Here is a 263549-nt window from a genome sequence, read left to right on the forward strand (position 1 = left end):
AGGTGGATAGTGGATGGGAGAGGAGGACCGGAGGAGATGGCGAGAGGCGGGAGCGGCTAATTTTTTGTCCTAAAGTCTCTACCATTTGGAAATTCGATCATGAAGTCGAAGCTCTAATCTGATTTCTAAAGACTCATGAAAGCCCATAGACATAAGTTACCAAGTGTGCTCGCGAACCAAATAGGCTCGGTCTAGTTCGGCTCGTGTTACTAAACGAACAAAATCCAGATCTCAAATTTGATTTGAATCGGGATGGGTCGAGCTGAACTGAGTTGGGACCGAGCTGGGTTTGAACTGTTTGAGAACCAACTCAGTTCGGATGCCCTCACCCCTACTCCCAAGCACCAATCTAACACTTTATGCGACGATCGCTATAGCAAGAAACAATAACAACTGGAAGAGAGAGAGTCAATCGTCCTCTTCTCTTGCTATATTACATACGAAGGGCAACAATAGGAGGTGTGGAGACGTGGAGCGAGAGAGGGGCACATGGGAGTTGAGGGACTATATTATTGTGGATGCCATCGTCTTCCCCACTACACTGGACATCGACGTATTGGTGACTGTTCAGGCCATCGCTTACTGCACTGTGCAGTCTGTCATTAATGTCCTGGTAAAAAACAGTTTGCTAAATAAGCAAAAATTATGTTTTACTGAGCTTTTATTTTATAAATTTCTAACCAAAGATATTAATGAGCCTAAATTTTTGTAAATCGAAATATCGCCTTTCTTAAGTCCCTCGTGCTTATCTCTTCGTGAAATTTTGCTGTTTTTTTTTTTTTTCAGGGTAACAAATAGTTCCTGCTTGCATTAGAATTTATGAGAATAATGGAGTCGGAGGTTGAAGCTTTTTCTCGAGTTATTTATAAATTTAGCAGAATAAATTATATTTTGAAAATTTCTTGTCCCAAGGCTTGGAAGTGGACTTCGAAGAGTGTTATCTGAACTCATCCTGTGATAAGATGCATGGAATTTATTAAAAAATAAAATGGACATCAAGAAAATAAAAAAGGTTCTATTGGGCTCGAGAGCTTTTCTGATTCCGGCCAGCCATTTGGCATCAACTAGTTAACTCAGCGTCCACTGCTTTGCCCAGGCTTTTCCAAGTGGATCTAGGGCGGGTGGTCGTCTCTTCTCTGTTTCTCCGGGACGAAGGAACCCACAAACACGATAATGGTTTGCTGAAGGCAGGTAACAGCGGGTAGTCGGTGCGTTGTGCCCTATACGGTTACCTAGGGTACGTTCTCTCGAGCTTTCCCCTTCGCAGACATGCTTGAGAACCCCTCGGACACTGTCGGCAGGCGGTACGCTCCTCCTTCACAAAGGCAATCTCTTATTCTCTCCTTGTCACCGTCTTAATTTCCTTGTCTTTTTCCATTTGGTTGTCTTGTTTCATCAATATATTTATGAGCTTATGTGGTTCGAGGTTTCCATCTTCCTTTTGTTTCTTGTCGTTCACGAACCTTGCTTAGGCCATCCTGCATGAATGTAGATGGTTGGCTTCTCCTAGGTCTTGCTGATCGTGTTAGGAATTTCGTTTCTGTTCTTTGATTTTATAGATTGTTTGTTGAATTGCTCCCGAGTTTTGTGGTTGCCCCTTCTTTTCTTTTAGGTAGGAGTCTGCTTCTCATACATCTACTGATATAATGTGGGCGCAACATTAGTTGAAAACATGCGGTCTAAACCTCTGCTTCAATGGCTGCATTTGACTACGTAGCAGTTACCTACTCTGGCTGTGTGACAGTTATTACTCAGTTGTGCATTCAAAGCTCGCTATATTTTTATGTGCTTTCATAGGCATTGCTAGTTAAATGCATATTGAACTAACGGTCTCTGGCTTCTAGTGTTCATTGTTACTATTTGAATGCTATTAATTGTTACTCGATTAACAGTAGTTGGCGACTTCGTTACTCAAGCATGTCTTATTTAACTGGTCAATTGTGAGAATATTATCACGGTCAGCTGTCCTAATGAAATGTGCTACTTTTGGGCGGTGCTTAAGTATCCAAGACGGTTGCCATTGGTAATATAGTCCCGAGGTTACAGCCTCACAAGTAAGCATATGGGGAGGCAACTGTGTAAGTTCCAGAAGAATGTCTTTTTCAAACCAACAAATCGTTGGCTAAATCCTCTGATAGAGAAGCTTTCAACTGCATTCCAAATAGTGCTCACTTCAATTGCCTCTCTTAGAAATATCATTCATAGGTTTAAATCCAATGGTACTGATTGAAAGACATCACAAATTCTGATTTGATGTTGTCAAGCTATTCTCTTAACAGCCAGATTGCTAATGCCTTTACTTGGATCAGCATTGCTCAACAACTTCTTGTTGTAGGAGAGTCCTAGCTGATTGTGTAGCATTAGTGTTTGCTCAAATTTTTTTTTATGTTCTTCCATTTACTGTTTTCCTTTTCTACTGGCCTTCCTTTTTTTTCTTGTACATTACTTTTTGGGCCCCTCATGCACACTCTTTTTCTCTTCTTAATGAATCCTGTCTCATCTTTATTAAAAAATGATTGTCAAGCTATCCAAGAAATGTTTGGATGAGAAGCAGCTAAAATTATATATGTCATCCATGTATCTGACCAGGATTTGGGTGAAGTTTTCATTTCTCATATGTTGTTTCCTCAACTTTTGGTTTAAGCATGCGTGTGGACTTCCAGAGATAGGACGAATTTACTGGTATTGAGTTGGGAGGATACGTGCTTGTTATAACTGCATTCTGATGTAATTAGTTTCCGGCCATAAAACAAATTTTCTATTCTATGTTTCTATAACCATTTTGGCAAAGTGCCTTATTCTTGATTCTTACATTTTTTATTCCTAGACCACCATATACTCTTTGTTTTAAAACCTCTTTCCAATTAACCAAATGGTATTTAAATTTTTATCCTCTCCATAGCAACCCAAGAATTTTCTTGGGCTTTAATCTGCGATGCAACAAATTTTGGGCAAGGATGAAGGACAAATTTGGTAATCCTCTTTGCCATAGTAGGCCAGGTGAAACCTTTTGGAGTTCTACCTAGAGAGAAGGCTCTATATATATGTGGGAGACTTAGGTAAGTATATCAAAGATAGCAGATTTGGAACCTAAAACAGTAGTCATCTACAATTACGTCCCGGTGAACATTTATTCCAAAGAGATGTGATATGACTTTTACCAGTTAACACATTGTCCCGAAATTAATTTATAGATTGAAAGAAAGACTTTAATGGTGGATCGGTCAAGAATCTCCTTTCTGGAACAGATTGGATCACCCTCATGTTGAAGCAAAGATACTTTTGACAGAAATGGAGAGGAACTAGGAGCTGAATTCCAACCATCATTTTCTGCTTTTAAAAAAGTGGCAGCAAGGGCTTCCCTCTTGATATTAAACGTGTGGGATGGGGGATCACTTTGACAAATTCCCTTTGAACTTTTAAGACCATTTTAGTGCACAAGGAAAGTTGGAAAGGAATGTGAATCCTCTAGAGAAAGTGCTTAAAATGTGTTAATGCTCATGAAAAATTTGGGTGAAATTTGCATTACCTAGAGAAAGTGAATCACCTAGTTTTATAGAGGGTGGAATTTCACTATTCCTAAAGAATTAAGCACGATGATGTAGAACTCCTTCTCAACCATATTTATAGAATAAGAGGCTTAAGTTCTTGTCTTTTAATGCATGCTAATACAGAAAATACACTCTTGGGAAAGTGAATCATGATGGAATGAACTCACTTTCTCATAGCCTGGGTGATCTACTTTCTTCGTGCACTAACCCTCCCTCAATTATCCCTTTACTGCTCTGTTTACTTGGTCTAACTTAGTTAAATAAAATGTTCAAATACAAAAAGATAATCTATGGTTCAAGAATTCCATCGAACTCTATCAAATACTTTCTCAATATCCAATTCAAAAATGATTTCCAGCCTTCCACTCTTCTTGAATGAGTGAGGACTGTGAGGGCGGAATTGGGAATTGCCTTACCTTGATGAAAGCACTTTGAAAGCCACTGGTAGCAGAGGGAAGAACTTTCTTTAACCTATTCGATAGAACCCTGGCTAACGTTTTATATGAACTTGACATCAAACTAATTGGCTGAAAATCATCTAGGCACCCAACACCTTCCTTTTTGGGTATCAATGCAATGAAGGATTTTCCAGAAAAGAAAATGCAGTGAAAGGAGAGACTCTTTTCCTTGTTTATGATTCCATTTAAAAATTCTCAAGGAGTAGGAGAGGCAATTATAATTTATTTTCCTCTGTAGATGTAGGCTTAAGTGCCCTTTGCAAAAGCAGCAGAAGGATTCCCTGTTTTGATTTTACTAAACAATAGATGAAGATGAAACAGAAATGGTGGGGAAGGTGGATTTAGCATTGTATGTTGAAGAGGTCCTAGATAGTATTTGTGGGTCTGAAGGCTTTAGTGACATCAGATGGCATGTCACTGTAGCTTCATGATCAGGATCGCATGCAGATAGATGGTTAAACATCTGGTTGTTTGATTCAGCTAGAATGATATTCATAATCCAAAGGTGGTTCCAAATCTGCCTAATAATCTATAAGAAATTACACTAGTCCAAAATTATTATGATTTGATCTGAGCGAATGAGACTGTCTCCTCACTGGTAGCCAAAGGCTGCAGATGTGTGTCTGGTACAGATAAGGACTGTTTGCCACCTAATGAGTAGGTAGCAGCATGCTGAGAAAGCATAGAGCTGACTTGTCATTGGACTGCATGTGAATGGATTTCATGTGACTATGAATTGAGTTGAAATAGCATTAGAAGGAGGGCCTCCATTGCTACCAATGAGTTTACAATTCCGAGATTTAAATCTTCATTAGTGCAAAAATTAGCATCTACTTCCTCACATGGGCCGCTAACAGCCAGCCTGCTTTTGTCTGTTCTTAGATTCCTGAGTACGAAATTTTTTTACTATATCTTTAGTGTTGATGAGCTTGTTGCTTAACATACTTTTATTGTGGGACTTTCCCCTATTGTTTCTTCAATGATTATTATGGGAAGTGATATGTTTTCAACCCTGCCTTGCAGAACCTTGAGCAGACAATGTCTTCTTTCACCTGAACCCTGGCTCTAGTATAACTAAGGAAGTCTGTGTCCATGATAGTTTGGTCAATCTCTGTCATGCAACTGAAACAGGCACATACAGTATCAAACCCAAGGCATATGTTAGTGATTGATATCCTTGTTGAACTGTTTTAGAGTGGAAGTTGTGAAGATTCCTCATTTGGAAATGAGAAAAAAAACATTCTGCTCGTATGTTGAACATCTTTGACAATGTTTGGGAAGTGCTAAACTGATTTTTTTTTAATAAAGTGTGCAATTTATTAACCCCAAAGCAAAAAAAAAAAAAAAAAAACAGATCTAAGAAGAGGGGCCCCTTACAATGAGGGATTGGAGGGCAGCCAAGGAGTCAGCCAAACAGTTTGCTGATCTTTGAATGTGATGCCAAGAACAAACCGGTGAACAAAGATCTCGAATTTAAAAAAAAAAAAAAACATTGCCACAAATGCCAAGGCGTGTCTTTCTTTCCCAAGCCCTTACGTGATCACGGCAGAGGAGTCACCTTCCATGAAGAGCCCTGAAATCAGAAAATCTTCAAGCCATGCTTTAAAACATGAAGCTCAGCAGTGGTAGAATCTGCCGTGTCTAGCGGCTCAACATAAGAGGCAATGAAAACACCAGAAGAATCCCTAAACACACTTCCAAAGCCAGCAGGCCCTGGATTTCCAAAGGAACAGCCATCAAAGTTGAGCTTAGTGACACCTTCTTAGGGAGGAAGCCATTTCACAATGGTAGAGGGCTTACGCAAGGAGAGGCCAGCAATAGAGCACCACTTACATCTCAGAGAGCTGTCATTGATGTCGCTGAAAGAATCCAGCATGTGAAGCCAAGGAATAATGCATGCCAAAATTCTGTTGGCATGGTAGACCAGGAAGTGGCTTTGTCCTGGATCCGTTCAAATCAAAGCCAAGGGGATGAAAGCTAAGCAAGCTTTCATCAAGATTCTACCAAGATAGGGGAAGGGGGCACCCGGACAAAAGCTTGATAAGACCAGAGAAGGTCATAGGTGTGCATGCTGACATCTCAAATAGATTGAAGAAGTAGCACCAAATCCTCCAGGAGTAGGTGGAGCCAATGAGAATGTGATCAATGCACTTGTCAACTTACCTGCAGAGATCACATAAGAGGGAGGTCAAATGAGGAATCTCTTCTGGAAAGATTGTCTGTGGATAGAATCTTGCCGTGAAGCATGCTCCAAACATGAAATCTCATCTCGCAGGGGCCAGATAAGGACCAAGCTCTTACAACGCCACCTGAGTTAAAGACAAGAGTAGGAGTGGAGGTGCCAGACAAGAGCAGATTGTAGCAAGACGAGACTAAGAAGATACCATCTGATGTAGGGCACCATATGATCTTGTTCACCTAAGAAGACTTGAGGTATAGCCGGTCCATCTCCTTGAGTAAGTTGTTAATTTCAATGGCTTTGAGATCATTTAAAGGCCTCGGGAAGAGACTGGCCTAGTTGATGTTATGTAGGCTCCCATTTCTAATTACCTCAACAAGGGTGATCTGCTGGTTAATTGCTAACTGAAAAAAGGTGGAGAAATAGGAGTGTTGGCCACCTGGAGATTACTCTAGATGAGAATTCTGTGGTTGTTTCTAGTAGCAACGCTAACATCAGGCTTGAAGTGTTGGAAGGTTTGAGAGATGAAGCGCCACATAGGAGAGAGCTGACTAGTATAACTACTGTCTGGCCTCTAGAGGTTATGCATTCTGCCCAATTTTTTGATTGTAAACTCACACCAAGGGAGTGATGGTTGTGAGTTAAGTCTCCAACACCAATTGGTAAGGAGAGCTTGGATTTACCTGATGCCCAATCCACCAAAGTGCTTTGGCTTGCTAATGTCTTCCCATTTGATGAGATGGTGCTTGAATCCTTCTGTAGTTTCTCTCTTGGCTAGGCTGACATGGCAATGAAGGAGAGGAAATATGCGGGACTGCCCACAAGGTAGGATTGGATTAAGGTGAGTCTTCTAACCTTTAAGCGGTGTCTTCCCTTCCTAGTGGATTATTTTGAGTGAAGTTTCTAGATGACCGTGTTCAAGAGAGATTTGTTAATTTTGCCAGTGAGCAATGGGATGCCTGGAAGAGAGTCAACATGACATCCTATTGTGGCTGCCAGTTGCTCTAGAGTAGGTTGGTCCGTGTTGAAGCCAAAGAGTGGTATTTTGCCAATTAACTCGCTGTTTGGACATTAGTTTGAATATGTAAAGAAGGGCTTTAATATTGAGGAGTTGATAGGGGCTCCCTTCCCCAAAGATAATGGTGTCGTTAGCAAATTGCACCAAGAGAGTAGCCAGCCTGCTATTGGCAAAGATAGGATGAAGCCACCCAATTTCCATGGCTAGCTTGAAGAGACTAGGAAGAGCTTCAACAACGATGTTGAACAAGTGTGGGGAAATCGAATCACCTTGATGAAGGCCTCTTGAAGCCTTGAATAAGTGTCACCATTGCTTAGTACAAAGAACCGAATTGAGGATATGCAACTATTGATCCAATATCTCCAATTGTCTCCAAACCCCATAAGATTGATTATGAAATCTAGAAAGTGCCAATCCACCCCATTGAATGCTTTTCAAAAGTCTTACTTTTGCGTGATCATAGCTCTAAACATCTTGTTTGAAATAGTCAATAGCCTTGTAAAAAATCAGAGCTGCATCAAGAATGACTCTGCTCATTATTGATGATGTGCCCATAATCAGCTTTAGCCTATTGGCGAAGATTCAACGGAAGTCTGTGTGGCATTCTCCTTTCTTTGGGTTGAGGACAATGAAGGAGGCATCAAGGTCCTGATACGAGATTCTATTTTTGTGAGAATCTCCTATAATTGGTTAGACATCCTTGGCAATGAAAGGCCAAGCAGCTCTAAAAAACTCCCCGTTGAAGTTGTCCAGGCCCGGGGTTTTATCAAGAGGCATGTGCATGACCACGTCCTCAATTTCCTTATGCGTGATGGGTTGTTCAACTCATTCATCTATTGAAGAGAGATGCTCCTTATGAAGAGCTGGTCAATTAATGGCATGTTGGAGATGTTGTTCAAGCCCGTTCATCTATTGAAGAGAGATGCTCCTTACGAAGAGCTGATCAATTACTGACATGTTTGAGATGTCTTCTGAGTAGAGATCTCTATAGGATCTCAAGATTCCATTAGTGATTTTGGATCTATTAAAAGTCAGCTCATTATCGAAGAGGGAGCTGATTCTATTAGATCTCTGACAAGCTTAGGCAATTGATTAGAAGAATAGGGTGTTGGCATCCCCTTCTTTCTGCCACTTGTATCTGGCCTGCTCCTTCCAAAGAATTCTATCATGGTCGACCAGATTTTGTAGCATAGAAGAGGCAACAATTCTATATGAGAAGGGGCTGAGTTTTCTACCTTCGTCTAGTAAAGTTGAGGACCTAAATTTGAAGCCACAAGGCGTCTTTTTGGCCGGAGGAGGTTTTGTTGACTTTGGATCAGTCTCGGAGTATACTCTTAGGCATTTGAGCTTCAGGGCACAATAACCCCCAACAAACCCACTGGCATTAAGATTGTTCCACCAATCTTCCATGAGGCAGCAATAGTTCTTGTTTTTAAACCAAAAGTTTTCAAAAGGGGAGGGCTTTCGGCCCCACAGTGGATTTGGTATCAAGTTGGATTGGCCAATGATCAGATACAGTGTTCTTGAGGTCAGAATTATAAGTTTGCATCCAGCTGCTAGCGCCAAGGAATCTGTCCAGGCGGCAATGAATGGGGCTGTGTTGCCCATTACTCCAAGTGTAATGCTTTCCAGAGGTTGGAATTTTCTCCAGTTCAAAGGCACCAATGAAGTCACATAAGGCTTGCATGGAGGAGGAAGTTTTTCGGGGGGACCTCTCGTTGCAAAGTCTGATAGTGTTGAAGTTGTTGGCAGGGAGCCAAGGGTTGTTCCTCTTTCTAATTGAGTTGGACAACTCATCCCGAAGTTTCGATCTTCTTCTATACAAGGACGACTTGTAAATCCAAACAAAACACTAGAAGATCCTGGCTTCACAACCACGTAATATGTTGCAGATTGAGAATTATATATCAATTGACTTGGAGATCAAGGACTTTTTGGTCGCAAATAATGAGAAGATTGAGTTAGAGATTGGGTGGATTTTGGTCTCCTGGAGGACGATCAAATGGGCTTTCTTAGCTTCTAGAAAGGCGCAAATGGTAGACCTCTTCTTCATCTTGTCAACTCCCATGATGTTCCAAGAAACAATAATAATTTTTAGGGCTTCTTGTTCTTTATTACTTCTTGGTTTCCATCTCCCTGACTTATTTTCTTTTGAAGACAATAAGCTAAGTCCATTATCTTGCCCCATGTTTCCTTGTTGTACTTGAGTTTCTGGCTATCAATGGACTCAAATAAGGTGCTCTTTCCCTTGGCCCTACCCACTCGATCAAACATGTATCCTTTGTCTCTAGAGTGCTTGGATAGCTCAGATGGGGTGTCTCTGGTTGTTGGGTGTCAAAATTGTTAGCTTCATTTTCGGAAAGTTCCTCATTCATCTAGCTTTTGAAGACAAACTTCTGAAGTTGTTCTTCTAGCTGGAGTCATTCCATTGGGTAGGGTCATTTTGACATGAGGATTCATGATTTCTAGATGGGCTGGTTGGCATAATTTGACCAACCATGGCGGATGGCATGTGAGCGAGTGCAAAGAGGAGGATTCTAGTTGTGGTTGATTGTTTCTTTTTCTTTTTTGGTGCATTTGTGTGGAAAGACGAAGAGGGCTGTGGAGACAGAGCTTGGGGAGGGGGGCTCCTTGTTTGGGGGGCGTCATTTTCTCCAACTTTAGTGAAAGCTGTGTTAGTCGGAGATAATTGGTTCCGATTTAGTTGCATGGTCTGGTTTGGAGATTTTGGAAGAAGCAACCTTTGGGTAATTAATTTGGAAATTGTCTAGGTTACAAGCTAAATGTTTGGTTGGTCTGGGGGTTTGGGGTGATCGTTGGTATGAGTGATGTTGGTTAGGTGGCACCCAGTATTGACAGGATTGATCATTGGGTGATGAGTTTCTTTGCCATCAGTCAAAGAGTTGTCGGGTGGGTTGTGGACTAGTTGGTGGGAGCAACAGTCTCTGCAGGTATTTCAGTGGTAGGTAGAGATTGAATTTTGACGTTCAAATTTGCATGGACCCATGATGGTGAGACAAGGAAGGAAGTGGCGAGACGCTCTTTGGGCTGAATTGGTGGCGAGTTGGCATAGGTAGAACTAGGGGCGGCATTGAACCAAGGTGGTTCGCGAGCGGCTCGAGCTTGGCTCGATTCCGGCTCAGTTCGATTCAATTCGATTTATCTGAATCTCGAACTGAGTTCGAGATCCAAATGAAGCTCGTTTAAGTTAACGAGCTGAGGTCGACCGAACCATGGTTCGGTTCAAAAGCTCGCGAGCTGGCTCGTTAACTTAACGAGGGCTTGAGAGGCAGGAGGCGGGAGCGGGAGGTCTCCGAGTTCAAGTGGAAATTCTTAGTCTTTCGTCCTCTTAGGAATCAGGGGGGACAACGTCCGACAACTGTGATTGAGCGAAAATGGGGGGAAACTCTTCGTTTTTTGTCTTCTTATTTCTCATTCTCCCTCTTCGATTTCTTACTCTTAGTCTTAGTCTCCGATTTCTTCCTCGATTTCTTCCTTGCCGACAGAACAGAGGTAAGTTCTTGAGATTCTGGGTCCGTGTTGTCTGCAATTGCTAGAGTAGAATCCGCCAGGAGCCACGCCTGGTTGTTCTCGCCCTCCTTCTTCCTTTGCCTTCGGCTCAAACCTAGAAGAATCATCAAGCACAAACTCCATAACATTTTCTTCTCATTAGTCGCACAACCCGTTTGAGTTTTTCGAGCCTTCTCCCTCATCTCCGCTTCGTGTGACTCATTGCAGCTGCTATGAACGCTTCCCATTTGAAGAAATTAGGAGAAGAATGATGAAACAACAACGGAAGAAGAGCAGACACAGGAGAAAGAAAAGAGACGAAAGTTGAAAAGGGAAAGTTCTTTGCTTGAGGAAGAGAATTTGGTAAAAAAAGAGATGGGAGGTGGGAATTTATGCCATTTAATATTTTTCATCAATGTACACCGAAAATTAAAATAATTTTCATCAATGGTCCTAGTGGATATCGATCAACGATCCAGGGAAATTTATTAGAGGGGAAAAGGTGGGAGCTGGAGAGAAGCTCAGAAGGCAAGATTCTCTTTGCCTTGAGTAAAGTGGACAGAAGGAGCCCAGAAAGAGAAACCAAACAAGCGAAATAGGTACAAAAGGATTGTCCCAGTCGACTAGGTGTTTGGCGCTTAGTTATCCGGGTTTACAGATGGACAAGAAGGCAAACAAGGGGAAGAAAACTGAACGGGTTCGGTATCCATCCAACACCTTCCGAGCCCAACCACTTGTCTTCTTCCCTCGTCTCTCTTATGTCCCTATTTGCCTCTCTTTTAATCTTAATCTTCTGTTTTTTTTTTTTTTGTCGCCGGTGTAATAGACTAACAATGATTTTTTTTTTTTTCATTTTTATCTTTTGTATTCCATTATTTATCTTCAATCTCACATTAAAACTGCTATGGACGAACGCCTCATATTGTTTTAGGAGCTTCTTCCTACTCATTTTTCATAGGTAATGGTTCTCACCCTACTGTTGATTTTTTATTTATTTTTTAGCTCTTACCATTCAATTGATTTTTCTATTTTTCCATTGTATTATTTTACTGGCCGTTTTAACTGTTTGCCAAATGATTCGTCAATCCTCAGCAGTCAACATTGCTAGATATCTGTAGACTGCAGCTTAATCACATCGTGTTTCGAGCTCTCAATTATAGAGGAGACATCGACCATTTTATATTGATATTGATATTTCAATGATAATTTTGTATTTAATTATTGAATAAAGTTTATGCAGTACCTTTTATGAATAATTTTATGCAAAGTGTATAGATAATTTTATATACAATTTATTTGACATGTATTTTATGCAAAGTTTTAAATATAGGTGGAAGCTCGAACTCGGTTAAAATCATTGGGCTTGAGGTCGATTACAATTTTAGGCTCTAGGCTAGGCTCGGCTCGAGCTCGAGTTCGAAATATTTAAATCAAGTTCGGCTCGAACATAGGCAAGTTTGGGCTTGGCTTGATTCGATGCACCCCTAGGCAGAACTTGTTCCTTCTGCCTTGGGGTCTTCCTATTCCAAACAATGAGATTCTTTGGTTGGATGCGGATGGTGAAGATATCAGAGTCCACCCCAAGGTTGATCTAGGCATCATAAACGAGGTCATGATATGGGTTGACGAGGATCTGAACAAAGCCCACGATGTCTGGTTTGTGTAATCTCATAAAGCTCCAACGTATTGCTAAAATAAGCACGAACAATTGTGAGTGCTATCGTAGACCAGAGTTCCAGTGGGAGATTGAAAATGCGGAATCATTAGTTGAGGAAGCTTCCCATTGGACACAATTGCGGCATGGAATTGAGGAGTCAATCTTGTAGGAGTCTAGGGTTTAGGATTAGTCTTCTGGATTTTCTAGGCGGATGAGCCAACAGCCATTGCCAATGAAGGAAACATTTGGTTTATAGGTCAGATCCCAAAAGGTTTCTATCCGTACGTAGAGGTCGTTGTGTAAACTCCGGCTGATGGAGACAATAATGCTATTAGTTAGAGTGGCTCAGCCTTCAACAAGTTATTTGGGGGGAAGGAGAATGGAAGGTTTCAGTTTGTTAGGCTCAATGATTGCCGGTTTGGGTGTGCTCCAAGTTGTCGGGGTAGGCTATGGGTGTGGTGATGGTTTGTGGGTCTAATTTATGGGGTGGTTTGCTTTTGGGGGGGAATGTAAATTCTACCAAGGACCTTAACATTTCTGGGATGAACAACCTTGCACTTGGTCTGCTTGTAAGAAATTGATAAGATAAATTGTGAGTTCTCCTCCTAAACTTCCTTGGATCGCGTGTGAATGCCATCATTTTGTAAAATAGATTGCAGTTGTAGCAAGAAAGGTCATCTAATTGAGTGTGGAATTTTGACAAAGGAAGACTTTTCACCATTGGTGATTGCAATCTTGATGGAATGGGGAAGTTCGTTGATCTTCAACAATGTGGTTTTGATACCGAAAGAATCTTGATTTAACCAATTCCCTGTGAGTGTTCTCCTCCTCCTTCCTTGCAACAACAGCCCAACCTTCCTCCTCGCATTGATCCGTACTCGAGCTAAGCCAAGTCTTCCATTGCCCTCGAGACGTCACTGTCGGTCCTCGTTGAGTTTCTCACTGGCAGCCTTCTTCTCGGCGATATCCTCTCTCATCATCTTGGAAAATATACTAAATTGATTTTTGATATTCATTTTTTGAATAGCTTTGGTTTTTTCTATTTTGATACACAAAATTAGAAGGCAAGTCTGCAATTTAACTTATTTTGAAAGCTTTTTGTCTGATAGTGGAGGCATTTGAATCTTTGACAACTTGATGTGCCCCATTTTTCAACATGGTGTCAGGTGGACCCTCAATGGTCAGGCGACCACTTGTTTGAATACCGTATGTGATAAATGCTGACAGGAGTAGGGGGATGAAATTTTTGTCCCTGATGAATGGGATTTTGCAAATGCTGTGTTACTGAACAATCAGGTCCAAGGAGAATTTGAATATGGGTTATTTCTTTTGGAGCAAGAAGGCCTCTATTGTAGCCCTGAATTACTGCAATTTTACAAAATTTTCATGATCAATTTTATTTTTTTCATAGTCTAAACATCTCCATTCTAGACTTTTGATTCCTGCAACCAGGGAGTCTTAGTGGTTCACCTCGGCTATCAGTTTCTCAAAAGATTCAAAAGCTCTCCAACCCAGAAAGTGGATCATCTTTTTACAAAGGAACAAATCAAGCGTTTTTTCTTTCTGCAGTCTTTTGTTCTTGGAAGTTTGTTTTTACTCTCTCTAATAGAACTCCTTCTCCGTTGTGTCCGCCCTCCCCAATCCCCAATCCCTTACCCAAATTGAGCAGCTTCTCCAATACGGTATCTCTTTTTCTCCTTTTTCAAGTTGCTGCCAATGCTTAATTATGATTAACAGTCCCCAATCCCTACCCAAATTGAGCAGCTTCACCAATACGGTATCTCTTTTTCTCCTTTCCCAAGTTGCTGTCAATGCTTAATTATGATTAATATTCTTTTAGGAAGATCATTTGATTCCTGAAATTTTGCTTCCTTTCAAGTTTGTTTGAAAATTTCTTATATTTTGATGTGTGAAACTGCAGGAACCGTGCACTCAACAGGAAAAAGTCTGGAGGTGACTTTTTTATACTTAAAACAATTTCTTAAAGCTGTAGTGAACTAGTGATGGTTTTCTTAACAGTATATTTCTTAATAGATTTTATTGTTTAATTGAAAGCAATGATACTTTATTTTAATTGAGAATTGATAATAATCTACTTTATTAGTTTCCTTATTTAACTTTTAATGTTTATGAACTCCTTTGCAAAACACTATGTAATGTATGCTCCAGTGGGAAATATACTACTCTGGCATGGGTGGTCTGGAGACCCCAAACTTAAGTAGACCTTTGAAAGTCCAATATGAAGTGCTTGCTGTGTGCTAAGTAATGGTAGTATTGGACTTAGACAGTTGGCAACACTATGTAATGTATGCTTCAGTGGGAAATATACTACTCTGGCATGGGTGGTCTGGAAACCCAGAACTTAACTGGACCTTTGAAAGTCCAATATGAAGTGCTTGCTGTGTGCTAAGTATTGGACGTAGAAAGTTGGCCATATCTCCTATTGACATTTGGCTTCTTTGTGCGTGAGAAGTTCTATTATTTCATAGCATGCCACATTTGTATATAAGCTACAGATATTAGAACACTCAGGCCTATAGAGGACTCAATATACAAAGTCATAATAATTTCGATACTGATTGGAAATGTACAGACTTTGTGGAAGGCCTTACTCTCTAGCTGCATATATGGTATCTTTTGTAGTATTACAATGTAGACTTATTCCTGTAAAAAATTATTTGTCATCTTGTGCATGAAAAGGCCATCAAAGGACCAATGTCCTTCATCAGGAGTCTGCTAGGGAGGATGATTGAAAATATCTGCTTATTTGTTCACTTCTGAATAGAGCCTTTTGGAACTAACTGAAACTGGAGAATCCCTCTGTTTATCACCATTCTCAAGAGACAGGAAGTTGGCATTAGCTTTTAGATTCCTAGAATTTTGTGAAGGTTTGCATCACAAGATTGGTCCTGCTGTTTACTTTGTTTACTGTTGGTTTTTTTCTGAGTTTTGGTCAGTTTCAATTTGCTAGATCGCTTTGAAAGAATCAACCATTCTTTCGGGAACGAGGGGGGCAAGAGCCTAGTTACTTCCTCAAGTAACATTCCTGTTGTAGACCATGGTGATGCAGGTAGAAGCAATTTTCACAACGAAAGCCCACAACCAGGGTTAATATCAATAGATGGGTGTTGTAGCAGTCAGGCTGCTCAGCTTATGAGTGACCGTATGTATGCACATATAAAAATTAATTTTTAATTGCACCATGATATATCAATTTCTCTTGTGAAAAGCTGCTTGTGCAGTATGTAGTAGTAACAGAATTTTTAACTGTCTTCATAAGCAGTAATGCTACCAATCATAAAACTTTTGTTTTTGTTTTGTGCAGGTTGGGCAGTAGCCATGCATGCTTATAATGATACTTCTATTGACCAGTCAGGCAAGCCATTTTTGTTTTTTTTTTTTGTGTGTGTGTGTGTGTGTTAAATTTTTAAGGTATGCTTCTTCGAACGCATTAATATCTCTAAAATTCACAAACTTCAGTATCAATTCAGAATTTGATGAACCTTTGAAAAGCAAGAGACTTTTGCAGTTTGGATGCTGGTATTATATCATTAAGTTTTTGTAGAAGATTATTTTACAACTAAGCAGGAGAAATTCTTGTTTCATCTATAACAGAAGCGAATGTCAAAGGTCTTCGATATACTCAATATGGAATTCATTTGTAGTCTTTGGTACTATGCCTAATCTTGTTTCACCAGTTTGTCCTGATGGTTCCAGTGACTGATTTTGTACGTGTGAATCCTCGATGAGTCTATGGTCCTATCTTCTCTGCATTGTTTTCTTTTATCCAGCTTTTTTATTCACAAATCATGAAAATAGATGCTACATGTTCTACCTTGTTTCTGTTATGAAAGAAAGACGCACTACCAACGCTCAAGATGAAGCATGTCTTTCTTAGTTACACCATGTCATGGATTGCTAAAAGCTGATTTCTCTAAGTTCTGTAGAGGAGTTTGTTCTTGATGTCGAGTCAAGTTAATAAATTGCATTGTCTCAAACTCCATTCAATTATTAAAGTTGCATCTTCCTTCACCTCCACTCAGTTTTGTAAGTTGTTGCAAGCGTTTTATTTCATATGGATTGGTTCGTGGGAAACTATGTTATTTAAAGACCAAAAATGAAATGCATGTTGTGCAGTTCTATGTCAAACGCAGTTTTTGTCTATGATGAAATCCAACAGCAATTATGCTTGTATATCAAACGGTAACTACTCATGCCAGATGGTGTGAAGCATTTCACTTTTACTTTCGTTTTGTTTTCTTCACTCAGTAATCCTGTTCTTAGAAAATGGAAGCACTCATCTTTTGCAGGATTTTCCTGGGCTACTTCCAATACCTGAGATGCTTAGGGCAGTTGATTAACTAATTAGGGTGAAGTAAACTAAATGGGATTAAAGTGGAACTGAAGATTCTTTTTCACTGATATATCCTGTTGAATTTGGTCTGGAGCCAGATAGGTCAAAAACCTCGGTTTTTGTTTTTTTTTGTTTTGTTTTTGTTTTATATGTAGGATTGGTTTAGTCTACTCGCATTGTTGAGACCATGCTTAATTGATGATGATGAAGATCTAGGAAATGTGTGGTCGAGTTGGAATTTATGTTGCTATTACATGTGGTATGAAGTTGAGCTCTATTTGTGTTGTCTTCAAGTGGTCCTGGCACACCTGTTTATCAGTTTTAAGGTTTTTTATGTGTTGGCACTAGTTGCTAGCATGGTGTTACGATTCACTGAATCGACTTGCGACTTGGCTGTGTTGACTCACATTTGCGTCTGTTACCATTCACTGAATCGACCTGCTACTTGGCTGTGTTGACTCACATTTGCGTCTGGGTGGATTAGGTTGGGGGGTCAGACATGAGCTTTCTGCATTGGCCTGACCCTCCTTGAGTCGGAGCCTAGTGGGTCCGAGTCACGGGTTGACTTGGAATTTCAGGGACGCGAGGGGTGCCCCAATTCTGAGTTTTCCATGGATCCCTGTCTAGCAAAACAGTTAGTCCTAGATCTGACCTGTTTTGCCTGTGCTTGTTTTGTCAAAACAATAGCTACCATTCATGTGCTGGTGTTAGAGCTGATGTGCTTACCAGTTTAACTGCACACACGTAGGTAGCAATGATGGGAATGCTGACAAGAGATATGAATTGAACCTTTTAGTACAATATATTTTCTGTACTGTTTAATGTGTTTTTTCGTGCCCTTTCCTTTTCCTTTTTTCCCTTTAGTTTTCTATTTGCACTCCACACAGGACACCCATCTTCAATCGCTCTCTTTAAAAGAATTTTTCATTGTCTTCAAAGAAGAAAGCTGCCATGGCATGCATTTTCATGCGGAGAAATTACAGGGAATCCAGTCCATCGTTTTCACATTTGCAGCATTTTGTCATTCCAAGAAAAAAACGTTTGCAGCATGATCTTTTCTTTTAAATACTAATGAGAAATTTTTTATTTTCATGTCACCAGAAAGGCCCGCCATTTATTCGGGAGCTAGTTCATCCGCATGGGGACATTCAAAACTTCCTCATCAGGTAAAAGTGCCCAGTTGTAAAATTATCGGGTACATTTCCTCATTCTTTCACAAACAAAATATTAAATCTTGAAGTTATCATCTCTGACCTTCTCTGTTTTGTCAGTTCGACTTCTTAGCAGAACTCCGTCGTTCAGTGCGAAATGCTAACTTGAGCACCACACAAGGTTCAGCAGATCATAGCTGATCGAAGAGGCATATTTGTTTGGATTTACTGATTTTAGTGTGCCGATCGATCACTTAAAGACCAAAGCCGTGCAGTCGTCTGTTTGTCCCTTGTAAACCAAATTTGTTAGTATTTACATCATGTATTACTACTAGAGATTATTGTGGAGACCTTGCTGTCTGCGACAACATATTTGTATGACTCTTGATGGGCGTAGCTCAATATTTTACGCGATTTTCATGTGTAGACGTTGGCTATTTACGCGTTATTCTTTACATCTTTCCCAAAATAGAAATTCCTCTTCCATCTTTTACGTATCTACAATTTTTTTTACATGACTTTCTTTGTTCCGCTCTCATCTTTATCTGTTCCCAAAATTTCGTTTTTGCTTTGGATCTCTTCTCGAGTGGATCGGTCATTAAAAGGTGCGTTGATTTGAATTTTATCGTAGTTCGTTTAGACTCAGATCTGTCGGTATCTTTCTAATTTCTATTAATCGTAAAATGTAGTGGTTTAGCTCTCATTTGATATTCATACAGGTTATCTTTTCTTCTCGGAATTCATAACAAATTGACATCCTTGCCGACGAACTCTGGCCCATTTTGATAAAAATGTCGTATTATTTTCTTTGAACCGTTTTGTGTTATCTGGGATCTGAGCTAGAAAGTCGCAGCATCAGGTTTACGGGTTTTGGTAATTGAAACTTTGTTCACGCTGTATCCTTAATCAGCCATAGACATTTTCTTTTTCAAACAGTTTTGTTAACTAGTTGTAAGTAACCTGATTTCTAAGTTGTAGCTCTTCCTTTTACGGCAGTTGTTTTATGCATTTTTTCATGTTTCAATGCCATCTGACAAAACTCCGAAGACACTCTTATGTGAAATTTTCATTTTCTTCTTCTTTCTTCTTTCTGGTCCTATTACTAGTGTCTTAGTTGTTTCGTGTGAAGGTCTTTGCATTTCACTTTTTTCTCATGTATGATATCTGACGTTTTATAAGCAATTTATTGTTGTTTTTAATTGTAGACCATCTCCAAATTTTGATCCTGAAAGTGCCCAAGCTATGGATCCGTCATTATTGTTCAATCAGCTGAAGGTTGTATCTCGTTTGATCGTCATTCTTTGAATGCCTTGATTGTCCTCTCCCTGTATTGCTTGATTTGGCTTTTATATATGAGTTCTTGTTGCATGTATTTTTTACCTTGATTTCAATTTTTTGAACAGGCTGCAGAACCATTTTTCTTGCTAGCTGGCCCCAATGTTATTGAATCAGAGGAACATATTTTATGGATGGCCAAACATATAAAGGGTATTACCTCCAAGTAAGTATCATGTCTTGTTAGAAATGTCTCGTCTCGGTGGAGAGTTCAGGGCTGTTATTTATCAAATTTCTGACTGATATATTCAACTTCACTTGATAGACTTGGGTTACAGCTGGTTTTCAAATCCAGCTTTGACAAAGCTAATCGTACATCCTCAAAATCATTCCGTGGCCCTGGTATGGAGGAAGGCTTGAAGGTAGTGCTCACTTCAATCCATTTAAATCAACATAAAACATACTATTCTTCTTGTGATGTCATAAGTTTTTTTATGAAAAAACTGTTAGGATGTATCTCACGCATTCTGGAGTACGTGTAGTGTATGCTGGAGGTAAAGGGTTTCTCTTTTCATTTCCCCTATTTTAAATAAAAGAATGGACTAAAGGAATATGAGGAGGAGAGCACAAGACCAACACATTATAGCTATATTTCACACATTCTGGAGTATGTTTCGGGTATACTTGTAATTGAAGTTTTTTCTCTTCCTTTCCTCCCCAAACCTGAATTAAAGAATGAATGAAGGAAATATGAAGATGAGAGCACAAGGGCTACATTTTAAGCTACCTACACTAATTAATGGGCCAGCTTCAATGCTGGAACTTTCTTTAGGTTCCCTATCTTTGTGAGGAGCTCAATTTAAATGCCTTTCTTTAGGTACTCCAATTTTCATGAGATGCTGAACTCAATTATCTAATAAATCATTCCATGAGTCTTCAGTTCTTCATGTTCAGATTTTTCTTTTTCTGTTTTCCTTCCATTATATGAAGGTGTTATTGCAAAAATATCTGCCTGAATCTCTTTAGAAGTTTTCTTTTTTTCGGGTAGATGATTGAATTGGTTGAATTGCCTTTTATTGTGACTGGGTCAGTATGATGGGCTTCAAAACTTTGCCCTTTAAAATCTATGTTGCTTCCCAAAGGTCTTTTAAGCTGTGGCCAGCTACAACCACCATATCTCTTTCTGATCTCAAAGTTTCAATCCATATAGAAAATGCTTTTATGGGAATCACCTTGTCACAGATATTCAACATTCTAATGTTCTTGCTCATGGCAACGGTTTGCTGCATTCTAGAGTTTGTAATAGCAAAATTCTGATACATTTTGGGCACGACAAATACTGCCTAGTTGCTAGTACTGCCAATGGAGCTGCACAGCTATGTTATTCATGTAATGCATCTGCCATGCCAATTTGTATCAATGGTAATTGTTAAAAGTGGCATCGGCTCTATCAAGAAATTGTCAACGCAGAGAAGACATTTCTTTTCCAGCTTTTCCATTATTTGATGCGTGATATTTACTTATCAATATTTGTGTTGGTTTGTGATGGTACCAAATTATATTTTGCCTCTCATAGGCGTTTGATTCTATTTCTTTAAATTAGATCCTAGAAAAGGTTAAGGTGGCCTACGATCTTCCCATAGTGACTGACGTGCACGAGACAAGCCAGGTATAAGTTCAGACTTCTGCAAAGTTGCCCTAGGCTTCTCTTTCAGATTCCCTTCAGTTATTTCACTTCTTGTTTCTCTTCGAATGGTTAATTTTTTCTTGTTGCTATTTCTAATTACTGTTCAGCTAAGTGGTTTCATCTAATATCTTATGTTTAGTTCACCATCAAAAGGCTTGTTTAATTTACATTCTGTTATCAGATTTTAGTTTTGTTAAGTTGGATTTATAATTTGTTGGAGCAAATTTTTGGAATACGAGGGGACTATAATAGTAATCGATATTGATGAGTAATCTCCATAGTTTTATAGATCTATTATAACTATATTACACTCGAATACAGTGTGAACCTGTTGGAAGAATTGCAGATATCATCCAGATTCCAGCTTTCCTTTGTCGACAGGTTAGTAGCTGCATATCCTGAAATGCTTATGGATCAACTTCTGGCCATTGTGAATACATGACTGATACTAGGCTTTGATTAGAACAGTGGAAATTCATGGCCAGTGATTGTAACTTTATTTTTTATGCCTTTTGAGGTTTTTTCTTTTTGATAACAGACTGACCTTCTAGTTGCAGCTGCCAAGACTGGGAAAATTGTCAATATCAAGAAAGGCCAATTTTGTGCTCCTCCTGTAAGTATGCTGATGAACTCTTGTTTTTTTGTGTTTTAAATGACTCAATAAAATGTGCTTGAGATGCAAGAAATTGGTCAATGTTTATTTATTTTCCTCTCTATTTGAGTACTTAATTTGCTCTTAATGCAAGAGTCGATCAGTTTATTTTCACAATAATGCCCTTTTGCTATCTTTCCGTATTAAGCTGTAGCTTGTAGCATCTTGAGGGTTGCATTACATATTCTCCAACTGAGCTGTCTAATCCATGAAGGAAAAAGGATCTCAATTGGGCTCACCGGTATGCCATTCCAAAAATAAGACAATAATATCTGTTAAACTGATTTGACTGCAAGTCCTGTGTTTTTTTGCATACCAGGTAGTCATATTTACATGTAATTATGAAAACTGAGTGTGTACGAGCTCATTTTTTTTATGAAATAGTTATGTTTTCTGATAAAATTCACAATATATATTGAAAAGTGTTGTAGAGGATGCGAGGAGATCATTGCCATACACATATGATATATTTTGCTTCAATCGATTGTAAAGGTTATTGTACCTTCCTTTTCAAGTCTTCTGTAAATGGTGCATTGATTTTATCTTTATAATGGTAGGTAACTGTTGTTGCATCAGTTAAAGGGAATGTATACTTCCCTTTTATGGGGAGCACACTCTTGTATTTCTTTGGGTTGGGACTGGGTTGCCTTGGATATGCTTAAGCTGATCTACTTAGGTGGTTCTGTTTCCCTATTGGGAGGTGTTGCCTATGATATGCTAACCTGATCTACTCATTTAGTTCCTTTGCCCAGCTTTGTAATGTCTCCTTATCTTGTTGTATAATATTTGTGTGGTTGTCACTGCTGCCAGGTCATGATAAACTCTGTAGAGAAAATTAGATCGGCGGGAAATCAAAATGTGATGGTTTGTGAGCGAGGAACCATGTTTGGTTATAGTAAGTCAACATCAGACTTAGAACATTGGACTCATGCAATTTTCATGTTGAGCTTCCGAAATTTCATTCTAATGAATGTTTCTTAAGTTTCTAAGAGAATGATATTAAGTGTTTCCTTGAACTCGTTTCATGAGCTTTATTGCTGGTACATCAAATGATACATAAATGGGTTTGTGACATGCATTAACCAATCAATAAATTTTACCACTTTGTGGAAACTACTTGCCTTGAGAACTTTTGAGCAGGTTGTAAAGGAGGAGATTTGAGAGAGAGAGAGAGAGAGAGAGAGAGAGAAGTTTGAGAACAGAAGGAGAAGAAGCAGCAAGGGCTGCATTGGAGTTTGTGCCAGAAAAGCACAAGCTTTCCCCTTTTATTCATCACTTAAATCATAATTAGAAAAAGGACAAAAATGCCCTTAGTTACAAAAACTTCTATAACTCATATAATACAACTCAGAATTGAATGAAATTTGAAATATACAAGCTTAATGAAAATATTTATCTAACAGAATCATGCTAAGATCAATCGTGTTAGAAAATACATCCAGGGGTATTTTGGTCATACCACTTCAGTGGTTAATTTTCTTTATTTAATCTTGTTCTGCATTTTAAATTATATCAGTGGTTAAATTTCATGTACATAGGATGTGTAGTAGGGAGATATAAGGAGATTAAGGTTTATTAAGTGTAAAGGGGCATTTTTGTAATTTATAACTCCAAACATTTATTTAAGGAGTGGGAATTCGTGCACAGTTCCCAAGGATGCCATTTAGGCACTTCAGAAAGCTCTTCTTCTCTTTTGTCCTTTTCTCTCAATTTTCTCCTCTTCCTTCACCCCAATCTTGAATTTTACACGGTATCAGAACACTAGATCGTTGCTAGGAGCATTCTACTACAAATTCTTGCCATTTTGAAGAGGACAACCTACTGGAAGGAGAAAAATTATAGGTTTTTATGCTGGTTCATCAAAGTTAAGCTTTTTTCTCCCTCTCTCTGCCATAACTTGACGGTTATTGGTCTTTATGAATTATTGAAGGATTTTCTACACTTTGATTGCCCTAATTGGGTTTTTTAAGATCTACGTCACTCAACCCAGTGTTGGATGCCTATGTCATCACCCAATCGATAATGTCAACCCTAATTGGTACTACTATTGTATGATATTGGTTGAAATAGTTGTGAATTGCTGGTAATTGGATTGTTGAAGTGTGCATATCCTATTTCTATGCCCTAACCCTAATTTTGTGAGTGGGGCCCACCTTGGTGATAAATTTCAAAATTTTCTGGAAGCTTAAATTTGTTATTGGGTGATCATATATTAGTATTATGGCTGAGACAAGAGAAGTTTATACCCCGGTTAGAGGAAATTCTGGTTTTGATGGAAATGATACCATCATTGTTACTTCGAAAAAGTTGACAGGGTCTAGTTATCTTAATTGGGTTGTTTGTCAAAATGTATTTTAAGGGTAGAAATAAGTTGAAGTTTATCCGAGATGATCCCCCAATGCCTCCAGATGATGATTGGGAGGTAGAAGATAGTCAGGTTATGACCTGGTTTGTCAATAATATTGATTCTCCTCTTAGGAATCAGGTGATGAATTGTGAGACAACAAAGACTATGTGGCTGTCTCTAGAATCTTTATATGCATAGGAAAGTAATCTCTCTCGAGTTTATGAGCTGTATACAAACTTTTTTGGGTTGAAAAGAGGAAATCGAACTGTTACATAATATTATAGTGTATTCTTGGTATGTGGTAGGGGATCAATGTATATCATCCGTTTACTGTAGATGAGAATGAGTTTAGAAACAGCAAAATCAGGTAGCTCATGCTTCAATCCCAGTTCCTAGCTCTACTAGTGTTGACTCATGTATGGCAGCTTAAAAGGCAAAATGTTATAGCTCAGTCTAGTGCAGAAGTTAAAGACAGGGTGATGGCTCACACATTGAGCGAGTTGATGTGGGTTAGGTTATGAGAGTTGGGTTTCAACCAGGATGAGTCGATGAACATGTTTTGTGATAATTACGCCGCGAACATGTTTCATTCGAGATGTGGTGATGAAAAAGGAGGTGGTGACTCCATTTGTTCGGTCTAGAGATCAGTTGGGAGATGTCTTCACCAAGGCCCTTGGCAAGCGAGAATTTATATCATTCTGCAACAAGCTGGGACTCCTGGATATATACGCTCCAGCTTGAGGGGGAGTGTTAGAAAATACATCCAGGGGTATTTTGGTCATTTTACCACTTAGTGGTTAATTTTATTTATGTAATCTGGTTCTATATGTTAAATTATATTAGTGGTTAAATTTTCACGTACATAGGATGTGTAGTTAGGGAGATGTAAGGAGATTAAGGTTTATTAAGTGTATAGGTGCATTTTTGTAATTTGTAACTCAAAACACTTATTTAAGGAGTCTGGGAATTCGTGCACAGTTCCCAAGGACGCCATAGGATGGCCTTTTTGTAATAGAAATCTGAATAAAAGTCGACTTAATTGCCTGTAGGATGGATAATGCAGGCTTTGGGGAGTTGACACAAGCCCTGGGTAGACTGCATAGGCAGAGATGAATCTAGGGCTTCAAGTAGGATCCCTTAAATGAATATAATAATTGTCCAATTGACGGCAGGAGCCATCAACCTATTGGTTATGGTAGGAAGAAAAAGGGAAAAAATCAATCTTACCCTACCAGTTCAGAAGTTTTTGGAAGAACCTTCAATAGGGTTGCTGAATGAAGAAGAAGAAGCCAAAAAAAATGGAGAAGATCTGCCCAAAATTGTCTTCAACTGCTCTTATACCATGTAAAGGAGGAAATTTTAGAGAAAATGAGAGAAAATTTTGAGAAAAGAAGGAGAATCAGCAGCAAGGACTGCATTTGAGTTTATACCAGAAAAACACAAGCTCTCCCCTTTTATTCATCACTTAAATCATAATTAGAAAAAAGGACAGAAATGCCCTTCATTACTAAAACTTTTGTAACTCATACAATACAGCTCAGAATAGAACTCAAAATTGAATGAAATTTGAAGCATAAGAGCTTAATGAAAATATTTATCTAAGAGAACCATGGTAAGATCAATCAGTATATTTGAAATGACTAAAATACCCTTGGACTGCTATTTAACACAGGTTTTTATCCGGGTTAAATTATTCTTCCTTTTCTTCTACATGTCTTCTCCTCCTTCTTTCTAGGCTTGCATTATTTGTCCCTAATAAAAATTGTCTACAAACATTTGTCTATCTTCAAGTAAGTTCGTGTCATTTGTTCAAGTAAATATTCATCAACCCATAAATATGGCCCATGAACTGCTATGAATATGCTATGAATATCTTTCCATTTTTAGGTGAAACTGATTTCAATATTCAGTAGGCCTTAAGTAGTGATATATAATTTCTTTTTAGAAAGGAACTGTTATATAAATTTTTTGAAATGTCATATTGACATGAACCTTTCTAAATAGCCATGTTTGATGGTGGATCACTTGCAAAATGTAGCAAAAGAAATGAGAGAAGGATTTGACATTGATTAATTTGAGTTATTAGTTTAAATCATGTTATTAAGAATGGAATTGCTCTTTTTTGCAGATGACTTGATTGTTGATCCACGTAACTTGGAGTGGATGAGGGAAGCAAATTGTCCTGTTGTTAGTTCCTTTCAATCTTTACTTCTACCTTACTTTTCTTGAAGTCAGTTGAGCCATGGAAAAAGGTCAAAGAATGACAGATCCTTGTGAGACTTGGGAACATATTATATTTAAAGGCTAAAATCTGATGATCTAACATTCAACTTAAATTTTTCCAGAGGGCTCCTTGTTCTTCAGTCAAACCAGATTAGTTTCCTTTCTACTAGAATGGGCTCTGATAGTTTCTTGACTCCTCTCTTTTGTTAAAAATAGAGCACTTTAATCCAAAGTAAAATATTCAGTCTATTTCTAGTACCTGCTAAATTTTTTTAACAATTCTATTATGAGTTGGTGTTTGCTTTGATATATTCTCATTTTATTGATTTCTGTGGTCCTGAATTTATGTGGTTTTTAAAGCAATTTTTCCTTAAGAGTCAAATGAAATTAAGTTTTGAATGCTTTTGAGACAGTTAAAGATTTAGGATCATTTTAAGGATAAAAATTTTGAGCAGTTAAACAAATGAGTTGTGTTAAAAAAAGTTAAATAATTGGATTGGACTTTGTATCTATCTATTGATCCAAGTTAACTTCATGAGAAGAGTGAGGAGATACTGTTAGAGCTAGGTGGTTCCGTCCACCACTGATGGGTTAGGTACTTGGTTTTCCGCACTTAACAGACTGGTCTTTTGGGTTGTATTGGCTAGGCATTTGACATGGTATCAGAGTTGAGCACCACGTTCCGCATTCAAATCCTGGCGAAAGCGGTAGGGAACAGGAACAGTGGGTGTTAGAGCTGGGTGGTTCCGTCCACCATTGATGGGTTAGGTACTTGGCTTTCCGCACTTAACAGACCGGTCTTTTGGGTTGTATTGGCTAGGCGTTTGATAGATACAACAAAAATAAATTTCATAAAAAGTGATAATAAAGGAGATAAAAAGGAGTGGAAGAAGAAGAGAAAAGTGCATGAAAGAGATGAGATGAAGAGTGCAGAGAAGCAATCATCAGGGGCTGGAATTCAACCTCCCCCTTATAAACTCAAGTGAAAATAGTGTCAATTTATAATAGTGCCCCTTTATACAAAAACCCTTATGTCTTCCTAAATACAACTCAAACATAGAACTCTATGGTTAAGACAAACTTGTTACTATCTTATGAGGGGCATACAATCACAAAAAAATGACCAAATACCCCTATACATATATTTAACACTCCCTCAAGCTAGAGTGAAAATATTAAATAGTCCTAGCTTGTCATAGAACACCTAATTCTCACGTCTTACAAGGGGTTTGGTTAATACATCGCCAAGTTGTTCAGATGTCTTCTCATAAGGTGTAGCAACCTTCTCTTGCATTACAACATCTTTGATAAAATGGCTATCTACTTGGATGTGTTTGGTTCTCTCATGGAAGACTAGAGTACTCGATATAAAAATTTCAGCCTCATTGTTGCACTTAATAACCATAGGCTTTGTAATATGAAATCCTAACTCACCAAAAATTGATTTCACCCACATGAGCTCATTCACTATATGAGCCATCTCTCAATACTGCTTTGACATTGGATCTAACTACTACATTCTATTTCTTACTCTTCCAACTAACCAAGTTCCCCCCAACAAAGCAAAAGTATCTTATCGTGGACCTCCTATCCATATTGGATCGTGGATAGTCTGCATTAGAGTATCCAGCACATTAATTTCCATGAGGAGTGTATAATAGACCCTTTCTAGGAGCATCTTTCAAATATTTCAGGATTCTATGAGCAATTTCTAAGTGTATTTTGTGTGGATTCTTCATGAATTGGCTAAGAACTACACCAAATGATATGTCTGGTCTTGTAATATTGGCATAAATTAACTTTACCCACTAGGTGCATGTACTGTATTTTATCTTAATCTCATAACTCTGATCATCATGAGCTAGTATTGATTTCCATGGGAGTATCTACTAGACGTGCACCTAATGAGCCATACTCTTATAACATATCCAAAATCTACTAACTTTTAAACAAAACAATACCTCTCTGGCTTTAGGCCACCTCAAAACCAAGAAAATACTGCAACTATCCTAAATCATTTGTCTAAAGATATTTTGCCAGATACTCTTTTGACTTGTTCGATCCCTTTATAATCACTCCTTGACAGCACAATATCGGCATATATAAAACAAGAACAACCCTAGAGTGTCTCTTCAATACAAATATGGAATGATCACAATGGCTTCTCACAAAACTTATTACTTTGCTGAATTTTTCAAACCAAGCTTGGGGACTATGTTTCATTCTATAAATAGTCTTCTGTAATTTGTACACCTTCCTAGTCTCCCCCTGAGTAATATACCTGAGAGATTGCTCCATATATCACCATAAAGAAACACATTTTTTGATATCCAACTAATATAAGGGCAATCCTGATCAAAATCTTGATAGAAGTAAGTTGAGCAATGGGAGAAAACGTCGTGAAGACATCAATACGGGCATCCGAAAATGGTAGCACCCTCAGGCGGGTCACAAAGTGTCCATGTACCCTAGAAGCCAAGGCCTCCATCTCCTCATCCATAGTTTGCTTCTACTAAAGCAAATCTAAGGCATCCTGCACTGTCTGATGAATAGAAAAATTAGACAAGGACACTATGGATGATTTATAGGACAATGACAAAAAATCAAAGGACATATATTTAAATATTGGATAAGAAGTATATGACCTTTTTTCCTTTTTCAAGTGCAATTGGTAAGGTAGAGTTAGAGAGTTCAAAATTTGCAGATGAAGAATTCAATGGTAGGAGTTGGAAGGAGGCTCTATTTGATGTACACTCATTGATACATTTGCAGTGACTTTGAAGGTGATGGTGGTGATGCGTGAGTGGATTACTTGCACTTGAACTATCCATAAGAACAATAGGAATGGGATTTTGGACAGTTGAACTTTCTTTAATAGGGTTCATGGTAATTGGTGGAGATGCATAAGATGGAAAATAGGGTGTATAAAATGTATCACCAACTGAGATATTAAGTTTTCCTTATAATAGAACTGTAGCACTTGTATCCTTTCTAACAACGTGAATAACCCAATAAGACACTTGATGGAATGAGGGAATAATTCGTGATATTATTACCAAGTGAATGAACAAAACAAATAGAACCAAACACTCTAAGACATACATCAAATATTCAGCACTGAGGTTTAATACCTGGATGGGAATACGTCCTTGGAGAACAAAAGACGAAATACAATTAATTAAATAACATGAGGTTAGGATTGTATCATTTTGAAAAGACAAAGGAGCATTCATATGACATAATAAAGTTCAGGCCATCTCAAGTAGATGCCTATTTTTCCATTCAATAGCTCCATTTTGTTGAGGGGTGTATGAACACAAAGTTTGATGCATGCCACAAAAAGATTTGATTTTCCTGAAAGATATGAATAAAAGTCCCAAATTGTGTTTTTATTTCATTGAAAAACTTTGTAAATACATAAAAAACATCTGATTTTCCTGAATGAGATATACCTATGTCATCTATAAAGGAGACAAAAGTATTTAAAACTAAAACTACTAGGGACTCTACATGGGCCCTATACATCAGAATGAACAATTCAAAAATATTGGAATTTTGTCTCGAACTTGCTAGAAAACTAGCTTTATGATGATTCCCAAGTTGACACAATACACACTCAAAAGATAGATTAGGTGACATAGAAGGAATTGATTTAGCTTAGTTGGAAATTTGTTCCCAAGCATAGGTGCCATAAATACGGTGAAGTGTTTGTTCATAATGCGGCAACCATTGGAGTAGACATGCCATCCAAAAAATAGTCTACCTTTCTCATGTTTGGAACCGATCATCTTTTTTGTTTGCAAATCCTGAAAAACACAGGAGGTAGGGTAAAAGGTTATAGAACAATTCATTTAGTAATATTTCTTATAGATAAAAGATTAACAAGAAATTCAAAAACAAACAAGAGGTGGGACAATGATATGAGGGAGTAGTTTGTATAGTGCCCCTGACTATGATCCTATGAGGTGGACCCTTCACCTAAGGTGACGGTTTGATATGTTTGTGAAGGAAGTACAAACAAGAACAAGATGGGCATACCTGACATATATGTGAACACTACAGAGTCAACGATCCATGATGTACTAGAGGATACACATGTAGAACAGTTATACTTGACTTTGCTATGGTGACACTTTGCAATGGAAGAAGATCCAATGTCCAGTGTTGTGGGGTGTGATGATGTGGACATTAATTGACTCAACTGCTGAAGTAACTATTGAATATCTCCTTGAGTCTTATTAGTGGGCATTTTCTTAGCTTCAGTTAAACTTGAGTGGGCCCATGTTGGTTTTCTAAATTTATCCTAACAGTTTTCGGAGAAAGTGATTATTTCTTCTATAATGAACACACCTTCTATCACCTCTATAATTACGCCCATGACCACGATCTCTAGGGGTGACAGATCTAATGGGAGTAGAACTGAGATTGAGAGTTGATGCGTCATTTGTTGTGGTTTCCTTTTCATTTTTATTCACTAATGCGCTTTTTGCTCGAAATCACACGATTAAATGTTTTCTCATGGGTAGTTACTTCATCATCAGCCAACATCTGAACTCGGATTGCATTATACTCCGGTTCAAGCCCTTCTAAGAAACATACTACTTGAGTTTGATTCTTTTCTTTCCTGAACTGATATGCATGTGTGGTAAACAGATGGAATGCACTAGTTTCCTACTAGACACCTTGCATCTCATTTAAGTGGTTAGTAATAGAACAATTACCTCATCGCATGCTGAAATACTTGGCATACAAATCATATACTTTGGATAGATTACTCTTTTGAGATAAAATAGATTCTAAAACAACCCAAATTTCTTTAGACATCTTACAGCTCATCACCTGATCACTAAATTTAGAGTCCATACTATTAACAAACTAAGTTATCACCTGACTATCTTCTGCCTCCCAGTCCTTTGTCATAGGATTAGGAGGATCCTCCTTAAGATGTTCTACCTTTCTTTTTGCTTTAAAAACATAAAGACTGACCTAGACCGATTCAAGTAATTTTTCTCATTCTATTTTATTGAGGTAATTTGAATAGAATGAGAATCTTTACACAATTTTCAGAAGGATTAATTGGAGTAATAATTTTCCCAACATCAGCCATGTCTACCACAATCAGAAACAGTAATAAGCAATAAACAATCCATGTTACAAACCAATCCAGAAATAAACTTAAAATGCAACACAAAGCTTGTGCAGATTTATATGGGTCCCACACACTGAAATCAACCTCAGGGTATATTTCAAATCCTAGAAAACAATTTTACAACTTCAACTCTAATCAGGATCCCTTTTAGACCCAATGGATGACAATTCTTCCAATTTATCATACTGCACAAGCATTACACAAACTTGGATAAGTTTGTGCAGCTCCAGATCTAAGATGAGATAGGGGGAAACCCTCTAGGGGCATGATAAAACATATAAACTGCTCAAAAGGTAGTACAAGCCATCAACCAAGTGGAAAGATCTGACTTTTACTCACTCAGATGTATAGATCTGTAAAAATCCCTCCAATAGAAGTCACAGGTTAGAAAAAAAAGGAGAGCAAGCACTGTAAAGAACTTCCCAAGCTTGATCTTTACCACTCTAATACCATGTAAAAAGTGATAATAAAAAAGAGAAAAAGGAATGGGAAAAGAAGAGAGAAAGTGCACGAAGGAGATGAGAAGAAGAGTGCAGAGAAGGTGCACTCGTTGGGGACTGGAATTCAACCTCCCCCATTCTTATAAATTCACTTAAATGAAAATAGTGTCAATTTATAATAATGTGCCCCTCTATACAAAAACCTTTGTATCTCCCTAAATACAACTCAAACTAAACTGAAAATTGAAACATAGAACACTTAAGGTAAGGACAAACTTTCTACTTATCTTATGAGAGACATACAACCATAGAAAATTACCAAAATAATCCTATACATATATTTTAACAACTTTTCGATGAAAAAGAAACTGAGAAAAGGACAAGTACTGGAAAAGAAAACATATAATCTGAAGAAAGCATACACATCACTTTGATGATTCTGAAGGGTAAGACTGGTGTATCCGTCAACCAGTAACTATATACCTAACAGTATGTCTATTTATGCAGGTTGCAGATGTTACACATTCGTTGCAGCAACCTGCGGGGAAAAAGGTGACAGCTTGTTTATAGCTTCATAGCTGATTTAATTAGTACTTGATTTGTCTCTCATAGCAGGCTAGATAAGTAGGTCCATCTTTGCACATTAGTGGATCTTGTATTCAGTTTTTCCTTTGGGTAACTCAGATTATGTCTAGGTCACAATTTGATCCCTGCAAAATATCTGATTGCATTAATGTAGAGGTAGTCTCTTTGTCCAATTTAGTTTTTTTTCGCTAAGCTTCTTCAGTTTGGTTTGAAGCTCTGAAACAACTGCAGAAATAAGATCTGCTGGTTCCAATGGACCAACACAGGGCTGTTCATCAGGAATCATTTGGCGAGTATGAGAACTCGTGTGGGGTCCACATGAATGGAACCCATGTGACTGGGTCCCTCTGTAATTCCCCAAGTGATTTGTGGGGACTACAAAATGGACCAGCATATTTAAACTTACAATTGTATATGTTAGTAAGTGAGATATGCTGAATATTCTTTTAGGTGCAGGAACTTGTATTGAAATTCCTATCGCTTTACAGTTTATAAAAAAAAAAGTTTATAGATTCTATGGTTTGATTTCTCTCTGTCTCATGCTACTAGAAGTTTCCGTGCCGTATGTGTTGTTGTTCTTTCTATTTGCTCACTATACTTCTGCATGAAGAATTGATTTCAAGTGGTTCCTTTACTAGATGGATGGAGGAGGTGTTGCTAGTGGAGGCCTCCGGGAGTTAATACCATGCATTGCAAGGACCTCTGTTGCAGTTGGAGTGGATGGACTCTTTATGGAGGTATAAAAATCTGCTTTGGTGACGGAAAGAATAACTCTAGCTGTTAACTACTGCTTCTGAATCCTCATTGACATAATTTTTTAACTTATCAGGTGCACGATGATCCCACAAATGCACCTGTAGATGGCCCAACACAATGGGTGAGTTGAACTCCAGGCATTCTAGTTTGATCGTTGATGTTATTCTCATGAAAATACCCAATGTGGTCATGAATTATCAATTGATTTATCATGTTAATTTTGCCTAGCCTCTGCGCCACTTGGAGGAGCTACTAGAGGAGCTCATTGCCATAGCTGTAAGTTTTTCCACCGCTACTCAATACGTCAAGATAATTTTTCTAACCTCTCCTTCTATATATCATTACTGATTTGATTTTCTTGGCGTCCTGAAGAGGGTCACTAAGGGAAAGAAACAAATGGAGATTGATTTAACTCCATTCCGAGGTCCTGAAGAATTTTAAGAAGCGGTTTGAGCAAGCGTACCTCAAATGCATCTCTCCTACGAGAGAAATATGGATTCTTCAAGAAATGTTATTAATTATGATTATATTGGATATAAATGCAAACTCCCTGTGTATGCTAAAAATAGATTAATAATTTTTAAATATTTAAACTGAGTGCGTTTATTTTTAAATATTAACCATCACATGTGAATTGATGAAACAAAACTTGATTTTCTTTCTTATTATATGTGAGCTCAAGAACTTCAGAGATCAGGTATGGGTTTCTAAGCCTGTGCTCCAGAGTGAGAGCTGCTTAGGTGTGTTTCACTTCTAAGAAATTCTTCCAAAAATACACTCCCATTGCAGTTGCTAAGATGTGGAAAAAAGTTGTACTTTGAATTGAAATGATAATAAAAATATTAGAATTGGATAACTAATGTATAAGAAGCGACCTGAAACCAGTCAAAATATGCTGCAAGGGAGTTCAATTACTCCTAACCCTTCTGGTTTTGGAGGAATTCTTCTTTACACCATTCTCTTTGAAATCCATGACCATATTGTAAACCTGCAGTAAGAATGGGGTAAAAAAAAAAAAAAAAAATGTAAAACAGTAACAAAATGTTTGAGTCATGAGTGGATGGATGATTCTGGTCCAAGAAGACATGGGCATAAAGTATTATAGCTTACATTTTACTTGAATTGATTTATGGTAAGTTAAAACACTACCTTTCTTACTCCAGATGTCAATCCCATGCTTTTGATGGACTCGTCATCACTACATTTCCATGTAACTGAAGTTTGGATCTCTTTGTTCCTCAAAGCACCAGCTCCACCTGCATGTCAGAAAAGTAAATTTATCTCAAGAATGGAATGATGCACCCAACACTTACAAGGCTTTGCACAATAAATACAGAATTTGACACGGATAGTTCTTCAGTGCTGTCAAACCTTCCAGATATAACACCAAAAGCTCTATATACATCCGCAGACGAATGTGAGAGAAAACATGAACATACTCTCCCACATCTTCCCTTAGAACTAGTTTCCCATTCTTCTTGATATCGAGCTCAAACGAATCTTTCAAGTACTGATCGATTGCTTTTCTCCTGGTGTTCGAGTCAGCTTCTTCTCCTTTCAATAAAGCAGATGGGAATTCCCACAAGCCTGCTAAGAGCCCTTCTTCTGGCCTTTTGACGAGAAGGAGACCATTAGTCCTACATTTTCCTGTTTTCCAAGTCTCTAGATCTGGATTACCTGTTATCTCTACAACACATACAGCAGCAAATTCAAGCCTTTGTCTAGCCTTTACAACCTTAGTAGGAAAATCTGTGACAAGTATAGATTTGCTTTTTCTGGAGATCTTCAGAGCTTGACATTGGTCAGAAACGGGACACACTGAACAAGTTGGGTTTGCTGGAGTGCACAGAGTTGCCCCAAGTTCCATTAGAGCCTGATTGAAATCCCCAGGCCTAGAAGGATCCACTAGTTGCCCTGCAAGCTTCCTAATCAGAATTAGTGAGAAATAGAAAAAAACTGATGCTTTATAGAATAGAAAAGAACCAATAGATTGTCTATGAAGCATGTTTTAGGACTTTGGACCACATCAAACTAAATTACCCGTGATAAATTTCAGCAACTGAGGGAACTTAAGAAACAAAAGATGACTAATTAAAGACAATAGATTCACACAGATCACTTGATTATGATCTTTATTCAGAAAAGAAATTTATCATAAGCCTGTCACTGGTGTCAGCTAGGCAAAATGATGGATCCCACTACCCTTCACCTCATGGGGAGCTTGAGTTTTCTATGATATAAACTCAGACCTCATCGTTGTGTCATCTTAGTTATTTTCAATGCACTGTTTTGGTGAATTTTCTTAAAAGCAGGGAAACACTTTGACACTAATAATTTCATAAGCTTACCAGAAGTTTTTTATGGTTTTGGCCTCTCTAGGATTTTCCGAAATGGCCTTGAGTCTGGCAACCACCCTAATCACATTTCCATCAACCACCGGCACCGCCTGAAACAATGGAGCATGAAAATGTCTAAAGGACCACCATGTTTGTTAAATGAATTAAGTAAAACCAAGGAATAACTAAATATTAAATTACCTCTCTAAAAGCTATAGAGGCAATTGCCCCAGCTGTATAATCTCCTATGCCCCGAACACTCCGAAGAGCAGAGGCTGTTTTAGGAAATTCACCTCCTTCTACAATAGATTTTGCCCCCTATAGACCAATGAGATGTTAATTTTAGAAGATTGATGCTTAATAGCCAGTATCAAATTCTACACAGAAAATTAAGCAGGAAAAGTTGGATATTCGAACCTCCAAAAGAAAGCGGGCACGTCTGTAATACCCTAATCCAGCCCACATTTCATTAACTTCCTGAAAAATGAGAAGAAGCTCATATATCAGAATCACAAGAAACCACGAGTTCTTTACAGCCTACAGAAACAATGACTTCTATATTCTCCAAAGGGTTAGCCTGAGTATCGTTTCCGAATACTATGAATTCTCAATAGTTTTCCTTAAACCTTTGAGGCTGCTTGAACTCATCAACAGCAAATTAATTTGAAATGTCTTAGCAAAAGAGTCAGATCTAGAAACATCAGAAAACTGATTAATCTGAAGAATTGAAAAATATTCTATTTGAATTTCATCAAAGAAGCAAGAACCTGAAAACTCAAGGGTTAAAGATAGTTAATAGAAACCTTCGTTGGGCTAGAAAATTCATTAGAATTACATTTTGAAAAAGAAACACAAGTTGTATCAGACACTTCAAGCAAAAATTTCAGAATGCATAAAAGTTCTTTTCCAAAATGCACTGAAGTTATTTTATAGAAGTCCCCAAGGACATTTTTTAAACTTTGAAAATCTTTTTTAAAGCAGGGTAGAACATCTTGGAACACAAAAAACATTTAAAATACACCTTTGAACCATTAAAAAACGCATAGATAAATGAAGTATGTGAAAATGGCCAAAGTTTCATGATTGTTCTAAAATAATAATGAAGTTTATCATAGCATTTGCATATATCCTGGAATGTTTTAAGAAAACTGAAACTGTTGGAAAATTTAAAAGTAAAAATTAAGCAGCATATCATATAATCATTTTTTTTTTGTTAGCTAAAAATATTTCCTGTTTACTTCCTTTATCTCTCTCATAAGTTCCTCAAATTTTTCTTATTGTTTTCGTCGAAGATATCACCAGAAATCCTATAAGTTCCTTATTCATTTCCTTACGTATCCAATAATTTCCTGTACATATCTCGTTTTCATTCCACATTACGTTTCTTAACTCTGTTTCCCATCAGGTAAACTCTAGAATTGACTGGCAATTCTGCAGCTAATCAACCCCGTTCAAATGATTAAGAGCTGAAAGATCACATTTGTCTGATGCGGCCCAACTTGATGATGACACAAATTAATTAAGAAATTAAAAAAGTAACTCGTGTTGAAATGTCATCTATTGCTATAAGTCTTGAATTATTAACTCTTCTCCTTGATTAGTTTCAAAAAAACTTCTCCTTGATTACCAGAACCAGATCTTGGACTTCCTTGCACTAAAGTTGGGCCTGATCCTCCCCAAACCTCTTCCCAAATAAAAAATATAGGATCCTTTCAAGCCCAAACTAATGAAAGTACAAGTCTTCCACGCACAAGTAACTCTCACTCTGAGAATATAGATTGGAAAATTTTTATTATCCTCCAACAATTTCTTTTCCTAAATATTTCAAAGCTCGAATCAGCTCTTTAGCATCACGACTCTCACAATTCACTTGCTTTTAAACTCTACAAGCTCCACATAACGTAACTCTTGAACTAAAATCAAATGCCAACAATCGAATAAACTATAAACAAAACGCAGGCAGTACCTCTTGAGAGGCTTGAGCAAGATGATGAACTGTGGGCCATTTTGTCATCCACCGGTTATAATAGTCAACAACAGTCACAACCTGGGTTTGCTGCAACATCACTTCCGACACCCAGACAGCATAAGCTCGAGCCTCCGTCTCTTCCCGGCTGTCATTCTTTACTTCACATTGATTGATTCTCCAAGGCAAAACTCTCTGGTTTTCGTAGTACCACCGAAGCAGAGAAGCTCGGATTTTTAAGGTTTCTTCCTTGGAGAAATCTTCAATAGCAGCGATCTCATTGCAGACCGCGTCTTTCTTCTGATTGCAGGCTGTTACGACAGATCTCTTTCGCTTCTTCTTCTCCTCTTTCTCCATGGAGAATGAGTCAGCAGTACGAGAATTCAAATGCCTTCTGGACACGTTGCCCGCGTCGAGTAGCGGACAGTAAAATGCAGATTGCATTATATTTGGGGACCGTCGGGCGCATACGTAATAATTTTTAGGGTTTTATTTCTCAGCGTGTCAGTGCGGCGAAAAGACTAAAAATCTCCTTAGCACATGCAGGCTGAGTCAGGATCAGATTTTCGGCTAGGCAACTTCGGAGGGACTCAACTATTCTATTCCGGCCAAAAATCCTTTTGACTTTGCCCTAAGTCTGATCACCGAATTAGTGAGTAGGGGTGGTATCAAACCGAGCAAGTTTGAGAGCGGCTCGAGCTCAGCTCGATTTGATTCGGTTTATTTGGATCTTGAACCGAATTCGAGATCCAAATCAGGCTCGTTTAAGTTAACGAGTCAAGTTTGACTGAACTAGGGTTCGGTTCGAAAGCTCGTGAACCGGCTCGTTAACTTAATATGGGCTGGGAGGCAGGAGTCGAGAGCAAGAGGTGTCTTCGAATTCGAGATAACTCTGTGTTTCTCGACTTCTTGGAAATCAGGAAAACATGGAAACGCAATTAACCCCTACCTTCTGAAAATAAGGGGAAACAACAATTGATGAAGAAGGTATCTCTTCCCCACCAATTGTTCCCTCTTGATTTTCTTTTTGCCCAGATATAGAAACATCGGGCCCTTAAAAAAAGGGAGAGACGACGACGACAACAGAGTCGCGACGGGCCCCTTTGCCGCCTCCCCTGTTTCTCCGCCGTTTTCTAGACTCATATATCTATTTTTGAGAATCATAGTTGTCAATTATAGAGGAGAAATGGGTGTTCTTAGTTACCGGTGGTGAAACTTGTTGAGAAGCTTGGAAGTAGGGAGAAAAAGTTGGGACCAAAACTGTTGTTATGATTCGCCTTCCAAATTCTCCAGCGGTAGCAGTTGCCGTTGAATTTTTTTATCTCATTTCTCTTTCCCATTAATCTCCAATGGCTTTCTATACGTAACCAGCAGCCTTCGGTCTTTGTTCTCCCTTCGCATAGAAGAGTTCCATTAGCCTTGCAGAAAGGAAAATCATTTATAGGCTTCGGTTTGTGACTGGTCACAGTGGTTGTTAGGTTTCGTATATCCTGTAAACAAAGTGTGGGATTCATAGGTTTTTACACAAAAGTTTTTCTTTTTCCTGTTTTACTTCAACTTTGTACCAGTTGTAGGGAAACTTAAACTCAAACCTTCATGTAGAAAACCTCTCCACAAAAAAATTAGTATTTGTTTCCTCTTATTGTTTGAGGTACTCTCTTAATGTTAACACCACTCAAGTTTTTCAGAAGAAGCGTTTCAAAACTGTTGTTGTATGAATCTATGCTTCGAAGAAAAAACGAAAAAATAGGAATGTGATTAAGTCATCCAAAACCTTTTTTTTTTTATTTTTTCTCTATCTCAATGATCTGGTCTTCCAGTCCTTGAATCAAAACGATCTGATATAGTACAAATGGACAAAACTAGTGTTGTTTTTCAAATGAATATTTTTGTGTTTGATTATTGAATAAAGTTTATGTATAATTATGCAACTTTTATGAATAATTTTATACATAATGTATAGATAATTTTATGCAAGGTTAATATACAAAGGTTATGCCTAATTTTATATAAAATATATATACAATTTATTTGACATTTATTTTATGCAAAGTTTTAAATGTAGGTTGGAGCTCGAACTTAGTTAAAATTATTAAGCTCGTTTAAATAAAGTCTTACTCAAACATAGGCAAGTTCAGGCTCGGCTCAATTCGATATCACACCTAGTGGCACCAAGCCAAACCAACTCACAAACCGTTCGAATTCGGCTCAATTTAGTTTTTACTTGAGTTCAACTTGAGCTCAAACTTGAAATAAGACTTGTTAAAGTATAACAAGCCAAACTAGAGATTTTTCAAACTCAACTTGTTAACTCGTGAGTTGACTCGTTAATAGAGATTTTTTTACAACAATACCCTTTACTCTAATTGCTCTCGTCGATTCCTTGTTTAGTTGATTGATAATTACTCTTATTTACTTCAAACCTTAAAGGCAATCAATCGTTCAACCCTTTTGGGTCCCTTAACATCTAATGTTATTGTTTGTTAATGGAATAAACACTATTGATGGAGATATTTGTTCTTTCTTTTAGGTCTATTAAATTGGTTTTTATACATTAATATGTTCCGTTGCAAAGTCTTGGACTCTTATTTGATACCTTGCAGTTCAATGGTACCAAGGTTATCACAATATTTTATTTATTTATTTATTTTTATTTTTAAAGTTTTAAATGTAGGTTGGAGCTCGTATCCAGGCTCGAAAATTTGATTAAAAAATTTGGGCTCTAGCTTTATTCCAATTTTAGGCCTGAGGCTGAGCTCGAGCTCCAACTCAAGTTCGAAATATTCAGATTAAGTCAAGTTCAAATATATGCAGATTTGAGCTTGGCTCAGCTCTATGCCACCCTTACTAGTGAGTCCTCACCCAACTTGGATTTTCATATATCTGAGTCGAAAAGCCCTCTTTTTCCTAACATGAATTCAATTGTTCTTTTTATAACATTTGTTTGTGTTTGTTTGAAGATTAATGAAGTTTGTAATTGCATAGAGTTGAATCTATCTTTGGGAATGGGGAAACAAGTGGTTTAACTCATTTAAACCTAAGGATTCTAATCAACATTTTTCATTCAAATCATTTTATGCGAATTCCTGTCTTGGAGATTGATTGTGCAAAGTGGCTAACCCTAGAAGATGGTTCCGTTAGGGATCACAGCACTTCTCAAAACAATCACAATGCCTCCACTGATTACATACCCATTGGCTTCTCTCTCTCCTTCTTGGACATTGTCAATATTCACAATCTACAAGCATAGAAAAAGTGATATAAGAATTTAACTTCAACAATTACAAAATGTGAAGTTAATGGAGTTATATCACTTAGCTATATTGAACATTCTCAACTATAAATCAGTATTGCAGGATTATAGACCCAAAAAAAGATTGAAAATAGATCTCAAGGGAAAAAGCATTTTAAGGTGATCTATCTTTCCTGAATGGAACCGAATTTTTGTGTTACATGAAAAATATAAATTCCCTATGAAGATTCTACAAAACTAATTTATAATTCAATACCCTAACGTTTTTGCCAATCCTTGCATTCTTATCAATGATGGCCTTTCTTATCTGAGACTGTTCTCCAATCCCAATTGGGATTTCTTCTCCATTCTTCATCTTCCCATGCTGGTCATCCATCTGTTAAGTATTTCAACAAGAATCAGACACTTAAAAAGAATAGTAGAAATCTACTAAAAGCTTTACATTGAATAAAGTTTATCTTACTTGATAAATATCACTACCCATGATCACTGAATCCTCGATCTCTGCCCCATTACCAACCAACGTTCGCATGCCAATCACTGACCCTTTAATCTTGCAACTCTACACTTAAACCAAGACAAAAGAAGATACTATCAAGTTGGAACCAACGCCCATCCCAAAAAGACTAGCCAACTTATGAAACGTCTTTTCCAACTAATAAACTCAACATCTTTGTACTCACTAATCCATGTGGAACTATTCCTTAACAAATACCACGGTAGTGAATGGGTTAAGCTTAATCTCTGAATTTTAAACAGAATTGTTGCTTAAATTGTGAAGCATTTTGAAATGCTCGTTACTTACATTCAAGATGCAGCCATCGCCTATAACACTGTCTGATATGATGGCATTAGTGATTGAAGAAGGAGGGAGATACCGGGGCAAAGTGTATACAGGAACATCTCTTTCGAATAAGCCGCCACCATTGGAAGTTTCATGTCAGTAACTAAAGCTTTTTTTATGAAATTACATATGATAAGAATAACTTACTTAAATTGGGATGGTTTCTTCTTGGTGTAATCTATGTTGGCATGATAATAGGCCTCAATGTTGCTTAAATGATCCCAATGCCCTTCATATAAATAGGCTTCCACCTGTTCCAATTCCAAATCTTTTTATGTATATAAACCAAACCTTTTTTCAAGTTTGAAACATCGGATGATGAGATAGAGAGAGAGAGAGAGAGAGAGAGAGGGAGAGAGCATCAAAACCTTCATTCCTAATGAAATTGCACCAGAGATCACGTCAATTCCAAAATGCTTGGCTTTGGGGAAAAGCTCTGTCAATAGTTTTGTCATCACATCTCTTTTGATGACATAGATTCCCATGCTTCCCATGTATCCGGAGTCCTGTGTCCATTTTCTTTTGCTTTCTAACTGTAGATTCTTGGTGACAAAACCATAGTTAGATTACTTTGTGCATTTTGTGATGTTGTTTTTGTTGATCTTCCATGTTTTTGAACATGTACAGGAATAAAGAGAAAAAAGCAAGGAAAACATTCTGTCGCTCCAGCTTCAAGCAAGGGATCCAAACTACTCTCCTTGCAGCTGCTATTTTCTTTTAAAAGTTAATTAATATAATCATCACAGAGCAAAGACCGGAAAGAACTTACCTGAGGTGGGTTCTGTGAAACCCATTCTGGCTTCTCTTTGTACTCAAGAACCTCGTTTCTGGAACTTACTTTTAAGAATCCAAAACCTGGGTCTTCGTTTTCTCTGGTACGAGAAACAGCAATGGTGATGTCGGCGCTGCTATTTCTGTGAGCTCTTACCAGGTCTTCATAATCCATTCTGTATAGATGGTGACCTGGAAGTACAAGACATTCCACTATAGGATGCTCTTCAAGAACCCATAGGCATCTTCTAACAGCATCAGCAGTACCCTGTAGGATCATTTGTACATAAAGAATTCCATGATCCTTGAGAAAAGGAAGTTAAAGGAGCTTGGTGGTTTTGTTGGTATATACCTTAAACCAGTCCTGTTCTTCAAGGCTCTGATACGCAGCTATGACCTCTAGAAATCCTTCTCTCCCCCATCCAGCATTGGAATAAGCTCTGGATAGATGAGAATTAAGTGAAGTGGAGTTGTACTGAGTGAGAGCATATATTTTGTTGATGTTGCTGTTGATGCAGTTGCTAACAACTATGTCAATAAGCCTGTAATTGGCAGCCACAGGGATTGCTCCTTTAGATCTTGTTCGCGTTAATGGATAGAGCCCTGAATCCGACCCGGCACCAAATACAATGGCTGCTACACTCTGTTGTCAGCAGCCATAACCATGATTCAGTCGATGAAGAACTGGAGGACCTATTCTAAATGCAGGAAAAAAAGAGTGAGCTTCGTCCACTAAAATTACAACTGACAAGCAATACGTTGTTCTGTGCAGATTTTCACAGGAATCGTGAATGATCATAACCAAGTAAATTATTCGAAGAGAACTACTCTGGGTTCTTCGAATCATAGAAAAAGCAAGCACCAACATGACCTGATTCATAGGAGGAAATAGTGTGGGAAAGGAGTCAGATTCACAGGAATTAGATATGATTAGGCCTGTAGAAGATGAACAAAGGTGCTTGGATGTGGATTTACGTCGAGCATAAGATGAACCAAGAATCGGAAACTTAATAGCAGAGAGAGGTGATGTACGAGGGAGAGAGAACTGCAGCATTACGATTACAACAGAGAGAAACCAAGAGCACTTTAGACTTCGCCGATTGCTTCCTTTTAATCACTAGATTGTGCAGAGGAAGGAGGAGAATATGTCGCTTGCCTCTTCATGGCACCTTTGCCATGGTTGCGTCGCTCTGGCTCATCCTCGACATGCCGCATCTGCTTAAGCTGCAGAATATTTTGTCGAAAAATGAAGATAGCATATGCTCAAACACTACAAAAATCGATTTCATTTCGCCTGTACTAGCGTCTGAGGTTTCTTGTAGTGAAATCTGTTGGAGCTCTTTCTATCATCATCCGAGGCTTCCAGTAGAATACAGAATCTCTCTTTTGGAGCATAATTAGCACGTTAAATCTCTCAGATTTAACAGAAAGCCTGCCTTTAGAATTAAGATTGTCCGGAGAGGTGTGGATCGAGTAGAAGAAAGAGAAGGCAGAATACTAAAAAATTGAAGCTTAAGGCGTTAAGCCAACTTTGGTTTTGATTATGCTTCCCCAAAAGGCAGTTCGTAGGAATGAGTCGATTCCAAGAAAAGCACGTCTGCAATGTGATCCGTCTATCATGTTTTCCTGCAAATTGTTTTGTTCTTCAAGACAGGGAAGAATCACCATAATCTATTCAGTTGCCTACAGAACTCGAAAAAGGGCAAGTAGAGTTCCCAACCCACACAAGTGCAAGAGCAATGTCAATGTCCTGCCAAGCCACCAGGTTCCCCCTTTATTTGGAAAACGAATAGCCTGAACAGCTAGGGAAGGAAAATTTATTTTGCAGTTACAGAAAGTCTTGCTTAACCCCCCTCCTGCCCCTAAACATTGAAAATGATACAGCACCCTAAAAAGGGAAGAAAACACACAGTGGAAAGCATGGCTCCAAGATGACGCCTTGTTAATACCTGGCACGACATGAATTATCATCCAATATGTTCTCGAACCATCGTTGCCATCTCTATCTGTAAATGAAAACCATAAACTCAATAACAGACAATTAAGCCTTGAAATTTCATCCAGTTAAGCATTTATTGTCTTACACAACTGGTTGCAGTAGATTAGCAAACAGTCCCCTAATAAGATGCAGAAGTGGGTAAATGGAACTTTCCAAAGATAAAAACTAGAATAGGATCACTCCCATACATTCATGTTATTACCACTTATGACATTTGCAAATACTAAAGTGATTACTGACCATTTTAGTTTCAGCTTGATTATGTCCCCTTAGGGATGCTAAATAACATATTACACAAAAGAAATATTGGTTTAATAGCAAGCTTTCTATACTTCTCCTTGAAATTTGAATCTATTGCATTACTTCAACCGTTCCTCTGCAATGTGCCTTATTCTTACTTTACTGTAAATAACAAAATCCAGATGAGCATGACTTCCATTTTCTTTATTCACTAAGATTAAGAAAACAAAAAAGTTGGCAACTGTGATCAAACTGGGCCTTTGCACCAATGACAGCAATGACAAATGAGCTTACCGCAGTTAAAGCAGCTTCAGAACCTTTGTTTCCAGCTTTGCCACCCGCACGATTTAAAGCCTGTACGTTACCAAAAAGGCATTGTAAATCTTGCCACAAGAAGGTAGCGCACCTTGTCTACATCTCACAGAAGTTCAAATCTAGCCACCTTGTGGCCTACCTACATACCTATGGTACAGAAAGAGATGCAAATGAAACCCCATAGCTATTCAGACTACATGGCTATCTTTATTCTTACAGTTAGTAATAAGTTGATTCATTAATATTCAAAAGCCAAACAATATCCCAGTCATAGATTCACCTGATCCATGTCATCACAGGTCAGAACACCAAATATACATGGCACTCCTGCAATAACATAAAAATATTAGCGATAAAAACAAAAGCCTCAATTTTCCCAAAGCAAATGAAGTTTACGTAGAAAAAGATGATAAACAATGTGCCACGGGAGAAAAAAATTTATATCTTTCATTTTTAATGCATTAATTAATAGCCCTCGAGGTTGACATGGTCTAAAACCACCTTGTTAGATCTAGGGATATCTATTAGGCTAACTGGGTGGAGCCAGACAATAATGCTCCACCTGGTCTTAGAAAAATTTTCAGATATTCGAATTTCGGATATCCAGATTTCTGAAAACGATTGGATCTGAAATTTCCCTATCCAGACCGAATCAGGTCTGTTTACAGCCCTAGTCTTGAAGGGAGGAACGGAATTGAACTGTCCATATCGTAAATCTTTGAGAAGATTGCCTAGCGTATTCCAGTTTCATACCATCTATTACACCACGAGAGCCAAATAATCCAGCAATGGCTGCGCATTCGTTGTTACAGAGTCAATCCAAGACCTTGGAATGGACCAGATAGCCGTCAAGCAGATACAATCCAAACTTTATGTCTTATAAATGAAGTCTGAGAATCCAATTAAATTATATAACAGGTCATGACAGAGGCATTTACAAAAGCATACCATGGATAGAAGTGGGGACCATATCAATTATCATAAGCATGCCATGAAGCAAAGAATGTTTCAAAAAAGAAACTGAAAAGGATAAAAAAAAGAATCAACTTTCAGACTATTAAGAACATCATTCTATGATAAGAAACCTGAAGTAAAGCCTTAGATCTCCTTTTAGTTAAGAGTTTCTCTTGGCGAAAACTATACTCCACTCTGAATAGATAGCAGTTTAAAGAGAAAAAAGGAAACATAGTAAATTGTTGGTACTGCATTGAAAGATTAAAATGAGTTGGGTACCAGAATACGTCAAGCACATATGTTCTGCAGTCTAGATTTCTTTTAGTCAAAGGAATTTGACCATAGTGCAAAGGATTCATCAAGCTGTGGATTGGGGTTTGGCTCAGTGGGGATAGGCTGGGGGGTGTGGGGTGAGGTTTCTATTGTGAGATCTTGGGTTCAAGTCTCACCAGGGATCCAGGGGTATTGGGTGTATGCGAAAGTGCAATCAACATTCAAAAAACAATCAAGAAGATATCAATGCACGATATCCAAGAAAAAATATTTGAAAAATCATAGAGCAAAAAAAAAAAAAAAATCCTAACCTGAATTGAGACCAGCAGAAAGCACCCCTGAAGCAGCAGAATTGGCAACAGCGTCATAATGGGTGGTATCGCCTCTTATCTAATGAGATAGACCATAAGTTAAAGCCCAATAAAGAAAATTGTGCAAATGTCCAAGAGAAAAAGGGCAAGAATATGGTATATCCTTGTTCTCCTGTGTCTTCCCTTCTTACGTCATAGTTTCCAACACATGGTCAACTTCTTTTAGTCATCACAGTGATTTTCACACAGTAATGCACATTTTGGGTTTATTGAGGATTAGATTTTCTAAGAAAACGAAATTCACTTTTAGCTTCTAGGTGGAATGTTGAATTTGATGTGCATCCAGATAGAGAACAGAGTCAAAGAAAATACTCTACTAGATGTTCTGACATGTTTTTTTTTCTTTTTTGCACATGGAGTAGTTTCTCAAATGTGTTTAGGCATGAACGGATTCATCATCCATGAACTTAGAGAAATCAAAGGCGAATAAATCATGAAACTGTGCAGAAATTGAAACTGGTGGAAAGTGAAATATCATACCACAGCTCCAATACACAATATTGCATCATATTTTCCTGTTTTGCCAAGCTTTTGTGTGAGGACAGGGATTTCAAAGCTACCAGGGACCCACCACACCTGAGGCAAGAAGAGTGATAATAACTTCAACCATATTTAAGGCTAGACTAAACATTAGCAGCAGACTCACATGATCAATTTTCCAACTTCCTCATAAAGCATACATGGACAGAAAAAGAAACGCTTGATGAAGTAGAAACATAAGACGGAAACTGCTCATAAGCCAGCATGTCACAGGGTGCTGAAACACACTTCGTCACTTACAATCATCAAACCCCAAAATGCAACTGCCCTAGGAATCAGCAGTTTGGAGGCATGAAACGGACAAGCGGACCAGAATTGGCTACCTAAATCAGCCAAATTCACTTCGAAATGGGTCCAGTCAAAGGACATGAAACAGTTCAATCCTTTTCGTTTTCTCACTGCTTCATTGTTTCCACTAGTAAGGATTAGAGATTTCAAAGATCAAATTAAATCCACTTTCATTTTCTATTTGAATACATTACCCAAAAGCGACAACCGTGGAGCAACCACTTTTTCAACTTTTTTAAAAAGATACCAAAAGTAAATGCGACAAGGAAAGATTTGGATTGAGTTCAAAATACTTCAATATCTTCTTCTCTGACGGAATATCTCTTGAAAGTTTCAATAGCTCCCTCCAGCAACAACTTAGTCACTACCTCATTAAACTGAGCAACAACCTACGCAGTGGATAAGTACAAACTTAAAAACTTTAGAAAGAGAGAAAAAGGTAACTGAATATCCATCCAGTTTACAAGTCCTAGTCCAAAGCCGCAAACGAATCTCACCACAGCAAAACGAAGGCCTTCACATTTTGAAAAAGAACCCCTAAAATGCCGAACTCCAGCAGAAGCTACACACACCAGGCCCCTACTGTTTCCTTTACTCACCAAGTTAGTCGAATAACCTGAAGAACCAAACAACAAAAGTCCACCTCAGAAAGGAAGAGAAAAAAAGAAGGAAATTCAACAGCAAAAAGGGAACCGAACTTGCCACGATTTCCAGAATAAAAAGTGACGAAGGATTTTGGGTGACACCCAGAAAGGAAACCAGACTTGGGAATGGAATTGGTAGGAGAGGAGGACGAGATGCGGAGCGCAGACCTGGTTGCCATCAGGGAATCGGGGAAAGGTCCGTTCTAAGGGAGGTAAAGGGCGTCTCAATATACGAGTCCACATTTTATCCCATCAACTTCTCGTGTCAACTTTGCTGTAAAGAATTATTACTATTATTCTATTTAGCAAAAACCCGGTCTGAGACGGGTTTTATTCATATGATTTAATTCATAATTTCCTATTCCAAGGGGTTTATATGAAAACCCCATTGGGTGGCACCAAGCCAAACCGGCTCCCAAATCGTTCGATTTTCGGTTTAGTTTTTACTTAACTCAGCTCAATTTCAAACTTAAAATAAAACTCGTTAAGTATAACAAGTCAAGCTTAAAATTTTCCAAATTCGGTTTCTTAGCTCATGAGTCGACTCGTGATTCTCTCTTTAGTTAGTTGATATTTACTCTTATTTACCTCAAACCTCAAAGATTATCGATCGTTCAGACGATTTAGATCCTCCAACTTCTAATGTTGTTGTTTATCAATTGAATAAACAATATTGATAGAGGTATTTGTCTTTTCTTTTAGGTCTATTAAATTGGTAATAATATATCGGTATGCTCCATTACAAAGTCTTTGACTCCTATGTGATACCTTGCAGTTCAATAGTACCAAGGTCATCATAATATTTTTTTTTTATTTTTTTTTGTAATTTTATTTTTAACCTAGTTTGGAACTCGAACCCGACTCGATTATAATTTTAGGCTAGAGGCTGATCTAATCTATAAATATGACATCGAACCTAAAAGCTAGAGAAAGTGAGGATTTTCTTGTTCGACTTGGTCCAAAATGAAGTGCACTTGAATTACTCCCACATTTTTCCTCTTTTGCTAAATGGCTGAATTGCCGAGTCAAGTAGACTCTCTTGCGACTCAGTCTGAGGTACAACCACTATATTGCCTAAAACCCATCATATAATAATAAAATATAACAAAAACATACAAATAATGTTATTCTAATATATAATAAATTATTAAAATAATATTTTAAAATTCTTAAAAAACACTTGAATTATATTTTATCCCGAAATAGCCTTTACATATTTTCTTTCTATTTAATAAATGGTAAAGAAATAATAAGGGAAAATTACCCAAATATTTCGTCTATTTAAAAAATAAATAAAAAATAGATAAACAAATTATATTAACAAACTTTAATCCTTAAATTAAATTTTAAATACAGGCAAAAGTAATAAAACGAATTGCTACCGACCTGCGCTGCTGCTGCTGCTTCCGTTCGTTCGCGCCAATTTTTGTTTGTGGAAATGGATGAGACTCGGCAAGACCTCAATTCAATCCTCCCCTTCTTACCTCTCGTGGTCGGATCATCGTCTCTGCTCTGGCCTTCGCGCACTATAGAAGCTCTCAAAGCCCTCTCGGAAGGGCCTGGTTTTAGCGGTGTCGATTCGGGAGCTGTGTTTTTTGACACTATTCTCGAAATTAGAGATTCGGTCGGTCTGTCTGGAGAGCTACTGGATCCACATGCTGCAGCTGGTTACGCCCTTTTTTTCGATGAAGTAGGTATTCGTTCAGTATTGCTCCCTTTAGTTTTCGAGGTTTAGAATTGGGAACCTGCTGAAATTCTAGGTTTTTGATCGAGTTAGAGTTGCCCAACCGGACGAATTTCGGCTGATTTTTTTTATAAGTTTAATCCTTTGGTGGACTGTTGTTATTTGTTCTTCATTTGTTGTCTAAATTTTTGGAGAACTAGTTGTTCCGACATGCCATTTTTGGATTCACGTTCTGATATCAGCGAAACATGTTTGCAGTTTATTTGTCGTGTTGAATCAAGGAAATGGTTTGAAGTTACTGTTCCCGCATTAGCGAGTTTATTGTTGCGAATGCCGTCTCTGTTAGAAGAGCATTATCAGAAAGCCGATAACTTAGTCTGTCATGCAAAAGATGGTTCCGTCCTTAAAACAGGTCTACGAATTCTGGGTGTGCAAGAAGCTGGGATTGTGATGCTCAGTCAGGTATTTCTATTCTTCGACCATTACGTTGTAACTCATACTGTTTGAAATAGCTTATCAATTTACATTTGAAATCTGGAACAATTAGGCTTTAATATTACTTTGCTTCACTGCACTTGTTGTTGTATAGTACATACTATAAGAGTGCCAATGTTAAGTGCCTTCTTTTCACAGGAATTGATCGGCTCTCTGCTCTCATGCTCCCTTTTTTGTTTGTTTCCAGTTGATAATAGGGATTTGAAACATCTTCCTCCTATCAACTTTGACCAGTTATTTGGGTATGTGATTGCTGACCTTGACTTTTAGGTAATCTGTTTTAACTTTTGGTCTGTTTTGGGTATATAGTACTGTGGTTAGATTTATAGCTAAAGGCACAATGAACTTCTTCATGTTTCTGTGAAAGGTAGTGATGCTTCCCCAGTTACTAAGAATCTGAAGCCTTTGTAATTGTTGGGCATGTGAGATGAATGTTGTCATCTAGCTGGAGGCTAAGCATTATTTATAAATGATTAGGGCTTCAAAGTTGTTTCTAGATTTGAAAGAGTTTTGAGACACTTCAAAATAAGATCTCATAACCACTCAAAACCTTGATCAAGATGGATATAAGTATCTATGTTATTCACTTTGAACCAGGTAGACGATCATTGTCAAATGTCCGCAATAAGTTTTGTGGAATGTAAGTTTTCCAAAGACAAAAAATGTCAACTTTTTAATTGGCACGACAATTATTTTGATTTTTTGTTTTTTTTTTAAAGAGAAATGCAATTAATGAATTGAACTTTGCTACATGTTGATCAACAAATTTCATGTATCTTTCCAAATTAGTTTGTTTTGATCCATAGTGTTTCATTAGGAGTTCGGCATTTTGGTGATTTTGGAACAAGCCCAGTTTTTATGTCATCTTAGACCACCTTGGGTATTCAGGAAATTTTCGTAGAAATTTTATAATTTTGTGGGGTTTGAATGCTTTTCTAGTTTGTGAATTAGTAGACTTTTCTTAAGTATATTTTTCTTAAGACTTTTCTTAAGTATATATTAGCTTATTTCTGAGATATCAGTAAATATTTATATATACTTAATTAGTTGGTGAAGTTTTTTCTTTGATTTGGTTTTTAGGTACCTATATGCCTATGGAAAGCAGAGTCAAGAACATAAACTTAAATGCCTCAAACATTATTTTGAACGGATATGTTCTTCTATGCCTATGGGATCTGTTTCTTTTGAGAGGAAGGTCCTTCCCTTGGGGCAGAGTGACTTTGGTGTTGCGTATCCTGATATAAACTTTTGGAGCAAGTCTGTAGCGCCTCTCTGCTCTTTTCTGGTGACTGACAGTAACTCTTAATTACTAGGATGGACAAAACCTTGAATCTGCAGTTGGCTTTTTACTTTTAATGTATTCACTGAGTTTTTTCCTTAGTAAATCTGTTTCAAAATGATTTATCACTTTATCCATCTTGTTTTTAGGTTTTTGAGAAAGGTTTTATAGAAGATCAACATCTTGATGCTCTCGAAGTAGATTTTGCCAACAGATATATCGGAGGAGGTGCTCTTGGCGCAGGCTGTGTTCAGGTTCTCCATTTAATGTTTGAATATGAAGGGGTTACCTCTTTATTTATTTGTCCAGCAATTAAACTCTTGTGTTTTTCTTTCTGACCTTTTGTGTTTTAATTGATGTAGGAAGAGATCCGTTTCATGATCAATCCTGAATTGATTGCTGCGATGCTTTTTTTGCCTTCCATGTCAGATAATGAGGCTATAGAAATTGTTGGTGCAGAAAGGTTTTCAAATTATAGAGGGTATATTCATGTTGAAACCTTTTCTAGATGTACTTTATCTATTTCTTTTCCTCGTATCCCCACCCTTTTAAATGATTAAGATTGAGGTTCCATTTATGTTAATTTTAGTCTGAGTACATTAATTTATGAAGCGTTATCATATTTTCCACCAACTGTGCAGCTATGCAGCCTCATTCATTTTCTTGGGTGACTATCTGGATATGAGTAAATTAGATTCACTGGGGAGGCGGAAGACAAGGATTGTGGCTATCGATGCTTTATGCAAACCATGGATGAAACAATATAAAGTTGAGGGGCTCATTCGGTATATTACCTTCTTCCTGAGAGTAGGCATGCTTGTATCAATTGGACAAATATGCTGTTTTGCTTACCTAATTGGCTGTATGTCAACGTGATTAAAAAGAACTTAACAGTTTTTCTCATTTAAACATTTCTGGTTGTCATTCTTTTTCAGTTATACTTTTTCTGTTATAGCACTTATTATTCACTCATTGAGCTGTACTAGTTGTTGGTTGTAAACAGGGAGACAAATAAAGCTTTCTGTGGTTTTAGTGATCTGTCAAACTGTCTAAAGTGTCAAAAGATTTTTCATAAAGGTGTTTCCTCTAGGGATCAAATGGTCCAAGACATCAGTAGTGCAAGTGTTGGCAGCAGTGGCACTCTTCAAGTGAGAACTTACCTGATACACTTTATTTTACTTCATTACTTCTCACTTACTGAGTTTTCAGTATAAATGGATATCACCACCACAATTCTTGGCTTACATTGGTTTTAAATTTGTAAATTGTCTGGTGAATGTAAATTCTTATCCTCAGGGTCATTGTGGAGAACCTAACTCAACTTCTACCGAGTTATCAAGTGAGAGATCTAGAGATATGAACCTGACTGAAAATGGTAATCAGGAATATAATCAAGCTTCTGAAGCTCAAGAGAACATTGGAGTGGCTACTGGGAATTGGGGATGTGGAGCTTTTGGAGGAGATCCAGAAATCAAAAGTGTAATTCAATGGCTTGCCAGTTCACAGGTAATTGTGTTGTCTGATCTGCACAACAGCAATTATCTTGTAATTATATTGTGTCCTTACCAAATTTCATGCTGCAAAACAACTTTTCAATAATCTTTTCTCAATAACCAGCTTCTGAAACTTGAGATAATTTACAGGCATTGAGACCCTTCATTCTTTACTATACATTTGGCGAGAGGACACTGTCAAGATTACAAGAGGTAATTCTGCAGTGAACTAAAATAACAATTACACCTGTTCCAGCAACAAACTGATATAATTGGATACCGTCTTGCTTTATTCTATAGACAACAGACAAATTGGTATATATATAATATAACCTGGAATTTGGAATATGATCCCTTTTATCTAAACTTCTTGGCAGGTGAGTCAGTGGATCCTATCACATGAATGGACAGTAGGAGATCTTTGGAATATGTTGGTCGAGTACTCCTCTCAGAGGTTAAAGGGGGAGACACACCTTGGCTTCTTTGACTGGCTTCTTCCTCCAGCACCTTTGCAGACAACACAATGAGACTGCGATCATGTTCAGGGTTTAAAGAGAAGATTTTCCACTGTAGATGTGAAAGGGGCATGAGATAACTCCTTAGTATTATAGTGCTAAGGACCACGAAGTCATAATTTATAATGGCGATGCTTTTACAGTCTGTGCCCAGATATTGAAAACAATAGTGACTTCATTGTTTCTTTCCTATTTTTAATTAATTTCGTTGTCTTTGCCACAATGAGAATACAGGTTTATTGCGTAATTACCTCAAGTTAAATTTTATATCATCCATGACATGATTAGAGTCAATTGACAAATTGGGGGGGAAGTTAAAGAAAAGGTAAGCAATTTACCCCTCTTTAGTCTTTACAATAAAAAAGAACCCATCTCGGGCTTTACTGATCGGCTCTAATCTTTGTTACCAGTTGTGATCCATATTCCATTTACAGATGTCTTGATCATCCTTCCAGGTGGTGTAAATTTCAGAAGTTATGCCCTGAGGGATGCCTCACCTGGCATTTCGTCAAAGTTTCCGACATTTTTCTCCTTAACTGAAATAGTTTCTTGAATCTTTCTAACTTGAATTTTGCTTCCGTTTTTAATGCGAGTAATTAGGAGCTGAATGCTTCTGAAGTATCCAATGCAAAGAAAAGCAAGAGAAAGCAAAAACCTTTAAATCAGATAAGCGGAATGAGGACGATAACAGAGCTGATCGGTCTACGACAAACGTGAAAGGACAAACCAAGAAGGAAGAGGACGATAATCCATTACTAATGACCAATGAGAGTTGACGAGGCAAATCAGAGAGGTGATTGATAGGCACCCAGATGTTGAGGAAGACATGGATTCTGTAGAGAAGAGGAAAAAGATGGAAAAGCTCTTGGCAGATTATCCTTTGGTTGTAGACGAGGAGGATCTGGACTGGCCCGAGGAAGCAAACGGCCGGGTATTCAATTTGGATCAGTTCTTCAACAAGATAACTATCAAGAATGTCAGGAAAGATGACGCTTGGAGAGAGCCAAGAACAGATACCCTCTAACATGTGAAAGAAGAAGAAAATAAAACCACCTGATAGTCTATATAACTATGAAAATGCATAGCATGTCATTAGCACCTGCAGTTGTTTACACTCAAAAAGGTCGTGTTGTCTGTACACATCAAAATCCGCCCAACTCTGTATTTGAACTCATCAGTTGATAATACGACTTTAATCTGGTTAGTATCCTTTATTCCCACGAATCCGAGCTCTCATATCAACCTGAGGAAAATCAAAAGTTTTTATAATGAGCACTTGCAAATAATGAAACCCTTGTATCAAAAACATTAGTTGTTAATTCATGAAAAATCTCAACAGGTTTCATCATTTTCAGAAAATAAAATTTTCTGGAGGTTTAAATGCAAAGGCACATGTAAATCTGATCTTAGAAGGTGCTATGTCTAAGTTAGTTGTCTTGGGTCATAAAATTTTACAACATGGAGAGAAAAAATTATGCTATTAAGAATATAAATGGAATAGCTTATGCCATTCCATTTTTATATATCATTTACAGCCCTAAAGATAACAGTTTCTGGTTGAAAATAAAACTTTCACTCACTGGAAGGACAGACTTATTGGACCTACAAGCCTGTTAAGAAGAAACTTGGAAAAAGGATAAAGGTCCAACAATATTCTGAAAGCAGTATTTGTTTGCTTCTATTAAGAATAACAGGCCTCTCTGAAAAAAACATTAATGGACTTCCCAATGATGGGAGCAAAAAGTGCCCCATGAAAAGGAAAGGGAGGTGTGATTTGGATATGGAATCACCAAAACCTCAAGCTCCCAAATAGTCCATTTCATGGTTGCTGTTTCATAAACCAGTGGCAGTACATTGGAAAATTCAACATCCAAGACTTTCCCAAAGAATATCAAAAAAAAGTATTCATACAAATTCATTCAGAAAAATGAATCAGCATGATTTTGTTCTGAAACTATCTTGTTCTTGACTGTAAAATCTGAAAGAAATGTCCAAACTGCAATTCCAGCAGAACTTAACTCCAATTGAAACTCACTGCTCAGGTGTGATAGAGAGAATTGAAAGCAATTTCAGTAGATTATCTTTTTATCATGATCACTAACCTCACTTAAGCTCCAAAATTCTTGAGTTCCTATTTAAGCTTGGGGTTCATTAGTAAGATCACTTATTACTTGTCCAAGTCTATTTGACAAGATCAATTCCTGAAGTACAGTAGATTTATTTATTTATTTTTGACTTTATAATCTTTTTTTTAAATGATTTGAACCAAATAACTTCTTCTTTCTCTTAATCTAATGAGAACTGTAAAAAATGAAGGTCATATCCAAGATTTTGGTACCATATTTGTCCTGAGATTCTGCTATGGAGAAATGAAGTCTTTTTTTTTTTTTGTTTAGTAAAAAGACGTGAATTTGGGTATGAGCTCCTATGTTTAACTGAATAGAGCATTGCCTTTTATTGTGCAATGGTCAGTCTGAGACTGAAAGCTGAATTTAATCCAATTTCCAGATTTGATCATACACAAGAACCCTCCCAAATTGTGTCAGGCACACAAGAACCCTCCCAGATTGAAAGTGATTCGTGCAATATGTCAAGATGTCAAGTTACGACCAACACAAGTCATAAAGTAAGCAAGATAAAGCTCATCTCCAATTTTTATACTTGCAATATGGAAATAATTTAATTTTAACACCTAATGACAGATTTTCTAAATAATGGTTCGAACAATCTTTCCTGCCCATCCTCTAAGATGTCGTATGAATGTTTGATCTGATTTGCAAAGAGCATTTTACCACCTAAACAAATCTGACAAAAAATTTCCAATACAATAAATAAAATGATTTTACCCAAAAGAACACAGATTCAAAGTCTTCTCAACATGCCACATCAGACAAATAACTGCCAGCACATCAGTGTCTCGATGATTCCTCTTTTCTAATAATTAACTGGGAGCATTCTATAAGCTCCTTGTAAATTTAGTTCAAGGGTTAACAGCTATGCAACATTAGAAGTGGCCTCCTTAAAGCCACCTAAGAAGCCACGGCTTTTAGAGGTCATCCCTCTATGATTAAGGAGGTAGTCTGTGTTATGAACTTCCAGCTCCTTCAATAAAAGGAGGATGCTTCTTGATGCCACCACCAAGTCAAGTTTAAAGAAGTATCAAGCCGCCACCATGCTGGCAGAAATCATTTGATGTGGTGCATTAACCAGCTGAGGGAAGAATGAATTTGTGATTTGGGGAAATATTTTAGAATGTTTAATCATGCAGTAAATATTTTAATACATAATTAGGGAAAAGGCTCTGAATGCAAATGATATTGTAATGAATACTAAGTTACTTTCTTTCTTTCAAAATGATATGTTAAGATATACTTGCAGTGTTGGGGCTACAACTGTCATAAATCCATCCTAGTTTCTGAAAAGCTTTACTCTGAATTCTTTCTTTTTGTTTTCGGAAAAAAATCTTTTCTCTGAATTATGACACCACTGAAGAAGGATGATGAATCAGAACAGTCAAAAAAAAGAAAAGAGAAGAAAAGAAGAATGAGGATCATAAAAGTATTACATATTAGCTTGTTTATATTTGAAAAAACAGATACTCCACATTATGCCTTTAAACTGCAGATTTTTGTAAATGTCATGTTAAAGAGAAAGAAATCATGCCTACAAAAAATATGAAGAAAAAAGCAAAATATCTGTTACCCCTTACACAAATAATATCTAAATGTATTGCTAGGCATGCTGCAGACCACTACCCAAAATTTGACAGCCACTTCGAGGCTTGTGACCTTTCATATAGATTATCAGAAATATAATTTTTGAAGCAAAAATATATGAGCAACAACAAAGTATGAAGCAATAAGACCATCTCAACAATCAGTTATCATTAAAAGAAAATTAATATCATGCAAAGCATAAATCAGTTGTTGATGAATTGTGAACTAACTCCATAGAAAATAAACATAAAAAAGCATGTTCATGATATGTGAGACAAAAATAACATGCCTGGCCTCTTTTGCAGTTGAAGTAAGTCTCTCGCAAACCCACACACTCAGGAGATACGGCTGGGCTTGTTTCTCCTGCACATTCCCTGTATGATCGCTTATCAACCTGAATAAAAAGAAATAGCTCAGTGTACAGACCATTCAATAGTAGCCAAGTGATTTGAATAAGAGGAAAGCAGTAAAATTAAAAAAAACGCGACCATTCAGCACGCATCATCAATTTGATTAGTAATTTTCACCTTTTCTTTTATTTTAATTTGTCATTTTACTCCTACTCTTCCTTGGATGAGAAAAGTGGAAACTAATAAGCAAGAGATAAAGAATGGCACAAAAGTAAAGCACTTTCTGTATCACAGTACAAGTTCTCCATTAGGATTATCCAAACAACAGCTGCCGTGCATAAAATAATACTTGTTGCCCAGAAAAAAAAAACAAAAAACAAAAAATTTTTGGGATATGAAGTACTAACATATCAGCAAACTCCCTTAAAACATAAATGAACTGTCTAGGTGTGTGACTTTGCGGATAATGCTGACTGACCAGCTACTCTGGTCTAATCCAGGTAACCGTAAATGCACTACAATGCTCAATGGAAGCACAGATAGGGTGACCCGTCACCATTATCTAGGCTCCATCTACATGGTTAAAAACCAAATGAATGGATCCGATATTAATATGCATGAAACTGAAAGTTGAACTGTTAAACTGTTTAGCAATCCAAAAAAGAAGTGTATAGCAAATGGCTGTAGCATACGAATTGCAACTGAGAATAAAATTTACAAGTAAAATGGTTAACAACCATTCTGACCAAATAACTGAAATAATGGCTTTTGGAGCTTGGACCAGTATCTTCATGGTAAGCGACCTATAGTTTATGAGCCTCGAATTATGGCTTTCAGAAGCACAGTAAACCATATAATACAAGCAAGCCTAAAGGCAAAACTCTAAGAGTGCAATAATCCAGGGTATCAGGTTCAATGAATTCGATTAAACAAAATAGTAGCCATAGGACAAAAAGGAAATCCCTGGAATGTCCAATCAAGAAATCATTTTTTTTCGAAATCGAGAGAGAAGAGCCGATGACCTTAACACAATCGCTCTCGCTAAGGCATTTGACGAGTTCCATAGCCAAGCCTTTGCAGGATTTAGCCATGCCTTTTCTCAAATGATGCTCTAAACCAAAATTTCAATCACCAACCAAGAAGAAAGCCTTCTCGTTGTACTCTATTTCCCTCCTCTCCGGTACTTCCTGTCGAACTCGGCACTCATTTGCCTGGCTCATTCTACTTGTTCTTCTCTCTGATTAAGATCAACGGATGAGACAAGTCGGTTTATCAGTAATATGAAGCTGATGTTTGCCACGTGTACGATATGTTAAGAAATTAAAAAAATTCAATAACAATATTATTTACAGATAAAGCCCGGCGGACCTAATTCGCAAGAACGCGATGCTTACTCTCCTTGGCGGGAACCATTGAATAGTTGTCGAATTTTTCTTCTTATTTGAAAGCAATCGAAGCTAGAAATTGGATCCTTTCAGCTGATCAATCATGCCGGCGGAAGTTGGAAAGAACTTCGTCTGGGGATATGGCTGATGTTCTTTCGACAGAGAGGAAAAGCCTCTGGGCGTTCTCATTTCAACGAGAAGAAATGACTGAATTTGAGATAGGAAAAAACAAAGTGATGGACGATCTGCGATCCACAAGACCACCTTTAAAGGCCCATAGACCTGATTGGAGGGGAAAGGTATCCGTTATCTTCTCGCTTCTGTGATTTGATAATCACATGTCCAGTGCTTCATATCCATTTTGCTTCTATTTCTGTCTTCTCTTCACATCTTGGACCTCTAATCTTTATAAGTTTATAATTCACTTACTGAATTATCCTAAATTCATTTTTGGTAATGGTTGCGTACTAAAATTTTGGATATTTATTTTATTGATCAACAAGTCATATCTGGTGATTCATTCATTGGTTTTATTCATGTGGATTATATTATGTAGATCAGGTTCATCATTTATAATGTCAGCAAGCAGAGTGTATAGTTCGCATTTGGATTTCTAGATTACTTACTTGGTTTTGTGTTCACTCCGTTTTTTAGCTATAAGAAGCTCCCATTCATGCATCTTAATTATTTAATCCGTCTCTCTTTTTTTATTGTTTGTTTTATTTTTTGTTTGTGCGGAAATCGTTGATGATTTGATGAAGCAACTGCAGCTCCGCAATAACTGTTTGGAAAGGGTCCGAGCAAATCGAGCACACCTACTTTGGAAAATGAGGACAAATAGAAGCACAGCTGAAGATCAGAAGGTTATTCTGTGCCACTTTATCTTCTCCTTGTTATCCAAATTAGTTGATTTTCATGTTTTAGTTTGAGGAGTTGTTTGACTCTTTTTAGGACTATTAATTGCTCTAGTCTTAACGTTTGACGACCCATAATGTCATCCTTCTTATCTGTGTGTGGTGATTATCTTAATTATGTCTAATCATTATACCATCTTAATTTTATGGAATACACATTTCTCAAAAAAAAAAGTGTGTACTCTTCTCTTCATTTAGGTTGGATTTGTTTTTTGATTTTTTGGTCATTAGTCAAAGCTCATGGTTGAATGCTTTATTCCTTTTCCTTGTTATAGGAGATTATGGAATCTGAGTTCAGGAATATAGTCTCAGGTGAAATGAAAATGATTCAGCAGTCCTCTTCAAATGACTCTTTAGCATTCTCCATAAACAGTGTCAATGATAGTTTATGGGAATATGATGGCCCAAACACAACCCATGAATTCACAGAAAGCGAATTTGGCATCGTCAATGAAGAACTATTAATAGAAATGGATAAGGTCTTCCATGAAGAACTCAAAGCAGAAGCAGTTCAACGAGGTGCACAAGCAGTTTTTAACATGTTTATTTTTTTGTTCCAAACTGTGTATCTTGTATAATGGTTTAAATGCTTGCTTCAGATAACTTTCCATACCATTTATTCAGTGTGTGTTTGCTATAGTGTTTCCCACATTGTGTGAGATCATGCTTTAGTAGAACTCATGGTATTGGCAGCTTGCTGGAGAAATAGAATTTAAAAAATCAAGGTTGCAATTACCCATAAGCATCAAATACTTCTTTTTTTTCCTTTGAGAAACTGATGATTGCATTAAGAGACCGAAAGGCCAGCAAGCAAGCTACAAAATGAGGGAATCATTGATCATAACAAAGAGAGATTGGTGATCTCCCTCTTCGGCAAGATGGTCACCAATGCAATTAGCTGACCTATTAACAAGAGACTATTTAATTATGAAACTAATCACATATTTCATGAAAGATATTCCAGTGCCTCCATGAATGCTCTGAGGACTTGCTGTATCAACGAATGACTGCCTTCAATTTGCCTTCCACCTCTTAAGGAGTAGAGAAATGGGAATGATACAGCTGCAACCCATGAAGAACTGCAAATAGCTCAGCCAAAATAGAGTCCTTGTCACCCTAAGGGGCCAGGAAATGAGATAGCACTAGACTCATCTGTGCAACGAATGGCACCTCTATAACTTGCCAACACATGATTATCATAAGAGCATCCTGAGCTCCTATGTTCAGGAGGGGACCGAGATGGAACATTAGGCTGCATGTAGGCTGAAAGATTTGGAACAAGCTTCCATTCAGCTGCTCGTAATCATCCATCTCTTATGTTGCTAAACGCATGGATATTACAGACCTATGAGAGAACCTTTTGCTAGATGCCCTCAGTCATCTTCTCAAAAGAAAAGAGCCGCCTGCTTCTTTCAAGCCACAACATCCATGGGATGAGAGCAAGGCAAGATTTTTATAATGAGCATCAAATACTTGTTATACTTTTTTTATTGGTAAAAAAATTGAATACTGAAAGAAAAAAAACTAACAAAAGAAAATAGAATAGTGGATTTTTACTTTCCCTACTAAAATTGGGCTGGTTTCTTCAATGTGACTAACCAAATTAGGAGGTTTCTTCCAGCTAATAGTTATACAATTCAAGCCCAAACCAGTGTGGGACTACTCTCGTGCACAGAATAACTCACTTCTAGACAACTAACATAAGATCAGGTGTACAACTATAGAAGGTGAACTTTTCATCCACCAACAGTCTCCTTTCTTCTAGGCCTACTAACCTACCTCAGATCTTGAAGAACATACATGTATGGGCCATAGAGAACAGAAATGAAGGCCACAAAGAATAGAAACATGGGCTTGTATTGGCTCTAATACCATGTTTCTCCTAAATAACTAGACAAAGTTAGTAAGCCTCTTTCCAACTAATAAGTGTGGGATTTTTCAAGTTCAAACCAATGGAGGCTAACTCTCACTCTCAGATAACTAGCTTGAGATGTAGAGTACATGTACAACTATCGATTGGTGGTGGTCTTTTTTACCCACTGACACTTTGTGTATGATCATGTTATTGAAGAACTAACAGACTGAGAAACTTTTTTTTATGAACTCATTGAATTAGGAACTTGCTTGGAGAACATCACTCATGCAATGGATCTTGATGGTTGTAAAAAAATTCTGGTTGAACATTGTGGTGTGGCTTATCTTGTACATGAATCTTTGAAGGAAAAGCAGTCGAAGAAAGAAAATTGTTGAAAAACAAGTATAGGGGCATTTTAGTCATTTGACTTTATATTTATTTATATGTCTTGATGTAATCTTGTTTTGTATGTCCAATTATGTCTATGATCCACGTTACATGTAAAAAAGACACGTAGAATGGGAGATATAAAGAGATTGGGGTTTCACTTAAGCAAGGGTATACTTATAATTGTACTCAAGCATCATCATAAATAGAGGTTGGGGGACATACACTCCCCCCCCCCCCCCCCCCCCCCCCCCCCCAATGCAGATCTCTCTTGAGATTTCCTCTTCTTCACCTTCTCTCCCTCTCATTCTCTCTCTTCAACTCTCTCTTCTCTTAATATTTACAAAAATAATACACAAATCACAACTAAAAGAATGCCTCTCAGCTCAAAATAACTTTTCAAATAATAATGATCTGAAGTACAAACTCTCATACATTTAGGAAAAAAAATGAATGACCATCCTGTAAAAGAGTTTGAATGTCCCTTTGTTTAGTTAATACACATTTACCTGAACATACATATTCTTTTGGAAATAGTGACATCAGCTATTAGTTTTTGATTTTTCTTTTTGAGTGGTAATAGATTTTATTGAAAGAACCAAAGCAACAGAAACAAAGAGCTAAGTGTGGGAGGCAACATTAACAAAAGATGTTGACACTTCTTCTTGATTTGATTAATGAGAAATTTATTTGGAAAAGCTAATGAAATATCAGAATTGAAGAGTAATTAGAGAAGTTATCAAAATACAGTTCTAAATAAGCATTTAACTTGTTCTACCGGGGGTATATATTCCTGGGGAGTGACTTTTTCCATGTTGTATGTTAATGTGTATATCAAGTGCTTTTGGAGGCTGATAATATAAGGATTTGAGTTCTTTAAGTAGTTTTGAAGTTTGCCTTCACAATGGACTTCTTGCCCATCTGAGATGATTTCTGTAGAAAAGCTATCCTTGTTATATAGTCTCATCAATCGTCTTCTGATATCTGTTTTATATGTAGTCTATTTGAAAGTTTTTTATATTTGATTTCATGGTAGGATCTACATGTTTGACCTTGATTTACTTATGGTACTATTCAGACACATTTCACGTTTGTCCAATATATTGCTTTATCCCGTTGAGTTTTGTGTAGGATGAACTGGTATTTATGTCTTGAATAAGAGTTCTCATTATTTTATATTTTGTATTAAATAAGCCGTGATGACTTTGAATGAAATATGAAAGCTTTTTAACAATAAAGCCCAACCTCGATGTGACCCAAGTTCAACATTTTCTGCTTTAACCAGGTGCACTCCTTTTTAATGATTATTTGCAAGCAAACATTTATTTCAAAAGTGAGGGTGGAAGAACGAGGATGACATCAGAGTTAATGTTCCAATTGATAGCTGAGATTTGGATTTGCTTACATAACTGCGTTTGTTTAATTTATTTGTTTTACTGACTGATGTAGAGTTAGAGGTTTTGGAGACAGTGTATGAGGAGGAAGATACATACTTAGCTCAGGCAGTGTATGAACAAATGCGACTTAACGATGAAAAGGTAATGCACAAAGATACTAGTTCACTGTTTTAAGATTTTAGTAGGATTACTCGTAAGTGTAATAGCACTTCATTATCATGCTAGAGATAACAGAGACTTGATCTAAGAACCCTATCCTCCATGTCTCCATCGAGGTAAACCCAATCCACTCTTTGTTTTTCTGTGGGGATGTTCTTGTTTTTCATTCATTTTATTGCGGTAAACCCAATTTCTACAGTCGTTTTCCTTTTGTTTTAATTTAGCCTTTCTTTTCATTTTTTCGTACTGATCACGTTTTAGACAGGGGAAAAGAATAACCTGTACTACCTGAAACTATATGAACACACAATGGTAGCATTGATACTAAAAATATGTTCTTCTCATTGTCGTCTTTATTTCTTTCATAATTTGATTCTGGGTAGCTACATAAAGCTTCTTTTGGTATGTCACTTGCTGATAGGAAACGTTTCAATTTCTTTTAACCGTTTTCACCTTCTCAGAAAATCCATCTTCAACGCAACTGTTGGTTACTTTTGTTTCCTTCCTGCCGCTACTAGCAACATGAGTTGTTTATATTTCCTTTGGTGCCAGGCTGAAGGTAAAGACACATTTTGGTGTCCGATCTGCAAGCGAGGAGAACTTCAACAAAATAACCTTTTTATTTCTTGTTCCTGTTGCAAGCTTCAGCTTGACATTCAAAGTGACAAGGTGCTTTTGTCATTATTGAATTCTACATTCCTTCCTGAGGATTTTCATGACATCAGTTGAGATATGCCATTCAATAAGGGTCTGTTTGGAACCCCTAGAAAAGAAAAAGAAAAAAAAAAGAAAATAAGAATTTGATCATTATAATTCCCAAAAATAGTTAGTGAAAATGAGATAATGATCAAATTCTCCTTTTCACTAACTATGTTTTGGAATAATAATTGTCAAATTTTTATTTTCTTTTCTTTTTTTCCATGGGGTTCCAATAAAGCCCGAAGTCTTTGGATCAGAAGCATTCTAAACGCAATGAATGGCAAAGACCGATCCCTCTGATATTCAAATTTTTTTGTGTCAGGTAAATCTGGATTTTTTACGGATTCGTTTGGCAGAAGCTCATGTGGAACACCTTGATAGAGGATGCCATGCAACACCCAAGTTCTCCCTGGAGGCTAAATTCAATATAACTGCATTGTATGTGTATTGCCGTGCTTGTGATACCTTTGAAATTGTGCTCTAAATTATTTGGTTCTGCTAATACAATGTAAATTATCTTATTAGGTATGGCTTGATTACTCTTAGAAAAATATTTATTCCATAGAACAATTGTTCATCAACCATTAGGTAGAACATATCTTGATCAGAAAGATTCCTTCCGTTTAACCAGTATGATATCTTAATCTTTTACTTTGCAAATTGCAACATTTTAATGCTTCAAGAATTTTGAATTAAAAACAGTGTCATGGACTACGTTATCTCCCTAGCAAACTAAAAACACTTGCACACAATTCTATCACACATCGAGATCCTTCATGCCTGGATAAGAGATGATGATTGATCTGGCCCAACCATCCTCATGTTTGATACTTTCTCCAGGAGAAACTATGAGTATGCAACCCGATTAGAGGTGGGTTAAGGATCACCTTAACCCATTATCGCCCAGGCTTTTGGATTTTGTAGACGTGTGATTGAGAGGAACTCGAATTTATCTTCACTTACCTAAAATAGTTAAGTGTAAAGAGTGAAAGTGAATTACATAAGTAATTTACTTTCATTCGTTCTAGTGTAAAACGAGTTAAAGTGGAATCCGAGGGTTCACTTTCACTCGCTTTCTCTTGACGCTTCTCTTGCCCCATCGTTTACGGCTAGGACTACTGGGGTATCTAATCCCATTCGCTCCCCTAGCTTTCGTCTCTCAGGACTCCAGACTTCCTCCCAACTCCAACCTCTCACTCAACACCTTCCTCTTCACACTTCTCACCCTTACTCAATTGTCCTCGGTCGTTGTCTCTTACCCTTCTTCTCTGTTCCCCTTTATTTATCCTCTCAAAGCCCTAAACCCTAATCCGACGATATCGTCCCCCTCTCTCTCAAAGCCGAATTTCATAAGTCGATTAAATTAATATTTTTATTATTTTATAATTATTTTATTAATAAATAAAATTTTAAATAAAACCATCTCATAAAATTATAATCTATCAAAGCATTTTTATATAATAATTTTTTTAATATAAATTTATGACTTTTAATATTATATTAAATTAATAATTTAAGAGTGATAATTTAGATATTATAAAAATAAGAATTTGGTCAAGTATCTAGACATTATAAAAGTAAACATTTTTTTGTTTTAAGTATTCTATTCTTTTTAACTAATTAAATTAATATTTTTATTTTCCTTTGTAATTATTTCATTGATTTAGACTAAAACTAAAATTTATCTTTTTTTATTAATAAAAAATTAAATAAAACCATCTTATAAAAGTAAACATGGTTGTTTAGGTTTATTATTTTATATTAATTAAATTAATATTTTATTTTAAAATTTAAATTATTTATTTTGTTTTATTAATTAAAATAATAATACTATCTTAATAAGGTACTAATATATGGGTGGAACTTTCTCAAGCGAAGCCCTATCAATTCTGTCGCTAGTAACTTCGGCACCTGAGTATCATCAGGCACCGGAAATTCAATTTACTGTCAGCTACAGCTGCCAAGGGTTTTCTTCAACAATTACCGGTCATCTCTATCAGCTACGTCTTCTCTGAATCTCTCGGGATCAGGTATTCCTTCTGATGCGAACTTCATTTTTGTAAAGTCCGTTTCAGCGTTTTAATGTCATTGTGATTATGCTGAATAGTGAAGTAGAAAGTCATGAGGACATGATTCGACTGTAATTGATTGTCTATAATGTTCCGGAGTTTCTTATGTTAAAACAAGTATTGGCAGTGGTTACATGAAAAAACGACAAAGAAATGCAACTGAAGATGGAACTTGAAATATAAATCGCAGCACGGCTCTCTCAAGGTACCACTGATTGATTTAATATGCGGTTAACAAGCGAATTTTAATGCTCCGTTAGATGTAGTTAACTAAGTAAAAATTGGTTAACAATGAGCCCTTCATAAGAGATAATGAAGAACAGTTTTTTTTTTTTTTTCTGCATAATTTTATTGCACTAACCTGCTAATTTTCCAAATCGTTAAGTTGAATAGTTTTGATATATTTCCTGTATGTAAAATTAGGTAATCTGAAATCTTATTGAATTCATCTTTTAATATAATTAACTGGTTATTGATTATGCAAAGTATTCTATATGAGGTTTGAAAGCAAATGTCTGTTTCTTAGCTTAAAGTTTTTTGCTTGTAAGTTCAATATGTTGATGTCCCTTTGTTCTTTTGTTCAAGATCATAAATTTGAACTTTTGTTTCATCAAATTTAAATTTATAAAAAATAAAAAAGCAGAACTGATTATGCAAGTAAGATGATTTAATCCTTGGTTTTCCCCTGGGGATAGAGTTCTTCTAGTTAAGCATTCAAAGATGAAGTATGAAATATACTATGTCCATTCTTCACTCCTTCCTGCAAGTCTTTGAAAGAAATTTGTGACATGACTTCTTTCCTCCAAAGTGATGTACTTCCTCTCTGCAGTATTTGCTGAAATCGTGTACCACAATGGAAACTTCTACCTCCTGGGATGGAACTATCACATTAGCTAACTTCAATACAGCAGCCTCTGCTCTTTTAGAAAGATGGAATGAGAGTAATCCCACTCTACCCCCATGGAGATGGGTTCCTTGTTCCAGATTACCATGTGGTGTGTCACGCAAAGTAGGTCTTATAACTGGCTTGTCTTTCTGATTTATGTCGCTGCTTATGGCTTATTGATTTGTTGTCAAATTCTCTTCCAGGATGAAGGATACCTAGTCCTTGAGAATATATATCATTTCATGCTTAATGAGGTTAGTCTTCTCAGTACTATTGATGCATTTAATCCATTCAACCATGCTTCTTTAGCAAATTATTGGTGTTTGAGGTGGTTTCTTCCCTGTTATTACTGTTCTTAACAGGAAGTTACTGGAGAGGAGAGATACTGCAGTAAAGAAGTGAAAATTGACAATGGTCCACCGGTACAATTTACATTTGTTTTAGCTGCAATCCCATCATTGTAAATTCTATTTAAAGAAACTCTAAAAAGTTGGCAATAATTCCTCAATCTTAGTTTTCATGGCTTGATGCAACATATTGCGCTTGACCTTGAACCACACTGAAGTTTTCTCTCAGAATCGATTTTTCTGTACAGGAAGATTGTGCTGAGGAGAGGTTCTGTGGAGAAGAAGATGCCATTGACAATGTCATGCTGGTAACCTCTCAGCTAGTTTTAGGTTTAGTGGTGTCTAAGACAGCACTCTTGGATGCCATAATCCACTTGCAGCCACAAAATTAAAATTTAATTGACATATATTATCTTGCCATTAGTATACACTAATGGAAAAAATTGAAATAACTACATAACCCATTTATAATTTTTGAGACTTTGTTTTTCTGAAAGATTGATGAGAGATGGAGAGGGCCAGCAAATCCCTTAACTCTCTTTTTTTTTTTTTGAAAAGATAATAATGGAAATTGACAATCCCTTAACTCTCTTGACGCAGCAGAGGGGGTGTCCCCTCTCTATTTTCAGCATGATGAGGTTCAGCAAAAAGGAGTGGAGGGGCCCCTTCCCTCTGAGAAGAGGGGAGGGTCTTGTGTCCTTGCTTGGAGAAATTAGGGTTCCCCTTCTCCTTCTTTTTTTCCAGCCGAGAGAGAAACAGAGAGAACTGAGCCCTTTATAAATTCTAATAATTTTTAATTAAGAAATTAAAGAAAGGACAATCATTCCTTTTGTTTTACAAATCCTTCAGAATCTGTTGGCTATGATTGAATTTGGTGTGTTTTGAAATGCAACAAAGAAGAGACCATATTTGGGAAACAGTATCTAAAAAATGGCCATATTTTAACTTCACTTTCATGTTTTTATATTTTTTGTGAAAATCTACATTGAAGCGTTAAAAGTTTCATTGTTTATCAAAGAGGACCCTCTCTCTTGCTGGAGTGACTCTTATCTACTCTAGTGCTTCTCCACTGAAGTTGACTTTTCAGCACTTGATGTGTTGCGCAGATCAGTTTGCTATCAGGATCAGAGGTGGTTTGGTTGCAATTTTAGTATTTTATGCCTAATCAAATATTAATCCTTTTAATTTTCTGTTTTTTTTAATTTAGCTTGTAGAGTAAATGATTGGAGAGTCTTCTGTTTAATGTAACTATTAACTATATACTTGCTATTAGGGGTATCTAAGTTTTATTTTTTCTGAAGTTAGGAATTATAACTCGCCTTATTGTTAACAAAATGACTGTGATGTGCGTTCTTTTTCTTTTTTTCCAGGCAGAGAACTGTGATCAAGAAACTTGTATCTATGACTTCCACATAGTTTACAGCAGCTCTTACAGGGTTCCAGTGCTGTACTTCTATGCCTACAGGAGTGGTACTTGCCTCTTTGAGAGTGTGTTTGGAACCCCTAGAAAAGAAAAGTAAATGAGAATTTGACCATTATTATTCCCAAAAATAGTTAATAAAAATGAGATAATGATCGAATTCTCTTTTTTACTAATTTTTTTTTGGAATAATAATGGTCAAATTCTTTTTTTTTTTTTTTTTCATGGGGTTCCAAACAGACCCTGAACAACCACAAATACATGTTTAATTATTCCGTTCACAAACCCGAATGTTGTGTTCATAAATGTATCAATTCGTTTGCAGACGGACAGCCTCTGGGGCTGGGTGACATTGAACATTCCCTTCCCCCACACTCCATGAAAATACTGCAAGAAGCAAGATGGACATACATGACTCGGGAGGTATTTCACTTTGTCCATTTGGTTTCTCCTCTCCCCGTCCCTCTGACCAGGAATGCTGACAATTTTGCCGTGTATTGATAGGAACATCCATACTTGAACAGGCCATGGTTCATGCTACATCCTTGTGGTACGAGTGACTGGATGAAGTTGCTTTTTGATAGAAACCTGTTAGCTAATGATTTAATTGTGAATCAATATCTGCTATCATGGTTGTCAGTTGTGGGTCAAGCAATTGGGTTAAAAATCACATCCACAATGCTAAAATGGCCCAAATGAGTTGATTGTTTTTTCTTTCTTCTTTCTCCTTTTCAACCTTCTTCGTTAAGAAGACTTCGTCAGTGTGATGTTGTTTAATAAGTAATAAATTAATTAATATTTTATAGATTCATGTAATGTGTATGGTTATTATGTCTGTTAATTGTGAATATATAATTATTATTTTTTAAAAATTAAAACTAGGATGAAAAATATGACATTATGTATTTATTGATTAGTGGCTTAATAGAGGGGTCAATCGCAAATGAAAATCCTTATTAATGGATGAATACTGAATAATTATCCAATAATTAATAGCATTATGTAAATTTAAGTGTATGTATTATTTACTGATTTATGATCAATAGGACTCCTAAAATAAAATAAAAAATCTTCGAAAAATGATTTTAGAAATGATAATTGATAATAATAAATATTATAATATTAATTATAATAATACTAGTATCGACTATTAAGTTTTTAAAAATAAATAAGCATCAATAATTTACGACTATACTAATTAATAATAAGAAGAAATCAATAATTATTAGCAATTATATTGGACGTTTTGTTTTTGTTTCATTTTCTGAATCGTATTTCTTGCTGTAGAAATTTGTACGGGTGAGTTAGCATACAGATCGGGTGAGTTGAACTCAATAGACCCTGAGTCGTGTCCCGATTCCTGTTCCCAAAACTCTGCTTGCAATACAGTTTTGCCAATCGGAGAGAAAATCACAAACTATTCAATTACTTTTGCTGAAGATGATTGTCAATAATGAGATTCATAAAATCAAACACTTTGTGTACATTTACCAAAATTCTCCGCATTTTTTTTGCAGAATCAAAAAAGCTAAATCTTCCGCACGACAGAGGCCTACCTGATTCTCACCGGGCTTTCTTTCGAGCAGGCAAATCTTCTGAATTCTGATCCAGACTCTGTTTTGGCTACTTTTACATCCTCCTGTTTTTAAATATTTGGGCTTCTACCAAACAAAAGAACCTATCCCGTCTTCTCTGCTATTCTATGAAAACAAACAAGGAACTCTGTGTTTCCCTCAGCACCTTTAAGAGGAGATTCTATCCAACCTTTATTGCAGAAACCAAAATCTTCAACACCCTTTATTATCTTCTCCAGAACCTGAGTAGATAATACAATTAATAAAAGCTCACATTTTGAGTCCAAACCAGCAGTTTTCATTCTTTAAAAAACTTTTTATAATCTAAAATTTTGCTTCTTTAGGTTCAGTTGTATCTTGGAAATAATTTTTTGATAAGCAACAAAGGAACAGAATCATACTTCTTGATGGACAGCAGGATCTCGGACAATTCCTCCTCCACCAACCTGCACTCAGAAACATAATTGACTGAACGTTCTAACTAGAGGAAATGATAAACACTTTTCCATAGAATTATTTCAATCATTTGCCATCATCTTTCATCATTGAGTTTGTAAGAAGATGTAACCTGTGTTTACATAGGTTTCTAGGAAAGTGTTTATTTATAAAATCTTATTTTTAAGGGTGTAAAGGGAGCAAAGGGCATTAGTTATTCTATCAGTATTTTATATTATATATAGGTGAGAAGAAGGAACCTTAAGTCTCTTTTCTTCCACAATTCAAAGTTGAGTAAAATTTCTTCTCCAGCCCTCTCTCCCACGTTGCCTCTTTCCTTTATTGCAACAAGGAAAAGATGACTCTTTAAGTCGTTACTGTTAATTTCATCTTTGGGTTATCTCTAGGTTAGATATGGCTCCTGTGAAATCTCTTTCTTGGTTCAGCCTTGGCATGGTCACATTTTCCCAGTAAAAACTCCTACTTGGTGCTGTGTTTTTTCGTTGTTTATTTGTGGCTGCTGTTTTGTGTGCCTAGTAATATTTTCGTTACAACATCAATAGTTTTCTATAAAGTCGTCCCTTAAGAGTCTTCCAGATTGTTGAAAGCTATTGAAGAAAAGTACAGCTGTTCAAATCTGGACGACAATGAATTCTTGTTTGGTGTAACTCACGGCTTTGTTTCCACTTAAATTTATTAGTTTGTGTTGTGTTGGAGGTTTGTCAGCATGAGAGTCCTTTGAATTCTGAAATTCTGCACTTCGGCAACTATTTGCAGCGCCTCTACTTCTTGGTTAAAAACAAAAAAGGAAGTAATATTGGTTTGGTTTCTCTGATTGGTTGTATGTCTTTGTTCTTTGGTTTGTCTACCTGCATTGACTTCTGGTGTTTGAGTTGCTGCCATTTCCATGTTTGAGAATCACAACTTAGCCATTTGTCATATCCCAATTTGAGTCGTACTGCCTGGCTTTGCTCCAAACAGCTGCTGGCTTTCAACAAATTGTTTGCTCCATTCACAAGTTTTCAACATTCACTTCAGAGCTGTGCTGTGATTCTTTTCCTTTTTGTTTTTGCTGCTGTCCTGGTGTGCTGTGATTGTTATCATGTCTTTTTTAGTAGCAGCAGTGATTCAATGGGTTATTGATTGTGGCTGAAACATGGCCATCCCTCCTTGTTGTCATCGAATAAGTTAGATTAGCAGCAGCAGCTTGCTGATGTCTTAGACCTCAGAAGGGTTCCATTGTTGAGTCCATGTCTGTTATCACAATCTGATTTTTAACCTTTATCTGTGTCATGTCACTTTATTTTTTTGTTTCTGCTATATGCGTCAGGTTGCTGGCGTGTACTGTTTATCTTCTAATCGGTATGGTAAATTAAATTGTTTGAGAAAGTGTTCCCTTATGGCAGAGACTTGTTTGAAGTTTGCTATTTATCACTAATGAGATCATGGCAAAACAGAAGAGGGCATTTTGAAGCATCCCAAAGTGTTTTTATGCTCAAAGAAATCTTGGAAGAGTCAGATTCGAACGCGGAACGTGGTGCCCAGCTCTGATACCATGTTAAACGCCTAGCCAATACAAGTCAACAAAAATCACCTAGCTCTGACACCCACCGTTTCCGTTCCCTACAGCTTCCGCTGGATTCGAACGTGGAACGTGGTGCCCAGCTCTGATACCATGTCAAACGCCTAGCCAATACAACCCAAAAGACCGGTCTGTTAAATACGGAAAGTCAAGTACCTAACCCATCAATGGTGGACGGAACCACCTAGCTCTGACAACTATTTCTGGAGAAGTGCCAAACACATATATCTCTAAGCTTCCGTGTCATAGAGGGAGACCATGTTGTCATTGGATATGTTTTCATTTGTGGTACATTTCTGGCCTTCTGGTTGTGTTATCTGAAACACATAGCAGGACTTTGTGGAAAAAGAAATTAAAAAAGTGGTGAAGCATCTGATAAACGATGATCACCCAACAACATTGTTAAATTGGGTCCAAGGCCTTATCCCAAAATGACTAGTCAACTTAGGAAACCTCTTTCCCAACTAATAAACTCAAGATCTTTGTACTCAGTAATCCATGTGGGACTATTCCTTAACAAACATAATGGAGGACTGCTTCTAGTTTTGTTTGCTGGGCATGGAGGACTTGCAGGCACAATTCTTGTTCACGAGGTTGCACGGGCAGCAGCCACTGCCAGCCATTCTCTAGTTGAAGTCACTGCAGAAGCAAAGTGTGCATCTCAGTTGGTGGAGATGATGGGTGTGGCCTTTTCAGTTTGTACTTAGGCCAGGCCAGGCCATGTTAGACCATTTAGGTCCAGGAAGATGAAACTTGGATAGCTACTTCATGTGGAGGGCCTACTGGTGTCTCTGCAATGTAGGTACCACTATTTTGTTGTTGAGTTTTCTTATGTGTTTACGCTGAAGTATAGGTTGTGAAACCTCTAGTAGTACTTTCTCAATTTGTTTTTTTTTTTTTTCCACTTCAGAGCAATGTCCACGCACCCATTACTCATGGCAGCTCTTCAAGAGATGCCTTCTCAACATGTGTTTTTACTGCTTAGGTGAATGTCTAACTAGAGTCAAGGAGCATGACCTTCCAATTTTTCATTTGTTGTCACTACAAGGGGTTGAAGTCTTGTGTCAGTGCTTGATAGATGTCAATCTTCTTGTTTGTTGAAGAATGAGATTTGTTATTTGGCTAAGAGTGATGTTACTTCTCTCATATATGTTATTGGCAAAGATGGATCCCTTGTGTCATGGATCCCCAACTTGAGGGGGACAACCAGAAGGAAAAGTACAGAGAAAAGAGGTATTTGAAGAGCTTACAATGAAGAGTTTCACAGTGGTGGTGAATTTTTTTATCAGAGTTTTTTTTGAAATTTTTTTTTATCAGAGTTGGTGACCAGAATCAAGTTCTTTACGACATCAAAGAAAGGGGGAGAATGGAAGATGAAGAACTCGTGTGAGGAACCGATTGCATAACAAAATGAGGTAGAATGAGCTGAAGCTGAAGAGTTGTGACCTGTTGGAAGACTCAAGTGGGAAGTTTTTATTATCTTTATATATATATATATGCAATGTAACAGCTGAAGTTGTAAACTCCAGCTACAGGGGGAGTGTGTTAGAAGATATAACTTGTGTTTATGTATGTCTTTAGGAAAATGTTTTTACAGAATCTTATTTCTGAGGGTGTAAAAGGAGTAGGGGCATTAGTGTCTTTTATCAGTTTTATGTTATAAATAGATGAGAAAGAAGGAACCTAAGTATCTTCTCTTCCACAATTCAACTTTGAGTAAAGTTTCTTCTCCAGCCCTCTCTCGCGTTGCTTCTTTCCTTTATTGTAAGTTCATAAATTTTCACAGAACTCATTAACAGCAACGGGATACAGAGCTAATACAGCCCTATAAACAGTGAAAAATAGAGACTGTAAAACGACTGTAAGATGATAACAAACCTGTGATCTTCTAGCTTCAAATTGCGGTTTGACCAGAGTAACCAACACAGAGTCATCCTTCATAACATTTACTACAGCAGGCATCACCTAAAAATATGAAAAAGATGAAATAACAATCACACTCCTGTTTGTCATCTCAACGTCAATATATGGTTGAAGTCAGCAATTTGAACTATAACAGATTGAATGCAAATTAAACTTTCACAATAGTTTGTTCAATGTACTAAAGTGAGTGTAGGCATAGTACACAAGAAAGCTTACCAGAAGTATTGATATGAATGAAAGATCCAAAGTAACCACATCTACTTTTTGAGGAAGTCCAGAAAGATATCTTAAATTTGTCCTTTCTATAACACTGACACGACTGTCACGACGAATTTTATCAGCAACCTGAATGCACATTCAAGGAGTAAATTTCAGAAAACAAGAAAGATCAGAAAGATCATCAGAACCTTCACCAATATGAAGCAATATAGTAAATAAGACTAGCTTGGCCAGAATTCCAGTACTTAGACTAGCCTATGTGAGTCTTTAGGAAAACCAGCTCATCGACCAGGAGGATAGCTCTCCTACTTTTACAATTGAGTGCAAAATCTTAAATGCTTGTAAATACAAAATCTTAACTGGAAGTACTGCACTAGGAACCCCATAACACAGAATATCTATCTATCTATCATATACAAGAACTTTCAATAAGAACTATGAACTATAACAAAGCTTCCATATATTACAATATCACTACTTGTTCAACCACCAGTTAGAATCTGATTGAACTGAACCCAATATGCCATTGGTTCAATTGCAGCCTAGTTCTTGCAATACTGGTGTGAAAAACACATTCTACATACTTGAACAACAAATATTCTGGTCAGTTTTCTTCCAATAAATAGCAACTTTTTCATTATAGAAAAAAGTGGATTTGCAGTTACAATGGAAACAAGTTAGTCGATATTCAAACTTTCTAGTGAGAGAAGAATACATAATGCAAAGTCATTTAAAAAGATTCCAAACTACAGTTCGGTGGAAGGTACAAAACTCCTGTCAAATTCTTCATTTACTCAAGAAGCTAATCAATCTTCATAACTGAAACTGCATAAGAAATCATACCTGCCCATATCCAACATCTACTCCATATACAAATGATGCACCATATTGAAGCAAGCAATCAGTAAATCCTCCAGTGGACAGTCCTGAATCCAAAGCCACTTTTCCAGCAACATCAATGCCAAGCTGATCAATGGCAGCTTCTAATTTATATCCTGCTCTGGATTAATAAAGAAAAAGAAAACAGATTTGCTATCAGATTATAGCCAAAAAATAAAGGTATCGAGCCTTTAAATGCAAGAGTCGGTAGTTTTAGACGGCCATCACCTACATACATATTTTGGAACTTCAGCCTTTATTTCTACGATAGCCTTATCCGAAACAGAGGTTCCAGCCTTATTAACCACTCTCCCATCCACCAGTACTTTTCCTGAAGAGAAAGGGGGTTGAATTTACATAAAATGTGAAGGAAGAACCCAGAATTAATCAGAAATAGGAATTTACAAAATAATGGAGATACAGAGGTTTTTGACTTTCATATCTAAGAGGAAACAAGCATGTTGTCATCAAGCACAGAAAAAGGGTATATCCTGCAAGTTGATAATTTCAAGCACCTTGGAGAATCCATGATTGTATGAAGGTTCGACTATACTGCTGAAAACGCTCCAGACAAATCTCATCAAGCCTCCTTTTCCTTGTAAAGACAAATACTGGTTAGCAATGAGTAATTACTGTAAATAAGAAACGCAAGAGTGTTTAGTTGCAGAATTTTGTTCAAGTTCATGAATAGTATTTGCCAGAAGAAATGAAAACTCTTTAGTACAAGATCAGCTTGGATCATTCCTATAACGTAGGTGATGAGATGTAGCGACAGTTAAAAGTTTGCAAAAGTTTACATGTTTAACAGTTTGTTATCAATACTGATGTACCTACACATGCAATAATTTACATATCATGCTGTTATGGTTGCTGAGGTACTAGTTCAAATGATTCAGATTAAGAGTCAAAGTTGTTATTTGCAAGCCTGCAGCAAATTACAGCTTCACACCTTCCAAACTTTCCACCCAATTGATTTATAAATCTGAAAAGAAATGTAACATTCAGCTGTATCTGAATCAATACATTTTCCCTTTCCATGCTTCCGTAGACAATCTGAAGGCAATGCAACAATGGTGGAGTAGATTTTGGCATTTGCTGTTTCTTCATTCTAACGAGAGAGAATTTCAAGGTTACATTCTTCATTTCTAGAAAGAATTTAATTGAGCTACCGCATAATAAATTCTGCATGACCGCATTCAACACCTGGATTCTCAGCTAAATATATCTCCACGCGGGAGTTATCATAAGCCCTTGCATACTTGGTCACCAAGATGACCATGGAAAACTGATACTTCAGAAGCTTACTTCTTAGAAGGCCGAGCTTTCTCGACACGAGTACAGGCAAATGCTCTCACCGGACGTACATGCAAATGATGTTCGACCCACAGCTCTGAAAACAATATAAAAACACACTGTCAGGGAAAATAATATCTAGAAACAGAAGTCGGAATCTCATTACATATTGAAAACTAAAGGCGCAAGCAATGATGAAATAGCAGAATATACAGGAATGTAAAATAGCTCAAATTAAGGAAAACAAAGGCCAAAAATGAAGAAAGAAAAAAAAAAGGAATGCGAATTTCTGGCTATTTCAAATATGAAATATATGATAATACGAGAACCAACGTGATTACACTGAAAAATAGAAAGAAAAAGAAGACGAGAAAAAGGAGTAAGCACCTAGATCGAGACAACCCAACAAAAAGAACATCTATTCAGAAAAGATAGGGCATCGAATTTAACATCATAATCATCAGAGTAGTTGACAACGCGGTACATGGGCAGATGTAATGACGACTCGAAGAAAGAAAAGTAAACAGAAATTAAGCGCAAAGGGTCTTCTACTTGATCTAGAGAAGATGGAGAGTGTCGCAGTTGAACGGTATAAAGGAAGCCTCAGAAGTTCGATCGCCATTACAAAGGATCAAAACGATGCGAATCCTCCTAATAATCCAGATCCGAGCCACCGCTATTCCAAAATTTCCGGTTCCCAGAGTTCCAAATCTGCTTCTCAGACTTCAGAGGCAGTGGGCTCGCACGTTTGGCGCCCACATAGGACGCTCTAGCCGATTCATATCCGACACGGTAACCGTGCAACATACCGGCCGATATGATAAACTAAAGCTTATTTTTGACAAAAAAAAAAAAAAAAGTCCTCATTTTGCTCAAACTCCCTTCTGGCTCCAAGTGAGATAGTCATTCTAATGAAAGTGAAGATAAAATGAAGGATTCGAACGCTGGACGTGGCGTATCCAGTTTTGATACCAAGACAACGGCCAGCCAAAACAACCCAAAAGACGGTGCGAAAAGTTACCGCCTACAAGAGTAGACGGAATCACTCTAACAAGCTCAACTCATGATTTTTTACAAGTTTGGAGGCCTACTTATTAGTTTCCCAACCAAAGTTCTTGTTTTTTTGCTTGTTAGCAAAGAGTTACAAAAAGTTTTGATCGATCAACCATGTATAATAGTTATATTTTTAGGTTCCCCAAGCCTATTAATCAGTGAATGAGTTTTTAACTTTTTAAAAAACTCATTGATTGATCAACCTAATTCAATTAATCGATCATGCTATAATGAACTGGGTATGTAGAATTTTGTATGATCGATCACGCAACAAGGGATGATCAATCATGTTTTATTACATCTTTCTAGCAACATTCTATTTAAGTGATCATACTTGATTCAATGATAAATCATGTTTTATAAGTTTTTCCAAACTACATTCGGCATGATCGATCAAGCCATATGTTAGTGTATTATTTTGATATTTTAAGCATGATATAGGCTATTCTAATGTATTTACCATTGTAAAATATTATATACATTTAGCTAAAACATGGTTATGAAATTGTTTCATGCCCTAAAGTTCTTTAACATAAATGTATTTAAAAATCAAAGTTTGGTTAATTATCTATTTAAATAGCTAGAATAGCTAGAAATCTTGAGATTTTTTTTATGATTTTTTATGATACTCGTCGGTCTTAAAAATCTCCATTAATCTCTTCTGCATAAATTATTTTTCTCAACAATAATCTTCAATGTATTTTTGCTTTGGATCTTGATGGAACATTCGCCCCGTAAAATATGTGCAAGAAGGTTTCTCTCTAAAGCACACTTTTAAGTTATCTATTTTGTTATCATCAAAATGATAAAGATCAAGATGAATATATGATTGATCTAATAGATCCAAGATCTCTCTCCATGATCTTGGGGTGGAGGGACTTCTTGGTGTAAAGAACCCATCGGTCTCATATTGTCCTGGTGTAAAGAACTCTTCTGATGTTAACACTTCAACTTTCAATTGCACGTTTCTTCTTTTGTTTTTGTGTTTTTTTTTTTCTTTGCTGATGTTCTTCGACAATCTCCCGATTTCTGAGTATTTCAAGAGTGTCGTAATAATTAATCTCCTTAAAAAAGTCTTCGGATTTCCTTTCCTGATTTGACGTTGCAGCCACATCACGATTCACCCAATCACTGCTGTACCTTCATATTCGGGGAAGAAGATCAATCAATTTGTTATCATTTTGGAAAGAAGACGCGGGTCGCAGACGGAAATAAAAAGCATTCCATTAACAAATAGTTCACGTTTCCTGTTTCCGTTCTTGGGATTGTCTCCGGTCAGCAATGGAAGAGCTCAAGGTTTTCTCTGATTCCGAGGTCTCCCTTCACGCCTCCAAGAACGACTGCTGGCTGATCATTAAAGGCATGGTAAGAAAATACAAAACGGAGACTCCTTTGCAATTTCTGCTCTTTTGATTGATCAACAAGGACGTGTTTTCTTCCTTGCGATTTCAATTGAGATTAGGTGATGAGAATTGGGATATCTGTTTGATTGTTTAGGTTTATGATGTTACCAACTTTTTGGAAGAGCATCCAGGAGGCGACGATGTTCTAGTGGAGGCATCAGGTAGAAATTCTCAGTATATTTGATTTCTCTTTCTGCGATGTTCGGTCGGTCCCTTTGCAGGCGTAAAAACCAGTAAAAATGAGATGAACTGTATCGAAGCAGCAATCGAAGATCGTTTTCCTGATTGATTAACGAAAGAAAGAGGGAAAAAACATCCCGTTTGATTGAATCGTTTACATTCAGAAGAAAAGTCAGGGAGCTCCTCCCTCCTGGCGTAGAAGAACATTATTGTGAATAAATTAAATTTTTAAGGAAGAAAAAATCACTTTTGCTTCAATTTTTAATTTTAATTCTTGTGATGCATCGAGATAGAGAAAGAACTGTTTCATTTTAGATGAAGATGGGGAAGAACTGTTTCACCCACCCTCCCCAAATGATTGGGTAGAAACCGATCCGCGAAACCCATTTTTATGGTGAATCTAGACTCTGTGAATCCCGTGTTGGTCTTCTGTCGTCCCTACTCATGAGTCATGGATAGTAGCCAGATGTATTCACTTGTCCATGAAATCTCTGTGTATGACATTGATGTCGTTGTAACTCTCCCCATTTCTGTTATTTTAATGCCTGTGAATCTGAAACTCTTTTAAGTCTTAAACGGCTTAGTGATACAAGTACTGATCTTTCGTCGTCCCCAAAATGATAGGGAAAGGAGATGCTACTGAAGCTTTCGAGGAAGTTGGGCATAGTTCCACAGCCATCAGCATGATGACCAGTTACCTTATCGGAGTCCTAGAAGGATCTAGTTCCGGCGAAGTGGCCAACCCCAAGGAGGAAGAAGCCTTCGTCCCTGCTAAGACGGTAGAAGCAAACAGGGCTCCTACTCCATTATTCTCGAATTTCTTACAGCTGCTTCTACCTCTCCTCGTCACTGGATTGGCTTTTGGAGTTTGGTATGTGTTCTACAAGGGCTCATCCTGAAGGGAAATTTTCGGTTCATGGTCATTGTGAGAGAGATGTACTGAAGCTCATTAATTTTATGTAAGTGATGAAAGATGCTACAGATAACTACATAATTTTGGTTATGGTGTATCTTCTTCAATACTTGAATGCCATTTATTGTCATATTCTTCCATTACCCAGTTTCTGGAATCCAGAAGATCACTCGTTGTGGTGGCCGCAGCAACAGAAGGCCTTGTGGTAGTGAAACCTGAATGCGAAAAGCTGAAAAGGGTTTGAACCGTCGAACTTGCAGTCTGATACACCGACTGTTCGCTTCTGCGTCTTCCCTTCGAACACTGTGAGGCATTTTCCGTTGCTACGATTCACCCAGAAACGGAAGCTTCTGTGATTAAACTTTGGTGGGGGGTTTATTGATTTCCAGTCCGCTTGAGCTAAGGTTGCTAATGATTTTAGTGAACGGAGCTCCACCTTCCCGTTCTTGTCTACAGTGAGGTAGTTTTGCCCATTTGAACATTTGTCCATGTAGTTGCTAAACCTGCACAGTGAACATTTTGTTAGCCGCCATTAATGGCTGATTACATACAGGTTCTTACAGTTTCTTAAAAAAAACTATAGATTGGAAATAAAATCCTGAACAGTAGTTCCTGATCAACACGATACTGAAAATTACCTGTGGTAACCAGAAGCAGAGCCGGAGGTAGACTGCCACCCGTAGTAAGCATTGTAGATGGAAGACTCTCCACCTTTAATATCCGGAACAGAGTAGACACCTTTATCCCCAATCTTGACATAATCAGACTGCAAGGCTCCGGCAATGAGGGAATCATCCCAGGCAGTCATGTGTGGGAAGGCTTCACTGGCAGGGCATTGCCGCTCCTGGCACGCTGGACACTGGCGACACAACTCATCACTCTTCAGAGTATCTTCTTCTCCAAGCCCGACGCTGTTCACCACCACCAACATTAGCACCAGAGAAAGGCTCATTCTGTCCATGGTTCCTTCATCGATTCCGTCTCTCTTTTCAGAGACTTTTTTTTATAGGTGTTTGTTGTTTGATTCACCTTGGTGGTGCCGCCGTCCACAGGTTTGTTCTCCTTGTCGATGCTCTGGTTTCAAGTGTTATTTTCTTGATTTGTTTAATGGATGACCTTAGATTTTAACTACCCAGAAGCTGTAGTTTCAGACAAAAGAGTGCTGCTCGTCACGACGATTCTGATATTAATTTGAGGTTGAATCTAAGCTTGTGAGGATCTCTCGCAGGCTCAGTTCATGTTTGTGTCGTGCTAACCATCGCCTTGGATAGCCCGTAATTGTTTAATAATTTATGAACAACCAATTTATGGCGTTTCTGCCCGGATTAAAACCAGTAGGCATTGGCCGTCTCTTCCAGTGACCGTTTAGGATCCGAATCGCCCGGTGACTGAACCCTACGCTTGGTCAAGATCCGTTCTGCTGATCACACTAATCCAACGGATCCGATGAATCTGTTTTATTCAACGGTTTGAGATGAAAATCGGGGTTTTGTTTTCTTTTGGGGAAATAAAGTTTAAAAAGAATTGAAGCGCCTCGTCTCCTTCCCGTCTCTCTTCCCTCTGTGCGAGAGCGGCAAGAAGGACGAAAGGGCCTCCATGAAATCGAATTCGATATCTCTATCCTTCTTTCCCCTCTCTCATCAGAAGCCTCTTTCCTGTTAGATAATAATCGTGAGAGGGAAAAGGAGGCCTGATGAGAGAGGATGCAAGTGGGCATTAGATATTGAATTCTTCCAAGGTCTTCATGGCGCAAGAAGATTCTATCCTTTCTTCCCTTCTTTCTTTTTCCTTTTTCCAATTTACAAGTCATCATCCAGAGATTCGGCGTGCTGTTTTCTTTTTCTCTCATTGGTGTAGAGTTTGAATTGGCGTCGTCGATGTTGCGTTGTTGTACGCTCTTCGTCTTTCTTCCGGCCTCTTTTCTCTGGTCTTTCGTTTTTGTTCTTCCTAGTTGAGTCATGCAAAGCCGCTATACTCTGTTTTCTTTCTTTTTGTTTCTCTCATTTTTCTTCCTTTTCTTTTTTCTTTAATTCCGCCTTTCCTTTTATCTCGGCACAACGAAGTGTTTTGAAGCCCTCTTGTTTCTTGTTCTTTTCTTTTTCTTGTTCTCTCCATGCAGCTTCGACATCGGAAAATCATCCGCATGCAGAGCTCCTCCGGTCTTGGTTTTCTCCAATGGCTCTGATCCTTGATGGAACTGCTCACCGCAGAAGAGAGCGCCTCAAGAAGGAAGAGGACTCATCCGTTGCAGAAGATACTCGTGCCTACGCTTTATCTCAGGATTTGTCTTTAACAACTTTTGTTTTTACGTCATTCTTTTCTGTTTCTTTTAATTAATTATTGATGTCTTACTGCTTTCGCTTGTTCTGTTGTTGGAAAAGAGTTACACGATTATGGTTTCTCTTTAAATTTACTCGCTCCGAAAGAAAAAACAGCTCTAGCATTTCATTATGGATTTCGAAGTTCTTCCGCTGTTTTTCTGGTGGGTCTCGCTGATGAGAAATTCGGAACCGGAGAAGCAAATGGTGGAGAATGTTTTGGCAGCTGCAAGAGGAGAGAGAGAACGGTGGATGGCCTGGAGGCCGAGTTGCTGGAGAGATTCTGGTTAACAGTAGAGGAATTATGACCTTAGGTCCAAGTGCCTTGTGATTGTTGCTCTGTAAAAATAATGCTTAACCCGATTCAATTACAATAGGCATTTTGATGGTGCAATTCTGGTCTGTCCATCCAAGGATCTGAACATTTTCTGCTATTTGCTGCTTCTGACTGTAGAATGCTTTGTCAAAACCAGGGGAGCAAGAGCAGCAATATGAAGAGGATGGAGATGTGGTTGGGCATCATGAAGAGAAGGATCAACACATGAGCCTCTGAGGAGCCTCCATCATCCCATCTACAAGCTATCAAAAAGCAGTCGAGATAGGAGAAAGGTGGTTATCTTTGAAAAGGTATTGTTTCTTCCCTGTAAATAATGATGTGATGTTGTTTCGAGTATGAGAATTTAGAACTTGAAATGCTGTTTTGCACATAAATAATTTATTAATTAATTTTTTAAATAATTTGTTATTTTGTAAATAAGGAGATGAAAAGTATACAAATAAATTGTATTTTTAAATTAAAAATAATTTTTTATAATTTTTTAATTTATAAATATTTTAAATCGATAATAAATGGGTAGTAAGATTTTTCAATTTATAAATATTTTAAATTTCTAAATATTTAAAATCGATAATATGTTAGTAAAAATTTTAATTAATTAGTATACTTATTTTGTGTTTTATTTTTTATTTTTAATTAATAAATATTTTAATCCATAATAAATGGTGTTAAATAAGTAAGAGTTAAAACTTTAATTATTTATTATATGTTTTAAGAATTTATTATTTTAGATACAAGGTCTTAAAAAATGTATTTCTAAATTTGATTTTTAAAATAAAAAAATTATTCAAATATTTTTCATTTAATGATGTGGCATCTTACCTGACATATGATGTGTCGGAATAGTGACATGGCAATCGATGTGTCCATCTACTCACGCAGTGCAGATGACATGTGACACATAATCAGTTAATGCTTATGTGTCACCTTCGACTGTACACATGTACAGTGGACCCATCAAAATTGGGTATTTATCAAAATAAGTTCATAGCGTTGTCATTTCTCGAAATTTTTTTTTGAAATTGGGTATTTTGGTAAAAAACCCTAGATTCCTCCGACGGAGAAATGTGAGAAGATATCCACTCCCTCTACCAACCCTCTTATGGACCAAATCAATAAGGAAAGTATATTCCTTAAGTATATGCTGGTTTAAACTATTATGCCCAAGTATATACTGTTCTCAAATAATGGAGTTCATCTTTGTCTTCTCGACCCTTTTCTGAGCTATGAAGGCCATGGCCAACTGTAGAGATTGAAGCTCTGAATATGTTTGTTGATGGTCATCTACTCATCTTTCAGGATTCGATTAGATGATCATCAACAAACGCATTCACAGACTCATCGGAGGCCCTTTTCAGTTTTCATTTGCTTTGTCTGCTGTGTGAGTTCCTTTCATCCTTATTTCCATGAATTCCAGTTTTATTTACACGAATTTTTAAATTGAAATTTTAATGCTATTTCGTTGGAAGTCTGACAAATGAAGGGATCTAAATTATCTTAGTTTTGAGTAGTTGCTGTACTTCTTTTCTTCTTCAACAATTGCTGACAAAATAACTAGAACTTCTAGCTCTTTCTCGTACTAATTAAATTATCGATCAATGATCTGGGATTTGTTTCTTTTGTAGTGGATTTTCAATTTAATGTTTTGTATGATTAGGAAAAGGCGAATGTAGCTCAAATGGTAGAGTGCACGCTTTTCTTCTCCATTTGGTCACCCCCTAGAGATTCCCATGAGATCATACTTGGTCAAATTTGTTTAAGTTATTTTGTTCCACCATTATAGTCTTGGTTATTTTTTCTTTCTTTTATCCCCCATAATGTTTTTTGATCAGTTATTTTTCATGTATCATCTTTTTTTCTGACTCTCATTTACCCATTTGGACCGACCTCTTAGTTCCTTATATACATAATATGGGTGGTTTAAGTTCATTCAGACTTTTTTTATTGGTATTTCGAGTTTTTACTGTTGTCCTTTGAGTGACATGCATTACCTCTTTTATTGATTATTATCATTATTTTGTTGGAAATCCTATGAGGTAGGTTTTGACTTTTTTTTATCACCCATATTTTGTTATTTTATTATTTTTTGAGATTGTATCCAGTTAAGTACTTATCCTTGGGACATCTTGATGAAGGAGATAATTTACTATAATTTTTATTTATTTTTGTTATTTCAAACTGGGATCACTAACGATACCTCCTAGCTTGAGGGGGGGAATAGAAGAAGTATGAAAGATTCTACAAAACAAATCAAGTCTGGCCATTTCATTACTCTATTTGATTTGATGTACGTCTTCTTGTTATTTTTTTTTGGTATGCATAAGAATTTGAGTGTTGCAATCGTTGCACTTCCTTCCAATTTATTTTATTTACTTTTAAGAATTTCATTTGAAATTTGAGTGCTACAGTGGTTGTGTTTCCTTCTTAAATTGAAGTTATGGCCCTATCACTTGAGAAGATTGGGTACAATTTAGAATCTCACGTGTTGTAGTAATCAAAACCAAAACATATAAGTTAAGGGGAATAAAATATGGAGAATTTCTTCTTGAAGACCAACTATCTTTTTCATAACAATATGACGTTATAAACTCCAACTTGAGGGGGATTGTTGAAGAACAAGTATGAAAGACTCTTACATGACTCTCACGACAAGAAGTCTCATAGAGCCAGAATTAATTTGGTGGAATCTAAAAGGAGTCTCATGGGAAGTAAGACTCATAAAAGAGGCTTAGTTTAAAGGTATTTAAGTCATGTTAATCTTCTATTAAAGTTCAATTATTTAATTACTTCAGGGCTTATCTTTTAAGAGTTATGCTTTGGGTATAACTGGGATATGGGTAGTTTAATTATCTTCTGATTGTACTTGTTTCCTCTATCATAAATAAAGGCTTATTGTATTCAGTTATAATCAAGTCAATGATTTTTTTTTCTTCTCCAAAAATTCAACAAGTAACAAAACTTAATGTAAGCATTTTCATGAATAAAGATGTTGTGGTTACTGCTCTATTTAATGCATATTAATCATAAATAACTCATCTAAGACATATACAAAATAAGTGTGACATAAAGTAAAGTTAATTAATTTATCATGCTTAATGTATCTACCACACCGAAGAAAATAAAGTAAAATTTGGACTAAATAAATCCTTTTTATGACTAGAATAGCCTTGCTCAATTGACCTAAAGAACTTAAATTAGGTCTTATAATTAAATTTGATCATTTAAGAATTGAGTTTATTTAATTTTAATTTTAAAGTACAAATCTTACTTTAATTTTTCTATACTTGTAATGTAAAAAAAAAAAAAAAAAAACCTTTTTTCTAGCCATAAACTAGGCTTCTAGGACTAAATAGAAGTTCAACGCTTGGGCCTAGCAAATAACTTTTTGTGTGATCTAGGTTGGTCGGATTTAATCGGTTTAGTTAGGGGCGGCACCAAGCCAAACTGGCTCGCAAACCATTCGAGATCGGTTTGAGTACAAACTTGAAATAAGGTTCATTAAGTATAACAAGTCAAGCTCAAGATTTTTTAAGTTCGGCTTGTTAACTCGTGAGTTGACTCGTTAACATAGATTTTTTTACAAAAATACCTTTTAGTCTAATTGAACTCGTCAATTCTCTCTTTAGTTGATTGATAGTTGATTTTATTTACCTCAAACCTCAAAGATGATCGATCGTTTAACCCTTTTTTGGGTCCCTCAACATCTAATATTGTTGTTTGTTAATGGAATAAACTCTATTAATGGAGGTATAACCTATTAAGATGGTTATTATATATTAGTATGCTCCATTGGGAAGTTTTGTACTCCTTTGTGATAGTTTGTAGTTCAATGATACTAAGTACCTCACAATATTCTCTTTATATATTATTTACTTAATTTTGTAGTTTTAAACATAGGTTAGAAGTCGAACCCAGCTTGAGCTCGAGTTCAAACTCAGTTAAAATTTTTGAGCTCGAGGCTGAGCTCAAGCTCAAGTTCGAAGTATTCATATCAAACCAAGCTTGAACATATACATATTCAGGCTTGGCTGGGCTTGATGCCACCCCTAGGTATAGTCCAATTCTGTATAACCGATCCGGTTCAAAATAAGAACCAAATCGGGCTTAGATCGGACCGGGTTAACATTTTCATCTGGTTCGAACTGGTCCAATTTTGACCTGATAACACCAAAACGAAAGAGAGTTGAATCGGGTCAGATTGGAGGATCATCTTCTTTCTCCAGTCGTCCAAATGTTTCCAAATCCAGAAAGTTTTGTTTGGAAAGAAAACATAATCGCTTACAACCCTATAGTGAGACGTCCCCCTATGCGCTTCCTTGTAGCCACGGTGTCTACCAAGTGGCAACCCCTACCAAGGTGCCGGCAGCAGCCCACGCTCGCAGGCTCTAGGCTACGCGTGCTGTGATGGCCTCAACCTCACTCACTAATGCTATTTTCAATCTATCTGAGCTCATAAAAAGGCTGTGTTTCCTAAAACCCTAGCAACAGTCTGTATCTAGCAAAAACCACTCTTTCCTGGTCCATTCCCCTGCATTCTGCATACCCAGGCAACAGTCCATATGATCTGTTGATACATCTTTTCTAACACAACAATCACCTATTTGTTGTCACAATATTACACACTAGTTGCTCATTTTCTCTCTCTGAACATTAATACTGTTACTTGGTTAAATGTTGAGAAAACCAAAAAACCGGCCTTCCAATTCACCAAAATCCAACGATATATCATTCCTTCCAAAAGCTATAAAATAAGCGGGTAGGGCAACAAAGTAAGGATTGATAGTATTTACTATCATTCTTCTTAACAAAAAGAAAGACAAGAACATCTACAAGCGTTTGGAACTGCAAAAGGCTTTTAAATAAGCTAGAAATGATTGGTTTTTTAATACAAACAGAGATAAAACTATTCTAAGATTTCCAACCAAAAACCTCTCCATTCAGTATTCCCCACAATCTTTCTACATACGAAGCTGACTATGCTCAGGCCCCATCCTCATCTACAAGGGGATTAGAGCTCTTCACAACTTTACCCATCATTTGTCACAGGTACAATCACTTAGGCTATCCTCTTTTAGTCGTGCAATAAGTTCATCCTATGGATTTGCAACATAGAAAACAATGCTCAGTAACAGGAACATTAAGTGGAATGCCAATAATGCATAAATAGACTTCATTACCTTCTTCCCTCTAGTTGATAAACCTCTCTCCTTCAGTATTCCCCGCAATCTTTCTACAGTGAGACTTTGGAATTCTTCAGGCGAGCGAGTGCTTGAACCCTCTGAAATAGAACATACTTGTTAGGATATCAAACAATGAGAAAAACATATTAAACGTATGAATCATCAAACAGGGTATGAGTTATTTCTGAACAGATGATTTCTGTAGCTGTCAATATGGACAACGAATTATTCATAGCTCTTCCATCTTTCCTTGTGCACCACAAGACAAATGTCAACAGGAAAGATAGACACATGGGGCTAATAAAAAAGCTAGAACATGACTCAGTTTACATCACGGATTGGGAATTACAATCATGGTCTCTCATTCTCGCGTATTGTGATGAGGCCAATAGACGCTATAGCAATCATAGAAGCCACCGATATAGTTCAAAATATATAGGATTTTACTATACACAACAAATGCCAAACACCAATATGGCTAAGCATGGTTTCGTACCAGGACTTCAAAGAGCCTGTGTACAGGCCAGGAGTGTCAATAATGTCGATCAAAAGACAAGCAAAAGAACAGGGGTGGCTCAGAATAAAACAGATGAATGTGACAAGACTAGAAACAAGACAACTAGTGTTAAAACTACAAACTGATAGAGTGCAATAGGGAAGTCCCCCCTCGACATAATTGAAACAGGTCTTACATGGCCACAACGATGACTACAACTTTGAAATATCTGCAGATTTTTATTCCCCATGAGTAAATCCTGGGGGTGCTTCTACTGTTATTGGGTAGCATATTTGGATCCTTAAAATCTGATAAAAATACAAAGAAATACATCGTTTACAATGCCACATCGGATGTAAGTTGGATCAAAACCCATGATAAGCTAAAACATCCGTCATAGAATCTGCAACCCAAGCTGTGTGAATCTATTTATTATGTAACAGCAACAAAACTCAAGGACCTCAATGTAAAAATGTGAAGAAACCACCAAGGAGTTTTCCTTGATGAAAATCATGAAATGACCACCAAAGAATCTCCTTTACCTCTAGTTGACAAGAGAAACATTGTCAGAACACCGGAACATCCCTAAAGTAAGGCACAGAGCTCAGCCTCGGGTGGATCGCATAGCCCAAAAAGGGCAGAGTAAACCGATAATATTACCTAAAGGATCTTTAACAACTCCTCCTCCAGCAGAGATTGGATGGCCTCTAAAACTACCATCAAGATATGACTTAAATCAATCCTTGAGGGAAGACTTCAAATGATTTACTTGAAGGATTTATATGGCCTGTAGATGTTGCTATATCCTACCAAGGCATCCTCATAATAGAGCTAGAAAGAAGACGATTTGATGAAAACTTACAAAACCAAAATTGAGTATAATATACAACATGCTAAAAAATAACTCCTAGTGATCTAGACATGTTATTAAGGTTCTTTTGTTCCTCTCTTTCAAGAGAGCCTAAACAACAGCAGGAAATGATGATTGCTTTAAAGTTTTCCCTTGCTTTGACCAAGACCATTGCATAACTTCGAAACAGTAAAATCTAAAAAGGTTTGAGGAAAATATATGTGAAATTCAAACTTAAAAAAAAAAAAAGCAACAAATAGACCTGGAGTAAGAGCTGTGAGTAAAATTGGATCCATATATTCTACAATTCCATTTCAAAACTTACAAATTAAGTTATCCACTATCAGACCTCTTCTTGCCAGCTAAACTGTGTGTGAATTTGTGTTTAGAAGCATGCCACTGAAGAAACTTCACCTTTGAATGATCGGCACGTCCCAAACTAAAGAGAGCCTCATGACATGGAGGGTAGCTGGGCAAATGACTTTTATAATAAGAAGCAACTGTTAAACAGCCCAAGGAATGTTTACTCATCCTCTCCATTCCATTTGACAATATTGTTTTCTAAAATTGATAGAAGACTCTTTTAGAAAACCATTTTCTCAGACTCCCCACCTCACTGTCTTCATTGTCCACTAAGATTTCTTTGTAAAAACTTGAGAAATCAAAACCTCCTGATTGTAAGCAACAGCAAAAGAGAAGGAAAAGCCAAGGCCAAAGGAGATTCCCCAATCCATTCATCAATTCAGAATCTAACTATATTTCCCTAATGAGCATAATATCTTAAACCTTGAATGAATGAAGCTATTATTGACTTCCAAATATTAGATGCTCTAATAAGAATAGCAGCTAGTGGGAGACAGGAGAGACATAGTTATAGTTTACAACAAGTAGCTACCTCCAAAAAGTATTCTTGTCATTCCAATAACAGCAAAGCCTTTTTACCAACAAGGCCCTATGCATGAGGCCAACAGACCTATTATCTGGACCCTCCAAGTCTTTAAGCATGCATACCCCCTCCCATTTAAACATTGATATTTGAACTTGTCACACAGTCCTCCACAGGAAATGATGCATAATAAGTTCAATTCTAGAAGATACTGATATTGAATATGTTCTGAAACCTGCCAGTAGAACTTGGATTTTTGCCTTTCCACACAATCAACATTGTTTTCAGCTTTTCTATAACCAGAGTCCAAAGATTTATAGTGGATCTGCCTAACAGTTATCGTCCTTGATAAGACAACCTTTGTGGCCTTTTGGTAATGATGGTAATTGTAATGTCAAAGTGTGGTGATTGTTCGGAAGCAAGTGATTAAATTCTATTGCAGATTCTCTTGCCAAAAATAAAATTTCTCTATAACATACTGTTGTGAGTGATTCACTTCAAATGGATATGAGTTGATTTTTATATCTTAATGAGGGCTCTTTTTGCCCTTCTATGTGCTTTCTTCCATTCTTTTCAATCAACGAAAACTCAATTTTCTTAGAAAAGATACCCTGAACACTGCAAAAGACCATAAGAGAAATTTTTCTAAGACATTATGATTTGAGGTTTGTCCTGTAGGTATTCCCCGAACTTAGGTAGAATATCAAAAGTGTAATTTACCTCGTTGATTACTACCGGTTAAGTTGGCTCTCTTGGTTGAAGTTCTACCATCTACAGGTCTTTCAGCAGATCTGAAAAAGACAAATGAAAGTTCATAAATATGAGAACAATAGTAAAGAGTAACTAGGAGCACATTGAGAGCAGCATGACTATCTTTCTAATATTTCTTTTAGTAGACATGTAGCAAATGGAACACTGGCACTTGCTGACAATTATATGGAAGACCCACGTGCATCCACACACAAGGGTTATACAACAGTATCCTCTCAGTTGGTTGAAAAGACTTTTGCTTCTTTTTTATTCTTCTCCAGCACTAAACACGTGAAAACAAAACTATATACACTAACCCTAGGATCAGAACACCTCAGAGTTGCCATATAATTTGCTACAAGTACTGTATACTGTTTCCTTCATCGAAAATAATAATGCTGAACTGGACAATTACCATAGTACAAGCAATTGGACCACTAATCTAAAAAGTCTATGATCACTGCAGACCCTCACAAAACAAATATGATGAAAGTAAGTTAAGAGTATTCCAAAAAATCTACATAAGGACACAAGTCAACAAGTTGTTGTCCTATTATACCACTAATCTCTCTGTTGTAACACAAATATGCTCAAATTTTTTCAAGAGTAGAAACAAAGACAAAAAAATAACTATCTTTCAGTAACCCTTACCCAGCCAGGTCGTATGCATAAAAAACCTCATTCAACAACCAATAAGAGTCAATACCTTTTGCCCCTTGTGTTATCTGCAGCTACTTTTTTAACCTTCAAATCCTTTGTACAAGAGTCGACCTTCTGTTTCTTAAGAGTGAGAGACCTAATCAATATGTTTGTTTGGTTGGTCTTTATCAGTTGCTCCACTGTAGAGACAAAAACAATAATTTGATCACAAAATGAGAAGGCTATAATCTCACCTATAGAAACAAAACTAAAAGATGATTCATGTCACAAAAATTTGGATTAATTTAAACAAAAAAAATTACACTCTTTAAGTATTCTCATGCAGCTAAGAAAAATTGTCAGGTCAAATAATTTCAAACAGGACCAACGATGACCTAAACCTCTCCATTGCTGATCATAAAGCAGAGTTTCCCATAGATTCAAGTCAGAAACCCAAATGTAAAGATGAAATACCGCAAATCATAGCAAAAACGTCAACTCTTGAAACAGTAATTTTAAAATGATTTGGGGAAAATTATCAGAGGAAAGTAACACAAAAGGGTCATCCAGCAATCAGTAATTTCCTCTGAAATCTAGCTTAAACATTCATCTGAATAGTTTCAAGAGCACAACATTATAGCTCACTAGAACATGCATTTCGTGCAGTCAAACTGTATCTATAATGATTGTAAATTTCCTCTCTTCGGGGCTCATCTAATTACATACGGATAGTTCAGCTTCCAAGTGAGAACAATTGTACAGTAAAAAAGAAGAAAAATAAAATAAAATTCGTCAATCCAATAAATGAATGTACATTATAAAGTATGGTATAGCTTATGTGAAGGCAATGATAGCACATATGACGAAAATCTCCTCATAAAGAGCCATTGCTCAACTCCAAGACTTGTTGAAATTTATATGGTACACATGAAAAGGTAATAACATCGAACAACAATTGTGAGCAAAATTCTCACCTGGTGGCGAGGTATCATGGTCGCAAATATACACACGCATTCCACCCTACAAAAAATGAAAAAGAATCGATCAAGGTGCACAGTACTCGGAAGACACCATGTCATCAAGTCTCCCAACCGAATAAAGGTAAACCCTACATGAAAATAAGTTAAAAAATAAAAGCAATAAAAAATATAGCTTCCTAAACAATTCAAAGAAAAAAAAAAAAAAAACAAGAGCTTAAGCATGAAAAAGACGAAAATTAGGGTTTTGAAAAAGTGAGGGAGGCAGCATCTACCGGATTCGAGGACAGAACAGTAGAGGAAAAGAGACCACGGGAGGGAAGGTTGGCCAGGAACTTGGACGCTCCAGCGGGGGCGGCTCTAGAATCGCCTGAGGAAGTAGCCTTCCCTTTTGGTGGCCCGCCTTCCATGGCTCAGTAGAGAGATTAAGTCACCGTTGCATCCACAGACCCTCCAGTCTTTGACGCTCCCCAGTCGACCATTTCGAAAGCGGCTGGCGTTTGCGTTTATAGAAACACTAGCGGGAACCCTTGCGGTCTACGGAGGAGGCCAAAAAGTAATTTTGAAAAAGAAAAAGAAACATAATTGTACCAAATAGCTATCTTGCCCAACTAATGACTTTTTGTTTTCTATAAAATGTTTCAAAATAAATAAATAAATGTAAAATATTTTTTTTTCTTTGAGTTATTGAATATAATGGTAGGTCACTTATAAATTTTGAAGACTAGTCAAGTTCAATTGGACTTCGACATTCGATTATTGTTTGGGTAGTCAATTGCTAGATCTTTCCTACTATGTGGGTCGTTGATCCCAGGTTTAGTGTTCAATTGTTTGAGAATTTTGAAAACTTTCTATTTCTCTAGCAATCGGCTACTGGCTAAGGACTAGTCAACTACTCGATATTTTTCTTCATCGAGGCAATCGAATGTAGCTTCATTAGTCGTAGATTCTTTTCCAAATTGATCAAATTGAGTAGTCGATTGCAAGTTCAATGGTCAATTGTTTAAGAATTTTAAAAACTTTTTGTTTCTCTAGCAATCAGCTATTGGCTAAGGTCTAGTCAACTACTTGATATTTTTCTTTATCAAGGCAGTCAAATGTAGCTTCATGAGTAGTAGATTCTTTTCCAAATTGATCAATTTGAGTAGTCAATTGCAAGTTCAGCGGTCAACTACTTGAGAATTTTGAAAACTTTCTATTTCTCTAGCAATCGGTTACTGGCTAAGGTGTAGTCAACTACTTGACATTTTTCTTTATCAAGTCAGTCAAATGTAGCGTCATGAGTAGTAGACTCTTTTCCAAATTTATCAATTTGAGTAGTCGATTGCAAGTTCAATAGTTAGCTGCTTGAGAATTTTAAGAACTTTCTGTTTCTCTAGCAATCGGCTACTGACTATGGTCTAGTCAACTATTCGACATTTTTCTTCGTCAAGGAAATCAAATGCAGTTTCATGAGTAGTAGATTCTTATCCAAATTTATCAAATTGAGTTGTCGATTGCAAGTTCAATGATCAATTGTTTAAGAATTTTAAACACTTTTTGTTTCTTTAGCAATCGGCTATTGGCTAAGGTCTAGTCAACTACTTGACATTTTTCTTTATCAAGGTAGTCAAATGTAGCTTCATGAGTAGTAGATTCTTTTTGATATTGATCAATTTGAGTAGTCGATTGCAAGTTCAATGGTCAACTGTTTGAGAATTTTAAAAACTTTTTGTTTCTCTAGCAATCAGCTACTGGCTATGGTCTAGTCAACTACTCAACATTTTTCTTTATCAAGGCAATCAAATGTAGCTTCATGAGTAGTAGATTCTTTTTCAAATTGATCAATTTGAGTAATTGATTGCAAGTTCAATGGTCAACTGCTTGAGAATTTTAAGAACTTTTTGTTTCTCTAGCAATCGGCTACTGACTATGGTCCAGTCAACTACTCGACATTTTTCTTCATCAAGGCAATCAAATGTAGTTTCATGAGTAGTAGATTCTTTTCCAAATTAATCAAATTGAGTAGTCGATTGCAAGTTCAATGGTCAATTGTTTAAGAATTTTTAAAACTTTTTGTTTCACTAACAATCGGCTAAGGTCTAGTCAACTACTTGACATTTTTCTTTATCAAGGTAGTCAAATGTAGCTTCATGAGTAGTAGATTCTTTTCGATATTGATCAATTTGAGTAGTCGATTGCAAGTTCAGTGATCAACTGTTTGAGAATTTTAAAAACTTTTTGTTTCTCTAGCAATCAGCTACTGGCTATGGTCTAGTCAACTACTCGACATTTTTCTTTATCAAGGCAATCAAATGTAGCTTCATTAGTAGTAGATTCTTTTCCAAATTAATCAATTTGAGTAGTTGATTGCAAGTTCAATAGTCAACTGCTTGAGAATTTTAAGAACTTTTTGTTTCTTTAGCAATTGGCTACTGACTATGGTCTAGTCAACTACTCGACATTTTTCTTCATCAAGGCAATCAAATGTAGTTTTATGAGTAGTAGATTCTTTTCCAAATTAATCAAATTGAGTAGTCGATTGCAAGTTCAATGGTCAATTGTTTAAGAATTTTTAAAACTTTTTGTTTCACTAGCAATCGGCTAACGTCTAGTCAACTACTTGACATTTTTCTTTATCAAGGTAGTCAAATGTAGCTTCATGAGTAGTAGATTCTTTTCGATATTGATCAATTTGAGTAGTCGATTGCAAGTTCAGTGGTCAACTACTTGAGAATTTTAAAAACTTTTTGTTTCTCTAGCAATCAGCTACTGGCTAGGGTCTAGTCAACTACTCGACATTTTTCTTTATCAAGGCAATCAAATGTAGCTTCATGAGTAGTAGATTCTTTTCCAAATTGATCAATTTGAGTAGTTGATTGCAAGTTCAATGGTCAACTGCTTGAGAATTTTAAGAACTTTTTGTTTATCTAGCAATCGGCTACTGACTATGGTCTAGTCAACTACTCGACATTTTTCTTCATCAAGGCAATCAAATGTAGTTTCATGAGTAGTAGATTCTTTTTCAAATTAATCAAATTGAGTAGTCGATTGCAAGTTCAATGGTCAATTGTTTAAGAATTTTTAAAACTTTTTGTTTCACTAGCAATCGGCTAAGCTCTAGTCAACTACTTGACATTTTTCTTTATCAAGGTAGTCAAATGTAACTTCATGAGTAGTAGATTCTTTTCGATATTGATCAATTTGAGTAGTCGATTGCAAGTTCAGTGGTCAACTGTTTGAGAATTTTAAAAACTTTTTGTTTCTCTAGCAATCAGCTACTGGCTATGGCCTAGTCAACTACTCGATATTTTTCTTTATCAAGGCAATCAAATGTAGCTTCATGAGTAGTATATTATTTTCCAAATTGATCAATTTGAGTAGTTGATTGCAAGTTCAATGATCAACTGCTTGAGAATTTTAAGAACTTTTTGTTTCTCTAGCAATCGGCTACTGACTATGGTCTAGTCAACTACTCGACATTTTTCTTCATCAAGGCAATCAAATGTAGTTTCATGAGTAGTAGATTCTTTTCCAAATTGATCAAATTGAGTAGTCGATTGCAAGTTCAATGGTCAATTGTTTAAGAATTTTTAAAACTTTTTGTTTCTCTAGCAATCGGCTAAGGTCTAGTCAACTACTTACATTTTTCTTTATCAAGGCAGTCAAATGTAGCTTCATGAGTAGTAGATTCTTTTCCAAATTGTTCAATTTGAGTAGCCAGATTGCAAGTTAGAATTTTAAAATTTTTTTGTTTCTCTAGCAATCAGCTACTGGCTATGGTCTAGTCAACTACTCGACATTTTTCTTTATCAAGGCAATTAAATGTAGCTTCATGAGTAGTAGATTCTTTTCCAAATTGATCAATTTGAGTAGTTGATTTCAAGTTCAATGGTCAATTGCTTGAGAATTTTAAAAACTTTTTGTTTCTCTAGCAATCGGATACTGACTATGGTCTAGTCAACTACTCGACATTTTTCTTCATCAAGGCAATCAAATGTAGCTTCATGAGTAGTAGATTCTTTTTCCAAATTGATCAAATTGAGTTGTCGATTGCAAGTTCAATGGTCAATTGTTTAAGAATTTTAAACACTTTTTGTTTCTCTAGCAATCGGCTGCTGGCTAAGGTCTAGTCAACTACTTGACATTTTTCTTTATCAAGGCAGTCAAATGTAGCTTCATGAGTAGTAGATTCTTTTCCAAATTGATCAAATTGAGTTGTCGATTGCAAGTTCAATGGTCAATTGTTTAAGAATTTTAAACACTTTTTGTTTCTCTAGCAATCGGCTGCTGGCTAAGGTCTAGTCAACTACTTGACATTTTTCTTTATCAAGGCAGTCAAATGTAGCTTCATGAGTAGTAGATGCTTTTCGATATTGATCAATTTGAGTAGTCGATTGCAAGTTCAGTGGTCAACTGCTTGAGAGTTTTAAAAACTTTTTGTTTCTCTAGCAATCAGCTACTGGCTATGGTCTAGTCAACTACTCGACATTTTTCTTTATGAAGGCAGTCAAATGTAGCTTCATGAGTAGTAGATTCTTTTCCAAATTGATCAATTTGAGTAGTTGATTGCAAGTTCAATGGTCAACTGGTTGAGAATTTTAAGAACTTTTTGTTTCTCTAGCAATCGGCTACTGACTATGGTCTAATCAACTACTCGACATTTTTCTTTATGAAGGCAGTCAAATGTAGCTTCATGAGTAGTAGATTCTTTTCCAAATTGATCAATTTGAGTAGTTGATTGTAAGTTCAATGGTCAACTGCTTGAGAATTTTAAGAACTTTTTGTTTTTCTAGCAATCGGCTACTGACTATGGTAAAGTCAACTACTCGACATTTTTCTTCATCAAGGCAATCAAATGTAGCTTCATGAGTAGTAAATTCTTTTCCAAATTGATCAAATTGAGTGGTCGATTGCAAGTTCAATGGTCAATTGTTTAAGAATTTTAAAAACTTTTTGTTTCTCTAGCAATCGGCTACTGACTATGGTCTAGTCAACTACTCGACATTTTTCTTCATCAAGGCAATCAAATGTAGCTTCATGAGTAGTAGATTCTTTTCCAAATTGATCAAATTGAGTAGTCGATTGCAAGTTCAATGGTCAATTGTTTAAGAATTTTAAACACTTTTTGTTTCTCTAGCAATCAGCTACTGGCTAAGGTCTAGTCAACTACTCGACATTTTTCTTTATTAAGGCAATCAAATGTAGCTTCATGAGTAGTAGATTCTTTTCGATATCGATCAATTTGAGTAGTCGATTGCAAGTTCAGTGGTCAACTGCTTGAGAGTTTTAAAAACTTTTTGTTTCTCTAGCAATAAGCTACTGGCTATGGTCTAATCAACTACTCAGACATTTTTCTTAATGAAGGCAGTCAAATGTAGCTTCATGAGTAGTAGATTCTTTTCCAAATTGATCAATTTGAGTAATTGATTGCAAGTTCAATGGTCAACTGGTTGAGAATTTTAAGAACTTTTTGTTTCTCTCGCAATCGGCTACTGACTATGGTCTAGTCAACTACTCAACATTTTTCTTCATCAAGGCAATCAAATGTAGCTTCATGAGTAGTAGATTCTTTTCCAAATTGATCAAATTGAGTAGTCGATTGCAAGTTCAATGGTCAATTATTTAAGAATTTTAAAAACTTTTTGTTTCTCTAGCAATCAGCTAAGGTCTAGTCAACTACTTACATTTTTTTTTATCAAGACAGTCAACTGCAAATGCAACTTCATGAGTAGTAGATTCTTTTCCAAATTGTTTAATTTGAGTAGCCAGATTGCAAGTTCAGTGGTCAACTGCTTGAGAATTTTAAAAACTTTTTGTTTCTCTAGCAATCAGCTACTGGCTATGGTCTAGTCAATTACTCGACGTTTTTCTTTGTCAAGGCAATCAAATGTAACTTCAGTAGATACTTTTCCAAATTGTTACCATTTTATCTATCTATCTATCTATCTATCTATCTATCTATCTATATATATATATATATATATATATATATATATATATATATATATATATATATATATATATATATATATATATATATATATATATATATATATATATATATATATATATACAAACACACTTTGTTAATACGAAATCTCCTCTATTAATTCAAGAAAATAGGAGACTAGAAAAAGAAAAAGAAAACATCCTGAGAGCTTTTATTTAAAGCCATTTAAAGTCTTTGGCAAATATGGTTCCATGCCCGGGACATAAATTGAACGTATCAAATCATGATCAAGCAAGACGCCTGCAGAGAGTGAGGCCATCACCTATGGAGATCTGTGAGATCTCGATGCGAGAATCCGAAGCCAATTTTTTGTTGAAGTCGAGAAAAAATTCTCGGATGCTTTTGAATTGTTCAGGCCACTCCCTGTTTGGGGGCTCTGCCAGTGATCCGAACCACAACGTATTATCGTATGCAATCACCCCCCCAACCTTCACCAGCTTCATTAGCCGTTCGTGATAATTTGCGTAGTTCAACTTGTCCGCGTCTATGAACGCAAAATCATAAGATCCTTCTCCCTGCAAAACTTACAGAAAATCTTCATCACCTTCCGAGTGACATTCGATTGAAGTTGTCAATCGATTAAGAAGTACCTCTTCTAGAATGTGATCGAGGTAGGGAAGAGCCTCCGACTCTACGAAATTGATTTTACTTTCGACGCCTGCTGTCTTCATGAATGGGAGTCCAAGCTCGAAGGTCGCCCTGTCGGGATCAATTGCTGTTATCTGCGGGAGGAGCAACGACAAACACCTAATAATCAAATTTCAGAAAATCCAGAAGCTTTGCCTCCAGCTAAAAGCGTAGAGATAGAGATGGTACCATGCCGTCAGCAGGCAATGCGAGTGCGGTGCAGAGGAGAGAGTAACCTGTAAACACCCCGATTTCTATGGTTTTCTTCGCATTTAATAGCTTTACAAGTAGATTCAAGAACTGACCCTCCTCCGGTGGAGTGGACATCAAGGCTCTGTCACATTAAGTTTGTTATTTTGAAATTGATCAAGATAGAGAGAGTAGATCTGTTCAATGCTCCCCAGAAGTCAGAACAATATGACGGAAAAACATTTCGTAAAAATTCGAAATGCTGTTATCAAGGGCAAAGATTCACAAATTTAAGATGTGAAAAATTGTATCGAACAGATTTCAACGAGAACAAAAAGGACAAACAGACAAGAAATTCTGCCAAGATCTGCTGCATAACCCCTGATACATACCTAGGGTGCTCCTTCGTCACATCACGGAGCTCTCTGAGTTGCTCCAGCTCACGAGGAAGAACGCTGGTTTCCAAGATGTACTGCGAACATAAAAAAGTACTATCAAAATCCGTGAACTATGACCTTATTTACTTGTTGCAATGGCTAGAACAAATCATAGCGGCTTCATAAACAAACAAACCATAGCTTCATAAACAGCGTACCTTATGAAGGGCGTCGTTTTTCAGAAGAGTCTTTTCTTGGTGCGGGAAGTTAGGAGTAGCCATGGTCGAGACGATCCTGAAATGTGTATTAGCAGGAGACAGCAGAGAAGATCGGAAACTCCTTGACAAAAACTAAAAGGAGAGAGAGAGAGAAGAGAGAGTGTATGAGCTGTTTGGAGATGATACGAGAAACGAGAAGAGAGCAATTATTGCATCTCCAGAACCTATTCTGTTAAACGTGACAGTGATGACCAGCTCTTTTCTGTTCTAGAAACCGAGTCAGTTGAAGGTGACGAAGGAAGCCGAAAGCGTAAAAAACGGCAGCATTCATGGGGGGGGGGGGCGCTTCGATGGGACGGAATTTACATGAATGCCTACCACTGTCGACGGAACTGTTTTACATGAAGCGCGGAACCGAGTGGCCTTGCAGAATGAAGAAGTCTCCTTTGCATGAACGATAAATTTTACCATCCCAAGGGCGTGCAGATGCTTTTATCCGGTGGCAAAAAACACAAAATGAGTTCGAGACATTCTTTATGGGTAGTGGACAGCAATACAACATCTGTCCAATGATGGTTAGGCACATAATTCCAAGTCACAACAACATCAATCCAAGAATGGCTAGCCAAAATTTAAGTGTTCCCAATGGTCAATTAGGATAACAATTTTTTTTTCCAATTAAAGTCTCCAATGTTGAACTTTTTGTACCAAGGTAAATATTTATTTCTCATAGGTCGACCAAGAGAGCATTCTCTTCTTGAAAGGTCATCTAAAATAGACAATAGTTTGCTCTTCTTGCATCAAAATATCCTTGATTTCTGATCCATAAACATCACACTCAATAATAAGAGTTTTAGAGAAGTTAGGCTAGACTATAAGAGGGGTAGGGCACATTTTGTTCTCAAGTTCTTTGAAGGTTTTCTCATTCCATAAGAATGCATCTTTCTTATATAAAGAGGTTAAGGGCCTAGCTATAGTAGCAAAGTTTTTGTCCTATAATATCTGTGTTAACCCCAAGAAGTTGTTGGCCCATGAGGTATGTCAAAATTGAGAGGGGGATCAAAATATCATGCATAAAAACAACATGCACATACACCAAAGACAAAAAGATTTTTGTTATTAATCGTGGTATCAATTTCTGATAGTAACTCTCTCGATAACACGAAACGATGAATAACCTTGATGGGAGGTTGACTTCAAATGGTAATTTGGTCCCTATCTCGTCACTTAAACCCCTTCAATTAAGCCATCACCGAGAGTGTTCAAAGATCGGAAACGCCAAACAGAGAACAAAGAGAAGAAATCTGAAACAGAAGGTATGATTTAACTTCCATTTAAATTATATGATAAATTTTATATTATTAAAAATTCATATTTAAGGCTTACATTGAAGACAATTTCTATTTCCTTCGTCCCGTGGTGGCCGACTTAACCTCCCCCCCTAAACCTTATTGTTCGACTCAACTTTCTTTTCCTCCTCCTTGATTTCTTTGAATTTTTCGTGAGGTCCGATCTCCTCTCACAAACTCCTGTCCAAATTCCCACCCCTCATGTTCTCTGTGACTTTGTTAGCCTCTGCGTCCAAACGGGTTAGCCAAGCGGGGCACAAAGAGAAGAGAGAGAAAGATTGGGGAACGAGGAGAGTCGAGCGGGACTTTTCGCCTTGGATTACCTCTCTCTCTCTTTCTCTTTCTCTCTATATATATATAAAACAACCTGAAAGCTTTTATTTAAAGTCATTTGGAAAACAGTCTGTCATAATCCTTGGCAAATATAGTTCCATGCCTCAATTGAACGTCTCAAATCATGATCAAGCAAGACGCCTGCAGAGAGTGAGGCCATCACCTATGCAGATCTGTGAGATCTCGATGCGAGAATCCGAAGCCAACATTTTGTTGAAGTTGAGAAAAAACTCTCGGACGCTATGGAAGCGTTCAGGCCACTCCCTGTTTGGGGGCTCTGCCAGTGATCCGAACCACAACGTATTATCGTATGCGATCACCCCCCCAACCTTCACCAGCTTCATTAGCCGTTCGTGATAATTTTCGTAGTTCAACTTGTCCGCGTCTATGAACGCAAAATCATAAGATCCTTCTTCTTTTCCCTGCAAAACTTACAGAAAATCTTCATCACCTTCCGAGTGACATTCGGGTTACAAGGGGTCTTTTCTTTAATGTCATGAAGTTGTCAATCGATTAAAAAGTACCTCCTCTAGAATGTTATCGAGGTAGGGAAGAGCCTCCGACTCTACGAAATTGATTTTACTTTCGACGCCTGCTTTCTTGATGAATGGAAGTCCAAGTTCGAAGGTCGCCCTGTCGGGATCAATTGCTGTTATCTGCGGGAGGAGCAACGACAAACACCAAATAATCAAATTTCAGAAAATCCAGAAGCTTTGCCTCCAGCTAAAAGCGTAGAGATGGGGTACCTTGCCATCAGCAGGCAATGCGAGTGCAGTGCAGAGGAGAGAGTAACCTGTAAACACCCCGATTTCTATGGTTTTCTTCGCATTTAATAGCTTTACAAGTAGAGTCAAGAACTGACCCTCCTCCGGTGGAGTGGACATCACGGATCTGTCACATTAAGTTTGTTATTTTGAAATTGATCATGATAGAGAGAGCAGATCTGTTCAACGCTCCCCAGAGGTCAGAACAATATGACGGAAAAACATTCCGCAAAAAAATGTTATCAAGGGCAAAGATTCGCAAATTTAAGATGTGAAAAATTGTATCGAACAGATTTCAACGAGAACAAAAAAGAAAAAAAGACAAGAAATCCTGCCAAGATCAGCTGCATATGCCTTTGGTACATACCTAGGGTGCTCATTCGTCACATCACGGAGCTCTTTGAGTTGCTCAAGCTCACGAGGAAGAACGCTGGTTTCCAAGATGTACTGTGAACATAAAAAACTACTATCAGAATCCATGAACTTTTTAAGCTTATTTACTTGTTGAAATGGCTAGAACAAACCATAGCTTCATAAACAGCATATACCTTATGAAGGGCGTCGTTTTTCAGAAGAGTTTTTTCTTGGTGCGGGAAGTTTGGAGTAGACATGATCGAGACGATCCTCAAATGTGTATTAGCAGGAGACAGCAGAGAAGGCAGGAAACTCCTGTGACAAAAACCTAAATGGAGAGAGAGGAGAGTGTATGAGCTGTTTGGAGATAATACGAGAATCGAGAAGAGAGCAATTATTACCTCTTTAGAACCGATTCTGTTAAAATTTACAAAGAAAACCAGCTCTTTTCTGTGTTTTTTATCCCATCTTTGTAGAAACCGATTCACAGTGACCATGGAAGCCTAAAAGAGTAATTTACTAAAATGAAGCTTCGATGTGACGGATTTTACATAAATGTCTGGAGGCTTCGATGTGACGGAATTTACTTAAATGCCTGCCTCTGCCTGCGGTACTGATTTTACATGCATTGACGTGCCTGCCAGTCTGACACCCTTTCAGTTTCCTGCTTGTGGAAGTCCGACGGGGTTAATATTTGATGAGATTTTTGCCCAAGTTTGGATACCAGGAAGGATACGGATGTCTTTGGCCCTATCTGCGCGGAAGAAGCTTTATACTATTGAGGTGAACGATATTCGATATGTTGCTGTGAAAACGAAGCCTAGGCTTTCCATTGCCGTAAATGACGGATCAATTTTATGTATAAATATTCTTTGTAATCTTATTTTTAATTATGGCAAATAAACTCACTGAAAATGGATATACGGACCTGGGTATATTGACTCTTATTTTCTTCCTCTCGTTTGCTCCTCGTGCTTGGTTCCAACGCTTCAACTCCTTTATTAGTAAACTTAGATTCTTTTGCAACCGTGTTGACACTTTTTTGTTTGTCTTTCATAAGCACTCAAATATTATCTATTTACGCTTTTATGTTGATGACATCATTATTACTAGCAACAACTTTGCTCTTATCACCGGTTTCACTCATAAACTATATTCTAAGTTTGCCACTAAAGATTTGGGTTATCTCAATTACTTTATTAGCCTTGAAGTTTCGCCAACTACCGATGGACTCTTTATCAATTAACTCAAATATGCACAAGATATTTTTACTCGAGCTCAGCCTTATGCCTATGGTCATTTCCCAACATCTGTCTGCCGATGGTTTTCTATTTTCGGATACCACTCTTTAGGCCTCTCGTTGGTGCCCTTCAATACTGGACTATCACTCTCTTTGTCATAGCCCATACGGTCAACTCCGTTAGCCAATTCCTGCATGCTTCCACTGTAGATCATTTTCTTGCTTTTAAGCGTATTCTTCGCTATGTCAAAAGTACCAATCACTTTGGCCTTACCTTTCGCCCATCTGCTACTCATGGTGTTTTAGTTGCTTACTCTGATGCTGACTAGGCTGACTGTTCTGAGACTCGTCGCTCCACTTCTGGTTACTCCATTTGTCTTGGAGAGCTAAAAAGCAACCAACGGTATCACGCTCCAACTGTAAATCTGAATATCGTGCTCTTGCACACACTGTAGTTGAACTTATTTGGCTTATGTATCTCCTTTGCGATTTACATGTTCCTATCCCACAACCACCTCTTCTCTTACGTGAGAGCAAAAGTGCAATCTTCCTAAGCTCCAATCTAATTTCTCATAAGATAGCCAAACATGTTGAGTTAGATTATCACTTCCTTCAAGAACTTGTTGTTGCTAACAAATTTCACACGCAATATGTACCATCTCTCCTGCAAATTGTCAATATTTTTACCAAAAGTATTCCACGCCCTCTCTTTGATTTTTTTTCGCTCCAAACTTCACGTTTGTTCCAATCCTATGCTCAACTTGCGGGGGGGTGAACGATATACCGCCGTAACAAAATCATGTAGAGTAGGCTTCCATTACCAAAGCCGAAGGATCACCGAGTGCCAGAAATAGTCTTTTTCTATTACTAATTTTATGTATAAATACTCCTTGTAATCATGTTTATAATTGTAGTGAATAAAGATTTTTTTATTAAAAACTTACACGTTCATGCTTTGGAAATTAGCCACCAGGTTTACTCGTCTCTTGGAATTGGATCTCTCTTAGTCCATATGTAGATCGTTTTATCCGGGTGTTATCAACTCCGATCTCTTCGTTGTTGTTGCTTGTGCATCCTTAGTTTGTAAAACTGTAAAACTACCAATTTCCATCTTGGCGTTCTTTTCTCTTTCTGCCTAGCTATGTGCTTTTGGAATGTGTGGAATTTTACTGGAAGGGGATAGTTGTTTCTTTAATTTTTAGCTTGTGATTTACAGTTTGAAGTTCATTAATTTTGCTTCAGTTTCGTGTAAGGAGAATTTTGGAAACTATAATTGAACTTACTAAGACATTTTTTAGTGAGTGTTGATGATGAAAAGCTCAAGCTACCCTCTTTCTACGAGTCCTGGATTATTAAACTGAATGAGCCTCTTTTGTTTTTTCTCCGCATAAGCTCTTTTCATTATTACATTTTAAAATTCTGTTTTTTTATTTGCGTCAAGCTAGTCATTCTTAAATTATATGCTTGTTTACTTTTAGTGCATTTTTTCAAATAGGTTAGCATTTTTGGAAGATTATTACCATTTTTTAGCTGTTGTTCATCATTTTTTTTATTATGTTAGAGCTTTTGAATTGCTTAATTTATTGACCATCAAAGTCTTATTTCATCTTCTTTTATACTTTGTTCTCTTGGTTGCATTACTAAAGGTGATTGATAAGCAAGTAAGGCCAAGTAACATTCTGGTGTGAGGATGAGGTCCTGCAAAATTTTGACCAATTTGTTTTCCACTTGTCAGTTGTGCAGTTGGTCCATTTGAGTGGTTGATGAGTGGGAGCACTCTGAAGAGCCCCAATCATAGGATGATGGTCACCTGGTTACCCCAGCCCCAACGTCATGAAGCTAAATTTTGATAGCAGCAACAAGGGATGCCCAATTCCATTAGGTTTTGAAGGTATATTCAAATATTCTGAAGGTATAGTAATTGTTAAGTACATGGGGCTCTGCTTCTTTTGACAACTTGGATGCTTTAGTAGTATAAACCCATGATTCAAAGTTAGTTAAAAATCTACTATGCCTTGGAAGTTACTACCCAGATGGAATAAATTTTTGATATTGCTCAACACCTCTATATTCCTCGTGGTCACAGAGAAGCAAATAAGCTTGCTAATGATGGGGTCTATATGAGAGGAGTAGAGTTACTTGGATGGTTGAGGAGCAAACATGAGGAGTGAAAGTTTTTTGGGTTTGATTGTTCTGTTTGGTAGCTTTGTATTTTTTCACCATGGTTTGCTGGAGCTGCCTTGTATAACTTCTTCCTCTCTTGAATTTGATTTTGCCATTAAATAAAAATTGGGAGTTGGACAAATAATTGACAAACGATTTTAATGCTCTTGTACTTCAAGAATTTCTTAGCTTGTCTTTTCTTTAGCTGTTACTTTGCAGTCTATGGGAGAAAGTGTAGGAAACCTAGGTATATTGTAGTCAAGGCCAAAGTTTCTGGTTCTTACAATGAAAAAAGTGTACAACTTCCTCATACTAAGAAAGTTGACAATGCCACTGCTTCTTTTCAAAGGATGAGATTTCCGATCTCAGATGAATTAGCCAGATTTTCAATTGACTTATCATGCCTGGTTGTTTTGGTTAGAAAGTTGAGATTTTAACTCAAAAAAAGAGATTTTCTTTTTACTTTTCTATTCTTTGGTCTACTTCACTTATCATCTTGTTGAATCGTTTAAGACTGGAAATGCAACTACCTGTAATAAAGTTTAAAAAATTATTGAAGTCATTACTGAAGTTTAAAATTTTTAGTTTTTATCTTATTTTGTTAATTAAAAGTTAGATAAAACTATCATAATAGATTTAAATATATCAGAATATTTTATTAATGAACTTATTCTTCACTTTCTACTAAATTTTACATTGTGCATACTAACACAAGAAAGTATTTTACACTACACTTTCCAATGAGCAGACTAGCACAAAAAAATAATTTACTTCACTAGGTAATTCACTTTCACTAGGTAATTCGTTTTTACTGATATAATCCTATTTCATTGGAGTTGGAGTTGGAATTGGTAAATCTGATTCGTCAAACTCAACATCAATCGACTCCTCCACTCTCATAAATATTTTTTTATAAACTCCATAAGCTTTGCTATGAGTAGAATAACTGAAGAAAATTCCTATATCAGATCTAGAGTCAAATTTTCCAAATTTTTCCTTTGGTTCATTCAATATGAATACTTTTCATCCAAAGGTTCTAAAATAAGTAATGTTGGGAAGGGAGCAAGTATACAACTCATATGGAGTTTATTTGAGAAGTGGTCTTTTGCTTACTCGATTAATGATATAATGTGCGGCGTTCACCACTTTGTCCCAAAACTTATGTGGCATGTTGAATGCATGATGCATAAATTTAGCTATTTCGATTAAGGTTTGGTTTCTTCTCTCAACAACACCATTTTGCCATGGAGTTTGAGGAGTTGAGAATGTATGGTCTATACCATACTTTGTACAATATTCCTCAAAATGTGAGTTTTCAAATTCTTCTCCATGGTCACTCCTAATTTTGATAATACTATAGCCTTGTTCCTTTTGAACTTTTTCACATAATTTAATAAAGGCTAGGAAAACATCATCCATGTCAACCTTGAATAGTCATCTACCACCACTAGGGTGAAGCGCTTCCCATTTAGTCATGAGGTTCAGATAGGTCCAACTAATTCCATGTGGATTAGTTGAAGAGGACGAGAGGTTGAAACTACATTTTTAGCTTTGAAAGAAGTTTTACTTTCTAAGTTGGCAAGCATCACAAGATTTCTTTCTTACACATTTTTTATCCGATAGTCCTCTCACTAGGTTCTTTTTCACTAATTTGATCAAGGAATTTATTCCTATATGTCCTAGCCTCTTATGCCATAACCAAGATTTTCATCAATTTTTTCACCCAAACAATGACACTAGTTGAGGGAATATTGACTATGTTAGCAACATATAGATTCCTATTTCTATGTCCCTGTAGAACTAGTTCATCATTTTCATTCTTTACTAAGCATTTATCCTTTTCAAATGAAACCTTATTTCCTTTATTACAAAATTGATTAATACTAAGTAAATCATGCATCAACCCTTCAACGTATTAAGCATTGTATATAAAAGAGGTTGATGTACCGATTTTACCAATTCTTTTTATGGTATATTTTCTATTGTCTCAAAAAGTTACATGACCTCCTTTTTTGGGATTGAGTTCAAAGAACTTCTTTTTGTCACCAATCATGTGCCTTAAGCAACCATTATCCAAAATCCAAACATTTTTTGGTGCCTAAGCTCATAAACATACTTTCACCATAAGAGATTTAACCCTTAGGTTGGTTCCCTTTGTAATAACATTCAAAGTGCTAGGTGATTTGGGCTTCCAAGTTTAGTTGCCTAAGTTCTTTTGGGTTACCACATCCTTTTCGATTGATTTGGGTACCCAAGTTTGTTTGATGCCGTTTTCATTCTTAACCTTGCAAATGTGGGCGGGCATAGTGACCCAACTCATTGCAATAGTGGCATCTAATGTGAGAAATGGGAGAAAACTTCTTATTTTTCTTTGTTTTGTTCTTCCCAACTTTCCTCTTGGGTGTGGTTTTGAGAGATAAAATTTTGACTTACTTTTTTAAATCCAAACTTTTCTTCTCAGAAGGAAGTCTATCAGGTTGAAGCTTGTCTATCAAACCACTTTATTTTGAGGCATTAGTTATGTGTCTTTTATTTGCCTTCTTCAAGACAATCAACTCTTCCTTGAGCTTTACAATCTCATCTAGTTGAACATTGCATTTTTCTTTGTAGTTAGCCTATGAATGGATTTTTCCAAAAGTAATTCAAGTTCATGCTCATAGTTTGAGTCACTTACCTCTTAAGAAGATGTAGACTCGTTATCATTTTCTTTAAAAGCCATGAGTCCTACGTCACTTTCTTCTTCTTCTGAGTGGCTAGACTCTTCCTCCATTAAGTTGAGATCAAACTTTTTTCTTTTTTGTTTTATGGAGCTTTGCTTGAGGATGAGGTTCTTTCTTCTAACTTAGGACATTTGTTCCTTCTATGTCTTGGTTTATCAACTCAAAATAAACATCAATTTTCTTTTGACATTTGTCATTTTGAGTTCTAAATTGGCCTTTTATGAAGCTTCTCTTCTTCCTATAAATCCTTTGAAGATGCCTAGTGATAAAACTTCATCTGAGCTCTCATCAATAGAACTAGTTTTAACACATGTTTTGGCCTTTAGAGCAATGTCTTTTTCTTAGGCTGTTCTTCCTCTATATCTTTTGGTTCCATCTCATATGTGAGAAAAATTCCTATTGTAAAGTTAACATTATCACGGATGGTTGTCTTCCTTATGTCCTATGACTTTGGAAGTGCCTTGAGAAACTTGTCATTTTGCCTATACAAGGAAATCTCTTCTCCTAAGATATTCAACTCATTGATCATATGAGTGAACCTTGAGTTCATCTTAGCAATTTATCACCCGGTTTCATTTTGATTTCATCATATTGGGCTATCAAAAGACTGATTCTAGAGTCTATTACTCTAATGGTTCCTTCATGTAAGACCTTAAGTTTTTTTCCAAATTTAAATTTAAAACCAATTTGGACTTGTAATCAAAATATCTTGCATAAAAGCAACTCAATATAAATAGCAACATGCACATCACAAGACAAAAATATTTTTTGTTATCGATGTTCCCCTAGTGGTAGTCACCACCCAAGAACCATTGCTTGGGAAAATTTCCACTATTACGATCTAATAACTGGAAAATTACGAAGAGATTTTTACTCACTTTGGCCACATGTAACTCAATACATGATTTTTTTCACAACAATCTCCCTAAGTGATTGTTGTTAGATTCTAGCTCTAGTTAGGCCTTTCTATCTAGATTATCATGTTCTAGATGAACCTTTCGCAAATTTATAAAAAAGAAGAAGGAAAAATTACACCTTTACTTAGAGAGATGCTTTTCCTTGAGAGATTCAAGTTGCTTCCTCCTTTGTAGTACATTGTGAATTGATCAAGGTATTTGTACTATGATGCATGCAAGGATGATTGAAAGAGATTGAAAGTTTTTCAAAGATAAGGGCTCCCTCTCTCTCTCTCTCTCTCTCTCTCTCTCTCTCTCTCTCTCTCTCTCTTTCTAAAAGTACTTTTGTTGGGAATTTGTCAGATAAAGCTTTGTGGCTTAAAGATATGCCAATAATTTCTCATTCACTTCTTTACTCACAGTTTGGTGGGGTATCTATAACTTCCCCAACTCAAACTAGTTGTTATTTGCCAATTTACAAAAAATGGACTATTGATTGATCGATCACTGGTAAGTGACTGATCGATCAATCGACCATAATGGCTACTTTTCTATCAGACAGTGACTTATTGATTGATGGACTAATCGATCCATATGTTATCATTGATCCAAAAAAGTTAAGTTGATTGAGCATTTCCACTGGTTGATCGATCAATCGCAATTCCCTCTAGTTGTGCAATATAATTATGATCAATCAATATATTTTTATTTGATCGATCATGCTTGAAGTCCCTTACTGGCAAGGTTCTGATTGACCGATCAATCTAGGGGGATGATCGATCATTCCATGTAAATTTTGCTTGCATGGACAACTATGATTGATCAATCTCTAAGGGATGATTGATTATACTTTATATTTCTGGTCATCACAGTTCTGGATGATCGATCATAGTCAGTGACTGATCGATCATTCCAATGCTAGATTGAAAATTTATATTTTATAAAGCATGAGATTTTCTCTTTAAGTACTTTAACATGTTTCTAAGTTGTGTATGATGATTCAAAACATGTCTATATGTAATTTATATCCTAAGACTCCGATCTCGCAAGTACTTAAGGAATAAGAGTTAGAATACTTTCTTACAAAAAAATTCACGAGTTTAAATGTAAGTCTATGATACTTGAACTCGAGTCTTCTTCCTACTTGGTGCTTCTTCAATAGATGTTCTTCAATTTTGTTTGAGGTCTTTATTTTGGCTCTAATGCTTTAGACCTTGAGACACTCTTGAAGGTGAAGTATCTAAAATAATTTATTTGCAAGTTATTAGTTCAATTATGTTTTGTTATCATAAAAAAACATTGTGGGAATTAACCTACAGTCAACAGAAGTAGGTTGTAACCAATCTTGCATGGTTTGAATTTTGTCATGTTTGCCTGACACCCCTTCTTTGGAGACTACACGGCTTAAATAGTGAACTTTGGGTGAGGTGAAAGTGCACTTTGATGATTTGACATGGAAATGGTGAACTTTGAGTACCGTTCATACTTCATGTAAGTGACCTAGATGAACCCCAATACTCTTGTTGTAGACTAATATATCATTAAAGAAGACAAGTACAAATATCCTTAAGTAGGGTCATAAAAACATTATTCATCAAGTATTGAAAGGAAACCGACATATTGGTCAAACCAAAAGGCATCACAAGAAACTCATAATGTCCATCATGTGTTGTAAATATGGTTTTCTCGACATCATTATCAGCTACTTGAGTTTTATTGTAGCTCGAGCAAAAGTCAAACCTAGAAAAAATCTCAACCTCACATAATTCTCTAACTCATGAGTAATAGGTATGGGATGCTTATTTTTGACAGTGATGTCATTAGGGGTGGCATCGAGCCGAGCCGAGCTTGATTTAAATATTTCAATCTTGAGCTCGAGCCGAGCCTAGGCTTGAGCCTAAAATTGTTATCAAGCTCGAGCCTAATAATTTTAACCGAGTTCGAGCCGAGTTCGAGTCCAGCTGGAGCTTCAAGATTCATTTAAAACTTTTGAAAAAATACATGTCTCGAGTTTGTGCTCCAACATACATTTAAAACTTTTCAAAAAATACATGTCAAATAAATTGTATATAAAATTATGCATACATTTTACATAAAATTTGGAATGACCTCTACATAAAATTGGTCATAAGAGTGACATCGAATCTAGTCGAGTCTGAAGCTTGTTCAAGCCGAGTTTGATTTAAATTTTTTGAACTCAAGCTCGAGTTGACCCTAGCCTCGAACCTAAAATTGTAATCGAACTCGAGCCTAATAACTTTAACTGAGTTCGAGCTCGAGCTCTACCCGAGTTCGAGCTTAACCTATATTTAATACTCTATATAAAATATATGTTAAATAAATTATATATATTAAATTATGCATATATTTTAAAAAAAAATGACAGGAGATGTTCAAGATTGAATTTCAATAATGGATTAAAACTCACCAATAGTAATCTTTTTTACTTCAAATGTTGTCTAGCTTGCTTTGTAATTTTTGAATCTGGCCATAAATTTACTATGACCTCCTTAGTGCCCCTGGTTGAAAATTTATATTCTAGGAATTTTTTTTCTTTCTTATGATACATATTTCCAAAAAAAAACTTTTAAATAAAATCCTATTACTATTAATCACTTATTAGAAAATTACAAGAAATATTTTAAAATTTTCTTAGGAAAGTTAAATGAACCTCTTATTGCCTCTTCTAGGGAAATAAATAAAAATTAATAATCAATCTAATATATTACTATACTTATTGATAAATTTTTAATCAAATAAAATGTCAAACACAAAATTGCAATGAAAATTTCCTCATGCTATAACTATTACAACATCAATTGTCAAATACTTATTCAAAAAATTTCTATACGGTTTTCTAGCCCATCTTGGCAAGAAAATCTTACTTAGAAAATTATATATATTTTTAATAAGAATTTTCAATTTGAAAAATGTTTACAAAAAACATGAGACACTAATACCCCTATAAACTTATTTCTACTAAAATGTATTTTCAATTTTTTCAAGAGCCATGAGGAAGGAGAGTTTAAGGAATTTTTTCTTCAATTTATGATCTCGTACGTGTGAAATCATCTTCACGCGATTGGGGGGGGGGGGGGGGGGGGTAGATTATTTCTCCCCTGAACTTAGGTATGGTTTTCCGTCGAGAAGACGCAGAGGAAGGGGGTTACGGTGCCGGCGAGGACCTGTCATCGGGCATCACGGCTATGATGGAGGTGGCGGCGAAGGCGAAGAGAGGAAGAAATCCAATGGATGGCCACAGAAGCGGCTGACGAGCAACTGTGGACGGCCACAGAGGTGGCAACAACAGTGGATGGGAGGGGCTCGACGGTGACGAGGGGAGGAAAAACTTTTCCCCCCCTCGCTCTCGGTCCCGACTCAGCTCGTTAACGAGTCGGCTCGAAAGCCGTCGAACCTGGATTCGGTTGAGCTCGGCTCTTTAATTTAAACGAGCCGATCCCGGATCTCGAACTGGGCTCGAGATCCAAGGATATTGAATCGTACCGAGCCGAGCTCTACCCGCTTGCGAGCCGGCTCAGTTCGAAACCACCCCTAGATGTCATTGAGGGCCTTGTAGTGCATATTTTTCTTGACTAGCTAAACATGAGAAGAGTAGGGACTATTCCTTGGCTCAATTATCCCTTCTTGATGCATCTCATTGACCAATCTATTTGTTTTAGTTTTCTACACATGAGACTATCAATAGGGTGTGTTCTTGTAGGGGAGGCACATGGTTGGATTGGAAGTGTCTTTGGTGTTAAGCCTTTTGAAGCTAAGAAAACATCATGGAAAGTACTTAAGAAATTCTGCAATCGAGGGTTGAAAATTTGTTCACCTTGTGTCCCTATTGGTCGAACTAGCCGGAAGACGATTGCCTTTTCTTCCGAGGGCACCCACTTTTGCAAAATATCCAGCTTCAAAGTCTGAGGTTCACTATCTGGAACAACCTACCACTTAGTCTGTGGGGCATTTTCATAATTTTGCTGCTTGTTGTATACTCTCTATCTTAATAGAAATAAATAGAGATGATAGTTTCTAAAGCCATTCTTTCATTAAGGTCAGCTCTATCAGAGCAAAAACAATGCTCTCTGCGTCAAAAATTTCAAACTAGAAGGTAGGGTATACAATCTTGCAACAAAAAAGTAGGTTTGATTATTGTCTTCTGGTGGTCCGGTATGCTGTGTGCGTTAAAATTTTCAAACTAGAGGGTAGGGTGTACAAATCTTGCCACAAAAAGTTAGGTTTGATTATATTTTTCTGGTGAACCGGTAGTTTAACTTAATAGCTGCTAGTTCTGGACAAGGTAGTTGGAATGAATGGCAACTAGTAGCAGTTCACAGTCGCATTGATGTGTCATTCATTACTATGACAAGTTCGGTTTCTGTCCACTCTCTGATAGACAAAAAGATAAAGCTGATACATTGTGAAAAGATTTCTATCAGCTTTATCTTTATCTCTATCACTATTCTCTCAAGTGAGAACTTTCAACTTTCATCCTTTACGAAAGTGTAACTGAGTGCAGCCATTAACAACTTTCAAAAGTTAGTTTCTATACTGGAACGCGTTTGCTACCTACCCGAGAAGATGATGGGCACACCCATAACTATTAAAGAGAAAGTCACTAGTTCTGGGTTTAACAGGTTTCCTCCTTTTCCTTCGATTTCTGATCTGGGTGCTCCTGTTAGTTTCAGTAAGGATCATCCCTCCAATGGCTGCTGACGAGCACAAGAGCCTTCTGAAAAACGATGCCCTCCATGTGGTGCTCTTTCTTGCCCTGTATGTGGGTGTCTTCTATTTCTTTAATCTCTTGATCTTGATCATTTTGTGCATTTACGATGTGTACAGCATATACTGGAAACCAGCGTTTATCCCAGGGAGCATGAGCAGCTCAGGGAGCTGAGAGAGATGACGATGAAGCTACCTGGGTACGTCATAGATGATCTAAACGAAAAACAGATTCCCCATTCTGATTAACTGCAATGTTCGAATGCAAGTTCATTTTTCTTCTAATGTTATTTTTTGACATCGTCAATCTGGTTGCTTTTGGCCTGACAGTGCGATCATGAGTACTCCTCCTGAAGAGGGACAGTTCTTATACCTTCTGCTGAAGCTCATGAATGCGAAGAAAACAATGGAAGTCGGGGTATACACGGGCTATTCCCTCCTCGCCACTGCACTCGCATTACCGTCTGATGGCAAGGTTTTATATCTTGGGATCCTCCTAGTTTTCTTTACTTTCATGTGCTGTGCGCCATTACTGAATCAGCTTTTCTGTTTTACTTCGTAGATAGTCGCAATCGATCCCGACAAGAAAAGCTTTGAGCTGGGCTTGCCGTTCATTAAAAAAGCAGGAGAAGAAAACAAGATCAATTTCATTGAAGCAGAGGCGCTCCCAGTTCTTGATAAAATGCTGCAAGAGGTCCGCACTTTCAATAAAACATTCTTCTGCGAGATCAAGCTCTCCCAGAATAGCCACAGCAAAAAAATTATAATTTTTTTATTTTTTTTTATGTAATTTTGTAGAGAAAGAATCATGGAACTTTCGACTTTGCATTCATAGACGCGGACAAGATGAACTACGGCGAGTATCACGAGCGGCTGATAAAGCTTGTGAGGGTTGGTGGAGTGATTGCTTACGATAACACATTGTGGTTTGGAACGTTGGCGGACACTCCAAATCCCATGAAGTCTGAAATGTTCGAAACCATTCGCCAGTTTTTTATCAACTTCAATAAGTTTTTGGCTTCGGACAGTCGAGTTGAGATCTCACAGGTCTGCATTGGTGATGGATTGACACTGTGCAGGCGCCTGGCTTGATCACTCATCCCTTTCTTTTTTACTTTTTCAAATAATTTGCTGCTGCTGCTGCTGCTAAGTGTGTGGAAACTATTGTGAGATTAGGGTATCTCTGTAACAATGGAGAGCTGTACTTCTCCTATTTTTTTCTACTGTAACTATTTTTTTTCCAGTCGAAGGTGTATGTACCTTATTCTCCGAATGCTCTCTTTGTCCTATCCAAGATAAGATAAGGTCAGGACAACAGATGATTCTCTTTCTGATATTTTCAGACAAGAAGACGTGTGTGTGCCAAATCTACAGTTGGTGCTTGCTTTACATGTTCCAAGGTTAACTACTACATTTATTATAAATAAGTAATATTGCTAGGTTTTTCAACTATTCACTCACAAACATTTTCATGTCTTTTGTGTTATTCAAGTGTTGCAAACAAAGTAGCAAACTGGGCTTGCTTGTGAGCAAAGGGGTGTCTACGATCTTGAAGATCCTTCTATACTACACAACTTATTCTCTATTGAAGCCAGTCTAATAGGTCTCTTTGTGGCATTGTCACCTAGGGCATATGTTTGTTGGGTCTATTTAAGCTGTCTTTTTAAAAAAAAAAATTAAGTTTGTTTCTTTGGATTCTTATGTATTTGAGGTCTAAGAGCTTATTTAATAGACTAGGTTTGTGTAACAAGAGTCCATTAGACTTAATGTGAAACCTTTTGAAATTACTCATTAAGATGTTCAAGCCCTGTACACAAATTGACTCAATTCATGGTTTCAAATATTTTATTATATTTTTTTATGATTTTTCTCTTTATACTGGGTTGACGTTGTTGAAATCTGATAGTGGAATTCCTAGCTAGTTCTATTAAACATTTTTTTTTTTGTGTGTGTGTGTGTGTGTGTGTGTGGTTTCTACTTGATTTGAAAAGTGTGTCAAAGTATTTAAGATAGATAATGCCCTAGAATACTTTGAAGGTTCTTTAACCCTATTATCACTTCTTGTTGGGTGTTTTCATCAATCGTCATGCACCTACTCTCCCCAATAAAATGGGGTAACTCAAAGGAAAAATAGGGATATTGTAAAAGTTGGGAGGTTGTTTTTCTTCATATATAGTTGTTAGACCAATGAGTAAAATCTTGTTGGTCTCCATGATTTTGATGATAACAAAATGAATAGTTTGAAATTGTGCTACTAATGGTGCTATTATTATAGATTATACATATGCCTTACAATATAGATCTATGTGGTCTATAGGAAAAGCTCAAGACAAGACAATGAACAATCAAGTTGCCAAGTCAAAATCTGAAGCAAAAAGTTATTGAAGAAATATTGTTTTGAAGAACTTTAGATGAAGAGGAGGCATAAAGACCTGAATATTTAGAGTCTGTGTGTCGTATCATTAGATCGAGCAAGAAAAACTCGTAGTCCCTCAACATGCGGCCTAACTTACTTTGTATAAAAAGTAAGCTAGTTAGCCTTTTTTTAAGAAGAAACTAAGCTAAAAAGGTTCTAACTGATCGATCAATCTGGAGGGATGATCACAGTGATCGACTATAAAAAATGAAATACTCCCCATTCTTGCCAGTCAACTTACTACTTACTGAGTCACAGACTACAAGTGAAGTACTTCTCAAAGCAAAACTCAAGTGTTGAACCATTTTGTTGGAGCTCATTTAGTCAATATCTCTTTGAGTTTCTTTTTTTTTCTAAATTCTGCAAACTAAATTCATTTGTGTTGTTGCCATTAAAATCTCGATTTGTAGGTTTACAAACACTAATGAAAGGGTAATGGTTAAAGTTATGATGCATGAAGATGTGACAGATCTACATGCATAATGAAGAAGAAAGAGGCTATGACTGAAGGGTACACACAAACATTTCTAATAATGGTTGGTAGGTGAGAACTCTATAGAAGACCCTGTCCCTAGAGAAAAGTTATGAAGCAAATAGAGCACGAGGTTGGAACCTATTGTCCAAAAATCTTATTACTTACCCATTGGTTTTATATTCTCTTGATCATAATTTTTTTCCTATATACACATACTTCTACTCCCATCAATAATGGAGGTATGTTCGTTATTTAGGTTGGAAACAAGATAGGTATACTTTAATTGGACTTTTAATTTTAATTTTTAAAATTTTAAATATTTTTTAAAATAATATAAGTTTTATGATTAATATGTTATAATTGTCTAACATTAATTACAGCTTTCAGTTTCATATAAATTAAAATGGGTGAAATAAATATGTTAAACTTAATAAATTTTTTGAACCATTTTAATCAATAGTTAAATATTTTCCATTAATTATAGAATTACTTTAAAATATTATAAAATTAAACCTTATGTATCCCAAATAATGTTTAGATATGTATACTTATTTAGAATTATATATACATGTACACACACACATACACACACACACACACATATATATATATATATAGTGTTAATCCAATACAAAAAATCATTTACTGTGAAAAATGCAAAACGCTATCTCAACCGTTCGATCAACAACTACCTTAATCGTCTGATCGGCTGAGATAGCTATTTCACATGTTTCACACTAAATAAATTTTCGTATTGGATTGGCAGTTTATGTATATATAGAAAAATAGGAAATTATGTTTTTGGCCACGAATGGTGGAGGCGAAAAATCCTGCTTGCCTCTCTTTCCCTGTTCTTTGCCTCTTCGTATTTCGCCTAATCACTCGCAAAACCCATCGCCTCGCCCTCGCCCTCGCCTACGCCTGACTTTCTTCTGGCTGATGGAGAGGAGGGAGAATCTCCTACACCTCCTCACGTAGGTCCCGTTTGTCGTCGCCGGTGGCCCTCTCCTAGTAGATATTCTTTGAGCGACACCTAAGGGTAAGCTATTGTTGGGTCCCGATTTCATTCAGGACATGACTGTAAATATTGGTCTTGTTTAGACCTTTTATGTAATTTCTGGATGGAATATTTAATCCTTGTAACTTAGATTTACAGAAACGAGATGAAAATTTTCTCCCGCTGTTTTTCCCTCTCTGGCTGTCGTCGTCTCTGAAAATCCCAAATCCCCAACATCTGGTATCAGAGCTGGTAAAACCAGTTCGGCAACGACTGTAGGAGAGAGGTTTCCGTCCGACAACGACGCAGGGAGACTCCCAAATTGTTTTTCGGCGTCGGGCGAGAGGTTTTTTCGCCCCGGAGCTTGACGGAGCTATCGTAAAAGTCGGGTCTCAGTTCCCCGATGCGTTTCGTCCCCAGTGCCATTGCCGCAACCTGACTCGCCGGCCACCTGCCCTACGGAACGCCGTTCCGTGCACGCCCTCTCGTCGCTAGTGTTTTTTTTCGGTTCCGTTGAAGGGATTCTGGTTCCTGTCTGGCGCCGTTGCCAGAGAGAGAAGAAATTCTTGCTCCTGTCCAAAGCCGTTGCCGCAGAGAGAGAAGAAAGTCAGTGATTTTTTTTTTCACCGTTGCTGCTGCAGTAAGCTATTGCCGGGGAGTCTGCCGTGTGCTCAGTCCGACGACACTGTTCCGGTAATTTCGTTCCAGTAATTTTTTTTTGTGTGTTCTGAATTTATCAATTAAATTGTTGGAATGGAGGGAAGTCAAAATCAGGGTACGATGATTAAGCTATCTTCGTCCAATTTTGTAAGGATGTTTATGAACCGGTAATGGGTGTGAAACCAGTGGATAAAACTGATGCTGCTTGGAATTTGTCCAACCGTAAAACTGTAGCCTTGATCAGACAGTGGGTTGATGACTTAGTATTTCATCATGTCTCCACAGAAACCGATGCCAAGAAGTTGTGGGAGAAACTTGAGAGTTTGTCTGAGCGCAAAACAGCCCAAAACAAAGCCTTTTTCATTCGAAAACTTGTGAACATGAAGTATCACGAGGGCTCATCAGTAAGTGAGCATTTGAGTCGGTTCCAGGACTGTGTGAATCGGTTAGCTACTATGAAATTGGCTTTGGATGAAGAACTATAAACTTTAATTCTTTTGAGTTCTTTACCGGATAGTTGGGAGACTCTTGTAGTGTCATTGAGCAATTCGGCACCGAATGGTACTATGACTCTTGCCATGGTAAAAGATAGCATGCTCAATGAGGAGTTGAGGCGTAAAGAGTTGGGCATTACAAACGAGTCAGCTGCCCTTGTTACTGAGAACCGTGGAAGGAGCAGACATAGAAACTCTCACGGACATGACAACAATGATAAGTCCAAAGGGAGATCGAAATCTCGCAAGGGCATTGTTTGCTACTATTGCCAAAAACCGGGACACATGAAGTTTGAGTGCAAAAAGTTAAAAGCAAAGTCTAAGAGGGATCAGTCTAGACCCAGATCTGATGAGAATGAGAAGGAAAGCACCGCTACTGCTGCATATGATGGTGAAGTGATCATTGCTTGTGATGCCGGTTTTGTCAATTTCACAAGTCATGACTCCACTTGGGTGATAGACTCAGCAGCTTAATTTCATGTCACTTCTCGACGTGACTTGTTCACCTCCTACAGGCAAGGTGATTTTGGCAAGGTAAGAATGGGGAATGATGGGGTATGCTACATCTCCGACATTGGAGACGTGTGTGTGGAGACCAGTGTGGGGTGCAAGTTACTTCTCAAGAATGTTCGGCATGTGCCGGATATGAGGCTTCATTTGATTTCTGTTGGTGCTCTTGATGATGAAGGGTACCGTAGTCATTTTGGTGACGGGAAGTGGAAGTTGTCCAAAGGTTCTCTTGTTGTTGCCCGGGGTGAAAAATCAAACTTGCTTTATACAACGCAGGTTAAATTATGTGGTGAGGTGAATGCAGTAGAAGGTAACTCAACCGATTTGTGGCATTTGCGGCTAGGTCACATGAATGAGAAAGGGCTTCAAATTCTGGCTAGAAAGGATTGTGTGCCGAGTGATAGTACATCTCTGACATCATGTACGCATTGTTTGGCAGGTAAGCAACATCGAATTGCTTTCAAGAGAAGTCCTACCACAAAGAAGTCGAATGTCTTGGATTTGGTTCATACCGATCTTTGTTCCATGGGTGATAGCACACTTGGAGGAGCTCTTTACTTTGTCACTTTCGTGGATGATCATTCTAGAAAGCTATGGGCTTATGCCTTGAAGACAAAGAATCAAGTTTTGGAAGTGTTTAAACAGTTCCTTGCTGCAGTTGAAAGAGAAACAGGTTGGAAATTGAAATGCATTCGATCAGACAATGGTGGTGAGTACCGCGGGCCATTTGAAACCTTCTGCAAGGTTAATGGAATCAAGTTTGAAAGAACGGTGCCAAAAACCCCGCAACAGAATGGAGTAGCTGAGAGAATGAACCGCACAATTTGTGAGAGAATACGGTGTATGCTCTCTCATTCGAAGCTTTCAAAAGCTTTTTGGGGTGAAACGATGAACACCGTTGTTCATTTGATTAATCTCTCACCTTCTCATGCACTGGATGGTGATGTTCCCGAGCGGGTTTGGACCGGAAAAGATGTGTCTTATGGACACTTGCGGGTATTTGGTTGTCGAGCATTTGTGCACATTCCTAGAGATGAAAGAGCCAAACTTGATAGCAAGACAAAGGAGTGTATTTTCTTGGGTTACAAAACCGGTGAATTTGGTTACAGATTATGGGATTCGATTGAGAAGAAGGTGTTAAGGAGTCGGGATGTAGTTTTCTTTGAAGAAGAAACTGTTGAGAATTTGGGAAATCCTGAAAATGTGAAAACCTCTTCTAGTCACTTTGTTGATCTTACACCCATCTCGAGTAACCAAGAAGTTGAAAGCAACCAGCATACCGAAACTGAAGATCAAGGTGAGCAATCAGAAAATCAAGGTCCACCTTTACAAGAGATGAGAAGATCAAATCGTGAATGAAGGCCTCCTTCAAGATACTCTCCACAGGAGTATGTTTTGCTCACTGACGGTGGTGAACCTGAAAGCTTTGAAGAAGCTATGTGTCATGAGCAAAAGGGTGAGTGGTTTGAAGCTATGCAAGATGAGGTGAATTCCTTGCATAAAAATCACACCTTTGAGTTAGTTGAATTGCCTAAGGGTAAGAAAGTACTCAGGAACAAGTGGGTGTTTCGTTTGAAATCAGATGGCACAGATTCAAAGCCGAGGTACAAGGCTCGGTTAGTTGTGAAGGGATTTGATCAAAAGAAGGGGATTGATTTTGAGGAGATATTCTCGCCCGTGGTCAAGATGTCCTCTATTCGGGTTATACTTGGTTTGGCCGCTAGTTTGAATTTGGACCTTGAGCAGCTTGATGTGAAAACCGCATTTCTCCATGGTGATTTAGAGGAGGAGCTCTATATGGAGCAACCCGAGGGATTTGCTGAAAAAGGCAAAAAAGACTTGGTGTGCAGATTGAGGAGGAGCCTTTATGGCTTGAAACAAGCACCTCGAAATTGGTACAAACGATTTGAATCCTTTATGTGTGACAACAATTTCAGTAAGACCACTTTCGATAGTTGCGTCTTCACGAAAAGGTACTCCAGTGATAATTTCATTATTCTTTTACTCTATGTCAATGACATGTTGGTTGTCGGTAATGATACAAAGGAGATAGGAGCTTTGAAAGAAAAGCTTGGAAATGAGTTTGCAATGACGGATTTAGGTCCCGCAAAGCAAATTCTTGGTATGAGAATCACTAGAGATCGGGAAAGGTGCAAGCTTTGGTTGTCACAAGAAAGGTATTTGGAAAAGGTGCTTGAAAGGTTTAATATGATCAAATGCAAACCGGGTTCTTCTCCACTTGGTAGTCATCTCAAGTTGACACTTGATGATTGTCCAAAGGATGAAAAGGAGAAAGAAGAAATGAAGAAGGTGCCGTATGCATCCGTGGTCGGTTCATTGATGTATGTAATGGTGTGTACAAGGCCGGATACTGCTCATGTTGTTGGAGTGGTAAGTCGTTATCTCTCCAACCTTGGAAAAGCTCACTGGGATGCTGTGAAATGGATTCTTCAGTATATTCGCGATACTACTGGTTATTGTCTCTATTACGGGGCTAGTAAACCAGTTCTGGAGGCATATACGGATGCCGATTGGGCCGGAGATGTTGACTCGAGGAAGTCAACATCCGGTTATTTGGTTTGTTTTGCGAATGGTGTTGTCTCATGGCAATCGAGACTACAGAAATGTGTTGCACTCTCCACAACCGAAGATGAATATATTGCAATTACCGAAGCATGCAAAGAACTATTGTGGATGAAGAAGTTCTTTCAAGAATTGGACATTCGGCAAGAGAGGTATGTATTACTTTGTGATAGTCAAAGTGCAATTCATTTGAGCAAGAATCCACATTTCATTCGAGATCAAAGCACATTGATCTACGTTATCATTGGATACGTGATGTGCTTGAAAAGAAAGAATTGATGTTGGAGAAAATCCACACGAGTGAGAATGGCTCCGACATGTTGACAAAGTCTTTACCTCCTTTGAAGCTTGAAACTTGTTGTGACAAAGCAGGTTTGGTTGAGGGTTTTACCTCATGAATCGGGAGGAGGAGTTTTGTTGGGTCCTGATTTCATTCGGGACATGACTGTAAATATTGGTCTTGTTTAGACATTTTATGTAATTTCTGTACGGAATATTTAACCTTATGTTTACATAAACGAGATGAAATTTTTCTCCGGCTGTTTTTCCCTCTCTGGCTGTCGCTGTTTTTCCCTCTCTGGCTGTCGTCGTCTCTGAAAATTCCAAATCCCCAACAGCTATCATCCAACTCCATTGGCCCCTCTCCTTTCCCTCGCCAGATTGAAATAATTGAGGACAATTTCTATCTCCTTCGTCCCTGTGGCCAACTGAACCTCCCCCCCTAAACTTTCTTTTCCTCCTCGATTTCTTTGAATTTTTTCGTGAGGTCCGATCTCCTCCCACAAACTCTTCTGTCCAAATTCCCACCCCTCATGTCCTCTGTGACTTTGTTAGCCTCTGCGTCCGAACGGGTTAGCCAGCGGGGCAAAAAGAGAAGAGAGGGAAAGAATGGGGAACGAGAGGGGAGTGGGAGAGTCGAGCGGGATTTTTCGCCTCCGTCGTTGATCAAGATCGTATGGCTAGAAACATTGATTTCGTATTCTTCGCACGAACCCTCTATAAAAATATATATATATAAACAAACACTCACACTATTAATTGGAAGTTTCCTCCATTAATTCAAGAACATTTGAGACTCAGAAAAAAACCATTCTGAAAGCTTTTATTTAAAGTCATTTGGAAAACAGTCTGTCATAATCCTTGGCAAATATAGTTCCATGCCTCGGACATAAATTCTCTCTCAATTGAACGAATCAAATCATGATCAAACAAGACGCCTGCAGAGAGTGAGACCATCACATATGGGGACCTGTGAGATCTCGATGCGAGAATCCGATGCCAACATTTTGTTGAAGTTGAGAAAAAACTCTCGGACGCTTCGGAAGTGTTCAGGCCACTCCCTGTTTGGGGGCTCTACCAGTGATCCGAACCACAACGTATTATCGTATGCAATCACCCCCCCAACCTTCACCAGCTTCATTAGACGCTCGTGATAATTCGCATTGTTCAACTTGTCCGCGTCTATGTACGCAAAATCATAAGATCCTTCTTCTTTTCCCTGCAAAACTTACAGAAATCTTCATCACCTTCCGAGGGACATTCGGGTTAAAAGGGGTCTTTTCTTTAATGGCATGAAGTTGTCAATCGAATAAGAACTTGGGCAGTACCTCTTCTAGAATGTGATCGAGGTAGGGAAGAGCCTCCGACTGTACGAAATTGATTTTACTTTCGACGCCTGCTGTCTTGATGAATGGCAGTCCGAGCTCGAAGGTCGCCCTGTCGGGATCAATTGCTGTTATCTGCGGGAGGAGCAACGACAAACACCTAATAATCAAATTTCAGAAAATCCAGAAGCTTTGACTCCAGCTAAAAGCGTAGAGATAGATATGGTACCATGCCGTCAGCAGGCAATGCGAGTGCGGTGCAGAGGAGAGAGTAACCTGTAAACACCCCGACTTCTATGGTTTTCTTCGCATTTAATAGCTTTACAAGTAGAGTCAAGAACTGACCCTCCTCCGGTGGAGTGGACATCAAGGCTCTGTCACATTAAGTTTGTTATTTTGAAATTGATCAAGATAGAGAGAGTAGATCTGTTCAATGCTACCCAGGAGTCAGAAAATATGACGGAAAAACATTCCGTAAAAATTCGAAATGCTGTTATCAAGGGCAAAGATTCGCAAATTTAAGATGTGAAAAATTGTATCGAACAGATTTCAACGAGAACAAAAAGGAAAAAAAGACAAGAAATCCTGCCAAGATCTGCTGCATAAGCCCTGATACATACCTAGGGTGCTCCTTCGTCACATCACGGAGCTCTCTGAGTTGCTCCAGCTCACGAGGAAGAACGCTGGTTTCCAAGATGTACTGTGAGCATTAAAAACTACTATCAGAATCCATGAATTTTTACCTTATTTACTTGTTGAAATGGCTAGAACAAACTATAGCTTCATAGACAGCATACCTTATGAAGGGCGTCGTTTTTCAGATGATTCTTTTCTTGGGGCGGGAATTTAGGAGTAGCCATTGGTCGAGACGATCCTCAAATGTGTATTAGCAGGAGAGAGCAGAGAAGATTGGAAACTCCTTACAAACACCTCCCCGTTTCGAGGGCTTAAGACAAGATAGTGAACAATCGAGTTGCCAGTCAAATCCCATGCAAATCAGTTATCGAAGAAATATTGTTTTAAAGAAGAACTTAAACGAAGAGGAAGCATAAAAACCTGAATATTTAGATTTTGTGTGTGTATTGCTAGATTGAGCAAGAAAAACTCCTAGTCCCTCAACATGCGGCCTAACTTACTTTGTATAAAAAGTAAGTTAGTTAGCCTTGTTTATAAGAAGAAACTAAGCTAAAAATGTAGAGAAATGACTGAAATGAGGAATTCTAAGCATGAATTTGAAGATGATACAAGTGATTTACAAGGCCCTATTTATAGGCCAAAGAGGGATAAACCCCCTTATCCCTTTATTCAAATTCTACCCAATGAGAAATTGCCACCTAAGAAAGGCAAATCTTAAATTTATTCAAAGTCAAATAAGACATTATCCCACATGCCTAAAATACCTAAAAACTCATGTCCAAATCTCTAGATAGGCCCGTCAAATTTTGAATTTTGAACCCATCAACCAATAGCCATAGCCCGTTGTAGGCTATTGCTCACACCCATGGGCCAATTTGGGCCGCATGCATGTGCATATCATTAAGAATGTTAAAAAAATCTCAAAAACTCTAGCTTTATAAGAGGATAGCCAAGAAGATTTTATTCTTGGTAAAAGTATGTTTTGAAACATTGGAACATTCAATGTTTTCTAAAACCATTATTTCCAAGCTTATACAAATGTTTTAGAACCTTTCATTCACTTAGATTTGTTCTAAATCATGCTTAGAGCTTAGTTATATACACTACCAATATGCATGTTCGATTATCCACATAAGAGTATGATCGATCATTCTACAAGCAGCTAGGTAGGACATGAAATGTGTGAGCGATCATCCTCTATGGAGCATGATCAATCATAAAATACTTCTAGACAAGAATTATAAAGCATGATTGATTATCCTTTTGGCATGATCGATCATACAAAACATGACTGATCAAGGGTATAAAGCATGATTGATCAACAACATTTTCAAAAAGGTTACAAAGTGGTTGTTTAATGTCATAATAGATCATAAGACTGTAGGAACTCAAAAATATTACCATTGTAGGATGTTTGGTCGATCAATTTGTGAGATTTCATGATAATACAAGAAAAACAGAAGAAACGTGGGAGGAGAAGGAGCAGGAGAAAAGTCTTACATTGAATTATGGGAAGAGGATAGTTAGAGTTCCTTCTTCTTACCTATTTATAACATAAAACACTAATAAAAGACAAAAAATACCCTTGCTCCCTTTACACCCTTAGAAATAAGTGTTTGTAATAAACTACTTTCCTAGAAACCTCGATAAACATAAATTACTTCTTCTAACACTCCTAAAAATGAAGTTTACAGCTTCAGCTTGTTACATAACATATCAAAATAAAAATACAAGAGAGATTACAAATTTCTCTACTTAGGTCTTCAATGTCTTCATTGAAGCAATGACCTCTCAAATTTTCAGCTTGCACTTGTTGAGTTTTCAAAATCTACATCTTCCAATTTTCTCATTGGATATCCTACGAAAACTTGACTACAGTCACCAACATCGATAAAAACTTCACCACCTCTTGGAAAAGTTCATTGTATGCTCTTCCTAACACTTCCTTTCTCTGTACTCCAATTTCTCCCCCTCAAGTTGGGGATCCATGAGAGCTAGCTTGCCATAGTATATAACATCACTCCTATAAAAAAAAATGTTCCCATAATTCAAGAAACAAGTGGGTCGACATCTACTAACCATTGAGACAAGAACTCAACTCCTTGTTGATTTCTTAATTTTTCGCAACCTCTTGCAATGACAAAAACCAAAGCCAAGGAAGAAAGTCATGCTCATCGACTCTGGTTAAACGTACTCTTAAGAAGAAAAGACTCAGGCAAAGCTATGACTAATGGATTGTGGGCATTGCTCTGAAGCGATAAAAAGAAAACTCATCGTGGAAGCGCGACTCGAGTATCAATACATCTATGTATACTCAGTAGTATCAAATTTTCGAGTATATGATGTGTATTAATTTTTTATAAGCTCAATTTTGGTGCACATTATCTTAAAAAATATATTATAAAATATAGATCACTTTAGTATTTATTTTTATTATTTATTTATTTATATTTATCCAATAATATATTTTTTATGTGCACTAATGATCTAAGTTTATATGCAGTCCCTGTTTTTTTAATAAAGACAAAAAAGCCTTGATGTGGAGATAAGATTTAAAACAGTGGACCGGATAACCATGAAACTGAACTTGCCACATAATGCACACGTCACCAAGGAAACCATTTGATCGAGTCATCGCGCAATGCCGCTAGTTACGTACTTGGCGCCATTTATAGTTTATAGATCCAGTGATCCAAAAGAATCTGACAAAGAATTTGTATGCGAGCTTCTCGTATAAAACAGACCAGAGCCCAGAGCGGAAGGGACTTTTCCCCTGTCAGCAATCTCGTCTTGTTCGGAGTTCAGAATTCTGATAGTCAACAGTCGGAGTTAGAGATATGGACAGTCCTGGGAGCGAAAGATCCAGCCCGGAAGCCAAATTGGGGATGAGAGTTGAAGATCTTTGGGACACTCAAGAGCCTCAGCTAAGTCCATCTGAGAAGCTTAACTCCTGCTTCGAAAGCATACTTGTCTCTTCTTTTCCTCCTTCCCTGGGTAGCTCTTCTCCTCTTACTTCCGATCGTTCAGCTTTTTTATTCTCTTCTTCTTTTTTTAGGTGAAGGATTTTTATGCCCTGGTATCTAATGACGAATTATGCTAGTTTTTTTGCTTCAGATAATGATATGCTTGTTGTGATTGACGATTCTAAGTAGGATGTGTCTATCTGGAGCTGTAATGTCACATAAATATCATGTTGATTATGACCATTGCCACTAAAACTTCAAGAATCCAAATGTTTGGATTAGTAAATAAAAAATTACTGATATATTCCTATTTGATTGTCAATGCGTATGCTGCACACAGATGGTAGGCAGATTATTTAGCATCAGATCTCTCGTGTGAGTGAGATCGCCATATTATTTAGCATGACAAAATCTTTACATTTGCCTCTTTGAAGCGTCAATTTTATCTACTTTCTTGACATTCCATATTGGTTCTTTCTACAGAACATTAAAGTGAAATCCAAATCTGGGGAGGGTTAAGATAGTTTCTTTGGTGGTGTCAGTGTACTTTCTATTAAAATATAGGGTTCTCATTTGATTAGGAATAGAGTAATCTAGTTTGATTAGGATTAATAATTAGAATTTGACCAGGACTTTAAATTGGAGTTTAATTAAACCTGATCTGATTTTCAGCGAATTAACATGTTACAAAGCTCGGTTATGAGTTGTATGTGAGATGACGCAGATCTCTATGTTATAGTTCGAGTTTCCATTTTTTGGCTATCAATTTTCCATCTGTAACAGTCTTCCCTCTGATTTATTACCACCCTCAAAAATCTCTCTCAAGGTTTTCAGTCTCTAAATTTTTTAATTTTCTTATATTCATGTGGCCTCTTCCTTATGTGATCACATGGGGATGGAAAAAAAAAAGTTGGAATCACCAGGATTGGAGGCAGACATGCTCGATGGTGTTAGAATGATGTAGAATATGTAATCAAGACCCATAGTTGAGGCTAGCAAATGTGTCATTTCAGCTGCAACAGCAGTTTCTCTGATTCACCACTTGGAGGAGCTGCCTGTCCTCCTTACCAGCTGTCACCAATGTCACCAAGTCTGAGTTTTTCAAGAACAAGCTTTTATTTGCTTCCTCTTGGTTTTGGCTTCTGATTTATCCTTTATGCTACTATGATTTAGTACTTGTCATCAACAATCTGATGATTGTGCCTTCTTCCCGGAGTCACTAAACCAGCTCTGTTATGTGATTCCGTAGGATCTTCCAGTGTTTGGGTTTTCTAGCATCCCTCTAGTTTGTGTTTGCTTCCAGCAGTGAAGCAAACCATGATAACAGATTCAAAGAAAGAATAGAAAATCTGCTGCCAAGATTGACTTCTTTGTCCGATACAGGCACTCTCATCCATGCTGTCATTCTGCCTCTGAGATTGATATCATTCTGAGGCCAGTTTTATCTAAACCTCCTCCTGCTCTCACTCATTACATCTGGTCTCATTGGCTTTGGCTCCTTTCTTAGCATTTACCTCTGTTAGTCGACTTCTTTCTCTTTCCCTTTTCTGTTGAAACAATGGTGAAAGATCCTCTTTGGAGTTCTGGTTTCTGGACAAGTTGGTTATATTTTTGTTCCAATGATCGCTAGTGGATTGATGTTGGGACCTGACCGACCAGTAATTCTGCACATGACATTCCACAGTTACAGAAGCTCTGAATGGGTGAATATGGAGTTGGTAGCTACTGCATTTTCACTTCTGAAGGGTGTAGTTGCCATATCAATGTCGTTGAGGCATGAACGAGTGTCAATCTAGCTCTTATATTTGGTGGATTCCTCAGGAAGGAGGGAATAAAGAGCAAAGATATTATGTCTAAAATTGTGATTGCATTAGAAAAGCAAGCATGTCCAAATTGCGAAGTGCTGGTTGTGGTTAACCCAGCAAACACTAATGCCTTGATCCTGAAGGAGTTTGTTCTATCCATCTGTGAGAGGAATACTGCTTGCTGAACAAGTCTGGTCACAGAGTTTGATATACTAGATGTTTGGATGGTAGAATCAGACCAGAAAAGAGACTTGGATTTTCGGAATTGAGTTTTGAGGGAGGAAAACAGGTGGAAACTGAATCTGAAGCATCTGTTCTATTTGTCTGCTTGATGAAGCTGTTGAGATCAGGAGGTCCTTCTTGTTATCTGCTTGTTGGTTTAATTTTGCCCCAGAAAGTTGCCATTTATCCCAGCTATTTGCATCAGATTGATTTTGTGGTATCAATGTTATGGCTGTATTGGCAGATATGATTAGAGTTTATTTAGTTTGCTTTGTGTTCTAGGAAAGTCGTTTTTTAAAAAAAGTCATTTCTTAGGGTTGAAGGGACTTCAGGAACATGGATGCAATTTTTTATATTGTTTAAACTATAAATAGGGAAAAAAGGGTGTGAAAATCCCATTGTCTCTCATCTTTTCTTCCTAAAAATTTCAATATGGTATCAAAGAAAGGTCTATGAGTTTGACCTCATTATCTATAAAGACAATGTATTTTTTTCTTAAATCTCATCCCATTGGATTTTTAATTTTTGTTCTTCTTCTGTTTGATGTTCATATACTCTTAAAATTATCTCTTTTTCATCTTGATGAACCTGATCACTGCTTATTTTCTTTCTTTGTTTCATAGTAAAACAGTTTTTTCTACTCTGTATTTCATTAGCTTTACATCCTCATTTGTCCTCGTTTCTACCTCTGCATCTTGAGCACCAATGACTTTGCAGAGTTTTTTTTCTTGCTTCTTCTGATTTGATCATCTCCCAATTATTTTTTTTCTGGCCACTCTCTCAAATTATGTTTTGTTAATTTTGGAAAATCAAATTCTCCTTTTCCCTCCGTGTCTTCTCTGAATTTCCGAACAGGCACAGGCCTCTGATTCTCATTGACTCTTTGGCAAAGCGTTGAAAGTGTCTCTGAGATGGAGTGGAACCAAGATCTTCCAAATCCTCATTGATGCACGCTGTCGGAAAATTTGGCAGGAGTGGGCATCTTGAAATCTTCCCTCTTATGTTTATTGGAGGACTCTTAAAGCGGAATGTTTTTCTCCAAAGCCCGTTCTTGTTTGAATCCATGAATGCATTGGTGTATGTTTTTTTTTGGATTCTGGTTTGCTGAGAGCCCACCAAATTTTCTGAAAGAGATTTGACTAACATGCTCAGCCTTGGGTAACTATACCTATTAGGTTTGGTGTCATTGGTAGGATTCTTTAATTCTTTGTCTTAATTTCGTAAGAAGGCTATAAGTGAGTTGTGTTGGATGCAATTTAATCAGGTGCAGAAAGTTGGGTGTTATTGATGGCTCCATCCCACAGAACTTACTATCAGCACCAATAAATTTGAACTCGTTTGTGAGCTCGGCTGCTCCAGTAGGACTTTCAGCTACAGGTCAAGCCATATTTGATACTTTGTTTTCTAATTGACGATGTGCAATGAAGTCAACAGTCTGTTTTCTTTTCTTGGACTTCAAGACCAACCATGGCCAAACCAACCACTGATTTAGACAAGTAGCTTGATAGCTTCATCCAAATTTTCTGTGGAATGGGATGGACACATCATATTATGACTCTGCATTATTTTGTTTTTGGAAGCCTTTTTCAAGGAGGTTGCTGGCTCCTTACTGGTTTCAGGAGTTTGAACAAGGCCAGAGCTAAAAGTAAAACAGATGGGGACAGAAGTTTGAACGGAATGTTCCTGCTTCTTCCAAGTAAAGTTTCACCTTACTTCTACTTTCAGTTGCTGCTCCAATTTTGGAGCGTTGCTCCTTTATGATGCCAATGGAATGTCTTCCACTGCAAGGCAGCATTTTATAATGAAAATACAAGAAAGCCAAAAATATATATGCTGTTTTCTCCATGAAGAGTGATGTCTCTGTTGCATTTTTTCCCAATCTTGTGTGTTGGAACTTCTGGTTAGTTTCATACCGATTTAGCTGGTCTCTTCTTATAGCTTAGTTTTGTGATCAACTTGTCAATTTTATGGTCTGACGTAGTGGTCAAGTTTGTGATCTACTTTTTTATGCTAGGTTTTGATTGTTGTAGTCCCTTATTACTGTGAAATTTGGAGTAATCATGTGTCACACTTTTGTCAATAATGATCCCTTGTAAATTTGTTGTGTTGATTGAAAATTTTATTCTTTCTCCTTTGCTATCTCAAGATTGTGTGGACTCTCTCTTACTTTTATAGACCAATTCCTTATATTTTTATTTTGGAACTCTTATTTCTATTCGGACTATACCTTGCTTGTGTGATCCGAATTTTATGGTGAGAAAGTTTCTCTCATGCTTCGGGAATTGCTTGTATAAATCCTTTTGTTTGAGTTCATTGGATTGGCATTCTTCTTCTGCTTTAAATAGTTGTTGTTAGTGCCCTCTATGGGGTTTTTCTTTTGCCATCCTAGAGTGATTAGCTTTTCTTGTTTAATAATTATTATTTCTATTTTTTATTTAAAATCCTTTATTTCAGTTTCGAATTTTCTTATCTGTGTCTCCCATATTTGCTTTACCCTTTTCTTGGACTTTACCCTCTTGTTAGGTTTGTGAGAGTCTGAGTCAGTTTTCGTCTTTAATTTTACAACACCACAAGATGGTATGTTATTATGGGGAGATGGAGGAAGATGATTGTTGTATTTTTTATTTTATTTTCAATGTTCAAGTTGGAACCATTTGCATATACTCCCTAGCGTACAGGGAGTAAGAGAAGGATATACATGTGCTCAGTGCAAGCTCAAAAGCCGAAGATTATAGAAGCCACATATTTTGAAGATTTTTGAAGCTTACGAGACAACAAATTTTTTCCACTTTCTTTTTTAGGATTAAAATGGGAATTGAGAGACAAGTTTTGTAACAAAATTAAGCTATATGCTCTAGCTCGAGTGAGTGTTGGAAGGTATAATTATAGTTTATTTATTTTCTAGAAAAATTATTTTCTCTAGAAAGTCCTTTCCTAGGGTTTAAGGGACTCCAGGGATGTGGATGTAATTTTAAATTATGAATGGGGGGGGGGGGGGGGGGGGGGAGTCTGAAACCCTAATCTCTGCCATCTTTTATTCCTACAAATTTCAAGAGGCTGTTGCCATCATTCACTGTCAATTTCGCTGTTAGTTTGTCCTGGTCTAGTGTCATGTGAATTTTCTTTGCCTTCACTTGCTATCAAAAGACAAAAAGGTTTGTCTGTGTTGCATTTTGCTGCCATCAGCCACTTCTCTTCATTGCTGCCCATTCACTAGTTTACCATGTATATTTTCTAAAGAAGACACTAGTGATCCAATAATCTGTACCTGTTCTTAGTTTGGTGCTGCCCCATGTCCGAGCAGCTGTACTCATCCACTTATTTCATCTTGCATTCGTTCCTGAATGCCTTCAGTTTTGATGATTCTTATTTAAACTCATGACCTTTACTTTTGGTCCATCTTGAATTTGGGGGGATGTTAAAAGTATGGTATTCAAATTTGTTTAGGATCAGAGTAGTCTAGGTTGATTACTGTTAGTTAGAATTATCCCATAATTGCAAATTGGGGTTTATTTAATCCCACGTATGTAATGAAAAGTTAATCTAATTTTATAAAAATTAACACTTCCCACATTTGTGCACAGGCTTCTTGTTTTGTTCCTCATTGTTAACTTCTATTTGAGCATTGTGATTGATAAGATCTTACAGAAGCATGAAATTGGTGTTTTTCTCTTGATAACCTGTTTCCAGGGGTGGAGATAGATTCAGATTCAAGTCTAGCTGAGGCTGTCCAGCTATTATCAGAGCATAATATTCTAAGTGCACCTGTGAGGAATGTGGCAGCACCAGAAGATGCTACTTGGATTGACAGATACATTGGAATTGTAGAGTTTGCAGGAATTGCTGTTTGGCTTTTGCATCAGGTTTCTCTCTCTCTCTCTCTCTCTCTCTCAGGACATGTTTATGTTTTGTTGCAGCAAAAAGTAGTTGATAAGCCCACCCATCTCATTGATGTTGAAACATTACAACATGTATTCGCTTGTGATTTTATGTAAAATCGCATAGCTTTCACATTTCACTTGTGCAAACTATTTTTTCCTTTAGTTACCAATATCAAAACATATCTTTCAGAAGTGCACAATAAAAGAAAGCATCTTTGTACCACTCAGTTAATAGGCCAAAAGATAGAAGCGAGGTTATATTCATTGAGTATTTCTTTCTTCTTTTATTTGATTGAAGAAATATAACTTCCATTTTTCTCCATTGGCAGTCTGAAGTTGCAATCTCAACAGGTGGAAACTTTTTTGAAGCTTTGACATCTTCCGACTTGTACAAAAACACAAAGGTCCAATTATAGTTATCTGATTTTTATCTGATTTCTGTTACTATTCATAGACCTCCTGATTTTGACTTATTCCAAGATATATGACACAGGTAAGAGATATCTCAGGATCATTTCGGTGGGCCCCATTTCTTGCCCTGCAAAATTCTGATACCTTTTTGACCATGCTCTTGATTTTGTCCAAGTATAGAATGAAGAGCCTTCCTGTAGTTGATTTGGGTGAAAGGAAGATTGATAATGTCGTCACACAATCTGCTGTTGTTCACATGCTTGCGGAATGTGTTGGACTTCCTTGGTTTGAAAACTGGGGCATGAAGGAATTATTTGAACTTGGTCTTCCTATTATGAAGCCCAAGCAACTAGTCAAGGTGCTTAACTGCTTTTATGTTTCAGCTTACTTTAGTCATATTTCACTGGAGAAGTTTGAGAAAGAAGTCTTTACCTTAAGTTTGAGATCTATCAAATGAAAACCAAGTTTCATTTTTTTTTATTCTCACTTATTTCTCAAATCAATCTGTAACTTCCCGACAGTCTTGCATGAATTCATTCGTTAACCATTATGTTGGAAAGACTGTTATACCAAGTACTGTGAACATAAAGACTACAGGCATGGGCTACATAAAAACAGCTTAATTGTGAGCCAGACCCGTCAACGAAGATCCTACCAGTGATTATAGGGACATGCTTTTTCAAACTAATTCTTAACATGTTTGCCTCTTGTACTATGTAATCAACTAATACTGTACAGATTCTGTTCCCTTCTGTGGGTGGAAAAGAAGTTGCATAATGATTCGTGCCTTCTTGTGTTTCAGGTGAATGAGGATGAGCCTGTTTTGCAAGCCTTTAAACTCATGCAGAAAAGAGGGATTGGTGGACTTCCTGTGGTTGATGCCAGGGATGAGAAGCCTATGGGTAATATAAGCATTAGAGATGTCCGTTTCCTCCTGATAGCTCCAGAAATTTATAAAGACTACAGGTACTTTTTATACCTGTCTTCCTCTTTTTCGATTATTTTATCCTTGTCGTACCAAAACAATTCCTGGTTTATGAGATGGCTAGAATTCTTCATTGCATATGGATAAAATGGGAAACGGTTATAGTTTAGGTAAGTGAGTGGCTTGATTTTGTTTGCAGATCTATCACCACGAAGAACTTCCTCTCTGTAGTTAGAAACTACTTAATGAAGCATGAAGCGTCTTCACCGATGTTACTTGGTACCATCACATGCCAGAGGACTGATACACTTAAAGACGTAATTCTCAGGCTTGATTCTGAAAAAATACAGCGCATATACGTGGTTGATGAGGGAGGAAAACTGGAAGGGGTAATTACCCTCCGAGACATCATCTCTAAGCTAGTACATGAGCCTCGCCGGTACTTTGGGGATTTCTTTGATGGTGTTGTTCCTCTTCCCCCAAACAGTAGCGTTTGAGCCCTTGCCAGTTACCTTTGTCTGAGCGCCAATGCTTTTCTTCTCATAGATTTGTGTTTAGCCCATGTAAAGTCGAACCTTTCCTAATATGTCTTGTGAGTTTCCAACTAAGTGTTTCACCAACTGCACTTGACGAATTTTTGTCTAATGTTGTTGCTTAGGCATTCAGATGTCTATCAGCTTCACATTTCCAGAGAATTTTTCCAAGCCTCGCCATTCCAATGTTGCTTGGGCATTCAATTGCCCAGTTCCTTTAATAGGTAAATTTTTTTAAAAAAGTTAACTCGAACCCCACTATCAAAATGAGAAGAAGGGAGGGAAGAGAAAATCTCATTTGAAAGAGAGGAGTTATTTAGGTCAACAGAGAACTCGAAGTGATGAGGTCAAGCTTTCCAGGCCTCTTACTTATAGAATTGACTAAAAGCCTAATACATAATAAAAATAAAAAAACTCATTGTAATTAGAAGGTGTCTCACTCTATTCCTTAATTACAAGATATGTCATTAGCCTATTTAACACACTCTAAAGACCAATTTTTTGAAAGAGGAAACTAATCAAACACACTTTTTGAAGGTCACAACAACTATCACTTAAATGTTAAGGGGTAGGGGGGAGGAAGGTCACAACAACTATCGCTTAAATGTCAGGGGGGGGGGGGCGGGGTCTTATTTACAAAAGCTTATTTTCTTGGACTTAAAAAGCTCCTCATGGACCAGACGTTCCCTGGAGGAAGTTGGAATTTTCTCACAAAATGACAATCCAACCTGTTCCACTGTCAATGGGCTTGTGTGTTTTTTTAAACATGGAAATCACCTAAAAGCCAAGCCAAAAACTAATCACGGAAAGGTGAAGAAGAATATTTCCCTAGAAATCTCTTCGGCAAAAATCTCTTTCATTTGATCTTCTCTATCTTTTATAAAATCTAGTTCGCCATCCTCTGGCCGAGTTAACAGTAGAAGCTTCACTCCTAATTCTTTCAGGAGATGATGCATCAGCTTCATCATCACTGCTATCATCAGTCCTCCATCTTAGCACTCCATTAATAGGTAGCTCTACGTTTTGCGAATCCCTGTTGCCAAAACTACAGTATATATAAAAAGAAGCAACTTCAATGAATATCAACTAAACATTGTTCATCCAGCAAAGAAAAATGAATATACATACCTCCATATTGAATCTCCTTTTTCATCCGCATGCCCATTGGCCCAAGGTCCATCAGATGGAGGACGTTTGCCAGAGACCTTCAGGTTTGGATCACGAGTTGAATATTTGAACGCATTTTCCAATTGGTCAGTTGAGCCATCTGAATCCACCTTTGGTAAGAATTTTGCATTGTAAAGATGAGGACCATCTTTTACCCGGTGTTGAGGTACTCTCCAAGCACTTTGGTTCAGCTCTTTCAGGGGAGTCATCTGAGAAACAAGAAGATTTGCACGAGCAACCGAGGATGCATCATCAAATGGGAGGTCCTGTTTGGAATCAGTTTGAAGTCTTGATTGCCCAGTAGAAATATAATTTGGCACCAACATCTCCTTACTAATAAAAGCTGGCTCCTGAGGAGTTGTTGACGGACCGGTGAGGTTCAGAGATCTCCCAAGTAAAAAAGGAGGGTGGAAGTTACTGTCTTCAGAACTGGGTTTAATCACTGGTCCACTAGTTCGAGGGTTAGACGGTGAAGCTCTAATGGAGGATGGAGCATTACAATCTGTTCCAAGAACAGAAGGCCTCATTGGTGAGGTAGGTATTATAAGGGAGGGATTCAAATGCTCAGCCCCAACATCAGCTTTAACACGCAAATCCACTCCATCGCTAGGTAGATGGTCGCAGAGTGGAAAATTTCCCATCTTTATTTGTTCCTGTTGGATCTTAGGCAGCAACTCAATGCATTTATCCTGTAACAGCACCAGCCCATAATGAGTAAAGTAATGGCAAATTAGAAAAACAGTTTCATTAACTTCTCTGAAAATAACAATTCAATGAGTTTAAGATTCAGAAGACAGGACAATACTAAAAGAAAATGATAAGGCTTCAACTTTCAAACAATTTTGTTTTTCACTTTTATTGCATCTCTCTCTAGCCTTTCCTATACCAAACACAAGACTGAATTTTTACAGCAGAAGACAGTAACCCAATCATTGCATCATGGGCAGATTTGTGGAATTTGCAGGACAAAAATATGGAAAAAGCAATATTCTATTACAAAGAACAAGGCATACATAGGCTAAAAAAAGATGAACAACATCGTCTCTATGAGTCGACAGGTGAAACTCACAAACCCAAAATGGCAATCTACTCTGATTCCATGTGGAATTTTCACAAGCAAAGTATGGGACAGATTAGGGTTATAGACCTGTCTCCCTATTTATAACTTAAGCATCAGTCATGTCCTTGCAACCTGTTAATCCTAAGAATCCACTTTCTACACGAAAATACTTCCCTCTAAATAAGAAAAACCTAATTAACTCAAACTAACAACTTCTAACAAGATCCAAAAGTCAAACAAAGAATAGTGGATAGAAATTTCAAAGAAAAAAAGTGAGCACAGAAAATTTGCAACATGTAATAAAAATGTTCGTAGAATATAAAAGCATAGAAAACTTACAACAAGTCCTCCTCGATGTTGCTGTGTTACCATTATCCTAGAAATGACTTCTTCACTCATACTCTTTGAAATAAAATCCTGCTCAACCTTTTGAAGTTTACAGTCTACTTCATACGCCTCAATATATCGAGAACGCTGAAAACAACAAAAAATAGTCAGAATAGAAAATCCAACATAACTCGTATTCACATTCCTCGAAAAAGTAACATTATTGTGAAAAAAATAAAGGTTACCACAATAGTGATAATAGATTAACTGTTAACTTAAAAAATAATAGTAGGGTAACTTTCAAACACTGCCATCTTAGATGCCATAGTTCCAAATACAGCAATCTAAATGCCGTTTTAATGGACAATTGTAGTTTTCTTTTTTGGTAAGCTTAATAGAAAAATAAAATTATTGTAATACCCCCTTTTATTTTTAATTTTATGTTATAAAATTAAAATTATAATTAACCAACCTTCTTATCTAGTGTGGACACCACTAATTACATAGAAAAAGAGACGAGAAAGAAAGAAAGAGAGAGAGAGAGAGAGAGAGAGAGAGTCCTTCCCTCTGCCTTTCTCCTCTGTCTGGAGAGGAGGGGATAGAGGAAGCTCTAAGATAGAAATTGGGGCTGTTCCCAGTCAAAGGTAAGACGTATAGGCTTTTTCGCTGCAAAGTTGGGTAGAGCTACTCTTAACTATTCTACCTATGATCTTGCATTTTATGCTATTGCGAAGGCTTTTGATGTTTTGGAGGCAATATTTGATGCACAAGAAGTTTATTGTATTCTAACTACGAGGCACTAAAGCACACCAATGGGTAACAAAAGCTTCATACAAGACATGGCAAATGGGTGAATTACCTTCAAGACATCACCTAGCACAAATCAGGTATGCAAAATAAGGCTCAAGATACATCGAGTAGAAGGTATGCGCTTCTATGTTCTATGAGAGTTTATGTGCTTGCATTTTGAGATTATCAGAGAGCAACTTGCTAAAGATGATCACTTTATAAAGATCCTAACAGAAGCGCATGAGAGTAAAAATACAGATTATCTCATGGTCAACGTATACTTAATTCAAAGGGAATTGTTTGTGTATTCCAACACTTCACTTTGACAATTTGTCAAAGTAGGACACTTTGGTAAGGATAAGACTATTGCATTCATTCGTGAAAGATTTTTCTAGCCTAATCTAGACCAGGATATTGCATACTCTATGAAAAGGTGTTGTGTGTTAAACGGTAGAAGGGTATTCTACAAATGCAGAATTATATACACTACCTCTTATTTCACTTACCAGTGGATTGAAGTCTCAATGAACTTCGTGGTTGAGTTGTTTCTCACAAAAAGAGGATAGGATAATATTTTTATTGTGGCTGATACATTCTCTAAAATGGTGAAGTCCATTCTTTGTAAATCCAGTCACGATGCAAGCAAAGTGGCTGAACTCTTCTTCAAAGAAGTTATCCAATGTTATGGATTACCAAAAACCACAGTTTCTAACAAAGATACCAAATTCATGAGCAGTTTTTAGAATAACTTATGGAAGCAAATAAGGACAGATTTAAAGTTCAGCAATCCGTATCAACCTCATACAAATATTGAGCAATATGTTGTGGACTCGTGTCAAAGAAATGAAGAATCAGGATTTAGCTTCTTTTTTTTTTTTAGAAAATGGTGTGAATGTATTACTGAGAGAAAATATACATACCTTACTGTACAAAACCTTCCTCCACAATAAGATGTTGAAGGAAAACACCTAATTTAGCCTGATTATCTGCTAAGTGATTAGTAGATCTAGGAATATAATTCCAACTACATTGCAATTGAGAAATTAAATTACATATCTCCTCAAAAAGATCCCTGTGCCGCCAAAGAGGTTTGCAAGACTTCTTGCACCAGTTGATGACAACTTTTGAATCGCCTTCGACATAAAGAGGACCTACCATCCGTTGACAAAAAAGATTTAATCCATTAAATAAACCAGATAGCTCGGCAATTCTTGAGTCAGATTCACCAATTGGCCCGGAAAAAGAGAGGAGAAGGTTTCCTTTATCATCATGGATAACCCCTCCATATCCTACAGGGTCAGGACAACCCAAAGTGCTTCCATCGAAATTAAATTTGAAATGGCCTACCGGAGGAGGAGTCCAAGTTTTCATAACCGGAGGGCGGGGAAAGTGAGACATTGCCGCAACAAGTTGCCAATTTCCTCGTAAGTTTACTCCTTTAAGATTTTTAAATTATTTTCCCATAAGAATCCAGGAGGTAACTTGCCCAACAATTTTGTTGCTTCGAATATTTTCTGGAAGAGATTTTCTATTGAACTTCCTGTTATTCCTTTCTTTCCATAGGGCCCAAACAATGTGACCAACGCAGCATGAGATTAATAACTTTCCGAGCTTTGGGAGGTGGGCGTTTGTGACAGTGTGAATAGTAGATGTGAGATTTTGGGAGGGATAGTATTGCAGACCAATTTTGTTGATGAGTCCAGTCCAAACAGAGTGAGCATTATCACAATGCAACAAAATATGATCCACAGTTTTAGGAGAGGTCCGACAAAACGGGCACAGGGGATCCAGAACATGCGTTACCCGACGAATTAACGAGTCAGATATCAGGATTTTGTTCTAGCATGCTGTCCAGATGAAAAACTTTGCTCTCGGAGGTACTAGTAAGGACCACGCAATGGCAGGTGGATGACAGAATTGAGTAGAGGGGGGAGAAAGAAGAGAGTTATAGGCAGTCGAAGTAGAAAACGCACCTTTGGGACATGGAGTCCAGATTAGTGTCTGGAGCATTTCTAATACGAACCGTCGATAATGTCGTGGCGAGATCGGCAGCTTCAAGGGTTTCATCATCCGTGAGCGCTCTTCGGAGGTTTAAATTCCACTCACCAGAATCCTGCCCGACCGTAGATATAGTTGCCTCTTTGTTTCTGGCAAGAGAGAAAATTTGACCATGGCTAGTATTGAAACTACTTGGGCCCACCCACCAATTTGTCTAGAATTTTGTCCGATTGCCGGATCCCGTGTAACACTTGATGTGCTATCTTTTTCCACACAAGAGATAATTTGTGATACCTTCCTCCTTCTGTCCACTATCCAGAAAACATTTCTGCTTTTGTCACCACTATGTTCCGCCAAATCAATGACAGTTGCATATTAAATTTCCAGATCCACTTCAAAAGCAAAGCAGAATTTTTTGTTGCAGTGTCCCGAATCCCAAGACCACCATCAACAAGAGGTTTACAAACATCAACCCATTTCACTAGGCAATATTTCCTTTCCCCATTTTGACCACCCCATAAAAATCTTCTTTTTAAGAACTCAATTCTATTTCTGACAAAAGCAGGGCAACGGTACAAAGACAGAAAATAAGACGGTATACAATGAAGACAAGACTTAATAAGAGTAAGTTTACCGGCTTTAGACAAAAAAATTTCCCTCCAAGAGGCAAGTCTACCTTCAAGACACTCAATGACTGGGTGTCAAGCAGATTTTGAAGGTAAGACGGGGAAAGAGGAAGTCCCAAATACGTGCCCGAAGGGGAGGCAACTTTACAACCCAAATAATTAGCCATGGAATTAGAACCGAAGGATCAATATTGAAACCCAAAATAGATGATTTAGCCCAGCTTAGTGATAGCTCAAAAAGGTTGAGCAGAGCTTTCAAGTGGGAGATTTGACTCAAGGTACCTTCTCCGAAGAGAATAGTATCATCAGTATACTGCAAAAGCGGAATATCTTGGCTGTTAGAGATAGGATTAAGCCACCCGTTCTTTTAGCAAACCGGACCATAGAGGCAAGATGTTCCCCGATGAGGGTGAAGAGGAAAGGGGACAGAGGGTCACCTTGTCAGATTCCTCTTGTAGCTTTGAAGTAACCACAGGGCTTCCCATTTACTAGGATAGAATATGATGCAATAGAGATACAACTTCTCATCCAAATTTTCCACCGAGTCCCATAACCCATTCTATCTAAAAGGTAATCAATTAATTTCTAGTTTGCTCGGTCAAAAGCCTTTCCAAAGTCAATTTTTAGGACGAATCTAGGCCGATTTGATTTTTTGAAGGAGTCTAGGAGTTCATGGGCAACCATAGAGGAGTCCAAAATATTCCTATCCCGGATAAAAGTGCTTTGGCAAGGACTTATGATTTTGGAGAGGTGGATCCTAAGATGTTTTGCAAGCAGACGAGCAATAATTTTATAGTAACTAGTGGTAAGACTGATTGGTCTAAAGTCTTGTGGAAGGTTAGAGGAATTTTTTTTTTTGGGATAAGAGCAATGAAAGAAGCCCCTACACTTTATGGGTGATGCCGACTTGGTGGAAATTTTGGACAAACGCATATACATCTGATTTGATGGTATCCCAATATTTGCAATAAAACTCACCATTAAAGCCATCCGGCCCAGGAGCTTTATCTTTCGGAAGCCCCCAGGCTGCCGAATCTATTTCTTCAGTGCTGAAAGGCTTTTCCAGATTAGACGTCTCTAACGAAGAGACTTGCAAATAGTCGAGTTGAGGCAGCTTTGGCTGATTAAAGCGCTCTTCTGAATACATCTCTGAGAAATACTTCACAAGAATATTAGAGATGGTGGGGCTATCCGTGATCACTTGGTCTTCGTGACAGAGGGAAGTGATACGGTTAACCCTCCTCCTGGCCGAGGCAATAGCATGGAAAAACTTTATATTTCCATCCCCCTCGGCCATCCAGCGAAATCTAGCACGTTGTTTCCAGCGGACAGTTTCACAGCAAAGCAGATTTGAAAGTTCTAAATTTAATTGACTTCTAATAAGTAAATCAAAGGGAGAGATAGACCTTTGCTCTTCGAGTAGGTCGAGCTCCGAGATGCGACGACGAACCGAGTCCTTCTGAGAAGCAGCAGCAGCACGATGAGAAATGAACCATAAGCGAATCTTCGCCTTCAAGGCTTTTAATTTAAGGGGAACCTCCCAGCCCGGGTTGGATGATGCTCCAGTTCATGCCACCAGACTAGAAGGGAAGAGTTGAAAACCTCCAGAAAGGTCCATGCATTTTCAAAACGGAAAGGAGAGCGCCCCACATAGGGGGGTGGGTGTTAATTTGAATAAGCCAATGATCATAACCGACTTTATTAAGGACTTGGCCAGATGTGTTTGGGAAAAGATGGAGCCATTCATTGTTAGCAAAAAAATGGTCCAATTTGGAAAGGATTGGAGAGGATTGGCCATTTGACCAGGTATATTTTTTTTCCGGAGAGGGAAATTTCTGATAGATCAAGACTACCAATGAGATAAGCTCTCATTGAAGTAGTTCTGGGCGTTGGAGGGCTTTTTTTTAGCAGAGAAGAATGGAATTGAAATCACCGGCCAGTAGCCAAGGCAGATCCAGGAATGGACTAGTTGGAATAATTCCTCCCAGAAAGAGGCTCCATCGATAGGCCTAGTCGAACCGTACACACCGGCCAACGCCCACGAAGTGCCCAAAGAGTAATCGTGGAAGTGAATGCCAATGGAGTATTGACCCAATTGGCAGAGAGTAGTGTCTATCGATTTTGGGTCCCAAAGGACAAGAATGCCACTCGAGTGCCCAATAGCATCGACCGTTGCTCACGCAGGGTCCAACCCATACCATAAATCACGAGCAGTAGAGTAATCAAAATTTTGCAGCTTCGTTTCAACAAGAATTACAATTTTTGGTTTACACTCCAAAAGGGTTGCTTTGATGATGGTTCACTTTGACTGTGAGCCGATTCCTTTGACATTCCACCTTAAAATTTGAGTTCAGTTGCACTAAGAATGGGACTACAAACTTTTCTCCAATTCAAATAGTCCATGGTCACAACTTCCAATGCCTCTTGATCTTATTCATATTCCTACTATTGGATGTCAAAAGAAGAAACCAATTGACTTGATTTCTGATTTAGAGGCAATTCATGAGTAAGCCCTTGCAAATATTGAAGCTAGCTATGCAAAATACAAAGAGCAAGCTAACAAACATAGATGAGAACTTGTTTTTAAGGTTAATGACGAAGTTTGAGTTTAACTTTCTAAGGAAAGGTACCCTAGCTGTGAATATCATAAGCTGAAAACAAAGAAGCTTGGACCTGGCAAAATACTTGCCAAGATGAATGACAATGCTTCAAGGTGGAGCAACATACTAACTGGCAAATTAGGTATGTCTTTAATGCGAAGCATCTTTTTCCTTATTAAGAGGAAAATGAGAGTAAGAACTCGAGGATGAGTACTTTCCAAGAAGGAGAGGATGATGTTGTACAACATAATATCAAAGATTGTAGCTGAAGAGTATCTAAGGACAACAAATCACCCCAAAGTGCTTCATGTTTATGAAAGAATAAGACTCGATCTAAGAGACCTAAATTTCCTATTAGGGGCACAAGTTCCAAGAATAGAAAGTCTTTGTAAGTTTCACTTCCTACTTGAAGCTTGCTGAAGTTAGAAGTTTCATTAGACAAGCAACTTGTTTTATATTGGAAGCATCAAATTGAACAACAACTCTCTATTTTGGTTCTTTTTTTTAGAGAAAGGTGTGAATATATTGCAAAGAAGAGAGAGAATACAATACCTAGTTAAAAGAGGTCTTCCTCCACAACAAGTTGTTGGAGGGAAACACCCTTTTTAGCTTGAATGTCAGCTAAATAATTAGCAGATCGTGGAATGTGATTCCACTTACATTGAATTTGGGAAATTATAGTACAAATGTCTTTAAATAACTCCCAATGCCGCCAGGGAGGTTTGGAAGGCTTCGTACACCAACTGATAATAACTTTGGAATCGCCTTCAACAGAGAGAACTCCCTCCAGCTTTTGATTAAAAAGCTTCAGCCCGTTATATAGCCCATGTAACTCAGCACTTGTTGAATCCGATATCCCAATTGGGCCCGCGTATGAAAGAAGAAGGTTCTCATTTTCATCATGAATAACTCCACCATATCCAGCAGGCCTCGGGCATCCAAACGCACTTCCATCGAAGTTTAATTTGAAGTGCCCTACGGGAGGACTAGACCATATTGCCATTTCAGGAGGTTTACCCGGAGAAGACATTTCTACAATAAGTCACCAGTTTCCGCGCAAGTTTGATCCATGTAAGTTACAAAATTCCTTTTGTAAGAGTACCCAAGAGGATACTTGCCCAATGATTTTGTCACATAGAATTTTCCATGGAAGAGATTTTTTATTAAATTTTCTATTATTTCTCTTTTTCCATAAATTCCAGACCAAGTACCCAACACAACAGAATATTAATATTTTCTCCAGTTTGGGAAGACCAGCGCTTATAGTAGTGAAGATTGTGTCTTGTAGGTTTTGCGATGGGCAATATTGTAACCCTATTTTGCTCATCAGTTCGGTCCAGATCAAATTGGCATATTCGCAATGCAAAAGGGTGTGATTAGAAGTTTCAAGGGATGAATTGCAGAATGGGCACAATGAGTTCGGAACATTACTTCCATGTCGCAATAATGTGTCTGAGGTTAAGATTTTCTTACGACAAACGGTCCAAATGAAAAACTTTGCACGAGGAGAAATATGTAAAGACCATGCAAAGGCAGCTGGATAAACTGATTGATGTGCTTGGGGAGAGATCAAGAGGTGATAGGCAGAAGCAGAAGAGAACATAGCTTGCCTGCACGACATCCAGATTAGTGTGTCTGATGAATTTTTTATCTTTACTGAAGAAAGATTATTGACCAGATCTGCTGCTTCCAAAGCTTCAGCATCAGTCAAAGCTCGCCTGAGATGTAAGTTCCACTCGCCAGAGGTCAGCCGTTGCTCAGAAACCATCGCATCTTGAATTCTTGACACTCGATAGATGCATCCATAACTATCCTTGAAGCTGCTTGGGCCAACCCACCAATCAATCCAGGACTTAGTTTGGCTTCCAGAGCCAATATAGCATTTGACCGCAGATTTAAAGACAGGAAGGAGTTTGGCACTTTTCTTCCACACTGGGGATAACTTGCAAAGTCTCCCGCCGTCAAGCCACCACCCAGTGTCTTTCCCAGATTTAGCTTCTACCATTTTCCGCCATAACAGATTAGGTTGCACATTATATTTCCATATCCACTTCAATAGTAAAGCCGAGTTCGTAGTTGCAATATCCTGAATCCCGTGACCCCCCATAATGATGGGTTTACAAACGTCATCCCATTTTACAAGACTATACTTCCTTTCCCCATTTGGCCCATCCCATAAAAATCTCCTTTTTAGGAGTTCTATTCTATTTCGAACAAAGGCAGGACAGTGGTATAACGACAAAAAGTAAGAACTCTCTATTTTGGCTAAAAGCTTCAATTAGAAAATCTTTCAAGTAGTTTCTCTATATTTAAGTTTGGTCATTGTTTTTAAACTAGGGAGCTAAAGTTAGCAACTTTATAGATTAGAAATTGTTTCCTGTTTTTAAATTGCTTCTCCAACAAGTAGAGCTAGATTCAGGAAGTTCTCATTGGAATTTATTCCCCATAAAGGACGGCATAGAAGTTTCCTATTTTGTAGATTTGTATGCCTATATCATATGTAACATAAAAGTCAATCTTTTGCTACTGAATGAAGTTCTATTTTTGTTCTCTCTTGGATAAACTTATACTCTTTTTTTTCTCTCTAGTTTGCTATTCTTCTTAAAAGCCACAAAAACCCTAATTTTTGTGCTTCAAGTTTCACTCATGAAACTTGAATCCATTTTGTAGTTTTCAAGTTGTTGCTGAAACCTAAGTACCCATACTCTACAGAAAGTTTTCAACAATTGCACCACTTCCCCCTTTAGAGCATAACAAAAGAGGGGAAGCCTCCTACATCCCCCCGTCGAATAGATATGTTCAATTCAACAGAGAGGAAAAGGGAGGAGGAATGCAGCCCCTCTCCCGTTTTAAAGTTTTTTATTTCAAAATAAAAAATTACAAAATGAAAAATATAGTAAGCTAAATTGGCCAAGAAATTTTAATCATGAGGCCTTATTTGAAAACAAGACATCTAGATGACCATATTTAAATTTATGACATCTAACAAGGTTGTATTTGGAAATAACCCCATAGTAATCTAGAAATGGATTGACTAAAAAGTCGTCTAGTACAAAAAATCAGCTATGAGGTCTTTAAAGTGGCATCCAAGTTTGTTTCAAAAACAACAGTGGCTCCCAATGATAACAGCATTGGATTATTCAAAGTGAAACTATTATGTACAACTTGTAAACATGGTTTAGAAGACCGTAGTTAACTGTCATCCAGTTGATTTTTTCCATGGTTTTTGTTCTCAGTTTTAACCTTTTAAATGGCTCAAGTAGTTGTTAATCCTCGGTTAGATATCATATATAGAAACAAATAGGTAACATTCATATTCAAAGGTTGAGTCTTTCAGAATGGACATATTCCTTAGCCAAAAAAACCACCTATGAGTCCAATATTTTGCACCAACCTCAATGTTTCAAAACTTGGAAACTGATACAGACTTGGCCACTAGCTATAGTCAGCCCAGAAATTAACATCAATTTCAATCAATTGGAAGATAATTTTTCCAAATCCAGAATAATTTATCATTTGCACGTTTTATCACAATAGTATTATTAAAATAGTAAAAAGAAAATACACATAATTTCCAAAATCCTGAATATTTTACAATTTGCATGTTTTATTACAATGATATCAATATAATAATAACTAGAAAAATAAAGTTGATTTAGAATAACATGTCTCAATCATCCCATCTCTAATAACTATGTCAGGCATTTTAATTACATTTCAATGGAAAAAAATGGGTAGCACAGAAAAAGAAAGATAGATGGTACCTGCAGATAGTAGACAACAAGAAGGCTACCAGATGTTGTTAATGGGTCTTGAAAGGTGCAGTCAAGAAGATACTTGTGCAGAAATATTTCTTCATCTTTGTTCCAAGGAAACTCAATCATCCTATCTACCAAGTTCCTCCGAACACAAAGAGAACACATCTCAGTCACCAATGCCTCCAAATGTTCCAACCATGCGTTATGCGCATCTTTTGAAGTGTTTAATAGTGCCCAGGTATGTTGATTCTTCACTTTCATACAGTGGGCCCTCTGGTACATGAAGGCTTCAGTCAGGAGTCCACACTCCACTCGAACTCTAACAGCTATAACAGCCTCACGGAATGAGACTGGTGTTCCATCCTTTCCAGAGTCAGCACAAGCACATAATGCATCACGACCTGAGCACCGCAACACCATCAGAGCTGCACCTGGTTTTTGCCTTTCCAAGAGAACTTGAGCAATCTTTGGATGTGTTTCAGGGCCTGCAATTTCTGGGATGATGTTGCAAGCTTGCTAACGGAGAAGAAGAAAGAAAAATAACAATGAAATCACTACATATTAAATTGGATTGAAACTGAAAACAAAGATGTAGAAATTGTACAACCAGCCAGTCTGTTTACACTAACTTGTGCTGAATGCCTGTTTCCTGATTTTCTAGAAGCTTGTTTCCTGTTTTTCTTTATAAAATTTTGCCTTCTCAAAAAGAAAAAGAATTGTTGAAAATATCGGTCATTTTTTTTTCTTTTTGCTAAATGAACTACTACATGTTGCACCTAAATCTTTAAAGAAGATAAAAAATTGTATTTATAAAATAAATACCTGCAGAGCCTGCTCGGTGTGATCATCAAGAAGATAGAATGTTTGACATTCCAAGAGCGAATATCTGGTTATACCAAAGGTAGATGCAAAATCACTGATCAAGTATCTCCATTCAAGATCAGGAACCGTCCAATGCCGATCATATATGTAGTATAGAAACTGTAAGTATTAAGGGATAAAACAGAGGAAAGATGTTGAATCTTTCTGTGCAGAGAAAAGGCTAAAGCATTAAATTAAGGATACAATTGCTTGCTTAGCAACCACAAGATCAGAGCTCCCACGTAGAAACAGTAGATCACAAGCAGTTCGAAAATTCTTGAATGGGTAACAGCACTCTGTCATACCCTCTATCTTTGACCTGAATGGTTTTGCAAATCCCGCATCCTTCTGCAAGCTAATGATCTCCAGTTCCTCCCTAATTCCCTCTTGCTCTATTCCAAGTTGTGATAGTGCATCTTCAATGAAGAGAGAAGCCCCACCATCTCTTGGCAATAGTACAGAATGAGTCAGTGAACTGGGCCATGATCGAGCAGCTGCTGCCGCCTTCCTTGCATGGATGACTGAGCACCAGGTTGTGAAGTCAGGATGGCATGAGGGAACATTTTCAACAAAGCGATGTCTTATACACCAAGCCATGATTTCCAGATGCTGAGGAAGGTGGAAAGAAAATGTTCAGAGAAATCCCATCACTCATTATACAAAAGAAGGAAGACCTACTAGAGACAGATGCATAGAGAATGTTCATTATGAAAGCATCAATAGAGTTAATGATCAGGGGAAACAGTGACCACAAAGTAATCACTCTGTTTCACAGTTGATCACCATTAATCATCGAAACGAAATCCGCCAGTCATTGACAAGTTTGCTCCATCTGTTTCCTAAGAGAAAATTTATTTATTTTTTTGAAAGCGAGCACTTTATTAATCCCAGAAAAAAACAAGCGACAAATTAAGAGGGAAGGCCCTTAACAATGAGGGATTAGAGGGCAACCCCTTCCTTAGCTAAGGAGTCAGCTAAACAATTAGCTGAGTGGGGAACATGAGACCAGGAACAAACAGAGAAACAAAGTTCCTAAATTTCATAAAAACAATGCCAAAGACGCCAAGGGGAAGCTTTCTCCTTCCACGAACCAATGACCACCAAATCTGTCTCCAAAAATCTTGGAGAAAGGATTTTTGCAACAACAATACCAATATGGGGCTGCTATATTGGATGAATATGATCATACTAAGTTTGATTTGTCTTGTCCCAAACTACTGTGATAAAAAAGGGCAGACTAGTACAAAACCTAAGCTCAAGTGAAAGTTAAACAAAATAAACATGTGATGAACAGATATGGGTAAATGTCTTCAGTAAGTGTCATACAGAATGTACCCATTATAAGATTAAAGTGATATAACCTGCTTAACCCTTAAGACATTCTCTGAGAGGATATATAAATCATCAAGCCAGGCAGAACGCGAGTCTTTGAATGATGATTCCAACACCTCCAGAACATTTGATATTCCATTAAGCTGCAGCAACAACTTGAGCAAAGAACCTAATTTCACATTCATCTCTTCCGTGTTAAGCATATCTATGCACATGATGCTAAGGCATGAACTATTTAAGATGATTAGAAAATCAAAGACAAAATCAAGTGGTAAAAGCACTCCATATATCCAGGATACAAATCTCACGCAGATCTCCTACAATGTTTCCAAATGTTTGACCACACCAATCCTTGACAACCACTTCATCAAATAGAAATGCAAGAACTGGATCACTAGAGACAGCATTTTCATCCATACAAACTTCTGTAACATCTGGTTATTTGGTCAAGGTAAAGTAAACATGATATACAGTGAAATATTAGAATTCAGCACAAGAAAAACAAAACAAGTTGTGCTGCCTCTGAGGCTTTCCAATGGATACAGTGGCAAACCAGAGAAATCAAGTTGTTTTCCAGAGCAACATCAAACAGTGAGTAAAGACGTTGGACATCAGCTGTTAACTGCTTCAAGCCACTATCTTTTTCCTGAAACCTATTATCATATCTTTTAGAGATAAGACCAGCTTCTAGGCACTCATTATAAAGCCGCAGCCGGATTTTAGTACTGTTCTTTGGAATGGGATTCCTACAAATTGGACAGTAATCACATCTTTGACTGCATTCTGCACATAAAGAGGCATGTCTACATGAGTTTAAGACATGTTGCACATTGCGCCCACAGCTTCTTAGATCCCTTGTAGCTCGGCAGAACTCAACTTTGGCTTCATTGCACAGTTCAATTAGCTCAATTGATGCCAAGTGTTCTAGTGCTTCCTGAAATAAATATCACAATTAGGGATAGGAGTTACTATAATTAAGATGCTTGTGATCATAACATCCAATATAACAGAAATTAAACTCTAACTACAGCAGGTAGAAGTAGCATCTGTTATCAACAAGCAATGGATCTTTTACTACATTGTAATTGCAAAGATGGCAATTTAAAACCAAAGCTAAAAATAAAGTAAGGCTAAAACAGCTCCATCCCCAAGGACAACCATTGAACTCAACTTGGATGGGAGTGCCTAGGCTAACCCAAGGCCTGCCAGCTGTTGCAAGGTGTCCAGAATCTCAAACAATGTCTTTCTCTCTTATTCTGAGCTGCTGGGCATTGTAGATTCCAAAGAAGCAGAAACCAAAGTCTGTGTTTACTGGCCTCAAGGTTGTCAAGTAGCATTTTATGCAAGATCATTTATTTGTAGAAAGTGATTCAGCCTTGGTATAGATTGATGGCAGGGTCCTAGCAATATCCCTTGATATCTCAGTGCTGTCCTTTCAGATTTCAGATCTTTGTGATCATGTTTAAATTTCCCGATCTCCAACAAAAGGGACAAGAGGGAACAAGAGGGATGGGAATCTCCAATAAGATGCTTCTGGCAAATCGCATCCAAGGCTAGAGAGCAGTCAAATGGTCGGCTGCTTTGCAGATGGAAGCCAAATTAGGTGAGTAAGGGAGATGATATTGTAGATCTCATCAAAGACCTTGTGAAGATGCAAGGGAAGACAAGCAAGCCTCTGCAAATGAACTAGGAGGGCAAGACAAGCAACACCTCTGCAAGTCAAGTAGGAGATTTCTTCATGAGAGCTATTGGAAAAAAAGAGTTTGTATCCTCTTGCAGATTGGGGCACTAGCTTGAGAGGGAGTGTTGAGTATTGCAATTCAAAGGTTGGTTTGTCATTTTACCTATGGGTAAGTTAGTCATTACCTTTTCTCTCTATCTTAGGTTGCTTTTTACATTAGTATTTAATTTCATGTGTAGCTTCCTAGTAATGTGATGTTTTATTAGATCAGAGAGAAAGGTATTATAGTCTTTATGTAATATCTGTTCATAAGTGAGTATACAAAGAGCAGAGAGCTCGATCTCTGACCCCTAACTGCAGTTGTTTTCTCACGTCGCAACTTCAGGTCTTCTGTTCCTTGCTTCTCTCTCCTCTGGTTCTTTAACCCTAATTTGCACGTCTTACATAGGGAATTGTTTCCATGAAAGCCTTAATTGATCAACTGTGTAAACTTTACCTTTGACCACACCAAAGGAAATGTTACATCTTGGCAAGGCCTGGATTTTCCAAGAAAGGGTGCAAGAGGACTGAGGGTTGCTGCAAACAATGAGAGAAGCAAAGAAGGAAGAGGCCATAAAATCCCCTTGTTGTTAGTCCGCACTAAATGGCTATGCCACTTCAAGCGCAGTACTGGTTATCAAGGGAGGAAACAAGGGAGAGGGTGGGGAATGCCTCACCTTTGTCGATCTTTGGCAAAGTTGAGGTCCCAGCTGATTCCAAGCAAGGACAGACCATACTGGGGCAAAGGAGGGGACAGAGGGGTAAACATGGGTGGCAAAATAATTGCCAGGGGTTATCTCCAATCCAAATATCAAGCCAAAACCTATTTTATGAGACATTAAGAACATGACTTCTCATTTTGACAAAAAAGTAAAAAAGAATTCTTACCAATCCTCCCCCTTCCACATTTTCACCCCTCCCTTTTAAAAAAAGAAAGAAAAGAAAACTTTCTTTTATTCATTAAAGAAATAAAATGTTTTAATTGTCTTGTACAAATACAGTTCAACTTAAGGAGAAGATAGTAATGAAATTTGAAAACCAGGGGATAAGAGTGATTATGCCTAATTTAGTAATTTTTAGGGTATGAGAGAATTAGCTCAAAAAAAGGTAAGAAAAGACTCCTTAGAAAGGACAATGTTTTCATAACATGAATTGACAAGAGGGTGTTTCTACAGTAGAAAGCACAAAGATGCCAGCCTTGAGGTTGAAAAGGTACTGCCCTCCATTTGTATCTTCTATCCATATGATTGAAAAAATAAGACAAGGAATACAGAATAAAATAGAAAAAACATTTGAAGAAAAAAAATAACATTTGCAAGAAGAAACAGAAATATTGGACATGGAGAAGCTTAACGGAACTCATGGATGATGACAAAGACCAAAAATTAATCTTCTTTTTGATGACCTTAAGCAAAGCCAGATTCTAAGTAGTGGGGTAAACAGTATATAAGTTATTGCGTATACCATTTAACTCACTCATTTATACCTTATTTGTATACTGTTTTACTCTATCATCTATACCTTATTCTGTATACCTCTGATTATGTGAAGGCTGGTTCCAGAGGTCTTCCCCATCTATCAATAGCCTTTAGGCAAGTTGTACAAGGCCCTCTACCACAAAAGGCGACTGCAAACCCTTATTTGGTAACTTCTCAGATACTTTGAGATAACAGATGAAAAGGGAAACACTTTCTTCATTTTTTTTATTAGATTCACAAACCCCAATAATGAAGTCCCAAACCAACTCTAAAAGCTAGAGAAAAAACTCACAATCAATGTCTTACAGGCTCCTACTTAATTGGGTAATTTCCTGATTTTGCTTCATTCAGGACTCTCTTCAGCAAGGTTCAGGCTCCTACTTAATTGGGTAATTTTCTGATTTTGCTTCAATCAGGACTCTCTTCAATAAGGTATTAGCTTCAAGAGGGATACGATCACTTCAAATATGCAACATTTGGCAAAGACTTTCATCTTTCTTGACCTCTAAGGAAGTGAAGAGCCCCTGAATGAGTATCAAACCACATTTGCAAAATCACCTTCCACTCTAAGGTGACATTCAGAATACATTATGAAGTGGTATGTTCCTAAAGTATTTTGCTACTGCCTATTTCTGTTTGCTATGCCAAATAGACAAAAACAGAAAGGACTATTGCCTCCACCAATCATGGATAAGACAGATAATACCAACCTCCATTGCTTCTCAAGCAGCCTGCCGATTTTATTTTAATGAAGTTAAAGGGAGTAGGAATCCAAACATGGAGATTTGACCCCTGCTACAAGCAATGGACCACCATATGTTCCTAATAAGTGGATAAAAAATGTTCTGAAATGACATGCAATCCTGTACTCAGAAAAGGAAAATGCCATAACTAGTATAGGGTGCATCCAACAGATCTTTCCTTCTATCTTCAAAAACTCATTTTGTTTCTGTTGACAAACATGCTACAACACAATCAGAATATATGGGTTAATATTACAATTCCAACTCCATCATCAAAATAGAATACAATTTCATTAAGGGAGAAGAGACAGACTCCAAGTTGCCAAGAATTCTTCCACTCAAAGATGCCAGCAGCTTTTGATGCAAAAATCAAAAATCAAATCAACACTGGAAACCAGAAACTTCCAAATAGATAAGTGGAGGTTAGATAGGCTGGCTGTTTCACCAATCAACATGAAAGCTCGCGAATTCTATTACCAAAAGATAACCCTTTTTAGCTTCCAAGACTAATAATTCCAATTTTAGAGGCACATGCAAATGCAAGGAAGTGCATTTGCTTTTCAAACATCTGTGAATGAAGCAAGACAACAGGGCAAGTGAGTTAACTAAGCAGAAGGAAAAAGATTGATTTAGTGATAAGAAACTATCAGACCAGGTTCCAGTCCAACTCAAGAATCGTCCCATGCCAGAAATTATCTCCAAGAATCAGAAGTGAGCAAAATCCAGAATTTTCCGAGAATTAAGGCTCCTTCTAATGATAAAAGCCTGAACAGATAACAAACAGACAAAGTCCATTGCTTTTTGCCTGGCTGAAGTCCAGGAAATTAACCATGTCAAAAAATATGGTAGAAGGGTAGTTTGGTAATTTTCACTGTCTGCACCTCCTAGAAATAGGCTTATATTATTCATATGTTTGATAGTTTATGTACTTTAAATTTCATGTAACTAGGAGTAGTGAAGGAGATATAAAGGTATAATTAAGTTTAAGTGAGTAAGGGCATTATTGTCCTATATAAGGTGATTAGGGGTCCACCAGAACCCTAATCACATGAGAGACCTCTCTCTTTACAGTCGCCCTCTCTCTCCTTCTCTCTTCTCCTCTTCTTCCTCTCAATCCCTCTTACTCCATAATTTGACATGCTATCAAAGCAGTAAGACTTAGTTACAAACACGTGAAGCCTTCCTTTTCTGTCTATTGAAGCCTGCAACTGCTTGAAAGGGGAATTTTTCAAAATCTGCTTTGACTGGTTGGTTAAAATCTGATTTTTTGGTGTTTTTCCCTGTCATAACCCTAGGGTTGATTGCCACTACTACTGCTTGAGCAGTTCTGAGACCATTTACTGCCCCATGAGGGTTTATTGACAGAAAAGTCACTCTTTTCTGCACTGTGCGCAACCCACACTAGGTTTCCTGCCTACGTTGGGCTATGCTGATGTCAGCCCTAATTTTCTGGATATTTTTGTAACTTATGCAGTATTAAGTGCATAGAAATTGATTTGTGCCCTAAAAGAGGAATCTTTATTAGGATTTCCTCCCACCTACTTGCTGCGCAGCCCATTTTTGCGTCATCACTGGATTGGCTGGCGACAGCCCTGAGAGTTGAAAATTTTATAATATTTTTTAGTTTTACCATCAACGATAAGTGATTTGCATCTTAGGAAAAAATGCTAGTCCCAATTGATAAAACTTTAATTTATTCTGAGAAATGGAGCCCACAGCACCTCTGCAACTATTGATTTTGTGTTGTTTTGGGTCTGTCTAGAGTTCATCTAGTAGCATATATGGCAGATTCTGGTGAGGTTATTACCCCTTCAAAGGACTCTAGAAACTCAGAAGGGAAGTATACTATTATAATTAATTCTAAGAGACTAAATAGTCAAAACTATTTGAGTTGGTCAAGATTGATCAAATTATACTTGAAGGCTTAGAAGAAGTTATAATTCATTAGGGATGACCCTCCTGTCCCTTTGAATGAGGATAGGGAAGTCGAGGGCAGTCTGGTTATGACTTGACCGATTAACAGCATAGATTCAAAATTAAGGAATCAGGTTATGAATTGTACTACAAAGACATGTGGATATCCTTAGAGATGCTCAGGAGGGCAATTTATCCCATGTTCATGAACTCTATGCCACAATGTTTAGCCTCAAGAGAGGTCAGAAAAGTGTCACAGAACACTACAGTGAGCTGGTTGGAATATTGCAGGAGATAAGCATTTTCCACCCCTTTAGTATTGATGAAAGGGAAACAAGAAAACAACATGGATAAATGCTCATTGCAAATTGTTGGACGATTTGGGGCCAAATTTTGAAGCTATTAAGGCACATCTATTGGCCTCAGAAGATGTTCAATCCTTAGCAACAATTTATAGCAGGATATTGCATGCAAAGAATTGTAGCCCAAGGAACTAAAGATGTGATTGGTGTTTCTGCATTAACCTAAAACTGGGTTCCTCCGAATCGTTCAGGGGCAGAAGTGGAAGGAATAGAGGCTGAGGAAGAAATAGCCAAGGCAAAGGCAAAGGCAAAGGAAGAGATGATGCTAGACCAAATAGGAAATGTGCTCATTGTGGGCGTACCAATCATTTTTTTAAGTAATGGGAAATTTTTGGTAAACCCACTTGGGCCAACTCCCTCGTACATGAGAGTACTGATGCGCCCCCTGGACCTACAATGAATATAGTAACTAGAGCATCGGATGAAGTACAACAATTGCTTCAGTGACTTGGTCAATTGACTATTACCTCCTCTTCAGCCTTTGTGACTCAATCTTCCACCCCTATAGACACATTCACAAATTTCATGTATGTATGCTCTACATGTGCATCCTACTTCTACTTGAGTTCTATACTCAAGAGCCACAACACATATGCCAATGTGTCATCCATGTTTTCTACTTTAAAAGAGTCTCATGATGTCAAGTTTGTTACCCTAGCTAATAGATCAATGTCATCCGTTCAGAGATGGAGTACACTAGTCCCTACTCCTATTATGTCACCACATTCAGTTTTACTTGTTTTAAGTTTCTTATTAAATGGTTGTCAATAAGCCAACTTACAAAATCCATGAACCACTCAATAACCTTTTATCCATCTTATTGTGTATTTCAGGATCTCGCAACAAGGAGGATGATTGGTTCAAGGCGTGAGAGAAGCAGACTCTATCATCTGGAGGAACACTCACAGCTTCCTTTACATGCTTTACATACTACAATATCACCACTTTGGAGGCACCTATGGTTAGAACATCCTTCTCCAACAAAATTGATTCAACTATTTCCATATTTTCCTACAAGTTAATCGTTTGAGTGTGATTCGTGTCAATTGGGCAAGCATCATCGGACTACGTTCCCCTTAAGCAAAACAAAAAACACATGTCTATTTGAAATTGTTCAATCCAAATGTATGGGGACCCTGTCCTATGTCCAGTGTCTTTGGTTTTAAGTACTTCCTTTATTTTATTAATGATTTTAGTAAGATGTAGTTGGGTGTATCTCCTACAGGAGAAATCCAAAATATTCTCATATGGGGACCCTGTCCTATGTCCAATGTCTTTGGTTTTAAGTATTTCCTTTCTTTTATTGATGATTTTAGTAGATGTACCTGGGTGTATCTCCTACGGGAGAAATCTGAACTGTATTCCAAAATTTTTATAATGAAATAAAGACCAAATTTATTACATCTATTCATGTCCTTCGCACTAACAATGGTCTAGAGTACATGAATCACAAGTTTGATACATTTTGCCAAACTCATGGAATTATTCACCAATCGTCTTGTGTTCACTCCTCAACAAAATGGGGTAGTTGAACATAAAAGTCCCACTTGTTGAAAGTTGCTCGTACTATGCTCCTTCATATGAACATTCCAAAACAGTAGTAAGATGATGCAGTTTTGACTACATGTTACCTTATTAACAAAATTTTGTCTGCTGTCATTGCGGGGAAAATTCTCATCCAACTACTTACTCCATCAATTTCCATACATACATGAACCCCACGAGTATTTGAGTGTGTATGTCTTCCACGTGTTTTCGGTTCAGCCATAGATAAATTATTTCCTCGTTCCATGAAATGTGTCTTCCTAGGGTACTCTTGTACACAAAAGGGACACAAGTGTTTATGTCCTTCCACGAGGAAAACTTTTGTACCCGTTGATGTGAGATTCTTTGAAAATATCCCCTTCTTTTCTACTACTATAAGAAATACTTCTTCTCTTACTCCAAATCTGGAAGTTGTTGCACCAACTCCTGTAGAGGATAGTTCTATCCACTTACCAGTTGTTCCTACAAAGAAACCACTACAGGTGTATCACAAAAGACAAACTTCCGAGCGCCCAGCACAAGCACCCTCTCTCTCACCAAACCCAGAATCCTCTTTGTCTATTAATCTTGAGGTAAGTGAATTAGATTTCCCTATAAGGTTGAGCAATAGACATCCTAAATGGTTAGTCATTTTGGATGGAACCAGGCTCAACCCAACAGTGATCTTTATTCCTTGCAAACCATCAGGCTCACTCTAAATACCTCCACGAAAATTTTCAACAATACTGTGGTTACTTCAAGACCCTTTTGCACATTATGTTAGATACCAAGGAAAATCAATTCTGGCTTCAAAAAGGGGTTCATATTAAGATGAAGAAATGGAAATATCACCTTGTCAATTTATGGCAATGTAATTTTCACTTGTGGTCTCAACTGCAAAAAATTCATATAAACCGACTATAGAATCATTCCTACTATTTTGTGGGCTATCTCTCAAGTCTATGAATAAGGCCTTCGATGCTAAGGAGTCAAATGCTAGAAATTTCATTTCTAATAGATACTACAATTAATAGATTTGAGATCATGGTTCCAATTTTTTCTCTTCTTAGCACAGCACAAACATTTTGTTTCCCATATTAATACTCTCTCCAAAGGTACACACACCTTCTTTAGTAAACAAATGGGTCATAGTGTTAGAACATTTGTCTTTGTCAGGTGCCATCATCATCAGCATGGAAGGAAATTTTTGAAGATAAGCACACCCCATCCTTTCCTACCGTCAACAATCATATCTAGAGGACTTTAGCAACCATTTAAATTTACTTTTCTCCATTCTCTTTTTTTTGTTCTTTTGAAGATGACATTTTCCCATCCAATTACTTAAGGGGATTATTTGAATGCCATCGTATTGACCACATATGGAGAATTTTAGCTTGGCCTCCTCGCTGAAACTTCATGATACTTTGTTTCAGCACCTGTAGCTTCGCCAATATCACACCATAATTGACAAATCCAGAATCGACATACTGGCACATAAAAGGATTTCCGATTACAGTAGAACACATATTTCAGACTGCTTAATCAATACTTAATGTCCATGATTGAGTTCACCTAACAGTGAACATTACAGTGTAACGGATGGATATTCAATAACAATTCTTTTAAATCATAACATCATCGAACTGATAATAAGATATATATTCAGCGCCAACAGAAGAATTATCTGGTCAACATAATAGGAAAAAAAATCATTGTAACAAAGCAACGCCACTATAAGTTACAATGCACTTCGAGAAAATGACGGAAAATAAAAGGCACATAATTTCTCGACCATATAAAACCTTTAAATAATGAAAGGAAATAGAACAAAATGAAATCCAAGTCTCCAGTCAGTAACTGGTACCAAAACAGAACAAACTAAAGCAACCAAGTGAAAGCACAACGCACATATTTTAGTCTTCTCTCCCTCGACTCGGAAACGAATCCTCCGCTTGAGTCCATGAGATGAGAAGCAGAAAACTTATGCAAGATCTTCTACAACGTTGGACCTAGAAAACAAGAAAAGAATATCAGCAGAGAACAGAATCCGAACAAAACGATTGAAAAACAGAGGACCAAAAAACCCAGAACATGTAGAGATAATTGCTCACCCGGAAATTTTCGGGTGATTTACTTAAACATCACCGATTTTACTTCGCTGGAGCTTCATTTTCGGGTTCTTTAGACAGTCATTGTCGATTTTACGCTGTCGGAGCTTCGAGGAAGTTGGTCCTCGTCCAAAACCCTAGAGCGTGAAGAGAGCCGGGATAGGAGAGAGCAGCCGCGACGACAGCAGAAGCTATCATGAGCGCCTCTGCTGGACTTTAATTCCCCGAGTTCAAAAGAATGGGAAAGGATAATACGAGAGGCAGACGTATGCGACTCACTGCTGCAAACCTAAACGACTCAAACCCATGTTACTAAACCCACAATTTTTTTTGGATCACCAATTTCAACTCGAATCAGATGCCGTAAACGGCAATATATTTGAAAGTGGAGAGATAATTTTTATTAATAAAATATTTTAAGAGATTTAACTTTTATAACTTTTAGTTATTTTTTTATTAATAAATTAAAAGATAAAATTTAACTTGTGATAAATTAATTAAAATTAACTAAAAGTTTTAAAAGTTAAATCTCTTAAAATTAATTAATTAAGATTTACTAAAAGTTATCAAAGTTTGCGAATGGCTTCAAACTTGTACAAATTTTGGTGTATACGATACGTGCAAATGACAAAAAATTTCTACTTTCTCATGTACCTCCCTCATCTTGATGTCTTGATATCATTGACAAAAACTCCTACGATGACACAACTATTATAAACTTGTAGTCATAGCTTTCAAACCTCGTTTACACAACTCCGATCCCATCCAAATCAATGGCTTCAACTAGATAGAAAAACAACTCTTACAACAAACATTCATCTAATATTACAAATCTTTTTCTTCCACTTCACTACCAGCTCTAACCACCTTGTCCTCCAAAACTTGTAATATTTTTCCATCTGAGCTATACTTCAGGATTATTGCCTGGGGTCAGCCTCCTATATTGAACAGATATTGCAACTTGGGTGATATAGAAAGCTTGAGTAGAAACTTCCTTAATTCTGGATATAGACCACAAATGTACATATACATGTTGCACCGACAATGAATTGCAACCCAAAAATCACCCTTTTCATTGGTTCAAACATTCTAACATTGTTTGGGAACCCAAGCAGGATGGCAAATATCTTTGAGGTCCCTATAGCCACCAAGTGCCTTTTCACTAATCATGCACTTAAGTGTAAATGAAACTTGAAAATAATGCATATAATCATTGTAAAATTGTAAAATTTATAAATAATATTAAAATATTAATTTAATATAATAAAATTATTTTACAAAAAATATTTAATTTAAGTTAAACACTATTTAAAGAGAAACGTTTAAAAGATATTCTAGAGAAATTGCAGATACATGTATTGCTTGTGTTGAGAAAAATTAGAGCTCAAAAAGAGACATGGAAGTATCCTTTTATATTGCAACACCCACCTTACAAACCATCTGCTTAACCAACCCAGCAATGCACAGAGTTCATGGCTATAGCCAGCAGAGTCTGAATCATCAACTAAGCTAAAGAGAAGACATACCATATACCCAAAATACTCACTACCATTTTAAAAAGATAGTGGCATAAAGAAAGCATCTGACAACCTTAGAACATCCACACAAACAACAAAGTGCCAACGTGCTTTTCTGGGATCTTTTTCTATCTTTTGAAATGATGATTCCCATACCTATTAATGTAATCCCTTCAATAAAAGATACAAAAGAGCAAGCATCATCACCAATACCATCTATCGTGTTTTACTTCAAAATGTTGCAACTATAGCCTCAAACTCTCTTTTGGCATCAAAGTAACCCTTCTTCATCCTTTGTGTCTCCTTCTGCCACTTCACAATCTTAGATTTACCAATTTCACTTTGACTAATAATAAGAGCTCTTTTTTCTCGCAACTTTGCAATTGATTCTTTCAGTACCACCTTATCCATATCAAGTTTGATGATCTCAATGTCAAGTTTTTCCAATTCGTTCTCTTGTTCACGAACTTTGGCTTCTATCTTAGTTAACTCACTTTCAAATACTCCGTGTCTCTGTTTCAGTTTTAGCAATGCTTCAAACCGAGCTTGTAATGGTTGAATACGAAATCCGTGTTGTTCCAGTTCCTCAAGGAGTTCCAACTTATTTTTAAAACTAAAAGTATCATCAAATCTTGCATCATGCGCCATGCTCACCAAATTGACAAAGTTCACCATATATCCTATTGCCAATCCTTCACGACATTCCTTCATGCATTGGTCGAGAGGACGGAAATGAGGTCTTTGAGGCATTGTCTTGAATACTTCCATAGACCCAAGAAGCTCCCATAAAGGACAGGTCTTCACAAAAGACAACTGAGTTTTGTTTGGTGATTGCTCATTAGGAGATGGATTATCCAAAAATGTGACTGTAGAAGTTTGTAGAGTGGCGTTAGTTTGAGGTTTACTCCCATTACTTTTGCAACCAAACAAAGTCATGTTCGACTGTGATTTCACGGAGTTTACATCTGATTGCACCATCCCTAGCTCACGGCCTAACAATCTGCCAGAATTCCTCGGTTCAGCCACTCCCGATAAGTCTCCTACACAAGGATAAGTAAATAAAAAAATATCGCCAGGAAGGGGGATCAGTAAATCAATCTAACATACCACAATGTGTTTCATCATCCCCACCAAAATTGTGAATCACATTATGCTCTTTGCTGGAGGATTCAGTACTGGGCATGCAATCTGATAAAGGCACATTGATCAATACTCCACAGGTAATTTTGGTGAATTGCATACACAACGACAAGTATTTTAAACTCTTTTCCTAAGAGAGGGTTCAGTAAATCAATGAAACATACCACAAAGCATGTCAAATCTCTGTTAGACTCACCAGGAACTTTGTTAATGGGATCACTGATGGAGATATCATGCCATTCAATAACCTCATTAGTCACTTTTCTTAAAGCTTTATGCTTCACACCTGTTACAAACCAAGAAGATTCTCACCTTACATAACTAGAACACAGCATATGGGAGAACAAACTTCACCATATAACACAAAAGCCTACCTCTTGTTTCATCATCCCCACCAAAATTGTGAATCACATTATGCTCTTTGCTGGAGGATTCAGTACTGGGCATGCAATCTGATACTGGCACATTGATCAATACTCCACAGGTAATTTTGGTGAATTGCATACACAATGACAAGTATTTTAAACTCTTTTCCTAAGAGAGGGTTCAGTAAATCAATGAAACATAAGACAAAGCATGTCATATCTCTGTTAGACTCACCATGAACTTTGTTAATGGCATCACTGATGGAGATATCATGCCATTCAATAACCTCATTAGTCACTTTTCTTAAAGCTTTATGCTTCACACCTGTTACAAACCAAGAAGATTCACACCTTACATAACTAGAACATAGCATATGGGAGAACAAACCTCACCATATAACACAAAAGCCTACCTCTTGTTCATGAATGTCTATGAAACTTTGTGTTAGGTATCACTATTGTCTTCCTATTCATGACTAAAGTACGAAGAATATCACTACTTTTGCAGCAAACAATTACAGCAAATGTCTCAATTCAAAACCATATCCACCTTTTTTGAAGGCTTTTATCTTTCGTCTTGTCACTCCCCTTTTCCAAGGCTCCCTTCTTTCTTTTGTTCCTTGTAGCACCTCAAACTGTTCAGGCTTTATCTTCCTTGGTCTTCCTCTTTTTTGTGGAAGCCCCACCGTTTGCATTGTTCCTCCTTGCTCCTCTCGTAACCCGAGCTGCAAAACCAAAGAATTACCATATGATAGTAAGTTGACTTAGCAGCAAAAGTTAAAAGTGAAAGAACAAATATTATCAAACCACCAAACGCATCTGTGCCACATGCAAGCACCCAAAAAGTCGACCTCTCAGACTGTGCATTTCTCATTATTATAGAAAATAAGGGCTTTAATCTGCTTCTAACAGAGTGGTTCTGTTTAGATTCATGCATTGCACCCAGAAAATAAATAAAATAAAATAAGATTATATTGTAATTTTTAACTGGCAAGCCATCAGACATAACGACTTCCTGCTGCCTTTTTTCTGCGATCTTAGAAAAGGGCCCAAACATGTTTTTTTTTTTTTTTGAAATGATGCTGATTTTTATTAAGACAAAAGCTCAAAAGAGCAAATTACAAAGGAGGGAAGTTTTCCCAAACAATGAGAGATTGCTGGGAAGTTCCGAATTTTGCCAATTTATCAGCCAAAGAGTTGGCTGATCTAGGAATGAGATTCCAATTACAATGGATAGATAATACAATGTCAGCAATATAATCTGCGATAGGCCAGTGGCGCCAAAGGAGGGAGCTGTCTTTGGAACACCAACTGATGACAGTCTTCGAGTCTCCTTCAATGAAGGACTCTAACAAGTTGTTAACTAGTATATGCATAAACCTTGAGTTCCTCAGTAGTTGGTATTGAAAAGGATTGTTGTACAAGTCAAATGAACACATTCGTAGAGAAGTATATGTCGATGCACATTGGGAAAATATCTCATGATGATAGGAAGTATACGTCGAGGAAATTACACCCTAGCAAGAGGAAATTTGGTCACTTGGCAAAGTAAAAATCAAAGTGCAATCCAAAGATCTAGTGTTGAGACAGGATATCGAGCCATGGCTCGTGCTATGTGTGAAATGGAGTGGTTAAAACCCCTTCTATAAGAAATGCACTTACCTATTGAAGAACCTATGCATCTACACTATGACAATCAAACTACAATTTCTATTGCCACTAATCCAGTGTTCCATAAGGGAACAAAGCATATTGAGCTTGATTATCATTTCCAAGAGATAAACTTAAAGATAGTGTATATCTTCTTCCCTTTTTTTTTTAAATTAAACTCACACCTTTCCCTAAAAAAAAAGTTAAAGATAGTGTCATTTTCACAAGTTAAGTTCCATCAAAGAATCAGTCAATGTTTTCACCAAGGCATTGGCTCCTCGACCATTGAAAGAAATGTGTTCCAAGCTGGATACTTATGATCTATATGCCCCAACTTGAGGGGAAGTGTTGGAATATCATTAGACGAATAGAGATAAGTCTGGATTAACTATTTACTTGCTCTATTTATGTATTTATTTAATCACTATTTTACCCCTGCATTAATCAAGTTAATGAGGAATATTTTTTTATAACGTAATTATGCCTTATTAATGAGAAATTAGGGTCCACCAAAGGCTAATTCCTCTCACACCCTTTCTATTCTAATTTCATGTAAGCTTCTCTCAAACTCTTCTTCTCTTGGTTATTTCTTACTCAAAAGCCCTGCCCTAATAGTGAGACCCTAAAGCTGTAACAATTTTGACCAAGCTATAGACAAATCTTTATCAACTTCCCAACTTTCAACTCCTTTTATTTATATTGGCATCATTAGGAAAAAACTTCCATTTTATATAAGGTGTCTGCACACATAAATATTTACAATTCTTAACAATGCAAATAGTTCGAGATTCAAAAATTTTAGTTCCTCACTCAAACTTTTACCTGTTTTACCAGTTCTCATCTGATCAGCAATCAGAAAACTGTAAAGCCTTATATTATGCACAACCATGTGCCACCCAGACGAGAAAGGCAGTATCTTAAACACAGTGAAATCAGACCAAAATAGCTAAACAGTTTTCATAAGGTTAAAAACCAAAATAAAATCCCCTTTTGTATTCTGTCCTGCTAAAGTAGTTTCTATAGAGATAGGTTAGTGACGAATAAAGAGATGGCAGCAAAAGCAAGTGTAGTAAATCTATGTATTTAAGAATCCAACAACAGAAAATAAGCAAACAAAACGAACTCTGTTGAGCTTTTGGCTTAATCATCACATTGAGACACTCCGTTCAAGTCAGAAAGGTGAGAAATTTGGGGGCTTTTCCTTTTTTTTTTTTAAACGCATAGGATCACAAGCACAATGCGTAAAAAGAAAGTCTTTGGTACCATTGAAGATAAAACCAGAAATGGGACATCACATTCCCCAGCTCTTTCCTTTTCCTATGAATAAATCGTACTACAAGCAAAATAAAAAACAAACAGAGATCAAATTGGATTTTATCGAAAACAAAAGAGATACACCCTCCCTCTAAAATCCAATAAATCTACAGTATATACCATTTGTTTCCGGAAATGCAGCATTTCTAGTTTTTGACTACATGAAATATTTAACGAGAAGCTGAAAACCAAATAAGCAGGTTCCTTGCTTTAATGGACGCAAATTTCTGAAGGAACTTTAGAAAGTCTAACGAGCCAAGTGATAATCTACTGTCCTATTTCTTTGTATGTTAATACCATTCTCCTGGACAACGAAGCAACAAGAATACGATCAAGAAAGCAGGGACACCCTCATTGGCCCCCCAAGACCAGCAAACCTGATCAAGCTCAACAACGCCTTCAACTAATTCCGGAGTCAGGAAGCAACTCGAGGTCACCAAACCAGTTTCTCGTCTCCACACTGTTATCGTTCAGAAACCCCTAATCTCTCCCCACATTAATTTGATGGCTTCTGAGTATTGACTGCTAGAGTTCTGCCGTTTTTTAAGCTCTGACCGAGGCAAGTACGAAGAGAGTACAACGGAGGGTGTTCCCAGCAGAAAGCCACGTTAAGAGTGTGGTTACGGGCCTGGTCGACGTTTATATCCACCCCTACACAGGAAAGGTGGCACACGTTTATCCATTTTATCTAATTCTCGGTCAGTTTATTGTGCCTATAAATAAATAGTACATATAATTAGATATATTTGATTAATAAAAAATATTTTTATTTTTTTAATTTTAATTTTAATAATATAAAAAATTAGAAAAGCTTAACATCTTCTCCCCAATTTTATTATCTTTATTGTCAAATATATTTATCTATCACACTTGAGTAAAAAATTAAGTATAAAAAATCATTCTAATCCGCAATATGATCCAATCCAATCCACACCTGATCCAATCCACATTGAAAGAGATTGTTATTCGAATCGATCCACAAAATCCCTAGGTGAATAAAAATTGTTAGTTAACAGTTCCCTGACCATAACCAACCCATTAAACAATCCTTGGTTTCTTCTTAAGCATATGCCCCCAAGGATTCACTGGAGGATAATTTGGAAGTCTGTGACCACAGAATTGCTATTTTCTGTGCAATTTTCATGTATTTAACCAACCAAAATCTCAGAATAAAGAAATATTTATTGGAAAATAGAAAATTATTTTTCAGTTAGTACTTTATATACAGTGATCCTGTATGCGAACATGACGATCTAATAAATACAACTTCCCAGTAGGAGCCCTTGTGAATCATCAAGAAGAGCGGGTTTCTTGTTGGAACAAATAAATAGTAAACCACGATATTAAGCAGATAACTATCGCCATTATAACATATTTTAAATTGAGCTGCCCTGCTTCTATTGTTCTTACCGTATCAATCATGTCTAGGTCATCCTTGTGAGAAACATTGTCACCTTCCTTCTCAGTTTGAGGCTTCTCTTTCACATAGTCCACCTGAAGCAATAGAAACAGGATATGAGCAACTTCATAAACCGAGAGAACAGAAAACGGTTTCCTGAAGGTGGAAGCAACTGAACATTGAACCCAGCTCTTGTTTATCAGAACTCCTCGTTGGTCCAAGTCATGTTCTTTAACTGGTAAGATGCTCCATATCGCCATCTCATGCAAAGGTTCTAATGGCTAGAGTAGACAGATGGGGACCTTTTGGACATGCTGCATCTGGGGGATGGATGACTTTTTATGTAAGTTTAGGGCTGAGAAAGACAAGGCTGTGATAGATAGGGTTGACAAGGTTCACTTGGACAATGAGGGATGAAGAGATAGTTGGCTAGGCAAAGGTAGCTCAGTTAAGGAGTGCTTCGGGTAAAGGCAGGCAAAGGGTAGTGTTTACTACCAGACTAGACGAGGATTAGGGAACAATAGTCTCTGCTAACGTTAAAGGGATAGAGAGGGGTTTGAGGGACAAGAGAGGAGAGAATGACGGATGTTGAGGGGCTAGAAGGGTATTTATAGATTGGGGAGGTCTTCAAGGTGGATGAGGATTGGATTGAATGAGGTAAAGAGAAATTGGGATACTTGGGAGAGAAAACAGAGAGTTGTAACTGATTAGGAGAGAGAAAACTAATTCCTTTGTGTTTAGAGGTACTTCAGAAAATTCTAGTGGTTGGCGCATTAGAGAAAGGAGGGAAGGTGTTGGGGGTATTTTAGGAAAGTAGGGGACAAAGGGGATTCTTAGAGTGGTGTTGACACACGTATAAATGGTTTAGTGAGACAGGGACTAATGAATGGAGATGTTGGACTACTTAGAGAAGGTAATGAAACGGGTTCTGGGCAGGTTCTAAGAAACCCAACCCCACCCCATCCCATGATGGAGTTGTTTTTTCAATCCTGTTATGCCTCTCAACCCATGCCATCCCACAACAGGGATGATTTTCAATCTTGTCCCTATCTTGCATCATATAGTAGTTAACAAATAAAATCACATAAAAATAAATAAACTTAAAAACATCTAATTAAAAATATTCAAGGGTATATATTCTAAAATCCCACATAGTGGGAAAGGAAAAACCCGTCCCCACCTCAAACCCGCAGGGATTTTGAACTTCACCCCATCCCTGCGGTGCAGGTTCAAATGGCAACCCCATCGTTGCATTTAGCAGGGTAGGGTAGTGTGGAACTTAGGGTTAGAATCCAACTTTGACATATCCATCTTTCTCAACAGTATGATATTTGTCAGTCAAGGCAATGAGAAAGTTGCATAATTTTTCTTGATTTTTACTTTTCAAAAAAAAAAAAATCTTAAATTTCTTATCATCTGTTAAAATGTTATTTTACGAATCTTCTCATTTGTTGATGATTTCTATGCTTTCAATTCATTGATAAACTAAAGATGATTTTTGGTCTCAAGAGTAACACTAAGCTGAAGACCATGCTCAATTTCTCACCCATCTCTATTGTCTGAATATGAATCTAAATTACGTAACAAGCTTGACAAGAGAAGCATGCTCACCTGGAAACTGGCTGCAGAAGATTCTGCCATTGCCTCGCCACAAGATTCTGAATGCTGAGTCCTTACAGGATCATTTCTAGATACTTCAGATTCTTTTTCATTGCCATTCCCAGGCTGGCTAGCAGTACCTGAGGAGTTACTTTTTGCTTTCCAGCACTTCCCCAACAAGATGTCGTTCTCTTTAGCTAGTGAAGAGGTCTGCTCACACAGGAGAGAGTACTTCCAATTTGTAGAGCTCAAATATATACAACAAAACAAATAATGAAGAAACTACAGGGAATTCAGTCTCTGTCACAATGGATGACATAAGAGGTTGTCGAAGTTGTAACTGTCAAGGGTATTCTGGGTATTTTGTATACTTGGTTTTCCCCTCTAGGATTACGAGAGTATTCATCTATTTATGATGTACAGTGGATTCAATTTTCAGGTTTATATGATGAACATACTGGGAGATATGAGCAATTGTCTAGAGGGGCATTTATGTCATTGTACTAATGTTTCACTTTTTTTGAGGAAAAAGTGTTACCTATTTAATAAAGGAAGTCAAATTTTGATCTCTGAGAAGTGTGCAGCACTTCAGAAATTTCTTTTGTCTTTTTCCTCTATTTTCTCAGTTTCAATCTGATTGCTTGGGATTTTAGCAAGAATCTTCTCATTCTCAAGTCCACAAATTCTCTAGAAGAGAGATTTCACAAAATTGCTGTTGATTAAAGGTAAAGGTTAGACCTTTTTCATTTTACTTGTGCTATAACCTGTAGGTTGATAGCTTGTGCTGACAATTGAAGTACATTATAAGTTTTATGAGCCCCTATAGGGTTCTTTGAGTTCTCCATTCCAGTCCTCTGCCTGCCCAAGCCTTCCAGACTTGGAGTGTGTCTGCATGATCAACCTTAGGGCTTCCGTTCCCAGACTAGATTTCGGAAGGGGGGGGGAAGTGGATGTTGTTGTTCCTTGGGGGATCAAAGTGGGGGGTCTAAGAAGATTTCTTGGGAGACATGTGCATACATACCTTGTTCTCTAGCGAGGTTTGAGATGAGTTCTCGCAGCTTTCTCCAAACAGGGGAGTCACCGAAAATTTCAGGAAGATATGCTCGCGCCATTATAAGTGTACCTCTTCTTTGAATGATTTTTATCTCTCGTATCCCCTTCTTTCGGAAAACAGAGAGGGAGAAAGAGATATCTCCGACCCTAATTTCCCGAAGTCTAACGTTTCACCGTCCTTGAGGCACCGGACGAAATCCGAAGCTGCTGCCATTGGAACCGATATGAAAGATCTTTTCGTCCCATTTCTGAGGGTTAGACAAATGATCTTTGCGAATCGACCTGGCATTAGGTCCAACAAGATTGCAGAGTCTCTGCAGGTCCACGATGATTCCAGCACCTTCTTTTTCCTTTTTTCTCTGAATTCCTATTTCTTGCCTGCATCCAAGGCCCGTTGTCATCCTTTGCCGGAGAAAAACTACCGTCGTTGTGCCTCTGATGCAAATCTGAAGCACCATTCACTCAGTCGGCGGAAGCTCCGAACTGGATGGGGTCAGAAGGAGACACCGATGGTGGCTCCTCTCATTCGCGTGAAGGTTGGGGTTTCTCCGCCGATTTCTTAGAGAGTGATTTCCGAGGTTAAAGAAAACCCACGGAGGTCTCTTCCTTCTCGACCCACGTGTATCCCTCCGAATCTCGTAGTTGTGTCTAAAACTAGTAGAAACATTAAAGCCTTCGGTGCTATTGCCCTTAACCTAACCTCTACTCCTACTCGATCTGAGATACCAAGAGGGAGAAGGGGAGACCAAGCACTATGTCACAAGTGAAGGGATTGTTCACCCAACACACAATTTATTGTTATCTTCTGTGTTATATGTACCTAAATTCCAAGCCAACTTACTGTCCGAGAGTCTACTCACTAAATCATTACATATTCTGTTGCATTTTTTCCATCTCATGGTATGTTTCAGGATTTGCAGACAAGGGGGATGATTAGTTTAGAACATGAAAGAGAGGTCTCTACCATCTGGACGTCATTCGAGCTAGTCCATAAACTGCACTTGGAACTACTATTGTGACATCTTATTTGTGACCTACGGTTCAGACATCCATCTTTCATTGGAGATATGCCAATACCTTCCTACTTTGCCTTCCGATTTATGTTTTCAATTTGTCAATTGTCAACTTGGGAAGCACCATAAAAGTTTGATTCCTTTGCATAGTGTTAAAAGATAACCGCGTGTGTAAGGGTGGCATGGCTAGTAAATAAGGAGAACTTCCATAGAGATGGCATAGAGTTATAATTATGCAAGTTGGGGTATATTCTCTTATGTCTTTTTCCTTTGAAGCATGTAGCCCTAAGGGCATTATAGTCATTGTAAACACCTTCATAAAACTATAAATACAGCCTCAAGGCATAGGGTTGAGCATTCAAGTCTCTCCCTCTTGGCTCAAAATCATTATCACACCTCTCTCTCTTTTCTTCTTCATTCTCTCCAAGAGCTAGAGTTCTTCTCTTCTCTCCTTCCTTAGAGATTTTTTGTGTTTATGTATTGACCCTAGAAATCAATAAGTAGCAAACATAGTAAAGTTCCATTCGAGTTAGTGCATTCCAATGTGTGGGGTCCTTGTAGGACTTCCAACTTGTTTTTTTTTCAGTATTTTTAACATTTATTGATAATTGCAGCAGAATTACCAAGGCATATCTCCTTCAGGAGAAATCATAAGTCTTTGATGCATTTGTTCAATTTTTTAATGAAATAAAAACTCACTTAGGTGCTTCAATTAGTAACTTTTTGTCCAAATAATGGTCTCGAATTTATGAATCATAACTTTTCTTTATTTTGTCTTTTCATGTGATCATTCATCAGTCATGCAGGAATACTTCACAACAAACAGGGTTACAAAATGACAAAATTGTCATGTGTTGGAAGTATCATGTACCCTTTAATTTCAAATGAATGTCCTAAAATTGTATTGGGGAGATGTCATTTTGACTTCCTGTTACTTGATTAATAGAATGCCATCTTTAGTTTTGAGAAGAAAATTTCTTTTGCAAGTGTTGAAGTTAGAATGTTCTTTATATGATGTCACAACGAATGTTTGGTTCACTGTGTTTTTTTCATTTTGTTGGTCCCCAAAATGACAAGTTCTTTCCTCGGACTGTACAATGCATTTTTATGGATTATCCTCGTACTCATAAGGGCTATTAGTGTTGATCCTATAAACAAGAGAACATACATTTCAATGGACATAACATTTTTTTAAAACTACCCCTTTTCTAATACCTCTTCTAAATCTCTGTCTAACCCTATAGTGGTTGTTGAGTCTCCTATCCCTCTTCCTACTATGGATAGTCCTACCATACCTTCCTCTTCTATTCAACAGAAACCTATGAGGGTTTATTAACGAAAAAAGGTGCACAAGCAACAATCCAAAGGTGGGATACAACATCAAGTTTTTTTTATATGGCCCCCCTCTGACATGGTTGGATTATCTTCTTTCGTGCCTGCTACATCCTATCTTTGATGATATTCATCTTCCTATTGCCATTAGAATAGGTAGTCATTATCCTATTTCCAAATATGTCTTGTTTCATAGTCTATCTCTTTTAATGGCCAAAGGTTATACCCAAGCATATGGTATGGATGTATTTGATATTTTTTCCCCAGTGGCTTGCATGAGTACTGTTAAAATTTTAATCTTTTTTGCTACTACTAAAGGATGACCTTTATTTTAGCTTGATGTTAAAAATGTATTCCTCTATGGTGATCTGTAGGAGGAGGTCTATATGGAGCAACCTCTTAGATATTTTACTCAGGGGGAGAATGAGAAAGTTTGAAAACTACATAAACCTGTCTATGGTTTGAAGTAGAGTCCAAATGTTTGGTCTGATAAATTCAGTAAAGCTGTCACAACACTTGGCTTTGTGAAGACCCATTGTTATCATTCTTTATTGGTTTTACAACGAGCATCTAAGAGTGTAGTTCTTGTGGTATATGTAGAAGACATTGTAGTTCTTGTGGCATATGTAGAAGACATTGAACTGTCTAAAAGTGATCCTAAGGGGATTGAGGAAGTAAAAGCTTATCTAAGCAGATACTTCCAAACCAAGGATCTAGAATCTCCAAAATATTTTATGGGAATTGAAGTTGCTAAGAGTAACCAAGTAGTACTTTCACAGATGAAGTATATTACTGATATATTATGTGAGTTTGGGATGTGCAAGACAAAACTATGCATAAACGATTAGTAGGACAAAACTATATATGCAACTATCACGAAACCTGACTGTTTTTCCTATCCGTGTGGTAAGTTAGTTTATGAAATCTCCATAAGAAGTTGATCTTAAAGCAACACAAAAGAGTCTTGCTGTTTTGAAGGGAGCTCCAGGTAAAAGGGCTACTGCATACTCCTCAGATCACCTCAGAGTTGAAGGACACTCAGATGCAAATTATGTTAGCTCTAAACTTGAAAAGACATACACCACAAATTTTCGTATATTAGTTAGGGGAATCTTGTTAGTTAGAAGGGTAAAAAGTAAAATGTTGTGGCATGTTCGATTCTGAAGATCCTATAGTGCTTAAATGTGACAACCAAGCAGCCATAGTTATTACAAGTAACCCTATCTTCCATGAGAGAACAAAGTATGTAAAAGTTGATTATCACTTGGTGAGGAGTGCAATGATAAGTGTCAAAATAGTAACATTATATTTCAGCCAGCGAGCAAATTGGTGATATATTCACAAAACCTCTTGGAAAGCAGGACTTCAATAAGTTTTGTACCAAAACTGGGATTGCTTGACATATATGCTCTAACTTGAGGGGAAGTGTTAATAATCAAGGGTATTTTAGTAATATCTTATGCGGGTAAATCTGTATTTGGTAGACATAAGGGTCCAGATTAGTGTTTCTGAAATAGTGTGGTTATTTGGTAAATTGTGATGAGTTTAAAGGGTGTTTTACTCACTTATGTATAGGTCCTCATGTTAGGAGCATTTTAGACTTTTTTTAAACTAACTTAAATGGATTCATAAAACAGGATGGGGGATCGATCTTTCCCCCATCGAGTAGGCTGTCATGCAGCGCTATTTTCCTCTCTTCTTCTTCTTCATTTCTCTCTTTTCTCTCCAATTTCTCTTTTATCTTCTTTCTTTACAATAATGATTTAGAAACTCCCAAATTTCAATTCACCAATAAATAATTGTGAACTCTTTCTTTTTATGAATGACAAATATGATTTATTGCTAGTCGATCCTAATTCAACAGACTAAAAATGAATAGGAGGATCCCACCCAACGTTGGATAAGCATGGGGCTCAGACTTATATTATTTCTTGGGGTAATATTCAAGCATCGCCATTTAGCTCATCACTAGCAAATAAAACTGTTAAAATGAGAGTATAAGAATCTTTTGTTATAAAATTTTAAGAAAAACATGAGACAATATAAGAGAGGCTCCCCGAATCTCCTAGAAGAAAGGCCCTCACCCATCTTTTCCTCATGAAGAGGAGGGGTCAGGGCTCTCCTCTTCATGCAGGTAGGCAAAGGTCCACTCTCCTCTCTTTTTTCCTATGAAAGTTGGGGGGAAGCAGCCTCCTCTCTATTTTTCAAGAGAGGGAGGGAAGAAGCCTTCCACATGGGAAATTCCATGCAGAAAAAAGAGGGAGGAAGGACCCTTCTCCCCCATGCTTTCGCGAGAAAATAGAGAAGACATGGGAACTCTCAGGTCCTCTCTATTTTGATTTTTGACGGAGGAGGAGCCTCAGCCCTCTTCACACAAAAACAAAGGGACTCCCCTCCGGTTTGGCAAACAGCAGGAAGGATCCACTTCACCTCCCTTCTCTCCCAGCAGCCAGGAAAGTCGGGGGGAGGGGGCTCCTCCCCCTACTGCTAAGGTTTATATTGTAATTACGCTTTTCCCTTCAAAGTATGACAATGTTAAGGACATATTCATCCAAAAGATTCTAATTATGCAGCCAAATTTGGAATTACAGCATTTAAGAGACCATATTTAGAAATACATCATCCAAATGCAATATTTCTCCAGAAAATTCTAATTCTGTAGTTATATTTGAAAATACAACACCCAAGATGGTCATTTTATAAAATATTCTATCTTTTCTTATTTCTTTCAAATATTATGACTAAATTTTTTTTAAGTTATCTGGTCTAATTCATCAAGCCAAACAAGAGAACCACAACTAGGAGCTCAGATGAATTTATGAACTTAAATGTAACATTCATCCTGAACCAAGTCTACATTCAGCAGGTTCATTTGAGGGATTTATCACATAATTTGGTAAATAAAACTAAAAACCAGATAAAAGATAGGTACCTGGATTTGAAGCCGCTCTCTTTCTACAGCCAGTTGCATAAGCAGATTAGAGATCACTTTAGCTCGCATATCTATAGCATTGGCGGTGGCTATTTTTGCATCATCTGCTTGACGCAAAGATGCTTCCAAGCATTCAATTCTACCTCTAAGGAAACTCATCTCTTCACTATGTTCCAATTTAGTCTCAGTTAACAAAACACACCTAGCTTCGGCACTGTCTGCTCTACTTTCTGCCTTTGAGACCTTGGTTTTCAGATCCTCGATCAAGTTTCCCATGTCACTGACTGCAGAATATAACATAGTCTGCTGCTCTTGGTTGGCTTCAATCATTGCCTTTGCATGCTGTAACTGGGTGTCAGACTGTTTAAGCTGCTTTTCCAGCAAGTCTATTTGTCCAGTGTTACTGCTACTTCTTAGGAACGCTATCTCCTCATTTAGCTCTAAGTTAGTGTCAGCTAATAATTTGCACTTCGTTTCAGCACTCACATAATTATTTTCAACTTTTGATAGCTTTTCCTCTAGGTTATCAATCACACTTTCTAACTCATGAATTTTGACATGTAACGAATTTTGTTGCTCTTGACTTGCTTTAACTGAGGATCGTGCTCTCTCTAATTGAATATTCATATCTTGAAGCTGCTTTTCAAGTAAACCCACCTTTGATATTACCTCATCTTTCTGTCTTGTTGAACTATTCAAGCTGAAATTAGCAATATGGAGTTGACCTAACAATTCTTTTGAAATACCCATCAGCACATCAGCCATATTTTGGGCCTCAAACAATGTCTCCAAAGAAATCTCTGCAGTTTCTGTGCAACAAACTTCTCTCTCTCTCTCCATGTAGTTTAATTTCAGAAGGAGCTCTTCTTCATTGCTTATCGATTCAGATAAATTATTCTCAAGCTCTAGCTCTCTGGCTAAAGATTTCTCCAACATTCTCAGGATATGTCTTTGTTGTTCTGAAGTTTGCATGGTTAACTTAGCATTTCCGAGTGAAAATAGTGAATTCTCCACAACGCCCAGAACCTCATGGTGCCCTAAACCCATTAAAAGTAAATTAGAACATAATTTGAGTCAATCAAGCATACTTAATTCATTGAAAAATAATGAAAACTATTAATTTTTCTCTTTTTGTCAAAGAACAGTATGGATCACGTTTATAGCATTCATAGAAAATGATGAAACTGATAATTTTTCTCTATTAATCAAAGAGAACAGGTACAGTCCTCTCAAGAGAACCAAATTCCCAGGCATATTCTCTTAAGCACTAAACAAGGAGAAACTAGCATAAAAGTCCCAACAATGTAAGTCATGGAAGTATGTCTCACATTGGAAAGCCACAGCCTTCAATTCGTTTTAGTATGGAGTGTAGCAGCTCAAGAAGACCGTAGCACTGTGCTCTTTATATGCATATATCATACATATGCCTAAAACACAAAATGACACAGTTCTACGACTTACAATATTCCTGCCTGCAACAATCCGTGATACTCTGAAACTTAGCTGACTGGATCCTCATCTTTGAGACCTGGTCCTGTAACTGCTTCAAGGATTCTTCAGAGTCTTCCAGTTTTCCTGCCAATTCTAGAAAAAATTCTTCCAAATTTTCACATACAGATACCTTCTCACGGGCTTCCACAATATCCATTTGGACAGAACTCATGAAATTATCTAGCTCTCTCACCTCGGAGTCAAATACCACTGATAAGAAATCAAACTCCAATGACTTCTGGAGAGATTCAGGGGAGATATACTCACCCTCCAAAGCCAGAGCTTCGTAATCATTTGCTCTATTAGTCACATCTATTAAGATTATTTGCAGATTTAATAATTTCTCAGAAAAATATGCCAAGTCAAGGTCTATTCTGGTAAGAATACCAGCATTTCCAAGTTCCCTGATTTTTTCTGCATGAGGTGAAAAGGCTTGAGGGGAGATGACGCCGTCAGACTGTATTGGTCGACCATCAGCATCAGCCTTGTCCATTGAGATAGATGTACGATCGGGCGCATCTTGAAAAGCCATTGTCTATTTGAAAAGAAAAAGCTGAAAGTTCAAGCAATTCAATGATTAAAAGACAACGTAGTATAAAAGGCTCGCATACGTCAATGCAAGACATAAGAGACAGGTAAAAGTTTAAACCCGTAGAGCCATATAACCGAAGCCGTCTGAAATTTTAAAAAAAATTGAACACATTAATTTTTTTCTAGTGCCAGCTACTACCGTTCATTGGCAGGGGCAGCAAATGATATCTGAAAGTTATTTTTTATTTTGCAGAAATCGAACTAAGAACATAAATCTTTCCAAAATGAAATAGCCCAGGATCAGAAACACCTTACCTGTAACACTAATTCCACTTTATGCTCCTCACTATTCACCTGCAACTCCCTGCCCGCAAGCAAAAACCCAGGTTCGACCATGTTCAAAACAGAATCTGTCACAGGTGACCGGCCGGAAATCCAGCCAGGCTAGGGGTCATCTTCTCAGTTTTGGCAGCCGCATAAGCTTTAAACCTTGCGACTTTGGGACTGATCCTGCTCCGTTAGGTGGTGAAGATTCGAAAAATCCCCGAAAATGAAATACAGAGAGAGGCGAAGAGGAGAGGAGTAAGACGTGGATAAAAAAAATCAGTTCGTGGACGTGTCCATAGCCCATTTGGAGCAAGCCCAACCAAAGAGGTCCCGGTATTAAACCCACCAGGTCCGGGTCAAGAGAAATCCAATATCCAATGTAAACCGGGTCTGATGACTGATTCTTGTATGATTTTAAAGACAGGTACTTCTCCTGTATATTTAACGAATGAAACAAAAAGCCTGTCAGTTTTGTTTTTTTCTTTTTATTTCCAAAACCTTTTCTAGTGTTTCCATTTTTTCAGTTTTTAATATTTTATTTGAAATTGTAATTTTAAAATATGACCACCCTTGTAGTGTTTTATTATGGAAGTAGCAATGAGGTCACACTGTTTATTTATTTTAATAATTTTAATAGAAACTTTAAAAAATGTAAAATTATCTTTAAAATATTTACTCGATTATTTAAAAAAAAAATCTACCATACATGGAGCTTGAAGGAGAAGATGAGACGACTTTTCCGTCCTTCTAACCAAGAGAGGAGAGGGTAGTGCCCTCCACTGATCCATGGGAGAGTGAGGGGCAACCACCACTCCTTCTCCATGCCCAATTCCTCTCTTTTCCTCCTATGTAGTGGGGAAACTTTCCCAAAAGAAAGTGCCTAGAGCCCTTATGGATTTATGAGCATTTAGCAAAGGCCCTAGCCAGGAGGTGGTGGCCAAGATCAAAGACTTCCTTCAATGCCACCGAAGAGACTGTTGTGCCATGCAAAGCCAAATTTCGTCCATGAAGAAGCTTTCCATTGTGCCATCTTTACTACTCTTCAGGACTGATCATTTAGGGATAGTTCAACTCCCCGATCCATCTCCCAGTTATCTTCAACTTTAATCCAAAAGAACCACTTTGTGTACAGTTCCTACACCTTTTTTATCCTTCGTTATTTTATTTCGATAAAAGTTTTGAAAAATGTCGACATAATCATTCCAAGTAGAAATTTTCCTTGGGAAGGTTGGTCAACCCTCGAGCATCGATGCAAGATTTCCGAGCACAATTCATAATTCTACTGAGAAAAGTAAACTACTTCTTTCATCTGTCGAGCTACAATTTCATTTTTTTTCTCTCTAAGACTACTAGACTGCCTAAAGTACTGAACCTCAGCATTCTCAACATGGACTAAATCTACATCAAATTTCTCCTTCAAGTAACAAACATTTTAAAAAAAAAAAAAAATAGACAACCAAAAGAAAAAAGTCACCAGAATGTAAGGAGTAAACGTGTGCAAATTACTCATTTGTGCCTTCTCAACACATGACCAAGATATATAACAAAATGGTTGGCTCCTAAACCCTAAATCCTAACTGGTCCTGTGTAACCATACAATATCATAAAAGGGAGCATCTATCTAGCTTTCTTTAGCAAAGTCGCAAGCCCTCGCTTACACGAAGGTATAGATTTAGCATCAACTATATAACAAAACAATTTCAAAATTTAAACATAAAATGAAAGAAAGTATTTCTAATGAAGTGAAAGATATATTCCTCATCCAAATCCGGGTCCAGGAAGATAGGTGGCTTTGCCTACAGTCACGCCTCTCTCACAACGGCACAAGAGTTCTGCTAATCTAACATTTTTCTGATAGTGGAGCTCATCATCGATACATGCCATTGGGTGAAATTGTGCTACAACAACCTAGCAAACGAAATAAATTTAATATACAAAACCATTAAACTGACTGGACATTCTTACCAAACCTTCCATCCTATTTTTGTAATGCTTCTCAATACATAGGAAGAACTACTACATTCCACTAATGAATGCACCTACCTTCCCAAGTAAAGATACCTGTCTAGGTTCCTGGACATGTCAAGACATCTTACAAGAAAACTTCTGCAATTTTTCCTTTTATAGCTCATTACACTGTATATACAACTGCACATGTTTGTTCCCCTATTTTTGGCTAAAAATATTGGTATGATCAGCACATGACTGAGCACCATTACTTACAGTGGCATCTTCACACTTTACTCTCCGGTAGAACAGCACATACGCAGCAGATGACTTTACATCTTCTTCGTTAATGACAGAGATATGGCTATCATCAAAATTGTACCACCTGTTCTCATCCAGTAGCTGCACAAAAAAATTCATGAAAACAAAGTTACATACTCGCGCATCCAGAGTAGCATATTCATGGTCATGGAATCTGAGAATCTGTTAAAGTACTATACAGACTTTGAGTTTCCAGTTTTCAACAATCACCACAATTTTAACCGAAACCAAACATATTGACTAATTTTTGGTGGATGTTAACAACAAGCCAAGAATCTGCTAATAATGGGTCCTTGACTAAAGCAAAAAAACCTTATTCAGGTACCAAATAGAAACTAAAATTGAAGTGCAGATACACACACACACACACACACACACAAAAAAAAAAAAAAGAACAAGAAAAACAGTCCAACAGTGTACTACCTTAATATGTGCTGTATAGTGCCCACTTCCCATACCACCATAGTGGTTGCTTAAAGCATAGAGCTCATAAAGCTGACGCCGACCATTCTTGTGAGCCACATAATTAGTTAAGTCAAAATCATGGATAGGAAAATTGACAAAAGTTTCCAGTTTATGCTTCATTGATCTGCTATAAGAGAACCGTTTGAGGTGAATAACAAGCACTTCAGGAAGCCTCCAGAGGTCTAGTTTCTTGCTAGCCTGTCTTTGTGTCTTACATTGTGGACAATACCTGCAGGGCAGACAAAAACTAATCATTTGCCTTTGATAACTATTAAATAAAATATTGTTAAAATTTTATTTAGGAAAATATTCTCAAACCACTTAATTTGGTGTATTGAGATCATTAGAAGCTATATGAATGTAAATGTTCAACTTCCTTAGCTCATGCATTATATCTCATGGCAAATAAACAAACATGGACAAGGAACACAACAAAAAAAAAAGTCATTAATGGTCTTTGAAGGCAGGTTTAAAAACTAAATAAGTCACTGAATTATAATATAAAACATGACTATGCAAAAGTACAAAATTTGATTAATGTCACATTTCTTACAGAAGCATCATACCACTTTCCTTCATATGACTAAAGACGCATAACCTGGAAATATGGCATTAGAGAAAGGGAGCGTGAGCTAGAGTTAGGGTAGTAGGGTTTTTGCATCCACTAGAAATAGGGCAACTCATAAGTAGCTGTGTTAAAGTTGAAAAGGACAATCCCCTTGCCGATTTCATCCCAAATTCACCTAAAACAAGATGCACATCCCCTGATTCACCACCGAAATGGACCACAATGCCAAAGTGAATCCATCTGCTCTAGAAAGCAGGAGAGCAAGAGAAACTGAGAAAGAATCTCGAGACAGTACCTTTTCTTTGTTGAGAAAATGAACAAGAGAGTACCTTATTGACCCTGATGAACTTAGGCTGCACCTACCTCTTTTCCCTTTAAAGAGCCAATTATTTACAAGAATGACATTTACTTCATTATATTTATAACAATGTCATTATTTTCATTCTGTCATTAAAAAATAATAAATATATATATATATATATATATATGTTTGACATGCACATCAATGGATGTATAGGATAAGAAACAAAATGTTGCAGTCATTCAATTTAATTTTGATGATTAAACTAAAAATTGGGTGTTCCTAACATAAGACATAGGTCCATTTTTTCCATTTATTATTGCAATGTTCATAAATATTATATTTAATTGACAAAGGCAAGCAATAGTATTTTTCCAAGGAAAAAAGAATTAAAATGAAATAAAATTTCACTTCAATGAATATTGGAGATGATAACAGGCAGGTGTAAGGGAAAGAGTAGCACTAACAAACAAATAATACCACTTACCACATATCTTCTGGTACAAGAGGTTCTTCCCGCAAGAATGCCTCCAAACAGCTGTACAAAGACAAAGGCTCAGAACGAGCTTTCTTAGCTGGAGGAGCATATTTGCAAACCTCTGGAAGATTCTCAATATAATGAGTATCATACAGCTCTAAATCCTTGTTGGACCAATCAATAAACACCAGAATGTAAGTTGAAGATGAGGATAACTTAATTGCCTTTTCTTCTCCAACCGAAAGATCAATACAAGCATTGTTTTCATCAACCAACTGTAGCCGAAGTTTAGGAGACATGATGATATCAGAATTGCTTTTTGTTGCACCCGCAGGTTCCACATCACTAAAACTCTTAGGTGGATCTTCTGACTGGCTTGTTTCAGCTCTTAGCATTGGGGAGAGCATAGTATGGACTATAGACTGCACATCACCTCTTGTGATAACATCATCACGTGACATAGGGGCCACAAGAGGTGTACCATAGGGGTTCCAGCCAATTCTCCCATGGATGTTGCCAGACTCCCTAAAATGAGCATGTACTAGATCAGGAAAAGAATATGTCAAAAGGATAAATACATTTAAACTGTCTTATTTTCCAAAACAAACCACTTTCATTTATAATTCTAGTTTCTATTCCGGTATTACTGTTGCAGTATTTCAAGCCTTCAAGGTCAAATGGAATTTCTTATTCCAGAGAAACCAAAAGGTACCCTTATCATTTGATTAAGTTCTCTTTGAGCTCTAGAATTACTTTTAAGACATAATATAGAAGAACAAAGCCACTTTGTTTGTGATGGAAATGCCTTCCACTAATAAAATCATAAATATCAATTTTATAATAAAATCACATAGCTATCCTTTTTTTTATAAAACTAAGATGTTTTTTCTATAATATACAAAGTTTTGTTTTTTTTTTTAAAGATAAGCATACAGTAAAAAAGTTAACAGTCAGAGATCGTTAGATTTGAAGTGAGTGAATACTTTATCAAAATAATTACAAATTTTAACCTTATTTTGACGTGACTAGTTGAATCTCATTTTAGTAGAGACGGTAGTCCATGAGTTTTACAACCTACCTGAAGGTTGCCTGTTTTTAAGAAATCAAAAAGTTTATTAAGTACAGACTCAAATAAACAACCTAGATGTTCATAATATGACTATGGCTTCAATTTCATATAAATAGCTACAACAATTCTTTAAATTAGCCAGTATCCTTAAGCAAATGGTTTAAATATAACAGTTCTCACATATCCCCTCAGTTTATGATTGATGGTCAATTAGCTGTTCTGCTACAGCATTTTTTTTAGCAACTCACTTTTTCAGCTTCGAGAAAACAAAATAGCAGCTATATCTTTTTTTAAACTATATATGTTTTAACAAAATTGCCATTTTGTATAAGAAACAAACCTCTAGCCCATGGAATTATGCTCAAGCGAACCTGGCTTGAGCTCAAACTCGGCCTGGTCGTTAGTGCTTGAGCTAAGGCCTAAGCCTTCACTGGCTCAGCTTGTATCTTCTCCTACTAGTAAATATTACTTCTTAAAAGTTGAAACAGTTGGATACAACCACTAGATAGTTGAACTTAAATACCAATGTCCATGACCTCTTAAAATGTATACAATGATAACAGCAGCTGCAATAATAGTAACGTTAAACAAGAAATAAACTTACGACTCTTCCCGTCGGTGTATCAACTGAAGATAAATGATATTCTTTGCAAATTTCGAGAACCTATAGGCGGCAATATGGTCATCATCTTTAATTGTTGACAACAAGATCAAGGGGTCCTCCAACAACCGATGAATCAAGTGACCTCGTATCTGCCAATCACCAATTCAAGTTCACATGAATCAATCCTGTTATTTTTCCTCCACTATTAACATAACTCAACAGTGCAGTTTGCATACCTCAGCCAGGAGAAGCTTCTCCCCCGTCTTCAGAGAACAGGAAGTGCTCAGTGCTTGGATCAAGTCTCGACACCTTCCATGCTTCGGAACAGTTGCTGTGCAAGGGGTTGGAAGTGAACTACCATCACTACTGAAAACCATCACAGTCATGGTCCTAGTATTGGCAGATTGAAGTGGCAATGAGAGATACATGAAAGGATCAAAAGTGACTGATACTTTGCCACAGACAGGACAAACCAGCGTTGATTTGTATTGACCCTGTCAATTTTCCCATTAGTTAACATCAAAAATATCACACTTCGACATCAAGGGATAAGTTCTAACAAATATAGCTGAAAAAAGTGAGAACAATCAGAAAGCTTATATTTGCAACACTCAGACAAGTAAATAAAACCTTTGACCATCCTAGACAGCTTTTACCAAATGCAAAAACAACTAGAATGTAAGATCTAGCCAAAAATACTTCCAACTTCTCAAACATAGCTCTGAAGTCCACATCAAGTCATCCAATGGAAGTTAAATAAGAATACACACAGGTCAAAACCAAAACAGCTTCAACCTGAAAGGGGGATCTCAAAAGAGAGAGACAAATAGCAGATCCACTTTTGACTTCAATATTTTCCTCTATAATTACACACTTATCATGCTCACGTTATCGAAAAAGAATATTATTTTCATTTCTGATGCAGCACATCCAAATGAAGAAGATCTAACTAAAGAAGATCTAAGAATGAGAGATAACCCCAATATCTCTCATGAATATGAATTAAGAAGAAAGAAGTAAATCAATTTAAAGATGCCTAAATTTTCTGTTTTGGACTCAAGTTTCAACAAAAAAAAGTCTAAATTATAAAGTCTCTCAAATTGCAACTTCCTGTTTAAAACTTGCTCAAGTTAGATGTTTTACTAGAGAAGTAACTTGTTTTTTTTATGGGAAGCATCATTCAAGTTACAACTTGCTATTGTGGTTTTTTTTTTTTTTTTTTTTTTTTTTTTTTAAACCGGTGAGCTTTATTGATCATGAAGCACCAAAACAATTATGGGAGCATTCCAGTTACAATAAGAGATTGTAGGGAAGCTCCACTTTTAGTAAGAGAATCAGCCACGGAGTTGGCAGACCTCAGAACATGAGTCCAAAAAACAAGTAAAAAGGGAAGAAATGTCCTTAATGTTCCAGAATGTGGTCCAATGCCGTCAAGAGGGTTTCAAGAAGGAGAAGCACCAGCTAATCACTGCAGTGAAGTCGTTTTCAATAATCAAATGGCCAGATAAGTGGTCAAAGAAGATGATAAGGCCCTAAAGGAGGGCCATGAGCTCAATGGAGGGAGAATCAAAAGCACCCATAGGCCCAGAATAGGAGATCTAGGTGGCATCGTCAGATATCCGAACACCCCACCAAAACCAATAGGTCCAAAGCACTTCCATCAAAGTTGAACCTAAGTAGTCCCGAGGAAGTGGCTCTCATTCCTGCATTGAAGGACGACGAGAGGACCAAACATTTGAGCAAGCACCCGCCAGCAACCAAGAAAGGGGAGACAACCAAGGCTAAGGAATTCCTTCTACGCGTGGATCCAAGTGAAGATTTGACCAGAGATGCGACCAGAGACATCTTCAAAATATTAGAATTTGCAATTGAACCGGGGGTTGTTACGTTCATTCCAGATCCCCCAAGAGACATAAACAAGGCAAGTTGAGAGGAGAACATTGCCCATCCTTAGGATGGAGGAGCCAAGCAGCATGTGGCAGGTGTTGTGAAGATCATGAGGGAAGCACGCATGAATGTCAATCAAATCCAGGAGTCAAGTCCACAATTTCCAAGCGAATGGGCTAGGGAGGAAGATATGAGAGACTCTCATCAGCAGCACTACAGAAAGAGCAAGTGATGGGGGGTGGCCATACTACCCTTCTTATGAAGATTGTCCATAGTCAGAATTTTATTGTGAAGAGCACTCTAAATAAAGAATCTGACCTTGAAGAGGATTAAGAACCAAGCAACAGTGGTGAAGTGTGACTCATGGGTGTCGGACCAACTTGAAAGGTGAAGATAGGCAAAAGCAACTGAAAAAGTGCCATTATCAGCAGGTCTCCAAATCAATCTATCTTGATGCTGCTAAGGTCAGCAAGGAGAGCACGTACATCTTGAGCTTCCAAGTCAGTCAGACCACATCGAGGGTGAAGATTCCAGTATGGCCCCAATCCCAACAGTCGATCACCAAGACAGAAGGGCGCCGGTTGAGGCTAAATAATGAAGGATAGGAGTCTTTGAGCTGCATAAAGCCAACCCACCAGTTGTTTCAGAAATCAGTTCGTCGACCATTGCCAACAAAGAGACTGACTGCGGAATTGAAGATAGGAAGGAGGGTATGTAAGCAGTGCCAAAGGGGGGAAAATCGGTGACAAGATCCACTAGAGGTCCACCAAGTGGAGTTGCTTCTTAATTTGGCAGCAACCATGGTTCTCCAATTGGCATTTGGAAAGGAGTTATACTCCCATAGCCATTTGAGGAGGAGCACAGAATTCATGTTCTTGACAGGCCAAATACCCAGATCACCCAAGCTCTTCGGTTTGCAAATGTCCTTCCAGTCAACTAGATGATACTTGAAACCACTGTAAACCACTGTTGGCCCCACGCCATAGGAAGCGCTTCTTAATGCTCCCAATGCAACGAAAAACAAAGGCGAGTTAAGGGAGGAACAATACGAAATGAATCGGAAGGCCAGAGAAGCATGAGTTCAACAAGACAAGACGGCCAGCTTTGGAGAGAGGTTGACCTCGCCAGGTGGGTCTATCCTCTCAATCATGGGAGTCCAAGGCCCTTTGTGCAGACTATAGTCAAAGGGGAGGAGACCAAAGTAGGTGGTGAGGAGCGGTAGAGCAGCAAAGCTAATCAGCCATAAGTTGGAGATCATCTGAATCAACGTGGAAGCCCATGATAGTGCTCATGTACCAATTAATTGTTTGCCCAAAGGTCACTTCGAAAAGGCCAAGAAGGGCTTTGATGTGCTTGATCTACTCAAAAGGATCCATTACTAAACCATAGCATGTCGTTCGCATATTGGAGAAGGGGGATATCAAAGTCCTTCTAATCAACCACCGAAGAGAGCCACCCAACATCTTTGACCAAGTAGATCATGGAGGAGAGGTGCTCTACAATGAGATTGAAAAGGTAGATGGAGAGAAGGTTCACTACAACGAATGCCTCTGAAATATCCACAGATAATCCCATTGATAAGGATCGAGTAATAGGCTGAAGAGATACAACTTTTAATCCAAAGGTGCCAACGTTCTCCGAATCCCATACGCTCGAGAATGTACTCCAAAAAGCTACCAATTAACCCGATCGAAGACCTTCTCAAGGTCGAGCTTATGCATAATTTTTGCTTTACCCGATCTTTTGGAGTGGTTGATGAGTTCATGCGCCGCCATTGCTGAGTTGAAGATATTGCACCCCTAGATGAAAGCACTTTGTCCTTAATGGATGATTGTCGAAAGGGAAACCTTGAGGCGACGAGCAAGAATTCTAACAATGATTTTTGTAGGGTGGGAGATGTGTCTAATTGGTCTGAAAACTCTTGGGTGTTCCACAACAGACTTCGGAGGTGAGAGCAATAAAAGAGGTTCCCATGGCACAACAGATGAGCCCTTTAAGAAAAGAGTTGTGGACAATACCGAAGATGTTGCTTTTGATAATAGGCCAACATCTCCAGTAGAATACTCCATTAAAGCCAGCCGGACCCGTGGCATGATCAGAAGCCAAGCCAAGCACAGCAATCTCAATGTTTCCGATCGGAAAAAGGGAGCTCAAGAAGGGAAGCCAAAAGCAAAGGGCCTGATTTTGGTGATAGGGCACTCTTCTGTGTAGAGACCTGCAAAAAAGTTGATAATAGTGTTAGTAATGGAGGACTTGTCCGAAGTGACCTTGCTGTCAATGTGGAGAGAGGTGACTCGGTTAGTCCTCCGTCTGGCCAAGACAATGGCATGTAAAAATTTAGTGTTGTCATCACCCTCTGCCAACCGCCAAAATCAGGCCCTTTGCTTTTATTAGATATGCTCCAGATTAGACATGGATTGGAATTAACTGAGGGAGGAGTGGTGAGAGAATTCGGAGAGCAGAGGCTTCATCAATTTCATCAAGAGAAGCGATTTGAGTATGAGGGATGTCTTCTCAACAGAGAGGGTAGCATTGCAGGTGGCAGAACAGGACTTGAGATTGCTTGTTAGTGCCTTGATTTTTGGAGGAAAGTGCCACCCAGTAGCACAAGAGACGCTCAAATTAGACCACCAATCCAAAATGAGCATGTCAAATTCCCCATCCAAGAGCCAAGAATTCTCAAGATAAACGGCTTGGCACCCCAACAACCAACCTTGGTGTCAAGCTGAATTGGCCAGTGATCTGATCTGGCCCGGTTGAGGATTTTGCCGGTAGCACATTCATATCGCCAAAATCAATCTCTAGTGGCAAGAAAATGATCACACTTAGATAAAACACGAGGGGACTGCCTGTTAGGCCAGGTGAATCTTGCCGAACATGTTAATCTCATCCAATTCGCAGCTGCCAATGAAATCGGGGAAGCCCCTCATTGAAGAGAAGATGTGGATGACCCGGGTAGACTTCTCATTGCAATAGCAGATGGCATTGAAATCGCCAACAAATAAACAAGGGAGGGGCCATAATTGGGTGATAAAGGTGAGTTCCTCCCAGAAATCAGACCCCTCGCGTTACCATGTGGGGCCATAAACTACCTTGAGACACCAGCTATTGCCAGAGCAATGGTCAACTAATTTGAGGGCGATGGAGTATGTGTCGTGGATCGTGGCCGCATCATCAATCTGGCTTGAGTCCCAGAGAATGAGAATGTCACAAGAATGGTTGATAGCGGGGAAAGCAGTCCAACACAGAGAATTTTAGGGCCATAACTCATGGGCAGTAGAATCATCCATGGTCTGTGCTTTAGTTTCTTGAAGAATGACGATGACAGATTTGTTGAGAGCAAGGAGACTACCAATGGTGGCTCTTTTTTCTTAAAGAGCCGACTCCACAAACATTCCAAGAAGTGACAATCATTTCTTCTTGAGCAATGGTTTGATCATCTGGATTTCCAAGCAGCCTCCCATTATAGACAATGCTCATGATTTCCACCAATTCCATCATCTGCCGCCAGGTATCTCCATCCTATTTATGCTTCTAAGATTGGAGTTCAGCAACCAAGTGTTGAGATCTCTTGGCTGATGGGGGGAATAGAACGCATGCAAAATGGGCATCCAGAGGGAATTGGACAGGATTGCTAGACTTCCCATGTAGTATTGGTCTTTCGAGTATTTTTGCCTTTTCTGTTGTATGTTGCCAAAGGTTGGGGGTGTAGAGTTTTTGGGTATTCTAGAAAAGAATTCTCAGCAAGTCAAGCATGGATTGGAGTTCTGTTGCAGTCCATTACTGTTCAGGATCCTTCTTTGAATGTTAATGCTTCAGCATTTTGAGTTTCTCATTCTTTTGTCCTATTCTTCCGAATTCTTTCTGGTTGCTCTTGTTAATTTTTGTATATTCCTTTCTCAATTGAAATTCTCATTCCTCAAAATTAAAAAAAAAGGAAGTGCTATTGTCAAGTTAAAGTATTACACAATTTTCAGTTATTGTAAGTTTAGATACACCTAAATTTGGTTTTGAAAAACACCCATTTATCTTAAGGATTCAGATATTTGTAGAATCATAAGTGAAACATTACGAGAGATATGAAAAAAGAATATCGATGAAGAAGCCAACAATAGCCAGCCGCATTAGTCAAAACAAGTTTTCTAATTGTTATTCTTGTATTGGGCATTGCACTTACTTGGCACACATCAACAATAATTGAGTCATTCCTTGCAATATGGTTTGCCCAGTATTCGTCAGCTATTTCTTCATCAGGCCGCCCATCAGCATCTTTTGAATTTATGTAGGGTTTGTGCTTTACACGATTCAGGTCCTCATGAAGTCCATCCAGCAGAAATGCCAAAAGCTCCTGAAAGGACAAAGCTAAACATCATATGAACCACCATCAAATGGATTTCAGTCACCAAGAATCATGAAATGGAGTTATGTTAAATAACAACTCAGACCTGCGAATCATGCTGATTATATCCACTAAACTGCGGTGCAAACCGAGCAAGTTTTGCTTTAAATGGTCTTGGATTAACAGGACTGCGTCCAGGAGCCCATAGTTTTCTCAGTAGGTCTCCAAAAGCTAAAGCAAGTTCACCCTGCATAATTGCCAATTCAAATTGAGAGAATTATTGTGTGATTCTGTATGTTTTTTTTTAATGTTGATTACACACAAGCACACATACATTACTCATGTATGGTATTTGAAACTACTTCCTTGTTATAACTGTAACTCCTTTAGATAAATTCCTCAAGAATTTTCTTTTTTTTAAAGTTCTTTAAGAAATTAAATTTCCTTTTACAGTGTGTTTGTTCTGAAGAATCTTTACCTCGTTAAACCTAACCCTTTTTTCTAGAAAATTATCCAAAATCGCTTTCTTACTATGTGTAGTTTAGAACTTCTAAGCAACTGTGAGTTGGCTCAGTTGATGGAGGAGGAGTTGGATTTCATCTTGAGAGTTACTGGCAGATTCTTGTGTATAGCCAACGCCTTCAGATACGGATGTGTTGTCTCATGCTAGTTTTACAAACTTATCCCAGCAACAAAGTATAATTATGGTTAGATCATCCACAATGAACACATTTTCTATCATCTTGTGCATGGCCTCTTCCTCCACCATCACATCCTTGTCCTTCCCCTCTTCCCCTAGCTGACTCATATCGATTGGGAGTAGAAGATAGGTTAAGATTTTCAGTACCCGGGGTGTTAATGTCTCTACTAGTTTTAGACACAACTGCACTTTCAGCTCTAATTACTCTACTATAAGCTTTTCCCAAAGTAGGGATATCATCATCTGCTAACATTTGTGCTCGTAGGGCCTCATATTCAGGTCCTAACATATCCAAAAACATGAAAACTTGTATTTCACCTTCCTTCTCTCGTAATTTCACAAGATCTGTACTAAAGGGGTGAAGTATTGCTATCTCCTGTAGTTCCCCACACATCTTTGTTTGTAACCGTCTTGTCACCCCTGTTCATACTGAAAAAATTTACATACAGTTCATAAACCCGAGACAAGTTGCTTTCCTGATAAAAAAATAGAGTCAAGAGTTTTTCACATGTACCTTGCAGTATCACAATTGATAACTCAATTCCCAACATGAGGCTGCATAGAACTTAGCTCTAGGTTTGAACTAGATGATCCACTACTTCCCAATCTTTGGTTATGTGATCCGAAGGATCCTCCCTCACATATTGAGCTTTCTTTTTAGCAATCAGAAATTTCTTGACTGCTCGAGACCAATTCATGTAATTAATCCCATTAAATTTAACAGAAGTAATCTGAACATAATCCTTGTTTTCTGCAGAATTAAAGTTCCTAGTGGGAGTAATAACCTCTAGAATCAGCCCAAATAATTCCTCCTTACAACCACAGTAATAGCAATAATACTAAGCCAGAAACACTTCACAAACACCTAGTGATAAATACTTTTCATAGTCAAAAATAGGTATGCACAGATACCTGTGGGTCCCACTCTTCAAAAAACTGAATTAGGTTTTACAAAAACGTAACTTCTTGTAATAATGGTTTCAGAAATTGAGACTGAAATCACATCAATTAAGAAGGTCAATGAAGTCTACACAGGCAAATCTGTGTCCCAAACTAGGTAACACAAGCAGGAAGTCCCCAAATGTCACTTCAAAACTTCATGCAATCCTTCTAGGATCACAATACCATACCATAACTACTTCAAATAGCAGCACGGGCCTTTAACCATTAAGTTAAAGCACAAAGAAGAATAAAAAACTGACCTTTGATTTCAATCAGCAGAAGATAATTGAGAAATTTTCGTCTTGGATGAATTTGCAGCCTTTAGGAAGATAGAAATTCGACTTTAGGCTTGAATTTATGAATCGAATTGCTCTGATACCATGTAAGAAAAATTGAAGAGAAAATAAGTAGAAGAGGAGAGAAAGGGCTGGCATACAGCCTGCTGAATGGGGGACAATCAACCCCCCATTTGGTTTTATTACTCACTTAATTTTTTTTACAAAATAATGTAAAAGCCCCAAATTTATGGACTAATACATGAGTATGTAACACACCCTTCTAAACCAAAAGAGTTTACACAATAACCACACCACTTTAGATGCTCTTTGCCTAACAAATTACAGAACTAGCCACATGAGAAAACAAGCTGTTGAGGTCTCTTCCACTCGTCTAAATGGAGAAACGTCCGGAATTGAGAGACTTACAATAGACAGCATTGAGTCAACATTGTGCAACCTAGAAACTTTAGTTAAAGTAGTTTTTGGACTTTTTTTTTTGAAATGAGGTGTATATACTATAAAAGAGAGGGGAAAGAACAAACAAACCTAGCTAGGAGGACCTTCAGTTTTGGACTTGGAGGCTCAAGACCTACATCAGACCACCAATCTAGCTCAATATCTCAAGCAGTCCATAGAACAAACAACTTGGGGAAGGCTTTTCTCCGGCTTTTCAGCCAAAAAGGAGAGATCAACCAACTCTCTCAAGGCAGAGATTTCATCTCAGCCACAAGACACATGCACCAATATCCATAGGAAGTATACAGACATGCTTAGTTGATAGGGCAAAGAAGGCCAAATAGTTTCAGAATCCCACAAAATCACGAGAGATCATCAGCCATAAAGTGGGTTGCTTCGTTGATGGCTAGAAGTCGAAGCTCCAACAACCCTCCAACAATGAAAAATTGCCACTGACCTTCACAAAAACATGCCCCTACTAGGTCATGTGAACATGATGATTTCTTGGCACCTCTTCGTATCGCCCTCATCATCGTCACGATGATCCTAATTAGAAAAACTATCAGACCAAGCTATTATTAAATAGTTACTTTCCTTAGCTTTCCTCTCTCTCGAGTTTTCTTCTTCATGAATCCTCTCTTCTCATTGACATAGAATTTTAAAAAAAAAATCTATCAATAGAATATACTAGAAGCAGAAAAAAAACCATGTCCAAAAAATAGAAAAAACAACCTATTGTCTTGTGTTCTTTTTTTTTTCTACTCTCCCTTCCTATATATGATCATTGTGAAGTTGGGTCCAATGCCCATCCCAAAATGACTAGCCAACTTAGAAAACCCCTTTCCCAACTAATAAACTCGAGATCTTTGTACGCACTAATCCATGTGAGACTATTCCTTAACACTCCCCTTCACGTGTGAGCCTTCTTTTGTGGCTCTACAAGTGGATAATTTAGGTATAGGCCCTCTTCTCTGGTTCTACAAATGGATAATTTTAGGTGTAGGCCCTCTTTTGTGGCTCTACAAGTGGATAGTTTAGGTTTAGGCCCTATTTTGTGGCTCTACAAGTGGATGGTTTAGGTGTAAGCCATCTTTTGTGGCAAGTGAATAGTTTAGGTGTAGGCCCTCTTTTGTGGTTCTACAAGTTGATAGTTTGGGTGTAGGCCCACATATGAGTACACGCTCTGATACCATGTGAAGTTGGGTCCAAGGCCCATCCCAAAATGACTAACTTAGGAAACCCCTTTCCCAACTAATAAACTCAAGATCTTTGTACTCACTAATCCATGTGAGACTATTCCTTAACAATCATAATATTTTTTGAATGTTAATTACATATGCGTACACCCCCTTTCCCTTGGTGAGACTTGAATCCAAGACTTCAAAATAGAAAACCCCCATCTAAGATGCTTTGCATTGTGCTAAACAGATGAAAAGCACCAATTTCTTATAAGATACCTCTCATCTCAATGAAAAAGTCAGTGACTGATTAGTTACCCTATCGCATGCTGAAACATCTAACATATAAATTATACACCTTGGAAAGATTACTCTCCTAAGACAAAATAGATTTCAAGGTTACCCAAATCTCCTTAGAGGTATCACAACTCATCACTTGATCACTTAATTTGGTCTCCATACTATTTTTTTTTTTAAATGATTCTGATTTTTATTAATGCAAAAGCTCAAGAGAGCATATTACAAGGGAGGGCAGCCTTCCCAAAAATTGAGAGATTGCTGGGAAGTTCCGAATTTTGCCAATTTATCAGCCAAAAAGTTGGCAGATCTAGGAATGAGATTCCAATTACAATATAAGCAATACTATCAGTGATGGGCTAGTGGCGCCAAGAGGGGAGGTTGTCCTTGGAACACCAACAAATAACCGTCTTCGAGTCACCTTCAATGATTAACTTGCCATGGAGACGATCCCTGAAGATTTGGAGGCCGAACAACAAAGCACTAACTTCAACAGTATTAGAAACGGCAATGCCCACCGGACTAGCATAAGAAATAATAGGGTCTCCATTGTGACCTCTAAACACACTACCTGCTCCAACTGGACCAAGACATCCAATAGCACTACCATCAAAATTCAGTTTTATGCAGTCGCAAGGGGGAGGATCCCAGATAGCCATTCTTGGAGCTCTGCTGGGGCCAGACATGTGAGCGATCAAATTCCAATTTTCCCAAAGGGAAACCCTCGATAGAGTGGCAAAATCCTTCTTTGTATGGAGCAAGCTCGAGATTAGGCCGACGGCATGAGAAGTCGTGTTGTCTGGGATGCTACCTTTGGAGTTGAATCTCCGGTTGTTTTGCTCGAGCCAAATGCACCATGGAATATGCGCAAGACAGGCCGAAAGAATTAACTTGCCCAGTCGAGGAAGGAGAATCCCTCGAACCATCTCAAAGGTGCCAAAGAGGTCCAAATGAAGCCCGATTTTCTGAAAGATCTTCATCCAAACTAGCCACAAAAATCCACAGTGTAAGAGGACATGCTGGACTGTCTCTTCGCACTCACCGCAAAGGGGACAAGAAAGATCAGGGGCAGTGAAGCCTCTTATATGAAGGTTGTCTGAAGTAAGAATTTGTTATTTGATGGTTGACCACACGAAGAATTTGATTTTGTTTGGCGCTGAGAGTTTCCAAGCCAGATTCGCCTTGTGATCATGAGTACTGTAGTCTTGCTTTCTGATATGAGAGTAAGCCGAAGTGACAGTGAATCGGCTATTATTACTGGGCTTCCAAATCAGTTTATCCACTGAGAGCTCTCGGATAATAGTACTGCTGAGTTTAGTAAGGAGAGAGCAAAAGGCCAACGATTCCTCATCATTTAATCCCCGACGGAACGGGAGACTCCGCGAGTGATCACTCCATGAATCAGCCACAGAGCAAGAGAGATCGTTTGCCACCCTATGCAGCACCGGGAAGTCCTCTGAGAGAGATCGAGGGCCACACCATTCCTCCGACCAGAAGAGAAGGGTCCTTCTATTGCCCGTGTGAAATGAGGTAGCATCTTTGAATATTGGAAGGAGCTTGAAAACTGATTTCATATCGGAGATAGGAGGCGAGCAGTGCCGCCCACTCTCCACCATGCACCCGAAAACTGAAGGTAGAATTTCACCATATTCTTCCATAATCTGTTATGCTTGTTATTGAAATTCCAAATCCATTTGAGCATAAGAGCTTTGTTCATTTCTCTTGCAGACCGGATGCCCAATCCTCCCCTATTATGAGACATGCAAATATCCTTCCAACTAACCAGATGGTATCTGAAGGTATCTTCTGAACCTCTCCATAGAAATCGTCGACGAATGGCATCAATTTTGGAACAAACGGAGGTCGGACAGTGCATGAATGATAAAAGATAATTTGGCAGCCCCGCCAAACAATACTTGAGGAGAGTAAGACTCTCCGCTGTTGATAAGAGTTTACCCCTCCAAGTGGCTAGCCTCTTTTCAAATTTCTCAATTAGGGGGGACCATAGTGACGCCGAAGGCCGAGAATCAAAAAGTGGGAGCACAAGATATGTAGCGGGCATATTTCCCACAGAGCATCCCAGATAGTCCGCCATATCCCGAAGCCCGGCTGGATCAATGTGATAGCCAAGGATAGTGGTTTTTCCCTAGTTTATGTTCTAAACCGGAAGCCAATTCAAATAATCCCAGCACGGCACGCAATTTTCTGATCTGATCCATAGTACCAACCCCGAAGTAAATAGTATCATCCGCAAACTGGAGAATCGGAATATCAAAGGTTGTGCAATCAGTCGTGGGGAGGAGCCATCTCATGTGCTTGGCCGAGTAGATCAAGGAGGAAAGGTATTCTGCCACCAAGTTGAAGAGAAGGGGGGATAGGGGGTATCCCTTTCTGATTCCCCTCATTCCCTTAAAATACCCACAAATTGTTCCGTTGAGAAGGACGGAGTAGCTTGCAGAGGAGATGCAACTTTGGATCCAGAAGCGTCATTTTTCTCCGAATCCCATCTTCCCCAGGAGGGTGTCCAGAACCTTCCAGTTAATTCTGTCAAATGCCATTTCGAAGTCAAACTTGAGGATGAATCTAGGGAGCTTTCAGACCTTGAAAAGATGATTAAGTTCATGACATGCCATGGCTGAATCAAGAATATTTCTTCCCTTAATCAAGGCACTTTGGCCATGGTGAACGGCAATAGGGGGGATTGCCCTGAGGCGACAAACAAGGAGGCGCGCAATCACCTTATATGCACTGGTAGTGAGACTGATCGGCCGGAAGTCAGATTGGAGCTCTGCCCCATCTTTTTTACTAATGAGGGCGATGAAAAAGGCTCTGATACTCCTATATCTGATGCCATGCTGATAAAAGGAGTGGGCCATGCTGGAAATGTCTTCTCTGATGAAGGGCCAGCAACGACGATAAAATTCCTCGTTGAATCCATCCGGGCCGGGAGCATAATCCAAAGGAAGACCAAGGGCTGCAATTTCAATTTCTTGATTAGAGATGGGGAGATCGATGAGACTAGTTGCAGTTGATGGAATAACCTGAAGGTTAACCTTTTGGAAGAAGGGCCGGAATGGCTGGTGATCAAAGTATAAATCTGCAAAAAAAATCACCAGTGATTCAGAAATAATGGCTTGGTCCAAAGTGGCCTCACCGTTGACGTTGAGCATAGCAATGCAGTTGGCCCTTCTTCGTGTAGAGGCGACTGCATGGAAGAATTTAGTATTAGCATCCCCACCGGAGAGCCATTTGAATCTTGCACGTTGCTTCATGTGCACTAACTCGTTGTGGGCGAAGGACTGCAATTGCCCTTGAAGGGCATACCTTTGAGAGATTTCCGAAGAAGAGAGACCTCTGACTTCCTCCTCAGAGTCGAGAGCGGCTATCTGAGCAAGGGCATTGGTTCTCACAACCGAGAAAGACGCCTTCTTTTAAGAGGCCCAAGACCTCAGCAGCGGCTTCAACATTTTGAGCTTGATTGGGAAGGCCCACCCACTCGGTCCAGCAACGGTCATATTCTCCCAAAAGGATTGGAGAGATAGATCAAAAGAGGGTCCGCCATCCAATAATTGTTGAATCTGAAAAGGGGGGGGGGGGGGGGGGGGCTGGTTGTTGCCAAAATGGGTATCAACCATAATCGGCCAATGATCAGAGACGACTCTATTGAGCACTTTGCCGGAGACGTTGTTGTAGAGCTGAAGCCAATCATTGCTGGCTCAGAATCGGTCCAGCGTTGAGAGGACAAGGGGCTACCTGCCATTTGACCAAGTGAAGGTCTTTCCAGATAGGGCAATCTCATCCAGGTCCAAGCTGCCAATAAAATCAGCAAATAGCCTCATGGAGGTTGTGAATCTCCGAGACGATGGGCATTTCTCGTGGCAGAATCGAATGACATTGAAGTCACCCACAAGCATCAGAGGAATAGGCCACATCTGACAAGTCCTCAATAGATCCTCCCAAAATAAGTGACGCTCATGGTGTCTGGTAGGGCCGTAGACACCAACTAGGCACCAAATGTTCCCCGAACTTTTGTCTCGCAACTTGATGCCAAGGGAGTAAGAGCCACTACAACGATCAAGCACCTCAATAGTACTGGTGTCCCACATCAGTAGGATACCGCTTGCCGATCCCACTGCATCCACTGAAGCCCAGTCGGGCTCCTTTAGGTGCCACAACTCACGGATGTATCCAAGGGGTAGAGAAGCCACCATGGTTTCTTGGAGAACAACAACATTTGCCTTGGTAGAAGCAAGGAGGTCCCGAATGAAGGGCGGCGACGCAAGGACCCAATTCCACGGACATTCCAGGAGAGAATAATCATTGATCATTATTCATCTTCTTTGACTTCTTAGATGGGCGGTTATCTCCCAGGAGAGGTTTCGTGGAGACAGTGCACATCACCTTGGCAAGTTCCACTATCTGGGCCCAGGTTTCTGGGTCATATTTGTGTTGTTCTGACTGGAGAGCTGCCACAAACACTTGAGCTCGTTCACGCAGCTCTGGAATAATGAAATCTCCCATCTCTAGGTTGCAGGGGTATCGAATGGTGGCACTGGGTCCTCCAATGTAGAAGTTGTCTTTGCTGCCCTCTAGCTTGGCGCTGGTAGGTTACAACGGGAGGGGGAGAATTGTTTTGCCTGTGGGCACGAGGAGAGCGCTACCTGCTTCCGGATTCTGCGTCGGAGAGGTAATTTTCTAGGTGGGGATTTCTCGGGGGTGGCCTAGGGGGGGATTCCAATATTTGGGTGGGTGTGGGGGGGAGGAGGAAGGTGAGAGGGGTGAATGACATCTGGATCTGGGCCAAGGGTATTTTTTGTGGGGGACTGGGTTGAGTGGGTGGGTGAGTGATGGGTCGGATAAGTGGGGAGGAATGTCGGAGGGTCAGCGAGTATAGTTCCCAAGCGAGCTATAAAGCTTCCTGGGGGGATCGCAACTGTTGGGAGGTGGCAGAGTCGAGAGGTGCACTTCCTAGCTCATTGGTTGGCTGTGTGATTTCTCGAGGTTTGATTGTGCTTTCGGGGACATCTCTAAAATCATCCATCATAGCAATACTAATACAGATCCAGTATCGCTCTTTGTCCACCATAATGCATCTGAAATATTGCCCTTGACATGGGTAAAGAGGGTTGATGAGGATCTGGGCCTCATCCAACGGTGTCAGTGTTCCGTGAGTGGGTCCAAAGCAATGATAGAGCCAAACTCAGACACGACTCTCGAAAAGACCGTGTTCTGCCATAGCTCAGTAGGAAGCCCTGTAACTGTGACCCATTGGCCGTACTAGCTGGAGGGTGCCGAAGGGAGCCATTCTGAGACCCCGATGATGCCAGAGTTGGTGTGGGGTATGATGGCAAGAGCCGCAAAAGACTCCTACTGGGTTCCGAAATGAACAAGCCAAGTTTGGGGACTGAGATAGGAGATTTTGGGAGTGTAAGGGAGGTGAATTGCATCAATCAACCATTGAAGAATGTTGGATTTGATGACGTCGGGGGATGTTTGGACGAGAATGGAACGAGTCAAAATTTTGTGCCCATATTGGAGAAGGTTTGGTGGAATTTGGATGATTTCAAGTGTTTCTGTGGGAGCAGGGGGGACTGATGCATGGTTTTGGGGCAAATCATGAATTTTCGGGGAGGAGGGGGTGTTGTTAGTAGGAGGGGGTGTCGACAGGATGTTTTGGTGGCGTTGGGCTGTTGGGAGGAGAGGTGGAAATTTTACTCTGGCATCACTGGGGCGGATTTTCGGGTGCATGGTGGAGAGAGAGTGGCACTGCTCGCCTCCTATCACCGATATGGAAATCAGTTTTCAAGCTCCTTCTAGTATTCAGAGATGCTTCCTCGTTCCACACGGGCAATGGACGGACCCTTCTCTTCTGGTCGGACGAATGGTGTGGCCCTCGATCTCTCTCGGAGGACTTCCCAGTGCTGCATAGGGTGGCAAACGACTTCTCTTGCTCTGTGGCTGATTCATGGAGTGATCACTTGTGGAATCTCTTGTTCCGTTGGAGATTAAATGATGAGGAATTGTTGGTTTTTTGCTATCTCCTTACTAAACTCAGCAATACTATTATCCAGGAGCACTCAGTTGATAAGCTGATTTGGAAGCCCAGTAATAATAGCCGATTCACTGTCACTTCGGCTTACTCTCATATCAGAAAGCAAGACTACAGTACTCATGAGCACAAGGCGAATCTGGCTTGGAAACTCTCAGCGCCAAGCAAAATCAAATTCTTCGTGTGGTGAGCCATCAGAGAACAGATTCTTACTTCAGACAACCTTCATAGAAGAGGCTTCACTGCCCCTGATCTTTCTTGTCCCCTTTGCGGTGAGTGCGAAGAGACAGTCCAGCATGTCCTCTTACACAGTGGATTTTCGTGGCAAGTTTGGATGAAGATCTTTCAGAAAATCAGGCTTCAACTGGGGCTACATTAGGACCTCTTTGGCGCCTTTGAGATGGTTCGAGGGATTCTCCTTCCTCGACTGGGCAAGTTAATTCTTTCGGCCTGTTTTGCGCATGTTCCATGGTGCATTTGGCTCGAGCGGAACAACCGAAGATTCAACTCCAAAGGTAGCACCCCAGACAACATGGTTTCACATGTCGTCGACCTCATCTCGAGCTGGCTTCATACAAAGAAGGATTTTGCCACTCTATCGGTGGTTTCCCTTCGGGAAAATTGGAATTTTGATCACTCACATGTCTAGCCCCAGCAAAGCTCCAAGAATGGCTATCTGGGATCCTCCCCCTTGCGACTGCATAAAACAGAATTTTGATGGTAATGTTATTGGATGTCCTGGTCCAGTAAGAGCAAGTGGTGTGTTCAGAGGTGACAATGGAGACCCTATTCTTTCTTATGTTGGTCCAGTGGGCATTGCTGATTCTAATACTGCTGAAATTAGTGCTCTACTGTTCGGCCTCCAAATCTTCAGGGATCGTCTCCATGGCAAGTTAATCATTGAAGGCAACTCGAAAACGGTGATTAGTTGGTGTTCTAAGGACAGCCTCCCCCCTTGGCACCACTGGCCCATCACTGATAGTATTGCTGACATTGTATCTTCTACTCATTGTAATTGGAATCTCATTCCTCGATCAGCCAACTCTTTGGCTGATAAATTGGCAAAATTCGAAACTTCCCAGCTATCTCTCATTATTTGGGAAAGTTTCCCTCCCTTGTCATATACCCTCTTGAGTTTTTGCCTTAATAAAAATCAGCATCATTTCAAAAAAAAAAAAAAAAAGAACACAAGGACTACATTTCCAAAAAAAAAAAAGAACATAAGGACTAACCAAGACCAATTCAAATATTAGTCTCATTCAATTTTATGAAGGTAATTTGAATTGAATGAGAATCCTTACTTTCCGAATTTCCAGAAGAGTTAATTGGAGCAATAACCTCCCTGAACCAATCATCTTAACGCCACCAAATAACAATAATATCCAATAAACACTTACCACAAACTACAATCCAAAAAGGCACGTGAAGAGAGACACACTCCAATCAACTTGTGAATGTAGGTGGGCCCCACACACAATTGAATTAGGGCAAACTCTAGTACATCAATTCACACTTCCAACTTCAATCACAAGTAATTAGGCACCAAATGTATGCCAATTCTCCAATTTTATTCACCTGCGCATGCATAACACAGACTGGGCAAATCTCCGCAGGTTTAGGCATGACCCAAATTCAGGTCAAGACAGGAATAAACCCTCTAGGGGCACAGACACACATAGAAACTGCTCAAAAAGGCAGTACAAGCCACTAACTAAGTGGTTATAGCACAGAAAAAGAGGAAAAGATTGAACTTTTACTCACTAAGATATGTAAATTAGTGAAATCACCAAAATAGATGTCCCAAGCCCACACTTCACTACTATGATACCATGATAAAAATAAAAAGGAGATAGGAGGAAAGAGAGAAGAAGGGGTGAGAGAGAGATGAGAAGAGTGCATGAAAAGAAGCCCTCATTAGAGCTGGAATTCGTACCCTCTCTATTTAATTAACTCACTTAAGTGAAAGTCAACAAAATACAGTAATGCCCTTCTTTACATAAACTTTCATAACTCTCTAAATACTCATCAGAATAACTTGAAACTTGAAACATAGATTCCGATCATGTTTAGTAATTTATTACAATTATTAGAGGGACACAAACAAAAAGGAAATGACAAAAATGCCCTTACACAGGTATTTCAACATCCTTAAACCATATAATATGTACCTTAATATCAAGAAATAATCAAGTAAAATGAAAAACATGATAAGGAATATTACTAAAACAAAAATAAATGGAAAACACAAGAGGAAAACGAAGATAGAACCAGAGAAACCATTCCTTAATTCTGTTTATAAACATTGATAGCCATGCAAAAACATTATACCTTATGGAATTTTAATATAGTGGCAGTAGACAGCATCATTTAAAAAAAAAAAAAATAGTAGCAGTAGAAATAATGATGATGATAATGATGACAATGAGGGCAAGGTGAAGCTAACAGCAACAATAATCATTAAATGCAATAAAACATATAAGATTTACTGAACTATCCAACAAATAATTGACTGAAAAAACAAAAAAGGAATAAGGGTTCTCGGTTTAAAATAAAATAAATAAATAAGTATGGAAATAAGGGCACAGAGAAAAAAACAATACTTAACTGTTCCATTTATTAACTGAGACAATGTGAAAGGCTATACTTAGTAGAATATCTATCCTACAATGATAATGATGACAACGATGATAATGGTTATATTAGTAACAATTACATTAAACAGAAACAGCACAACCCCTACAAGTATGTTTATCACCTGCTTATAGCAGAAAAAGCTACACTTTCTGTGGGAATTTCAATCATAAAACCATAACTACAAAATAAATATGACAATAACATCACTGGTGCAAAATTCAACCACACCATCATTATGGGAATGTACATACAGTTTACAGAAGAAAATGAAAATGCCAGAGTCAGTGACTTACAACCATGCCCAAAGGATTTTGCCAGTTAATCTCTTGATGATAATCGTCCCGAAAATATCGAGCAAACTCAGGTGTGTGTACAAGGCACTGAATTGCACTATTCATAAAACAAGTGTTTCCAAGATTGAGCAACCCACTCAGACCACCAATTGAACCTCTTGTAGCAATATTGTACACCCCATGTGAACCATCCAAGTCTCTAGCAGGAGAACCAACCACTTGACTTTGTGATAACTCTGAACTGCAGCTTCTAGAAGCACCCTTGCTTGTAGATAAAGCACCCACAGTGGAAATAGTAGACCTAGAAGGTTCTAGAAGAACAGAAGTTGAGTCTTTCTCAGTGGTGCCATTTTCCTGAACAGAACTCAAACAACCACCAAATGTAGTAGCACTGCCATCACAAACTACCTCCACTAGAATCTGTGAAGCATAATAAATTGACTGTAAACAAACTGTTAAGCAGCTCCCAAAATTCTGAATTCAGACAACTTCCACCAAAAAAAGATTAAAGATTTTCATGTGAATCCAACTAAAAGTTAAAAAATTAATTTGTAGAATTTTTTTAGGAATAGAAAGTCATTAATAGGAGGAGAATTTCATCAAGAGGAAAACAAATATAAAGAAGTCATGTTAAAACTGACACACAAAGGCAACAAAATACAAATACAAACTGCAAGCATAATACAAAGAATGACATTAAAAGGGAACATATTTCCTTCTTGGAGACCCCTTGACGAGCCAATGAATCAGCAATGGAGTTAGCACTTCATACAGTGTGAGTCCATTTCAATTGCAAAGTAGAAGCAACCAGATGACAACCAAGAGATAACTACCATAAAGTCCCTTCAATGGCCAAGAGCAAAGAGAACTACTGGAGAAAAACCATTATACGACACTGGAGGGCCCAAACTTCTGCCTCAGTGGAATTAGAAACATCAAAGGGTGCAGAATATACTCTAAAAATATTACGACAAGGATCTCGAATGACTCCCCTTCCTCCCAAGGGACCCAGATTGCCCCTAGAGCTACCATCAAAATCTAGCTTCAATCAACCGTCTGGCAAGGGCTCCCACTGTACTAGATGAGGAATTATATAATAACTAGAACCTACAACATATCCCCAATGCATTCTCAGGATAGATCATATGAAAATTGAAGATCCAAAAACTTATCTATCCAAAAATGAGTTTTATGGACCACTTTTTCATAAGCACCACCAATTGATCAATTACCCCATTAAAAATCCTATTATTGCACTCTTTTCAAAGATCCCAAATAACAGCAGCAAAAGACGATCGTCATAAAGGGGAACCTTTCTTTGAAAGAGACCTTTACAAAAACTGAACTGAATCCTGAAGTCTAAAAAAAATAACAGAAAACAAATCTGAAATCCGAATTTAAGCAAAAAAGATCCTCAAATAGACCCAGCAAACAAACAATGTAGAAATAAATGATCAATAGACTCATAATTGTGATTGCATAGCTTATTGTCAACATTCGATCCTTTGAGGCGATCTAGGGAAAATATCTTACCTTAGAAGATACCATTAGATTCCAAATTAGAGAAAATGCTTCATGCATAAGTGAGGAAGGAGCAGCAGAGGCCAAATCATAGTAGAAGCAACTGCATAAGAACCACACACAGTGGCCTTCCAAATCAAATTCATCATTCCCAATCCCTCATAGAGCATGCCCCTCTAGGAGTGACAAGAGATAACTAACCTTATCAACCTCACCCTCCCTTAAATTCTACATAAATGAAAATTCCATGAACCACTTGGAAAAGCCTGAGACTTTAAAATATCCCGATGAAAAAGCAACATTAAGATTTTGCAAAAAACAAGAGGGTAACAGAAACCACAAACAAATCTTTTGAGTTAACAAATGATTGTAATGACTGCCAAAAAGCACATTGGGTAAGGAATATACTTTTTTGCAAACAAAAAAATGCCAAAGAAAGTCAACTAGCATCTTAATCTTTCAAGATGTCTGAGTCAAGGAAATGGCTATCTAAGCATTAATTTTTATAAACACATTGAATAAACTTGTGAGAATGATTTGGAGATGCTATGTTAGAAAAATTGCCAAATGTTCCTACAATCTCTGGCATTGTATATCAAAGGCAACAAAACCAAAACCCATATTGCTCAATAGGTTTATAAGGGACAGGATAATCGCAAGATAACTGAGATATACAGTCCACTTTGTACCCCATGAACTTCCCCCGTCCACTATAAATCATCCCTCTCACCATTTGCACAATAATTTACATGAGCCAAACAATACTATGCCTATGCGATCCTTTTTTTTTTTTATAAAGATGTATTTATATTAACAAAAGAAAAAATTACAAAGGAGGAGGGAGCAGACCCCTAACAACAAGCAATTGCAGGGTTGCTCCCTATGCCTATGTGATCCTCATAAAATAATTAGCAAACACTTTGAAAAATGGCCAGAATACAACAGTCCCAAGGGAAAATATAGAAAGGTTAGACAAAGAATACACAAATAGAGGCCAGTATTCAAAATGGATTGAAGTCCCATCAAATATGTGTTGCCAACAGGCTTCACTGCTTGTCAGAAAGCCACTAGCTTGTACCATCCCTAGGTGTGCGATTCTAGAACAGTCAATTTAATTTAAGAATTACCTGAAAATGGCTGAGAATGTCATTGTTGATAAATCTTTTAATGACCATAAACTATTTAAAGAGTCAGTGCAAAGCATGTCATCACATTGGAAATTAAGTAGTTATAGGTCTTGCATATCATTTCAAGAGATTTCCATGAGAGGTCCCAGATAATTTGGACAGGGAACTCGGAATATAGAAAAACATTCTACTCACATCCTGGTCCATTTGTAAGTTAACATCATCAAGAGTTTTACTCATGTCACTCATCAAAGCATGCTTCTGATGACCATAGTAGTCCCAAACACAAACCTGCACCATATCATGAAAAGGAAAATAAAACAATCTTCTTAGACTGCAAGAAGAATGAAGATAACAAAATCATAGTTGAATCGAGGATTTTAACTGGCTCGGGAGATAAATTCTCACTTGCTCTGAGATCAGATCAAAAATCAGACAAGCTCTTCTATGGAGTTCTCTTACTGTTTCCTGAAAAAATTAAAAAAAAAAATTATAAGAACGCTAATGCAGCCAACAAGTCCCTGCAATTTTCAAAACGTATAAAAAAAATCATATTCCACAACATAGTCCAGCAGTACTAAGTTTTTGACAAGTATGCAAAAACGCAACCACAAATTTTCCCAATAAAAATCACAGTGTTTTTGCGAGTTAGGTAGTGCGATGGAGAATGGTAGTGCGACTCAGCATTGAAGAGCGAGAGTGGATTTCCATGAAGGAGCACTGTTAGAAGATGGGCTCAAGCCCACGAGCTCAAGACAAGAAACCCACACGTCAAAGGAGTGGCATATGTGTAAAATATGGTACTTTCCATAAAGATGGCATAGAAGTGTAAATATGTGTTCCTTTTATGTCTTTTGTTTTATCAAGTTGTAGCCCTAAGGGTATTGTAAAACTATAAATAAAGGCATTGGCTAAGAGGTAGGGCATTGAAGCACTCTCCTCTCTTTCCACAAATTCGTCCAGCCCTCATTTTTCTTTTTGACGCAACCCTCTTCTCCCTTAATCCAAACTCTCTTCTTCCACGTTCTTCTTCTTCTCTTCTCCTTCTCCCTTCTTCTTCTTTCTTGTTGATCTAAAGTTCCTTTCATGATATCCTAAATTCTACATGGTATCAGAGCAAGGAGTTTAGGATCTCTTCATGGAGTTATTATGAAATCTGTTCAAGAAGTTGTAAAAGGAGTTCAGTCATAAAGAGATAAGTTCATTATCTTCTTATTTACGTTTTTTTTTGTTTCCTTTTCTTATTTACATACTCCTTTTTACTGTTTTTCTTTACTTCTTGAATTTTGAGTCACATCAAGTCAAGATAAATCTTTATATGTTGTAAAGATTTATTTCTATGACTAAATTGAGGTTATAATCTTGACTCCTTGTAAATCAATTACAAGAGTGATCAAGAACATTTGCTGTTTGCATCTTATTAAAATTGATGGGGGAAATTCAATTACCTTTATGTAATTTGGATCCATCTCATTTGAGGTAGAATTCCAGCACATGTTGTTGTATCTTCTCCTACTTTAAGTTGCTCATGGGTTTGTGTTGTGTTGTTGGATGCCCATTACATGTTTGATGAAATGCCAATAGCCATTTACCCTTTGTAGTTCCGTTTTTTTTAACTTCAACAATTGAATTTTTTTCTTATGTTGAAGTCTCCCATGAGCTGAAGATAAATCTCTTCCAAGTGTCTTGGTTTGTCATTAAATCTTCTCTAAATTTTTGTCTATTGCTCGTTTGTGTTGGAGTTTGGATTTAGGCCTAATCGGTTGCATCTACTTTCTTCTCTTTATTCTTATGAATACAAGAGAAGTTGAGTGATGGCTGGATGTTATTATCACTTTCTAAAGGCACAAATTTGTTGATAATTTGGTGCTTGCCCTTGTGAAAGAAATTGGTTCTTGTTCTCTTTTGTTGGTGATTGATTTGGTCTACGGGTTCTTCAAATTACATAGAGTAATTGTTCTTTGAAGAAGGCCTTTTCCCTTGACCTCCATATTTTACTTGCCTCATCATGGAGATTGGATACAATAGTAATAAGAGTGATATACTCCGTATTACTACAATTCCACTTAGAGGTCTCTCCAATTACATGAGCTGGTCACAATCAGTTCGGAGGGTTCTTATTACTCGTGACCACTTGAGCCACATTGTTAACTTTCCTCCTCTGATTGATGATGAAGATGCGTCCTACCACAAGTGGGTTAAGGATGATAACATGGTGATAAGTTGGCTCATTAATAGCATGCGCCTTCCTCGGCCCTCTATTGTTCCAGAGAGAACGATCATGGAGAGGAGCTTTTTGTGAAGAGATTCATTGGAAAAATCAAATTATTAGTTAGTAAAATGAGACAATTGTATTCCCAAATGGGATGGGCCCTGGGCATTAAATAGGGGAGGCATAAGCGCTGCTGATAAAATGGTTGTGGAGATACAGCACTAACAAAGAGGCTCTTTGGTGTCGGATTGCAATTGTGAAATAAAACTACAACCCAAACAACTAGGTCCCTTCTACCAACCCCAATAGGCGTATTCCTCTCTCTGGAAACGCATCCTTGCCCTCCTTGATTCAAAAGCAGCTTCAGATTTAAAGTCAGGTCAGAACAGGTCAAGACACCGGATCTCCCATTATGGACTGACTGCTGGGTAAACCAAAAGCCCCTCAGCAAGCTTTCCCGTTTCTTTACGCTCTGAACAGCAATAATTATATCATGATAGCATCAGCAAAAAACATGCAACAGCTAGAAGCTTGGGCTTCACAGAAAACTATTAGCAAAGGAGGTCAAATGTGCCTCACTCTCTCCACTCCACACTTGAGAACCACTACATCAGCAATCATGAAGAGGATCTGATTATCTGGAAAAATTTGCACAAGTGGCAAATTCTCAGTGCCTTCCTGCCATAAGAAGCTCACCCCTCAGCGACCCCCATGATGCTGCAGCTATGGTTTGGAAACTCCTTGGAACACACAAGGCTCTCTTTTTTTCTGCTGGCGTGCTGCAAGAAAAAGATATTAACGTAAGACAATCTTCAGAGAAGAGGCACTCCTATAGTCAACTCTCGCTGCAAGCTTTGAGATGATGCTGAAGAGACCACAAACCATCTTCTTCAATGTCCATTCACCTCAAAGGTTTTGCACCCTTTCCTCCAGCTTTTTGGCACCAGTTTTTGCATTCCTGCCACATTTCCAGATATTATAATGCAATTTTGCATGATGCCCATCTTGGGAAAATGATGTGGAAGATTGGTTTGACCATGAAGCCATGGTGTACATGGAAAGAGTGAAACAATAGGGTCTTCAGAGGGGTCTCAAAGAATGCTCACCAGGTAGGGGAAGTAACAATTAGGTACATCATCACTTGGTTGTGCACCCAGGAAAAAATTTCACAGTTTAATGGCTCGTACATGCTGGCAAATTGGAAAAACATTGCTCAACTCACAGTTCCTAAAAACAAAAGTATTGAGGTTTGGGTCCCTCCCTCCTCGAGGATACTGAAATTGAATTTCAATGGACGTGCAAAGGGCTGCCTGGGACCAGCTGATTTGAGGAGAGCAGGTGGGGTGTCATCCGAAATTGGAATGGATTGGTGATTGCCATGTAGGCTGGCCCAATTACCTGTGCTAACACCTTAGATGCAGAAACTCTTACCCTTCTTCATGGGCTATGCCTCATAGGGAACACTCCCACTGTTCCTTCACTCTTCCTTTATTGCTGAGGGAGATTCTAAGACGGTGATCAGTTCATGTATGGGGAACACTCAAGCCACTTTGAAGACTACTGCTTCACTGGGATGAGATTCTGGACCTCGCCCATGGCCTCAAACATCACTTGGAGCCACGTTCCCAGATCAGCAAATGGAGAAGCCAATAAAAAACCGAAGGGGGTTTTCTATGAATATACTTGGATAAGCTAGGAATAGGTGTAATATACTTGTATTCTGTAAGCTTTTTCTTGATTATAGTATGAGCTGAGCTCATTCTGTAATTTTATGCTTTTCTGGTTGCTCTCCCTGTTTTATAGGGAGATGCAGTTGTACATCCACCTTTAATATCAAGTCTCGCAATTTCAAAAAAATACATAAAGGAAATTTCCTATATTCAAATTAAAAAGTTACATCCAAAATAAAATATTTATGCAGTATCTCAGATACATCAAAAAGTCAGATAAAAAAATGACACATGAATGTGGCAGTACTCTTGCGCAAGTCAACAGAATCTGATGTCAAGTTTTAGAAGGTCATCTATTAAACTCTTTTCAGTTGTATATATGAAAAAGAATGCTTTCGATGCAGAAACCTCCTATTCACCAAATTATGAGGAAAGGAAATCAAAATAAATTCAGTTCAGAAAACTCACACTTGGAAGTCAAAACCAATTAGATTCAATGCAACAACTGTCACCACTTATTCAAATATATCCACACAAAGAGAAAATGAGTCCAAATGTCCGCACCAAAAAACCAGACAAGATCAAAATTTGATGGAGGAACTGCACCTTCTTGCTTATTCTGATTACTGCCTGATCCCCTTTTGGCATCACAAGAAGCTGAAGCCGTAGAGGATATACCTCTACGGCTAATTCCATGTAAGAGACACCAGAACTTATAGCTTTCCGGGCCAATGCAGGCCCTCCTCCATACCTGAGGTCAAAGAGTTTATCATATTTACTCATTCGCTTACTTCACTGCAAGATCAACTTTCTCAGATGGATCATTAAACAGTAAAACATTGCTTTGATAGAAAAACATAAGAAACTTCAGGTAAAAAAACTACCTAACTGGCATTGTATCAATGTATAATGCATTCAACTTTGTAAATAAAGATGAGAAGTGATGAATTAAGAGAGAGAGAGAGAGATGTAAAGAGGTCCAAAATGAATGTACAAGAAATCAAAAACAAAAATAAGTAACTAAAGCAGCTAGAAGAAGAATGTGATAACCAAAAAAGAAAATGAACAAATCAATGAGCAAAAAAGGAACAAATAATTTCTTAATTTTTTATGAAGAAAACCTTTGAGGAACAAATAATGCATTCAGTACATTAAATAACAGAGTATTTTGGTCATTTTACATGTTCTATAATAATCGATAGTTGGGTCAGTGAAATTAGATATTTTTTAGAAGTCTATGGTTCAAATTAGTTATGTGATTTTAAGTGATGAGGGGCAATTATGTAATCTGACTATAAGTCACTTACGCCATGAATAAAAGAGAGAGGAATCTCTACTCTCGTGCTTTCTCAAATTGAGCTCTCCTCTTCTCTATCTCTTCTTCTCTCTTCTATCTTCCTTCTTCAATTTTTTTCATCTTTTTCACAGTAATTATAAGGAAAATAAAAGCAAGAAAAATGAGAAGTAAATGTAATAGATTTAAATGAAAGATGCAAAATTTCTTCTTTTTGGAATAACAAGAGAGCGAGTATTTCATTTTTTAAATAACGAGAGATTTTATTAAAAATGAAGAAGCAAGTCAACAAGCAGCCAGGCGGTGAAACCATTCATAACAAGATGTTGGAGAAAAGCCCCCTCCTTCCCAAGAAAATCAGCCACCCCATTTTCTGTGAAAACATGATACCCGAGAGATGGAAAAACAACTCAAGAGGACCATGATCTGTTCAAGAAAGAAGTTAAATCTCCAGGGGATGTCAATACTTCTGTTACACCACCTAATGACTAAAGCAGAATCTCCCTCGACCATTGGCAGACCAGAAGTGCAGTATAGCTTGAAGATTTTTAACCCAGTTAGGACAGACCTGATTACGACTTTGTTGGAGTCCACAACCCAAAGTGGGCCAAAGTAAGAGAGCAGCATCCTGACCCGAATTCAGAACACACCCCAGCACCCTGCAGGGCCTGGGTTGCCCATGGAGCTAAAGTCAAAGTTCAGCTTTATGGCACTATGGGAGACGTCTAAGATGAGCTCCTAGGAGGGTGATAGTGAAAGAGGCCAACAAAGGAAGTCCCCAAACGCTTCTAAGAACAGCCTCCAAAATTTCAAGGAAGTCCTTAAGTATTCCCAGCTCAGAATAACAACTGCAAAGCTTGGCTTTCAGAGCAGAGAGGGAGGAATACTTAATGAAGAAGGCTCTCTTTTTTCTCTCTTTCCAAATGGTCCAAGGAACAAGGGTGTTGCAAACTTCCCACTTATCACAACTTATACCAGGAAAGGGGTAGAAAGCACCTGGCACATGAAACCTAAGAAAGAGGCCAAGAGGCATGAGAAGGAACAGATTTCCACATGATGCTGGTAAAAAAGTGGTGGAAAAGAAGGTGGTCAATGGATTCATACTCGATGTTTTTTTTTAAATGAGGATTCATACTCGATGTTACTGCCTGTAAATAAGGTAAAGGCCACTAATACCTCTTTGCGTGTGGTTATTGGTGATCAAAATCTTTCCACAGAGTGAACACCACATGAAAAAGAGGACCTTAGTACGGTTCAAGCAGCTTCCAAGTGAAAGAGGCAGGGAGGCTAGAAGGAGATGGGCCATTGAGGAGAGCCTTGTAGCAAGAAGAACTGAGAACTTGTCACGCACTTCCAAATTAAGCCATCCTCCTCATCACCAATGCGAAAAAATTTGTCAAGTAAGGCAAGAAGGCTGCTAACTCCCATCTTTTCCCCTTGTTCAGATTTCCTCTAAAATCAAAGATCCAGTTAAGCCTTGAGCCATTTCTGGACAGAAGGTTACAAATAGACGCATTGGGATTCTTGACCACACTGAAGAGCCTCAAAAAGAAGACCAAGAGACAAGAGTCACCATCCAAACTAACTCTAAAAGCTGTCATATTTCCCCAAATTGAATCTGAGGTCCACAAAGAATTTTTTAAGCTTGCACATTTGCTTCCAAATACAACCAATTGTGATTGGTGGAAAACCAGACCAGCTGGGGCAATCTATATTTTCACACCATCATTCATGACACCAAGGTTCTTGGGAAGATAGACCTGGTCCCAATTGACTATATGAAAACCAGATGCGCTACCACTGCCTTTCCAACATAAGCATCTTAAAAGCCGCTCAATTCCATTGGCAATGCTGGCTAATCAAGAGAGGCAGGCAAGGTAGTAAATGTGGAGACCAAAGAGGGTGCATTTTAGAAGGACAACGTGCTCAGCTTTGGAGAGAAAACAGCCTTTTGAGAACGAAGGTAACATTAAAACCTCTGCACAATTGGTCTCCAAATGGTTTCGTTTGAGCTGGAGGAGAAGAAGGAAAGGCTGAGGTAGGATTATGAGAAGAGAGGAGATTTCCAACCAAGAGCAAGGACAACTTGGTTGAGCATAGTAGAGGGGATGTGGAAGCCAAGGCAGAGGATTTGGACTAGTTGATTTTTGTAGCCCTTAATGATATCAAAGAGAAGGCTTGGAGGTTATTCACTTGTTCCGTGGAACCAGAGCATAAAACAGATGGTATCGTCAGCAAACTGGATAAGGAAGACATCAAGGGCATTGGAAGGGATCATGGGAAGGACCCATCCGATTTGTTTGGCAGCAATGGAGAGAAATGGAAGACATCTCCGATGATGCAGAAGAGGAAGGATGAGAGGGGGTCACCTGACCTGAGACCGCAGAACCTTTTAAGAAACCGCAAGTGGTACCATTATGAGGGGGGGAAATTAGGCAGAGGTGTAGCTAGAATGTATATAGCTGAAACATGACTATTAGTAAATGAGGTAAATTTTTCAATTTCATACTATTCATAAAGCTGTGGAGCAAAAAATGTCAAATGTGTTTTCAAATGTTAAATATTTTTCTGAATGTTGAATATTGAGTGGTACCATTTTTCAGAAAACGAAAAATTGGCTGTTTCTAACGGAATACAAACAGTGTATGACTTGGCTTGTGAAAATGGAACACCGTTAATGGCCTATTCTTAAACATACTGATAGAAGCAGAAGCAAGAAGAGGAATGAAAGAATGAATCTCAACACATCATCTTAGAGAAGCCTAGTTCAACCTTATAAATGGATACATAGAAATCATTGAAGGTGTTCATTTCATAGCTTTCCAGTTGGATGGTTTCAAGCTACGATTGAAAAGCCCGATTTCCCAATTCTGCCACTGAATATGATAGCAGAAACAACAATTTTAAGTATCTCTGATGGATCATGCTAGATAGTCCAACTTATTTAATTTTGTCATAAAAACCAATGAAAATTGAGAACAAACTGATGTGAACTCTTGCATAAGGCATCTCATGAAGGAACATCCAATCACATATTCCACATTAATTATACTAAAGAATTCATGTTCACTGTCCATTGGCCATAGTAAGCAGTGGGGGATAAAATATGTTGGGCATTATGGTACAAATGCAGAAGATGTACAAAAATGCATAAAGCTGGTTTACCATAAGTGCATATTTGTATTCCTCCAGCTGATATAATAATAAAACAATAATAACAGGATACTGAATATAAGGTCCTCATTTGGACACATTATTAAACATGTATGTACGCCTCCATGACAATTTATCACTCAATATATTCAAATATACAAAACCTAAAAGTTGCAAAATTGGATGAATTTGATAGTTGTCACAGCAAAGTTTGTTGTTTGGAGAAGAAAAAGAAACTCATTGCCCCATCAATTCTTTTTAACAGCCTACCCTTCTAAACTAGAATACCACAGGGAAGAAGTTGTTGGCAGCTTTATTAATGCCCATATGCCATCACAAATTTCTCATTCAAAATACTTAAATCTACAATCATTATTGAAAAAAAAGGTCGTAACTTCAATTTCCATCGTGACATCAAGGGGGGTTGTTTGGATATTAAAAGCAAATTCCTGGCATTCAAATAGTAATAATAATAAATTTGTTGCCGCATCATTTGTTTTTAACAATGTATCCCTTTAAGTGAGAATGAAATAAGAAGTAAGTTGTCAGAAGTTTTTGTAATGCCCATATTTCATCTAACGTTTCTTTCACCATTATGAACTCACCAAACATAAAGTTGCTTCCAAACTTCTTCAGGAAGCAATATATAATCACGCCCTTCTACTAGAGCATCATGGAGTTCAATTTCCCCATTGGAGTCCTCAGATGTCACATCATAAATTAGATCAGAATTATCAATACCCGGAGGCCTCTTTGCAGTAGTTAAACCTGCTGATTCACAATAATCCGCACCATACAAAGATAATCCATCTGCAATTATATTTGAAGTATCTTGGTTCACATAATCAAGCCAATCCCGCCACCATCTGGCAATAACCAATTGAAGGGAAGTGTTCAGAAAGTCTATAAGATTTGCTAAGATAAGATCACAATAATAACACAATAATAACACAAAATAACACAAAATAACTCTTTGTACACTCAGCCACATATTTGCAACTGCTAGCATATCCCTTTTTTATAAAATAAAAGAACTTCATATGATAACATATGTATGATGAACACTAAAAGTTATGTGGATACAATGGTATTGCTATACTTTTTTCCATTTTAAAATATGGCATTCCTTTTCAGGACTGTGCTTTAATATGACCAACATGTTGTTCGCAACATTGTTATCAAACCCAACCCTGACTAACCGATTGAAACAGGTTCAATAGGACCCAATCCCTCTACCGGGTAAGAATATATGATCGGGAATAAGGTCGAAACCTGGTTGACCAAGCTGAGTTTACTCAATCAACTAACTGACCTGGCCCGATCAGCATGGTCAACGTTGAGCAAGTGAGAACTAAGTAATAGGAGAAGGAGGTGAATGCACTTCCCAAATCTCTGTCTCTCTGCGCCCCCCCCACCACCCCCCCCCCCCCCCCTCCCCCCCCTCCCCCCGGCTTTGACACCAGTGGGAGAGAAGACTTCACCATCAGCAACAGGGCCCTCCTCCAACAGCCCCAAAAATAAAGGAGAAGGAGAGGAGCAGCTGCCCTCCCCTTCTCTCATCCTCTCTATATATACAGAGAAAGGGGCCTCTCCCTCCCCCCTTCGCTGCAATAGAGCAAAACAGGGGATAACTCCTTCATTGCAAAAAGATGGTGGGGATGGAGGCATACCCCCACCACTGCCCCCCTTTATTTTGTTAAAAGGGAAAGAGAACAGGGTCCATACCCTGCCAAGTGCCAGCAAGGAGGAGGAGGGAAGAAGCACTCCCTACCATCAACAGGTAAGGGAGGGGTCCCCACCTTCACCTTTGCCAAACTCTGCCTTCTCTTCGGCAGATTGGGGGAAAATTTCTTCCCAGATTGTATTTTTAATTTTAAATTTGAAAAAATTCTACAACATCTGACAATGTGATCACTGGTTCAACCAGTGGTCAAACCTAATTGAACCACTGTCATTCACACCTGGTCAAGTTAACCGGGCCAGGTCCAATAACACTGGTTCGCATTTAACCATACCGAAACTAGAGAGAAATGAAAATGGAAGGAAAAAGTTTAGGTGTAATGCTGTGAACAGCATTAAGATGAGTATTGAGCATCCATGGCGTATGGCTAGAAGATTCAGAGGACCAACAAACATGTGTCCCTTGATTGAGATACGAACACAAGTTCCACTAAAGCTGTCCAAGTTTGTAATGGCTCAATTTCATTGCATAAAAATGGAAAGGAAATGTTGTGAATAGCCTTTGTATCTACTTGCATTTGCACTCCTGCATCAGAAGCCTGCAGAATACGACGCATACTTCCTTGAAACACATCTAATGAAGTGTCATCGAACATAATGGAGTGTAACTCCACCCAAACCCGTCTTCAATTCCTATAAACATTTTCAGCCTCCTGCACTCATCAAGCACTTTCGCAGAAATAAACTATCAACCCCAGATCAGGCGAATACACCATTCAGCAAGAAAATTTCATACCGCTTATAAGAGCAACAAATACGAAAAAACAAACCAGAGACATCCACTCAGAACCGCCAAAGACTAACCATATGAACTGTTTAGCCAAAAATCCATAAACTGAGAGAACTCTCACCAAATTCATAATTGGATAATAGATTAAAACAGAGAGAAATTGAGGCGTTAAAGCTAGGGTTTTCACCTGTGAGTAATCAGATAAAATGTATCCCCTTCCTTGCATTGAGCCTCCGCAGACACAGTAATTTCTCTGATCACAAGTCTCTCCCCTTCCGGCGTTAATTCATCTGTTTGCATTTCTCCGACACTTGTGCTTGCGACTTCCCGCTGTCCCCGTCTTTCCGGGCTCCGCTGCGTTAGTCTTGTACAGTTGTGTTCCGGGTGCGCGGAGCTTTAATCTGGGCACGCCTTTGCTGTCAGGTAACCGTAGCCGTTGTAAGTTGGACGCCACATGAATAGATCTGACCCTAATGGGGAGTTAGTATTAGACGTTATAGAGATCCATAAGGTGTCGTGCTTTTGCTTGCTATATTCAGTTCTTCACTCAAGAATGTCTTTTGTGGTTTTTTTTTTTATACTCCTCTTACTCTAGCTTGGAGAAAAAAAATATTGTAGATACCTAACTCGTCGCATATAGTAGTTAAAATCTTTAATATCACTGATTTTGTAAGAATGTCATAGGATACATCTCGAACTGGCATCAAAGTAATTATCTTCCCCGTGTTAAGGAGGTGGCAAAGGAGGTAATGTAAAGGTCTTCTCATTAGGATGACATAAGTATATAATTATCTAAGATGATGTATGTCTACTTATGTGTTTTTTTTCAAAACTTATAGCTTTAAGGGCATTATAGTCATTATAAACTTTATTCTACAACTATAAATAGAGGTTCAAAGCATGTTAAGTTTCCCCTCCACTATTTCAAAATCATCCTTATAAATGTTTCCTTTCCCAAACTCTCTCTCTACATCTCACTAGCCAAGTTCTCTCTTTTTTTTCTCTTTTCTTCTTTTGCTACCTTGGTCGAGGACCTTGTCATTGGATCTAAATTCAATATGGTATCAGAGTAGTAGATTTAAAATCACCACATCAAGATGAAAATTTGAAAGGCGCAATTGATCAAGTTTCACATAGAGTTCTTCTTGTTGATGAAACAATTTTGTTCTTGCGCCAAAAGTTTTTCTTTTTTTCTCATGAAATTATTGTTGATAGTTATTTATTGTTGGAATTATGGATTCAAATATACTGTTTATAAAATAAAATTACCATGATTCATATTTCGTGTGACCCACTTCTAGATGTTTTGTCATTGGATGTTCAGTACAACTAAGTTTCTATATTTTTTCATAATTGTTTTGGATTTTTTGGCTAATTATTTGTGAATGGAAATAAGCCTAATTTAGGCTTATTTGGTTCTGGCACCGCAGGCGGGCCTGCCAATGTGCGCGGGCTGCTGGTGCAGGCTACTGCGCAGGCTGCTACGTGTGGGCTGCTGTCAGCGGACCTGCTGGTGCAGGCTTGCCAATGTGCAAGCTTGGGCGGTCCGGGTCGGTAATGACCTAGAACCATGAACCAAACCGGGTTATTGCTAATATAATGAGCCATAACGTGTTTTAAGTGTTTATTTTTACCCATAATTGTATTTTGAATAGAATTTCCATGTTATTTGGCTATTTGAAGTTTTTATAATTAGTGTTATTGATTGCCTTGTTATATATTTATGTATTTGTATGTGAAAATTAACTTAATTATATAATTTCCAAAATCCCTAAAGGGTAATGCATTTTGTATAGATTAAATTAATTTTATGTGTTTATTTTGAGTATAATTTGTTTTATGAGTTATACTAGTTTTATTATATGATTAGCAAAATCCCCAAAGGGTAATGCGAATTGTATAATTAGATTAGTATGTTGTAAATTAATTCATATGAATCCCCAAAGGGTAAATGGGCATACTCGATGGCTGAAATGATTGTATAACTATGTATATTCTCCCAAATATTGAAATATTTTATGGATGACAGGAATATCTAGTAGTGGACATAATTTTGTTGAGTCCCTAAAGAAAAATACACTTGATGGGACTAATTATCGTCACAACGGGTTGACTTAATGCTACGAGGCTATAGGTTTGATAAGATTATCAAAGTGGATACTCCTCCTCAAAGACCTTCCCGAATAAACTACCTCGATAATCTGAAACAGTATAAGAAGGACCTTAGAAAATTCAAGGAATGTGATAATGCTAATGAAATTTCTAGGTCACATATTCTTGGGGCTCTAAGTGAGACTCTCTTGATGACTTATTTTCATGTCCCCACTACAAAAGAGATTCTCGACCAGATTGAGGCAAAATATGGTAAAAAGTCGTCTACTCACATCAATAACTTATGGCAAAAGTTCACTCGTGCCAAATGCAAAGAAAATGCTGATGTGAGAAAACATGTAAATGACATGCTTGCCATGGCAGATGAGTTACAATATCATGGTAGACCAATGGATGGAGAAACTAAAGTGATCACCATTATCAACTCTTTACCCAAATCTCTCAAATATATTCAAGATTTTTATTCTTTGTCCAATACAAAGTGGACTATATTTGATTTGGTTAATATGATCAACCACCAGTCTGAAAGACTCAATCCAAGTATTGGGTTAGATAAACCTTCACCTAGAGCTAACCTAGTTTTGAAGCCGAAGAAGAAGAATTTTAAGAAAAAGGGACAAAACTTTCGATTTCAAAACATCAAGGACAAAAAGGTCAATCAACAAAGGGTTGAAGTACATGCAAATCAACGTGTTTGCTTCTTCTGTAATAAGCCAAGACATATAAAGAAGTATTGTAGGGCTTTGAAAACCATGCAAGAAGGGCAACAGGAGAACACCAGTGAGTCCTTATCTCTTGAAACTTGTACTATTTATATCAAACCTTTTAGTTGGTGGGCTAATTCTGGTGCAATTGTTCATGTATCGAATGAGTTGCAGGGCTTCAAGGAGCTAAGAAAGATTGAGGACAAAACAAACTTTATTTACATGGGAAATGATGAAAAAGCCATTGTGGAAGGCGTGGGAACTTACCGGGTAAAACTTGTTGATAATAAGTTTTTTGATTTAGAAGATTGTTTTTATGCTTCTTCTATGAGAAGAAGTCTATTATCTGTATCTTGTCTTGAGAAACTTGGATTTACATTTTACTTTGGAAATGGAAAGTTTCTTATGTTACAAGATGATAAAGTTATTTTGAGAGGTTTTCGAAATTTTGGTCTATATCAATTGCAACTTAGTGGAAACATGGTGTTCAATGTTTCTACTTCTTCGGATATTAAAGAAAATGAATTGTATTTGTGGGATTTACGACTAGGGCATATAAACAAGGATAAAATTACAAGACTTGTGACACAATGATTATTGAAAAATCTTTCACATAATGATTTTCCTATTTGTGAGTGTTGTATATATGGGCAAATGACAAAGATACCATTTCCATCCAAAGGCTCAAGAAGTTCTCATGTTTTGGATATTATTCATTCTGATATATGTGGACCTATGAATGTGAATACTCGTAATAGTCATTCGTATTTTATCACATTTATAGATGATTTCTCAAGATATGGAAGAGTATATTTACTGCATAGAAAAAATGAGGCCTTAGATTATTTCAAAACCTTCAAATTGGAGGTAGAAAATGCCACAGGAAAAAATATCAAAACATTGCACACCGACAAAGGTGGTGAGTATTGTTCGGAGTTATTCTCTGAATTTTGCAAGTCAAACGGGATTATCCATATGTTTAGCATGCCTTATACACGCTCAAAGGAGAAATCGAACCTTACTAGAGATGGTAAGATCTATGATGGCACTTGCAAATTTGCCAATATCCTTTTGGGGCGAAGCACTATTGACAACTACCTATATCTCAAATAGAGTACCTTCAAAGTCGGTTGAGAAAACACCTTATGAGGTATGGTCAGGCAAAACTCCTAGTCTTAACCATTTTAAAGTATAGGGATGTGTTGCTCATGTTTTAAAACTTGATCCTAAGGACAAATTGAAGGCTAAGACTCGAAGATGTTTATTCATTGGGTACTCTGAACATTCGAAAGGATATAGGTTATATGATCCCAAGGAGAAGGTGATTATTGAAAGTAGACATGTAAAATTCATTGATGATAGATTTGATTGTGATGAAGATTTAGGTACGAAATCTCACTTGGAAGAATGTGTTGAAATGTCTTCTTCTGAATCTCCTTCTAATATAGAGAATTCCACCCAAACGGATATTCTAAGAGGGACTAGAGAAAGAAAACCTAATCAACTCCTATCATCTTCAGATTTTTATACCTATGCTGGAGAAACTTATGAAAGAACAAAGTTGAATGAAGATGTTACTGATCCTGTCACTTACGAGGAAGCACTTCTTGATGTGGATTCCGATAAGTGGAAGTCGGCAATGGAAGAAGAGATGGACTCTATGTATAAAAATGAAGTTTGGAAACTTGTTGATCTTCCTACATCGGTTAAGCCCTTTAAGTGTAAGTGGATTTTTACAAGGAAGAGAAATGTTGAAGGTAAAGTTGAAAGATTCAAAGTTCGTCTTGTTGCCAAGGGTTTTACTCAACAATACGGGATTGATTATGATGAAACATTCTCTCCTGTTGCACGAATACAGTCTATTCGAGCTCTCCTGACATTGGTTGCATATTATGACTATGAGTTGTTCCAAATGGATGTTAAAACCGTTTTTCTAAATGGAAATTTGGATGAGAAGATTTATATGGAACAACCACATGGATTTGTTAGACCTGGAACTGAAGTAAAAGTGTGTAAATTGGACAAGTCTATTTACGGTTTGAACAAGCCTCAAGATTATGGAATGTCAAGTTCAATGAATAATTTACAGCGTATGGTTTTACTCAGAATCTAGAAGATCACTGTATTTATATAAAAATAGTGGGAGATTGCATTGCTTTTCTTACTTTATATGTAGATGATATTTTATTAGCCGGGAATGATATTCAGTTACTCCAAGGTATAATACATGGTTGTTTCAAACATTTGATATGAAAGACCTTGGGGAAGCTTCTTATATTCTTGGCATTAAAATTTTATGGGATAGATCTTTGCGAAAATTGAGTTTGTCTCTAGAGAAGTATATCGACACTCTTCTGGATCGGTTTCACCTGTCTAACTTTATACAAGGTAAAGTACCTTATAATAGCACTAAAAAGATGAGTCAGGTGGATTGTCCTTCTCGCCTCAAAGATAAAGTTGGACGAATCTAAGTATCGATACACTTCTGTTGTGGGGAGTTTTATGTATGCTCTTATATGTACAAGACCTGATCTTGCTTATGCTGTTGGGATTCTTAGCCGGTTTCAGGCTAATCTAGGTTTCACTCACTAGGAAGGGGTAGAATGGGTAATGCACTATCTAAAACGAACAAAGTCATATGCTTTGACTTATCAAGCGTACAAGTTGGAATTGGTTGGTTATTCCGACTCAGATTATCAAGGATGTATTGATACCCGAAAGTCTACTTCTGGTTTTATCTTTATGTTTGGCGGAGGTGCCATTTCTTGGAAAAACAAGAAGCAAGACTGTGTCGCTCAATCAACCATGGAGGCAAAATATGTAGCTATGAACTTAGCTACAAGGGAGGTTGTCTATCTTCGCAAGTGGTAGACTGTGTGGAGCGACTTATTCCTCTATTTTGTGATAATGCATCTGCTATTGCTATCACGAAAGATCCGAAGTGTCACTCCAAGGCTAAACATATCGAAGGGAAATACCACTACATACGAGACATGCTGAGGGAGGAGGAAGTTGTTATTTATAAGATATTTTCTTCGGATAACTTAGTTGATCCACTAACTAAATGTCTTCCTGTAACCAGTTTCACTTTCCATGTGGGGAACATGAGTTTGATTTGTTTATAATTGATGAGACCAAGTGGGAGAACATTGTTTTGTATGCATTGTGGTCTCAATGATTTGTAATACTATGTATGTCATGACATTGTAATTTATATTCCATGGAATGATTTTGAAAGAATGCATATGCTTTTGTGTGATAATATGAGTACTCAGTGTATGCCTTGAGATTCAGCTTCCCTATTAAGTATGCACGTGTACGTGTATATGTGAGGGTCTCAATAGGGAATGACAGTTGAGTCTCTAAATTGTCCAGGCCAATGGGACTGCATAGGCACAGTTTCCTTTACAGCTGATACTCATGCTGGTATAGAGCTTTATCCTGAGCTCCTCAGGTACTTAGTATGCTATGGACGATGAGATGCCTTGATGTCCAGCTTTTCTATTAGGTATATACTTGTATGTATATACGGAAAGGTCTCAATAGGAAGTAGGGTTGGATGTCTAAATTATTAAGGCCTATGGTATTGATTAGGCACAATTACCTTAGTGGTTAATACTCAAACTGGTACAGAGCTTTACCCTGAGTTCAGGTCCGAGTATGCTATGAATGGAGACCGCTAAATTGGCAAATTTGACAAGTATGGATTTGGTTTATTCCCCAGCCTTGGATATCTAAGATATATATTTTGTAGGTCCGGGTTAACTACACATGTATATTAAAGTGTTTAAGGTAATGCATATGGTCATGGTATGATTTTATGTGTCAAGATTGATTTTTTATGTTTTTTCGAAAATCGGAATTTGAAATGGATTTGAAACCAAGTGGGAGTTTGTTGGAATTATGGTTTCAAATATATTGTTTATAAAATAAAATTACCATGATTCATATGGCGTGGGGCCCACTTCTAGATGTTTTGTCATTGGATATTCAGTACAGGGAATAATGACCAACACATCTCCCTGTAGAGGTAGATTAAATGGGTGCATTGACTTAGTGGACACAACCCTTGGGAATAAGGAGATGTGTCTCTCTTGAGGGGATGTATCTCTCCTGAGAGTATGTATCTCTTCTAAGAGGATGTGTCCTTATGAATAGTCATCAGTGTCACACCCTTTAAAAATTTATAAATTCCTTCATGGTCTTACAAGTGAGGCTAAGGCTATTTATACACCCAGTTTGGCTGAACGAGAGCAAGTTTATCACTTGTAAACGAATTATCAAAGGTTATCTTGTGCACTTCAAGTTCTATTTATATTCTTCAAATGAAAGGTACGCTCTCTTTATTCTTTTTATTCCAATTCTATGAAATATGTATGACTTTCATTATAATGGACTTATAGAGGATTTAATATCTATTTCTACGATATTTATTTTATTATTATTAGACATCAAGTCTAACATTTATTTCTAAAATAATGGTTTGTGGGTGATTTTCTAGTTTAATTTGGATGAGAAGTTGGTGATTACATTATTGGCTCTTCCATAGTGAAAGATTTTATTTGATTTGAAATTTGGATTATAATTTGATTTGAGATACTCTCCTAACTGAGAAAAATTGTAATCCTCTCTAATTGGCATGAGCAACACGTGATTAGTGTTCAATTCCTTTTTAAGTGCTAGTTTAAAACAAAGTAAAATGATCCCCTCCAATTTGATTTTTGAGTTGTGTGATAAAAGTACGAGATCTACCTTCCATGAGACAACACGTGGACTTCTCTTTGGTAGAAGATTTATGATGCATACCAGTTTCCGTAGCTATGATTATTAAATTTCTTTCCATAGACGCATGTTCTGTGTTTCGGATGAAAAGAACAAATATTTCTGTGATATTCTCAAAACTTTGTGGATCTACAGCCCATTCCTCTTGTTTACAACCTCGTCTTGGCCATGCCGTGGCGTCACCCGGAGAATGTTCAGTTTCGACAAGGTGAAAGTGGTTCACGACTGTGCCGCGGTAAGCACAAGTTCTCTTTGATTGTATGGAATATCGATTTCAGGACTCAAAGTCATGGACTATCAAGATGTTGGTGAAGAAATGGTGGGGTATTTACAACGACGAGTCCTTAGGCTTCGAGAGCCGGAGAGAGACGGCAGGGTACCGGAGCCTACCTGTTAGCGGCCATGTCGGAGGCTGGAGTTGTTCACGACCAGCGCCATCGGCGGCGTAGAAGTAAATAATAGGAGTCCAGAAGCTACGGAAACTCCTCCATTGAAGCTTCTGGGAGAGACTTTCATATTGAGATTGTCATATTAGGTCTGGTTTCGTCCTAACATGAAGTTTCCTTACGGAAATCCTGAGAATGAGCGGGTAGCCCAGAAGCTACAGATTCCTCCTCCATTGAAGCTTCTTGGAGAGACTGTGATTGTCGTATTGGGTCTGTTTTCGTCCTAACATGAAGTTTCTTTACGGGAAAGGGGGGTTGTCGTCCCGAAATTAAGTTTGGGTCTCCGCCGCATCATCTCCGCATCCAGTCCGAGTCGCGACCGCGTCCAATCCGTGTCCTATCCGAGTGGAGCCCGCGTCCTGTTTGCGTCCCGCTCGAGTCGACTCCGCTTTCAGTCCGAGTCGCTTCCGCGTCCAACACGGGTCCTGTCCGAGTCGCAACCTCGTCCAACCCGTGTCACGTCCGAGTCGCCTCCGCGTCATATCCGAGTCGCACCCGCGTTCGGCCCGCGTCCTGTCCTCGTCCAACCCGCGTCCAGTCGTGCACGCGTCCTGTCCGCGTCACTCCCGCGTCGTCTCCTCGTCTCGCCCGCGTGTCTCCCGCGTCAAGTCCGAGTCGTGCACGTTTGTCACTACCGCGTCGTATCCGCGTCCAGTCCGTGTCATGCCCGAGTCGAGCCCGCGTCTAACCCGTGTCCTGTCCGAGTCGCCTCCGCGTCCTATCCGCGTCCTGTCCGAGTAGCACCAGCGTTCGGCCCGCGTCTCGTCCGCGTCCAGTCCGAGTCTCGTCCGCGTCCAACCCGGATCGCTCCCGCGTCCCGTCAGCGTCTAGTCCGAGTCGAGCCCGCGTCTAGTCCGAGTCGATCCCGCGTCTAACCCGTGTTCTATCCGAGTCGTCCGCGTCCTGCCCGCGTCTCGGCCGCTTCCAACCCGCGTCCTGTTCGAGTCGCTTCCGCGTCCAACCCGCGTCCTGTTCGAGTCGCTTCCGCGTCCAATCCGCGTCAAGTCCGAGTTGTGCACGTGTCTGGTCCCGCGTCGTATCCGTGTCATGCCCGAGTCGAGCCCGCGTCTAACCCGTGTGCTGTCCGTCTCCTGTCCGAGTAGCACCCGCGTCCTGTCGCGTCCTGTCTGAGTCCATCCCGAGTCTCTCCGCGTTGTTCGACTCACTCCCCCTTCCTGTCCGAGTCTCGCCCGCGTCCCGTCCGCGTCGTCTCTCTTGTCCGGGTCTCTCCCGCGTCGTCTCCGCGTCCAGTCCGAGTCTCGTCCGAGTCCACCCGCGTCCCGTCCGTCTAGTCCGAGTCGAGTCCGCGTCCTGCCCGCGTGCAATCCGAGTCGTCCCCGCGTCTCGCACGAGTCGTCTCCCCGTCATGTCCGAGTCGCCTCAGTGTCTGGCCCCTTCGTCTCCGTGTCCATCCGAGTCGTGTACGCACCTTGTCCGAGTCACTTCCGCGTCTTGTCCGAGTTTCATCCGCTTCCGGTCCGCGTCCAACACGTTTCTTGTCCGCGTCGTCCCCGAGTGTCCGAGTCGCCTCCGCGTCTGGCCCGCGGTGGCCCGCGTAAATAGATTTCATGGTTATTGGTGGGATCCGCGTAAATAGACGTCCCGCCCGCTAACTTTCTAAAACGCCGTTGATTTCTTTTTGCCCTTCTTCTAGACCTTCGCTGTCAGTAACTTTTTCTCTTTTAACTCAAGCTCTTTGTGTCAGACTTATTGGTTCTCCCTCCTATCTAGATCATTTTATGGAAATGCATTTAAAATACTATGAATTACTTAGGTCAAGTTTTTTTACAATAAAAATTTGGATTAACCCCGTCTCTATCTCAATTTTTTGTAAAAAACAAGTACTATCAAATTCAAAATTGATTGAATTGGGTTTAATTGGAGCTCCTGCTTTTCTGCGCGGAATCCAAATTTTATTCATTCCAATTTTTCTTTCCTCTTTAATTCACGTCTTGGGTGTCTACGGCCCCTCTTCTGGTCTCTCCTTCGCGTGTCGTGGTTTCGCAAAACCGGAAGAAAAGCCCTAGCGACTGGTGGGGGAAGTCGATCGGATATCTGAAATGTCTGGAACTCCTGGTGGTGGTGCTACTCAGGAGGAAGAGAAGAAGCCTGATCCTTCAGTTCATATCAATCTTAAGGTCAAGGGTCAGGTATATAGCTCTTTCCACCCGATGCTTGTACTTTTTTTCTTTTTCCTCATCTGCTGTGTTGCGCTGCTTATTTTTTACTCCTCTGCGCTTCAGGATTCTGAGTCGATAATCGACTTTTTGTTGATTTTCGTGTTTCTGTTTGGATTATCCGGGTGCTTAGTTAACAAAAGTTCTAATTTGGTTGATGTGTTTGACGCATTGGTACTTTTAACGCGACTTTGAATTGGTATCCTGTTTTCTGTAACTTTTTAGAAATTTTAGGGGTCTTTGGAGGTTTGTACTGCCCTATGAGACATAGGAGTTTAATTTTTTTTTGCTCCTTCCTCCTTCCTCTGCATTCGATAATGTACTGCAACGGATATGATGGTGAATATTATGTAGGCTTTTAGAAATGTCAAAAAGCTAGAAGAAAAACAAAAGGTTTTGAGTTTATGTGAGGTGGAAGCCGTATGGTTCTGGCATGTAGGATAGTCATCAGAAATTCGTTTATTACTTTCCTTTTGGCGTTTATCTTTTTGTCGGCGTCCACTTATTAGCCGGCCTATGGACTACATGTTTTTTAAGGAAGATTACAGAGCAGAAACTTCGAAAAATTAGGAGATTCTGTTACCTCCCCGAGCCTTACTTTGCTTGTTTTCAAGATTTTTACATTAGATCATATAGTGGAAAAAAAAAAGAACTTATGATTTTTTTTTGAATTTTTTATGATTTTATGACTGATGTTTTATACATCATCGTCTGAGCTATGTTCATCTCTTCCTTTTTATCATTATTCTTAGACTTCTCAAATCCTGGTGATTTTCAAAAGGGGACTATTAACGTAGGGAGTGTAACAAGTTTTGTACCTTTCCTCAATTGATTTGTGAACGAAGTATTATCACTCAGTGTAGCAATTGCTTATAAAAGAAAAAGTTTGGAGGTTTCTTTAGTTATTTGTGAGGTTGAATATGTTCCAGTTCCCCTTGATGGCCATCAATATTGTCTACATTTGTATGGCTGGACATGTTGCTGTATTGCCCCTTGGTTATATGTCTACTGTTTCTTTCTTCCGTATTTTTCCTTTCTTCCTTGAGTTTTAAGTTCCCCTTGCAGATGGATTTTACTGCTGTTTGAATTTACTAAATTGCTGGCATGGCATGCTGAAGCAATCATAGAAATGCAATTGTGTTTTATTAAGTAAATTTCTCAAGTTTTTGCATTGTTATGCCTAGTTTCATGAGTGTGATAACTTGCTTCATGTAATTTACTTAATATTTGTGAGAAAATTGGTTAAGGGTTTCTTTATCTTATTAGTGATACTGACCAGTGTTTTTTTGATAATTTGGGGATTTCTACTGATTTTTTCTTGCGTTTTTGTTGTCTAGCTCATATTTCTCATTTTACTTTATCCAAAATGTCTAAACCTCCTCAGAATTAATAATGCCAATTTTCCTTGGTGCTGGCTGGTTTTTTGTTTCTCTTTTTATTACCAAAAAATCCCACATGATGGTTGTTATTAAAATTAGTGTCAATGAAAATGTCCTGGTGCAACTGTGTTACTTACCTCTTAGTGAGAATGCAGCAAGTGCTGGTTGATATTATAACTCCTGTGTAGCTTGTTATTCTGTTCTTGTTATCCTGTGAGAATGTGTCGAATGAGGTGGTTCACACAGAAAATGGAAGTTTTGCATTTGTGAAGAATGTTTGTGTTCTGGGCATTCTTTGGAGCGTCACTTTATTGTTTCTAACATCTGTGGACTTGTTTGGTATGTGCCTTAGGATGGTAACGAAGTCTTTTTCAGAATCAAGCGCAGCACCCAGCTGCGAAAGCTCATGAATGCTTATTGTGATCGCCAGTCGGTTGATTTCAACTCCATTGCCTTCTTATTTGACGGACGTCGTCTCCGGGGAGAGCAAACCCCTGATGAAGTAAGCTCTCTCAATTTTTTGCTTTCTTTATTTACTAACATGAATTTATGTGTAGTTGATTGAATTTTATTTCTTTGATATGTCAGCTTGAAATGGAAGATGGAGACGAAATTGATGCGATGCTGCACCAGACAGGGGGTGCGGATGTGTTTGCTTAATTGCGGTGGGATGGGAGGGGGAGGGGAAAGTGTAGAAAAGATGTCACAATTGACTGTGTCTAGACATTCTACAAGACTTCCATGTAAACTAGTTTGGTAGGCTTGCCTATTGGGTTTTTGTTTTTTATGTTCTACTCAAGTGTGTTCTTCTATACAAAAAAGGCCACATTTTCGGTTTTATTTCCTTGATCTTGTGTGGTAATGCCGAATGCTTTTGCAGAAGGCGTATGTTGGGTGTTTCTTTGATCTTGCAGAAGATCCTCTATGAGCTCTGTGACCTGCTCAATGATTGCGTATTACTAGGCAGTCTGGGAATGGGAACCTGTTCTTTCGAACAAAGGCTTCTGGCGATATGAATTCTAAATAGCCTTCACCCCTGGCTTCGAAGGTCCTGATGAATTGATTTATATTTACTATTATTATATATTATGCACACCAAACTCATGCGAGATTCCCTGTTCAGAAACCAGAATCAGAGGTTTTCAGATGAATATCGTGTTGCAAATACAATTACTTACAGAAAATCTTTCTTACATACAAGATGGCAATGCAATGCAATGGCCCTTAGCGACAAATCGCTGCTTCGTTTTTGAAATCTCTCTTCGAATAAAACTCTAGCCACGACAATGGAGAACAAGAAACACAATCGCCTCTTTTTGTTTTTTTGTTTTTTTGTTTTTTTTATTATCGGCCCAAGAGAAGGCCAATGGAAGACGAATAGAAACCTGAATTACCTGGTGTGATTGATCCTTGAAATCAGAAGATGTCGAGGATTTCCAAGATGTAGCCATTGCAGAGGGGACAGTTGCCACGGCTAACCCAGAGCTCGCGCGAGCAGAGCCTGCAGAAGGTGTGGCCGCAAGGAATGAACGCGGCGCCCTTGTGCCGCACCATACACACGCAGCATACGTATTCCCCGCCTTCGTCGATATAGTTCTCTTCCTCGTCTTCGTCTGCCTCCTCCGCTGAACTTTCCTTTTCCCCGTCGGACCCGCCTTCCAGCGGCACCGAGTGCCGGTCCGCCTGCTCCAGCAGCGTCATCAGCGATACTCTCACCGGAGGGGCTTCTCCCTCCGCCGGCGCCGACGATTCTGACGCCTCGGGCAACGCCGGAGCACTGCTGCCGACTTCGTCGTTGCAGACCGTCCCACTCGTCGACGCAGCGTCGGTACCGGCCTCGGCGGGAAGCGGAGCACGTCGGTTGGGGACGGTATGCATGAAGTCGTCGGAGACGGAGAGAGAGGTATCGTAATCTGACCAGGCGCTGCCAGTCCGACGGATGCGGAGACGATCCTTGAAGGACTTCCAGTTGATTTTGTGTCCGCCTGGGCCGTACTTGTAGGCTCCGCTGCTGGATTCTTCTTCGCGGATGATGTCGAGCAAAGTCCGGCACGGGACGGTCTGCGACGGTTTATCGCCGATGACGGTGCCCAACGTGTGCGAGTCGCTTTCCGTTGCGTGATCCTCCTCTCTCACCTTCAAGAGCTCCCGAAGCTTGGACGGGTCCCTCTCCCTAATAGACATTTGTTCCGTAAGTGCGGGTCTCCTCCTCCCCCCATCCATCTCCGAAAATTGCCAGTCAACCTCAGAAAACGAGTAATTACTCACAGATCTGGAACCTATCAAAACCGCATTTCCTTGCTGAACATCCGAAAAACCGAAAAACAACACTTCAAAAAAATCTCTTCAGGCATCAAGGAAACGAGGAGAAAAGCTCCAAAAATCATCCAACGGAAAGCGTATCTTCAAAAATCCAGATCGAAACCCGTGAAATGACTCCCCACCGACAGAAAGAGAAGAAACCAGTCCGCAGTCCTGATAAAGAGGCATTGGATACCTTGGCGACGAACAGACGAAATCGAGATTCTTTAACCTCGGTCCGCCATTAAAGACAAAGAGAGAGATGACGCAGAGAAGCGTGTCAGAGGGAGAGACTGGATCTGCATTCGCTGAAGCCCGAAAGAGACGTGAGTCGGCTCGCCCTTTGGCTCTCTTCCATTTTTCTTTTCGCTTTCGCCCTAAATCCAAAAATTCGAAGCGGGTTTCTGTCCCTGTTTGGGCTTTGGAGTCTACGGAAAGAGTGGAGGAGAGAGAAATCGTGGACAATGGAGAGGAGACTCGAGAACGAGTCTCGTGTAAACCGATGGTTCAACTGCAACTACCAATGTTTTCGGTGTATTTTCGTTTCATTAGATAAAACTGCTAGGGTTGAAACTTGTGGAATTCTATATACAGCCTTAACTGGAAAAAGGATATTTATATCAAACTCTTTAGTACAATAAATATAGATTAATATTTAAATTTTAAATTTTAAATTATAATTACGATAAATTTATAGTTTAAAATTAAATAATTTTAAAAAAATTATACTTAAAATTACCATGTCTCAATCGGGATGAAATCTCAACTACAAAAATTGAGAAAATACTTAAAAATTTCTTTGTGATGCTAATCTGAAGGTAGATCAATCGGATCGGATGGTGTTTTATGAATGCTTCATGATATTGATCTGGAGGTAGTTGCTTGTCCCTAATTCAATTGCATGTTTAGGCGATCTTTGCTTGGTTGAATAAACATGTTAGCACAAATTTTCTTCGAATTTTTTGTTATGTTAAGACATACTTAATGCATATTATTCGTGAATTAAATATTTACTAACATTTTAAATTATAATAGAGGGAATCTTGAAACCAACATAGGGGAATATTGTGGTCAAATTCACTTCACCAATGGAAATTGAATCACCTATTGAGAGATGAATTTCACTTTCTTATCATTCATTGCAGTGTCAAATTCTAAAAAAACACAAAGATAACATAAATGGCAATGCATTATTCGTTTTAAAGATAATTTTTATCTTCTTTAGTACCAAAATATGGTTTTATCTTATAAAAAAAGACTTTTTATTTGATATTTTTTATATTTTATGATAATTATAATATTATATAACATTATTAACTTAATTATTTTTAATAATGTATTTAAAATTTTAACTTATAAAGTATAAATAACCCTTACTATTTTAAATATTAATTTTATCTTAATACTAGAAATAATATTCTTATTACTATTTAATCTAAAATTAATTTATCATTTAAATCGTAGAATAATTTTAGTATTTTTTTAAATAATATATTATGTATTTGAATATATCATTTTATTTTAACTTATTAAAATAAAATAGTTCATATTTATTTAAAATAAAAATAATAATTGTTATTTTTCACTCAGAAAGTTCATGATTATTCATCAGAATATAAGTATTATATGAAATCATTGACATTTCATTCAATATTTTGATTTAATAACTTTTATTACAAGTATTTAGGAAATTATATTTTTAGTTCATGATAATTTACAAAAATTATTCCATATCATATGTATTTAATTTACTAAAAAATGTTAGATTTGGTTATATGGAGTAAATGAGTTAAAATTGGAACTTGATTATTAATTTATGCTAAAATAAATATTTATGCTATCCAATTCAATTTATATTTCATAAATTCTTAATTATTTATAATTTAAATTAATTTATTAATTTTTTATTATTTCATTTAAACTATTTCGTTTTCTTTTCTTTAAGTGATCTATTTTCCGAGTAAAAAATTATGAATTATCTTATAAATATAAAAATAAATAAATAAAAAATAAAAATCTAAATAGAATATTTTTATTTGACAAGGTGTTGGAAGATATATGATATAGTATACATGAATAAGTCGTATTATGACTTATTTGGAGCTGTACATGTTGTTCCATGGGGAGCAACAAAGCCCTCTCAGCTTTGTCCAAAATTGGTTTGGCCTTGTTAGCATGACCCTATTCAAAATACCTTTACACAAATTGTACATGAATTATTTGATTTTATGAAATTTCATACTTTTGGGAGTTGATCATTGGGAGGTAGGTATCATATAGACACTATCATCTGATTCGATAATAGTGAAAATTATGACAATTCACTAAGACCTTTGGCCGAACTCGAGAACCGGCTCATTTACTTAAACCCAACATATAATGATTTTTAGCCTCAAGACTCAGGACTGGACCCAAGGAGGAAAGGTGAACGCCAAATTCATCACTTCCCATCCTAATTTCTAGCCATTTATTGTGCTCAGATAATAGCAACGAATGAAAAAGACGCTACCAAACAATAGCATTTAACCCTAATTTCTTGAACCTCTTTTTTTCATATACTACTCCTGACCTCCTCTTGTCTCCCTATAATGGAGATGAAGAATATATGAAAGAACTTTTTCATAACCGTTGTAGCGTCTTCTTAAGTGGCATGCAATATTTGAAACCCCATAGAATAGAAAAAAGAAAATAAAAAATAAATAAGAATTTGATCATTATTATTTCAAAAAATAGTTAATAATTTTTTTTTATCTCATTAGCTTATTTTCACTAACTATTTTTAAGAATAATGATAGTCAATTTTTTTTTTTTTCGAGGGGTTCCAAACTGACCCTAACCGAATTATGATTGAGACTCAATTACCGTGTCGGGGGGGGGGGGGGGGGGGGGGGGGGGGGGGGGGGGGGGGGGGGGGGGGGATGATGAGAGTCCTAAATTTAGTCCCCTGAAACTGATCAGATATAATGTCTATCCAGACAGGTTGTTTGCTGATTTAAGTACTCGTAGGAATAAGAGGAAGGAGATGTCTTTATATTTTATTTGTAAGACTCACCACGGGGGGCTTACATCAATGTGCCTATTTTGCATCTGTGTGAAAGAATGCCTGCCATCCAGTGAACCATCTGATATTAGAATGCACCTGTACAAGACTACAAAAGCAAGCCGAGTGACATTCCACCTGTGTAGAATGCTAATGACTTGTAGGACAGCTCTATTCTAGTATGATATTAAAAAAACAAAAAACTAGCATACATAGGTACTCATCCAATCTGGTGCTTTTGCGCTCTTTTATTTGTTTAGTTGCAGAAGCCGTGTTTAGAATGCCTGGTCTTGATCACTTTTGGCTGATTTGAGCACTTGTTGGGCTGCCTCACTATGTAAATTTGATCCCCTACCCTTTGATACATGTCCTGGTTTCTGTGCCATGTCCACAGTGCGTATGTCTCATTCTTTACCTGCAAAGAGCCATGCATCAGTTCAGCCTCAGTTTCCTTTAATTCCTCTACAATATGTAGAGAGACACTGTCTATGTACCTCAAGAATTCCATGGCCAAAGCTACTTTCTCTGAAGGCGCTGTATTCAGGTTGACTGTCCCAGCAGAATCGTCCGGCAGCGGGGCCTGTCGTAAAGTTAAAAGCACAAAAACCTCCCATGTACTCATCTGGGGTGGTCAATGGATCGGGACAGTGCCCAGGTTCATCAGCATGAGTAATTGCCATCTTTTCTCGGTTGCCACCGTCCCCAATTGTGATATATACAGGGCCACAGGGATCCAAAGTGTAGTTGTAAACTCGATTTGATCTCTCGTATGCATGAACCTGAAGTAATAGACAAACTTTTGGCCACACATCCCATTTGTGAAGATACAGAATGTAAAACATGAACATTTTAGTGACAAATGAAAGTAAAATAAATAAATATTTTTTGAAAGAAATATTTACTGAGCAGACCTCTTCGGAAAAAAATAAGTAAGATCAATAGAGCATATTGTGAATGTAAAGGCAACCGTCTTGGCCTTAAGGATAAGTAAAAAGCCATTAGTGTTATACTTTTTGTTGTTGTTTGAAACGGCAGTTTTATGCTTACATGTCCATTGAAGACTATGTCCACACCATGAGAGTAAAGCAACTCTTCCATTTCGACTCTCATGCACTCTGCTTCTCTGTAGTGAGCTTTGTAGGAGCTGTACCATGGTGGGTGCCAGGCAGCAACCAACCATGGGGTCACTGACCTGTCAACACTGGCTATGTCCTTTTCCAACCACTTGTATTGATCCCCTGTGAATGTGAAACAAGATGCATATGATGCTGTTACTTAAGGGACAATGGTTGATAAAAAATCTTTTTTAATTTCCTTTTTGTTTCCCTTTTTCCCTTGAAATTGCTGCAACTCTGTTCCACACTACAAAGTGCTGAGGGCAAGGCTTTAGAACTAGGACAATATGGTAAGACATAAAACTGGAGGCACCATCTCAAACAGCCAGAACCAGCGTCTCTCAAATGAGTGCCATTAACTAGGCAGGTAAATACATCAAGAGTGGTTATGTGTAACTTCCTGAGTGTCACTATTGGTCGTTATAAGAATGAAAATGAAAATGGAATTTAAAGTTTGTATGCTGAACTTCCTTTTCATGAAATGAAAATGGATTTAAAGTTTTTAGCAAACTGACTGCAAGAAGGAACCTAAAAAAATTGGGAGACGGAAAGTGATAGACTATCTAAATTATCATTAGGGCCCACCATATACTTCAGTCTAATGAAATTAAATAAATATATATTTTAAGAAAATATTGAAGGAAACGACAGATTTATTTGCATGTTACAAGAAGCATAACCACGGAAGAGAATAATTGTATGCCCTAGCATTAAAAGGATAAAGAACAAATCTGGCAATGGAGAATCTACACAGGCACCATCAAATACTTCAGCTTAATCAAATGAATCCACAAATGAAGCTAGGAAAGAGTAGAGAACAAGTCCCTTCACCTGACTTATAATAAGAAATATAGGCACCAAGCATAATAAAATGCACTCCCCCTGCGTTAAAGGAATAATAGAATGTCGAAGATGATCCACTCTCACGAGAAGGAAAAGCAAATCTGGAACTGTATGACGCAAAAGTCTCATTCTCTGCTTGTAGTTCTATTTCATGATTTCCCTCTACCACCATTATTGGAATTTTTGATATCAGTGGTTGCATATATCTAAAATCACATGCCTCTAGTTAGCCAGAAGATTGAGACAATTTAATTGTAAAAATAATACTTACATAAAATACAAGCTTCCTACAAATTCCTGGTGCAAATAGAGAAGAATATTTGAAATTCTTTGTTCATTTCCATTTTGACAAAAAGGCAATGCCATCTAAAAAACTCTTCACTGGATATATTTTAAGATGGAAACAAATTCCACGTGCAAAAGATCAAATTTTCTAGAACGAATAACTCTTTCAAACTAATAAAAGAATGTCTGTCCATAATAAGGCTATAAATTGATTTGTTATATTTATTAAGTTCTAACTTGCTCTCTCAGAAGTTATTCAAGGGACTCGCCCTATGTGGTCAAGTCTCATCCAAGTCAGCCCATCAACTGATTCCTACTTCTCCTGGAGAAAAGGTGAATTTCGCATGAAGCAGTACTCCTTTTAATAAAACTAGTCTCTACCAACTAACAAATATTTTCTTCTTTATCAAAGAATAAATCAGAACACAATGACAAATATAAAAACTAGCCAAGGTTATATTGTCTATGGCAAGCTTAAAGTGGAAAGAACAATTTATAGGCCAGCACAGGAATGTTCACCTTCCCCAGTAATCCCAACGAGGTTGGTATGTCTCATGTATGGGAGTTTGTGAAAATGAGCATGAATAGCAGTCAGATCCAGTCCCATTTGTGAGATATAGGTTAGCATAAGTGACATCTCCAACCAATAGAATCAACTCTGGTTTGTTACTTTTAAGGTGATCAATTGTGGATGTGGTATTATATGTAAGACCCAGGTCCCCGACTATAGCTATTCTTTCTGGGTAGCTTTTTGGTCCTGAAATGGGCATAGTCTTGAAAGAATAGAAATCACTCATGGCAGGAATAGAAGGATCTCCACAACGATAGTAATACAGTGTGTTGGGATTCAGACCTACATAAAGAAAGAATAAAAGAAATGCAGTATATTAGAAATGTTTCAGATGATACCAAAAGATATGGGAAAGATCAACTTGTTTCCAAATGATTCATACAAATTGATTATAGGTACACCTACATTAAAAGTTGGTTCACCTTATCCAATTTTCATATTAAGGATGTAATCAGATATAGAGTTTCAAATTTCATAAAGTTTGTTTATTGAACAAGGACTCTTGACCGACTCGTAATCTTGACTGCTTACAAAAGCATCTTTTCTTCTTTTTTTTCTCATAAAAAGACCACTGATTGGATGATTAGCCTTGTCTACACCTGCTAAAGTGTTTGACTCGTGTATAACAGGGCCTGGCCGACAGATGGATGGTATGCCAGTTACAGTCTCAACTAAATTTTGGGAATGCAGTGAACCTGCTCAAATTGGGCATGTATTCTATATGGAAACAGCAAAAGAGAAGAACATGTAATGGGAAAAGAGTGAGAATCTACAGAAACCGATGCAAAGCTGTAGTTTCTAATCCACAAAAACCAATTATCTACTGGTAAATAGGAATTAATTCTGGTAATCATTATACATTTGATACCTATAAAACAGAGCAGTTCTTTTGGAGTTCACAATTAGTAATAAGAAAGTACCAGTTAGCCGAACATGGTGGATAATTCCAGATGTGTAGTTCTGGAGTCCTTCAAATGGATAAAGTTGGTTATAAACAAGTGAATAACCAGTGGCTTCATGCATCAGTGGGAATCTTAACCTCCCGTAACGAACGACACTGGCCACACTTTTAGGATCCAACGGCTTGACGTTCTCCCCTATTTGAGATTCCCCTGCAATTTAAAACATAAGCAGAACTTTAAACGATGGGGAATAAGGTGAATACTAATAATCAGAGAGTGGTTGTAGGGGAAACAAATAATTTGTCATTACTTTGAAAACGAACAAAGAGTTTATTTACCTGTCTTATCTATATATGTAGAACAAACAAACTTTTTACTTATCTATGATAACAGGCCATTCTTCAAGCCACGGTGAAATCTCCCAAGTAAGAATATTTGGAAAACAGTATATGAAGACCAAGAATATTATGACTCCAGCCTTTGTACCGCGCAGAGTACGAATCGTTTGAATACAAATCCAAGCCATGAAGTTTGAATAGGAAAGGGAGCAAGACAGAATAGGTAATATGGAATCCAGCACTGCCGCGGTCCAATCATAAACAATAATAATACAAAGAAAGACGCGTAAGCAAACACATCGGAGAACATAGCTCCTCGTCGGCTCTTCCGAAGAAGAAAAAGAAAAAGAATCTCAACTCCCACTACTTGCTCAAATTAAGTCGACAAATAATCTAAAAACAGAACGGGCAGATTTAAACCTGTGATCCAAGAAATCCAAACAGAGTCATGAGTCGCGGAGAGTGAAAGGGAGATCTGCTCCGGCTCAGATCCCTTGACCCGACGGAGAACCCTGGGGTCGGTGTCCGGCAAGTCAACGGCGTGACCCCGAAAATCATCATCCAATGGAACAGTAACCGATGCAAAGGGCCCGTCGAGCGTCGTGGGAATCTCTGCCCCATAGATGTGGATGAGAAGACACAAGGAAAAAGCAAAAAAGAGGAGAGAAAGGGGGGAGTTCGATCCGGGTGGCATTATTATTACAGGGTCAGGGAATTTCGATAATTTAGAGGTCTAACGAAGTGGATTGGCGGGAGAAGCGAACATCTCGATGCATATATAAATAGAAAAATTGGGATAGAAAGGAAAGGGATGGAGGAGGGAGGTATATTCGCGGGCAATATTCGCGTGTTGGAGGTCTGCAATCGACCGTTAGAAGGTGGCCCCGTCACCCGCCATATTTTCGAATCATTTGCTCCCTTTCGGTTTTCGGGAAAGTTAGTTGAAGATATTTCGGGAATTTATCGTCTCGGTTATCGCATTTGAACGGCCGGACGGAGATGAAAAGAAGCGGCACGCAGAAAGATGAGGAAAAAGAAAAACGAAAAAGAAAAAGACAAGACAAGAAAACTGGAGAGGGAGGCCTTGGGAAAGATTAGTTTCAGTCTTCACGTGAGCGGCTTTCCTTCTGCCATGCATTTCGTCCAATCCCACCTGCCTTCCCTTGTTAAATAAACGAAGCTTCAAAGGACAAAAACCAGAGAAACTTCCCATTGCCTTCCCTTGTTAAATCAACGAAGCTCTTCAAAGGACAAAAACCAGAGAACTTCCCTTGCTTTACGCCTCCAACTGCTCGTGGGTTTCTTTTGGATTTTTTCCAGTCTTGTCCTTATTGAAAAGTTGTTTGGGCATAGGCTTATAAGTAACAAAACTTATTTTTATAAGTCGGTTCATTGTTTTGGGATGAAATCGGACTCAATTAATATAAGAGTTACCTAAATCTTGATCCCCCCCACAATACGAAAGCACTTTAGGAGTAGTTGTTTTTGTCTTAGGAGTCAAGAGTGCTAAATCTAGGGATTAAATCGACTTAAATAAGGCAATTCTCAATGTTGAAAAATTGAATTGTTGAGATGGGAAAGAGATGTCTTTTCTTTTTTTAAAATCTCGACGATTTTGACTGAGATGCAAGAGAAAATACTTAAAATGTTCATAATAATATTTTCATAGATAATCACATATAAATTTTAGAGATCTATCTTGGCTGAATAGAAATCTTTAATCTCATTCCACCACTTTTCTAGAACACTCCATTTGGACGACTATGGATTAATTGGTTGATCTTCACAAATGGTTTTTTCATAGCTTTTGAGCTTTCAACTTCATTTGAAATAGTCGTTTGGTCGATAGAGTGAACAAAAACTAAGTAGAGGGCCTTTTTCTCTCTTTGATCAGTTGGACAAGGGCAATCTGGTTTTATTTGCCTTCGTTCACCTTGCTCTTTCACTCGTCTGTATGGACGATGCAACCAGTGAATTTTCTCTCTTGTCAGATGGTTGGCCTTCATTATCACCATGGATGATTGCATACAAGTTTTGCATGTGGATAATCATGCACGATCAAACATCTTCTTCCCATGACTTTGTTTTTCTTCTTTTTTGGCCTTTATTGGCCTTTTCTTTCTTTCGTTTGATCAAACGATGATATAGACCCAAAATTACCCCCAAAAGAACCAAGAGAAGGAGAAAAGTGGAAGTGAAAAAGAGAAAAAGAAGAAAAATAGAAAGAGAACGAGGTGCCACAACAAAATAGAAGGTGGAGGTGATGCTACCTTTAAGAAACAAGGGTGTGGGGCATGAGGACAAAAAGGTAAAATTACCCCCTCAAGAGACTGGTCAAAGCTGAAGTTATACTTGTTTCTTCTTGAAGAGATTGGATCTTCTAAATTAGAAACAAATTTCTCTTAATTGATGTAATCTTTCAAATATGTAGAATTTCTCCTAAACTGATGTAATATTTTAATTTCTTATAATCTCTCATTGAATTATGTAATTAGGGAACATTAATTGATTGAAGAGTTTTCCAAAAAAAATCAATGAAAAAAGTATAAATAAGGGTTTTTGCTGAAGTATAATCAGTGAAGCATTGTCCAAAATCTCTCTTGCCTCTTTCACCTTTCCTCTCCTTTCTTTTCCTTCTAGCTCTCACTTTATCTTCGTCTCTTCCTCTACTTCTCTTTTAACCCAAGCCTCTTAATCTCTCTCTTTCAATTCTTCCTTGGACTTCTAAGAAAAGACAACCTTTCACAAGGGTTCTTATAAAGATCCCAAATTACCTCCAAAGAACCAAGAAGAAGAGAAGTAGGAGAGAGGAAGAGAAGAAGAATAAAAATAGAAAGAGGAGGCCCCACCATTAAATAGAAAGTGGTGATGGTGCCACCTCTAAGAAACAAGAAGTGTGGGATACGAGGGCAAAAAGGTAAAAATTCCCCTCTAAGGAGTTAGTTAAAGTTGGAGTCAAACTTGCCTCTTCTTGAAAAGATAGGATCTTATTAGATTATATTTTTTTTCTTAATTGATATAATCTTCCAAATTCCTAAAATCTCTCCTAGAATGACGTAATCTTTCAATTTCCTAGAATATTTTCTTAAATTATGTAATTAGGGATTCCAAAATCTCTCTTATCTCTCTTTCCTCACTCATTCGTGCCCTAGCAACTCTCCTCTCCTTTCTCGTCTCTTCTTCTCTCTTTTCCCTCTTGCTCTTACTCTATCTCCTTCTCTTCCTCTACTTCTCTCTTCTTCCCTTCTCTCTTATTCCAATCCTCTTAACCTTTCTCCTTCAACTATTCTTTGATTTTTTTAAAAAGATAAGAACCTTTCACATGCGGGGTTCTTATTAATTGGTATTAGAGTAGTCTTCTTTGGGACCTTCTCCGTTTGAACCGTTAACCAAATAGAGGATTAGTTCAGCTAGACTGTTGATTAGATGATTTATCAAATTATTTCCTCACAAGAATTATATTTGATGTGGTAATATTATATTTGAATGAAAGATATTCATCTAATTTCAGACAAATCAAATCTCTTTGTAAAAAGATATTTTCATCGGAGTCGACTAGGGTTGTGCTACACAATAAAGGAAATCAAATAACTAGAAATGATTCAAGGTGACACTTTTACATATCAAATTATATACCAAATTAAATATCTTAGAGTATACTTACTGTAGTAACAACCCATTTTGTAGTCTAAGCTATATTTTGTGACATATCACCATTAGAAACCATAAGGATTAGTCTTGCCAAATTCCAAATACCACCCATATACCCCACCACTACCCATCTTAATACCACAATAGCTCAAACCTTTCCCACGCACCAAAACACTTACACCCACTTTCACTCTTAATTAAGCCTACCTCTAAACTAATTCACGAATACAATCATTCACACAACATCTTAAGAAAACAACTATCACTATTTTCATCCTCACACAAACTCATACCGATTACCAATATGTTATCTATATACAACTCACCCTCCTCCCTGATATTTTTCAGCCATCTCATTGCTCCTTCACTTCTCCAAAATAATCTTCTCCACCCAAGCTACTCATCTAGCTACCACCCCCATGATGATCCCTACCCTACTCCTTCTATAAACCACACCATATATTACATTCCTATTTCCCAATTCAACCCGAACTCAAGTCACTTTTCAAAACCAAACTCTAACCCATACCAAGAAGAAAATTTTCACTCAAATCAATAACCAAACCCTCCCATGCTTGCTTCATTGCTGCCTTTGTTAAAGAGGAGTCATATCCGTTCTCATACTAAGCACTCCCATTGTACCTTCAAGTCCATTTATTTTGTCATCCATATTCTTGTAAATATCCTCCTTTAGTGCTTGAGTTGCTTTGGTGATTTTTTCTTTCTCTTTCTTATTTCCTCTTAAAATCATTGTGAGTCCTGCTGCATAAACAGTTTTATTTTTCATTGCCTCTTATCACTTCCTCACTGGCCAATATGTTTAATATTAAGAAGATGGTTATAAATCCATACACCTTCATTTCCATCTTGCACATTCTCACACCAGTGTGAATTTAGAAAATGAGTTAAAATCTACCCATGAGCAAGAGGACTATCCTTTTTTATTCTACTCTGATAATTTTGTCAATTATATATACTCCCAAGTCTACTTGTTCCCTTTTTTTAAGATAATTGATCATTAGCTTTTTCTTCAAGGTGAGGTCATCACCATGTCTTGCATCCGTAGTGAATTGTTAAGAAGCATTAGCGACATATCTTGTAATTAAGTAGATGAGTGCTACAACTTGTAATTTTTTTAGACTTTAAATTCCTCTTTTCTTTCACTTGTACTAGTGTTTCTAACTCTCATCTATAAATAAGAAGGCCTTGTTTGTAAAAAAACCTATCTCTACAACTAGAGCTCTCACAAGCCTAGTTTTCTCCTTTCTTCTTCTCTTATCCTCCTTCCATCTTACTCTAGCCTCCTTTAGACATGAAATCCTAGAATTTAACATGGTATCCAAGCAAGGATTCTAGGGTTTTAAATAGCTACTCAAAAGTGAAGCAAAGTTGAAGTTTTGAAGGCATGAAAGGGGTTGTCCTTATCAACTCGTGAGTGCTAAAGAAAAAATCTAGCATGTCTCTTTTTTTAAAATTAGGTTCCTAAATCATCTTCCTTTATGTTTTGAATCCTCAATGATTCATGTTTATGCTTCCCTTGATATCTTTCAAATTGAAATTCAAAGTTTCTAACAAAAAAAATTATTTTTGAAGCCTATGAGGGCTGAAATCTAGTGTTTTGAATTGTTGATTTCTCGTATTACTTCCAAAATAAGACACAATCATTTTACTCATGTGTATCTTATCATAATAAAATCCTAACTCGTGCAAAAGTATTTTAGCCTCATAATAGTTATACAACACCGACTCGCTCGAAGGGAGATTTCTTTCATCAATGAAAGTATATTATTATCCATTGCAGATTGTCATAATATGTAGGAAATGTATAAGAAACTTTACCTTAGAAAAATCTGACATCCAAGATACATTTCTTTATTGGCATCCGTGAATAAGCATGTAAACCTATCACTGACACTTATTCCATGTCTCTACTGTTACATAGAATTACTAGGACTCGATTGACTAGCATTTGCAAATGTCTATTCTATATGTACATCATAGATGAGATCATGGATCTAATCATGAATATGACTCTCATGACCTACTCTAGAAGGCTACCTTTGACAAGTAACCAAGGGATTGTCAAACCCCTCCCTATGACACATCCATTGAGTATAACTTGGTGATGTCCCATGTTTATACAAGGGATCCTCTACTTGGAAAACCATATTGACACACTCTGCATGGCCAACACATTGTTATTGGAACCAACCATATACATTTTTTCTACTATCTCCGAGTATTTCCACTACTATGTGGAAAAAATGAAAGAAGAGGCAAAAAAGTGAAGTGCTGAGACGGACCAACGTCGTCTCTCTCAAGTGGTGCACTTAATAGCGGCTCCGGCCATAAAAAGAGCACGATTAAAGTGGGCTACGTTGTGCTTTTGCAGTTATGTGGTCCACAATGTCTTTTATCCGCTTCTAGTGGTTTCATTAGATTATCCAAATTGCCTAACGGAAATGATGATTCGCTACGGGAATGACTCTTTTATAGCATGAAATATTTGGGATATTACCATGCTATGAAAAATTAATTAGGAACACCCTTTCTTCCATTTTTGCTTGAAAATGCTCTTCAATTCAACTCAATCTTAACATTTCTCTCCACAAATGGAACTCTCTCAAACCCAACTTTTGCTAGTGGCCTCCAATCACTTAAGAAGATAAAATAAAACTCATTTACATGAAGAGATGGGTCATATTAATTCGCTTCATGTGATTGGAAATGACCAGCTTCATTGCCAAAACATGGTCTAACATACTTTTTATCTATATAGTCTCCAAGATTGAAAAAGGCAAGGTCATACACTGATTGCTTACTCCAACTTTGTCTCTTTCAAACCCTAACCGTGGAAAGACCGTTGTCCTCCTCCAATTTCTAACCTTCAACGGATAACGCAGGTCCAAGTAACCCCTCTCCTTTCACTTCGTTTCTCATTTATTCTCTACTCTTTCTTGTTTTGTGTAGCACTCTGTATTTGGATGTGGCAACTGTATTGGAAGTCAGAACAAACACTAGGCTTGATTAGAAGAAAAAATTGAACCCATTTACTTTTCTAGGTACGAGGCCCTGGTTTTGAACTCTAAGCATGGGGCCACTGGGCAAAACAATTCTTCAACATTGTTGGTGGATATAATTCATTCAATGGCTAATTTTTACTAAAAATTTTTATAATAATTTGCGTCGTCTTGTTGCCATGTTTTTTCAATGATTTCCATTGTTTTGCACACCATTATGATTTTTTAAGTTAGTATGCAATTACATAATTTTATTTTGATATATCTTTCCTATAATCTAGTCTAATCCATCATGCATGAGAGCCTTTGGCATATGATCCTATGTGATTGCAGTTTGATGTGTTATGTCAATTGTCAGCAATATACTTCTCTATTACCTTATATTCTAAGGAAAATTGAGTCTTTAGTGTGACAGGGTGTTCCCTTGGCTAGAACAGAAGGGTCGAGTCCCACCCTTTAACATGGCTCATCTTTTTATCCAAACTTTTCCTCAATAATTGATAAATTTTCTCTTTAAAAAGCCCAAAATGTGCAAGCATATGGGACCATTGGCCTATTAGAAAATAGATGTATTTAGGGTGGGCCTAGTCCCAAATGTGGGTCTAACACTATAACAACAAATCAGTGGTTGCCACATAAGATACCAGGGTATATGCTAAATTTTTAGTGATGTCATATCAGAATCACGCCTGAGCCGTCCATTTTAAATCTGTAAAAAGGCCCACAACAGATTTTCATCTGATTTTAATTTCCGGAGGGTAGGAGTAGGACAGTAGTGGGCACGGGGCAGATACTACATGCTCGCTAGAAACAGTTAAATTGTAGAGGAGCGGAGTTATTTACGATTGTGGCGTCGTGGGGCAGAAGGCCGTGAAATATTGAATGGCATTTATGCAAATTTATTTCAAGACTGCCGTCTTGCAAGAGTTTATGAAAGGCACCTCACAGAATAGTGTGATTAGAAGTTAATTGGTGTTGGATTTTTATAATCCCCGAGCAACGGAACCTGCTCCATTCCCTCCACCACCGTACTCTCTCTCTCACTGATATTTGTAGCCCACGCACACGAACAGAGTAAAGAAGAGCGAGAGAGAGAGAGAGTGAGAAATTGGCTGCTTTTGCTCCCTGCCTCGTTTCTCGAGTGGGGAACTGCAAAAATTCTTTCTTCCACTGCAACGGCTAATTTTTTCTGTGTTGAAATTTCTTTGACTACTACCACTTTCATCTTCTACCCTTACAGATTCAATGGATTTTAGCAATGACAAGTGAGTAACAAGACTCAACTGTTTCGATTTCATTGTTAGTAACTTGCGGTTTGGACTTCTTTGGGTCATCCGTCCTCCATGGAAATGTGAGATTTTGGTTTTGGGGATCAAATGTTGCTTTCTTCTCATCTAATGTCACTTTTTTTTTTTTTTAATCTTTTCTCTCTTTCTCCTGCTGTTTGGTTTGTGGGTAACAAAGGTGTTCGACCTTTTGTATTCACTTTTGATTTTCAAGAAGAAACATTAATGTGATCTCTTTTGGTGGTGGATTGCTTCTTTTTCTTCTGGAGTTCCTTACTTATGCTTTGGAACGGAGAAATGCTCTCTATTCTCATGTATTTGTTTTTTTTTTTTTGGTTGAAATGCAAGACCTGTGCTTGCTGTTTCTTCCAGTGTTTTTAGTGTTTAGGGGCTATTTTAGGTCATTAATGGTAGAATTTCACTAGTCGTCCACCCGGATCTGCTTCTCGATCTTATTTGTGTTATTTATGTTTGTTGAAAGGGAATGCAGCTAAATCCTTGTCGCCGTTTCAAGGATGGGGCTGCTGAGTGTCCTTTTCCCCTTCTGTTATTGCTCATTGGTCTTTCTAATCTGCGATTAAGTGCAGTTCACAACCCATACACAACAGAGATAATTTTTTTGTATTTTATTTATTATGTTTTGAGCTAAGTTGACTTCGGTGCTCGTTGTCACATTACTTCCCCCCTCCGCTTTGTCTCTATTGAACTCGAGTATCTCTGCAAGTGCTTCGGGTTTAGTATTAATATTGTGCTTTGGATTGGCATCTTACTTCTTCACAAGAATATTTTTAGACTATAAATTATAGTCGTTCTGTTCTTTTTTCTTCTTTATAAACTTGGTTTGTAATTGTAGATTTTTAACTATATGTGTTAGTTTTCCTACTTCTAAAAGAGTGGTGAAGAACCTTTTATATCTTTTAGTAGAGTGAAAGTTTTCTTCTGAGCTATTTTAGAATACGTCTTTCCTGAAATCATTTAATTAAGTTGGTCAATAATTGCATATTTTGACCCCTAGCATCTCATTCTGTTTCATTGTTTTCATTCTACTTTTATCTAGTCTATAACTACAGTATAGGATGTTCATATGAACCAAGCAATAAGATCAAGAAAGATAGTTGGTCAAGTAGGCTGAGGAAAGTTAGGTGTACTGCCCTTGAATGCTCCCAAAAAAATAAAAAATAAAAAAATAAATGAAAGCCTCAAAATCATAATGGAATAGTGGAACGGGAGTCCTATCTCCAATCCTGATCACGATTGGAGAAACAACACTCTTGTATTATCCGTCTATCCAATTGCAGAATTTTTGTATGTTTCATCCATTCTAGTCCATAATTTGAACTGGTAATGTAGTTGCAGTTCTACATGTAGTAATGTATATGAATTGTTGAACAGTGATCAATGGGAATGGCAAGGAGACTATTACGATGTAGTCCATAGGTAGAGAATGTGGATGAAATGATCCAAATGTAAGTCTAGGAATGGTTTAGTTAGTGAACTAGGCTAAGGAAAATAAGGTGTACTGCTGTTGGATACCATGAAATGAAAAAACACAAACAGATCTTAAAATATAAAAGGGATAGTGGACAGGAGTCGGTATCTCCAACCCTCTTCATAAACTGGAAATGGCCCTATTTTATTATCTTTCTTATCCAATTTCATAGTCGAACTATAGCGGGATAGTGGAAAGGAGTCTTTATCTCCAAACCTCGTCATACACAGAGAAATGACCCTATTTTGTTATCTTTCTATCCGAATCGCAGTTCTTCTTCTCTGTCTCTTTCTTGCACATAACTTTAAGTTGTACTCGAGTTGAAGATCTACAACTCTTAATTGATTTGAATTGTTAAACAGTGAACCATGGGAATGGCAAGGAGAGGATTATCATCTGAAAATAGATTCTCAGCTTGGTATGAAACTCTTTTTTTATTTTTCCATTGTGGATGTGATTCATGTTTTCCCTTCTCTGATATATAAATTCTTGCAACAGACATCTCTTCCTCTCTTTGGGATGAAGTAAATGATAAAGAAGATGACTTCTTATATATGTTTGAGAAAACAACTCCAGTTAAAGCTTGTAGTATTATGGACTTTCATGTTGCTGATTCTGGAGGTATGGTTTTCTTGCCCTAATATGTACTTTGTGAGCTCAACTAAATATGATCAATTGATCTCTTACTTTGAAAAAAAATAATTTTCAGAAGGCATTATCAAGGAGCCAGAAGCCTGTAGAGAGTCATCTCAATCAAAAAGGCGGCGCATGCTGCAATTTAATACTGATAAACAAGCCTCATCTGCTTTCACAAACTCCAAGGTTGGTGATATTGTGTCCTCGAGGGGTTTTAAAACTTTATTACTTTTTTTGAAGCCTAGTGCATATCGTGTTTACTATATAGGATATGGAGAACTCATTGATGGAGGAGGACACACTGCCTGATAATCTACAATGGACTCCAAGCTTTTCCGGTGAGTTTTCCTTTTGCTTTACTTTTCCATGAATAGTTTCTATTTGAGACATTCTAACTCCCAAGGCTTCCATAGAGAGATGCACCTATGGTAATGAGGACCTTGATCAAGGGTGGCTGACTAATTGCTTCATAGACAATGAGATGCACATAAGTTCTAACGAAATGTGAGCTCCCTCAGAACTTTGTTTGTTTTATGTCATTGAACTGTTTTTGGATGACCATGATGAAGTGTTGGTTAACAGGGCTGTTTCTGGGGCAGCTGACGACCAAGTTGACATTTCAGGTTTGTAACACTATGTTGCTATTACTAAAAGAAAAAGAAAAAGCAGAAGGATGTGTTGCTTCTTTGTGGAATCTTGTTTTTTGGCATTTAGATATTCTTCTTCCTTGTAAGATTTTCTTTACAGTAACTTGATTAAATAGTAGTTATTTTTTACTCATTCCCTCAGAGTTTTGCAACATTCCATCAGAAGTGGAAACTGATAAAATGCAAGAATGTCCTAATCCACCACTATCACGTTGTATATTTAGAGGTAAACCAGACTCATATTTTGGTTGTTCTCTTGCTTCTTTTGGTTGTTCCTTGTAAGTTCAGTCTGCAGAGATTTCTGATATGTATATCTGATAAAAACAAGATTCCAGACACTTTTCTTGTAAAGAAATTGATTTTCTTGTATTTTGACCTTTATGCTTTTAGGTAAGAAGTCTTTCATTCGAACTCCTACAAAGTTGGCCACTTCTGTTGCTTATCCTTTTGCGCTCATAAAACCCTGTGGGGTACAAGGAGATGTCACTTTGAAGGATATAAATCAGCGGATCCGGACTCCACCCCCAAGACCAGCAAAAAAAGAAGATCCTTCGACATCATATCCAACTTCAGCTTTCTCAGGGAAACCAGTGGTGGTTAAAACTAAAATCCGAACAGAAGGTGGAAGAGGAAGCATTACGATTATGAGAACCAAAGGCTGATTAGAAGATTAGAAGATAAGTCCTTTTTAACTGGTGCATTCAGCTGTTTCTGGGATGTTACTTTCTTCTGGTTGTGAAGGTTTTGCATTAGCATAGTTGCCAGTGTTTTGTAAGAGGAATTCCTCCTGGAATTCCTTTTTGTTGGAAATCTTTATTTCAACGCAGGTTTTTTGTAATTGGCACACTGCTTTGCTTAAATATTTTTAAGGGTATGATGAGGATCTTCATGTGGTAGATCCATACATTCTATTTCTTGCGAATGCTTCTGACATTTTTCACCTTTCCATGATCTGGACTGCCTCACCTTCTGGGAAAATAGATTAAATCAAGTAGATTGACCACTTTGATTCGTCAAACTTGCTTTCATTTGCTCTTGCTTTGCAAAGAATGAAAAATGAACTAGTCTCAGCTCTCTTTGTTTTACATTGAGGTATTGACAGGTTTTTGTTTCAGTACAGGTCTTTAAACAATCTCTCAGGATGAAAAATACACATTTGTAGTTTAATTTCTTGTTCAATGTTTCTCAACACCAAAGAGTGCTCCCTAGGAGTAAATTTTGATTTGCCAGAGAGAGTTGCATTGTTTTCATAATTTTAAAGCTCTTTACCCATAAAGCTTTATCCCCACTTTGTTCCCTCTTCTCAGGCTTGTCTTTATGTTCATAATTAAACTATTCTAAATATAAATTATACCGATTACTGGTTATTTTTTTTGAAATTTTTATTAGTAAAATTAATTTATTACTTAGATCATGGACTTTTTTAGATTAATATTTAGATAATATAAAAATTATACAAAATTATCATTTAAAATTTTTAAATGGATAAAACTAATAAATATTTAGTTGATGATTATTTTAATTATTATTTAATTAGTTCAGTTGGAAAGTTCAATATTTTTTTAGCATTGTAGTTATATTAAGTAAATACAATAATTATGAATTTGATTCTCAATTATATCAAAATTTAATTCTTGTCATCTAATTCAATTTTTATTTTACAAATATTTAATTCAACCCATTTTATAGTATAAAGGAACATTTTGTTTTGCTTTCAATGAGGCACAATAACCTAAGAAATACATTTTCTAATGAAAGTAGATTACATTGTAATTCACTTTCCACTTCCCTTTCTCCAGGCGATCTACTTTTCTAGTGCACTAATGCCCTTAAATAACGATAAACTGATTGTTGATATGAAATATAATTCCATCAGGATCTAATAATGAATCATGTGAAGCTATTGAAAGATATGGTTTTATTCGCTTCATCACATAGAATTTTTACTTTTCATATTATATTTGTATGGAAGATGAGGATAATTCAAATGGAAGCATAAACGTTACAAGATTTTGGTGTTGTAAGTTGGTTGGGTATGTAATCGTTTTATGTCTTCAAATTTATTTATTTTTAAAACTTTTCCTTATTTTCCCACCACTAGTATGATGTGTTTCTACCACCGATAGGTTAGGTATTTGGTTTTCCGCACTGAACAGACTAGTCTTTTAGGTTGTATTGGTTAGGCTGGTCATCACGTTTTGCGTTCGAATCCCGGGTGAAGCTGTAGGGAATGGGAACGGTGGGACAGTTTGTTGATTAAACTAAAAGAACGACTTTATAATCTCTATAGATAAGTATTACCAAAATGCACTTGTAAAATTTTTCCTTATTTTCCCACCACTAATATGAGTGTGTTTCCACTTTAAAATTCATGTACATAACCCACTCTTTTGTCAGTACATATGATGTTTGTGTCAGAGCTAGGTGGTTGCGTCCACCATTGATGAGTTAGATATTTGGCTTTTTACACTTAACAAATTGGTCTTTTGAGTTGTATTGGCTAGGCGTTTGACATTGTATCAGGCTATAAAAGTATTAATGAAAATACACTTGTTTGTTTGATTGTTCTATAATAAGGAGATTCCGATTATACATTTGGTAGTTGTTCAAACACGTCTAAGACACATGCATCGATTTGCTTATTCATTAAGCAATATAGAATTTGAGTTCCAATGAATAGTGCGAGGCCATATTAGCATTCGAGTGAAGAAGTTCTATATGAAAGAACTTACTATGTATATTATGTATGACTTTTTACTTTAGATATTATATTATGTTTTTTTAATATAAAATTTATTTATTTTTACTATTTTTATTTATTTATCCATTTAAATAAACAGAATGGAAATACCTTCAAATAATAATTTGATGGAACAGATTTCCTTCACCTACGGTGTAAAGGGCTCTCATTGCGAATTGGATCCGAATTCGATTACCGAAGTCAGTTAGGTCAGAAATAAGACGTGGTTTGAACTTGTACCCCGGACCGCTGCTCGCTGCATCGCATCACCGTTATCACACACCGCATACCGGGCTTTGTCCTTTTTTTCCCCCTTTCCCCACTTTCCCCACTTTCCTCCTCATCTCCAGACCCTAAGGTTCCGAGATCTATCGATCGTCCACAAAGTTTGGGATCCTTTCTCTTGGTGCTGTACGAAAATGAATATTTTCAGATTAGCGGGGGACATGACGCATCTTCTCAGCGTCCTTGTCCTGCTCCTTAAGATCCACACCATCAAATCATGCGCAGGTATTTTTTTCTTCCTTCATGTTCTATAATTTGGCGGATCTCGTTATTACTTCGCGAATTTAATTACGTCATTGTTGTCTTTGTGCTTATTGCGGTTGTTTCTAATTTAAGGTGGAAAATATTGTAGTTTTTCAATGCTGTATTTGGCATTTCTAAGTTACACAAAACTATTTCACTCTTTGCATTGAAAATCTGATGTTTTGACGGTTTCTCCAGCTAATCCTCTGTATATGGTTTAATTTAATATGTTTTCCACGTCCCTCGACGAGAACTTCTAAAGGGATGGCTATCTATTAGACATTACAGTTGCAGTATTTGCACCTTTGCGTAGATCTGTTCGTTTTGAGTAACGACATCTTTCGATAATCAATTAGACTAGTTCTGCTTGAGGCTTAAAGGCTGTGCTTTGCTGTTTGCAGTTTCTAATTATCTTCTGATAGTAAATTAATGATTGATAGTTACTTGTTTATCTCTTTGGTTTTGTGAACATTGTTTTGAATAGAATGTTGTTACCTGTATACCATGGACCTCTAATCATCTAATCCTACTACCTGCGACTGGGGCAAATAATCAAGTGGTGCAGACAATTTGGTGAAGTTAGAAATGCAACTACTGAGTCTGATATGTTGTGTGCTAGTTTTAGGGCTCCACATGAGTGACTGTAGTTGTCATGGTCTGTGATTTTATTAAAATAAAGATGAAAAGCTACTGATCACGGAGCTCGGTGGTCGACTACTCCTGATGTAGGTAAATGAAAGTCAACTTATGGATGTGGTTGATTGGACGTTATTTTGCACATGGAAATTGCTCTCACCATTCAAGAAAAGCCTCTTCTGGCAGCAATTTCTCTTATCTCTCTGCTGCCTTGAACTTCTGGGGCTTTTCAGCAGATTTAACTAGGAAAATTTCTACACGTGATGTCAATATTCATCTTTTCCATTACAAGTGAGTTGGTAACAGATGACACACTCTCCTTTCAGTTATGGATTTCCGAGGAGCCTGGCAGCTTATAGTTCATGAGACTAGCGCTCCTTAATCCTCACCACGAATCATTCGCCCAGTGCTCTTTAAGCCTCTAATATGAAATAACAATTGTGAACCCTCTGATGTAAATCTCTAGTCCTAGTACTTTTGCAATGCTTCACTTGTTTTGTTGACCTTTCTCTTGCTTCATACCATTTGCCTATTTAAGTGAGAGCAACAGTAGACAGTTAGAAGTAGCATTGGGTGTTGGGTAGCACCGAATGGAACAAATGCGTTGCAAGGGGACGAAGTTGTCAGAATGAAGCTTGGCATGGGAGCCTTTTATTATGTAGAAATTAGTCACATAGACAAGTAGTTAAAGGAAAACTGAGTGTTTAAGCTTTGAACCAAACAGACTGCTGTAGATGTGCACATTGAAGAGAACTTAGTGACATGGAGTCATCTGTTAGATCACAAGTCAATTCCATGGTAGTCAGTTGCAGTGTATGGTTAATTCCTTTGTCAAGGGTCAGCTGTCTTTGGTGAATTGGAATCCCACTTTGTAGAAAAGTTGTATAAAGAAACTGTAAGTAGTCAGGGTGGGCCAGTGTGAAGAAACTGGACATATATATATTTTTGGAATAGGAAATGACAAGATGAAATCTGTTTGGTTCAACTCCTGACTTGCATGACATGCATGCATATTTACATACTTTCTTGGAAATGGTGGTAAATCATCTTGGGGGTCCTACATTTTTAGTGTTTATCTGACAATAATATGAGATTCATCTTCCTCAATTAAGGAATACATCGTAATGGAATCTTAATAGCAACCGGTCTTCAGATCTTATGATGGCACCATTATCACTAAATATTTTAAGCTTGAGGATAAAATTTGATTCACTCTTTTTTGCAATGTTTTAAATCTTGATCTGGTCATTGATCCAATCGAGCCACTGAAATTGGTTCAACTGGTATATATAAAAATATGTATGTCGATGTGTATACATATATGTGTGTATGTGTGTGTGTGTGTGTGTGTGTGTGTGTGTGTGTGTGTGTGGCAATATAAGTGCTCAAGAATATAATATTTTAAATGTAATATCATTTAAAAAGGGTGTATAATATTTTAAAAGTAATATCATTTAAAAAAAAAAATATTTTAAAAGTAATAGAATAAATTTATATCAGCCACTAAACTGTATTTTTATGTGTTCAAGAATTTTATATATCATATTGTCACAACATGTCATTTAGCAGACACTCAGGTTAAAATGGGTATTTCGCTCCAATACCTTGTTGTGGAGGAAGGCCTGCCTAGCTAGGTTTGTTTGTGCTTTACTCTATTTTGTAATAGCTTATACACCACATTTCAATAAAAAAAAAAAATTGTCACAACATGCAAGTGCAAGAGGATTTATAGCAATCATGTTTCTTAGTAGGACGGTAGGTGACATGGAGTGGTTGCTTTCTCACATTGAACCTAGTAGGTCACTGCTTCAAGTCCCCTTGTTTACATTTTTACCGTTCTCAACTGAGGAACTGGACCCAGCTGGGTCAGGTTGAGTCTCCTGGCTAACTCAAAGGCCAAGCTATTGACCTGGTCTGATCCTTGGGTTCTTGTCAAAGCAGTTCAATCCACCAGTCTGGAATGGGATTTAGGTCATTACGTTTTTTACTACTTAAGCAGGTGAGTTGATTATCTAACAAGCCACTGGATAGAAATAGTGATGAGGATATTGTTGGTAACCAGTGTTTTTCTTATGTGACCAAGGGGTAAGTGCTTTTATTGTATGTCATTCTCATTGTGATTTTTCAATTTCAAAATTTCATTTTAGGGGTGGGCATGGGTTGTGTTAATTGGGAAACTGAACCCAATTTAGGAGGGGGTAGGGTTGACCATTCGCCCTGTGGGGTGGGGACATTGGGATGTTGTGTGAAAAAAAATACTCCGCACAGATTTGGGGCTTGGAATGGGTTTCACCCTTCATGACTGATGAAAACCCGACCTGTTGTGGTTATAAAGTTTCCCTTTATTATTTTAAAAAATCATTTTTTTCTTAAAAAATAGAGATTCTTCACTTGAACATAGGTATTCGATCAAAAATTTTAATTGTTGTATGGAAATGTTGCATGCGGTGCTTAATTGTATGATTACATTTTTCATTATTTTATATCTGATATGTTTATATGTTTTTATTTTAATTTTTAAAATTCACAGTCTATAAAAAAATATTTATTTTAGTTTTTTTATAAATTAAATAAGATTATCTAAAAATTGAATGGGCCATGGGCCAACGTGTGTTTGGGTTGAGGATGCAAGGATGAGACGGGGATGGGTTGAAGAGTAGGAGAACAGAGTGGGGACGGGGTTGGATTTCCAATCCCGTCATGGGTGTTTGTAGGACGGGTCTCAGAACAGGTTTGTGGGGGCGGGGGTGTTCAAAAACCTCACCATGCCTACCCCTATAACTTTTTAGTTTATTGATAAAAAATGTTTTTATAGACCAAAACACAAATATGTTTTTAATATGGTTGAGCACTTTGTTGAAAAGTAAAGATGGATTAAAACTGTGGACAGGCTTTATGTATCTCTAATTGGTACTCTCCGTTCGTGGAGACTGAATATTGCAGATGAAAACCATAAAGTGCAACTATAGGAGAATACAATCAAATAAGAATGATTCCACATTTAAGCACTTAAAAGCCTCTCATATCCATAATGAAGAGCTCGGGAGTAAAGAATGGGGATTCTGTCAGCTTCTCTGAGTTCTGCATGTAAGGTCTTTGTCGCTTATATTTTGTTACCGAAAAATTTACTTCCAGTTCCTATGTTGGTCTGCTTCTGGATTTGTTTACTCCTTTCTTTTTGTCCTCTTTTGTCATTTTTTGAGTGTTTCTTGTTAGTCTTTAAACTAATCCCAGGCTAACTTAGATTTCAACTCCTAAACTAACTCTGGTATCGCTTAAATTCTAAAAATAGATTCCCAAACTACCTTAGATGCTAACTCTCTTCTAATTTCAGACATCAATTTAAATCCATATTTTAATACTATTTTACCCTTCTGCTTAGATCCAAATGATCCTTCACCCCTTCACCCTTTTTACTAATTTAACCTTTCATTATTTGGATACTAACTGATTATTGACCAGCTTTGTAATTTTTGAGAGGTTATCAATAGCTGACTTCTGTTCATCACTCACAATGTGATGTCTCTGCTCATGCACGCAAGCCAACTCAATTGCCTCCAACAAGATCTATGGTTGAAATACTTGAATATCAGCTCCCAACTGTCTTCATTTCACTAATGGAACTCTCCATGTGCATCCTTTCTAGCCAGGCCTCTGTCGGTTGGCTAGGCATTCAAATTCTTCTCGATAGATGTATGTTGTCTCCATCTGCCTCAGTTTGGATTAGGTCGGGTCAAAATCCTCATTTTCTATATTTTGAAAAGAAATCGTCAAAAAAATTTTATATGGGTCCAAAGCCAACACCACTCAAAAAGGTGTCCTAATACATCCTAGGCTATGTCTTAAGTGTCGCTTATACCATGGGATTGCTTCTCCTTCTAAGTGGAATATATTGGGCAGAACTTTTTGATTTTTGCAGTCTTCCAAAACTCAAAAAATTGCTCTGCTTTGTATACCTGGTTTTGGGATCATTTTCTAATATCTCCCTTTTTTCCCACAAAAACAGTAGTGTGAGGCTTCCTAGCTACTTTATTCTTAATAATTTAATACTAGCCTTTACACTTAAAACCCAACTAATCTTGCAAATGAAACATAAACAGAAATTAAGCATAACTTTGGTAGTAATTATCTGAACTATTAACTACTAGTAGCTCACAAAACAATTCTCTGTTCATCCCCTGCTAAGAGGAACTCCAACTAAATGACTCTGTCACCTTCAATAGAAATGATGATCAAATTTGGGACTCCCTTGAGTATCAACTCCAGCATGGTTTTCATTATGTAACATATAGCAATAGAAATTAGACTCTTCCAGTTTTCAGTCTTTTTTTTTTTCAAAATAGAGAATGGTTGTTGAAGCAGTTGTGATGCTTGTTTAGTCACTTACAGCAACTTAATTAGAGGTTAGTCACAGTCATAGATTGGCCCAACTAGCTCTTGATATTTGAGTTGACCTCAATGCTGGGAATGTTTACAGCACATAAACGGTGCTTGTCTGCCTGCTCATTCCTGCAAAACAGGATTTGCAATGCAAGAATTTGTCCCTTTAACTTCTATAGATTCATTAGCATTTTGTTAGCTCAGTGATTTCATGAGTAAGAAGTTTTTTTTTTTTGAAATGATTCTGAGTTATATTATAAGCTCGGAAGAGCAAGATTACAAGGAGGGCAAACCGTCCCAAACAATGAGAGATTGTTGGGAGGTTCCAAATTCAGCTAACCTATCAGCCAAGGAGTTAGTTGATCTAGGAATGTGATTTCATTTACAATAAATTGTGGATTTTTTTTTTTGCTTTTAAAAAAAGGCTATATAAAATACACTGATGACCAAATATCAAGGATCATTTTGGATAGTTCCACCCAGTGTGTATAAATGACCCCTAGTCTGGTTTGTACATTCTTTAGGAAACTAACATATATTTATATATATATATATATATATATATTTTTTTTTTTTTTTCTTTTCTTCTAGTGACAACATTGAACAAGGCCTACAGTTGGTAGCTCTTGATTGAACAAAATTAACATTACCCTGGTTAATTTTAATTTTATGGTTACACTTCTTGTATTCAGTCTATGAATATGATTTGTTCATTATAAGCAGCTGGTAGTCATAATTTGGCTTCCAAACTGGCATTTAATTGTTTTTTATCATGTTTCGAAATTAAAATGTGAAATTATGAAACCTTTATATTTTTAACAGAAAAGTCTCAGCCTATTATTATTTTAAGTGAAGCTCAAGTTCCATCTTTAGCATACATTTGTAGAGTTTTTGTTTCTCTTTTTTTCTTTAAGTCTTTAAGCCAGTGTTTTTACATTAATTTTTGCTGTGTTCTTTATGTGCAGGCATTTCTCTGAAGACACAAGAACTCTATGCTCTTGTTTTTGCTAGTAGATACTTGGATATTTTTTCTGATTTTATCTCATTGTATAATACCATCATGAAGTTGATTTTCTTGGGGAGCTCATTTTCAATAGTATGGTACATGAGGCGCCATAAGATTGTCCGGAGATCCTATGATAAAGATCAAGACACCTTTCGTCACTTTTTCCTTGTATTACCGTGCTTAGTTTTGGCCCTACTAACTAATGATAAATTCACTTTTAAGGAGGTAAGCTAATTAGGCAATCTGCCTGATTTCATTCATTTTTCATATTGTTAATTAACATGATTGTTTAGTACGATTTTTATACTGTTTTGTGGCTAAAACAGGTGATGTGGACGTTTTCATTATATTTGGAAGCTGTTGCTATACTTCCTCAATTGGTTTTGCTGCAGAGGACTAAGAATGTTGACAACTTGACTGGGCAATATGTTTTTCTTCTCGGGTAAGTTGTCATTCCCTACACTTCTTGGCAGTGCTTAAGCATTTGTACATCTTACCATTTTTTTTGATAAAGATGTATTTATATTAACAAGAGAAAATTTACAAAGGAAGAGGGAGCAGGTCCCTAACAACAAGAGATTGTAGGGACGCTCCCTGTTTGGCAAGCATATCTGCTGCCGAATTTGCAGATCTCAGAATGTGAGACTAAATACAAGGGAGAAATGAGGTAATATCTAAAATCTCCCGAAAGATGTCCCAATGCCGCCATGGTGGAGGGGAAGCACATTCGCACCATCCAATGACCACCTTGGAGTCCCCTTAAATGTGAATGGGACCACTGCAATTGTCTCTGAAAACGCGGAGTCCATTAAGGAGGCTATAAAGCTCAATTGACGTTGAATCGGAGATGCCTAGCAGGCCGGCATAAGAGAAACACTGATTGCCAGATGGATCCGAAATAACTCCCCCAAAACCAACGATCCCCGAATTGCCGAGAGAAGAGCCATCAAAATTCAACTTTAGGTAACCAGCTTCTGGGGGAGTCTAGTTCTGCTTGACTTGAACCTTGGTCCCAAAGTGCATCTTTACCAGATTGCTCTAGCTATCACGGATACAGGTACCCTTGAAGGAGGAAAAGGACTTCTTAGTGAGAAGCCAGGTGGAGATTTGTCCCAACACCCTTTCCGCTACTCTTACCTTTGATTTACTTTTAGCATCGAAACGCCTTAGGTTACATTCATTCCAAAGCCCCCACGGTACGAAACTGGCACAAGCGGATATCATAACTTTGCTGAGACCAGGAAGGGGATAGCCAATGATCGATTTACTAAAAGAGATCAGATCAACTGATATACAGAATTGCAACCCTAACTTGCATAGGACAGAGGTGCACCCATTCCATGATAATGGGCACTGTAGCAGAATATGACTGGTGGATTCAGCATCAGCATTGCAAAAAGGACATAGGGGGTCGATAGATGGGTGACCCCTTCTTCTAAGCACATCTATCGTGAGAATCTTACTTTGGCAAGCACTCCACATGAAGAATTTTATCTTTGGAGGTTCATAGAGACGCCTTACAAAGTAGATATCATGCTCTCTTTGCGTCGAATCCCAACCATTAATGTATCTGTATGCAGATGAAACTGAGAATTTGCCGCTTTTGTCAGGCCACCAAATGAGCTTGTCTGCATCAGAAAGTCTCATTCTGACAGAATTCAAAGAATCCATTAAACGGCTTGCTTCCAAGGCCTTCGTATCGGAAAGACCCCTTTGGGGATGTAGGCTCAAACCACCTCCCTCAAAAGCATTGGCTACTGATATCTCCCTTTGTGTGGAAAGAGGGAATAGATTCTTGAAAGAGTTCCACAAAGGTTCTTGCCCTGTCCACCGATCATCCCAGAATTAAGAGATCTACCGCTTCCTACAAAGAATCTACTGGTTGAAGAAAATTTATGAAGAAGCGAGTAAAGTGATCTCCATATTGAGGATAACCCTCTCCGATTTCCACTGGACATCCACCATGAAGAATTCCAATCCAGCTTGACACAAACCATATCCTTCCAAAGGTTAGAAGAATTAGTGTTGAACTTCCATATCCATTTAAGGAGCAAAGCGTTGTTCATTTCCTTTGATTTCCAAATCCCCAACCCACCCAATCTCTTTGATAGACATACTTCATCCCATCTGACCAGGTGGTATTTAAATGAATCACTTGATCCCCTCCAGAGAAATCTTCTTTTCATTTTATCCATGACTTTACATACAGAAGAAGGGCAAGGCATAAAGGACAACGCATAATTTGGGATGCCCGCAATACAAGACTTAAGAAGGATTAGCCTTCCCGCTTTGCTGAGGAGACGTCCCTTCCAGGTTGCTAACCGGGACTCAATCTTTTCGACTACTGAGTTCCATAAACTTTGGGATATACGCCCATTGAAGAGGGGGATGCCAAGGCACGTTGCTGGGAGACTTGTAGTTGAACAACCAAATAAATTTGCCACCTCTGCAAGAAGCTCGAGGCCAACATTAAATCTTATGAGAGAGGTTTTCTCCCAATTAACTTTCTGCCCAGATGCTAATTCAAAAAGGCCCAATACTACTTTGATCCTTTTGGTACCATCAATATCCCTGATTTCAAATATAATAGTATCATCCACATATTGAAGTATAGGAATATTAAAAGCCTGCTGGGGACTAGTGGGAGGGAGCCATCAAAGATTAACCGCCGACTAAAACATAGCAGAGAGGAATTCTGCTACTATGTTGAATAAGAGCGGAGAGAAAGGGTCACCTTGTCTGATCCCCCTGGTTTCTTTGAAATACCCTCAGACCGAACCATTGAGGATGATGGAGTGGGATGCCAAGCCCACAACTTCTAATCCAAAATCGCCATTTTTCTCCAAAACCCATTTTTTCCATTGTCTCATCAAGCAAGATCCAGTTAACTCTGTCGAAAGCTTTTTCAAGATCAAGCTTAAGGGCGATTCTCAGGTCCTGGTTACACCGTCTTACCATTGGATGATAGTTTATGAATTTTAAGTGGCTTTTTATGTATCATTAAATATCCCCCCTCAAAAGTTAGTATATACACAGACATACGTCCATAGGGGTGTAAACGGTATAACGAAGGAATAAAATAATTTATGCCATATACCATTTCGCTTATCAAACAGTTATTCTATTCCATTTTGATTGATTAATGTATAAACATATTCTGTTTTGAATTATTTACCCAATTACTGTTCAGGGAACCGGGTAAACTGGTAAATTAACGAAGAAATAAATAAAAGAATCTTATCCATCATAACACGAGCAAAAAATTTTATGCTTAAAAAAACTGGAATCTGTCCATCCGTCTGCTGGAGACCCATCATCTTACCCAATTGCATAACATGAATTTTACCTAGAATCTAAACCCATATACTGATCCACAGCCATGGCCAATCAATCCTCAATCATTAACATTTCAAATTGATAAAATTTTGAGCTGCACAAAGCAGGTAAGAGCAGAAATACAAGAAGTATAAAACCAAAGTAGAGAAAAAAACCCAGAGAAAGGGGAGGGACGAGGGGTTACCCTCTCTAAAATGTCAGATATATGATGAAAATGGGATAAGGGTAAATGGAATAAATAGAAAATACGAGACTAGAGCATAGGCATTGGGGACGACGGGCGGGGTTTCTCCTTCACTCAATGCACTACCTGATGTAGGCAGTCACCGGAAAGGTTCATCATAAACAAGGATAGGTTGGGAGAAGAGAGATTTGAGGGATGCCGTCAAGAGGAGGGAGCTGAAGGCATGCCGCCAGGAAGAGAAACAGAGGGGGGGGGGGGGGGGGGGGGGGTGTGGAGATGAGGGTTTTGGCCCATTCAGGAAGGAGCAATGAGAGTGAGACTACCGAGGGAGGCAGTGAAATGTGGGTGCGATTGTCAAGGGAGGGAATGAAATTTGGGTGTGATTGTCAAGGGAGGGAATGGAATGAGGGTTTATGGCTTTGAAGTAAAATTACAAGCATGCCCTTGTTTTAAACAGTAATTGCTAATCAGCTAAGAAATATCTACCCGATTTTGTTCCCGTTATTAAATGGTAAATGGTAAATGGGTAAAATTATCTGGTTAGGTAATCAGATAATTTTTTTTATTCTGTTTGTTTCCATTGAACAAAAGATAGAACGAAAAATCAGTTAATTGGTTGAAATTGACACCTATAGAAGCTTGACAAAGGAACCTGACAACAGTAATACAGAAATCTCAAGTTGTACAGTGTTTAATGCCCTGAAGGCATCATTATCATCATCAACAGAGTCATATTTTTGACGTATTCACTGTCTTGTGCCTTGTGTCTTTGCCAAAATTTGAAACTGCACATTGATCTACTTGTCACTAATATTAACATATTGTGGTAGAATTTTTTATTTTTTTCGTTGTCTTTGTGATAATTCTTCGTAATTTTCAGTTCACTCCAAGCCTAGTAATGAAGGATTTTGGTGCAGATAATTTTTATTGTTTATCTAACAGATAGTTCAATATCTATGCAGAGCTTATCGGGCATTGTACATCCTGAATTGGATATACCGCTACTTTACTGAGCCATATTACGTGCACTGGATAAGTATGTCAAGTTCTGGAGTTTCCGTTACTACTACATTTTAATCTTTCCTTTTCTAGTTTACTTTTTTGTATGTGTTGGTTACATATCTTTGCAATTATATTGCAGCTTGGATTTCTGGTCTTGTCCAGACGCTACTGTATGCAGATTTCTTTTATTACTACTTCCATAGGTAAAATACTCTCTCCTTATTAGGGATGGCAAGTCTTTCTATTCTCTTTGTTTTGCATATTTATCTGCTCATCTTCTGTTCAATTTCTCTCAGCTGGAAGAACAATGTTAAACTTCAGTTACCTGCTTGATCTCCTCTGCGGCAGTTTGGGGACCGCCAAGGTGAGGTATCCCGTTAGTTATATAAACACAGGTGTTTTCCAGGTGTATTTAGATTTGTTTTTTCTTTCTCTTTCGACTCCTGTACTCTTTTAAAATGTTGTATGGGGGCTGTAAGAGATTTCACAGTGAAAAAGGTATTTCGTTGTTCAAGAAGGCCATTTTTCTGATAGCTCTAATACGTAAAATGCTTCCTCCGTTATTGGTATAGCCACCACGTCAATGTTGCAAATTCTTTTATTGAAATCATGTATGGACTCTCTATGTAGTGGCTCTTGCCGTAAGCAAGAGAAGATATTTGTAGCGTTTTTTATTTTTTCGAGCTTTTTCCTCCGGAATGTGATGCCTAATTGCAATAATTTAGTCTCCTCTCAAATAATAGATGCGATTGTAGCATGTCTACTGTTCATATGTGTCAATACTGCGAAATGCTAAGGTCCAGATTTTGGAAGTCCATAAGAGAATCAAAACTTGTCCAATCCGTCAATAGTTTTAGCAGAACCATTACACTCATGGTTGGTACCTGATCTTTTCAACTCTTGAAACTATCTAAGACTCATCACCTTAGTGGCAAAGAATATGAATCTCATCAGAAACTTTTGATATGACAAAGAGTAAGTTTAATACGTTCAGCATGGTTTTGTAAGTCTTGTACAGTAATCACAATACATTGCAAGGAGCGCAGAAGCTGCTTTAATTGGATAACTAATGCCAAGATGCCACATGAGACTAGGGTTTGGCAACCCCAGGGTTCAAACTATATTGGGCTTTATTATTTCGTTGATAACCAAAAGGGCAGCTTGACCAAGTGAAAAAATGGCTTTATTTGTGTGATTAGTATAAATTTCCAATAAAAATTTGTTGGTCTATGGCAAGGTATAATAAAGCAAAGAAGTTGAATACTCAATAAGCTTGGGCAGTAATCCCAAACTAGCTCGAGGATTGGGATCCCAAATCTAGTAGGAGTTGGTTGCATATTATCTTTTTAAAGTTGATTTTTATGATATTAATATTAAGTCTTTAGTTCTCCTATTGAATGGGTCAACTTTTTTTTTTTTTTTTTAAATTAATAACTCATTACTTATAGTGGTAAACTTTTTTTACTCATTACTGATGTATTTTTTTCATTTTAAATTGATGACTTCATATATGAACTAAACATGCAAAATTCGAAATTGAATCAATTTCAACAATTAAATATTGAATCAATGCTAAAGTATTGATTATTTAACCATGAAAACAACACAGTTAAAAGTGGGATTGAATGTTGACTTAACCAAACACTTTTCCTTCAACAATTAACTTCAAACTCTACTTTAGGGTTTTTTTATTTGAAAACTAAAGTTTGAATTAAACAAGGGGAGATTTAATCCAACATTTAAAAGAAATTTTAGAAATTGAATACCTGAATTAATTTGCATCAAAATCATGGCTAATAATTGAAATATTATCTTACCAAAAAAAAAAAAAAAACTAAATTCAGCCAAACATGACTATGAAGAGGCTTGTTTTTTTCCCACTAAATCACGGAGATTGAAGTTGTAACGAGATTGGAATGTTCAAGACTTGGTTTTGGATGAATTA

General features: G+C 37.8%; 26 protein-coding genes across 52 annotated transcripts; 11 read left to right on the top strand and 15 right to left on the bottom strand.

The window, feature by feature from the left end:
- The first annotated feature begins 542 nt into the window (after positions 1–542).
- LOC137962114 (uncharacterized) lies at positions 543–18355 on the top strand. 6 transcript variants are annotated; one of them, XM_068808834.1, is made up of 7 exons: positions 553–613; positions 1097–1325; positions 14295–14326; positions 15345–15536; positions 15699–15749; positions 17829–17893; positions 17999–18355. In XM_068808834.1, the coding sequence occupies exons 2-7, from the start codon at positions 1270–1272 to the stop codon at positions 18077–18079; spliced, it is 477 nt and encodes a 158-aa protein (XP_068664935.1). In that variant the 5' UTR covers positions 553–613; positions 1097–1269; the 3' UTR covers positions 18080–18355. The 6 variants fall into 6 exon arrangements, with proteins under 6 accessions (XP_068664952.1, XP_068664935.1, XP_068664943.1 ...); XM_068808851.1 differs by lacking the exon at positions 1097–1325 and having other exon boundaries at positions 543–613; XM_068808842.1 differs by lacking the exon at positions 553–613 and having other exon boundaries at positions 1017–1304.
- Positions 18356–18450: 95 nt separating this feature from the next.
- On the top strand, positions 18451–33618 carry LOC137951918 (2-dehydro-3-deoxyphosphooctonate aldolase-like). Of its 4 annotated transcripts, none has more exons than XM_068798932.1 (14): positions 18451–18483; positions 19084–19153; positions 19282–19379; positions 19479–19575; positions 20757–20822; positions 21162–21221; positions 21379–21453; positions 22303–22387; positions 25968–26026; positions 32159–32203; positions 32875–32973; positions 33066–33113; positions 33221–33268; positions 33365–33618. In XM_068798932.1, exons 2-14 carry the CDS (start codon positions 19121–19123, stop codon positions 33431–33433), a joined length of 882 nt encoding a protein of 293 aa, XP_068655033.1. In that variant the 5' UTR covers positions 18451–18483; positions 19084–19120; the 3' UTR covers positions 33434–33618. The 4 variants fall into 4 exon arrangements, with proteins under 4 accessions (XP_068655033.1, XP_068655018.1, XP_068655009.1 ...); XM_068798917.1 differs by lacking the exon at positions 18451–18483 and adding an exon at positions 18527–18532; XM_068798908.1 differs by lacking the exon at positions 18451–18483 and adding an exon at positions 18649–18751.
- On the bottom strand, positions 28563–37697 carry LOC137951900 (adenine DNA glycosylase). 3 transcript variants are annotated; one of them, XM_068798888.1, is made up of 8 exons: positions 37295–37697; positions 35746–35805; positions 35530–35646; positions 35341–35438; positions 34364–34917; positions 34142–34248; positions 33868–33980; positions 28563–28600 (listed from the first exon to the last, which is right to left on the bottom strand). In XM_068798888.1, the coding sequence occupies exons 1-7, from the start codon at positions 37649–37651 to the stop codon at positions 33900–33902; spliced, it is 1374 nt and encodes a 457-aa protein (XP_068654989.1). In that variant the 5' UTR covers positions 37652–37697; the 3' UTR covers positions 28563–28600; positions 33868–33899. The 3 variants fall into 3 exon arrangements, with proteins under 3 accessions (XP_068654989.1, XP_068654998.1, XP_068654981.1); XM_068798897.1 differs by lacking the exon at positions 28563–28600 and adding an exon at positions 29857–29868; XM_068798880.1 differs by lacking the exon at positions 28563–28600 and having other exon boundaries at positions 33553–33980.
- Positions 37698–40415: 2718 nt separating this feature from the next.
- LOC137949068 (inactive glucose-1-phosphate adenylyltransferase small subunit 2, chloroplastic) lies at positions 40416–43370 on the bottom strand. The gene is made up of 9 exons (XM_068795339.1): positions 43332–43370; positions 42515–42805; positions 42161–42430; positions 41760–41924; positions 41539–41642; positions 41353–41452; positions 41011–41109; positions 40804–40923; positions 40416–40532 (listed from the first exon to the last, which is right to left on the bottom strand). The coding sequence occupies exons 1-9, from the start codon at positions 43368–43370 to the stop codon at positions 40416–40418; spliced, it is 1305 nt and encodes a 434-aa protein (XP_068651440.1).
- Positions 43371–43742: 372 nt separating this feature from the next.
- Positions 43743–47993, bottom strand: LOC137962148 (6,7-dimethyl-8-ribityllumazine synthase, chloroplastic-like). Of its 3 annotated transcripts, none has more exons than XM_068808888.1 (8): positions 47848–47993; positions 47640–47758; positions 47436–47531; positions 46795–46890; positions 46255–46333; positions 44997–45043; positions 44696–44755; positions 43743–44168 (listed from the first exon to the last, which is right to left on the bottom strand). In XM_068808888.1, the coding sequence occupies exons 1-8, from the start codon at positions 47963–47965 to the stop codon at positions 44130–44132; spliced, it is 654 nt and encodes a 217-aa protein (XP_068664989.1). In that variant the 5' UTR covers positions 47966–47993; the 3' UTR covers positions 43743–44129. The 3 variants fall into 3 exon arrangements, with proteins under 3 accessions (XP_068664989.1, XP_068664983.1, XP_068664996.1); XM_068808882.1 differs by having other exon boundaries at positions 47845–47993; XM_068808895.1 differs by lacking the exon at positions 47436–47531 and having other exon boundaries at positions 47845–47993.
- Positions 47994–49211: 1218 nt separating this feature from the next.
- On the top strand, positions 49212–53485 carry LOC137962171 (poly(ADP-ribose) glycohydrolase 1-like). Its single transcript, XM_068808904.1, has 11 exons — positions 49212–49476; positions 49729–49932; positions 50104–50207; positions 51046–51250; positions 51394–51498; positions 51607–51725; positions 51886–52029; positions 52248–52392; positions 52541–52750; positions 52888–52950; positions 53115–53485. The coding sequence occupies exons 1-11, from the start codon at positions 49225–49227 to the stop codon at positions 53262–53264; spliced, it is 1701 nt and encodes a 566-aa protein (XP_068665005.1). The 5' UTR covers positions 49212–49224; the 3' UTR covers positions 53265–53485.
- Positions 53486–54318: 833 nt separating this feature from the next.
- LOC137962180 (uncharacterized) lies at positions 54319–58502 on the bottom strand. Its single transcript, XM_068808913.1, has 3 exons — positions 58341–58502; positions 57258–57362; positions 54319–54495 (listed from the first exon to the last, which is right to left on the bottom strand). The coding sequence occupies exons 1-3, from the start codon at positions 58407–58409 to the stop codon at positions 54454–54456; spliced, it is 216 nt and encodes a 71-aa protein (XP_068665014.1). The 5' UTR covers positions 58410–58502; the 3' UTR covers positions 54319–54453.
- A 201-nt stretch (positions 58503–58703) lies between these two features.
- Positions 58704–64642, top strand: LOC137962197 (uncharacterized). Of its 2 annotated transcripts, XM_068808933.1 has the most exons (7): positions 58704–59002; positions 59474–59566; positions 59893–60136; positions 63145–63192; positions 63309–63397; positions 63968–64084; positions 64437–64642. In XM_068808933.1, exons 1-7 carry the CDS (start codon positions 58844–58846, stop codon positions 64596–64598), a joined length of 912 nt encoding a protein of 303 aa, XP_068665034.1. In that variant the 5' UTR covers positions 58704–58843; the 3' UTR covers positions 64599–64642. The 2 variants fall into 2 exon arrangements, with proteins under 2 accessions (XP_068665034.1, XP_068665042.1); XM_068808941.1 differs by lacking the exon at positions 63145–63192.
- Positions 64643–66004: 1362 nt separating this feature from the next.
- LOC137962207 (ubiquitin-like-conjugating enzyme ATG10) lies at positions 66005–69643 on the top strand. 3 transcript variants are annotated; one of them, XM_068808947.1, is made up of 8 exons: positions 66005–66144; positions 67013–67192; positions 67273–67323; positions 67432–67491; positions 67665–67724; positions 68787–68886; positions 69162–69259; positions 69341–69643. In XM_068808947.1, the coding sequence occupies exons 2-8, from the start codon at positions 67037–67039 to the stop codon at positions 69533–69535; spliced, it is 720 nt and encodes a 239-aa protein (XP_068665048.1). In that variant the 5' UTR covers positions 66005–66144; positions 67013–67036; the 3' UTR covers positions 69536–69643. The 3 variants fall into 3 exon arrangements, with proteins under 3 accessions (XP_068665048.1, XP_068665057.1, XP_068665064.1); XM_068808956.1 differs by having other exon boundaries at positions 68787–68883; XM_068808963.1 differs by lacking the exon at positions 67665–67724.
- A 588-nt stretch (positions 69644–70231) lies between these two features.
- Positions 70232–77439, bottom strand: LOC137962234 (uncharacterized). 3 transcript variants are annotated; one of them, XM_068808996.1, is made up of 9 exons: positions 77294–77439; positions 76754–76838; positions 75964–76037; positions 75677–75779; positions 75413–75569; positions 74567–74695; positions 74306–74392; positions 70812–70856; positions 70232–70652 (listed from the first exon to the last, which is right to left on the bottom strand). In XM_068808996.1, the coding sequence occupies exons 1-9, from the start codon at positions 77361–77363 to the stop codon at positions 70515–70517; spliced, it is 888 nt and encodes a 295-aa protein (XP_068665097.1). In that variant the 5' UTR covers positions 77364–77439; the 3' UTR covers positions 70232–70514. The 3 variants fall into 3 exon arrangements, with proteins under 3 accessions (XP_068665097.1, XP_068665088.1, XP_068665105.1); XM_068808987.1 differs by having other exon boundaries at positions 75964–76043; XM_068809004.1 differs by lacking the exon at positions 77294–77439 and adding an exon at positions 77129–77186 and having other exon boundaries at positions 75964–76043.
- Positions 77440–78797: 1358 nt separating this feature from the next.
- LOC137962225 (uncharacterized) lies at positions 78798–80430 on the top strand. Its single transcript, XM_068808974.1, has 3 exons — positions 78798–79159; positions 79292–79358; positions 80002–80430. The coding sequence occupies exons 1-3, from the start codon at positions 79076–79078 to the stop codon at positions 80274–80276; spliced, it is 426 nt and encodes a 141-aa protein (XP_068665075.1). The 5' UTR covers positions 78798–79075; the 3' UTR covers positions 80277–80430.
- A 7187-nt stretch (positions 80431–87617) lies between these two features.
- On the bottom strand, positions 87618–93191 carry LOC137962250 (protein LOWER TEMPERATURE 1-like). The gene is made up of 6 exons (XM_068809017.1): positions 92999–93191; positions 92721–92766; positions 91814–91946; positions 91078–91148; positions 88123–88223; positions 87618–88038 (listed from the first exon to the last, which is right to left on the bottom strand). Exons 1-6 carry the CDS (start codon positions 93131–93133, stop codon positions 87979–87981), a joined length of 546 nt encoding a protein of 181 aa, XP_068665118.1. The 5' UTR covers positions 93134–93191; the 3' UTR covers positions 87618–87978.
- A 5650-nt stretch (positions 93192–98841) lies between these two features.
- LOC137962259 (probable caffeoyl-CoA O-methyltransferase At4g26220) lies at positions 98842–100289 on the bottom strand. The gene is made up of 5 exons (XM_068809028.1): positions 100127–100289; positions 99924–100003; positions 99532–99676; positions 99306–99437; positions 98842–99230 (listed from the first exon to the last, which is right to left on the bottom strand). Exons 1-5 carry the CDS (start codon positions 100187–100189, stop codon positions 98943–98945), a joined length of 708 nt encoding a protein of 235 aa, XP_068665129.1. The 5' UTR covers positions 100190–100289; the 3' UTR covers positions 98842–98942.
- Positions 100290–101829: 1540 nt separating this feature from the next.
- LOC137962269 (probable caffeoyl-CoA O-methyltransferase At4g26220) lies at positions 101830–103277 on the bottom strand. The gene is made up of 5 exons (XM_068809041.1): positions 103121–103277; positions 102940–103019; positions 102555–102699; positions 102333–102464; positions 101830–102230 (listed from the first exon to the last, which is right to left on the bottom strand). Exons 1-5 carry the CDS (start codon positions 103181–103183, stop codon positions 101937–101939), a joined length of 714 nt encoding a protein of 237 aa, XP_068665142.1. The 5' UTR covers positions 103184–103277; the 3' UTR covers positions 101830–101936.
- An 11284-nt stretch (positions 103278–114561) lies between these two features.
- LOC137951949 (norbelladine 4'-O-methyltransferase 2-like) lies at positions 114562–116059 on the top strand. The gene is made up of 5 exons (XM_068798955.1): positions 114562–114704; positions 114791–114870; positions 115001–115145; positions 115233–115364; positions 115469–116059. Exons 1-5 carry the CDS (start codon positions 114654–114656, stop codon positions 115760–115762), a joined length of 702 nt encoding a protein of 233 aa, XP_068655056.1. The 5' UTR covers positions 114562–114653; the 3' UTR covers positions 115763–116059.
- A 7822-nt stretch (positions 116060–123881) lies between these two features.
- On the bottom strand, positions 123882–125628 carry LOC137951942 (probable caffeoyl-CoA O-methyltransferase At4g26220). Its single transcript, XM_068798944.1, has 6 exons — positions 125466–125628; positions 125207–125355; positions 125030–125109; positions 124639–124783; positions 124413–124544; positions 123882–124303 (listed from the first exon to the last, which is right to left on the bottom strand). Exons 2-6 carry the CDS (start codon positions 125267–125269, stop codon positions 124010–124012), a joined length of 714 nt encoding a protein of 237 aa, XP_068655045.1. The 5' UTR covers positions 125270–125355; positions 125466–125628; the 3' UTR covers positions 123882–124009.
- Positions 125629–127728: 2100 nt separating this feature from the next.
- On the top strand, positions 127729–135877 carry LOC137962274 (SNF1-related protein kinase regulatory subunit gamma-1). The gene is made up of 6 exons (XM_068809053.1): positions 127729–128039; positions 133726–133898; positions 134246–134320; positions 134410–134685; positions 135130–135293; positions 135452–135877. Exons 1-6 carry the CDS (start codon positions 127883–127885, stop codon positions 135747–135749), a joined length of 1143 nt encoding a protein of 380 aa, XP_068665154.1. The 5' UTR covers positions 127729–127882; the 3' UTR covers positions 135750–135877.
- Positions 135878–136187: 310 nt separating this feature from the next.
- LOC137951960 (E3 ubiquitin-protein ligase HOS1) lies at positions 136188–160404 on the bottom strand. 2 transcript variants are annotated; one of them, XM_068798975.1, is made up of 11 exons: positions 160156–160404; positions 159953–160053; positions 150847–151237; positions 150603–150737; positions 150333–150508; positions 149176–149580; positions 148933–149091; positions 148117–148626; positions 138352–138486; positions 136914–137641; positions 136188–136818 (listed from the first exon to the last, which is right to left on the bottom strand). In XM_068798975.1, exons 2-11 carry the CDS (start codon positions 160004–160006, stop codon positions 136656–136658), a joined length of 2856 nt encoding a protein of 951 aa, XP_068655076.1. In that variant the 5' UTR covers positions 160007–160053; positions 160156–160404; the 3' UTR covers positions 136188–136655. The 2 variants fall into 2 exon arrangements, with proteins under 2 accessions (XP_068655076.1, XP_068655067.1); XM_068798966.1 differs by having other exon boundaries at positions 136188–136830.
- A 1125-nt stretch (positions 160405–161529) lies between these two features.
- LOC137962292 (DUF724 domain-containing protein 2-like) lies at positions 161530–166718 on the bottom strand. Of its 5 annotated transcripts, none has more exons than XM_068809103.1 (7): positions 166516–166718; positions 163725–163899; positions 163410–163499; positions 163184–163267; positions 163006–163095; positions 162777–162857; positions 161530–162709 (listed from the first exon to the last, which is right to left on the bottom strand). In XM_068809103.1, exons 2-7 carry the CDS (start codon positions 163867–163869, stop codon positions 161901–161903), a joined length of 1299 nt encoding a protein of 432 aa, XP_068665204.1. In that variant the 5' UTR covers positions 163870–163899; positions 166516–166718; the 3' UTR covers positions 161530–161900. The 5 variants fall into 5 exon arrangements, with proteins under 5 accessions (XP_068665204.1, XP_068665187.1, XP_068665196.1 ...); XM_068809086.1 differs by having other exon boundaries at positions 163184–163261; positions 166436–166525; XM_068809095.1 differs by having other exon boundaries at positions 162801–162857; positions 166436–166525.
- A 587-nt stretch (positions 166719–167305) lies between these two features.
- LOC137951973 (WPP domain-interacting tail-anchored protein 1-like) lies at positions 167306–178021 on the bottom strand. 2 transcript variants are annotated; one of them, XM_068798988.1, is made up of 5 exons: positions 177804–178021; positions 176928–177510; positions 175467–176503; positions 169149–169346; positions 167306–167632 (listed from the first exon to the last, which is right to left on the bottom strand). In XM_068798988.1, exons 2-5 carry the CDS (start codon positions 177487–177489, stop codon positions 167432–167434), a joined length of 1998 nt encoding a protein of 665 aa, XP_068655089.1. In that variant the 5' UTR covers positions 177490–177510; positions 177804–178021; the 3' UTR covers positions 167306–167431. The 2 variants fall into 2 exon arrangements, with proteins under 2 accessions (XP_068655089.1, XP_068655100.1); XM_068798999.1 differs by lacking the exon at positions 169149–169346.
- A 1316-nt stretch (positions 178022–179337) lies between these two features.
- Positions 179338–216540, bottom strand: LOC137951981 (ubiquitin carboxyl-terminal hydrolase 5). 3 transcript variants are annotated; one of them, XM_068799012.1, is made up of 13 exons: positions 216256–216540; positions 214204–214464; positions 209758–209902; positions 205678–205737; positions 205465–205560; positions 202622–203041; positions 189901–190041; positions 189633–189803; positions 183805–184062; positions 183569–183717; positions 181905–182420; positions 180507–180777; positions 179338–180164 (listed from the first exon to the last, which is right to left on the bottom strand). In XM_068799012.1, exons 1-13 carry the CDS (start codon positions 216366–216368, stop codon positions 179982–179984), a joined length of 2784 nt encoding a protein of 927 aa, XP_068655113.1. In that variant the 5' UTR covers positions 216369–216540; the 3' UTR covers positions 179338–179981. The 3 variants fall into 3 exon arrangements, with proteins under 3 accessions (XP_068655113.1, XP_068655120.1, XP_068655128.1); XM_068799019.1 differs by lacking the exon at positions 214204–214464 and having other exon boundaries at positions 216256–216538; XM_068799027.1 differs by lacking the exon at positions 216256–216540 and having other exon boundaries at positions 214340–214356.
- Positions 216541–226051: 9511 nt separating this feature from the next.
- Positions 226052–228508, top strand: LOC137952007 (small ubiquitin-related modifier 2-like). Its single transcript, XM_068799051.1, has 3 exons — positions 226052–226262; positions 228021–228170; positions 228257–228508. Exons 1-3 carry the CDS (start codon positions 226173–226175, stop codon positions 228326–228328), a joined length of 312 nt encoding a protein of 103 aa, XP_068655152.1. The 5' UTR covers positions 226052–226172; the 3' UTR covers positions 228329–228508.
- A 283-nt stretch (positions 228509–228791) lies between these two features.
- Positions 228792–230388, bottom strand: LOC137951998 (uncharacterized). The gene has a single exon (XM_068799041.1). It carries the CDS (start codon positions 229889–229891, stop codon positions 229085–229087), a length of 807 nt encoding a protein of 268 aa, XP_068655142.1. The 5' UTR covers positions 229892–230388; the 3' UTR covers positions 228792–229084.
- A 2690-nt stretch (positions 230389–233078) lies between these two features.
- On the bottom strand, positions 233079–237786 carry LOC137962320 (purple acid phosphatase 15). The gene is made up of 7 exons (XM_068809125.1): positions 237484–237786; positions 236744–236935; positions 235772–236105; positions 234956–235173; positions 234057–234247; positions 233504–233788; positions 233079–233424 (listed from the first exon to the last, which is right to left on the bottom strand). The coding sequence occupies exons 1-7, from the start codon at positions 237755–237757 to the stop codon at positions 233266–233268; spliced, it is 1653 nt and encodes a 550-aa protein (XP_068665226.1). The 5' UTR covers positions 237758–237786; the 3' UTR covers positions 233079–233265.
- A 6935-nt stretch (positions 237787–244721) lies between these two features.
- On the top strand, positions 244722–248758 carry LOC137962330 (protein XRI1-like). Of its 2 annotated transcripts, none has more exons than XM_068809136.1 (9): positions 244722–244999; positions 246872–246927; positions 247008–247130; positions 247219–247331; positions 247414–247483; positions 247559–247649; positions 247728–247768; positions 247935–248018; positions 248183–248758. In XM_068809136.1, the coding sequence occupies exons 1-9, from the start codon at positions 244980–244982 to the stop codon at positions 248452–248454; spliced, it is 870 nt and encodes a 289-aa protein (XP_068665237.1). In that variant the 5' UTR covers positions 244722–244979; the 3' UTR covers positions 248455–248758. The 2 variants fall into 2 exon arrangements, with proteins under 2 accessions (XP_068665237.1, XP_068665246.1); XM_068809145.1 differs by having other exon boundaries at positions 247222–247331.
- A 1920-nt stretch (positions 248759–250678) lies between these two features.
- Positions 250679–262121, top strand: LOC137962342 (ER lumen protein-retaining receptor). Its single transcript, XM_068809156.1, has 6 exons — positions 250679–251042; positions 257042–257307; positions 257409–257524; positions 261565–261638; positions 261744–261807; positions 261901–262121. The coding sequence occupies exons 1-6, from the start codon at positions 250952–250954 to the stop codon at positions 261935–261937; spliced, it is 648 nt and encodes a 215-aa protein (XP_068665257.1). The 5' UTR covers positions 250679–250951; the 3' UTR covers positions 261938–262121.
- The last annotated feature ends 1428 nt before the right edge of the window (positions 262122–263549 follow it).

Source organism: Aristolochia californica, unplaced genomic scaffold (assembly GCF_029961685.1).
Source record: "Aristolochia californica isolate CCGP_79_NKW_82.1479 unplaced genomic scaffold, dmAriCali1.0.hap1 SCAF_1, whole genome shotgun sequence".
Classification (NCBI taxonomy): domain Eukaryota; kingdom Viridiplantae; phylum Streptophyta; class Magnoliopsida; order Piperales; family Aristolochiaceae; genus Aristolochia; species Aristolochia californica.

Coding starts and splice junctions, on each gene's coding strand:
- LOC137962114 (XM_068808834.1), top strand. CDS start 1,270: ATGCTTGAGAACCCCTCGGACACTGTCGGCAGGCGGTACGCTCCTCCT. Junction 14,327..15,344: donor CAACAGGAAAAAGTCTGGAG/GTGACTTTTTTA, acceptor TCAATTTGCTAG/ATCGCTTTGAAAGAATCAAC. Junction 15,750..17,828: donor TACTTCTATTGACCAGTCAG/GCAAGCCATTTT, acceptor TCATGTCACCAG/AAAGGCCCGCCATTTATTCG.
- LOC137951918 (XM_068798932.1), top strand. CDS start 19,121: ATGGATCCGTCATTATTGTTCAATCAGCTGAAG. Junction 19,154..19,281: donor TATTGTTCAATCAGCTGAAG/GTTGTATCTCGT, acceptor TTTTTTGAACAG/GCTGCAGAACCATTTTTCTT. Junction 32,204..32,874: donor AGCAACCTGCGGGGAAAAAG/GTGACAGCTTGT, acceptor TTCCTTTACTAG/ATGGATGGAGGAGGTGTTGC.
- LOC137951900 (XM_068798888.1), bottom strand. CDS start 37,651: ATGGAGAAAGAGGAGAAGAAGAAGCGAAAGAGATCTGTCGTAACAGCC. Junction 35,647..35,745: donor GTGCCCGCTTTCTTTTGGAG/GTTCGAATATCC, acceptor ATTGGTCTATAG/GGGGCAAAATCTATTGTAGA. Junction 33,981..34,141: donor TGACATCTGGAGTAAGAAAG/GTAGTGTTTTAA, acceptor TTCTTACTGCAG/GTTTACAATATGGTCATGGA.
- LOC137949068 (XM_068795339.1), bottom strand. CDS start 43,370: ATGTCGAGGATGAGCCAGAGCGACGCAACCATGGCAAAG. Junction 41,453..41,538: donor AAGAAACCATCCCAATTTAA/GTAAGTTATTCT, acceptor CTTATTCGAAAG/AGATGTTCCTGTATACACTT. Junction 40,924..41,010: donor TGGGTAGTGATATTTATCAA/GTAAGATAAACT, acceptor AATACTTAACAG/ATGGATGACCAGCATGGGAA.
- LOC137962148 (XM_068808882.1), bottom strand. CDS start 47,965: ATGGCAACCAGGTCTGCGCTCCGCATCTCGTCCTCCTCTCCTACCAAT. Junction 47,532..47,639: donor AAGGCCTTCGTTTTGCTGTG/GTGAGATTCGTT, acceptor TCCACTGCGTAG/GTTGTTGCTCAGTTTAATGA. Junction 45,044..46,254: donor TTCTGCTGGTCTCAATTCAG/GTTAGGATTTTT, acceptor ATGTTATTGCAG/GAGTGCCATGTATATTTGGT.
- LOC137962171 (XM_068808904.1), top strand. CDS start 49,225: ATGGATGAGACTCGGCAAGACCTCAATTCAATCCTCCCCTTCTTACCT. Junction 49,933..50,103: donor GGATTGTGATGCTCAGTCAG/GTATTTCTATTC, acceptor TTCTTTTCACAG/GAATTGATCGGCTCTCTGCT. Junction 51,726..51,885: donor AGGTTTTCAAATTATAGAGG/GTATATTCATGT, acceptor CCAACTGTGCAG/CTATGCAGCCTCATTCATTT.
- LOC137962180 (XM_068808913.1), bottom strand. CDS start 58,409: ATGGCTAAATCCTGCAAAGGCTTGGCTATGGAACTCGTCAAATGCCTT. Junction 57,363..58,340: donor GCGAGAGCGATTGTGTTAAG/GTCATCGGCTCT, acceptor CTTTTTATTCAG/GTTGATAAGCGATCATACAG. Junction 54,496..57,257: donor TCAACTGCAAAAGAGGCCAG/GCATGTTATTTT, acceptor GATTTTCCTCAG/GTTGATATGAGAGCTCGGAT.
- LOC137962197 (XM_068808933.1), top strand. CDS start 58,844: ATGGCTGATGTTCTTTCGACAGAGAGGAAAAGCCTCTGGGCGTTCTCA. Junction 59,003..59,473: donor GACCTGATTGGAGGGGAAAG/GTATCCGTTATC, acceptor AAGCAACTGCAG/CTCCGCAATAACTGTTTGGA. Junction 60,137..63,144: donor AGCAGAAGCAGTTCAACGAG/GTGCACAAGCAG, acceptor TGCTTTAACCAG/GTGCACTCCTTTTTAATGAT.
- LOC137962207 (XM_068808947.1), top strand. CDS start 67,037: ATGGAAACTTCTACCTCCTGGGATGGAACTATCACATTAGCTAACTTC. Junction 67,324..67,431: donor ATCATTTCATGCTTAATGAG/GTTAGTCTTCTC, acceptor TGTTCTTAACAG/GAAGTTACTGGAGAGGAGAG. Junction 68,887..69,161: donor CTTCTATGCCTACAGGAGTG/GTACTTGCCTCT, acceptor ATTCGTTTGCAG/ACGGACAGCCTCTGGGGCTG.
- LOC137962234 (XM_068808987.1), bottom strand. CDS start 77,363: ATGGCGATCGAACTTCTGAGGCTTCCTTTATACCGTTCAACTGCGACA. Junction 75,570..75,676: donor GTTCCAAAATATGTATGTAG/GTGATGGCCGTC, acceptor TTATTAATCCAG/AGCAGGATATAAATTAGAAG. Junction 70,653..70,811: donor ATCCTGCTGTCCATCAAGAA/GTATGATTCTGT, acceptor TTATCTACTCAG/GTTCTGGAGAAGATAATAAA.
- LOC137962225 (XM_068808974.1), top strand. CDS start 79,076: ATGGAAGAGCTCAAGGTTTTCTCTGATTCCGAGGTCTCCCTTCACGCC. Junction 79,160..79,291: donor GGCTGATCATTAAAGGCATG/GTAAGAAAATAC, acceptor TTGATTGTTTAG/GTTTATGATGTTACCAACTT. Junction 79,359..80,001: donor TGTTCTAGTGGAGGCATCAG/GTAGAAATTCTC, acceptor CCAAAATGATAG/GGAAAGGAGATGCTACTGAA.
- LOC137962250 (XM_068809017.1), bottom strand. CDS start 93,133: ATGGAAGGCGGGCCACCAAAAGGGAAGGCTACTTCCTCAGGCGATTCT. Junction 91,149..91,813: donor GATAACACAAGGGGCAAAAG/GTATTGACTCTT, acceptor TGTCTTTTTCAG/ATCTGCTGAAAGACCTGTAG. Junction 88,039..88,122: donor TATCAACTAGAGGGAAGAAG/GTAATGAAGTCT, acceptor GCAAATCCATAG/GATGAACTTATTGCACGACT.
- LOC137962259 (XM_068809028.1), bottom strand. CDS start 100,189: ATGGCTACTCCTAACTTCCCGCACCAAGAAAAGACTCTTCTGAAAAAC. Junction 100,004..100,126: donor AAAACGACGCCCTTCATAAG/GTACGCTGTTTA, acceptor TTATGTTCGCAG/TACATCTTGGAAACCAGCGT. Junction 99,677..99,923: donor GTGACGAAGGAGCACCCTAG/GTATGTATCAGG, acceptor TTAATGTGACAG/AGCCTTGATGTCCACTCCAC.
- LOC137962269 (XM_068809041.1), bottom strand. CDS start 103,183: ATGTCTACTCCAAACTTCCCGCACCAAGAAAAAACTCTTCTGAAAAAC. Junction 103,020..103,120: donor AAAACGACGCCCTTCATAAG/GTATATGCTGTT, acceptor TTATGTTCACAG/TACATCTTGGAAACCAGCGT. Junction 102,231..102,332: donor TCGATAACATTCTAGAGGAG/GTACTTTTTAAT, acceptor TAAGTTTTGCAG/GGAAAAGAAGAAGGATCTTA.
- LOC137951949 (XM_068798955.1), top strand. CDS start 114,654: ATGGCTGCTGACGAGCACAAGAGCCTTCTGAAAAACGATGCCCTCCAT. Junction 114,705..114,790: donor AAAACGATGCCCTCCATGTG/GTGCTCTTTCTT, acceptor CGATGTGTACAG/CATATACTGGAAACCAGCGT. Junction 115,365..115,468: donor TTGATAAAATGCTGCAAGAG/GTCCGCACTTTC, acceptor GTAATTTTGTAG/AGAAAGAATCATGGAACTTT.
- LOC137951942 (XM_068798944.1), bottom strand. CDS start 125,269: ATGGCTACTCCTAAATTCCCGCCCCAAGAAAAGAATCATCTGAAAAAC. Junction 125,110..125,206: donor AAAACGACGCCCTTCATAAG/GTATGCTGTCTA, acceptor TAATGCTCACAG/TACATCTTGGAAACCAGCGT. Junction 124,304..124,412: donor TCGATCACATTCTAGAAGAG/GTACTGCCCAAG, acceptor TAAGTTTTGCAG/GGAAAAGAAGAAGGATCTTA.
- LOC137962274 (XM_068809053.1), top strand. CDS start 127,883: ATGGACAGTCCTGGGAGCGAAAGATCCAGCCCGGAAGCCAAATTGGGG. Junction 128,040..133,725: donor TTCTTTTCCTCCTTCCCTGG/GTAGCTCTTCTC, acceptor ACCTGTTTCCAG/GGGTGGAGATAGATTCAGAT. Junction 134,686..135,129: donor AGCCCAAGCAACTAGTCAAG/GTGCTTAACTGC, acceptor CTTGTGTTTCAG/GTGAATGAGGATGAGCCTGT.
- LOC137951960 (XM_068798966.1), bottom strand. CDS start 160,006: ATGGACTCAAGCGGAGGATTCGTTTCCGAGTCGAGGGAGAGAAGACTA. Junction 148,627..148,932: donor ACACCGAGCAGGCTCTGCAG/GTATTTATTTTA, acceptor CTTCTCCGTTAG/CAAGCTTGCAACATCATCCC. Junction 136,831..136,913: donor AAAGGAGATTCAATATGGAG/GTATGTATATTC, acceptor TATATACTGTAG/TTTTGGCAACAGGGATTCGC.
- LOC137962292 (XM_068809077.1), bottom strand. Junction 163,096..163,183: donor TGGGGATGATGAAACAAGAG/GTAGGCTTTTGT, acceptor GGTTTGTAACAG/GTGTGAAGCATAAAGCTTTA. Junction 162,710..162,776: donor GGATGATGAAACACATTGTG/GTATGTTAGATT, acceptor ATCCTTGTGTAG/GAGACTTATCGGGAGTGGCT.
- LOC137951973 (XM_068798988.1), bottom strand. CDS start 177,489: ATGGCTTTTCAAGATGCGCCCGATCGTACATCTATCTCAATGGACAAG. Junction 169,347..175,466: donor GAGAGCGGCTTCAAATCCAG/GTACCTATCTTT, acceptor CTGTGTGAGCAG/ACCTCTTCACTAGCTAAAGA. Junction 167,633..169,148: donor CTTCTGCAGCCAGTTTCCAG/GTGAGCATGCTT, acceptor CTATTGCTTCAG/GTGGACTATGTGAAAGAGAA.
- LOC137951981 (XM_068799012.1), bottom strand. CDS start 216,368: ATGCAAACAGATGAATTAACGCCGGAAGGGGAGAGACTTGTGATCAGA. Junction 214,465..216,255: donor TTTTATCTGATTACTCACAG/GTGAAAACCCTA, acceptor GGTTATTGCCAG/ATGGTGGCGGGATTGGCTTG. Junction 205,561..205,677: donor TTGATCTGATCTCAGAGCAA/GTGAGAATTTAT, acceptor GATATGGTGCAG/GTTTGTGTTTGGGACTACTA.
- LOC137952007 (XM_068799051.1), top strand. CDS start 226,173: ATGTCTGGAACTCCTGGTGGTGGTGCTACTCAGGAGGAAGAGAAGAAG. Junction 226,263..228,020: donor ATCTTAAGGTCAAGGGTCAG/GTATATAGCTCT, acceptor TATGTGCCTTAG/GATGGTAACGAAGTCTTTTT. Junction 228,171..228,256: donor GAGAGCAAACCCCTGATGAA/GTAAGCTCTCTC, acceptor TTGATATGTCAG/CTTGAAATGGAAGATGGAGA.
- LOC137951998 (XM_068799041.1), bottom strand. CDS start 229,891: ATGGATGGGGGGAGGAGGAGACCCGCACTTACGGAACAAATGTCTATT.
- LOC137962320 (XM_068809125.1), bottom strand. CDS start 237,757: ATGCCACCCGGATCGAACTCCCCCCTTTCTCTCCTCTTTTTTGCTTTT. Junction 236,936..237,483: donor TTGGATTTCTTGGATCACAG/GTTTAAATCTGC, acceptor TTTAAATTGCAG/GGGAATCTCAAATAGGGGAG. Junction 234,248..234,955: donor TATTTCTTATTATAAGTCAG/GTGAAGGGACTT, acceptor TCACATTCACAG/GGGATCAATACAAGTGGTTG.
- LOC137962330 (XM_068809136.1), top strand. CDS start 244,980: ATGGATTTTAGCAATGACAA. Junction 245,000..246,871: donor ATGGATTTTAGCAATGACAA/GTGAGTAACAAG, acceptor ATTGTTAAACAG/TGAACCATGGGAATGGCAAG. Junction 247,332..247,413: donor CTGCTTTCACAAACTCCAAG/GTTGGTGATATT, acceptor TTTACTATATAG/GATATGGAGAACTCATTGAT.
- LOC137962342 (XM_068809156.1), top strand. CDS start 250,952: ATGAATATTTTCAGATTAGCGGGGGACATGACGCATCTTCTCAGCGTC. Junction 257,525..261,564: donor CAATATGTTTTTCTTCTCGG/GTAAGTTGTCAT, acceptor ATATCTATGCAG/AGCTTATCGGGCATTGTACA. Junction 261,639..261,743: donor ATATTACGTGCACTGGATAA/GTATGTCAAGTT, acceptor ATTATATTGCAG/CTTGGATTTCTGGTCTTGTC.